Raw genomic sequence first — 244,598 nt, forward strand, 5'->3', positions numbered from 1 at the left:
TGTACATTAAATTTATTTTCAGCAAGATTTCTATTCTATACAAGTTACAAAATGGGTATCTGGAGAAAACTCTTACCATTTCACACTAGATTTGTTGTTTCTAATGCTTTCAGGAACCTAGACATTGCCTGTCTTGTTTTCCTTGACAGTTCTGTGGGTCTTATTTTGTTTTCCACCATAAATGGACTTCCACTGACAATGTCTAATACCTGCTGAAATTGCTTATAAATTTCCCTTGGAAAACATCATAATATTATATGAACATGAAATTATTGTAAGTAGTGGGAATATCAAGGTCAGTCATTTGTGTAGTATAAGACTCTATCATGAAAAAGTGCAAGATGTCTACTTAATAGATGTATTGCCTGAATCAGGGTTATAGCATTTATGCTCAAGTTACTGCTCAGAATGACAAAGAACTCTCAGTTAAAATGAAAGTTAACAGAAAATTCATTTTCCAATTAGTGCTGGAGAGAGAGAATCTCTTTTCTCATCATGGGCACGAGAAGAACACCGTGTTGATTGGTCAACTGGAGTAGGAGGATCCTTTAGGGAGTGTAATAAAAGGAGCTTCATTCAGGTGCTGAAGGAACACGTAGACCTTGGGTTTACTCTTGGATTTGTCTCCAGGATCATGTGCTTTGATTTCCTTGATTTCACCTCTCTGAAATGAAGCGTGGTCTTTCTTCTTACTTGTGGGTTTTTTGTTTTTTGTTTTTTTCTTCGTAAGTATTGACATTTAAATTTTAGACATTTTGCAAGAGACAGAGAGAATTCTGGGGCCATGATTTTGTTGGGCCCACTTGACAGTGCTATGAATCGCAGGGTTTTTAATTACGGGCTGTTCTGTATACATCTGGCATAACACAGAATCACAGAACCCTAGGGGTTGGAAGGGACTTCTGGAGATCCCCCAGTCCAAACCCCCCAGAGCAGATTCCTTAGAGCAGGTTGCACCAGAACACATCTAGGTGGGTTTTGCATATCTCCAGAGGAGACTCCATCACCTCTCCAGGCAGTTTGTTCCAGGGCTGTGCTGTCCTCAAAGAAAAGAAGTTATTTCTTGTGTTCATATGGAACTTCCTATGTTCCATCACCCCTTGTCCTGTCACGGGAAGCCACCAAAAAGAGCCCCATCTACTTGATTCCCTCCAAAGGGAGGTATCTCAGTCCCCTCTCAGTCTCCTCCAGGCTGAACAGCCCCAGATCTCCTTATCTGGGAGGATCTCCAGGCTCCCACCATCTCTGCAGTCTTTGCTGGACTCTTGTCTTTTTTGAACTAAGGAGCTCATAACTAGATGCAGTACTCTGGATGTGGCTTCACCAGTTGGAATAGAGGAGCAGAATGACCTCCCTCACCCTGCTGGCTATGCTCTGTTCAGTATTCTTGGCCACAAGGGCACCCTGCCAGCTCATGGCTGACCTGTTGTTCACCAGGATACACAGCTCTTGCTCTGCAGAGCTCCTTTCCAGCAGGTCAGCCCCTAGCCTGTGCTGATGCATGCGATCTCCTTTCAAAATGCTTACTTTCTCATGGAGAATGTGCACACTGCCTGCACAAGCAAACTAGTTCCCAGTTTGAACACTAAACACACTGTAGGCTATTAGCATGTCAGAACCCCTCTCGAGGGACCTGTGACATTTTCTGCAGTTTCTCCTTGACAAAAAGAAATCCCCCTGCATCCTCTTGCCTCCACGACCATGGTGCATGCATGCCCTCCTGTGCATGAAGTGCAGTACGTGTGTACCTGCAATCTGTAAAAGCAATTAGCGCAGCGCACAAAATGAAGGGGCAGCTGGTGTGTGGCTGTGTTGTGTTTACACACCTCATTCATGCACACCTCTGTTACATAGTCTAATGAAACAAGGTGCTCTGAGGGAAAAGCCCATTTAACAGAATAACAAATCCCATTAAGCTCGGTGGAGATGGAAATCTACTGCATAATAAATTAACTCGGAGTTCTTGACTCTGAACACATTTCCAGGTCTAGTCTGATACATTTTTAAGCTTGTGTGCATCTTGGCTAATAAACTCAGCATTGTTTTTCCTTTGTATACAAAATACTGATATTTTTGATAGTTTTTCTCTCTTTCAGTTTCTCTGCTCTGATTTCCTTTTGCAAAAGGAAAAGCTGTCATTATTCAAACTGAAGGAACTCACGCATTCTTGTTCCATTCTTGAGGCCACAAAATGGAAGGTCCCTCCCAGACCTGTGAGCAGAGAACTGTCCCTGTCCCACAGGCTTTGTAATCTAAGACACTCAGAAATAGCCCACAAGCTCACGTTGATCAGGGAGATAAATGTGCTGCCTCTGGGTGACCCAGACAGTTGTATGAGAGCTCTTTTAAGCTGGGAAAGAGTATGGCTGTATATGACTTGGTACAGGGACAAGTACATCTAGTAATTCAGGAGGCAGGTTGTACTGATCTGGATGTAATTCAGCACAAATATGGCCATGCAACTTCTAGGTGAGACCTGCTGACCCACTGCTCTGTGGGAACCTACCGGTGGTCTGTCCAGTATTTCAGCTTTGGGCTCTGTCATGCAGTGTAAGCAGATGTTGTCGTTAGTGCAGTATGCATCAACCTTATCCTTGACGTGGTCTTGTTGGCATGTTAACCAAGAGATAGAAAAATTTGGTTAGGAGAAGTAATTTTGAGCAACCTCCGTTTCATTTATTGCTTCTGATTGATCACAGCAACTATAGGCATTAAACAGTGAAGTCATCAAATGAAACTACTTGAATAAAGCTGGATTTCCATCCTGTGAAGCAAGAATGCATCCTCTTCACTGAAAAGATGGCTTAGGTTATGCAATTGGCAGCCTCACTAGCGTTTCATCTTTGAGTGGTACTCGAAAAGGACTGAAGTTTTCTTCTACCTCTTGCAAATATTGATGAAACTGAAAGTGCTTACTTCTGAATGTCCCACTGATCAGAAGACGCCATGAGTATGCTGCCTTACTACCACAAAGAAAAGAGATTTTGGAAAGTCAGTCTCCTCCCCCACCTTCCCCTTTTTGTTTAAGTGTCTGTTTCCCACCAAAGTTATTTGGGTTCTTTGGGTCTCCAATTCCTTCTGCATGGGATAGAGGAGTTCCACCTATGATCTGGAGGGTATTTCCTCACATCTCTTTCACATGCAGACTGTGGAATAGCTGTCTGCCTTTCTCTGGCATGCTGAAGACTTGTACAGCACATGCCAGGGGGTGGTGGACTGTGACCCCCATCAGCCTCCCGAACCCCAGGTGAGCCTGAGCATCTATACCAGCTCTGCCCAACTGTGGAAGCACATTCTGGGATTTGACAGAACAAGTAATGAATCTGTCCTTGTGTGATGGCTGTGTACTCCCTTTTGAAGGGCGAAAGGAATGTAAGCAATGAGCAGAAGTCCAACATAGTGGGGTGAATCAATTCTGATGTAACTTCATGCATGTCAGTAAAATTACACTGGGTCCAAGATCTGTCTGTGCTGAGTACGTCACTCATCTATTGCTGTCTCCTATAGAACAAATGGGATGTTTCTGTGATAGAGTTTTCAAGGGCAGAACACCATCATTCCTCCAGGTACACTGGAAGGGTTAGCTGCATGCTGATGCCATTAGTTTTAGCAGTCAGCATACCTTCTGCAGAATGCAAGTCCATAAGGAGCAGGTGAGGAGCCTTTGCAGCCCAGAAGGCCAACTGTATTTGTGGCTGCAAAGTAGAGTGGCCAGCAGGGTGAGACAGAGGATCTCCCCCTCTGCTCTGCAATGGAGCACTGTGTCGAGATGTGGAGGCCCCAGTGCAGGAGAGATGTGGACCTGTTGGAGTCTGGGCTACAAAGCGATGCAAGGGATGAAACACATCTCCTATGGGACAGGCTGGGAGAGCTGGGGCTGTGCAGCATGGAGAAGAGAAGGCTCCAAGGAGAACCTTCCAGTATCTAAAAGGGCTATAAGGAGAAGGAAACATTATTTAGCAGGATCTCTTGTGACAGGACAAGAGAAAATGAGAGGATATTTTAGATTGGATATAATGAAGAAGTATTTTACAACAAGGGTGGTGAGGCACTGGCACAGGTTGCCTGGACAGGTGGTGGGTGCCCTGTCCCTGCAGGCATTCCATTCCACGTCAGATTGGACCATGTTCTGAACATCTGATGGAGATGTAGCTGTACCTGTTCACTGCACTGGAGTTGGATTAGATGGCCTTTAAGGGTCCTTTCCAACTCAAAAGATTCTATGATTCTATGATTCCGTGACAGGAGGCAGAGATCTCTCTGACTGAAGCTGGAACTTGGGTAATTAAATGGAATATACTTTTTTTTTTTTTTTTTTAATATTTGGTGGTGGTTTTTGACTTTGTTGTTTTCTTTGTTTTTACCTTTAGGACAGACTGACTTCTTTGCTTTATTGGTCTTATTCTTAATTCCCTTCAGCTTGTTGCTTTTTCTGGACTTCTTAAAATCAGAAAGGTGCCAACAGGGTGAAAGAAATCTGCCAAGAAGGATGAGTGAACCCACTAAGGGGCTGAAGGGAGGATGCAAAGAAAACACCAGGCAGAGAGCAGAACAGCAGGTGCTTGTACTGACCCAAAACGCCTCCTCACCAGGTCCACAGCTACAGGCCACAGCTGAGCAGGGCTACACGCCAGGCCAGATGCAGCCAGATGGAATAGCACTCTTGCCTCAAGAGTGGCTGGGTGAGGAGCAGAGTTGTGGTGCTTGTGGTGTCTGAGAAGGGCTGGGCCCTGCTGGGCTCGGGTGGTGCTGCCTGGCTGCTGTCTGTTCCTGGCAGCCTTGTTCCTGTGTCCGCAGTGTCACTCATGCACTGCCTTGCAACAGGTGAGTGCTGTACACGAGCTCCTCCAGCCCCGAGAGGGCATCAGCCCTGAAGTCATCATCCTGTGCCAGTTATTTTCTCCTCTGGTTGCTTATCTGATGCAAGAGAAAAGCAAAGAGAAAGTGTTGCAGCAAATTAGCAAGCTCCCACTGAGACGTGCTCCCCAGAGGGCTTCTGTCTGTGCTTGGATCCTTCTCGTGATGTCCAGGGGTAATGCCTGCTCACCTGCTGTGGTGAGGGCTGCTGGTGGTTGCCCCCAGGGCTTTCCCTCTTTCCAATGTGTGTCTTCATTATCTTAACATTTGAAGGTAGTATTATTTATCTCCTGTTTTATTTCCTGGGCTTAGCTGAGCTAAAACAAGAAGCTCAAATTGGAGTAGCTTGTGGAGAAGTGGCGTTGCAGTAGAGTGTTTCTGAAGGTCTTTATGGTAGAGAAGGGAACTGATAATTAAACACTTTGGAAAAAAATCCAATATCTCTGTTATCATGCAATTCAGCTTGGTCAAATACTATTCTGAATAGGAGGAATGTGATGGATGACACTTGAAAGAAAAGTGTGAGCCTGGGTGTATCTTAGCTCAGGTTGCTGATGCTGATACCATATTTAGTGTGTTCTTATCAGAGACAGGAAGCAGAAATAGGGTGTGGGACTTCATAAGTCTGTTTTAACAGTTAAGATGGTCCTTGAATAAGACATTATCATTTTCTTCTCGTGTTTTATGTTCAGAATCATTCCTGAATAGCAGAGCTGAGCATGAGCAACTTCTGTTCCAGAGTCACATAAAATGGATATGACAAACTTGATTTAACCTTCTGTGTTGTCATCTTCTGCAAGAGTTAGTTCACTGTTCCAGCTAGCATCAATGTCACAGAGCAGAGCACTGATGCTTGTGAAATTTAGTATTCCTAAAAATTATCATCTCCATCAACCATGAAGTTCACTGCACCATCCTGTCTACTGTCTGCACTTCCACCACCACATTTTACACACAGCTCTCTTTAAAATAGTGAATATTATTAGTCTCCAAAACAATTAAGGTACATTTTACTGAGACAGAAGAGCTAGAATCCTCACAGAGGCTATGTCTTCTATTTGAGAGATGAACAGACCTCTTCTACCACGTATTAAACTTGCAACTGAACTAGTCCATATTTCTGAATGCGTGAAGAAGAGTTGTGTTTTCACAGGTTGCACTTCCAGTTTTACAGTAGAAGACTCAGTAGATCTTCTTAAGTTTCACAGAAGCATCACTTGATTATTTTGGCATTGTTGAAAATATAAAAGGCATCAAAATGCCTAAGTATGCTGTAGGAGATGTTGGCTTTATGACTTTCGTGCTTTTTTATTAACAGCACACAGCATTTCTTCCTGTCAAGGCAAAGTTTAAGTAGAGAAAATCTTCTGCATGCATTTTTGTATAGTAGCTTCTTAAAAAACAATTCCTAATTCGAAACTGTTGACAATAGTCTCCTCAGATAAAAACATTTCATTTCTAAGGCTGAGCATTAAACTTTCACATCTTGCACTTCAGCTGTGATGTGCCTTGCTCTCTTACTTTGCCCAGAGGCTAGACCACTGTTCCATTACTAGTATAAATGGAAAAACCTTTGTTTCAATTCAAGCACAAGCCAACTCTTTTCAAGTCCTAAAAATATATCCACTGTCTTCTTTTGATCTCTAGCTCTAATTTTGCTTTTAACACTTAGTGTTTAAAATCTGTTTTCTGGTCACTCACATAACAACTTGAATGTAATGACATTTTCCTGTTTCTCATCAGTGATCTCCTTGCTTGCCACCTTTCTTGATTATGATGATGTACATTACTTGAATTCTCTGCAACTCAGCTTGGACCCTGGAGTCTGCAGAAGTGAGAATGAAGGGGTGTAAGGGGACAGCAGTTCTCAATACCCAGGGGAACAGCACTGTTTATATTCTTGGCAGCCTTATTGTTAGATACTACAGACTAGTATATGCATTCAATTAGTCCAGTTCTCTGCCTGTCAGTTTGCTGTGCAATTACTGAAAGCAGTTGTTATGATTCATCTGATGTTCAGTGTTTCAGTACTGCAGGCTCACTGCTCTAGAAGTGCTCTCAAATAAAACTAAGCAATGCCTGCTGCCCTGCACTGGGTGCAAGTTAGGGAAGAACTTTTTTTGACAGAATCTTCATGTAGTAGCAAAAATGAAATGATATCACATTTTCTTTACTGTAATCATAGCAAACTTTCTCCTCAGCATTGCTGTTCAATTTTACTGTAATGTACATGTACAAGTTACATCAAGGGAGTTAGTAAACCCAGTGCAGTATCTTTTTCTCACTTAGAATATAAGAATCAGATTAACTATACTGATGTCTGTCTACTGAAATGGAAGTATCATTTTCCTAATAGAGTTTTGGTCTATGACTGCATTACTAATGACTTGTTCACTCTGCTTCCTAGGAGCAGCCTAATTAAAGTCTTGACATTGAGTGATTAAAATTTGCAAGAAGAGATATTCAAGGATTTTTATTTATTTATTTATTTTTGTGAGTAAATATGTAATAGCATGCATTTTTTGTTAAATGTTACAACTCATTTAACTGATGTACTGAACAGGAGCATCTATTCAAAGAATGGACTTTAATACTGACTACCTTTGAGAACAAGAAGTCCTTAACTTACATTTTAGCAGATATTACAGAGGATATGTAATAGGGAGCAAAAGTTGTATGCCAGTATTTGGCAGGATCATGCCCATAGCTACACATGTTTCTGTCTTTGAATACACCTCTGGCAGTTTAAAGGATAGTCCCTCACATGTGAGGTCTCAACTGAGAATGACTGTTTAAGAGGGTGGGTTGTGATAGGACAAGGGGGAATAGTTTTAAACTGAGACAGGGGAGGTTTAGGTTGGATATGAGGAGGAAGTTTTTCCCCCAGAGCGTGGTGAGGCACTGGCACAGGTTGCCCAAGGAGGCTGTGGATGCCCCATCCCTGCAGGCATTCAAGGCCAGGCTGGATGTGGCTCTGGGCAGCCTGGGCTGCTGGTTGGTGACCTGCACACAGCAGGGGGTTGGAACTGGATGAGCATTGCAACCCAGGCAATTCTATGATTCTGTGATTCTATAATGTAATGAGAAAAAGACAAATAGTGGGTGAAATTCTGGGCAGCTTTGTACTGAGTAGCACGTGCTTCATACAGCAGCCCCACTGAAGATTATCTAAACATATCACTAATGGAGTCTGCCCCATTACTGTTGGCCGGCAGAGAATATCAATATTCCTTATGCCTAATTTGAATTCACCAATATGTATTTTAAAGGAACTCATTTATGCAGTGAGAAGGCAACAGACATTTATATGGTCATAGTGGTGTAATTTTTCATTCCTATACAAATATACTGGCCTAAGTGAAGTAACAGTAGTTCAAATTAACCACTGATATATGCAACTGAAGCGTCAGTACTAATGGAGGGAACTTTCTTCCTTCTGTTCTGTTGTAACAGAACTGTTTCATCTACCTCCCCTGCCAAATACACAGTGTTTCCAAGAGGATTCAAAGCTGCAGGTAACTTCTGCTTTCATCTCCAGAGCTTGAAATACAACATGCAAATCAGCTAACTGCAATTATTAGAATTGCCAGGAGCCCTGCAAGCACTGACTGAATGCTTGCAGGCAAGAACATACTGAGTGTCGCTTGTCCAGTGACAGTGCACCTTTCCTATTTTACAGCTGGGTGTGTACAGACACATGCAAGTTTCTGTATTAGCTGGCTCAAGTAAGGAAGGAAATATTCACTGCTCATCCCAAACTCTGGACTGGGGCCTTTCATGAGCAAAACAAAATAGAAAGTGTCTGTTTGGATCATGCAATTCTGTGTTGTGTTCCTTTCTGTTCCTTTGAAGTGTGCCTGCAATATGGCTTTAAGTGTCTGTAACAAGAATTTATCTTCTTCCCTTTTAGACTTAAGTAAGAGAAGCCTCTTGTTGCTGTCTTGCAAACAGATTTCATGTTTGGGGGAGATGGAATATTTTGAAGACTTAAATACCAGTTTTATAGAAAGGCAAAATTGGAATATTTGAGGATCCTCCAGGCAGGTGAGGCAAACTGCCACAAAAAGGGTGAGGGCTCCTGGTAATGGGGAATTAGCAAAGGAAAATCTGAGTAGTGTATTGAGTAATCTATTGAGAATCTAAACTTCTGCTGAGTAATTCCCAGTAGGAACGGTCTGCAGAGAAATCTCACTTAGTAGCACTGAAAGCCTCAGTTTCACAGAAGACAAGTAACCAAAATGTGAACAAGAACCATGTGGGAGTTGTATCACAGGAATCTGGGAGAGAGTGAGCTGTGGAAATTTCGAGCAGCTCTTGGCATTTCTTGGAAACAGTAAGTTGTCCTGTTACTGATCAGCTGCCCTGGCAGACACACTATCCAATCTCAGATGCAATTTATCTGTGAACACTGATATGAACAAAAGAGGGAACTGTGTGGTGGAGCACAAATGCCCTCATTTGTCCCATGCCTGTTGCCCCTCGAGTGATTACTTCAGTTATTGATATCCAGAGCCTGAGAGTGCTGGGTGGGACCGTGAATGTGGATTTGGGTGCACATGTGACAGAAAAGCCACTAAGAATTCATTGTACCTATCACAGAATCATGGAATCGCCAAGGTTGGACAGGACCTCCAAGATCATCCAGTCCAACGGCCCACCTACCACCAGTGTTTCCCTACTACATGTAGGTATTTTTTGAACATCTCCAAGGAAGGTGATTCAACACCTCCTTGGGCAGCACATCCCATTCTATGAAGCCACTTGTTTCTTGGGGCTCATTAGCATAAGTTATTTCCTTGCATCCCTGCTGCAGAGATGGTCCTTAGCGATGTCCTTTCTTCCTCCTTCAGAGAAGCAGAAAGTCAGACTGTTCATTCCTACCAGCAAGCTGCTGTATCATATGCCAGAAGTTAGTGACATAGCCAGCCTTCCTGCTTCCTACCTCCTTCCATTTCTGTGCTTTAAGAAGCAAGAAACAAATGTGATTGTCCTTTTTTTCCCTCTGGGCTTCCTTTTTCTGTGGACTATCATCATGGTTTTTTTTGTTGTTGTTATTCGTGTTTGGGTTTTTTTGTAAGATTAGTGCTATCTTAAATAGGGAGGAAAGTAATTCCTGAAAATAACAAGCATTTTTTTAAAGGCACAATTCCCTGTGAGATTGGATGATGGGCTCACTGGTTGGAAATGTTCTTCTTGAGCAGTCTGGATACAGAGGTGTTAAGTCAACAGGACTTTGAGGGCAGCTACCATGCAAATCAATGATGCCATAAATGGTTTTTTTTCCCCTGTGCTGGAATGGAGGTAGCACTGTATCTGCATAGGCAGAGTGCGACAGTGAATTAATTTAACTTCTAGAAAAAAAGAAATCTTCATTACACCCAAATGCAACTGAATAGGAATGCTTGGTTTGGTTTTTTTTTGTTTTTGTTTTTGTTTTTTGTTTTTTTTCAGAGGCTTATTAAAGTTTGACAAAGCATAGCACACAATAGAAGGAAGATGTGCTGTGCATGTGTAATTACTGGCCTTAAATGCTCTCTCTGGGAGAAGCTGAGGAAAAGGAAGAGATCTGCACAACAGAACTACAGAGAAGTTAAATGTGTAAAATGGCAATGCCTGTCCACAGACTCACCCAGAACCGAGTATTGGGTGAAGAGCCTTTGCAAGTTCTTTGCAAGGGATAAGCAGTGCTTTCAACAACTGAACACAAAACAAGCAAGCCTTTAGCATGAGGAAAAAATGTTACTGGCATGCAGACTTGCATTCTACCTGCCTGTATCAGTAGTCATCTTTGCCTGGATGTAATGACATTGGAGCTGAGCTGCTCAGCCTCTATGGCTCTCTTGTATGGCAGAGCACCTGTTCCCCAGCCTGCTCCCCAGTGCTGCCCCCATTCAGTCCTCTGTGAGGACTGGTGTTTGTCCTGGTGTTTGCCAGTGTACCTCAATCTCCTCAATAACCATTCTAAATGAGCAGATGCAGGAATTACTGGGCAAAGGCAGCTCATCCAAACATGTAAATAATTAACCTTTATGCAGCCCTCTCCGTGTGCAGCACTGTATGTTTGTGTGCACTACCTTCTGCAGTAGTTCTAAACATGAATATGGGAGCCAGACTCATTCAGTGTTCTTCTATGAGGTATCTGGTAAATGTGCACAAGAAAAATGGTGTTTTTAGTGATGCTGCTGAGAGCACATCCCTGTTGTTCCTGGCCCAGTGAACTTGGTGCCTCCTCTGGAAGAACTTCCACCAAAATATGTAAGTAAATAGGATATAGGTAATGAGAAGAAATGCAGTGACTAATGGTTACAGTGGGCAGCCTCACCATCCTGTAGATGACTCTGGAAAAGAGAGGTCTGAAAAAAGATCAAAGCTGATGTCCGTGCATGCTGAGGCTTTTTTAACCATTAGGTACAAGTGCCTATGTGCAAGAGGAGATGTCTCTGCTCCTCACTGGCATGTTGTTCTCCTTGTACACATGTGTTTGCATGTGTGTTCCTATGTGTGTTATAGAGGTGATAATTGCACTGCGGAGAAGAAGAGTCATAAATAATGGAGGAAGAACAAGCTTTAGGCAGGCTAATTAAAAACCCGTACAAAATGCTCTTCTTTAGTTAGCAAGGTAATCTCAGAGTGATGCTCTGGCTCAAAAGATTTTTTCTATACTGCAAAGGAAATTATTCATCAGTTAGAGTATTTTCCTTCACTTTTCACCTTGGCAAAAGAGCATTGGCTTGGAGTGGATTTTGGAACAAAATGAATGGGTGCAGCTATGATTTGCTCTTTTCTTAATTTTAAGTAACAAGCACTCTGCATACTGCTTCTTGCTCAGACAGCTGCTGGTCTGAAGTGCTTCGCAGCCAATGACTTTCAACCAGGACAAAATCTTCACCTTTGTTTTCCTTTGTGAGTATAGTGCTTCTGATGATGAGACCTCCTCTCAGTTCTAATTGTAATTATACGTTGTGCATCCATCAAATGTTTTCAATAGTTATTTGTACTCATGTTTTGGTAATAGCTCTGGCTGGAAAATGTGAGGGAAGAAAAAGGTAGTTTTCTACAAAATACTCATGCTTTTAATGTTCTGAGTAGGAGGTAGAGGGAGTAGATCTTCATTAAAGATGTCTGTGAAGACTAGCAATAAGACTAGAGGGAATGGCCTCAAGTTGTGCCATGGGAGATTCAAGCTTGACTTTAGGAAATACTGCTTCTCTGAGAATGCTCAGGTGCTGCAATGAGCTGCACAGGGATGGGGGGAGAGTCACCATCCCAGGAGGAGTTCAAGGAACATTTATATGTTGTACTGATGGAGTTGGCTTCCTGGGCCACATTGGTGATGGATGTATGGTTGCGCTGGACGATCTTAAAGGTCTTTCCCAGCCCGTTATTCTATGACTCTATGATTGTGAACCAAATAGTAAAGATACCTCAACAGTTGAAGTCACTCTTGTGCTACAGCTCTTCACTTGGATCCAGCAACATGTCCAAGGTTTTATTTCTGATGGGAGGACAGACATACAAGAAAAATAAATCTCCTTCATAACTGACCTGTTTCTTCATGAAAGCAGATGTTATTCTTTCAAAGTCTGTAGGATTTTATCCAAGTTTGCATCAGTTGCAAACCTAACCTAGGGTGTTTTGTATGTCAAAAGGGGGATGGCAGAGTGATTCCCTTTCCACAGTGATTTTTTTCCTCAATGTACTTGTTTGACGTTTCCAGAATAAGTATTTATCATGGGGGGAGGGAGACGTGTATTGGAAGAGGAGAAAGATAATTAGCATTTATGTAGCAATCAGGCATGCCAGGTTCTCTTGAATTATTAAACTTAATTAGTTTCATTTATTATTCCTGCAGGCTACAAATATCTGTATTAAATGCCAACCTAAGATGTGGTATGTTGAATCTGATGGGAACATGGACTTGGCAATATACTGCAGTGCTACTAAACTTACAAATAAACTGATGATTCTGCTTTGCTCTCACTTTATAAATACATGTATCTTTTCACATGATGCCAATAGAAAATAAGGTCATTTTAAAATAAGGTCATTTCTGCATTGTGTGATACGCCATTAACTCAGTGGATGCTGCATTCTGTTTCTGAAGCTTTTTAGGTTGTGATTCCATAAATACTTGTACATGTGTTTTGTGTTGTTCACTGATAGCCAGAATTTGTGCAAAACTATAGGTGGCAATTTTGATGTGAATCCTGGCTTCTGCTGCTTTTCTTCGACTTATAGTTAGTAACTTAAGACATACCAGGGTGTTGGTCATGTCATGATAAATAACATAACTATGGCTTCAAGTTGAGAAAACGCTTTCTCTCATTTTTGCTCTGTAGATGATCATTTGATTCCTTCGCCATGTTATTTGTGCTCCTGAAAGCTAGGAGAAAATACCATTTCCTAGCTGCTGTGGGCAAGGAATAGACCCTGAGAGCAAGAGACTGATGCTAATCTTGTCAGTAGAATGAAGAATTTTTTGCCTATAAAAAGCCAGTCTTGACAAGTGGGAAGATGTAGCAGGTGGCAGTAGCAATAAAAGCTGGCTGCAGTGCCTCCAGCCATTACCAAAGTATTGGCTTCCAGCTGCAGCCTCCTTGTAGACAAGAGTTCATGGATACCAGGGCTAACATACCATCCCCAGCTCACTGTCTCACAGCTCCTGTGCATCCCTTCTGCCCCTGAGAGATAACAGTCGTCTGAAATGAAAGCTTCACTTTGAGCAGGATAGATGTGTGTGTGTAGAAAAGAGGAGGTGGAAATAACTCAGTCTACAGCAAGAATAGATTTGTTGCACTGGAAATTTTTTACATGTTTTCTTTTTTTTCCTTCCAGAATTCTGATTACTTACTGCAAACACTGACTTCCCAGCTAGCTGCTGCTCCTCCTCCTGCTTTGGACATGTTTTATGGCCTTCTGGAAATAGCTAAGAACAGGGGTACAGACAGAAAGGCAGAATTGTACTGAAGCAGGCCCAACTTAGTCACTTAAAATTAATTGAAGCCTACAGTTATTTAATTTTGCAAAGAACAAAATCTCCCAGTCCTGCTGACATTTTAGTACTTTATCTTCATTTTGTGACTCAGGTGAGATTTTTCTAAGCCTCACAGAGCAGTGATTTGATTCAACTTCTCGCATGATTTGAACTTACATTTGTAGTGCTCATGGCACTAATTACAGATTAATTCGTAGACACAGTTGATTAAAAAAAGAATTGTCAACCTGGCCATGTCAACTTAACATCTTTACTGTTACCTTCTCTTTTGACCAGAGGCATGCTTTTGTCCTTTTTGTTGTGATTACAGAATACTTTGCTGCAAAATAATTAATTAGTTCCATATATTAAAGTAATGAAGAAGAAAATTTCAGCTTAATTCATATCTGCAGCCTCATTCAATGAATGATGCTTTAGTCATATCAGTTGGCTTCTAAATTCTTCTAACTTTCAAGGGATTTCAGTATTCCACATGACTGCACTGCATTAGTATTGTAATAATGATGTAGTTTGCTATTAATTACCCTCCTGTACTGTTTTAGTCATGGTAGATCTAGTGCTAGCTTTAATTGGTCATTCTTTTTAATTACCAATTAGTAATGTACAGGCATGTATATCTGTCTTGGCTTTGGTTTTGATCTCAACCTGGAATATACCAAGAGATTATCCAGAAATTGTTTAATAAGAGATGGTCTTTATACAAAACAGGGAGAGTGAAATGATGAATAGGCAACAGCAGTCAACAAGATCATCCTAGAGCTGCATCGTGTTTCTGTCTCCTGATACAAGTTGCATGTTGCAAGCAAAGGCTGCCTGTCCAGAGCAGAATTTTTCAAGGCAAAAGTATTTGGAGCAATAACTGCTCCCATACTCTGTGCACAAGCCAGGATCTGTCCTGCCAACACATTAAGTAGACTCAGTGATATTGAATTTGTCTTACATACTTGCTGGAAATTTTAGATGAACAAAAGTGGGTCTTAAAGCTACCAATATACTTCAGCATTAGCACCGCACTAACAGCACAATTAGCACAGTGCTTTGATCTGGAGCACCAGTCAGCCTGCACATCCACCTCTACACTGAAGAATCTGTCTCATTAAGCACCAGAAGGAACAGGTGTTATCTTTAAGAACCAATCACCCTTTGAAAAGCAAGCTTTCATACTTATGCCGTTTGAATAAGCCTAAATTGTCTTTGGCAACCTGGTCTTTGCCATGGCCCAAAGAAAGTTCTTGCATGCAGTATTGTAGTTCCCATACGTGTAGGAATATATATATTGCAACAAAGGTCAGTTTTTCAGTGAATCATCTATACTAAAACAAAGTGTTTCTCCTTAAACTACCCATTCATGTGTAGGTTCATGGTATCATCTTCCATAAGGGATGCCATGCTATCTCTTTAGAAACAGGAGGAGCGAAGAGATATACGTGCAGTGTCAGAGTCCATATAATGACTTGCGTGCCCAGTCTTGAAGGGTATCCTTATTACAGCATTCAAACACAAAGATGACTATGCAAGGAATTTGTTGATATAAACTGCAGAGAGGTGAGACAACAAGGGAAAGCCCAAGCAACAGGGAATTTCACAGCAACATGAACAGTGTCGATGAAAGTGACTCCTAATGAGGCACAGAACTAAATCACTGAGAACAGCGCTGAAAACTTACCTTAACTTGCCTTGTCAAGGAAATAAATTGTTATGAAAACAGCTGTGTTTAACAGTCATTATCATACCGATGGGATGCTGTAGAATATCCTGAGTCATTCATTAAAACTGGGCATGATTCAGTCTGCTGCTTGCAGGCAGCTCTTGCTTTCTCTGAAGTGCCAACCTGCACAGTGGCAGTACTGTACTGATGGTAAGACTCGTGTGAAAAAGCTGCTTAGAGCAGTACATCTGAACATCTTTATTATCGTGTTAGATCTCAAAGGTTCAACCATGAATGGATCTGGTGCCTGTAATATCCACTGATTTAGGATTAGATTTTTGTATTTTTTATCTTTTCTTTCCAACTGGAGCTGGATCTGTGCGATTAGCAGATGCTCAATTTCTGTCCTTATTAATTCATAGTTCTTTTCATGTATTTCTTCTCTGACTGCTTCTCCAGTGCTCTTGAATTTAAAAACATTTCTAAGATAGAAACATCAAAATTGTGCTAACTGTGGATCAGCACTAATCTCTGAAAGTAAAATCCAAATTTTGCATATAAATGAGTCTGATCATTCAGGGCATTTATAAACCTTCACAAACACAGACAAAGTCAGACGTCAGTAGATCAGGTGTGACACTAACCTAATCCATTTATCATAGAACCATTTGAGTTGGAAGAGACCTTTAAAGGCCATCCAACTCCCCTGCAATGAACAAGGACACCTACAGCTCCATCAGTGCTCAGAGAAATATTCTAGAATATCTCACTATATTCTTGGTGCCAAAGACTGTTTTCCAGCATATCTATCTTAACTGCTACTCTTCCCAGATCATAGAATCACAGAATCATAGAATCACAGAATGGCCTGGGTTGCAAAGGAGCACAATGCTTATCCAGCTCCAACCCCCTGCTGTGTGCAGGTCGCCAACCAGCAGCCCAGGCTGCCCAGAGCCACATCCAGCCTGGCCTTGAATGCCTGCAGGGATGGGGCATCCACAGCCTCCTTGGGCAACCTGTGCCAGTGCCTCACCACCCTCTGGGTGAAAAACTTCTTCCTAATATCCAACCTAAACCTCCCCTGTCTCAGTTTAAAACCATTCCCTCTTGTCCTATCACCATCCACCCTCACAAACAGCCGTTCCCCCTCCTGTTTATAAGCTCCCTTCAAGCACTGGAAGGCCACCATGAGGTCTCCCCAGCGCCTTCTCTTCCCCAAGCTAATCAATCCCAGTTCCCTCCAGCTTTCCCCATAGGAGAGGTGCTCCAGCCCTCTGATCATCGTAGCGGCCCTCACTGGACTCATTCCAAGAACTCCACATCTTTCTTGTTCTGGGAGCCCCAGCCCAGACGCAGTGCTGCAGATGGGGCCTCACAAAAGCTGAGTAGAGGGGGACAGTCACCTTCCTCTCCCTGCTGGCCACCTCTTTTTTTGCAGCCCAGTAGGCTTACTTACATAACAGTGGTGTTATTATCTGCAATAATGAGAGCAGGAAATGTTTAGTACTGCATAGAAAGTCTACCTGGTTACTTACTAATTTGCCCTAGCTTTCTAGAGAAACACCCCTTATGTGACTTATTTCACTATGGGCTAAGGTCCTGACCTGTTTTTTGTATAAAATTAAAAGCCTGAGCTCACCCAACAGAAAAATATTTGAACATTCAGCAGAGAGATGGTCTTAAGTTCATAGTTCAATACAGTAAATCAGAACTGGGGATGAGGAGGCCACGTACCACAATGACATTGTCTGCTGTTGTTTAAGATCAGAAGAGAGGGTGTAAAACAGTGCAGGTGTCAATAGGCTATTGAAGTGAAGAGCAGCTGCGATCCAGAGCACATCCCAGCTTGTTAGTGTGCGGTCTTGTACAAGATACTGTGAAACTGCAGGCAATAGTCCAGGTTTGGCTGATGTCCTGCAGGATGGCAGCTAATATCCTGCTGGTATCAGCAGGGTTTGCATTATATGCTGAAAAAAGAAATGCAAGAATGGTGGGTTTTTTGGCATTGTTGTTGTTTATTCTGTTAAGTTTAAAACTGGTCCCAATTTCTCTGAAATAAGAGCTGTAGTCCTTAAGCTAAAGGCTTAGGCTAAAATCATAAAAGTACAAACAAGACAAAAATAACGTCCTGACCTCCCTCCCCACTTTCAATTTCTCCCAGTGGTGTCTGGAAGGATGCTGTGTGTTTCAAACGTGTCTGGAAGAAAGGGCATGTGTTCTGCTTCCAGCAGCAGAGAGGTGCTGTGTGAGGGCACTGCATGGAGCTTGCACTGCTTCAGGTAAGGTGGGCCTGCCCTCTGCCTGGGCATGGCTCTGTGACACTTTATTCATCGTAGAAGTAACTACAGTGACTTGTGACCTTCCCTGTAGTGTGCTATGAAGCTTGCTGTGGAATTGGCAGAGTGGCAGAACAGCTGTCACCTGCAAGAAACTGTCATTTCTAAATGCTGGAGTATCATTTTAATTGCTTTTGTAATTGCCTTGTTGTTGCATGGAACAGATGTGCACATTAGATCTACTGAAAAGTCTCTTAAATAAGGTCAACAAATGCACAATCAAAGAAATATACTTAAAATCCATGAGACAATCTCTGAAGGCATGGCAAGATTAATTTTGAGCAGAATTTCTGACTGATGTATAGATAGAATTCCATGGACTTCAGTGGGTTTGATCCAGTGAGGTGCTGGAACAGCTGCCCAGAGAGGCTGTGATGCCCCATCCATCCCTGGAGGTGTTCAAGGCCTGATTGGATGGGGCTCTGGGCAGCCTGGGCTGGTGTTAAATGGGGAGGTTGGTGGCCCTGCATGTGACAGAGGTGTTGAAGATCCATGATCCTTGAGGTCCCTTCCAACCGTGGCCATCCTGTGACTCTGTGCTTCAGTTCTCCCTCAGACAAATGAACTTTGCCTGTGGCAGTGCCCTGTACGTTTCATTAGCACATCTATGGATGTGTTTGTAATCAGAGGTTCAGCAGAGCTGCTCTGGGGGAGCATAGCTGTATTGGCAGCCCTGGCTCTGCACGCTCAAGCAGGATTAACTCTACCTTCATGGGACAGTTGCTTGCTTGAAGATTTGGGATGCAATTTCCATGGCTTGGAAAAATTCTCTTATTTTTGAAATAGGGAAGGAGGCAGTTAATGAAATATTCCCAGATGTGGGTAAGGTTGGTCATCAAAACTGCATTCTGCCTCCACCCTCGTGGAAATGCATTGCAGGGTAGTGATGACTGGAAAAGATCGGCTGTGTTATATCAGATCATTCAACTGCTTGGAGAAAACGAGAGAGATAAAACACGAAAAGGGGTTTGATATATGCTTCCAGCATTGCACTTCTTATAGTGTTCTCCTTCCTCTAAACACTGACATATATTTTCTGCATGGGAAAATTACCAGACAATCTGTTATAAGCCTGTACATCTTTAAAGTGTCATAGTGCCATACCTCAGGGTGATAAGAAACGTTCTCTTAAGAATACCCTTTGCTGACCAAAACAGACAAGTTAGCATCTTGATAAAGAGAAGCTTTGGGGTTTAGGATTTACAAACCCATTGCCTGACATTTAATATGAGGTTGTTAATTTCTGAGGTCACAAAGCAAAGATTGAAGTACAAAGCGGCTTCCGGGCAGGTGTTGTGTAGGATGAAATCTTAGTTTAGGGATTTGTTCTCAGCTCCATATTCAAGGCTTGAGTCTAATTCTTCAGATGCAGAAAATTGCCAGTGTTCCCCTGAAGACCAATGGAAGAGGATGTGTTGGCTGTCTGCTTGCCCCATTCACAGTTGTGTTATTTTGCAAGCGTGTTTTTTCTACATCCTCATTTGCCCTGAAGTCTCCAGAATGAAAATACATGACCTCTTGTATTTGATGCCTACTGTGCTCTGTAAACAGCAGTGGGAAGAAAGTAGATGTGACCTTTTCAGGCTGCTAAATAACTCCATACACTGCAGTGTCCTGGAAACTGAAAAATGTTACATGATGCAAAGCTCACGGCTCATTCACATCTCTAATGAGAGTGGGAGGTTTTCTGTCTTACTGTAATCGTTTTGGCCCCCAGGCTGTAAGCTGTAAGCTGGGTTACAACATGTAGCTGACACACAAATTCAGCTCTCAAAGAGCAGATGTGTTTAGGAGGGTTTGTATGGCACTGTTGTCCTGAGCTACTCTATCTAACTGAAGAAGTGATGCCCTTTTTGCCACCTTCTGCTATCAGTGCATCAGTTGCAGTCTTTTTTTCTCGTGAGACATTTTAGCTCAATGTAGGAAATCAAAGGAGGCAAAGTAAGCACAATATTGCGTCAAAGTGCAAATCCTGGATTCTGAGTGTGTCTCCCACATATTCACAGGCTACACGGGCAGATCCAGAGGTGTAAATCTCAAAACACACATGCACAATGTACCCTTCGATCCTCCAATGGTCTGGAATTTCCTTTGTGTTCAGCAGTACCTCAAATAGAGGGCTTTGGAAGGACAAAAGGTAAAAATGAGCATGCTTTTACAGACCCCTCGCTTGCATCTGCCTCTGTTCTCCTGCTGACCGGGAGCCATTTGGGCACAGGATGTGGTGCTGTCCCAAGTTCAGAACCCTTCCCTGCCCATTTCTCCTTACAATTTTACATAAAGGCAGTGTGCTATCAGTGTCCCAGTCAGAACTCTGGATCAGCAAGTGTAAGTGGTCCCATGTCTATGGAGACATCTGGATTTCTGGTTGCTTTCCAGTGCGTTTCTGCAAATGGCTGATTTTCAGCTTCAGAGCACATAAAAAATTTAAAGAATCACTAAACGCTAAGTAAAAAAAATACAGTGGAGTTCTCTGCACTCAGTGAAATTATTGAAGCAATAAAGAATAATGCTTTTGCAGATGAGGCTCCAGACCAAGCAGTGCAGAAGCAAATCAATAATGTCATACTTCTTGCCAGAATCAAAATACTTGTGGAAGTAGCTGTGGAGTGAAAGGGGAAAAGGTTTGCTTTCAATCAATCATTCTTGTCATATTAGTGCAATATCACAGACCAAACTCACTTGCTTGCTAGAGCCTTTGAGCTTGAAAAGCATTTAATCAAAAATGTTGAGGCACTGTTTGTCCTGGAGGCTTGTAATAAAGGGAGCATTTGATGGATAGAGGGGAGGCAGACCTGAACCAGTGAGGTTGTATCAGGTCCTGGGCTTTTCCTTTGCATGGTTTGTGCAAAAAGGATATTCCTAAAGCTGCAAGCCTGATGTTTCTTTCAGAGAATTTCATTGCTTGATCAACCCATGAAACAGTGGGAGCAATGCTCAGTCAGGGTGCACTGGCTGAGAGGAGTGTGCTTGATATCTTCCTGTTTGTAATGCAGTACTGCAGGGGAGCCCAGCCTTGCCCAGTTCTGCACTGTTAGCTGTTAGGAGCTCACAGTATTATGTGGGCCTGTTCATGAGGAATTGACAGTATAAATGACTACAAGACTCCTAGAGCAGGGAAAGCCCTAATGAAGTTAAATGATCTGCTGAAGAAACCTGTAGTAACAATGAGAACTGAATGCAAATCTCCTGAATCGTAGTCCCATACCCAGCAAGCCATCCTTCTAATCCAACCAGGAAGGTATTGATGGCCACTAGGCTATGTGAAGGCTTGAAGCACTTCAGGATTTGGAACCAAAGCTGTGTTCTCTGCTCATTCTGAGGAATAGTGGAAGGATCTAGAATTAGAAATTGTGGTTCAGTTCTTCCCTCTTCAGCTTCTGAATCAAAAACAAACCAAAATAAAAACCCCCAAACAACAAACTTGTAAAATATGAGATCCATCTCCTGATTACTGAGAACAGGATTTTCAGCCTCTCATAAGGCAGGTCAAACAACACACATAAAGTTTTCCCTCCTTTCTTTGGGCCATTAGAGAATTAAATTGATTTCATCATTTTCAGTATCATTTCATGACAGTCAATAGTACATCTTCCAAATTGTATCAGTGCCTCGTACCATAATACCCATCTGGGAAAAGGAGAAGCTGCCCCTTGCAGACACAAAGGCATTTAAAATTCTCCTACAGAAAATTATTCAAACAGAACAGTACGACGGCAGTAGTTTTCCAGCTCTCTTCTCCAGCAAATAGATTCTTTCGTAAGAATGAAATTATTTGCTGCTCTTTTTTTCTTCTCCCACCAAGTAGTCTAAACTCACCATTATGTCGAGGTGTTTAGATCAAAAGAGAATATACTCAGTAATTCTGCTGCAACAGTCATAGGCACTAAATGAATCAAGTCAAGAAGTCAACATAGGGGGTGGGAGGAATCAATTCTGACAGTGTACTCAGTTGCAGCACTGTGACTTCTTACCTGGAGGCTTATTTTCTGGTTGGAAGAGGCAGGGCTGCCATCCTGGCTGCTGTGTGCCTTGGGAATGAGGCAGGAAAGGCAGCAGGAACCAGAGCACAGATTCACACTTCTGGAGGGTTTTATTTTTTTTCCCATCCTGAGCTACAGTTCATTTTCCATAACTACTTATTGAAAAATACTTTGTCCCTGGCTGACTCCTTTACAGATGATCCTCCTCCTCCTCAGTGAATTACAGTGGTATAAAAGAGCTACTTGCAGTATCATCAAGATTTCCCTGTAAATGTATTCTGCATCAGTAACAGGGTGCAGATGCGATCCAGAGCAAAAATTAAGCTTAACCATCCTGCCCTTGACTCTCACATATAAAACCATGAACGTGTATATTTCTAGAGTTGGATCACAGCTGGCTGGAGAACGTTTGTCAACGGGTTTGCACCCAACACAGCTGCAGTCTTCCTTCAAGCTCCCAACTAATTGTTTTCCCAGTCTCCTGATGTCAGCTGCTGTCTACGGCCTTATGAAGCTACTGCTGGTGCCTCTGCCTAGGTTAGAAGGCAGAGAAAGCATGTCATGTGCAGCTGTGATTTGTCACTTACTGGCTCAGTACTACTGCCCATGGGCCAGCAAAGACTAGCCATCATACTTCAGGGTAAGTCATGGAATCATAGAGTTACAGAACAGTTTGGGTTAGAGAGAACCTTTAAGACCATCTCGTCCCAACCTCCTGCTGCAGGCAGGGACACCTCCCATAGCCCAGGTTGCTCACAGCCCCATCCAGCCCAGCCTTGAGTGCTTCCAGGCAGGAGGCATCCACAGCCTCACCAGGCAATCTGTGCCAGTATCTCACCACACTCACATTAAAGAATTTCTTCCTGATATCTAGTCTAAAGCTACCCTCTTCCAGTTTAAAACAGTTTCACCTCATCCTGTTGTCATACCCTTATAAACAGTCCCTCCCCAGCTTTCCTGTAAGCCTCTTCAGGTCCTGGAAGGGTGATAAGGTCCCCTCAGAGCCTTCTCTTCTCCAGGATAAAGAGCCCCAGCTCTCTCAGCCTTTCCTCACAGGGAAGGTGCTTCATCCTTCTGTTCCTCTTAGTTCTCTCTTCTGGACCTGCTCCAACAGCCCTATGTCCTTATTGTCCAGAACTGGACACAGTGCTCCGGGCGGGCTGTCATGAGAGCAGAGCAGAGGGACAGAATCACCTCCCTCTCCCTGCCGGTCACACTTCTCTTTAGGCAGCTCAGGATATATTTGACCTTCTGGGCTGCAAGCACACATTGCTGATTCATGCTGAGTCTTTCATCCTCTGACACCCCCAAATCCTCCTCCTCAGGGCTGCTCTAAAGCCATTCTCCACCCAACCTGTATCTGTGCTTGCTATTGCCCCAACTGCTGTCTTTTTGTTGTGAGTTTTTTTATTTGTTTGTTCATTCCACAAGGCATTCCACAATTTCCAGAGTATGAGAGCAAATTGAAAACTGACTGAAAGCACATCCCTGTTCTGGCCAGACTTAGAGGCATTCACTGAACAAGCCTGCGCCTGAACTTTAGGGCTTTTCAGTTGCTCAGCCCAAACCTCTATCTTCTGTAACCCTGAAGGTTTTGCAGCATCACTTGGGGCAAACAGCTCAGTGTGATCCTCTTCTGATGAGGGTGATCTGCATGCCTCTATTTGACGGACCCCTGAGTTGGGAAACTTTCTTTTTCAGCATATCTACAGGATTTTCCAAAGCATTGCAGAAGGAAAATATTTGCTCACCTCTATTGGCTCCAGCTGGAAATGATCCCTATGGTAAATAAGGGATCATTGCTAGCAATAAGCAGAGCTTGATAATTTTGGGCAAAGCACCATTCTAATGTAGTTATTTACCTTCTGGCTTTGTCCCTTGAGTGATATATGCTAGCTCAGACATTTCTGCAGTGTACATGGTTTTGTTTGTAGATGTACACAAAGTGTACAAGAGCTCTAAACACTCCAACTGTCCAAGCTGAACTTGGAAATTGTTGTTTCTTATTGTTGATCTGAGTCAGTGCTTCCTAGTTTGTATCCTACCTGAAGATGCATATATATGACAGCAGAGTAACATCTCCTCCTGTGACTGCAATGCTTAAGTCCACAAAAAGCCATGGGGAATGTTGACAGAAATCTCACACGAGCCCATCTGGGCAAGCACATCATATTATTTTGATGCATACCACAGCTAACAGGCTGGTAATGGAAAATCCCCTATGGAAAGGAAATTTGAACAAGAAAAAGTACAGCCATGATTGAGAAAGGTCTTGTATGGTAACTGCTGAGTCCCAGCCTGAACCACCAACTGAGACCTGGGGAAAGGACCTGGTCAGCCCTGGCAGAACAGGTGAGTGCAATTCAGCTGTATGACTGGAAGAGGTGGAGCCTGGCTGCACCTCAGTTAGACCTCATGTAAGGTCTGACTGCCACTGGGGAAAGATTTCCTTCTAGAGGTCCCTCTTTGGTGGAGTTTTCCCCTGGGAGCTGAGATGTTCAGTGATGGGTGAGCGCTTTCCCATTGTAATACCTTTCCTTTGCTCTAGTCCCTTTGTCTTTACACCTCCTGTGTCATCATTCCACTACACTGATTTTTCTGATCATTACAGGTCCCTGTAGTGCATTAACCAGCCAGATGAAGGGGTTTCCATCCCACTGTGAATATAAGCATGCTCTTAATGAGAGCACGTCGGGAATTGTCAGGGACTGTTTTAAGTGAAAACTGCTACTTCTCCAAGCAACATCTGTTAAATTGTAGAATTGCAACCTGAGGTGATACACGAAGGGGAGGGAGAGGAGCCCTCTGCTTGTCTAAGAATACCACCATTACAGTTTGATGGGAGCTGTTTCTGATAATGTTGCTTGTAACCGTTCATGTCATGTAATTCAGCCTCCGTGGGAGTTCATACTGAGCCAGAAAACCTATCTCTAAAAGCTGCTAGTGATCATGTCTGTTTGCCTACAGCTACTCCATCTGTGCCCCCTCATTCTCCCAGGGGCACATCTAGGTTCATGTAAGAGAAGTGCCCCTGGAGCACCTGACTGAGACAAATCTGTCATTCCAGATTTTCTCCTACCTCAGATCAGGAAAATGCAAACTGTTCTTCCTGCATAATTTGACTGAAACTGACAGTGGCCATTCCCCTGGTTGTATTACCCATTTGCCAACCAGCAGACTATATTGATGGGCAGATAAGGGAAATGAGAGGTTAAACATAAATTTTCTCTCCTAGAGCTTGCAGAAGTCTGATATATAAAATGCCTGGGAACGTACTGTGTGCCTCTGATAGCTGAGCTTCTCTGAGTACTTGATGTTAATAGGTACCTCTTCATATGCTGCTCCAAAGATTTGCAGGTACCTTAAATCACGGGCTTTTCTGCTCAGCTGGGAGCAGCTGAGGGGGCTAACAAAACTTAGGGAGGGCTTTTGCTGTACTTGCCTAAGGGACAGTTGGAGGGAGAAGCATTTGCTCCTGGAAAACCTGTGTTCATTGCCATCCAGTAAAAGGTTCAGTTCAGTCCTTTAGTGTTTTCCATCCACAAGTGCAAGGTAGTGTGAGGCCACAGGTTTGCAGAGATTTGTTCCCTGCCCTGGGTCAACTATGGGCCAAAGGCAGGAACTGCTTGAACTGGAACAGCAGAATCTGCTTCTGTTTCTGAGCAGCAGCAGTGTGTCTCTCTGGGCTCTGCTGATGTTTTATCTTTTGAAACCAATCTGTGCTCTATTGTGTGCTGCTCATGAAGGTTATTGGAAAGAAATTGGGAAGTGAAAATGATTGCAGCTGCGGAGTGACATTCTGCAAAAGCTGCTCTGACCTCAGCAAGGGTCTTCACAGCCCACCAGGCTCACCATGGCTCTCCTCCAAAAGCCAGCATGAAATTCTATTGTGCTCAGCTCCCCTTTCAAGGGGAAGGGGGGATTATATCATCACATAACACTGTCAGCCGTACCATGGGCCTCAGAAGGTGGAAGATTTGTATCTTGTTGCTGTTATTATCAGCATTTACTGTAACATTTTGAGTACCATCATTTCTTCCGCAATGACCACCAGAGACATCTACCACCAGCAGACCTGGATATTCAGATATAATTTCTTGTGTTTTGTTTCTTTACTCCCAGTGACAGTTCCTTCTGATAGCACTCCCACACACGACTTCAGGAATTATAACTGCTGTAGACTGAATGCCTCAGGAGGTGATCTCTGTAAATTGGCAGCTTTGCCTCTGTAAATCTTCTGCCAACTTGTGGAATTTGTGCGGTTCATCCTTTAGGCTAACAGCCTCTTCATATTTAAGCACACACATACGTGCACCCTTCCAGGGAGTTTTTCATCTTAACTTGGAAAAGCATTGCAACTTTCTAGCTCTTCTGTTACCCATTAAAATGAAAGCTGGTTCTGTCTTTTATATGATAGCCATTTTGGCTGGTAAGACACTATGTCTGGTCCTGTGGTAACATTGGTGGAGAAAAGGGGTTCTGGTTTTGGTCTTTGTTGTGTTTGTGCTGGGCTTCTTAGGATCAGCAGTTAATGTTCACGATAGCTGGTGTAAGAACTGATAAAATCATCATTATCCCTGTTAAATATAGAGAATACACTGTCCTTGGCCTGCATTGTTCCATAATCACATTTGTGTAGCTTGTCTGTGCATCCTGTGTCCTACAGTGTTCATCTGAAAACCTACACCAACCAAAAGGGCTGTTGAAAGACCATCAATACATGCTGTTAATTAGTCACAGACCTGTTGTGCTCCTTGCTTGTAAAATAATTTGCTCATGGCTATCTTCTCATATTGCTCTTACTTCTCTTAATCAGTTCTGGCAAGGAAATCCTGGCTGCAGTGAGCATGCCTGACACAAGGTGGAAAACACAGTCAGCACTTGGGTTTGTGACACTAAACCTTTTGCTCCAGAAAGGGACACATACATCAGGAATAAGATCTCTATAAGTTCTTCAAAACATGACAGATTTTAGGGGTCAGCTGCAAAATTCAGTAGCAGGAATTTATGCTGAAGATGTTGTCTTGAACACTGGTTTGAATTTCCTCATAATTTGCTTCACTGCTCTGACAGACACTTCACCCTTGCTGTAACACGGTGGCTACTTGGGGCCAAGTGCTGCATTTTCAGATAATCTTGAGAAGTGGCCCCATGTAAACTTAACAGGGTTGAGCAAGATTTAGGTTAAATGTAAGGGAGAAGTTCTGCATCCAGAGGGCAATGAGGCTCTGGCACTGCTGCCCCCATCTCTGGTGGTGCCCAAGGCCATGCATGAAGCCCTGGGCAGCCTGAGCAGGGGGGTAGGGGGACAACCAGCCCATGGCAGAGGGGTGGAAGGGTTGGAACTGCGTAGGCATTAAGCCATTCTGGGGTTCTGTGATTTAAGGCACAAGGGCTGCTGCTAGCTCAGGCTGGCACAGAAGCTGGGTGCTGGAGCAGTGTGTGGTGAAGAGCCCCTTGCTTTCCCAGCCAAGAGATGCTGGGTCCCTGCTGCCCTGATAGCACCTCTTGGATTTTCCTCAATCTCTGCTCCCTGGCACCTTGCTTTACTGCAGGGTTGGAGCAGCCACTGTCTCTTCTTGTTGCTACACTGAAGCAAGGGGAGAAATTATGTGGAAACCGAAGGAATAACTGTGGACACACATGGGCAGGTTCTGCAATCAGGCTGCCTCAAGACAGTAGAAACTACTATGAGGGGGAGTAAGGATGAGATGCTCCCAGTTCTCAGATGCTCTATTCCTCAAAGCAGTGGCCATAAATCTGTGAAAATAGGCTTGGATCCTGCATTCAAAGCTTTGTTTATGTAGCTGGTGATTTCTGTAGTATCTCTTCTGATTTTGCTCTTACTTGGCTAATGTTATGGTAATCCTGAAGTGCATGCCAGCGGGCAGAATGAGAATTGGGTACCTCTTGTGTTTGATGCATTACTGATATATTATTCACATACTAGCTGGAATGACCATCCTGGTGCATCTCTTGCTCACCCGCAGTTGTTCATTCAAGGATGTCTCCCTGGGGTTGGGACTTGGGTACCAAGACCCCATAAGCTAGCAGTGCTGTGAGTTCTGTTGTCTCAGAAGTTGGTGTGGGCCATGCTGAAAGAAGGTATTCACTGAAATGGCGTTGGCAAAGGAGCTATGGGATCAACAACTTTACCATCAGACTGACTTGTGGAGTAAATAAGTGATTAAATATGTGAAAAAGATAGAAACAAAACATGAACAATTTTAATAGAGGGTTACATAATCTTCTTGACAAAGTCTTCGAATATTTTTCACAGAATCACAGAATTGTAGGGGTTGGAAGGGACCTCCAGAGATCATCGAGTCCAAACCCCCTGCCAAAGCAGGTTCCCTACAGCAGGTCGCACAGGTCAGCATCCAGGCAGGTCTTGAACATCTCCAGAGAAGGAGACTCCCCCCCCCTCCCTGGCAGCCTGTTCCAGTGCTCCGTCACCTCACTGTAAAGAAGTTCCTTCGCACATTGGTGCAGAACTTCCTATGCTGCAGTTTCCGGCCGTTTCCCCTTGTCCTGTCTCCACTCACCACTGAAAACAGTGTGGCCTCGCCATTCTGCCCCCCCATTTTTACTAGAATGTGCACAACTGTGACCAGTTTGGCAAACTTTCCTTGCAGGTACAGCTTATGTTACCCAGATTAATGCATGTGGGCTAGTTTCCCAAGTAAAATAAGCTTCATAAGGGGTATGATCCTGTTGGTGTGGGTCTGTGCCACTGCCTTTGGTATCGCTAGCTAAAGGTGAAATATTTTTGTTTTGCTCTGAACCTACATGACTGTGCAACACAAAAGAGGAAGCGCGGGCCACATCTTATTTTGATGCAAAGGTTATTTCAGATAGGTAACTACAGGACTTTGTAATCATCTTAAATTAGAAGTGCTGGTAATTATCCTGTTTCAAAGTGGATAGTTACAGTATTTGTAACCAAAACTTACTTGGCAGCTTTTAGAATGGGAGTGGGAGCTGTTCTCCTGTTGCTCGAGATGAGGCGAGTGGAGGCATGAGATGTACCACCTCACAGCTGCACTCAAATCTGCTTCCTGACAGCATGAATGTTGATGTATTTGGAAAAAATAACCCAGCACAATCTGGTAGAAAATATCTGTGGTGTGCACTGCATAAACTCAACAGAAACTTCATGATGGAAAAAAAGTCTCCATTGTCTATCAGTCTTCTAGGGTTTGATAAAACTGCACTAAAACTGTTCCCCAAAGCACAGCCTTGAAATCAAACCCAATTCCATACAAAGGCTCTACTCAGAATATAGGGTGTGACTGGCACTTATGATTGGTTCTCTGTGTGTGAGATGGTATCACTGCGTGTTTAGAACTGGATACAGAAGCAGCTATCAGCAAAGCTTTTCTTCTCTTGTAAAACTTCATGCATATATTACCTCTCATGATATTTTCGTAACCTATCCTACAGACTTCTTCAGGTACTCTTCTTTTTTGGAGTCTCACATTTAGTTAGTGCCTTGCCTTCCCACCAGTCCTGTGGTATCTCTTCATCTCATAAATATCTACTGTATTTTCTGGATATGTTCTGCCCTACCCTCTGTATTTTTGTTGTTGTTGTTGCTGTTGTGGTTGTTTGGTTTTTGTGGTGTGAGGAATTATGATGCTAAGAGATTGTGTCATTTGTTATCTGTCATGCTTGAGGGCAAGGTAGAAAAGTATTACCAGGAGGAGTAATTTGCACAGAGCACAAGTATTCCATGTTCTCCTCTAAGAGAGACATGATGAAAACCTGTGAGATTGAAAGGATGGCATGAATTTGAATCAAATTCATTCTCTCCTATAAGCATATGAATTGATATAATAGGCTTTGAAAATGCTGGATTCTTCTGACCAAGATGTTTGTTGTGTCTTGCTCAGAAGTTTTATCCTTCTCCTTGTGTTACATTCAGTCTGCTAAATATAGATAATTTTCTGACATTCAGACATGAAGGAAAGGTAATTAGTGGTGTTTGTGTACAAAAAAAAAAAAAAGCAGTTTTGTGCAGGAAAAACATAAACTCTGTCCTTCACTTCCACGACAGAGAGCAACTGTAAAACTAACACAACTATTTTTTCCTTCTCAGGGAAAAGGAGAAAATTGACTTCTCTAGTCAAAAATGTACTCACTACTTGGGAAAGTTGATCCAAAGCTGCACTTGAGCAACTTTTAATTGAGTCTGTTTAGTAGCAAGTCATGTTCATGAACAAATGAAAATTAGAATTTGAATTGGGACAATATCAAATCGAATTAGGTGCAGATAATTATCTGGTTCTCAACCTACATCAATCAGCTTAGCTTCATCAGCTGAAGAACATGTGCCTGACCCACTTGCTGTTGTCATCAGAATTCTTCTACAAGAACATTAGAATCAGTAAATCAATAAGATGGAAAAGAACTGGCAGCTGGAACCACTGCTGATCTTGAAGGCTCCAGCAAGTCCAGAGATGCTTCCTACATACAGACAAAACTGTAAAGAGCAAATAAAAGCTGCATTTCTCGCAAAGTGGATCTCAGCTTTTGGCTGAGTCTGCTTATTTTTCTTGGCAAGCACAGCTCTAGATGTGTGGTGGTGCCAGATGGGTATCCTGACTTCATTAAGGCAAGGAGAGGTTGGCATGGAGCTGCGCATGCATGACATTAAATTGACAGTTGTGGTGAAGGGAAGATTCCAGCTTCATAATGAATGTACCTGGTATTTCAGTGCTGCAAGTCAATCAGGTTATTGATGGGGGACAAATTCTTACTTTTTCAGCTAGTTTTCCAGAAGTGCACTTCTAACAAAATCCATTGTTCGTTTTTGCTGTTTTTGTTGTTTGTTTGTTTGTTTTTGCTCCTTTAGGCTTGTTTATCACCACCTACAATAAATTCATCTTCAGCAGTCATGAACTTTGCTCCTTAAAGTGTCTCTGAAGATCACTTTTCTGTAGGCACTAGTGCATTGTCCTTCAGGTTTTAACCTGAGAAATAAATGTGAAGATAACATCGAGTGGTCTGTATGAACAGAGAATCAAAGAAACTAGAGCCTAGGTGCTCAAGAGGTGCTAGAAAGAATAACGGTATTGAAGACAGGGTGAAGAAGAACTATGAAGGTCTTGGAAATCATCCAGAAGAGCTACACATCTTGAAGGAATAAGCCATTGGGATATTAAGAAGGTTGAAAATCAAGACTATGCATAATAGCTGGTTTTGTATGATCAGAAAGCTGTCTTAGGATATCAAGTATGTCAGCTTGTTTTCCCAGAACATTGATTCAACTTTACCTTGTGTGTAATCATCGCTAACATGCGGGGTATTTCCAGGAAAATGTGCTCTTTGAATTGATGTCTGGCTTCACAACAGGCATAGCAGTGCTATATTGGAGCATCACAATGCATACTAACATGGCACCTCTAACTGTTGCAGCAAACAGATGTTGCTTTTGCAAGCTGAGTTCTGTTCAACATTTCTGTTGGTTGGCACATTCCATGTATCACATCTTCACATGTTCAGTTTCAGCCATTTTTGTTCAATTCTACAGATTTAAGTTTTGATACTCTTGAGGAAGGCATTTGTATGGTTTTTATGCATTGTTGTGATATGACTTTGACATATTAAAGCTCTGGAATGAGGTTGCAATATATTCATTTTAACTTCCCTGGTCCAGAGTTTTTCCTGATTTCAAAAATCTTAGTTTATTTGTACTTTTAAGTTTTTTTTGCCTTCTTATTTTGCTCTGGAGAGAAAAAAAGAGAGATGATTTGTTAGGCCACTTCCAACAGGCCAAAGTTACCCCTTTTCTGAATAGCTCTGTCAGCTGGAGATGTCTCTGGTTAACACTATATATGAGAAAATTTACTTGGTGCTCACCTGATCTTTCCAGAAGCACTAGAGCTTTGTGTTACATATGGATATGAATGATCTACTACATTTCTGATGAACATTTTTTTTGATGAGAAAACTTGGATGGGGTCCTTGGGGTCCTGACAGGTGCAGCCCACAAGGTCTTTTCCTTTCCGAGGATGGTGATATTTGACCCTGTGATGCTCCATGCTCTGTCCCCATGTCAGGGAGTTCCCCAGGGAGTCAACACAACCTTACAGTTCACCAGCAGGTGTCATTAATGGAGTGGTCAGTTGTGCTTTGGGCATTGCTAATGAAGAAACATGCTGCATTGGTGTCCTGAGAAGTTATGATTATTCTTGTTTCCATTCTACTTGCCAGCTCATACACCTGAGCTCTGCCTTGTTAGCTTTTCTCACCCTTTCAAACCTTGTGCTCAGTGATTGCTTTCAGTTTCTGTTGTTTACCACTCAGTGTTTTTTCCCTGAAGTCATATACCTTATTTCTCACCTCTGACTGGATGACTGAAATGTTGTGCTAGGCTCAGATACGTTATTACTAAGAACCAGATTGTAAAACAATAAACAGATTTGGAAAAGTGCTTTGGATGCTTCCAGTGAGAATGAGAATTTGTAAGCCAAGATTTGATCACCACGATAGCTGAAGAGAAGGTTTTGGGTCACAAAAGGAAATGGATTTCAAAATAAAGACATTGGTTTATCCAAATTGATTTTCTTTTCAAGCATCACAGCTTGTAGTTCAGTTTCACCTACGACTATTCAAAAAAAAGTCATCTTCCTCACCCTCTGTGATGTCCTTTGGTTGCTGAGGGAGCACATCCTTCACACCTCCACAGGGATGTGCTCTCAGAAGAAATGTCCTAACAAATTCTTATGCCAGCCAGCATCTTAGTGCAAGGGTTTCAAATGGACGAAGAAAGATCTACAGTAAAGATTGCTAATTGGGTACAGAGTAGTGTCCAAATCTCTTCCTTCAATGAGTCTTAATAAAGGATTACATGGTAAATTATCAAAGATTGTAAGAGTAAAACAGCTTAGACTAAAGGTATGTATAGAGAAATAATCAGCACCTGTTCAAAAACAAGGCCAGGGAAGTTAGTTAGAACCCAGATTACTGTAATCTATCAAATTCAGGCTTTGCAAAGATCATGCTTGAGCAGTGATGTTTACACATGTATGTTCTGTAGCCTGTGACTAATTATGATTCTACCTATGTTGTACTTGGCAAGGAGACAACATTTGTTCAAGGGGACTTTTGCCAGCCGTGCTGGCGAAAGTGCTTTTCAATAAGATTCCAATTAAATGTTTTGTTAATATTTATTATTCACTGGTGGCAGTTGCTGGTAACACACATTTGCCCAGGGGAGGTTAAATGAAGCACAGCAGAGTTTTACTTGCTGGCGAAGGGTAGCAAATGATTCTTTGATTGTATATGCACTGCCTGGTATGTAAATTGCTGAGCAGTAAAGTCTACATGGAAACTCTCAAAATGGAACACAAACTTGTGCGAGGGACCTGAAGGCTGTGTGGCACTGTGGGTACACAGATTCAATGGTGCCCCACAAGCCCAGGGGACAGATGGAGTTGAAGCGTCTCCCAAATCCATCTGTCACACTATCTCCTACCCCCAATTATCAGAGTTGATCATATCCAAGCACTGTTTTCAGTCATGAACTTTTGAACTAGTAATTTCCATCAGCCAAACTGCACTTGAGTTACCACAACAGCACATTTTTAGTAAAGTGATGGTTGTCCATTTTCATTAATATCTCTGTACATAGGCATTGTATGCTTGGAGCTATCTCCCCTCTTTGTTTTCCAGAGTAAAGGTGAGAGAAGGGCAAGGCAAAGGTAAAGGCTTCCAAATATACGAAGTTTGGCAATTCCAGTCATTGAACCAAATTCCTGAAGTGCTGACCTTAGCACCTCTTTTTCATCGTCACATCAGATTTCAAGGATATAACCTACGTATTTCTACCAAAGCCAAAGTTTTGGCCCCCAACTCAGACCTTTTGGTTTATACCAAAAAACTGTGCAGCTACCACAGTCGGGGCTTTTTGAGCAATCAGTGCATCTGTTGTGCATTTGTATTAACCTCTTCTAATGTACTGTGGTACTGCTTCTGTCCTTATGCTATGCTGGCTGAAAATAACTCCAGGGGAATTAAGCTAGGATGAAGCTGTTGCAAAGACAAGAAGAATTATTGCGATTTTCATGTGCATATGAGCATTTATGAATGATTATCAATTCTGAGCCATGTTTTTCTTCCCCGGGATTTAAGAAGAGAGCTTAATGAGATGAACTGCTATCCTCAAGGTGCTCAAAACTTGTATTTTAAGGCAAAATAGGCAGATATTTGGTGTTTTAAAAAGTCAGAATTACTGGGAGGTAGTTCACAAAACCTCCAACTTATTTTTTTCCACTGCCAGCAACTAAGGCTAATCTCTCCAAACCCAGCATCCCTCTATTTGAGATCCTGTCTTCTGCTGTTGCTGCTGAGTGAGACTTTGGTTAGACATGTGCTGTGTCGCAGTTCTATCAAAATCTTGCTCTGCCCTAAAATCAATAAAGCTTTTCTATGCTTCACATTGCTTTTGAGTGCTTTTTGAAGATTCTTGGCTGAGAGTGTTTTTTCTGCTCCATATTAGTAACCAAACCATCTTGGCTCTGCAGACTAAATGAGCTCCATGGTTGGTGCACACTGATATCTTTTTACTTCGTCATATCAAACTTAATTGATTGGGCTTATTTATGTGCATGGGGACGTCGTTCATACGATTAAAAACTGGTGATATTGGTGTGCTCACTGATACTCATTTACTGTCATTCAATTAATAAGCATCTTTTTTTCTTTTTTTTTTTTTTCTTTTTTTTTTTTGCCTGGATTTAAATAATTTTTAGACTATCTGACCTTGGTTATAATGAAGTTCTCTAATGTTTGGACTAAAGCAAAATAGCATTTGACTTTGTAAAGCTTGAGAAAGTGATTCAGCTTCCAGCTTTTAGGGCTCACTCCTGCTTGTGATTGTTGAGGAACCTCAGAGGCACTTATGGGTTTGGTTGATCAATCTGACAGAAGTTGGCATGGGAGGGAAAGCGAGTTATTGGATCAGTTGAACCTGGCTTTCAATTCTGGGTTCAGTTCACACCACAGAACTTGTCTTAAAGGTGGACTTTTACCAGATGCTTTATAAAGTAGATTTGTAATTCTCTCCATGTATCAGGGCAAGGCCGGCATGCACTTGGCCTCTTGCCTTTGCACAACATATTACAGTGGTTGGGATAGAAATGGGAACATCATTTGCTGAGGTGGCACATGTTTTCATTAATCTGTCATCTTGCACCTTATAATAGGATAGATAGCAGCTTCAGGATTGAGCCTCATATACAGGGGGTAGGAGCAGTGAAAATTAATTTTTTTTTTCATTATCTTGAATGCTAACCCATCTGTCAGATAATGTGCAGAACATTGCTTGTTGTGTTTTTCTATGGAGAAACTAATTAAAAGATTATAGCTTCTGTGTTTAATAGTCATTCAAAACGCATTGGTGACACTGCTTGCCATTCAAATTTCATCATGTTGAGTGCAGCAAAGGGAAATCATGCTGGCACTTCCCTCTTCTGGATTCGTTTCCTCTCATTCACTCTCTAATCTGATCTCCCAGGGTATCACGTGAGTGCCTCTGTTTGTTAATGAATGCCCAAAGTTAAATGAAACCCGGCGTCCAGCAGTGAGCAGGTTTACTTTGTGCAAGGACCCACTGGCAGACAACTGGTTTGATGTCCAACAGAGAATTGACTTCTTCAATTGTGTGTAATAATAATAAAAAAAAACTTTTGGCATACTTTGGAGCTAGAAACTCTTCTGTGATATCTGTAAATAAAAGCTCTTAATAATGGTGCAGAGAAGCAATTACTGTTAACTGCATCCCTCACTGTCCAGCTGGGATGGGAGTTTCCACTGCCAGCAACTAAGGCTAATCTCTCCAAACCCAGCATCCCTCTATTTGAGATCCTGTCTTCTGCTGTTGCTGCTGAGTGAGACTTTGGTTAGACATGTGCTGTGTCGCAGTTCTATCAAAATCTTGCTCTGCCCTAAAATCAAGAGGTTTAAATAGCACTTGGCATCTTTAGAGAAGAATTTTGCTTTAAATAATAGCTCAGCTGTGATTTGCAATTAGAAGTGAAGGAGTGGACTGCTTCTCTCAGTTCTGCTATCATGACTTAAACTACAGTTTCCAATTTTAGAATTGCTAAATTCAGTGGATTTTGAAATGCGAGGAACAAAATATTTTGCCAAAGAATTGGGAGCAAAAAGTAATTTGGGTATTTGAATCTTCTCTAATATGTATGTACATATATACATGTATGTGTATATATACATACATACGAAGCTTAGGAAAGTAGGAAACACCAATGATGTGGCTTTTACCGTGTTTGCAGTTTACCATCCAGCTGGCTGGGTTATAGGACTGACTTTGGGAACAGAACCAGGACAGTGCAAGGAACTTGAACCCCTCCTGTGCTTCCAGTGAAGTTTAGAAGGGTCAGCTTCAGCTCCTAAAGTGCAGAGCTGAGGTGGTAAAGAACACTGTCAGTCATGGTTACCATTTTTTGTCTCCCATTGTATAGGCAGGGTGAGCTGAATACCTGCTGAATACCTTGGGAGTCTGAGTGACTTAGATGCATCTTCTCAGCCATGAGGAACGATACCCATCAGCTGCTCAAGAAAGTAGGTCCAAGACCTACAAAAAGCCCAGGCAGATCCTCTGTGTGATATTGCACAAAAACATACATCTAAAAGTGGCAGATTATGAGGATTTAATTACAGTCCAAGTGAAGATTATCCCCAGCAGAGATTAAGTGTGCCGGTGAGGCATCACACAAACTGCTTTGCTTTGTCTCCTTGTTATTAACGCTTCATCACCAAAGGCCAAAGCAGCCGCATGAGATGACAGCACTGCATGTGGAGTGCTATCTATTTGCAAGATCTGTGAAGTAAAGAGCAGTTGATATTTTATCTTCCATCCCTAAGTGTGTCTGTTGAATTACACTTTGCTGCCTGGCTGGCAAACAAACCGTTGGTTCCGAACTATTCTTTCTAGCAAATAGCTGCAAAACGTGAGAGGTCCAACAGCTCAAAATTGTCCATTTCTTGTTGATTTTCACAAGAGGGCAGAAGTAGGAGATCTCCACTGCTCTTTCAGTGCCGTGTTCTTTACACTGCAGTCATTTTATACGTTTTCACCTCTGTTCCTCTGCATACATAGAGCAGCTTATTGACATTAACCAGTTGGGAACAAAGACTTGGGAAGTCCATTATTGAAATGAATGCTTAGTATGTGATTTCTAATTCTCTTAAAAAAAGTTTTCAAGTTTTCACATTTATTTCTACTTTGTTTATACTCTGCAGAAAGAAACTGTCATTGTCCAGCACTGTCACATGTATGGAGTGCTTAGGAGACCTACCAGAACTAAAATATGAGTCGTAACACTGACTTCGGGTATTAGGTACAGTATTTCTCTTACTGCAATTATATTATATCATAACTTCTGTGTTTTCTGCTGCTTGACAAATAGTGAAATGATCACAGACCACCCCTTGGTGCCACTTTGGGCACAGCCCCTAGCTGCAGTTACTCCCTCGGAACTGATCACTCCCTAGTGATCAGTTGATCTCCCTTGGATACAATAGGGTTGCCAAGAGCTACATTGGAGAGGAACTGATTGCAAACTCGTTGCACTTTTTGATCAAAACGAATAGCATTGCATCTTGATTAGTTTACCGTGGCACTTACACTTTTCTAAATAAGAGCAATGGTTTGATAATGAAAGAATTATTCAGGCAAAATCGACAATATTTTAAGAACCCTGACAACTGATCCTGGTAAAACTACAAATAAAACTGAATTTAGAATAGAGGTCACACAATGAGCAATTGATGCTGAATTCTTTACTTTTATTTATTTATCTCTTTCTTTGTTTTTCAGGTCTGTGCTCACTTGAGTTGATTCACTCTCACAATGAGTTCCTTCCAGGACATATTCTCCACAATCCTCAGGATTTTTCTCTCCGTACTATTAAAGTTCTTCTTTCTCAGTTATTACAGTCTCTTTCTGGCTGAGACCCTCTTTCATTCTTCTTGAAGGACCCTTTAAAAAAACCAAATGCAAGAGCAAAGCTGCTTACTATTCATGTTCACTAAGAGAGTTGCTCCTAGTAACCCTTTACTTTCAAAAACAAAAAAAATCAATATATAACAAATTGATTTCAGCAAGAGCACGTTAATGGGGTAAGAAGTAGTGGTTAATAGGGTAAGAAGTAGAGCTGCTGTTGATAAAACATGTTCTGTTTGCATGCCCTTGCACTGGGTTATGGCGAAGCATAGATGAGGGTTTGAATGGAGCTTTGATGAGAACTTGGACCCCATGGTTGGTAAGATAATGAGAATGGAGGAATATTTTTTAGGCAATTACAGAAGAAATCACCTACTGTGTCCAGGTCTGGAGCCCCCAGTACAAGAAAGACAGGGAGGTGTTGGAGAGGATCCAGAGGAGCCACAGGGATGATCAGGGGCTGCAGCACCTCCACTACAAAGACAGGCTGAGGGAGCTGGGCTTGTTCAGCATGGAGAAAAGAAGGCTGCAGGGTGACCTCATTGCAGCCTGCAATACCTAAAGGGAGCCTACAGACAGGAGGGGAGTCAGCTCTTCGAAAGGGGAGATAACAGCAGGACAAGGGGAAATGGTTTGAAATTGAGGGAGGGCAGATTGAGGTTGGATGTCAGGGGGAAGTTCTGTGCTAGGAGAGCAGTGAGGTGCTGGAACAGCTGACCAGAGAGGCTGTGATGCCCTGTCCATCCCTGGAGGTGGTCAAGGCCAGGTTGGATGGGGCCCTGGGCAGCCTGGGCTGGTATTAAATATGGAGGTTGGAGGCCCTGCATGTGGCAGGGGTGTTAGAGATTCATGGTCCTTGAGGTCCCTTCCAACCCCATGATTCTGTGATACTTATTTATCCTGTTTATGAATACCCTGACTTCAGCTCTACTTCTTACCCTATTAACCACTACTTCTTGCCCCATTAACACGCTCTTGCTGAAATCAATATGCTTACAGGGGACTTTACATCAAGCACTGTACTGCAAAAGGTCTACAATTGCTTTCTTCTGGGAAAACTTGGAGCACATCAGGATGGAGAATTTTGAACAGATGAACAAATGTCAGATATTTACCTCTTTTACTGCACAAAGGATGGTTTTATTTTATTTTATGGTTAATGTTTCCCAAGTAGGCACTTATGGTTTAATGCAAAACAAAGGATGAAGAAGGGATGACAGAATGGCTCCTCAAGATGGTATGTATGGGGTTCAAGGGATCTGTTGCAGACTCAGCACTGAGGTACATGCAGCAGGGCCAGACTCCAAATGTAGGCTCCAGGTATTGGAAAACAGAGGTGTACAGTGACTGGTCAGTCACAGGTCTGACCCTTCAGTGCAGATCTCTGTTTGGTAACACTATTTAGTCGTCTCTCTCCGTTTGTAACTACTTATTTCAGCAGTGAAGTCAGGAGTGAATCAATTATTACATTGAATGAGACAGCTAATGCTTATCTGGTTTGACTTACAGTGGGTGAGAGAGAGATGAGGAATCAGAAAATTGTCATAACTAGATTGTCAGTATGAGGGACAGTCAGCTCTCAATTGTGCCATTGCTTTATGAAGAAGGGAAACTACACTGCATGCAGAAGGATGAGGTAAGTATGAATATTTGAACCAGTCTGGCTGTAGCTGAAATGAATTTAGCAAAGGCTTTTTTATAGCTAAAATCCTGACAAGGTTTTGGTTACACTTGTCAAGGCACAGGTTTCTTTTGCAGTACCACATTAACATAGGGGCTCAGTGGTGGTATGAGGAGTGGGAGAAGAGATTTCTGTGTGACGAAAACAAGGATGTGAGTGGGTGTGTGCCAGCCTGGCGGTGGTATGACTGCAGTTAATGTGGTCATGCCAAGCTGGTGAGCTGGTAAGAACCATCCAAGCAATGGCTGAAGCCCACACTTGTGGTCTATGCTATTGCTGATTCAGGTGTGCCTATACAGGGTGCAAACACGCCTTGGATTGCACAGCAGATCAGTCATTGTCTGGGTCAGATGCCTACCTTTTCTCTTGTTTCTGCTCTCATCTTGATTTGTTCTTCTAAGAATTCTGAAAATGCCTCCAAGTTGTGCTCCCCAGCATAGGGCACCTCCTAGAAAGAGTTTGAAGATTAGGAAAGTCTTTAACTCTGTACACAAAGTGCTGGAAATAGCAGCATAATTAGCTGAAGGATGTCCATGTTTTAGATTGCCTGCACTCTAGACTTTTGCTCTTAGTTTAAAAAGTGAAGGTAGAATTGCAGCAGTTAAACGTTTGCAAGATATCTGGGGAGCAGAGTATTTTGCAGGTCCAGCTGTGATATTCTAAGCTGTCTGAACATTTTTATGGAAATTCAAAATCCAGAAACGTTGTTAAAATCCACATTCCCCAGCTTGAATATTCAATAAGAGCAGCAGGAAGGGGAGCAGTTACATTACTTTTCTTACACTTCACTTTCAGTTGGGGGCTCATGAGAGATTTTCTTAATAAGTTTAGTGAGATGCACTTTCAATTTAGGTCTTTACAATTCTCTGAATGAGTCTGAGTATCATACTCTCTTTTAAAGACGTTGGGTTTGGTGTTTTTTTTTCCCAAATACTATCACTTCCAAGCACGCTCTGCACATCTGAAAGGATCTCAGCACAAATCCTTCAGTGAAAATTTGTAGAAGCCCATGCGTGCCACTTCAGGAATTGTCTGCCTTCAACCAGAGTCTATTTAGACTTAGGCAAATGCCTTTTCTCACCTGAGGTAATCTAGCTTCTCACAGAGACCAACAATGCTGTATTACTTTATACCAGATGCTGTTATGCCTGATTTGAGTTCAAGGGACTATAAACAGAAGACCTCCATTCCCTGGTGAATTCACTAGATGTATACATGGGTTTAATATTCCCCATGTAGTAAGGTATTCTCTTGTAATAAAAGATGTTGCAACCTTGAAGGCATCTTTTCTTTGCAAAATTAACTTTCTTGAGTAATATTATTTGGTTCCTCCAGTGGCAATTAATATTCTCAGATGAGTCCTGCTCCACTCTAATGGCTGAAATAGAAATTTCTCAGACCAAAGACCTGTAAAACCAGAGAAGCAGTTGATCCTTGCTCTGGTTACTGAGGATATGTGTCAACATTTCTCATTAGAGCAATCAGTGCATAAGTGTATGTCAATGTTATTTTTCTCACTTAATCCATGGAAATAAATCAAATAACCTTAAAATCTGCCTGAAAAAATGCATGTTTTTCTCTCACATTTGGACTTGATGACACAATGGATGAGTTGTTCATCTCACAGATGATGCCTGGTCACTCTTTCCTCCACACAGTCATTCCACTCTCTTGTTCCTCCAGCTCTGACTATAGCTGTTCTTGGAATAGAGCTACATGCCAGATTCAATTGTTCTTTGGGGGAGGAGGAAACTTTTCTATCTCACTGAGAGTTGATTTTTGCTTTTGACATCAGAAGGTTTTTTTTATCTTATCAATAGCCATCTAGCAGTGCATCCTTATGCTGAAATCAATGGTTATTAAACAGTGAGAATGAAAAAATAACATAGAACAAAGAGCTGGTGCTTTGGAAAACTGGATCCGTGCTTAAATGTCCAGCTACAGATAGAGGTGTCTGGGCTCATGTAGCTCCACTTAACTCCACACTACGTGACTTCAGGTTTAAAAATAAATTAATTATTAAAAACATGAAATAAACCACCAAGTTTGCATCCATTGTGAGCAAGAGGGTCACTCATCTTTAGCTTCAGAAAAAGCTGACTTCTTAGATTGCTTAGATGGAGTGTGACTGGAAAGCAGACAGTTCATGCCCTGCAGACCAAGCAGATGCTCCTGTCAGTAGGAAGGGAGTGTGATCTCATCAGACCAGAGTGCATGGAAGAGTCTGTGTAAGAATGTGTTCTTTAAGTAGAGAACATGATAACCCAATCTAGAAAACAGCTATGAGTCATGTTATATTAGTCACATTTCCATTGGCTTATCATGAGCTGGCTCAAACTCCTTTATTTATACTTGAGTGCTTTCTAGAGTCTCAGGATAGTTATTCCATCTTTAGAATGCTACCTGCTTCCACACTAGCTTTCAATTCATCCTTAGTCTTTAAACAACATGGAGGATCAACAGGGGCCATCAGAAGACTCGTGTTTGTTTCCAGCACTATGTTTGTGTGAAATCAGGGCTGTACCAGGTGGTGATGCTGGCCTGTAGATATGTCTTGTTCCTCTTCCTTCTGCATGTTCCTCTTTGTCTCCAAGACTTTTCTGTTGAGCTTTTCATTGGCAGAATAAGAAGCAGGGACTGTGAAGGTGGGGTAGTGCCTATACAGTATGTCATGCTCTGTGTATTGGCAAGTTGGGGTATAACTGCACCCTTTCTTTGGTTAACTTCCAAAAAGGTGTAAATGAACTTGGAAGAATTCCTGGTATAACTGCTGGTGAGGCAGAAAATGGCTGAGGCTGTTGCAGTGACTGTGTATTAATGGCTTGAGTGTGTCTCCAGTTATTTATGATGGTCTGTGGCCAGCTGTCCTTTCACTGCACTAAGAAGGAAGGCTGGGACGTGGGTCAGCCACTGCAGGAAGCTGCAGGACACCTGCATTGCCCATCAAGTACAGGCTAACATCTCCAGTGCCAACGGACCTGGCATAAAAACATGGTGTACAAGCAAGAACTTCAGATCTCAAACAAACTTAGTATTTTAAGTCTGAAACAATCCCTTAATGGCTACTGAGAGATATTACTAATTTTTTTACAATCTGGCATTTATTATGAGAATTTCATGGATTTCTGCTCTCCTGTTTAAAGACAAAGCACAATGTGAGTGTGCAGGACTACAGTTCAATTCATTAGAAGATGGGCATGCACATCTGAGAGCAAAATATCTCCCTAAAAGATTAAATGAGAACATGAGCAAATGTCTTCAAATTTAATTTAAGTTTGGGACTAAAAAGAAAAATGAAAAGCTTAGTAATGTCTTAATTATAGCGGTATCTCAGAATTTAATTTATTTTGGCTTCAGATGTACTTTATTTTTAATGAGATTGTATATGTAGATGGAGGAATATAACTACTTGTCTAATATTTTTCTTTCTTTCAGCTGTAGCATTTTCTGATTATTCTGTAACATGGCATTAGGTAGCATATTCTGAAGATCATTAGTCTTGACAACAAATATTTCTTCCCTACTGAGACTGAATGAAATAAAATTACTGGCAGAACTGCACAGGAGTAAGTCTTGAGAGCTGAATGTTGTGAAAATATAGAGGATGTGACAAGTGATAGCAGTATTTTACAGCCTAGTCATAGCTGCTTCAGAGTTGTTCTGTGACTGTCTGCCTCTTGCCGTGGTTTGAAGAAAGGCCTGTAGTGACGAGGAGTCTGGCTCTCATGATGAGGAGTTTGCTCTGAGTTGAGGCTGTTGATAGAACCCAGATGGGAGGCTGCTAAACAGCAGAGAATAAGGCAGTAGTGAGGTCCCAGATGGCGAATAGAGTGAAGGCTCTTGCTACAACTTCACGTTTCAGAGACAGTGGAAGAGTTTCCCCTGTAATTCAGATTCTTGTTCATAATGAGCTCAGTGTTGAGTAGAGAAAGAACAAAGCCTTGCTTAAAGGATGTGCTTCTATCCGACATGCACACACAGTCCCCCATCAGCACGCAGCTGTGCCATCCCCTCAAGTTTCTCACCTGGATATCGGGTCCAGCAGGAAAGAGTCTGAAGAAGGGATAGCGATCCATCACAACTGACAGGACATCGTTTGCTGTGACATCTATCTTTGCAATGATTACGTCCTTGTGGCTTTGATATTTCTCTCCTAGCTCATCCCAGATTGGCAGAAGTTTTCTGCAATCATAGGACCAAGGGGCATCTGCAAATGTAAAAGCATACAGTCTGCTGTAAGAGCATGTCCTGGTTTGCTGAGTGGAATCTGCTAATTCTGTGAAAGTTAATGGGGTTTTATGATTTCTCTTGTAGTCCCTTTCTACTTGAAACCATCCATTTTCTATAAGTCTTCATGTAGTGATAACCAACCTAAGGTTATTACTATCACTATCTCTAAGGCAGCAGCACTGCTTCTTAGATCCTTATTATTGTAACACACAGCATTTGCCATATGACTTTGCTGGAGAAGCATGGCAGATAACCAGTGCAACCCAAGAAACATTGTTCCCATGATGAGGTACTTGCCAGAGGCACAAAATGCTTTACACATATTAAAATGTCTCCAGACGTATTAAAATTAAATGTGTCCATAAACTATGCTATAGTTGTACTGAAAAGGAGGAGATTGAGGTATGGTGGTGCTTTGTCTCCAAGCAGTGCACATTTAACAGGTTAACAAAAAGGCATACTGCTGAGAATGCCCTTAAATAGCCACAGATTTTCCATCAAGAGAAGAGTGGTCATGATCAGATTAGATGGAATTAAAAGGATTGCATGATTGTGCTACCTAGTATTATGCTGAATGCTGTATTTATACTAATGCTGTATGTTTGCTCTGCTGAACAAATTAAGGCAGTGTAATCTCTGCTGGCTGGTATAGGGTAGGGCAGCAGTTTCCTGCAGAGAAAGGTTGACAAGGAATGCCACTTTACTTGCAGACAGAGAAGGGAAAGGAGTTAGATTTGCTAAACTACAGCTCTTCGGGATGCAATACTACAGCACTGCATCCAGACAACCTTACTTAACTCCCTTCTCTCCTTGGAAGACAGCCAGACTCATACTGTACAGAATATTATAATGTTCCACTGTACAGCATGAGATCCTAGTGTCCCTTTCCTTCCAGGCAGAGATTTGAAATTGCTTTGACAAAACCTTATTGAAGGGACTGAATGTTTCTCATTGCCACTCTAAGTCACCAAAGGTAGTGCAGCATTTTCATAGGACAAAATTTTTTAAGTGCTTTCATCAGACATCACAAATTTGCTCAGCATGACTTCTGTAAAGTGCAAAGACCAGTTTGGTATGTAAGAATGAGCTTTCTTTTTTCACTTCCAATGGATCACGTTAAAGCAATCTGAATACAATGACACTTACAAAACATGACAAACACAGTCGTGGTCCTATTGAAGACAATCCTGTTGAAATTCTTCCCAACGAGCACTTTGACAGGCTTCTTGTCCCAGTCTTTGGCAATTTCTTCACTAGAGAGATGCAACTAAGCAGAAACAAACACTGCTGTGAAAGTGCAGGGAGCATCGAGGAACTATACTCCAGATCAAGTTATTGTGAGACAAGTGGGATCACCCTCTGCTTGCTGTCCTCCTCCACCTAATGCTACTTTTTTGCTATCTCTAAATCCTCTCTTGCCTTCTCATGCTACTCTCTGCTCTGCCCTCAGCAGGGAACTGGTATCTCACACCCCTGTATAGTTGGCAGGCAGAATTATGTGTCCCTCTCTTGAATACAGACAGTCTGCAAATCACTTTTGGGAACATATTTGTATTGTACTATGTTATCCTGGATGCTTGCTGTTCATTGGCTAGAATGCTGAAAAGCTTACCCCCTTATTGGCATTAAAACTAAGTGATCATAATGGTCTTTTTCAACCTAGTCCATTTTATGATTCTATGATTCTATTGAGGGCTCTCAAAATTAAGTAAAACACATAAAAAGGTGAGTATTGCCTATATTTTTCTTCTGCTGCTGATCACAGCCTCCACGTGACTCCTTCAATTTCCAGCACATAGCCTGGCAATTTCCTTTCTTTTAGACCAATTAGAAGAATGTCACGCTCTCCTCTTAGGAGCTGTTCCATAGCATGCGTTTGCCACAAAAGCAGGTCTTTGTGGAGGAGATTTCTGCAGCTCTTCTGTCCCTCCACCTGCCTCAAGATTGAAAATAGGATCTACTGCTCAAATTTTTGAAGTCAATTTACTCTGACTTTACTCACCTCATCACTCCTTGTGATGAAAATGAAAGTAAATAACCCTGAAGAGCACTAAAGAAGGAAAATGTTTTCATGTATTTTCCATGTGAGTATGGAGGATGATGCTTCATTATGACAAAAAATACTGTGTTTACCACTGGGAGTGATTCATCCTGTCAAAATTCACTCTGCTAGACTCTGCTAAATTCTGTTTTACTGTGAAATTGACAATTTTCTATTTGCTGAACTTCAAATTCCTTTGCAATCATTAGTGAAATTTCATTTCTCCCAACCAAGAGAACAGAATTTCCTCCACGATTACTGGAAAGATGGAAGCACAGGGAGTCTTAAAGCACTAAAACATCAGCTTGCATCAACTGAAAAATTGCATCCTGAATAATTTGCCCATTTTTCAGGTAGGAGAACAGGAGAGCTTTGTAATCCCCCTCTGTTTTAAATACGGAGGAATGTTCTTTCAGTAATTATCAGTGAATGCACTAGGGCAAGAGTAAGTTAATCAGTTGATAATCAGAAAAACACACTGTTCTCATACTAACTTTGCAAATCTGTTTTAGTTGGTGTAGCAGAGGGGCATCTCATTAGTGATGGACATACCTTTGCTTTTCCATCCAAGTAGCTCTGGCAAAAATGTCTTATGTTCTCCGTAGTCACCTCATCTGCAGGCATTTTGTACTTTGCTTGGCTTGTCAGATTTAGGATTCTTACAGCAGGAACATCAACGTCCCTGATGCGAAAATACTCAAAAATGCGTCCATTTCTTGTTTCATTAGTATTCACCACCACAAATATTATCTGATAATAAAGAGAGCCAAACATCTGGTTGAGTCTTACAGCTTTCTTTTAGCCGTTTTAGAGAAGTGCAGCTTGGCAGCGGGTTTGGACCTAACCTTAAATGAAAGCAATTTTGTAGAACCCTTTTTTGGTCTCAGCCCAAAAGCCAGCAGCTCTGTGAACATTTTCGTACCTTGATCCAAGTTAAGAAATGGCAAAACAGCCAAAATGAATGGAAATTTCCCTTCTGCCTTTTCACACTGGTTTGCTACCACTTATTTTAGAAACGCTTCTAAATTACCCCTTAAAGTTCTTAATAGGTCTTCACAGGACAGAATTGCTGGAACACAGGTCATGCATATGTCTTTTTGAATACTCGTGTGCGCTCTTCTATTACAAGGCAATTTATACTTCTTCAATCTTTAGCACAGTTAAAGCAGAAGTAGCACCAGGCTGGCTGGCAATAGAAACTGAAATACCTCTGTGTAAGACTGCTCTTATCTGTAAATATACATATGCAAACACTTGTGCACTGCACACAAAGCCGTACAGATGCCTTGCAGTGTTTCTCAGGCTTTGTAGCTGGAACCAGCTCTTGCTGCAGGCAATGCCCTGAGATCTTTCAGCCATTTCTGGGTGCAGGCAGAAATTGCCAGAAGCTTGCTAAAGCCAGCTTTGGTTGGAAACTGCTCCGAGAAAGTTGTATGTGTAAAATCAGAAGCCAGTTGAGTGGGAGCAGCTGGAATTAGTGTTGGTTTCTGTGATCTTTCTGTTTTGAAGAATCATTTTGAAGTGACATTTATTCTTTGAATTTCTCAGATAATTCTATTAAGGGCCCAAGCTGAAAAATAGTTGCTGAAATGGTTTTTAAAGGGCTTAGTAGACCTAAAGACAGAGTGGCATCAGTGTACTTTTGCAAACACCAATGGTGTTTTTCCACTGATCTTTTAGCATTTGTGTTTGTGTTGTAGGATTCAGTATTACAAACCTTCCCCCTAAATTCTGCAGCAGCAGACTTGTAGTTTTCATAAGTTGTGCTGAATGTCTTTGAGTTCGTTGGGATGAACAGCAGGATGTGGTTTTCAACAGGGACATCAAAAATCTTCACAGATGTCTGGAAAACAACACTCAACATCTGTTCCATTCCTCTTAAGTAGAGCAGGGAATCAGAGGCTCAGAGTATCAGTGTCATTCAGTTCTGATATTGCAAATTTTACTTTTCAAGGCTCCATTCCCAATAATTTCCATAACCCTGAGATTGCTTTCATTGTTTTAGAGAAGATAAAGTGAGAAAAAAATCAGTAGCTCCTGAATATTTTCTATATTTCAGTAAAAACCTCATTGGTATTCATGGATTTTACAGTCAGAAGGGAGACTCTGTCCTCCTGTGTAACACATGCTGAAGAATTAGTGCTAAAGATGTGCTGAAAGTAAAAGGCAATGTTACCTAAGGAGGCCGAGGTGCAGCATCTAGAGCCAACTGGGACACTTCCCTCACTTCTGCATGCCATCAGCAGCCTACATCTCCTCCTTTGCACAGAACTTTCTCATTCCACACCATGATCAGAGTTAATAGAGTACCCTCCCATGCAAGCATTTCCATGCCTTGTCTCCTCTTCCTCTTCTAGCAATGGCTGTTCCAGTGTTTCTAATTTCTCTTGGCCCAGAGGCCGGGGTTGATGCATGGGAATGGAAGGGCTGGAGACAGGGTGGAAACTGACCTTCCAACCTCCAACCCTCTGAGCTGCCTCAGAAGCCTGAGGTTTGTGCCTTCTCTGCAGGTCGGTGGTGTCTGCATGTTCAGGTGGGCTCACTGCTTGGCCAGCCCTTCCCTGTCCCCTCAGGAAACATCACCTTGCTAAGAGGGATGGACCCTCTGGTCTGGATTTGACCAAGAGCTGCCTGTTGGATTTTACTGGGGTTCCTAGATATGATTAGGGCTAGCCTAGTCAAACAACATTCTCAAACACTAAGAAGCTGATCAGCTCCTTTTCTGTATGCATTCCTCTGCAGATGGTATTTGCCAGCAGAGCTCACATTGACAGCAGTTGTTAGGAAGCAAGGCAACTGTTCCCTCATCCCTAAATTCTTAACACAGAGACTTTATATCTGGTGGGTAGGGTTTCCTCCCTCCCCACTTCCTTCCCATTTTTTTACAGTATTATAAGAGGTGCCACGAATGATAGCTTGCAGTAAGTGGGAAAAAACACATGAAATATGTTAGCCAAATACTCTCTTCTGTTCCAGGTAATAACTTGTCAAGACATGCAAGCAGTTTCATAACATGTTGCCTGTATCAATCTAATAGCCTAAAACCTAAGAAATGTAAGCAGATTTCTCAGAGGTTGATGTGAAATGTTACTGGCTGTCCTTCTTCCATGGCTTTTGTTCACACAGTGAAAAAATACACATACCTCAAGATTATATTCAGTGACCAAATCCAAGGTAAAGGTTTTGATTATCCTTGTGAGGTCCAGTTTGTTCTGTCTGCCATCTTCAAGCACTTCATTATGCGCAGGTTTTCCCTTAGATAAATAGTGAGATTTGAGGTTGTTGGTTTTATCAACTATAGGAACAAAAGCACTGTCTTTAAGCTAAAATGTTGCCCTTGCTGTTTTCTGATCCTCAGTAAGTGAAATTCCATTGCTTGTAAAATGAATGCCATGGATTACAGAAGATTATAGCTAGAATCCAGGATAGAGCTGACAGTTTTAATTTGCTCATTAATAAACCAGCAGATCTCTTCTACCCCCATTTTTGGTCTGGCTACTTTGAGGCCTAAAGTTTGATGCTGTTACTGTATATTTGATCTTGTTGGCCACTTCTGATGTGGGCTGGAAGAAAAGATACCTGCTTGAAGGAAAAGGGAAGAGTCAGCAGAACTCTCTGAACATTACCATGTTCAGTTCATGGTGTGCATGTGTGATTGGTGAATTAGAACACCTAATAAAATTACTTCAAGTATAAACCAGGATCCTGAAGTGTGAGCAGACAGATGGAAAACATCCAGAGGTTGTTGTCTGCCTCTTCCTTATCTTTCTTGTCTGCAAATGCAATATTTTTTGTGATAAACTACTTGAATTTCAGGTAGGGATATAACCTGAAAAAATACCACACTGCCTTTCCATGTCCTGAAGCTGCCACAACAGCCTGTTGCATCTTACCTTGCTAGGCTTATACTCCTACCTTCTTAAACACAACCAGAGTGTTAGTTTGGATGCCATAATGGGCACAGATGTCCTCGCTGCTTGTCATCCCAAAAGGCATCTCTGGCACATCTTTGGCAGTCTCACGGAAAACTTCCATGCTGTCTTTGTGAAGTTCCTAATCCCAGAAAGAGTATTCATTAAGAGCTGTGTCCAGGATCCTGACAGGATGTGTAGGAGTGAGAGCTACAAGTGATGTGGGCCCTGAAAGGCTTGTGAGGTATAGGTGGATGCAAAAATGAGCTTGCCACAATTCCATTCACAGGGAAATCTTTAGAATAGAGGAAATCATAGGAGTGCTGTGACAGCACTGCTGTGTTCACTGTTCTGGCTAGTGTTGTCTGGGCTGGGCAATATGGTTTCTGAACAGCTCCCCATCTCCTTCCTGCACTCATCTCATCTGCCCTGCACTCCCCTGGTATTGCCACACTCTGCCAAGACTTCTCCAGACGGGGAAGGATCGAGCTAGCAGCTGCTCCCCTGCTCCAGCTCTGCTGCACAGCTGCACAAAGAGCTGCATGGACAAGAAGGGAGGGCTGCCTGCTTGCAGGAGGACCTGATGGATGTGTCTGGGGCTTTGACTGAGTGCTCCTCAAAGCAGGCATCTTGACTCCTACATCTGTCAAACAGTCACCGTTCTGTCCACCCTCGAACTAGTAGTCAATAAGCACGATGAAAGGCAGCAGCTCTTTCGGGTATGATTTAATCAGACAATTATTTCACGCTGGATTAATAGCAATTTATATGCTGAGATCTCCCAACACATTTTGGCACTCACATCTGTGAGCAATCTGTGAGTAACAGAAGGCCAAATGCAGCTCTTTATTTACTTGGACACCACTGCATTAGTTTCTACCCCCAGCATTTCTGACATGGCCTCACTCATGATAGTGCTCATCTACTGTTTTTTCAGGTAAATTGTGGAGTCCAGTCAGACACATCTGCAGGCACTATCTGCTATCAGCCTTTTGCAGGAGACTCTCCAGCATCACTGCCATACCAAAAGCATCTCAGTCTGATCCAGCACTGGAAAACTGCCCTTCTCCATACATGGCTGTGAGCAGATTGCTGCAAAGCAAATTCTGGGCTTTGTGAGCATTTTCACAGTTTCTCCTATTATGCCATTTGTGTTCACCACCTCTGTTACTCTGGGCAATTTGGTAATGAATCCTACTTTCCTCAGCCATAAAACATGGTCTGTCTGCTGTAGCCAGCACATTTGGGACCTTATCAGTACAGGTATGAGTCCAGACATCGTGCCTTGAACTAGGCAGAAAGTTACCAGAATAAAAGTCTCTTTAGAGCATTGAATGTTTCAGATAGTGAAGGTTTCAAGGACACAATGAAAAAGCAGAAAACCTACCCCTTTTGTACTGACCTCTGAGTGCTTTGACAGCTCATATTTACTTTACACTATTTGGCTATTGCTCTGCATCGTTCAGTCCCAAATCCTGAGGACCTTATTCTACTTTGGAAAGCAGTAGGATTTTACCTGAGAAAGGACTGCATGAGTTGGATCATACACAGTGCAATAATTTGACTTCCTATTCCCTGCAGATTTCCTAGCTGGCAGAAGTTAAATAAACTGCTAATGAGTTACCGATGGAGCTCTTTTCTACTCCTCAAATGGAAAGACAAGTAAAAGGCATTCCGGCACATTTGATGGTATTTATCACCTTTTCTAGGGATTTGAGCATGAAAGGAGCTTTCCTTCTCCTTGCCAAATATTCACATCTGTGCTTTACACCATCTTTGAATAGAAATGCTGTGATTAGTTGTTGTGGTTTTGACTGGCACAGAGTTTAATTTTCTTTGTAGAGGCTCACACTGTTGTGTTTTGGGTTTTTGATGATGGTGGTGATAGTACCCCACTGCTTTCGTTTTTGCAAAGCAGTGCTTCTGCAATGTTGAGCACTTTATGCTTCTTGTGCTGCCCTGCCCTGCCAGGGAGGAGGCAGGAAGGTACAAAAAGTCTTTCAGGAAGTTCTGGGCCTTTTGGATGTGTGAGATTTGGTGGCAGTGGAAAACAACATAATCCTAACAGATCAGAAGGGAAACCAGCCTTCTGAGCTCTCCAGTGAATTACCTTAAAAAAGCCAATCACTGCCAAATCGTCAGCATTTATGATGGCTTCGACCTGATTGGTGGAGTTGATTAAAACTGTGCTGGGTCCTGTTCGTCTTTTGAGCCATGTGATAAAAGCTGAAGCCTGTCTGACTCCTGTGGCAGGAAAAAAAAAGAATTAAAGTGAGCTTCAAAATGAATGAGACATTTCTGAGCAATCAAGACAGAAGCAGTGGAAGATGGGAAGGATGCTGAACTTAGACTTTTTAGGACTGAGGTCAATGCTGATTCAAACCCAACTTCAGGGTCCCGTCACCACTGTAATTACTGCCAGCTCTAGAAGATCAGCAGTGATGAGCAGTGTTTTGTGGGGCCTCTGCACACAACTGCGTCCAGTTAATTGCTTGAGTGTAGAGATGAGACAAATCAGACAACTAGAAAACCTGTTCTGCAGAGTTTCATGTGCCCACAAGTGAATCAAAATCATAATAAGCTATAAAGAGCTATCGACCTGAGGTTTAATCCAAAACGTCTTCAAACCAATTGCAGATTTTATTGGATTGGCTATTCAATTGAGTTAGGTGTCAAAATTGTTCCTTTGCTGCTGCAGAAAGGATCTAATAGGTACAGAGACATGATGAAACTCCCCAGTGGTACTGCAGCTTCACTTTGTCTTAGATATGAGGAACAAAGCTGAAAAATGTCAAAGTTGTCCTTAAATTTGGCAGCATTCCATCTTTGGGGTTCTAAATTAACATTACTGTGTTCGTAAGTTCATGCTCAGTCCATTTATTTGGTAAATTCTTCTCAGGTTTTCAGGAGTTATAGAAATCCTAAATCTCTTTTAAAATAGTTTCTAGTTATTGTGTTTTCTAAGGAAATAGAGCCATAAGTTGAGGCTCTCAGCCATAAAATAGCCCCTTCATCTCTGTGAGCCTGGCATCCTTTTTAGATTGGAACAAAAGTCCAGCAAAGGGTTAATGAAAACTGTACATGAAAATGTCTGCATGTGTTATGCTGCAAAGTGCCAGAGTCGAGATGTGCTGTACAAGTGGATAATCAAAGATGCAAGTCCTAGAGCTGGGTATTTTAACAATACGGCAAGGTCAAAATTGAGTCATACCATTTTACTGCCATCAAGTCATTTTGCAGCAGGCTGCACTGCAACTAGTTTAAAATATGGGGTTTTTGTTGGTGGTGGTGATGGGGTTTTTTTGTTGTCATTGGATTTTTTTAAGGCCAAGCCGGCAGACATCGGCTGTTAAGGTGTGCAGGCTGCAGAGCAAAGCACAGAGCACTGCCTAGTGGCCACACAGGGCTTGGCTTCTATCCACATGCAGAGCTGGGCTCTTGCAGCTTTCTGTCAGCTAAATAACCTCTCAGCAGGCTTTTCATATGCAGAGTATTCCTGCTGCTGTTCTATACGGCCTGTGCAGTTGCTTCTTCTAGGCAAATTCTGGCCTTGGAGTTGTAAATAACGATTTCTGCAATTCCTAGGATTTGCTTGAGGATTCCTAGTGTTTATAGTTACACTGGCTAGGTAAGCTTTCACTAGCAATTGTGCAAGCAAATCAACAAAGCGTGATTTAAGTCATTATAAGCAGTGTATGTCTCAGAACAGTCAGCACTGCATTATTGCAGACTGCAGAGGAGAAGCAGTTTGCTAACTCCTTGTGTCCTGCTGGGAGGTGTTTCTTAAACAGCAGCTCTGGGCTGAAGGATGGCTGTGTGCATCTCGTGTTGTGGTGCTCTGTGTTCTCTGGCTCTCTCAAGCACACTTGACAAGTTAGTTTACCAGTTTAAAAGATGTTTTCAAGCCAGCCCTAGAAACTCAAGTCGGAGCTTTCACTCTCATATATCAGCACCTCCAATAAAAGTTCTCTATGGCAAACTGTGATTTCAGTGGCATTTGTGCAGGAGCTGTTTGCACAAGTGTAGATTATGGGAACGTGGATATGAAATTCAATAGCTGATGTACAAGGAGAAGCAAGTTACTAAAAATACTCCAGGTCAGCTTTCAGTAGAGCAGCCACAGGGGCTCAGGAGTTGAAGAAATCTGAGCACTCCGTTGTGTACAGGCTCAGAAACAAACTTCACAATCATTTTTTAAACTTGTGACTTAAGTGTATTTGCTCAGAGCACAAATGGAGGTTTAGGCAAGTCATGACATTGTTGCTAAGTCTATAGAATTAGCCATTTTTAGGAAGAAAAACTAAAGGGGAAGGGGAAGAGGGAGGAGAGGAGAGGAGAGGAGAGGAGAGGAGAGGAGAGGAGAGGAGAGGAGAGGAGAGGAGAGGAGAGGAGAGGAGAGGAGAGGAGAGGAGAGGAGAGGAGAGGAGAGGAGAGGAGAGGAGAGGAGAGGAGAGGAGAGGAGAGGAGAGGAAAAGGAACTACTTGTCTGCACTTTTGTTGGAAGAAAAACTCTAAGAAGGCCTGGATTTCCAAGGATTGCTCATTCGTACTATTGCAATATTGTTGTTTTTGCTGAATAACTTTCCCCAAAAGATTTGAAATTATTCCATAATTTCTTTTCTGAGCCATGTATGAGCTCCCTCTCATGGCTGCACTGTCAAATTCTTTTCTTCAGCTTTGTTCAGAATTTGCTGTTAAATGCATCCTGCTGCAGGGACAGTATCTGTGGAAGTTGCAGTGAGCCAGCAGAAGTGCAAACAAGTGAGTTTGGGATCCAATTCTTGTTTGGTGTAACTTTTATTTATTGGGATTTTTTTTGTTTGTTTGTAGTGTGTGGGAGTGTGTCATTTTGGGTGTGTTTCTATGTCCTCAGAATTATGCCAGCTGTGAGCTTGGCTGTGTGAACTCAGTAGAGAGAAGCATATTCAGTTATGAACATAGAAGACCAATTAAAATCAAAATTCTTGTATAGATACAGAGTTAATTGCACATTTAACACCATGGGCACAAAGAGTTTGCATAGACTGTATCTGAGCATCCATACTTTTATCCTTGGCAGCAAAATAGGTCAGCACATCCTGTCACTAACAGTGCAGAAGATAATTTACCTTTGCAGTCTATAGGGGCCTCCCTGATGCCATCCACAAAAAATTTCACGGTAGGAAACTCTTGAATATTAAATTCTTTTCTCAAATCAAATTGATCTGTGACATCTATTTTGCCAAACTGGATTCTTGGAGCTTCTTTCTTAAGCAGTCGCGCAGCCTCAGCAAATTCTTTCGACACATTCTGAGATGCTTGAGATAAAGAAACATCTGGAAAGGGTCAGTAAAAGAGAATGGGTTACACAGGCTCCAGTGTGAAGTTTTGCAGCAGAAATTATTATGTCAAATAGTAGCTGGAGGGGTTGGATAAAGGCCATTTATGACTCAAGTAAGTGAGAAATTATCTTTAGTTCTTCTTTCTTTGTGTTGATTCTGATTGTTCAAGGCTACATGAGTACTTGGACAAGTCAGAGTGAATAATCAACAGGACTGCAATAGTCTTCTGTTGGCAAGAAATGACTTAGAGTAAAAAAGCAAGTTCAACAGAATATCCTGATTCTAAAGATTCTAAAGGGAGTTCAAAGGTAGAGTTTGTACTCACATCGAGACTCTTTGTAAGATGCTAGTTGTGTAAGCACTTCATTAGGATAAACTTGTGTAATTCAGAAACTTTCTTCAAATAAGATATGGAAGGAGAGAATATGCTCTTACAGACTGATAGTGGTTCTAAAATAACAGGTGTCTGTGTGTGCCATGTGCCAACCCTCGGCTAGCTCCAATGGCAGTTGTAGTTCATCAGCTAATTTCATTGCCACTTTACAGAGATTTTCTGAGATTTAATTGTAACTTCAGTTTCCTTTCTTGTAATTATAAATATGCTCTTGCTAACATTTCCCCCATAAATGTGCAGCATGCCGTCTCCCAGCATAAAAAACACCACAGTACTATCTGTCTTGGCTGAGTTCAACCCACTCTAGAAGAAACTGCAGAAGAACTAATGGAAGTTCTGCTCTGTCAACGGGAGACATGGCATATCTACCATATAAAAACACTGCTGTTTCTCGAGAGCATGTTTGTTGAGCCTTTATGAAATATCATTACTTAAAATGATTAGAGATGCATGGAGTCTTTATTAAAACACAGCGTGTTTGCTGTGCTGTTGAGTGCTGATATGTAATGACTGCATACAGACAGGGTGAGCCCAGATCCATTAGGCAGAGATGTTGGGCTTTCTAAGATGTGTTGCTCTGGACTTGGAATAACGAGTAGAAGTCACATGTTGGTGGTTAGGGATCCAGTACTTTCTGGCTAATTCCAAGGCAGTGGTTTACACCAGAAGCAATTTCACTCAGAGGGCAGTGAGGCATTGGAACAGGCTGCCCAAGGAGGCTGTGGATGCCCCATCCCTGCAGGCATTCAAGGCCAGGCTGGATGTGGCTCTGGGCAGCCTGGTCTGCTGGTTGGCGACCTGCACACCGCACGGGGTTGGAACTGGATGAGCACTGTGCTCCTTTGCAACCCAGGCCATTCTAGGATTCTATGATTCAATTTCAATATAGTAACTTTTTTTTTTCCCTAATAAAATAAGGTTGCACAGATCTTTTACCACAGTTGGGAATCCGGAGGATCAGAAGCTTGTTGCATGTGAAGTGGAACTCTCTTAAAAAGGGGCAAAATAAATTGTTGGTATATTCCAGACAGAGAAGCTGAAGATGCCTGGAGGCTTCCCAGGCATGCAGGTATCAATAAGCAATATTGATATATTGATATATTACATATATATGTAGATTGTCTGGGGGACTTTAGGATCCATTTTTTCTGTGAAATATTTCAACTTCAAAGATGTATTTTGTTTAAAGAATGATCCCTTATCACCTAATGACCTGAACCCACTCTCACACAGCCATGGCTATTCTGTGAAGTGTGCCTGCAGGACACTTATTTGCAGGGGAGAGTCCATAACACCATTTCTGCAGCAAGTTTACCCAGACAGCAAGTGCTGAAGAACAGCATCTCTTTTTTTCTGATGACTACAGTTTCCTTTATTTTAAGAACTTCTATAACAAAACCTTCCTCTAAAAAGGTCAGAAGGAACAGATGTTATATATATCCTCATTCCCCAGAGGAAAGGTGCTCTGTGGGGGAGATTTGTCATATTTTCCACTTTTATAACTCAAGCCACTAGCACTCTTGTTCGGTGCAAGAAGTGAGGAACCTGCTTCCCAGAAGTATTGCTGCACAAGGATTAAGAACAGGGCCTCATCACAGTGCACAGAGTCCTAGAGAGAATGCCAGAGTATGTTTTACCCAAAGCCTTGCCAAATGGATATGTTAAAAGTGGGAAGAACACCAGAAATTTTGTATTTTGAACACATGGATGACCTGAATAAGCAACTACTTTGCTTCATGGTGCCATATAGCCAGCTACTATATACTGCAATGTGGGCAGAGATACTTTTTGCTGATACGTACACCTCTCTCATGTACCTAAAGCTTCCTTTAAGTGACAATACATGGAAGTGACAATACATGGAAGATGTGTTCCTCTTTCCTTTACCTAATTGCTAATGGCCTCCAGTTTCATTGGGCAGTCTATACTGATTGCTGCAGACACTGTGAATATGCCTGTTGTCATGCTAAAAACTGATTTCTTAGCTGTTAGTTCCTGACATGGTTAGAAAGTCACTTCAGGATTCATACTTTTCCTCTTTCCTGTGTAGTCTGCTTTTACAGTTTTCACTAACGATACATAATTTTCTGTGTAGAAGAATGGTTTCCTGTTTAACGTATTAGACTGGAAGCAAAAAAAGCAAGGTATTGATCTTGCTGCAAATGCACGTTTTCTTATGTGACCTTGAAAGTGTTCCCATTCTATTCTACTGTGCAAAATACAGCCCATTATCTCCTGTGTTGACTTCTGTACTTTGAATCTGAGCTAATTTAATGTTTGCAGTTTGCAGTTCAGTTGAGGTCTTCTGCTGTGCAAACACTGAAGATTATTCAAGAGTTTGGACCCTTCTACAGAATGTTCAGTTAATAAAAAGCATGCATAAGGGCATCTAGATAAGGGATTGATGCTAATCAATAGGACTGTCCAGGAACTAGAATATCACCTAGTGATTCCAGTGCTGCTTGTAGCTGCCTGGACATGCACTTTCACCATCGAGCTCCTTTTTAAAAGCATATTTTACAAATAAATCAATAAATCAATAAATCTATTTCAGATAGTGTACTCTTAAGGACTGAGACAGATTTCCAGCAAAGCCTACATGAGCAAGGTGCCCACATCCCACACTCCCTCATGCTGCATTAGGTTCCTGTATGGAGCTTAGTTATCAGATATACATGTTTGGGGGTGTTTTTGAACTGTTCCCATGTAGTGAGCAGATTTCTGCATAGCTGGAAGCAGCTCCTAGCACACGAGTGAATGTGCTTTGGATTTTGGCTTTACGAGTGAGCTGACACACTGATTTAAAATTAGTCATGCTCCCTTCACTGCATGGAAGTCTCCTTTCTCACATATGCACAGTCAGCAGTTTCCCATTTGTTTCAGAAACGTCACCTTCTGCTTTAATGCCTTGGGAAGGAGGTGAACGTCTTTGTCACGCTATCTTGCCTATTAAATGTCATCAGCCCAGCACTGATTGCCAGTCACAGGCTGCAGGAATCCTATGGCTGATCTGGTGACTCACTGCATGCACAGATCTGCTAGAAAAGGTAAATGTTTCTTTTATTTTTTTTTTTAATGGGTGGAAATGTGCTTGGAGAGCAAAGTAGCAGTGCAGTGCACAAATCCACCACTTGTGTGTTTGTCCATAGGTTATAAAAAGACAATGAAAATGTTACCACCCAGATAAATAAGATAGGAAAACTAGTGACAACTGCTGCACAGAGGGACCCTGACAGGCTTTAGAAATAGGCCCACGTGGACTTCATGAAGCTAAGGCTAAGTGCAGGGTCCTGCGCTGGGTCAAGGCAATCCTCGGTGTTGTCAACGTCTGGAAGAAAAATTGACTGAGAGCAACTCTGCAGAGAACTTGGAGATGAAAAATGGGATTCAAACCAGCAATGTGCTTTTGCAGCCCAGAAAGGCAATTGTAGCCAGGATTGCACCAAAAGTGTGACAGCAGATGGAGGTATGCGACTGCCTCGTACTGCTCCACTCCTGTGAGATCCCACCTGAAGTCCTGCATCCAGCACTGGGGTCCCCAGCATCAGAAAGACATGGAGCTGTTAGAGCAGGACAGCCATGAAAATCATCAGAGAGCTGGAATGCCTCTAACATGGAGATTTTAGCCTGGAGAAGTCTGTGGGGACTAAGTTAATACATGACTGAAAGTGGTCACGGTTGGTGGCTGTTTGCAGTAGTACTTGGAGTGTTTGTGTTTATAAGTGGACACATTTCATCCTCCCTGTGGTGCTTAATTGTCGCTGAAGTGCTTGGGCTTTTTTGTTGATTATCTTGTTTTTGAGGATAAAACTTGAAAGCAACAATATCCTGCGATGCACTTCGCCACAGGGGTTTGTATTCAGTTAACACAAAGTGTAAATAACAAAACTCTCCCATGCAAACAACACTCATGTAAGATCTACCATCTCTTGGTGGCAGGAGCACTATGTTCTCTATGCTAACATGCATGTGAGTGACACTTAGATCAGTTTAACACTAATGGCAAAGCTGCAGACTGCAGCAGAATGAGGACCATTCATGTGGACTTTGAAACTGAGTGCCCCTTGCACAATCAGGACATATAATTCAGATAAGAGAACGGGCACAATGCCACGTGTTGCTTGTGCTGTTTTCAGACATCATTCACTGTTTTTTTCACCAAAAAAAAAAAAAAGCAAACTGAAACTGGCCTCTCTGTTCTGCTGCCCTCCCTCACTTCCTTTGTGCTGCCTCTTCAGCTATTTTCTCATTGCAGAAAGCAGATAAGGATGAAGGCAGAAGAATGTTGGATTTCTGGATCATTACTTTGTTTCCATAATGGGAATTTGCCCAGTGCACTTTGCTCGGCTCATTAGGGTACTGCACTGCATGGCAGACAATCAGCAGATGTTTTTATATTAAATCTTGCCTGAAGGAAGACAGAGCTGTGACACAGTGAGGGTGGAACTGCAGGACGCACCAGGAGGGCCTGGGAGTCACTGGGCAGAAGATGTCAAAGCAGGCCTTTCTTCACTGAATATTCTGCCACTGGTAAGTAGATACTGTTATACTGCAGGGAAAGGGTTGAGATTTTCTCAATACAAACAAATGTAAGGCAGATCCTAGAGCATTAAATCCAAATTTGCAGCTTACACTTTTCTCCTTCTTGATCATGTCCACTTTCTGGGGTGTATGGGATTCCTTTGCATTCTCTCACTGCACTGCCATGATTGAGAAAGGGTTGAGAAGAATCTCAGGTCTTGCATTCGTTCTGGATTTCTATTCCTATGTGGGAATATTGCTCTGTCTCTCATTACCTCAATTCCCAGAGTAGTTTCATGTTCACACAGTTTACTTAGCCTATTTTAAGGAATAGGGCACAAAAAATTATTTATGGGCTCTCTGTGCTTGTCTGATCTTTATCCTTTTCATTCCAAGGCAAAGCAAATTCTAGTAAATGAACCAGATGTGAACCAGAATAGGCTCGTATTTCCCACATCCTGGGCCAGTGCTGCAGGGCAGGATGCATTTTCACTGTCTCAAAGGCTAGTTAGTACCATCGTCTCCAAAGGGACCTGCTGGGACTGAGGCTGAGGACTTACAGGTAATGTGTCTTGGCTGAGGAACTCAGTCTGAATGATTTTACAAGTCTCTGTAGATGTCATTCTGATTTGTAGGAAGAAAGGCAGTCCATAGTAAGCCTTTCAGATAGATGCAGTGACCTTGAATCCAAACCAGAATGCAGTGAGGCTCACTGGTGAAGATGTGGTAGGGGAGCAGTGCTTCCTCTCTGACTTTATCCAAAGGTGTAGAGTGCAAGGACATGGTGTGTTCGTCCTCTGGTTCTGAAGAAATCCGTTTGTGAGTGGTGGAGTATCAGATGGAGGGACAAGACTTCTCTGAAGTAGGAGCAGGAGATCCTGGTTTAGGTCTCCTACATGCTGTGAGTGCCTAAGTCTCTGAGCTACTATTCTGAACAATTCTTTATCCATCTCTCATTTTTCGTGGAACTTTACACGTCTTCTTCCCATTTGGTATTAAGTTGAAATCCTGAAATATGTTGCAGAACATAGGTGATGATCAGCTCTGCCAGCAGCAAGGAGGCTTGGCTACAAACTCCTCCCAGTCCGGATGTTCAGTGCTTTGAATCAGCTCTTAAAAAAGGCTGAGAATAGTGCTTGAATAGGGTTTTTCTGACACAGTATTTTTTCACCCAAGTATCACATCTTCAGAGGGAACCAAAGCAATTCACAATTGCAGGGTGAATTTGACAAGTAGCTGTAAATCCTCAACAAATAACAAAAACACATACACATTCTTGCTAAATTTCAATATTTCAAACGTCTTGTAATTTTTAAAATAAATTTCTAAAGTGATTGCTCTCAAAGTTTAAGAAATATGTTAGGTTTTGTAACAGTTTGAGGATTAATGAAATGTTCAGTATGACCCAAAGTTATTTTTAGTTTCATTAATTCATCACATCTGCTTCTGTAAAGTTAGGATATTGCTTTAACTTCAACTCAGGATAGATCTGGGATTTGCATCTTGTGCTTAATGCCTACCTGCCTTCAGAGCAGAGCGAGCCCGCAAAGTGTGTAATTTAAAGCTAAGCTCAGTGAGTGCAGCACAACTGACAGCAGGGTGAAGCAATGTCAGGCTCAGGGAACAGAGACAAAGCTTTTGTTGTTTTACACAGATTGAAAAGTCCATTGTCTAAGTTAGACACTCCCGTAGAAAGCTTATCAGGAAAAAGTTCCTATCTTAAGTAGTATCTTCCCCTGCTTGTTTGGTTGAACTGTCCCTACTTGGTGATTTACAGCATTTTTATTTACACTGCAGTCTCTTATAGGACTCCTTTATCTCTGCTGTAACTCCTCTCTGCACCACATAGTGCGTGGTGTTTAATATGAAATGTGCTGTTTCTCCACGCATTATTTCCATCCTGCTGCAGTCTGAATGATCATTTCTGGTCCAGCAGAGCACTAAGCACAAGGTATGCAGGCATGGAATCGTAAGCACATTTGTTAAAGTTCAACATGAATGTCAGTGATGAAGTAGAGAAGGAGTGGGATGAGCACTGCTCCATGGGACTGGGCTTGCTGATAGGTTGTATGAAGCGAGCTAGTAAAACACATTGGAAAGATCAATGCTATCCATAGGGCTTCTGCAGCTTCACTATGAGTGATTTTTGCATAGCCCTTTTTAAGTCCTACACTTCATTGTGGCGGCTGGCAATGAAAGTGAGAAGGACCTTTTGAACATGAAATGGCATCCTCAGGTTTGCAGGCATGAACTGTAACATGCAGCCTCTTGAAGGAGTTTTACTCTGGCAGTCAGAATTTGTGCTACCAGCAAGCTGTTCAAAAAACCTCCCCATGTGGAGGGGGAAGTTATGCAGTCTGAGCTTTTAGGTGGGTGCACTCACAAGACTGTTCTTTGGCTTTTGCTTTTGTTATATACTTCTTGTAATGCCAGGCCTCTGAACTCACAAAATGAGTTGCTCCCCATGTGGAATGAGCAGGAACGTAATAGAAAAACCACAAGCCTGCACCTAATCTAGTGATTTCAGGGAGAGTCTTGCAAACCCATATCATGCAGTTACAGGCACTAAAATAATGTACTGAGCCATTCCCTGAAGCCCACACGCTTACAGAGGAGAGATGCCATCTGGCATAAATCTCGTACATGAAAATGTACGAGAGAGGAAAGCCCTCCCTGATTTTTGAACACAGTTTCACTCATCATCGCTGTGAAACACACTTGCAAGATTAGGCAGTGGAAGCAGGGAATGCAAAGTTGGAGCTGCACGCATGTAAACCTATCTGAGTATCAGTTTTATGGAGTGAGCCAGTGCTCAAATACTCCAAAAAGGAATCAGTGATTGTAGTTACTGTCAGAAATAGAGACATGGTGGACATAGAAGAAGGGCTGTCGGAGGACAAAGCAACAGTAGAACAGGCATACCTTTGTGCTCCAGCATCAGCCGTGCTCTGCAGAGCTTCAGGATAAGACACAGACAAAAGCTGATACTCACAGAACTCCACCAGCAGGTACTTCGTTTCCTTCAATGCTCTGTCAAAGTTGTTCTTTTTCAGCAAGAGTACGCTGTTCTCCTTTCTTATTTTAGGGAGTTTGGCTTTCCTTAGCTTTCTTTCATTCGGGCTTATGCTCTCTACATCCAGGAAACCTGAGAGAAATAACAATGGCAGAAAGAACTGATGCGTCTTCATCTTGCCCTGCCTTTATTGGGTGACCAAAAAGAAAGGAGAAAAGGAGCACTAAGCAGCAGTATTTGCTGCTCAGATGGCTGCTGTTTTATCAGCCGAACTTAGAAGCTGATAAGGTTGTTAAATTTACCACCAGTGGAGCCAAATGCACCTTTCCACTGGAAGGTTAACGTCATTACTTCCCCATCTCTAACAGTGTTTGGAAAAACAATTTCTGTGATAATAGGTAGACAGTTGCTGTAAGTAATAAGAACCCTGGAGAGAAGGTGGAGAGCACAGGAGGGGAAACATGCCTCCGAAGCATAAGTCAATTTGACAACATGCTATTGTGGCCGTAACCCAGCACAGAGCTACAGAGAGGACAGTGAGGTAACTGGAGTCATAGGATCATAGAATCATAGAACTTTAGAATGGCTTTGCTTGGAAGGGACCTCAAAGACCGTCAATCCCCTGCCATGGGCAGGGATGCCAAGCTATTGATCAAGTGCTAAATCAGATTGCCCAGAGCCCCATCCAACCTGACCTTGAACAACTCCAGGAATGGAGCATCCACAGCCCCCCTGGGCAAGCACTAGGAAAACTAGATGATAGCTGTTCCTCTGGTTAATACCTGTTTGTCTGCTGTGCTTGCAAAGCTACATCCTGCAGATTGATTCATGGTAAGCTCTCTGATGAAGTACCATGTTGTAGCTCAACAAAGATACCTACTTTGTAGGTTAAACCAGAGCATATTGCTGTTGATTCCCAGCTATAGAAAGATTTCATGCAATGTGAACAGCTTGTCACCCAAATTTGTTAGCTAGTGTCTGTACAGTAACTGAAGGCTCCAAATGTTTCCTTTCAACTGTTGGATAGCTTTCAAGTGTGAACTCTGAAGCCAAAATATTTGCCAGTCTCTAACGGTAGTAGGAACACTTACAATCCTTAAACCATGTTGAAAGTTGTAGCCTAAAGAGTACACTCAAAGGTGCAGTGTCTCTAGAGGTCTGATCAGAAAGCAAGGACAGAGATGACTTGAGGATGGATCTGTCCAGTTCAGAAGAACCAAGCTAACAGTGAAAGAAATGTTTCTCTTGAAGAGATAAAAGTGTAGCTTCACTCTTTCATGCTCTTAAGCTAAAGGATGAAAAATTTACTATTAGGAGGGTACTTCTCAAAAGTGGTTGGTGAAATTGATTGTGGTTGATGTGCTAGTCTCCACTTCTTGGAGTTGACAGATTGCTTCAGTTTAGGTTGTTTTCATACCTGGTGTGATGAAGGCTTGGTTTCAAGTGAACTCTTCCTTGTAAATCTCAAAGGCTTTGGGTTGTAATGCACCTTGAGACGTGTCTGATTAGCACTTGTTCAGGCTGACTAATGAAATCAGAGAGCTGTATACTCAGGCTGCTTTCAAGATAAGATCACACGTAAATACAGACACAGCAATCAGGTTCTAAAGGGAAGGAAGAAAAAAAGCAGGAAGATAAGAGTCTCCTGTTTGACTTTGTGGTTGTTTTCTCTTCAATAACAGAAAAAACATCTGTTATTCATCTCTTTTCCAAAGCTGTCTTGCAAGTATTGTCCTAAGAGGGTAAAAACCATCTTTCAGAATAACAGGGGAAAAGGAACAAGACCTATTTGATCTGAACATACCCTGTTGTAAGCTACCCGAACCTAAGGTTCCCAGAGCACAGGTGGGAAGACAAAGGCATCTGCTTATAGAACCGGTTTTTCCCTGTCTGCCACTGAAACAAACAGCAATCAGATCAAATCTCTTCTGGAAATCTTCTACAGGGGAATAAGCACAAATTTGAAAAGGGCTTCTAATCTCCAGGAGGGAAACTGGAATAAGAGGAGAATAATACGAAATCTAAGGTTCCCTTAGATTTAACAAGGTCACTAGATCCTTAGGGACTTGACTAAGCTCATAAATTTAATCAGGTGGTTCTGCATCTATGAGTAAAGAAAAGCCAATTTTTTTGAATTCCCAAGCTGGGCTGCAAATAACTGCATGTGCCTGTGTGTTGTGTAGGACAGAAGTGATGGAATTTTCTTCATATGTTTTACAATGTGTAAATGGTGATGCACTTTCAGATTAAGTGAAGAAGAAATGGAAGATTTTGGAATTTCATATTTGCCTGCAGACTGTTTGAGTTTATTCCATGCCCCCAGCAAAATCAGAACTCGCAAGGAAAAAGATACTCAGTTTTACAGGTGAATTATTTGGTGTGGAGAATCGCCACCTAGTGTGCATGTAAGACATAACGTAATTTCACAGTCCTGAATCATAGAATTGTATCATAGATATCATAGTTGGTATCAATCTGATATACAAAGTGTCCTGAGCTCAACGCATTTTCTAGCTTTGAGCACTAGACCATTTCATTTCTGCGACCAAAACTCAGAAGAGTCAAGAGATACGGGATTCATTCATGAGCTGAAAAATTAGAGATCAAAGATGGACAAAAAAATACCTGGCTGCTTCTAAACACAGTTTCTTTCATTGCAGATGTCTGATCCCTGTAAGTGTTCATCTGGATTTTTTTCCCACTGCCCGATAAATCTTCGTTTATCATGAGGACATTTATGATATCCCGGATTCCTCAGTGCCTGCAGATTCTGAGGTCGCCTTCCAGACTTTTCCATGGATGTAACAGGCTTCTTACATCCCGGATTATTTCATATTATGACTCTGTAAACCGGTGTGAAAAGGAACTACCCAAATACTTCAACTTTGCAAGTGATGTCTTGGATGAGTGGTTGCAACTGGAAAAGGTGGTGATTTTCTTCTATTTTATAGACAGTGAAACAAATATTAGACAATAAAGAACAATTTTCATAATGGATGCTGAATAATAGCAGCTGGAAATTACAACGCAGTATTTTCTTTTCTTTGTCAGAAATATGGGCATCACTCCAAGGGATCAATTACCAAAGACCGTTTGTGTAGTCTGGAGCTAGCTTTGATTGAAACTAAACCTTTCAAGGTTTGTCATTTTATTTAATATGTTCTATTGCTATGTTCCAGGATGGAAGGCGACCAGCAAATCCAGCTTTTTGGTGGGTAAATGATGAAGGGGAGGAGGTGAAGTGGAGCTTTGAAGAGCTGGGATTTCTGTCCAGGAAAACAGCTAACGTACTTTCTGAGGCATGTGGTTTGCAGAGAGGAGATAGAGTTCTGGCAGTTCTGCCTCGCGTCCCTGAATGGTGGCTACTAAGTATAGCCTGCATCCGGGCAGGTGAGTTGTCTTATCTTTTAGACACAGAAAGAAGACAGAAAATAAACAGATGTGAAAAAATGGCTCTGTCAATCTGAAAAAAAAAAAAAAAAAAGGGGGGAGCGAGGGGAAAGGGAAAAAGTAAGTGGGAATTACCCATTCTTTTCTGTACAATTCTCCTTTTATATAGGAGAGTTGGCAGTACTCACACAGGAGCCTAAATAACATTGCAAACTAGATGCTGAACAGACTTTGCTCAATTAAATGCCATCCTTAGTTGAAGGCAGTGGAGGAAGAATGGTTACAATCTGAGGCCAGATTTGACCAGACGTGTTATCAGTATGGACAGTTCTAATGACAATAATAGTTAATAATTCAATACAGTACTTTTCTGCTCTGCTGTTATTTCCACAGATTCTTCAGAAGAATTTGACCCATCACCTTTTCAGTCTGCAAAACATCCATGATAGAATAATTCAGCATCAACAGGGACACATACGAGCACTTTTGTATTGTTTGCTCTGTTGCAGATTGCACATGGTACTGAGGCTCAGGGAACCCGGTTCTTTTGTATCCAAGTTTTTTTTTTTCTGTATTATGTATTATGTAGCTCAGTTCTTCAGTTTCCCAATTGAAAAATTTGGTAGACACCTCTGAAGGTGCAACGAGACTGAAATCAATCATGTATGTTCAGACTATTGAAATTCTCAGGAAAAGGATGTATAGAAATCCAGGAAATTCTTTTTTTTTTCCCCCTCTGAAACTGTGATACCAATCACATTCTGCCCATTATCCAAACTCACATTTGTTTATGCTACAAAATTAATCCAAGCTAGACAGAGATGTTGACTGAGCAATGCGCGTAAGCCACCTGAGCTCAATTTATTGAGCTCTGTATCACGTTGGAGGTATTAATTCCTTACTAAAATGAACAATGTCTTTATTCGACACTATCATTTTGTACAAACATCATAAAGACAATTGGACCATTTTCCAAATTCTTTGTTGCTTTTTTTCCAGGAATTGTCTTCATTCCAGGAACATCCCAGTTAACAGCCAAAGATATTCTATACCGACTCCAGGCTTCAAAGGCCAAGTGCATCATTACCAACGATACCCTGGCACCTGCAGTGGAATCTATCTTGCCTGACTGCCAGTTTCTGAAAGCGAAACTAATTGTAGCGAAAGGGAACAGAGACGGGTGGCTCAACCTCAGAGAACTCTGTGCGTGAGTATCCAGTTGTCTTAGCTTCATCTCTGTGAAATAAAGGAAACTGTGTCAGTCAGGTGACATTGCTGAGTTTTGACATTCCGAAATACAGATGAGTTATGTTTATTCAGCCCTCTGCCAACTCACTGTTATCACTACATTAAGTACATATCTCTCCAGCATACCTCTTGGGAGCTGGAATCAGATCCTTGAGCTGCTCCTTACTTAGCACCTTGGAAGCAGAGACCTTTTTAGAAGCTGACAATTGTGATCACAACATAAGAGCACAGACTACTAATCTCGAAGTCATGTTGTGCTTCTCTACTAGATCCCAGCCTAATGGCTCTTGAATTCTGTGATAACACAACTGTTGCCAATTCTTGCTGCCCAGCTGGCGTGGCATCAGCTATTTCTTCCCTTGACTATCTTGATAGCTCAGGCAGTCTGGATAGTTCATCAGCATCTTGAACTTCAGTAGTATAATGTGTGTCTAAGAGCACCTTGTCTGGCATCATAGAATGAATATGGCTTCCATTGACTTGAAAGTGGGAGATGGCATGTGTTGAGGCAGAAGTTGGCTTTGCAGCTACCTGCTATTCCACGAAAAGCTTTCAGAGACACTGAATATATCTGCAGGCAGTCACTGGAATAGGCTCTAGGTTTTCACATTGTGAGAATTACGATGTATGGAACATGAATGTGATTATCAAAATCTGCTTTCTAACTCATACATGTACCTTCTGATGCAACTATTTATTTTGTGAGATCATATATTTTAGTGCAACTGTTTTCCTTCTTAACTCCTAAATCTTAAAAAATAAAGTTTCCTTTGTGGAAAATGTACGTGTAATAACCATCATGTACTATTTCTTCTGAAGGGTAACATCTGCTGACCACAAATGCGTTAAGACAAGAAATGAAGACCCAATGCTTATCTATTTTACTAGTGGAAGTACAGGCTCTCCAAAAATGGTGGTGCAGTCCCACAGCAGTTATGGCATTGGATTTGCAACCAGTAGCAGGTATTGTTCCTGGATACTGTCAGTGTCTGGATTAAGTGACATAATCACTGAATGACAGGGGCTGGAAGGGACTTTTGGAGATCACCTAGTTCAACACTTTCTGCTAAAGCAGTTCCCTGCAGCAGGTTGCACAGGAAAGCACCCACTTGGGTTTTGAATATCTCCAGAGAAGGAGACTCCATCACCTCTCCAGGCAGCTTGTTCCAGGGCTCTGTCACCCTCACAATAAAGAATTATTATTTTTTAAAATGTAACACTAAGAACTGCATTAAATGTAGGCGTTATATCAGTGTGGGATCTTCTTCCTCCTCTTTCTTCTCTCAGGGTGAAACAGTGGTTATTAAAAGTTTTTTGTAGGCTCAGTTGAAAATATCAGCCACAGTGTTTACTCATTCACAGGGCTGATTGCAGAGCAGCAGTCAGGATAGCCTTGTAGCCAAACCAGATAAAGTTGAGTTCTTCAGTATTATGTAAGCCTTCCTTGAGAACCAAAAGCCTTTTATCATAGCATCTGAAAAGTCACAGATCATTCGGAATCCAGTTGGACACTTATTTACCTCCACGGAACATCATTCTCATTTGTACTTAACATGAAGGGAGAAATTCTGTGAAAAATAAAAAATAAATATCCTTAGGCATTCTGTGTTGAAAGGTGGTAGCGTGGAGTCAACAGATAACTTGGTTATTTTCCTAGAGTAGTAACCTGTGGTGTGGCTGATGTCTCCAATCCACAGGGTGAGAAAAGTCCACTCCGAATGACCAGTTTTTCTTTTGAATCCAATTACACAACACATTTCAAGGCTATTTTGGGCTGTTCAGGGGTAAAACAGACACTGGAAATGTTAATCGGGAGGAAATGAATGGAAACAAGAGAATGTTTCAAATCTTAAATTCCTACAAACTTTCTAAAGAGCCCTAATTGCTGACACCAGATTTTTTAATGGAAGCCTCCTGTCCTTTCCTTTAATTATGCTGTGACTTGGGCTTAAATCAAGTCTTTCATGCTGTGTGAGCCATTTATGTTTCCCCTCTGCTTTATCAGGTACTGGATGAACTTGACTCCCTCAGATATAATGTGGAATACCTCTGATACTGGCTGGGTAAAGGCAGCTTGGAGCAGCATTTTTGCACCATGGATCAGTGGATCTTGTGTTTTTGTTCACAATATGCCACAGTTTAAACCAACAGTCATTGCAGAAGTAAGCATAACATTTCATGCTGTGAGCTTTATTTCCAGCTAGCATAAATGAAACAAACAAACTGGATTCCAGAGCATACGTACACAGCGTTCTTCAGCAGCAGGCATAGTGCTTCCCACATCTGACAAGTTACCCCTCCTTATGGTGCACAGTAAAAAAGAGGAGCAAGTGTTTTCCTTCCTGGTTAGGTTATAGGGTAGAGATGTGGTGGTGAAAGATGCAGGACAGAATTAACTTAAGATCACTCCTGTCCTGTCCCATGCTTAGCCTAAAATGAAATTTGAATATGGATTTCTGGGCAGTCTGGGAGGAAGGTGGGCATTGGTCAGTAATCAGAGTAGAGTATGGGCCTGAACTGGGTTTGTGCTATTTAGAACTTTCTCCGCAACATCAGCCTCTTGTAGGAGAGGAGATCCAGACTGCCCCAAGAATAAACTTGGAAAAGCTTCTTCTCAGTTCACTACTGTCACTTAACTCTGGGTCTAGGACAATCACCTTGGGAAACAGAAAATGATCTTACATGGAACTACCAGATGCACTCAGTGGTCATTCATTTACAAATGATTTTTGTTGGACAGAAAGCATTGTATTTTTTCTCTAACATCAGCCCTGACTGATACAACCACTCTATGCTCAGAGTATTTCATTCATTCATGACTTGTTCCATGTTAAAAATATCACATGTTTATGGGTTTCATTTTGCAAACATTTTAGCACAGAATTCATACAATCATAGAATCACTAAGGTTGGAAAAAACCTCCAAGATCATCCAGTCCAACCATCACCTGCCACTAATATTTCCCACTAAACCATGTCCCTGAGTACCGCATCTCCACCTCCAGGGACAGTGACTTCAACACCTCCTTAGGCAGCCCATTCCAGCACCTGACCACTCTTTTGGAGAAGAAATTTTTCTTAATATCCAACTCAGATCTCCCCTGATACAGCTTGAGGCCATTCCCTCTAGTCATGTTAACATCTCATGATATATACTAAGTCAGAGCCACCATTACCTTTTCTTTTCAATATAATCACCTCCTTTTTTTTTTTTTTCTAGACTCTCTCAAGATACCCTATCACTATTTTCTGCACTGCCCCCACTGCCTACCGCATGCTTATCCAACATGATGTGAGCAGGTACTGCACATCTGTGTGTTGCAGGGGTAGCAAGGGCTGGGATATGATTCTATGACAGCACTGGCCGTTTAGTTATTTATGCTAGGTTTGGGTTTTTTTCAGTTAAAGAAAAGCTAACTAAAGGAAAGCCTTGCTCTCAGAAGAGAGGGCTATATTCCAAAAAAGGAGAAGAAGTATTCACACCTTGATCCGTTCAGGCTTCAGAAAGGGAATCTCTGAAAAAAGAGCGCATAGGAAATTAGATTAAAATTATTAGATACCAATTAGGCATATTTTTTTAAGGTGTCAAACCAAACTTATGGCTCACAGTTAAATTTAAGTCAAGGAGGATTTCAGACAGCACTGGATCAAGGAGCTGTTGGAGTACAATGAAGTCATTGCTGTATCCTTGAGGACATAAAGATTTAGAGGACTTTGACATGCTGATAGTTATTTGGCAGCTGTTCCCACTGGTCTGTTGCACTGTAAAATATTTAACCTTATGAGTAGTCAGTGTGGTTTGTAAGGAGATTTCATATCATTTCTCATGTACTCCTTGTCTTATTTTGCCAGGACACAGCCACCTAATTCAGCTTTCCAACAACACCTGACGTGTTTGTTCAGATAATTCTTTTCTTGTTCTACTCCTGAGGAAATGCTTTTGTTTACTCTTCTTCCAAGAAAATTTGCAAACACTTTTTTTTGTCCTTACCCAGCTCCTACAGACACAGATAAATCCCCTCAGTGGTAACGTGAGCAATCTAGGAGTCCAGTCAAGGATAGTGTGACAGAAGTATTGTAGTCATTTCCAAAGTAGCTTGTGAAGTGTTAGGCATACTTCCTTTGAAAGTTGAGGCACATTCCCCAGGTCAGATCATTCAACTGCTATTTTCAAAAATTAAGAAAACTCTTTTATTTGCTATTCTTTTGAAGCTACAAATTCATGACTCTGAAACACTGTGTATGTGGAGGAGAACCGCTCAATCCTGAAGTGATGGAGAAGTGGAAAATCCAGACAGGGCTGGATATCTATGAAGGCTATGGCCAGACTGAAACAGTATGTTTGTATTAATTTCTGCAGTATGCCATCCCAAAGGTAACAACACCCGAGGCACAGTCTGCTTTGATTAATCAGTGGAAAAGTGAGAATCGTTTAAATGAACTTTTTTAAAAAGAAACTCCCTGCAAAATAACTTGTAGTAGATCCCTTCATTGTCTTTGCTTCAGAAGGGAAAACAACAATTAATTTGCTCTGAGTATCAGTTTGGCTCATCTGAGCTTCTGAGGGAAAGTATTAAATCAGTTCACATTCCTGCTGACTCTGTAGGCAAACATAACAAAGATATTAAGAATCAGATTTCAGGCATTCTCTCTACTTACCCTCGAGATGGTCCCAAATTAATTGTCCCATTATTGAAATAAGATATGCGATGTCTCTGCTGCTTTGTCTCTGCTGGATTGCAAATTCAAGTGTTTACAGAAGAATCCACTGGCTCAGTCTGGGCAAAAACAACCTCATTCCACACAGCTGACCCTTCGCTGATGTGATGGAGAACCATGGTGCTTTGGTCCTCATTCAGTCCTGGTCATGACAAAGTCATGAAGAGGCAACATGCCTAATGCAAGGCCATAATAAAATCTACAAAATGCTGTAGAAATATGAATATGTATACATATGTGTGTATATTTATTTATCTATTATGCAGGTAACAATATGTGCCAATATGAAAGGAATGAAAATTAAACCTGGCTCTTTGGGAAAAGCTGTTCCACCTTATGATGTGCAGGTATGTTGATACACTATGTCTGAGCTCAGCGGTGGTTGTGGGCACACGCGTTAGAATGCTGAGTCCCTGTGTGTTGTTCACTGTTACATCACAGATATCTCATTAAGTTAATCAGTGCTGTAATGACACGTCCCTTTGGGCACTGGTAGTTGGGCAGTGGAATAGATCCCCTCAGGGCAGCGGTCATGGCCCCATGATGCCTGACTTCAAGAAGCATTTGGACAACACTCTCAGGCCATGTGAGCCAAGAGTTGGACTTGATGATCCTTAGAGGTCTCCTACAACTCAGGTTATTCTGTAATTCTGTTCTTCCTGTAGATCATAGATGACCATGGGGCTGTTCTGCCTAAAGGAGAAGAAGGCAACATTGCTATCCAAGTTCAACCGTCACGACCCTTCTGTATGTTCACTGAGTACTTGGTAAGCTTGAGTTCTTCTGCTTGCCTGTGCCTGCTGAGAAGCTCAAGAGAGACCCAGGACAAACTTACTGAGGAGCAGAATTTCATCCAGAATCTTCACAGGGCCTCTCTACATGGCTTGAGAGCTTTGAGCCTGATCAGTACATCTGATCAAGAACAGACTGGCAGAGTATAACTGCAAGTTGCAGCATGAAGCAGAAGTAGCTTGTTCCACACCTGTACCTGACCATAGTAGATTTTCTTTGCTGCATTTGGCCATCACATTGAATAAGCCTTGAGGAACCTAGCTATATGTTTCAACCTCTTCTGAACTCACATAATATTTGGGTATTTGTAGCATCCCCTAATAAAAACTCCCAGAAATTAATTATGGATTAAAAACACTCAAGTTTTCAGTTGTCAAACTTTTTTTTTTTCTTCTTGTATAACGTTCATCCAATAGATCAATGTAGTTAATGATGTTTTTGCTGTAGGTCACCTCGTTTTGCTTTTGTCTTGAAAGATAGAGGTAAAAAGTTTCTATTGACAGGTCATTGCGGAGCCCCGCTGCAAGAAAAAAAACAAGAAAACAGTTATCTGAAGAGAGTGGATTACACATTTTAGCAAAATACTGTGATAAATGAGCATTTTGATGGAACATGAATCCATGGACACACAAATATTCTTTTCCGCTTCTCACATACTTCCAATGAAAGACTGCTAATTAATGTGACTCTTTCTTTTAAACCTAACTCATAAAATAGTATTAAAATACTGCTATGAGAATTGCTTAAGAAATAGTCCTGATCACATTCTTTGTTTTACTATTGATTGTTGTCAGGATAATCCAGAGAAAACTGCTGCCTGCATGACTGGAAAGTTCTATGTCACTGGGGACAGAGGGATTATGGATGAAGAAGGATACGTCTGGTTTGTTGGAAGATCTGATGATATAATTAATTCTGCTGGGTAAGTCGCCTGCTTTTAGATTCCATTGTTTACCTGTTAATGATCTGTTTTTATTTAAAAAATCGATCTGAAAAAACCAGTGCAATGGCAGGTTGGCTGTGGCTTTTGTATCTGGATTTTTCTCCTAGGTACCGTATTGGTCCATTTGAAGTCGAAAGTGCATTAATACAACACCCAGCAGTCTCAGAGTCAGCTGTTGTCAGCAGTCCTGATCCAATTCGAGGGGAGGTACAGATATGGAAAGAAATGTATTTGATACTAAGCATCGAGTTCTCTGCATATGGTGGACTTCTTTTGGGAAGATTTTGAAATTAAAATGGATTAAAAATTAAAAACTGTGCCTTAATAGATTGTGATTTTCAGCATTTCCCTGGTAGCAAGGTTTCATTTGGAAAAACAGATTTATTGTGGCATTTTTTTGTCTAAGAAATAGTGTTTGAGATTTAATTCCTTGCATTCTGTCACCAAGCACTTGGTGGCAGTGATAAACACAGAGGGGTTTTTTTGGTTCTGTGGTTTCAGCTCAGCAGTGTGTCTTTGAGATCTGAGATGAAATATTCAGCTGCTTTCTGCTTTAAAACTTTTGTAAAGTTTAGTAGTGTATAAAAGCTAAGAAGAAGAAAAACATGGAAAGAAAACAAAGCAAACATTCCTATGCTTCAATATAAGTCATTCATTACAACTAATTTTGTAATAAACAGCCAAGAACAGGCGAGATTAAAGAAAAAAACTCACATTTTTGTATTTTGGTGTTCAGTTTTAGCAATCCCTTAATTACCACATCTAGAAGTTAACAGAGTCCTTTCACTTTTGTGGCACAGGTAGTCAAAGCCTTCGTTGTTTTGTCTCCTGCTTTTGCATCACACAACCCAGAAAAACTAACTCATGATCTTCAGCAACATGTCAAAAGGGTGACTGCTCCTTACAAGTACCCCAGAAAGGTAAGTACGCCATAAAGAGCCAGGTCTTCTAATTACATCAGACACTGGACTGGTTTTGTCCTGCCCCTGTTTCTTTTCCACTTCTTTTTGACAAAATCTTCCAGTATAAAAATATTTTAGGGAATGCGTTGCAGCTGAAGCCTTGGATTTGCTGTTCTTCTGTGGAGTGGGGGGGAAGAAAAAGAAAGAGGAAATGGTAATATCAGAGCCCAGCTCCTGAAATAGCAGGGTTTTCACAGAAACTCAAATGGACAAAGCATTCTGTCCTTATCAATTCTTTCCCTGAGCTGTGTTCAGATGCAGTCATAACAAAGCAGAAATTTCTGCTGGCATCACGTCTGGAGAACACTCACGACTCTCCTTCCTAATAGTTGAAGCAGACTCTTCTCCAGGATCATTTTACTTGCCCTTGCAAGCAAATACCGCCAGTGCAGAGCAAATAAGACATGCGGCAAAGAATTTCACCATCCCAGCTCCAAGCTGTGCAGCTTTGCATCCTGTTACCCTCACCATAATGATAGAGTGTCTTTCCTTGCATCTCCAAGATTAATCACAATGTGTTTGGCTAAAAGCAAGCATTTTTTGTCACTCAGGTGGAGTTTGTTCAGTCTCTGCCAAAGACAGCTACAGGGAAAATCCAGAGAAAGGTTCTAAGAAACAAAGAGTGGGGAAAAGCATAACAATATCTGAAAATGGAGGAGAGAAAATTTCCATCATCCACGTCAGCCAACGCACAGTGTTTGGACTTGGCACGTTATCATGAACCAGAGCACCAAGAGAATGTATGGAAGAACAAGCTGCGGGAGGCAAAAATGGAGGCACCACTCATATAACTTGGGGATGTGTGATATGAGAACCACTTCTACCATCAACCCACAATTATTCAGATGGGAAAAGGCACAAATAATTAAAAATGTGGTATGAGAGAGAAGAGAGTGATCCAAGACTGCATGGAAGTTTAATTTTTTTTACTGCAATTAATATAAACATCAGATTCCTTTAAAAAAATAAAGGACCACAGCAATTTTGACAATTACAAATAAATGAGAAATTAATAAAAATAATCTCTGCCCTGTAATGAGTACAAGCAGTGATGGAATGATATTCACTCTTTAAATATTCTCCCTATTCCCAAACTCTTTCTGTTTGGAAGGAGAAGGACATAATGTGTGACTACCTCTCACTCTGGTGAACCTGTGATCTTCCCAGATGGTTAGAATGGAAGAAAAGAATATACAAAGTTCTTTAGGCTAAGGTGCAAATTGATTGACAATGGTGTAAATGATTACAAGAAGAAGGGTTACTCTAGAAATTATTACACTGCCTGGTCAGTTTTGTTCTATGTTCTGCTCTGATTACTTTGAAAAAAGCAACTGGTAAAGGGCCATCACTCCAAGTGCTTCTTAATTAGCACGTCTGAGCTGCACATCTCCATCCAGTCTTCCCAAAGTGCCTTTGGGAAGCGTGTCTTGCAAGCTGAATGAACCAGTGAAGAGGATCGACTGCAGGCAGCTCAACCCATCCAGGCTGCCCAGAGCAAACAGGTTGGTGAAACATGTTGTTCAAGTTCTAACGACGCGAAACCAAGGAGAAGCAATTGGTACTAATCAGGAAAAATGATTTCTGATTCCAGCAGCAATTCAAAATACTTTCTCATTACTGTATCCTTCTGTCAATTTTCTTCTTTCGTTTTCAAAACTTAATGTAAATTCTGGCAGACCACCAGGGAATCCTCCAATTAAAGTCTCTTTCACTTTGTCAGCTTTGAATACTCTGTCCAAACTTGAACAGTGCTCCTGAATGTCTGTAGTCTCCTCTCTACCCACTGTGTATTTTGCTCTTACAATGCTCTTAAAACTACAGATTTTAGCTAAATCACAGAATTAGAGCACACTATGATATTAGAGCTTACTGTGAGATTAAAAAGAATAATCCAAATTATTAGGAGTTTGTGTTACAGGGCTGAAAGTAGATCCATTGGTTTTCAGCATTATTGATAGTGGTCATATCTCAAACAGAAGTTACATTTAATGCAAAGCTTGCTATTTTTCACTGAAAGTGGTTTTCTTAAGTAAGAAAAACAAAAACATATTTCTTAGAATATTATGTTAAAAAATCTTTAATATCCTTTTTTATGTAGAATTTAGGAAATATTTAAAAGGCCATATTTCACAAGTAAAACCTTTTTAGATTTTTAGAATAGATCACATCCCTGTTAATAGGATTTTGACTTTAAATGCAATTACCACCTAGATTCTAAGTTTCTCCTCTATAATCCTAATTCTGAAGAGGATAGCATAGCTCTTCTGTTGCTTGTCATGATCCCTCTGGAGTATATATGTAGTTATCAGAATGCATGTACTGGATTTTAATCGGATTTGCTTTCCATTCCCTTTCAAGCACCCATTAGGGAACCTGATTCTCTCTGTCAAGGGGAAACATCCTCTTACTGCTGTGAACCTGATTTTATTCATTTTTAATGGATGTATTAGTTGAGTTGAGCACTGTTTTACCAACTGATGCTGAAAAGGGCATGCAAGGACACAGAATCATATATCATCATCTCAAGTTATGGCAAATAAATGTATGCATTCTGATACACTGCCAAAACACAATCCTGTTTACAGAGAAAAATATGTAATTCTATCAAGCAGAGTTGCTGTGCTCATTGTATCTGCTGTAGTTTCCATGAAAATAAATTGGAGGCATTACTTTCGGCCAAGACAATTCTTCCTCATTCAGTGCGGCCCTGGCAAGCCCAAAGATTGGACATGCATGCCCTCTTGGATTATTTCTCTGATAGCACTGGGGTGAGGCAGACCTGCAGCTGAAGGTGGACCAGTCAGGGGAATGCCTGCAGCCTCATCTCAGCCCTTCCTGCCAGTCACTGATGCCAAGACCATGTTTCTCTTTGACCACTCTTGCCTCTTTGCTTATTACTCTGGGTTAAAGGCAATGGGTTAAATGCACCAGGTTAAAAATTTTCCTGCTTTTTTCGTTCACTCAGCAAGTTAGAAGTGAGCAATGGTAATTCTTTTCAAGACCTCTGGTATTACCATCTCCCAGCAATGATAATGAACGACATTACTGGTCATTGAATGTTGTTATGTGGCAACGGTGCATAACACTCCATCGGGCATTGTGTAAATGCATGACAGTTTCCTGTACTGCCTACCCAGTAACACATTTGTGTTTATTTTGAATACCGTCGTGAGATTCTTTGCTTCCCAAAGATCACAATCATAACAAGATGTTGAAGCATTCTGCATCCAGCCCACAGAGTTTCTTGAGCTGTCATATCTCACTGAAAAGATTAAGTTATGCAAGCTGTAGGTATCTGAGTTCACCCTCCTGACAGGAAGATCAAATGTGACTGTTACCAGTCCTGCTAATAAAAAAAAAAGAAAGAATTCTGCTGTTAAAATATTTATTTTGTCATGAGGAATAATGTTTTTTTATGAAAATCGTGGTCAGTACTTCAGAGGTTATGGTTGTAGATATGGGACAATATAAACTGAATACAAAACTAACTTAAAAACATGGATCAAAGGGCAAAACTCACTGTTTTTGCAGCTTCACTCAGGTCACACATTTCATGTGGACCAGAAATTAATCAAAAGCTTTCTTGTTATTTTTTTCTAAGCTGGTTGATGGCTTCATTCTTTGTAAGAATAGGAAAGAAAATGACTTGAATATCAGCAATCACTCACCTAAGCTTGTAACACGACCAGTAATTTATATTTAGCAGCTGAAAATCAATAGAAAGGAACAGATTTCAGAATCATCATAGACTGCCTTGTCCCCTGCTATTTCTGCAGACTCTTCCAGAGGCAAACCAGGTTTTTTTCCATGTTGGATAGTGTTCATGTATGCTCAACAGGCACCTCTAAACAGCATTCCATCATTGTTTGGCAAGATTCTGAAGCAATCTTCTAGGTTACTGAAAGTAATGGTAAAAAAATAATAAAAAAAAAAAAAAATTAAAAAGAAAAAAGAATAGCAATAAAATTGAAGCAATTCATTAGACTGCAGATCATTTATGATTCTAGTGTTGAGAACAGATAGAAGAGGGAGGACGTTTACAGTGACCAAGTGGAAACTGGAAACATCCCTCAGTTCCATGTGAAACAAGAAGAATCTCAGAAAATCAAATACCAAGTGGTCTGGTGTAAGAACAAATATCCTTCCACCATGTCGGTGATGTTAGCAGCCTTGAAGAACTAATCTATAATCTGTATGGATCAGCCAAGCTACAGACGATATGATCATGTCAGTAGTTTAAGTCCTTAAGAAGCTGTTGGTACAAAATACATGAAAGCATGCTGGGGAACTTTGCATTTAAACATCAGTTTTGCTGTGAATAGTCTAAATGAATTCAACTAATAATTAATCAATTTATAATAGAATTATCTTTGTCTGGTTAATTTCAAGATAGTGTTTCTCTTTTTCATTATTTTTGTTACAGAAAAACAATAGCAATGATGCCATTAACTTTCTTACGCAGTCTACAGCATCTCCATTTATATCCTGCCATGAAGATTTGTAAATTACGGACTCTAAAATCGTTGTGGACTCTGAAACCTCCTTGTAGGACTTTCCATAGGCATCCCAGGCTGCTTGTCTCTGATGTGCACTCTCAGTACGAATCTGTCAGGCGTGGTGAACAGGAAATACCAAAGTACTTTAACTTTGCAAGTGATGTAGTGGACAAATGGGCTGAGATTGAAAAGGTAGGTGATCTTTTGTTGGGCAGATGAGAGCCTTTAATTAATTTAAAGTAATAACTTCTTTTTATTAAAAAAATAATCAGTTGCTAAAAACAATATGCATCAGGAAATGATGTGGGATCTCATTTCTTTTTGCTTCATTTATTACAAATGTCTCTGATCCTTGGTGCTCCATGTGTAGGTGGAAAAAGCAATGATAAGACCCTCATGACCCTGATCTTTCCTTGGATTGGTTGTGCTTATTTCTTCTGCATGCCATAATATTAGCTGTTACATCATAAAAACAAGAGTAGCATAGCAATAATACTGCATGACAAGGAATTTTCTTCCACAAGTGTGCAATTGGCTTGCTCCAAAGCAGAGGCTGCATTTGTCCAGATGTTGTGTCACTGACGACCTCTTGCTTTGTTCACTCCCTCTCCCTGAGCTCTCAGGCTTGTCCTGGATTACTGCATTCTCCTGATTTATTTTCCCCTCTGCCCAGGTAGCTTCTGTTTGTTAGTATTCCGCAACTCCATTCAGAATATCACAATTGTTAGGTGAAGTATTTCATGTTGCCCATTACCTTCTTAAGAGAAATAATGCTCTAAGCTTAAACAGGAATAGAATTCACATTACTTGAGTCTGGAGATGCACAGAATGGTGAACACCTCAGGTTAGAAAAGGGCAATTTGTTAGGAATATCTGACTATGATTCATAGAGAGTCTTGCACTCCCTAAGGACAAAGGAAAATAATGGCTCATATGCAAGTTTGAAAACACCTGAATCCTCTACAACTCGCAGATACTTGTGCTTTTATAATTATGAAGTCTTTAAGAAGAAATTGGGGTTTCTTTGGAATCCTTGTGGTTTTTAGGCTGGAAAAAGACCAACAAACTCTGCTTTTTGGTGGGTAAGTGGTAGTGGAGAAGAAGTAAAATGGAGCTTTGAGGAGCTGGGATTCCTTTCTCGGAAAGTGGCCAACATGTTGACCAAAGTATGTGGACTGCAAAAAGGGGACAGAGTCATTGTGGTTCTGCCACGAATCCCGGAGTGGTGGCTGGTGAATATGGCTTGCATTCGAGCAGGTAAGTGAGCATATCTGAGATCTGGTAAAACTGGTATTTAATGCAAATCTTTTCAGAGGATACAGAATCCTTTATAAAGGAGAAGTAATGTAAATTAATAATCAAGTGAGTTGCCTAGCTACCAATTACTGCCCTGAAGGATTTGCAGTAGGTGCCGTAGAGCAGGTGGCCTAGGGGCATGGAGAGCTGAGGAGTCACCAGGGAGGTCCACCTCTGATTTCTTACAGGAGGGCACAGCAGCTGCATTACTCCAACATTAACTGACTTGGGAATGTCAGGGCAAATCCATCCGGAGGTCAGTTTGGGAATAGTTGCTAGTTTAGACTCTTAGGAAAAGACTGGATGTAAAAAATGTTATCCTAAATTAACCATATTGCTCTTCCAGGAATTGTCTTAATTCCAGGAACATCCCAATTATCAGCCAAAGACATATTATATCGACTCCAGGCTTCAAAGGCCAAGTGCATCATCACCACCGACACACTGGCTCCTGCAATAGACTCAGTTGCATCTGAGTGCCAGTATCTTAAAAACAAGCTGATGGTGTCCAAAGACAGTAGGGAGGGATGGCTGAACTTCAATGAACTGTACAAGTGAGTATGCATGAGCAGCATTACAGTCACAATGCAGAAAGCTGGCCTGTTCTCCACAAATACTCATTTACAAGTATTCATCAACTGTGAATATCCATCAAATGCCAACACTAAGCTTTAGTGGCGCGAATTCATGACTGCCTGATTACTGTTTCCACATCAGAGTTGTTTGCTGAGAGCAGTTGTTTACCAAGAGTCTTCAGTTTTATTCCAGGAAGTTTCTACCCTGTCCTTCTTAAGTGGAATCTTGTCATGGAGGAAAGCGCAGTTCTACACAGTTTCAGTCTAATTTGGTGAAAGGCTTCTGCAAAGCTTACATTCTGAAACCCATGTAATCACTGAAGTTACCAATTGCATTCTGTGCCTTACAGAACCCAGCCTGCTGAACATTCCTGTGTCAAAACAAGGATTCAAGATTCGATGATTATCTACTTTACCAGTGGAACCACAGGTTCTCCAAAGATGACTGAACATTCCCAGGGCAGCCTTGGTTTTAGACCCCTGTTATATGAAAGGTATGAAAGGCTCGAGCCTGATTATTAACTGGAACTGCACAGCTGCACAGTACAACTGGTGGAAAGTTCCTGAGTTACTCAGATGTAAGGCTACAGTCCTTCTCCCCCAGAAATCAGGTTAGAAACTCTGACAGATTTCCATGTAAGTAGGATCAGCCCCAGAGTTTCCATTTTCCAATGACTATCTTCCAGTCTTTCTTTAGAGTGGTTCAAAGGACAGACACAAGCTGGGAATATTTTAGAGTGCAAAACCAAGGATATCACGCTGTTTGTGCTGCAAAAATTATGTCATGTGTGTGGATGAACAGAGTGAGAGCTGATGCTGGCTGTACAGATCAGCCTGATCCCTCAGCAGACATGAAGTGAAATTCCTGGTGTTCAACAGAGAATCAACACGCTTCTGCTTCAGCCCTACTTTCCTCCCCAAGAAAAGTCACTTTATTGCAATTCTTTCCTTTATTGAATCCTATGTTATGAATGACCTCCTATCTTTACCATATATGTGTTTATTTGTACAAATACTTAAACCTTAGAGGTCCTTTCATTCCTGAGGTAGGATGAACAAATGAACTTACTGAGAGCTCCCAGAGCCCACACATCTCATTAGCCATCTTGGATTTGATTTTTGTTTTCTATTGGCGTTGCTGGTTGCTGGATATTTGGTTTTTTTTATGGAAGGAGTGGGGAACAGTGACCCTTTGGTTTCACTTGCTTTCCTTTTGCTTTTTTTTTTTTTTTTCTTTTAATTAAACCAAAGTTATCATTTCCTTTTTATTTTTTTAATTCTTTTTCCTGCTTCTAGGTCCTCCTTGTATGCAACTCCGTCAGACACAGTGTGGAGCGTTACAGACACAGGCTGGATAGTAACTTCAGTGATATCTGTATTTGATGCCTGGGCTTTGGGATCGTGTGTTTTTGTCCACCAGCTCCCACAGATTGAACCATCAGTTATCCTAAACGTAAGAAAAACTTATGGATTTGTGTAGATCTGCAGAAAAGGAGCAGAAAATAATTTCTAACTGCATAGAAAGATTTAATGACTGTTATGCCCACTGTTTCATTCAAGATGTATCCTTCCATAAAGTCCTACTCACTTTTTTAATGTACACAGAAGGGGTCCGTCCCAAGATACTTTGATACCTTTTGCTCATAGCTGGTAAGCACGTGGGAAAATCATCCCAGAAGCAGTACTTATCACATGCCTTTGTTCCAGTAGTCATGGGGGATAATATTAGCTGATATTTATGCAAACTGAAAATTATTTTCTGCCTGTGGTGGCCAAGATGAAAGTGAACCCCACCTGGAGTCCTGTGTCAAGTTCTGGGGCCCCCAACACAAGAAGGACATGGAGCTGTTAGAGCAGGTCCAGAGAAGATGATCAGAGGATGGAGCACCTCCCCTATAAAGACAGACTGAGAGAGCTGGGGCTCTTCAGCCTAAAGAGAAAGCGCCAGGGGGATGTTACAGCCCTTCCAGGACCTGAAGGGGCCTACAGGAAAGCTGGAGAAGGAATTTTTATAAGGGCAGGTAGCAATAGGATGAGGAGAAATGCCTTTAAACTGAAAGAGGGTAGATTTAGACTAGATATTAGGAAGAAATTCTTTACTGTGAGGGCAGTGAGAGATTGGCACAGGTTGCCCAGCAAGGTTGTGGATGCCCCCTCCCCCTCCCTGGAAGCACTTGAGGCCAGGCTGGATGGGACTGTGAGCAACATGGCTATGGGAGGTGTCCCTGCCTACAGCAGGAGGTTGGAACGAGATGGTCTTAAAGGTCCCTTCCAACCCAAACCATTCTCCATAATGCAGACAGGCTTATTCTGTCCATGCTCTGAGCTGTCTATGCAGTCTGGATTTCATGCAGACAAGAAAGAATGGGATTTTTTCCAAACACTGTGATTCTTCACCTGTTATGCCAAGGGTAGGAGGGTTATATACATACATTCTGCTTCTACATAACGGGAGAGCCACCTTTAACCCCTACACCCCCGTGCTCTGTACATCCAGAAGACAGCTTTTGTTGTCTGAGTTTCACCTGTTGTCTTGTTGCTTCACTCACTAGACTCTCTGCAGATTCCCCATCGACATCATGATTAGTGCTCCCACTATGTACCGCATGCTGGTGCAAACTGATCTCTCCAGGTACGTCAAGAGATATTATCTGCCCTAACTAAACGTTAGCAATTTCCCAGTCCAGCTTTTTACCCAACATAGGGTCATAATTCAGTCTAAAATATCCTTTATGAAGAGACAGTTATACAAGGTTTGTGAGTTTTGCTGATTGTAGAGAAGCTTGATATTTCCACCAGTCATTTGAGGCTTTTCATTACTGAACTTCTAAGCAAATCCCAGAGGGTATAAAACTAAACACCTGGGAAATTCTAATTCCAATCACCAAGTTAACTGTCCATGCTCTGGGAAGCACAGTCACCCTTGGATAGCATTAGCATAACTGCTGGGACTGACAGACCTTCTGCTCCAGTTTCTCACTGATGAACAAACTGTTGCTGCTGGTTGCTCCTCTCCTGTACTTTCTCCCTTGACCTGCTGCAGAGGGTTGGCAGTCGTGCCCCTGGCTCAGCAAATTGGTCTCTGGTTAATTACAAGCCGGTGCTTAAATCCCAGCTGATTTCAGCAAAACTTTTACTTTGTTTTTCATGTGTGTTTAACTCTACTTGTGTGTAACACTGAGCAAAAACTGATATCCTTGCTTTATTGGGAACCAAAGAATCAGGAATCCTCTGGTTTTCCTACTTCATGGGAAGAACTTCCCAAGTAACAGAACTCCAGGATTATTTTACAGCATTTTGCTAATCCTTCTCTTATGCAATAGATTTAAGTGTTTCTCTTTGCTTTTTGACCTCTGGGAAGTTACAAATTCAGGAACCTGAAGTACTGCATGAGCGGAGGGGAGGCGCTGAACCCAGAAATCTTTGACCAGTGGAAAAACAAGACAGGGCTGGACATCAATGAAGTATATGGCCAAACCGAAGCGGTAGTGTCAATATTCTGTTAAATCTTTGTTATTCCCTTTTGCTTAATGAAACATAAGTGCTTATTTTCAATAACAGCCTATTTCTTCTTTCACGTTTCTGTGAACGTTTCAGTAACCTCTGCTGATCACCTCTGAAAAAGCACCTGTGCATGGCTCTCCTCACAGAACCTCTTGGAAATGGGGATTGTTGGGAGGGGATGTGCTCTAATATTTTCTTTAATGTCCTTAAGCAGATGCCAAATGACAGTGGCAGGAGGGAGTAAAAGCTAACAAAGATGGGCTAGTAGAGGACATAAATTCTTTGTAGTTAATGCAATTGTATTCTTTCCAAGTACTTCTTCATCTTGCTCATTCCTACTTTACAGAAACAGGATCTTCTGAATCTTAATTCCTTTGGCTTCATTCTAGAAAATACATGCAATGAATTGAATGTGAATGTAGTGGTTTTCTATGGCAAACTCTTATTTTAATTTTTATTTTTACAGGGAATAATCTGCTCTGTTTCTAAAGGAATGAAGATCAAACGCGGATCAATGGGAAAGGCCACTCCCCCATTTGATGTTCAGGTTTACTGACTGCTTTTTAGACTTTTCCATAGGTAGGGGATGGTTGTTCTTATTTTATTTTGCTTTTACTGAAGTACATGTTGCTTTTCATTCTAGGTTGTAGACAAAGATAATAATATTCTGCCTCCTGGACAACAGGGGGATATTGCTATCAGAAGCAAACCCATAAGACCACTTGGTTTATTCACTGAATATGTAGTAAGTATTTTATTCCTCACCAACAGCAATCTCCCCAGAATATCTCAAATTCCTTAGGGATTAAAGAGGCCCTGTGATTTTCACCAATTTTCAGGCTTGCTGGCCCATTTTTTGAGTCCTGAACCGCAGAAGCAATATATTTTGGTAGAGGTAATCTCAGAATGAACTCCTTAGATGCCCTGTGCAGACTGGGACCTAATGGGAAGCTATTCTTCCCCTTAAGGTTGGATATTCTGGATCTCCGAAATTCCTTTTCAGGAGTGGTGATGCATTGGCACAGGGAGCTGGTGGAGTCGCTGTCCCTGGAGATGTACAAGAAATGTGGAGATGTGGCACTTGGGGACATGGCTAGAGGGCATTTTGGGATGGGTTGAGGCTGGTTATCTTGGAGGTGTTTTCCAACAAGAATGATTCTATGACTCTAAGATGCACTTAATAATTGAGTGGCCAGGGTTGGAAGAGACCTCAAGGATCATGAATCTCCAAGTGGAAAAATGTGATCCAGACATTTCATCCCATTATTTGATTCAGATTTTTGTTCAAGAACATTAAAACATGGATCTGAAAAAGCAGCCTAAAACATTTCCCTACCATCCTTATTACAGACAGTGACCTCACTGGGAAGTACCATATGTGCACCATATGCTATCTGAAAAGCTCATTAAATATTTATGTTAAGGACTGAATAAAAGATCAAGAAATGTAGAGAAAACATGAACGATTCACTTGCTTGGATTGGTGAGGTGAAGAGAAGAATTTATCAAAGATTAAGTTAGCTTCTTTTCAAGAGTCAGAATGGTTTTTTTTAAGCCTATTTTATTGTATTTTATATCAATATCAGTATAATTCTTGAAGAGTATTGACCAAAAAAAAAAATTCCAATTAATTTAACATTATGTGTGTTATAATGTATAGCTGATGCATTCTTAAAATTTAAATTACTATTTGTAATCCACTTCAAGGATAACCCTAAGAAAACTACAGAAAGCGAGCGTGGGGATTTTTACATCACAGGGGACAAAGGGATTATGGATGAAGACGGATATTTTTGGTTTATTGGAAGAGACGACGATATCATCATTTCTTCAGGGTCAGTTTGTGTGCTTCTCTTCTAAACCTGCTGTTATGCAATGTTACTGCCGTGATTGTGACACAATGGTCCTTAAGGTGAAATGCATTACCTCTCACCTTATGAATGCTCACTTTTATTAGTAATTTTTCTTAGACCTGCAGTATTATCATCTTCCTCATGTATCTGTATCAGGTTCCCCTGTAACTCATCTCTTTCAGCACATGAGCACAGCATAACCTGCCTGTTTTCCACTGGCATAGGAGGGATTTTAATCTAGATCCAGTTCAAACCGAAATTGAAGGATACCTCTATCATAGCCAAGGAAACGTTATTTCAGTGCTGGTTTGGTACCAGTTTTCCAGCTCACAAAATCAAATCCTTTGCTGTTCTTCCCTTATCCAGGTATCGCATTGGGCCATTTGAGGTAGAGAGTGTTCTGTTAGAACACCCAGCAGTAGCAGAAACAGCTGTTGTCAGCAGTCCAGATCAACTCAGAGGAGAGGTAATGATGCTGCACAGTGGTGGCAGAAGCCATACGTTTGTTTAAGTATATAAATAAGTTCCTTTTTTACTGAGTAATGTATAGCTGTAAGGCAAACTTCAGAGAGAGATAAAATGTTCAGCAGGCTCTGCAAAGGCAATTCTTGTTACCCCTTCTTCTTGACCCCCTATGAGGGTATAGAGCAAATGCTCTTTTCCTGTAACAGGGGCAGGAAAACTATACTTTCATCTTTCCCCTCAGCTTAACAGTGTGCAGAAACTGGGCACAACCATTTCATACGCTGCTCTGGCTTCTCTCTTATTCCTTCTTGCATGTCATGACTCCAAGCTCATATCATAACTGCCCACTGGTAGCCAATGTATCAGTTCTTAAAAACTAACAGTGTCAGATCACTCTTACTGACCTTGTCTTCTAGGTAGTGAAAGCATTTGTGGTCCTGTCTGATGCCTTTTCATCCAGTGATTATGAAAGCTTAACCCGCGACTTGCAGGAGCATGTCAAGAAAACTACTGCTCCGTACAAATATCCCAGGAAGGTAAATGGTTTCTGGAGAAACTAAACCAGAACATCTTTTCATAAATCTTAGGAAAATTATTATTTAGATCTTCACTGTTCACCTGAAAGAAACAGTGATGATATGCTTGGTGTTTCTCATAAATATCAACATTATAGGAAAAATGCTACCAGCAATGCTTTAGTTTACATATGTAGAACTTGTAGAAACTAAGGACCATTACTTTATGCCAAGATCATCCCTCTTCTCTTCATTTTGTCATTATTAATCTCTGTTCTCAGGCAGCATTAGTCTTCATCCTTTAGTTACAATGCCCAGTCAAAGAAGGCAGCTTCCCCTGGTGTTTGACCATCTAGGAAGCCAAAGAAATCTTCAGAAGATGCACACTGTGCTGCCTTTATTTGGCTTGGACTTAATCCTATAGGCAAGATGTGTTTACTGATGGGAGATCTCCTTGTTTTCCATGTATGTTGAGAGACTTGGAAAAGCTGCTCTGCAGAGATCATGCTACATCATTTTCTGTCTTTTTTATGTAGGTGGAATTTGTCCGGGAGCTTCCAAAGACAGTCACCGGGAAGATAAAGAGGAATGAATTAAGAGCCAAAGAGTGGGGACAGGTGTAGCACTGTGTGGAATTTAACAGACCTCCTGTTGTTCCATTAATGCTATATTTCTCTGTTAAAATCTGCCTGGTCTGCTTTTGTTAAATGCCTGAGGATCAAAACTTGTACATAATGCCAAAGAGTGATGTTTGCATCTGTTTGCAAAAACTTCTAATGTCAGCACTACAGGTTCAGGTCCTGATGCACTGCTGGGAGAACAAACTAATTATACAATTCCATTCTAGTTCTTACTATCCAAAAGTTCACCAGAACTTAGCTGGTGACCCATCTCTTATAAATAACATCCAAGATCACGAAAGGACTGTGATAGGAGGAAGTTTTTCACTCAGAGGGTGGTGAGGCACTGGCACAGGTTGCCCAAGGAGGCTGTGGATGCCCCATCTCTGGAAGCATTCAAGGCCAGGCTGGATGTGGCTCTGGGCAGCCTGGGCTGCTGGTTGGCAACCTGCACACAGCAGGGGGTTGGAACTGGATGATCATTGTGGTCTTTTTCAACCCAGGCCATTCTAGGATTCTATGATTCTATTATGCAGATGGTTTAGCTCCAAGCTGTAGAAAGAGACAGGTGTGCATTTCAGTTACTTACATACACTGTCCTTAAATGCAGCATGCTTTAAACTGAATGCAGCCCTTCTAACATTTACTGAAGATGGAAAGACTCCTCTGCTGATACCAAAAGATCTTCCTGAACCTATGTTCATATGTTATGTATTGATGACAAGTATTGCCAGCCTCTACCATGCTTTATCCACAAATGTCATTTAATACAGAGAGTGGCTTCGTTGCTCATCCTCTGTTCTGATCTTCACACACAAGATGCAAAACTCCTGTACCACTTCTGATGCTCTTTAAAATAAAGTTTGCTGTTTGGCAAGTGACCCAATCTGTAGACTAAACCACAGTTCTTTGCCACAGTAGCCAATTGCTGCATGAAGAGGCTACATCAGCAAACACTTAGGTAGAGGTAAAACCAGTGAGAAAACTCCCAGAGTCTGTTTTAGATTGTCACATCTGCTTAACTTTAAGCTCTTTGCTTTCTAAAGAAGTATGTACTATAATGTGCACATCTTTCCTCCTTACACTGCACACACAACAGTGTTTCCTCTCCTCTCCTCTCCTCTCCTCTCCTCTCCTCTCCTCTCCTCTCCTCTCCTCTCCTCTCCTCTCCTCTCCTCTCCTCTCCTCTCCTCTCCTCTCCTCTCCTCTCCTCTCCTCTCCTCTCCTCTCCTCTCCTCTCCTCTCCTCTCCTCTCCTCTCCTCTCCTCTCCTCTCCCTTTCCTAAGATTTCCTTTTCTGGCACGAATTTTCATTAATTGACAAAACGTCCCCAGCCTTCAGCAGACCTTAATTAAGAGCAAATTGCTAGAAAACAGCAGTATCTTTGGGCATGAGATAAGGTCTTTTCCAGCTGGCTCCCTGCTTGGAATTCCATTCTAGAGTGAGATCTGGAGAATGCTAATTTTGAGAAAATAAAGCATTTTTATTTCTTGAGATTAAACGTTTTGGTTATGCCAATGAAACAATTTCTGTACCAGCAACAGCTGAAATGAAAGCAATTGTCAATAAATACATTTTATTTGCTGACAGTCATTTCATTGCTTAATGCTCCTTAGTATTTCACAAAGATTTCAGAGTACTTTTCAGTATTTCAGTATTTTAGAAGCATAGAATACATAATTGTACAAGCAGTCATTGCTTTCTTAGATGCACTTGTTTCAGCATGCCACATATCACTGCCACAAGCTCTTAACTGTATACAGTTCTGTTTCCCTTAAAAGTCATACATTTTCTCTGACTCTTCTAAATTTTTCTGCTTTGCTTCAAACAAACGTTTTACTATTGCACACTCAAGCAGAGGCAAAAGGCATAATTACAAGCACATGTATGTGAAAGTAAGCAAGTTAAGCAAGTGTATAAACTGGAATTCAGAAACCCTAGAAACAATCCCTGGCTCTGCAATTAGCAGCTGGCTGATTAGAATAGTTTGCCACAGGGTTTAGTGCTGAAAATATCATCTACTGTGATTCCTGACTCAGCTGATTCTAGGAGCTGGTGCTTTGCTGTGAACTAGTACTCAGTTTTTTGCATGAATAGGACAGGATCATAGTCAGACATATTGGCAGGTCATCCATTCTGCTGCAGCCAGTGAGGTGCCCTGGTTCACACTGCAGCAATCAGGCTGGATGCGGCTCTGGGCAGCCTGGCCTGGTGGCTGGCGACCCTGCGCATAACAGGGGGTTGAAGTAGATGAGCATTGAGGTCCTTTTGAACCCAGGGCATTCTATGATTCTATGAACCTCTTACTGTTGATATTCATTATAGTTTTCTGCCTCATGTTCAGGGTAGATGGTTTGCTGAATTCTCCTTCTCTTCCCAGGATCAGAGAATTACCAAGAAATTTCTATGCAGAATGATTTTAGAGATCTAGGTTTGCAACTACAAGCAAGTGAAAGCAAAATACATACCTCCAGCTTGTGACTCTCTTTTGGAGCCACAGAGTTTGAATCACGAATGGTTTATATCATTCTAACTGAAAAACACAACTTTTTATAGACTAGCCTTCCCTCTCAGGTCTCTTCTCTAGCCCCACTGTAGCCCAGCTTCAATTTGCCATTATTTTCAGAAACATTAGAAAAAAGTAATAGCTGTGTCTGAAAAGGTATTCTGCATCAAATACATTTTTCCTGTTACTTTCTTTCATGAGAGTTTAGCCTCTCATCCAAAGCCTATGGAAGGGACACAGTGACTTCAGGCTGTATGGTCTCTGTTGGGACTACAGATGTGCATTGCTCCGCTGAGGCTGTAAATCAGGCTCCCCCTGGCGTTAATGCTGTCAGTTCCTCTGTGCGTATATTGCTGAACTTCTGCAAAGACGTCAAGGAAACAGAAATGGACCATAAGGGAGAAGCTGTTGTGTTCTTGAGACTGTGTGGTCCGAAGCTTCTGCTTCAGAAGATAAGTAGCCCTTTATTCTGTTTCAATTGTGTTTAGAGTAGGCAGTGCAGTTGTTCTAAGGACTACAGGCAAGTCAAACAAGCAACCAGTTATTTTAAACTATTTGTTTCTCTCTTTTTAGCTTTTAGTTAAGAAAAAGAGAAAGCTTCAGTTTCAACTTGGGACAGCAAATATGTTTTCTCTTTATTTTTCCTCTTCACTGGTTATATCCATTTTCTTGTGGTTTGGGACAGTGGCAGCACAAGCACTGAAAATGCACTGCTACATGTGGGAAACTAGCAGTTTTATTTCTGCAGGATTCAAAATCCACATGTATGGAGGTCAGGTGAGAACCGTGCGTAGGCTGCCCTTCTTTTGGTGGTGTCTCTAGCCTGCCAAGCACAACCCAGGGATGGAATTTCCAATGGAGTGTTCAAAAGGGAATTTTTTGGATCTTCTAAACAGGGAATAATGTTCTTATACGTAGTATAAGAATGCTAAGTAGCACAAGTAGCATGTTTTTATACTACAGATAATCTTGAAATAGACTTTTGAATTTGGTATGAGTGTAAGACCTCATCTTTTGTTTCAAGAACCTCCCTGAGGTAAATACAGTGAGAACTGAGATTAACTGTAGTACTGAGAAATAATCCTTTCATGGATGATGCTATCATAGGCAATGATAAGCTGATAGTTGTAGAAACTATGCTTAATATTACAGACCTATAAATGTACTGCGTGCATCTATGTTATACATAGAGAGAATAGAATAGAATCATAGACTCGCAGAATCACCGAGGTTGGAAAAGACCTCCAAGATCATCGAGTCCAACCATCCACCTACCACCAATACTGCCCACCAAACCATGTCCCTTTGTACCACACCAGTGCATTTCTTGAACACCTCCAGGGATGGTGACTCTACTACCTCCTTGGGCAGCCCATTCCAGCATCTGAGCACTCTTTCAGAAGATAAGTACCCCCATTTCTTCCTATTTTTTACCTATTTTTTAAAATATTTTTTTCCTAATATCCAATCTGAACCCCCCCCCAACACACACAAATAGTGTGCCTGTATAGCTCTTTTTGCATTATGAAGTAAGTTAATGTGTAGTTTGCTGTCTAAGAAGTCCCTAACTCATTTCCAGAATGTGTTCTGAACTTCACATTGCAGATTTGCTGCATGGTGATTTCTGTAACTTTTGGTTTGCTATTTCAGCCATTCCACTGAACAGAAGTATTTAATAAGTGATCTACAACTTCATCTACTTTTCAGTACAAACATTGGAATAGAGCCATCATGAAAAACAGAGCAGTAATTGAGCTTGTTTTTAGTTATTTGTAAGGCTCTCCAGACTGTTGGAGTAAAACCAATTATTATGTTAATATCTTACATGTGTCTTTATAATTACCCTGTACATATAAATATAGCACAATTTATAAATGCAGTGGTTGTAAGCAAATTTATGTGAGAAGGATTCATTGTTGAAAAGATCAGGCAGGGATGCAATTCAGCCTTCCAATTCAAATATTAGATTTAAGACACAAACTAAAACTCACCATTAGCGTCTGAGTTTCACTGGATGTGGCAGAGCAACAGCGTCCAGCAGCTGGTTGGTTTAATTCCATTCAAGGCCAGGTCTTTGCCTCAGCAGATTTTGTCAGATCCTTCCACTGACATCCGAAATACGAAGGATTCCTCACTGTGATTTCTGGGATATTTCTTGCTGCTGTTGGGACTCCGTAGGAAAAGCTGCCAAAACTGTGTGGTTATCTTCATGCATCTGGGAATAAGTGGAGATGAAGGTGAATATTTCTGGTTTGATGAGATAGACAGTGATATCATCATCTGGGTAAGCTTGTAGTTTTTGACTTTCTTTTTTTGTTCCTCAGCAAGTTCATTTTATTCTGTTAGGATTTTGAGTTCTCTGCAAAATAGGAATGGAAGATACAGTTGTCATGCCTAAGTGTAGGCTGGTAATTAACTTCTAAAGGAATTTCACTAAAAGTAAGATTGAACTCTTAATTTGGATCTTAATTGAATCTGAAGGGAAAAAAAGAAATCACTCCAAATGATCGCAATTTTGCATTTACAGCAGTCTTTTAATGAAGCATTACATTGTGATATTGTTGAAATCAAAACATTTGATTTTTTTTTTCATTTTAAAAATGAAAGCAGTTTTTTGAGTGTTTGTATAGGTTGAAGAAAGTAATCTTATCAATTCTAAATATATTCTTTGACCTGAAGAATTCTGGTGTTTTCTATTCCGAGTTGAATATTTCAGTTTGAAATCAGCTCAAGTCATTTACCTTTTCATTTTACTGGAAAGAAATAAAAGAAAGTTGTTGATGTTCACGAATAGCTGCTGTGATCTGGCTTGGTTTACCACTGAACCAAAGACTTGAGGAGTATTTGGTCAGCTCCGTTTCTCAATGCCAAATTCTTTTTTCCTATGCAGAAATTTATCCAGCACCTGGCCTAGAAATGTGGATTTCCAGTGCTTTGAAAGCAATTAGATTGTAGAAAAGTGTGTTATTACAGTCTTTCTTTTCAACATTATTCATCCAGTTAGTGATTACTGAGAGTTCCCTAACTCCATCTCTCTCTTTTAGATGTAAAAACTTCTACTCTTCTGACTCATTACTTTACATTTCATGATCTTGAAACAATAATTCCTCATCCTCAAGAGCATGTGGAAACTTAACTTTGTCTAACAAATACCAATATCCAAACATCAGTATCCACTGATTAGAAAAGTAGTTCTTGGCAGTACACCCTGAAATTAAGACTGCTCTAAGAAGTAGGATAATCAGATTAGAAACAGAATCAATTTAAATTTTGGAATAACTTGAGTTTTTTTGTTTTTGTTTTTTCCTGGTACCTCTTTGTCTTTTAATCCATTTTTTAAATGTAACTTTGAAAAACATAGACCCCGTTCTAGCTATGTAAGTAACTACCAATCATTGGACCATCACAGACCCATGGCAATACAATCTGACAGTATTTTCTTACACTGAGACTACAAATGAACCTATATCAGATTTTGCTGTGATTATGTACAGGGAAATGAAGTGCTCTTTCATCTAATCATATTGTTTCTATAAGCATCAATTTGACTTCATTAGTTTAAACAAAAGAAGCAGATTTTACAAATTAAATAGCTCTACGAAATATTAAATTTGTTTTAGACATTTTCATTAACTAACTGAAAAACAATAATGCTTAGATGTTATAATAACAGGAAGGCTTTCTGAGGATTCAAACTGCATGAGCAGTGTATTTAGAATGGTTGAAAAGAATTTCAAAGCATCCCTGTTCAGAGTTAAAGGCGACCAGTTTGTCCAGAACAGCAGAATAAGCCCCATCTGACTGAGTAATGATGCTCAGTTCTACCACAATCATTGGACTTCACTGCAATTTGGTTTCTTTTAGTTCTGGACAAGTTGTCAACATCAGTGCATGGTGTAAAATTTCCCTAAGGCACTATGACAACTCTTTGACTCTTACTATTCTTTGAGTCTGTGATATTTATAGGATTCTATAGTGTCTCTAGTATGACTCTTCAAATCTATGATAACTCTATTATGACTCTGTGATGATTCTATGACTCTATATTGACTCTATGACACTTCTGAGATGTCTTTATGATGACACTAAGACTACTCTATGACCACTCAATGATTCCTATGATGAGGAATTTGACAAGTCACTGATGTCCCTGTGATGCTACAATGACTCTATGACGAATCTTTAACCTTATGATGTCTTTCTGATTACTCTGTGATAACACCTTGATTTTTTTACAACTCTATAATGACTCCAGCAGTCCAGCCTTCAGATCCACATCTCTACAATTCAGAGATAAGGATGTGGTGCAGGACCATGTCAAAGGCCTTGCACAAGGCTAGGTAGATACATCAGTTGCCCTTTTGCCCACCGATGCTGTCACTCCATTGTAGAAGGCCATCAGATGGGTCAGGTGCCATCTGCCCTTGGTGAAGCCATGCTGGCTATTTCAGATCTCTTCCTCATCTTGCATGTGCCTTAACATCTCCTCTGGGAAGACCTGCTCCATGGCTTTCCCACACACGGACAAGATGCTCACCAGCCTGCAGTTCCCTAGGTCTTCCTTTCTCCTTTCTTAAAAACAGGAGTGATAGTTCCATTTTTCCAATCACTGGGGACTTTGTCTAACAACCATGACTTTCCAAAAACGACAGGCTTGGCAACCACAAAGCCAATTCCTTTGGGATCCTGGGATGCATGTCACCCAGCCCCATAAACTTGTACACATTCAGCTTCATGAGGTTGTCTTGGACTTGCTCTGCTCTTATTGTTGGAAGGATTTTGCTCTCCTGAGCCCCACCTAAAGGTTCAGGGATATGAGAGGCATGAGAAGCCTGACTGCCAGTGAAGATTGAGGCAAAGAACTCACTGAGTACCTTAGTCTTCTCTATATCTATTGGAGTCAGTTCTTCATTTTCATCTGTCAGAGGGGAGTACACTCCCTGGTCTGTTACTTCTGACCAGTTTACCTGTAGAATCTCTTTTTGTTGTTTTTCACATCCTTTACCTAGCTCAGTTCCATGTGTGCTTTCCTGATCTCATCTCCGCCGGCATGACTTGCGTCTTTGTATCCTCTATGATGACTCTATGGCCACTCCGTGACTCTGAGACAACCCTATGACAAATCTATGACACCTGATGATGACTCTGACTACTATATTACTCTCTGAGGTCTACATGATGACTTTATGATATATTTGTGATGACTAGGACAACTCCAGGATGCCTCCATGAGGACATTATGTTCATAATATAAGACTCTAGGATGACTCTGTGATGACCCTCAGGCTCTCTAACAACCTCATGCCAGCTCTAGGTCTCTGAGGTTTCTGTGACAACTCTATGACCCTAACACTAACATTAGCTCTAATGGCATTCACCCTAACCACTAAACCTAACTCCCAGTGTTAAACCTAAAACAAATCCAAACCTTAATGATAACCGTAGCCAGCTTCCCTATTCCTAATTCTATCCTGGGACATTTTAAATGTTCCCACGCTGTCTGAAACCGTTCAAATCTGCCCACACTGCGCATGTCCGCCGGCGTGGCCGCGTCCGAGCTCGCTGCCGAAAAAGTCCCCTGCGCACACCGTCACTGAACTACTGCGCATGCTCCTCAGGCCGCTATTGCGCATGTCCGCCGGGGGAGCCATGCAGTCCACATTGGCGCTATTGCGCATGCTCACAAAGGTATCGCTGTCGAAGTCGACGGGTCAGCGCCACTGCGCTTGCGCGCTGCCAGCTGCCGCAGTACTGATATTGGCCTGTGGGTGGCAGCAGAGGGCCGGGCAGCGCCGCGCTCTGTGAGCCTTTAGGCCGCCTCTGTCCCAGGGGAAGCTGCGGCTCCATTGACTGCACGGGGGAGCGCGTTGTGGGCTGCGGGCGGAGAAGGGGGAAGAAAGAAAAAAGGAGTGACACAGAGAGTGGACATGGATAGGGGCAGACAGCAGGCGAGGAAGGGAACAGGACAGAGAGGAGCGAAGGGAAGAGGAGGGCAGCAGTGCAGGAGAAACAAATGTGGGGGCAGCAAGGCAGAGATCGAGATGGGAAAAATCTGGAGGAAGGATAAGGGTAAGGGGCAACTGCATCCATAGAAACACAAAGCAGGACAGGTTGAGACAGAACCAGAGAAAGAAAGGCTGCAAAGATGGTGAGAGGAGGGAGAGGACGTGAAATGGAGGGGTGGTGGGACACAAAGGGACAGGAAGGAAAGCAGAGAGAAGAGACAAGGCAGGAAGCAAGACAGATCTGACAGAAAAGTGTTGGACTTAGACAAGAAAGATGTGGAGACAGGAAGCAGCACAGAGTGAGGGAGAAGTTCGAAATATAATGGACTGCAAGGCAAAAAGAAAATGAATGGCAGGGTCACAGAAAGATTCCCTGCTAGGGGGCAGTGAATACAACAGAGAGACTGCAAGGAAAGGTGAAGAGTAAGAAAACACAATGAAGAGAATAACGGCGTGGGATGCAAGAGTAGGGAAAAGCAGAGGGAGAAGAAGTAGGAAAGAATGCTAGGAAGAGAATGAGAGGTATGGGGGGAAGAAAGCTTGGGAAAGAGATTAGTGACAGGCAGCAGAACTGAGGGATGGAAAAGCAAAAGGTGCTGAGAGGACCAGGACAGAGCAGGAGAATAACAGAGTAACACAGGGACAGAAAAGGAGGGCACAGAGCAGAGAGAAGGCAGAGAGAGGGGCAGGACTGGGAGTGAGAAACAGCAAAAAGAGACAAGAGGCACTGAGGGACAGACAGGGTGAGCCTGTCATGGGGGATAGAACAGGAGTGAGGAAAGGGCTAAGGGACAGCAAGAAGCAGAAAGAAGGACAGGGAGCATGACGAGGAGAAAAAAAAATCATGGGGTGGAGAGCAGGGATGGAGGATGAGACAGGAACAGAGAGCAGGGCCTTGCTGTAGGAAAATACACAGGTGGGCAGCTGGACAGAGAGAAAATGAGATGAACAGGAAACAAGGCAATGGGGTGCAGAAAGAGTAAAAGGAGACATAGGGAGCAGAATAGATATACTGAGAGAAATGTGGGAAGAAGGGCAGACTGACTGACACAGAAACCCAGGAGCAAAGGAGCAGGACAGTCTGACTGAGGGGGAAAAAAAGAGAGGAAATGAAAAAGGGAATGGGGACAGAGCAGAGGGATAGAGAGAGAAGCAGGAGGTGAGGGAGAGAAGGGAGGGAGCAGGGGTAGAGAATGTTTGGGCGGTGGAAGGAAGGGACAGAGCAGAGCACCAGCATTGGGGGGAGGGTGTGAGGTACAGGAGAGGGATGCAGATCGGGACAGAGAGGGAGAGGGAGAGGGATAAAATGGAGATGGGCTGCAAGTCACAGACTGAGGAAGAGCAAAAAGAAACAGGATAGAAGCACTGAGGGGAAAAAGAGACAGCCAGCTGGATGTAGCCAGAAGTGAGGGAAAGGTCAGCAGGACAGAGAAGACCGAAAAAAGAGAGAGCAGAGGCAAGATGTGGGGGACAGGCAGAGAAAAAGAGGGAAGTTAAATAGCTAAGACAGAAAGAAGCATTAGGAGCAGAGAGAGAAAGAAATACACTAAGAAAGGCAAGGAGGATAGAGATGAGCAGAGAAACACAGGGAACAGGACACCAAGAGAGCAGGGATGGGGTGTAGTACACTGATAGACAGACAGAGAAGTATTAGGGACAGTGAAATTAAGGAAAGAGAAGAGAAAGCAGGGCTGAGAATCAGAGAGAGAAAGAGGAAAAGAAGTCATTGAGGCAGAACAGAGGAGTGTGGAGCCTTACACATCCCCCAGAACCCCAGTGAGCCCCAGAGGTACCTCCCAGAGGTGCAGTGTCCCCCCAGTATATCTCTGTGACCATTACAGAGTCCCACAGTACTCCTCAGAGCCCTCCAGCATGCTCCAGAGCCCTAACAACAAAGGTACAGCCCCTTTACAGCAGGCTGGCACACTGAGCGGAGGAGGTCCTGCAGAGCAGCACAGGAGATGACTCCAAAATGGGGCTCCTGCACAGGACTCCATGGCACCTTCCCTCCTTGCACACACCTGGACCAGGTACTTCATGGACCTGCTGCCATGAGAGCCTGCAGCCACGGCAGGGCCTGAGCTCTCCAGCATGAGCTCTCCAGCACCAGCAGCCACGCTCCTGAGGCCCCAGCACCTCACTTCTGACCCCATCTGCAGCCGACAGAGCTCGGCAGGATGGGCACCGACCTGTACCACATCCCAGAGCCAGGGATATGGGGCTGCTGTCACTTTGTGCTGCACGGGTGCCTGCTTAGCCTTCCTTGATAGTTATGGCATCATTTCTCTGCAGAAGCCCACGGGTGTCTGTGTGACGATAGAGTCCTGGCCCCTCCCAGCAGGCATTTTCCAGCTTCAAGTCCTCTAATTTATCTCTGCACTGTGTTGCTTCATGGCGCGGCAGCTGTGGGAGGAGGAAGGGGTGAGGAGCAGTGAGGTGAGCATGTACAGCACAATGGGTCTGGAGGAGGGCTGCAGGGGGCATGTGGGCCTGGGCCCTTCCTTCCCACCCTGTGGAGCAGGGGCCTGGGGGCCCCATCCTTCCCTGCCCTGCAGCTGCACACAGCACTCCATAGTGCAGTGGTTTGGGGGAAGCATTGCACAGCTCTGCTCACTGTGTCCTGAGGTACACCCAGGGCAGGGGCAGACCAGGGCAAGAGTAATAGAATTGCTTGAGTTAGAAGGTGATCTAATTCAACTTCCTTGCACTGGACAGGGACACTTACAATTCAATCAGATTTCTCAGAGCCCCATCCAGTCTGATTTTGAGTGTTTCCAGGGATGCGGCACCCACCCCATCTCTGGGCAACATGTAAAAAAAATTCTTCCTTCTATCCAGTCTAAATCTCCCCTCTTTTGGTTTGAAACCATTTCCCTTGTCCTGTCACAGCACACCCTCCTGAAGAGTCTGTCTCCTTCTTTATTAAAGCTCCCTTTTAGATACGGAAAGGACATTCTCATGTCTCCCCAGAGTTTTCTCCAAGTTGAACAGCCCCAACTCTCAGCCTGTCCTCATATGGGTGTGTTCCATCCCTTGGATCATTTCTATGGCCCTGCTCTGGACACGCTGCAACAGGTCCATGTCTTTCTTGTACTGAGGACTTCACATCTGGATGCACTCCTCCAGGTGATGGACTCTCCTCCAATGCGGAACAGAGGGGCAGGATAACCCCTTCACCCCGCTGGCCATGTTACTTTGGATGCAGCTCAGGATATGGTTGGCTTTCTTGTCTCTGTGGACACACTGCTGTTTGCCATGGCCAGCTGGCCACCCACCAGTACCCCAGGTTCCTTTCAGGAGGGCTGTCTTCAATCCTTTCACCCCCCCCCAGTTTGTACTGATAGCGAGGGTTGCCCTGACACCGGACCCACAGAAGGAGCTGGGGAGAGGCACAGGGCAGCCACACAGTGGGGAACAGAAACACATCCAAGATACCCGAAGTGCCCCCACCCAAAAAGAGGGGCTGGGGGGCAGCTGGGCAGCTCTGATGTCATCCTGCTGCTGCTTTTCTCCAAGGGCCCTGAAGAGCTTGTGCCTCCCTGAAAGCCAGGCAGACACTGCCTGCTGGGCCAGGCTCAGGGCTGAGGGGAGCTGCTGGGGGCTCCAACTGCTGCTCAGGGTCCCTGGGTGCCCTGGGTGCCCACCTGGGCTGGGGGCCCTGAGGTGGGCTCTGTGTTTATTGCATGTCTGTGGCTGGAGGACACCAGAAACAATTCATGGGTGGTGTAGTGTTGGCTGTTGCACACCTACAGGGCTTCGTGCTGTGTGTGATTGAGGTGCATGCAGCTGTGCCCACTGTCAGTGCCAAGAGGCATGAGCTCGCTGTTAGATTTAGTTGAATCACATCGAGTTATAGAATCGTTACGGTTGGAAAACACCCCCAAGATCACCAAACCCAACCACCAGCCCATCCCCACGGTGCCATTAAGCCGTGTCCCCAAGTGCCACATCTCCACGTCGTGTGCGCCGCGGGGCGGGCGCTGTGTGCTCGGTGCGAGGTGCCCACAACTGCCGGCGCTGCACGGTGGAGCGTGTGAGCGTGTGCCGGGGTGCGTGCGTCCATAAAGGTGTGCGGCGGGGCCGGGGCGGGGCGGGCAGCCGGGCAGCGGAGCGGAGCGGAGGCGGCAGCGGAGCGTGGCAGGTAGGATCCTGCCGGCGGGAACGGGGCTCCCGAATTCCCGGGTGCCGCCCGTGCGAGCAGCCCGTCCGGGCCAAGCGACCGGGAGCGGGGTGGGCGGCGAGGGGAGGGAGCGGCTCCCGGTGCAGACCCGCAGCCCCAGACCCGACCGTGCTCGCTGCAGGAGCCCCGGGGAGAACCCGGCTGCCCGCCCCGGCTCGGTGCCTGCCGGATGCTTTGGAGCGGCTGCGGTTCCCAGGTTGAGCACCGAGTTTGTCCCCCGGCAGAACAAACGAGGTACCTGCACAGATGGGGAAACGGAGGCACTCTTTGCTGGGAACAGCAGTGACAGCAGCAGAATGAGCAGCCCATTGAAAAAAGAGAGCTCGAACCGCCTGCTCCTCCTCTCCTCCGTTTGCTCCCGTCTGTCCAGAACACGAAGGGAGGGTCCGCAGCCCCCATCCCATCACCTCCCCCGTCTCCTCCCGCTCTCCTTGCCGTTCCCTCGCTGCAGGATCTGGCCGTGCCGTCCCGAGTCCCCGCCGGAACGCGCTGCCGCCCCACCGACGGTCAGTGCCGGTCCTGCTGCTGCCCGCAGCCCTGAGCCCTGCCCGTCCTGTGTCTCCTGGTTTGCCGTTCCAGCTTTGCCACCGATTCAGGTCTCATCCATCCCTGGCAACTTTACCTCTCCCTGTCACAGCACCTTTGCCCCTGCCAGTCCTGAGCAGCAGGTGTGGAAGAGGAACCCCATTGCCCATAGTCTCCTTATTCCTTCTGTTCACGGTATCTGTCCTTCTCACATTCTCTGATAGCAAAGGCTGTTCGGAACCAAATGAAACTCAAGAGCATTGCCATAAACCCATTCACAAAATGGTAGGGTGTCGAACGGTTGCAAAATGCTTCCAAGGGACATTAGAGCAGACCCTCGGGTTCCTGCTGGCTGCCTGGGAAGATGATGAACTGGGACTGGGAGTATCCCACTGCACCAGAGGTGCTCTGAGTCACTCCTTGAGACTGTGTACTGCTTACACATACATACCTTGGAAGGGGTAGTGCTGCTGTCACTCTGTGCTGTTGCTATTGCTGTCCTGCCTCTGCAGGCAGGACTGCACACAGAGGGGGGCTTCAGAACTAGCGGAGAAGACGTATATATTCATTTCTCTGCTCCATCAATGGGTGCTCTGATAGCTACTAAGCCACCACTTTACGTTCCCAGCTCCCCTGTGAAAAGGGAAACAAAGCACCGCTGGGCTTTATACAGACAGGTCATGAATTGTGGGTGACCAGGTAGAACCCTGAAGCTGTGGGAAAGACACACAGCCAGGCACAGCCAGGCACCTCCTGCCAGTCACCATGCTCCTGGTCACCCACCGTCCCTGCTAAGAGCATTCCAAGCTCCCTGAATTCCTTTTCCAACAGGATCAAGAATTGTGCTTGTAGCTGAGTGATAAATTGTAACAGAAGTAGCTCCCTGACTGTCAGAACCAATTTTTGCCAAGTGAAGCATGAACTTCTCACATGCACATCAAGGGAAGTCAGATGCAGACTGTAACCAGGCTCTGTGACGTGCCAGCACTCTGAAGTGATCCCACAGCAGATCACAGCAGTGAGGGGATGTTTGCAAGGTTACCTTCTTTGATTTGCAGAGAGGCATGGAGGTATTCCCCGTCTTTTTGTTCTCTTTAGATCAGCCTTTGAAGAGGGCTGACTGTGACTTATCTGCCTTGCAAGAGGAAGAGCATCTGGTGATGAGCAGGATGGTGGGGAGGGGACAGCAGTCACCCTACCAGGCAGCACAGGCACAGTCTGTGTAGATGTTAATACGAAGCTGGTTTCTGGCTTTCTCAGACTATGGAAGGACCTCAGGGTATGCAAGGGTATAGCACTGAGCCTAAGCCAGTGCAGTCCAGTAGCAGTAGGAATACAACACCCATAACAGCCTGAGCACATTCTGCTGCACACAGGGAAGCTCTCTGGTCCCGAGGGTGTTAGGTAACAACAGCCCTGATCCCTCAGACAGATACTGGGACCAGACTCCCTGGTGGGTCTGGGTGAGCTCCCCTGCTTCCCATGCATTCATACAGTGTGGGGTGTTCAGTTCTGGTGTGGCTGTAGGGTGGACTTTTGGCTATGCTGAGAACTGACACTGCCATTTTAATTGGTGGTGTTCACACACCAATGCAGAGCTGAGATCACATCTACCATCTACCAAAGATAAATAGCTTGCACCTCAGTGCTGGTCAGCCCACTTTTCTGGAGGATTCAGTTAATCCCTCTGCCATACAGGCAGCATAAATAGGCCATTCCACATCTACGAACCTCAAGGTTTCTGTGAAGGAGAAGAGGCTCAGCCAGAGATCAAGTTTCTGTGCTGCACCCAACGCAAAGCAAATTCACATTCAGCCTTGAGGACCCCTCTGCTTCAGGACTGGTAAGTGTCCAAGGGAGAAATCTGCATGACTACAAATGAAGGGCAGTGACCTGGGCTCCAGAGAGTAGTGATAGCTTCCTTCTCTGATGTAGGAGAGGCTGTCACTCTAGGAGGAGCATTTGACTCCTAGCAGCTGCTGGGAAGTCCACAGGAGGCCAAGGACTGCATCCTGCTTTGTAGCCTTTACGTGCCTTTAACACTTTCTTTATTGCAGCAGTGGTTGTGTTGAACAGGGTTTGCAGTGACTCCAAGCAACTGACATCCCCAAATCTGCACCGATACCTGGAGCACCTGCACACCCACAGTCACATGCCTCTTGCAGCAATTCTGCTTCAGTCACTCGCACTGCCTGTGCTCCCAGGCCAATTCCCAAACCTGAATCAGAATGCACAAGCTAGAGCTTGATTAATTGCAGAGATTCCATGATCTCCATACTTGTGGTAAGCCAGCCTTGGACCACACAGTAGTAACAACAGTACACCCGTACAAACACTGCAGAGGGAAAAGGACTCCAGTCTTCCAGTTTATTCAAGGGAAACTATGCCTTTGAACATAGATAGATTGATATAAAATATATTCTTCCAGCTCCAGAATGAAAAAAACATGCTGTGCCTGTGATGGAAAACTAGAGTTTCGCCATGCAACCTCATTTTCAGCTTGCAATCCAAATGCATGTTTTGGTGGCAGGGGACTGATGCAGAAAGCTCAGCTCTAGGGGAGAGCTGCCCTGTGAGGCAGAGAGAAGGAATATGTTTCTGGATCACTGAAAGCAAAGCGTAGAGTGTCCCATCAGAGTTGCCCTCCCCCAAAAACTCATCACTTGAGCACAACATGGAACTGGGTAGTAGCTGTCACTGCCAAAAGCATTTCCAGCCTGTATCTAGTGTGTGATGCTTGTTCTAGGAGCAGGTACTGAAAGGACTGAAACAGAAGCTATAAAACTGTATGTCGGTATTGGTGGAGCAAACACCTCAGATTGTCCAGCTGGTTGGTTTGAGGTTGAAACCCCACTGCTGGGAACAAACCTCACACCCCTCCTTCCATCAGCTGGACCAGCTGGAAGGTGAAAATTCTGTCTCCCTTCTCCCACACTAGTGGAGGCTGTGCCACCCATGGGGACAGATGCTATCCACTCCCCCAGGTCTCACTTCCAGCATCATCGGTCCAAGGTGACATCTGAGCCTGGGGTATGGATTCCTTCCAGGGCCAGAATGGGGGAGCACAGAACCCTTTTCTCCCACCTTACCCACACCTATCCTACAGGCCAGCAGTGACCAGAAGAACCTGCTGAAATGCATGTGTGTCTCAGAGCTGAGAGCGGAGCTGTCTGTGTCCTGCCAGCCAACAGATCCATCAGCCAACCTTACAGGCCAAGAAGCACTTCTCCAGTCTCTCACCTCTCTCCCTGTGTTGCCACAGGCTCCAGCACCTCACCACGGCACAGAACGATGGAGCACGAGGACTTCACCAGCTTGGCTGGGTACTGGAATTCCTCTGACAGTTACCAGTTCAGCCCTGCTAGTGTCATTGTCCCTGTGGTCTTCTCCCTCATCTTCCTCCTGGGCACAGTTGGCAACAGCCTGGTGCTGGCAGTGCTGCTGCGCAATAGGCAAATGGGCCACAACACTACCAACCTCTTCATCCTCAACCTCAGCCTGGCTGACTTCTTCTTCATTGTCTTCTGCGTGCCTTTCCAGGCCACCATCTACTCCCTTGAGGGCTGGGTCTTCGGCTCCTTCATCTGCAAGGCTGTCCACTTTTTCATCTACCTCACCATGTACGCCAGCAGCTTCACACTGGCTGCCGTCTCTGTGGACAGGTAACGGCCTGACGATGCGCTGGGGCTGGGGAAGGAGGACAGTCAGGAGAAACTGGGTAGAGTGAGAGCATGGGAAGGTCATGGCCTATCACCTTTAGGCGAATCGCTCAAACCACAGTGGCAATGGTCTGTTCCAAAGGCAGTCTGGGGACTGGGTTTCCCGTCCTCTAACAACCCCAAGCAGCACTTCCAGCTCTGCTGAGTGCAGAGCCAGTGCTGCTCCTGTCTGTGCTTCCCAGACAGGTTAGGGTGCTTGAGAAACTCAGCTCCACCCTCTGCCAGAAACACCCACTGCTCATCACCTAGCTCCAGATCAGAGGTGACACTGTGAGGTAATGTCTATCTCCAAGCCACTACTGCAGAAAAGTTTCATGTGGGGACAGCAAGGTGAACCGAGGGCACGGTGGGGGATGCCACATAAATGCACAAGAGGGATCGCTCATTCTCCTGCAGCTGCCAGCCCAGCACAAAACCTGTCACCTAACAGTTCCTGCTGCCTCACCTTTCCCAGCCCTTCTGGGAAAAGCGTCCCACAGCACCTATGCAGGAGGGCAGCCATGCCACGAGGCATGTTTCTTCCTGGAAAACTGCCTAGGCTGCTCTGGCCTTATTGATGGCATCTAAATTGTTCCCAAGGACATTGCCTAGTTCTCCCTCAGGGTGACTGCTGTCAGCTGCCCCACTACTGACTGAGTCCGCGCTGGTGGTGTGGGATGAGGAGGAGCTCCATGCTGGAGTAAGACTCAGCCTCACCTGCCATACACAGTATGTGCTCTGGCCCATCTTGCTCTTTGTGCTTGCTTCCAAGGGTAGTAAGACAGGACAGGGTCAAACAGCCCTCTGCAATAAAGAGGATCACAAGGCTGCAGGCAGAAGGACACTTCAGCACCTGTGCTCCCAGGTCCCAATAATAGGGAACCTCTGGGATGGATGAAGTCCCAGTGAGTAGCGTGGTCAGTCTATTCCTCCAGTCTCCTTTCACTTCATCCTGCTCTCTGGTGATGCTTGCAGGGCCCTGGTATCTGGCAGTTGTTCCACTCCAAGAGGCTAGCATCCCAGATGGGGTGATGGTGCAGGATTCCCAACAAAAACATCACACTCCTCTGGTTTCTAGTGCTTATGTACTCTAGCTGTTGTCACAAAAAATCTGAGATTTCTCATGCTCCACCTTGTCTACACATTCTCTGTGCCGGGCACCCCTCAGCCAAGGCCTGTGATCCTCCTGACCAACACCAGCCAGCAGCTCAAGGCCAGCACTGACAACCATGACAGATGGACAACTCTTACGGCAGCATTTCAGCCTCCTGCTTTCCTGTACCTACATCACCTGTCTGCAGTCTGCTGCTCCCGCCTGCTCAGAACTGGGGCACAATCTCAAAAACACCCGCCCAAAAGACGTGTTGGCAGGGCATTTGTGCATGTGTCCTTTCCCTTTGTGGTGGCACTTTTGTGCTGTTGTGCAGCATCTGCATTTCAGCATAACGTTGCATGACTCCTACACAGCTGCTTGGAGCTTTCAGGATGAAAGGACCAGCAAGCAACAAGAGTTTTGCCACATGTGTGACCCTTTTGACCAACTGCCTGTTTTATTCAACCTGCTCTGCTGGCCTGACAGTGCATCACATGGATGTCCTTCCCTGGGTGCTGGCAGGTGGAGACTGAAGTGGTTGTGCTCCTGTTTGTGCTGACAACACTTCTCTGTCCCTTACCCATCAGCACCAAGCCACCTTCTTTCTAACATCTACTTTGCAGGAGTGCAAAGCAGACATGGGAAAAGAGATTCCCATTTGCTGCTTGTTCCCTCTCCTACCTAATGCGTGCAACAGCATAGACCACCCCAAAGGCAGTTCTGCCAGCTTTGTCCTGCAGTGTTGCCTGGAGGTGGATAAGCAAAGCTGGCCGTCACACTGGCCACTGCTGATGGAAGAGACAGGTTCCCAAAGACTGCCTGGCCCTTTTGGTACTCAGGTCGAGGCAGACAACCTTAGCTAAAGGGAGCCAATCTTTCCCTTGCCAGTCGAATCTGTGAAAGCCAGAGAGGGCTGAAAATGGGCCCTGACTGGGCAGGAGCCAGCACTGCATCCATCACCAAGTGAAGCTTCCTCTAATCTTGGAACTGCTAGACAAATTCCACCAAGCAGTGAATATCTGTATGGTCTCCACAGCCCTATTTCTTTCTAGATCAAGCATATAACCCACCCCATCATATGCAGATGAGTCAGCCAGCCCACACCTATGAGAGGAGACACATCCTTACTACAAAGAGAACAGCTGTTTTACGCAGGACCATATTTCTAAGGGGCCATGAGATACCATGTAGGGCCACCCAGGGTTCTTCAGGAGAATGAAGGAAGCCCTCTTGTTCCTGGTGTTTGTGTGGCCAGGCTTGACTGAAATCTTAGCTCCAGTTGCTTTGCTCTCTCCTGCAGGTACCTGGCCATCCGCTATCCGCTGCGCTCCCGGGAGCTGCGAACCCCCTACAACGCAGTGGCTGCCATGGCTGTGATCTGGGGTCTCTCTGTGGTCTTTGCTGGGCCCTACCTGAGCTACTATGACCTGATTGAGTGGGAGTCCAGCTACATCTGCATGCCTGGCTGGGAGGAGTGGAGACGCAAGGTCATGGACACCAGCACGTTTGCCTTTGGCTATGTCATCCCAGTTCTGGTCATCAGCCTCTCCTACACCAGGACCATCAAGTACCTGTGGACAGCAGTGGAACCCTTGGAGGACATGTCAGAGTCCAAGAAGGCCAAGCGGAAGGTAACTAAAATGATCATCATCGTAACCATCCTTTTTTGCCTGTGCTGGCTACCCTACCACGTAGTCATCCTTCGATACCTCTATGGAGATTTCCCTTTCAACCAGGCCACCTACGCCTTCCGTCTGCTTTCCCACTGCATGGCCTATGCCAACTCCTGCCTCAACCCCATCGTCTATGCCCTGGTATCCAAGCATTTCCGTAAGGGCTTCAAAAAAGTCTTCAGCTGTCTCCTGAGGAAAAAGCACCGCAACAAGGTGCATGTGTTACATGCTGCTCACATTGTGCCTGGCTTTGAGGCAGGCTCCACTGAAGTGTCCCAGGTGCATGAAGAAAATAACAGGTGTGAGCTGAATCCAGACTCCCTGGCAGTCCCCTCTGGTTCTTCCAAGCATCTTCACCTTTCTTAGTAGCTCCACACCATCTACCAGCCCAGCTGTGCCATCTGCCTCAGGTCACTCTCTCCCATTGAATGAGACAGGATGATAGGAAAGGCAAGACAGAAACCTTGCTATATCCCGCTTCTAGCCTTGCTGTTCCTCTTCTTTCTGGGTACCAATTGTCCTCCTAAGCCACCTCCCCACATCTTGTGTATAAGGGAAGGAATGGACCCACACTTGCTCCTGATCCACAGCCCACCTGCAGTTCAAGGACTAATGCTCCAGCTCTTCTGTTGACTCTCATCCTTCTAAGTCCTCTGCTTAACAGCCCCACTACGTTGGACACATTTGTTTGCTGTCAGATGGTCCCTTCTTGCTTCCTGTTGTCTGATCTGGACAAAGTGTTTCTTATGGAGTAGCAAGGGAGACAGGCAGCATGAGCAGGGCCAGGTGAACAAAGGCGGGACAGAGAGCAACCAGCATTGCCTGTGGATGGTTACAGTGGTGGCTTCTGTACTGGCTGCGCTGCTCTCCTGGTGGCCAAGTCCTTTCCTGTGGTGTGGGCTGTGAGTTGTCTGTATGTGTGCGATGTTGCTGCTGTAAATACTAGGGAGATGTTTTTCTGACCCAGAGTAAATAAATGTACTTCCCTAATCCAGGCAATAGAGGGGCTTCTGATGGTGATCTGGGATTGGAATGGACTACCTACACCTCCGTGTGGCCTTTTTCTTAACTGGTATAAATCAGTGTACTACAAAAATTACTATCCAGTAATTTCTACAGAGCCAAACCCTGCCTCGCATCCCCACTCCCACACCACAGCCGTGCTTACTGACATGATCACTGAGCCTCTCCGTTCATCCTCAGACCAGGCCCAGGCAGGAGGAGGTTCAGAGGAAGAGTTTCTGGATGGGGTTGGTCCAGGGTTTGCCAAGAGGTCACCATCATCATCTTGCTGCATTAACATATGGTCCTATGGTCACATGCTCTCCTTCACCTCAAGCCATCAAACTCCTGCCTAGGAAACCACACATGCAAAGAGTCACTGCCCAGAGATGTACAGGCTTTCCCTTACCCTGCCTGCACGTCTCTTCATGTCAGATCAATCACTCTGCAACACAGATGTTATTTTTCTCAGAAGATGCTCCATCAGCCACAGCTCAGAATCTACAACATATAAAAGCAGCTTTGCCCATCCATTGCTCTCTGGCTGCCCCATGGGCAGTCAAGCAGCCAGTGCTCAGAGTGAGCTGGGTAGTTCAGTTATGGTTTGTCCCGCCTGCATAGCTGAGTCTTTGCAAAAGGGATGCTCTCTCTCCACAGTGCAGCAGATGGTTGTCTTCAGGGCATGCTGAGTGCCAAACATGCAATCCTGTAGCTTCAGGGAAGAAAACTCTCATCTCCTTTTCTGAGGCTGATTAGATGTTAGTAGATGCCTTCCTGCCGTTACTAAATTACTGGAGATGGAGAAAGCCTCTCCAGCTGACTGAGTTTGATCTGAAAAACAGGTCTGAGAAAACCTGCAAACACAACAGACCCCACACCAGAGACTTGCACCCAAGACTGGGAATAATTTACCATTACCTCCTTGCTGTGTTCAGTGCAGTCCAGCCAACTCTCCCCATTAACTCAGAGGCTCTCTTGCCTTTTCAACAAGTGATTGCAGTCCTATAGGGCTGAACACAGGAGCAACATATACTTTCCTTCCAGTTCTAAGACTGGATCCTTTACTGAGCAAAACATAAGTGGACCTCCAAACCAGCTTGATGCATTCTCAGTCCCACTGGCAAAGCCCTGCTACTTGTCCAGCACTGCTACCAGTTCCACTGCAGGTCATCTTGAAAACCCCAGGTATGGCCCCTCACCACACGTGCACAGCATGCAGGAACCCAGTGCAGAGGTTGTGGTTCCTGTCCCAAAGACTCTACACTCCAACCAGAGCTGGGCAGCAAGAATTCAAGGGGAGACTCTCTGCAGAGCTGCAGTTGCTGGCTTGCTAAGAAGGGCTTCCAGGGCAGCAGCTTGCCCAGCAGATCCTGAGCACTTCCATCAGTGAAGCACTTCTGTGAGGACCCCTCATCCTAATTCTTAAGGAAGCTTCTTAGATACAGAGTCTGGACTCCTACACCCAATTGCCTTATTTTGTCCTCTTTAAAGAACATACTATTCTCCAATCCTTCCCACTTCTCTACCACCAGGGCAACTTCTCTTCATTCACAAGAGTTGGACTTAACAAGCTGGACAACAATTTCCAGCCTGTTTGAAACCAATACACGACTCTCCAGGTTTACTCTTGGCAGCAGTAGTAAATTCAGCTAATGGTGAGTGCCATAAACAAACTGCTTTATGGTTTGGTTTCTGCCATGGAAAGAACCCCCTGGTGCCTGTGCTAGGCAGCTGAAACAAATGGCAGAGAGCTCTCTGCAGCCCAGAAATACCCAGACAGCTCTCATAAAACAATAGAACAGTAGATACTCCAAAGTTTATAGTTCCCACCTCTGGCAGTGATGCATCCCTGGGTGCATAAACAGAACCAGACAGCTCAAGAACAAACCAGGCAGAGGAAACCCTTGGCTCAGGGAGAAGGAATCATGAAGCCTGGTTCTTGACTCCCGCTGTGCCCTTGCCAACAACACAGGACTTTATTCTTTTATTCATTTTCAGCAACTCTGTCCTTCTGGTCTGACCAACTATAAAGGTCTTTTTGTCTGAAGATAATTTTTCTTTGAGGCTCCAGATAGGCTTTTTACATGATGTCACCTATGGTGCCTGCACCACAGATAACCGGTGTAACTCATGCGGAGCGCACGCTCTCCTTTGGCTGATGACCAAGGACTGCTGTTTCTAGCTCGGGTCATGAACAGATACGAGTTTTTCAGAATACAGCTCCAAGGTGGACCCTCTGCATCCCATCCTTCATTAGTATTGCTGAAGTCCCTCTGCTCAGTTCTGCAGCTAACTGCACAGCTTCCAGCTGCCCCGTCCCAACAGGAAGCACTTTCTTTGCCTCACCTTCATCAATAAGGAATTCAGGGTCGATTTTCTTCTGCTTGAATCAGATTGATAGCAAAGATCTTTAGCAACATTACTGCTAGGGCTTTCTCACCAGCAGCCTTTTCCTGAGCAAAAATAATTGTCTGTGCAGAAGCCACCAGACAAGAACTAATCAAGCTGTGGCACATCTATCATTGTTCATTAGTCCTGTTGGAAAGCTCCTGGCATGCTCAAACCAGCAGGAATCTAAATCTAAAGCAACTGTGTTGTTTATGTTTTTGTTTTGTTTTTCCACCAAAAGAAGCGCAAAGATTTTAACAATATTAAGTTTCCCCACCAAATTTACATGGTTTGTTTTGCAGAAGATAGATACTTTCCTGCCTCCCCTAAACAAAAGCTAGCAGAAATCCTTCACTCCCCATGCAGCTCAGCTACAGAGTGACATGGGAAAGAGTCTTTGTTCCTAGGAGAAAACCCAGATCCAGAAATGCATTAGCAGATGCCACTAGCTGTGTTATCCATCACATAAAAAACTCTGCTGCCAGATGCAGCTGTGAGAAAGAGCCACAGGCAGGGGTTTCAAAAGCTCAGTGTACCTAGGCTGGGTACCTCCAGCACTGCTGGTAAGCTCCTGCTCAGTCCCAAGATCTCAGGAAGGCAAAGGCAGCACCTTCCCATCTAACATGATTTCCTGACACAGGTAGTCAGAGAACTGACTAGGGAAAGTGCCTGTTGTTTGTTAAGAGGGAGATGTTGTGGGTGATGTGATGGTTGGAGGCACAGTGATAATGAGATGATGGTGTTCTCCATCCTTGGGGGTGGCAAGGAGGACAGTTGGTAGAACTGTCCTACTTTAGACTTTGGGGAGGACAGATTTTGGCCTGTTTAGAGACCTGGATGGCAGAAACCTTTGTGAGCAAGTTCTAAAGGGCAAAGGAGTCCTAGAAGGATTTTTTTCAGTGATGAAATTCTGAAGGCACCAGACCAGGCTGCCCCTGTGCTGAAACATGAACTGACAAGGAAGAAGTCAAGTGAGGAAAAGGCTGAGGTACTGAATGCCTTCTTTACCTCAGTTACTATCGGTAAGACTGATTTTTCTTGGGGTACTCAACCCACTGAACTGGAAGACAAAGGCAAGGAACAGAATGAATTCCTTACAATCCAAAGGAAACAGTATTTAACAGCATACCACACCACTGGACACACAGATCTATGGGACCAGTTGGGATCCACCCAAGAGTGCTGAAGGAGCTGATGGAAGAGTAAAGCCACTTGTATATATATGGACTGGGAAGAGTAGCTGGAAAGTTACCTAGCAGAAATGGACCTGGGGCTGTTGGTAGGCAGATGGCTGAAAAGTAGCCAGCAGTGTGCCCAGGTAGCCAAGAAGGCCAACAGCATCCTGGGTTGTATCAGAAATAGCCTGGCCAGCAGGAGCAGGGAGGTGAGTAAGCAGAGTAAGTGGCTGTAGGCTGAAGTGACAGAGCCTGGTGGCCAGCACAGCACACAGAGCCTTGAAATCTCTTATTAAAGAGGGGTAGTTAAGACCTACTTCCCACACAAGCCAGCAAACAGGCCATCCCTTGGTGTTTGGTTTGGGGGGACAGAAGACCCAGTTTCCCACATCCTCTGTTCACACAGCTCTCAGGAAGCTCTGGATGTGTCAGAGAGAACTGTTCCACATCCCTTGGGTGCATTAGAAGCATAGATCTGCTGTCCTGCTAGCAGAAGTTGCACAAGCAAATTTGCCCAAACACTGAGATTTTCATCAGAGCTGAAAACCCACAGGTATTCTGTAGGTATCACCTATTGCTCCTTCTGCAAAGCCTCAGTGCTGGACAGACAGCTGTAACCCCAGAATGTCTGCCATTCCCCTATTCTTGCTATGCCTTTCCTTCTTCATACACTCCTGGAAAAAAAACAGCTGCTTTTACTCTGTGCAGGGAAAGGTATGGTCAAATGAGGGATCTGTCTCAGCAGACAGAGAGGGGAATCTGGTGAACATACTACCATCAGGATTGCTGTCATAGCTTGCCGTTCACCTTTTTTTCTGCAGAATGGATGAATTCAAGCCCTGTGTACTGAGAAATTGCAGTCAGGCAAGCCCTGTAATTAGCAGACTTGACTGCTAGCCATCAGGCACTTATGAACTCAGCAATTACAAACAAATCAGACAAAGACCCAGAAGGAGGAATGGGTTGTTTCTTTTGCTGCATATCTTACCTGGCTCTCTTACTGCATAGCTACCTGTGAGCATAAGAACTTGGGCAGTGTGAGCACTGCTTTGCAGCACAGCATTCCCAGGGTTTTCACTTCTGCCATGTCAAGCAAGGGCTGCAAGACCACAGACAGCAGGAGTGGCTGGGAGCCCCTTGCAACCTGCTGCTTTGTGCCTGAGAAAAGTGTCCCCATAGTAACTCTCACATCTCTCTCCTGCCTCTGTTCCCAAACTAGTGGTGCCAGAAGACCAGTAATCTTAATTTACTGAGAAACAGCCTCACAGTTCTGCCAAAGCTCCTGAGCACAGCCCCTTCCACCCCCAGCCAGGGCTCCACAGGCAAGGACCACCTGTAATACTTGTGTTGCTCCTCCTGGCTGCACTGCCAAGCAAAGGACCCAGCCATCTTCCTCAGTCTGCTCTCAAACAATATCCACTGCAACTGTCAGCTTCCTCAGCAGTGGCATTTCAGGCTACTTGTTGCCCCCAGGGGCTTCCCCCCTATTCATATCCTGGCTGGGAGCTGCCTAAGCGGGGCTGAGAGCTCTTCCCACTCACTGCTGCTCTCAGCTCCTCTTGAATCACAGAACAAAGCCAATATTCTAAGACAGGATTCACCTCCCTAAGAACTGGTTTTGGTCAGTCCTAGTTCAGCTCCCTCTTGAAAAAGACATACAGAAAGGTGACCATATTCACATTTAGACAGAGATCAATGGTGGGTGCTAATGGTCTCCTGCTGCCCACCTTGCACACCCAGCTCAATTCATATTGTTTCTTGAACTGCAATAACACGATCAGCAGCACATCCAGACAAAGGAAATGGAAAAACTCAGTAATAGTCACCAAAGACAAAAAGGGACAGAAACTGATTAGGAAGGAGAATAAATCAGGAAAGTAACGAGCTCTGAAATTTAAGAGACTGTTCCTAATGGTGGAGAACACTTTGTACAATCCAGGAGTTGCTTTATGTTTGGCTGTTTGCTTTCACTGGTTTTCACTTATTTTCCTTTCTAAAATTGATAAGAACAGGCAGAACAGCTGAATTGAACAGAACTTTAAGAAGCACCTCTGTTTTGGGAATCCTGACACAGTTCAAACCACACACCTGCCCAAAGCCACAAGAAAGAGCTGGGGAAGCCTCCAATGAACGGAAGCCCCTGTGCATGGTACCCCAGAGCAAAACCCAGCACCTTGCCCCTCTGTAAGAACACCCTGTCAAATTGATAATTGATCCCCATAGAATGGAAAACAAACAAGCTGTTCAGAACAGAGCCCACCTAGTTTCTCATTTGGACCAATTAATATTGGAATGTGACTCAGTGCATCTGAGCTGCAACCAGAACCACAGGAAACAAAGCTGTGGAGAGGTTCCAGTGCCCATGCTGGGGCCATTGGTGACTGTTCTCAACATCTTCGCACACAGAGCCCCTCCAGCTTTCCATCACATTTTTCTTAGTGCCTAATCTGTCCCCCAGTAAATTGAAGCCCATAGCCCTAAACAGAGACTCAAGCTTCAAGAGGATAAAGAGGGGAGAAGCAGAAAGTCAGCTGGTTTGATCAGTCTTCCCACACCAATTGGATTGTTTTTAGGCTCCTGCATTCTCTACTCTGACAAGAATTCAATACTACACATCACACTTTTCCTGCAGCCCCCTTCTTTCTGAGTCTCAGTATCTGCCTGTTTATACGTGGGGATGTCCTCGACTCATGCATTCAGTCAAAATCATTTTCCACATCTATGTGCCCAAGCACACAACCACTTCCACGGAACTAACCAGACACAAAACAACATCACCAGTGACTTTTGAGCTGCAGGGCTTCCTGCTGCACTGTGCTGGGGAGGACACGACAACCTGCAGAAGTGCATGGCAGGGATGGCATGGGCCATACACCAGTGTGGTTTCGTGACAAGGGTCCTGGCTCTCATCAAACAACTGACAGAGAGCAATTCACTCCTCAGGAGAGAGCATGCTGCTTCCTTCTGTCTCAGAGATCCTCCAGCTAGTGACACCAGCAACTCCAGCCTTTCCCTTCTTGCAGGGCTGTGATGATGAGAATCCATGTCTATGCCTTCAATTCAAGTAATAAGGATGTATGGTTGGGTGTATTTCAATGTGCCTGCTCTGTTACTCCAGCCTGGCAACTCATGGCTGATAGTGGAACCCCCAAGGCAGAGGAACTGCTCCAAACACCAGAGGTGCCTGCAGATGACACATAGCAGCCTTGAAGAAGGTCCTTCCAGTACAGATGCAGCAGCAAAAATGTTGATGTGAAACCCCTTCTCTGTCCCAGGCAATGTCTGCTTGACACAGAGGTCTAAGTGTGATTTAAGACACAGATTGTTTCTTCCCTCCTGACCTAGAGAGGATGTCGCAGCAGACCTGAACAGAGGAACAGGTGGGAAACACACAAAAGAGAAAATGCAGAACTGTGCAGCACACCAGGTGTTTCTGTCTCCTGCTTTAGAGCTCTCTGGAGGAGCTGAGGTTTGCTGTCTAGCCAGGCAGGATCGGTACAGACTGCTTTGAGGATGCCAGTAGTAGGGGAAAGAGGTGGGTGTGAGTCCTGGAGCATTTACCTGTCCCACCCTGAGAGCCACAAGGCACACCAGGGTCATTCAAGTCAAATACAACAACCACAATTCCCAGCTGCTTCCCTGTGTTGCAGTGAGGACCAGCACCCACTCAGGGGCTTAGGAAAAGTGTTGTTCACTTACCCAGGCACACAGACAGATGAACACAACCCCGTATCTGGCAAGGAGCCACCGTGTCACCACCCCACGGGGTGTGCTGGGAGTGTACCCAATCCCTGGGGTCACCTTTGGGCTGTGCTGGGGATCAGACACCTGTGGGCCAGCTGGAGATCTCCAATTTTTCACTGTGCTGTGATGGTTTGGGCAGAGTCTCTAACATGGTGTGTTTTTCTCATGTGAAAGACAGTTTGCTCTCCCTGTCCGCTACTGAATTGCTTGTAATTATCTTAATTATACCTCTCTCTCCTAATGTCAGACAGAGACCAGCACTAATTTGAGTATATTGGCAGAGATGCCCACCACCGTTTAGCTGAGTGGTTTGTACAAGAACCTCGGCAGTGCCTTTAATAAGCACAGAGGGAATAGACAAGGAGGAGATGCAAGTTCTGGTGATTAAAGCTGGGGTCAATAAAGACACGAGCAGGCAGACTGCACCCTTGGACATGGAGCCTGTCTTCTGTACGGCCTGCCTGCGTTCCTGGGAGCTCCCATGTCTGCTTCTGCATCCTCCCAGCGTGCCAGTTACATAAACACTGTGATTAGAGAGCCTGGAGCATGGCTTGATATTACTACAACATGGTGTGTGCATCAGGGCAGGTGTCAAAATACTTCCAGATGCCTTCAGAGAAATGAGTACCAACCCAAGCAGAAATAAATGGTTCCATCTGCTCTTACACCAAGTTCATCCTTCCCCACTGACCAAGAGTGTTCAACTTTCAGAGAGTAATAATTTCATTTGAATGAATGAAAAGCAATAGATAAAGAAGCTGTGCTGGGGATAGCAGGACTATTATTCAGCTTGATGCTTCTGGATGGACATATAATTTCTTCTCTTAGGTGCAGTTGGGTAGAAGAGGCAATTTTAGTTTCAGGGCCCATACGCCTGCCACACACATTACTGTGTTGAAGTCACAGCTTTCTGGTCCCATGTAGTGAGTGGTATTGACATCTCTTCTCACGTGCCCTTTCTACTGCCCATAAGGTGCCATAAGCACACATGGGTGCCTGCAGCAGGATGCTCTGCAGCAGGCAGCTCCTCAGATTAATCTGAAGGTACCAGAGACACTGAAGTGGGGATCTATAGCTGTGGAAGCAAATGATAAATTCTTTCAAGATCTAGAGCTGTAAATTTTTGCCCAAGGTGCATCTTGCTCAGCACAAGTCTCTTTTCTTCTTCCTCATAATCAGCCATAGCCCCTGTACGCCAGTGCACTGTGGTCACTGCCTGCCCGGTGCTCTGCCCTATAGTTCAGTGAAACCTTCAGTCACCGATTTTAACGTCATCTCCTATACCATCAAATGAGCATGTGAGAGCTCAACACACATCCTCCATTTCTTTTTCTGTTGCCTGGTATCAGCACAGAAGATAAAACTCCTCAACCTACAGGTGCTTCTCTTCATCTCAGCAGCCGCAGGTTAATTTGGGACCTGTCAGCAATAATTAAGTTCATTGCTCATGCTGGGGCCTCTAGACACAGCTCTCCCAGAAAGACTGAGCCACAACAACCTTCCTAGCCCTACAGCCCTGACATCCATTCCTTCTGGACTGTAGCCACCTGAAATAACAGCTTGGACTACTGCATCAATAAAAGGATCCAAGCAGAGTCCTTTGTGTACTATCCAACTTGCTGGGCAGGATTCTCCCTGTATTGGACCCTCACAGATAAAGACACGTATTTCAAGGGATGTTTAAATGTATACAAGCACTGGATGCCTGAGCCAAAGGCACAGCCTGCACAGCAGCAACGGACAGAGCAAGCTGTTTGCACATTTGCTAATATTAGAACATGGCACAGTTTGCTTCTAATGAAGTGTTCGACCTGGCTTTGTGATAGACAACAAAATCCTGGTGTGGTGTCCTGTGCAGCTTCCTGCCCACACCATCCTTCCTGCTCCTGCTAATGGCTCCCAGCTGGCAACTGCCCAAGCCAGTAGCTAAATCTAGAACAGCCCTGATCCTAGTTTAAGCTTACTTTAAAGGTGATAATTTTCAAGCTGGAGTAGAGCTAAATGCACAGTTAAAACAATCTGACTCTCTCCCGTAAGCACTGGCACCAGCAAGAGCTGCTGCCACTGGGCACAGAGTCTGGCGTGGAGAAGGAGCAGTTTCCATCATAGAATCATAGAATCATAGAATGGCCTGTGTTGAAAAAGACCACAACGCTCATCCAGTTCTAACACCCTGCTGTGTGCAGGGTCACCCACCAGCAGCCCAGGCTGCCCAGAGCCACATCCAGCCTGGCCTTGAATGCTTCCAGCGATGAGGCATCCACAGCCTCCTGGGCAACCTGTTCCAGTGCCTGACCACCCTCACACATCACAGCTGGCAATGCTCAGAGGCAAGGAAGCTCTAGACTTCAAGACTGCATGCTCAAAATCCCTTTTTGGGGGGGATGTTTTGGGCGTTCAGAAGTGCTGCTCCACTTCCTGACACAAAACATCTACTGCCCCAAAGATCCATGGTCACTCTGACAGCTTCAGAGCCCAATCTGAGGGCTGATGCTGATGTACTTATACAAAAGTCGCACCTCCTGCCGCTCCCTACAGCACCAGTCCTTGATTTTGCCTCAGTTCCTTTCTCTCTAGGGAAAAGCCGCATGCCAAAGGCAGCTCCACTCTTCTGCAGCCCTCACACTTTCAGAGCCATCCCATCAGGGACTCCAGACTCTCCTCAGGTTAGCTGCTACATTGACTGGAGAGTTATCAGGAACTCAGGTGCATTAAATACTTCTTTGCAGGTTTGCCTCTTCCCTTTGACAGGAGGAGCCTTCTTCACTCCTCTAAGTGCTGGATCAAAGCCTGCTGTCCCCAGGCAGACAGGCCAGGAGACCAGCCTGAGACCAGGCTTAAACAGCAGTATCCCCTTGACTTTCTCAGCACAAAACATTTCCTTTCCAAGCAGCACCAATACTCCTTGGGATGGGAACCTCTGTTTTCACCACAACCCAATGCCAATAGGCACCAGCTTGTCCACAAGCCAACCCAACGCAGCTCGTTCCATTCTCTGCACAGAGCTGTCCCTAGTCAGGTCCAATGGGACCTCCTTCCAGCAATGCCCACATGCCAACACTACCTCAGCACTACTACTGGAGACAAGCCACACACAGCACAGGCACACAGTCCATTCAGGAAGAGCAGCTGGAAAGACAAAGCTCAGAGAGACCTTATTGCCTCTATAAGTCTCAGAAAGGAGGTTGTGGCAAGGTGGAGGATATCCTCTACTCCAGGGTAACAGCAATAAGATGAGAGGGAATGGTTTTAAATTGTTCCAGAGGATGTTTAGGTTGGATATTAAGAAAAATTTCCACTCCAAAAGAATGCTCAAGCATTGGCACAAGCTGCCCAGGGAGGCAATGCAGTCATCCTCCCCAGAGGTGTTCAAGAACCGTGTGGATGTGGTACTCACGGATGTGGTTTAGTGGGCAGTATTGGTGGTATGTGGATGGTTGGATGAGATGATCTTAAAGGTCTTTTCCAATCTGAATGATTTGATGATTCTACAGTCCAGCTGTGCTCTTTTAGACAGTCATCAGCAGAATGATGGAAAAACTAAAATAAGATTCATTAATTACTGCCACACAATGGTAGAACAGAGCTTTTACAGATGTCTTCTGAAATAAAATATCCTGTACTGAAAAATATCAAGTGACCTTGATGAAAGCTATTTTCTATAACCCCCTTTGATTGGCACTGTCCCATGCCTGAGTGCTTGATTAAAAGGCCAGAACAATACAAAATCAGAATAATGCACAAGACATGGGTTAAAACCCCATTAAAATGACTGTGCCACAGATCATCACTAGAAAGGGAGAATCAGTGAGAATGAGTGAATACTGCTTGTGACGGAGACCCTTCTTCGCCCCGCTCACTTGGCAGGCTGGAAAGAAGCAGGTATTTGGCATTCAGTCCAGACATACACCGCCTCTTTATGCTAGCAAAAACAGAGAAGCCTCATTTGCAGGTTGGAATCTCAGATCTAGCTGGAAAACAGAAGTTGCACGTGTTCTGACTTAGAATGGGTGCATTTCTTCTCTCTGGCAAGGTGACAGTCATTATAATTGGCAGCAAATCCTCCACCCTGCCCGTGGAAGTGCTCAAGTTCACGTCCAAAGCTTTCTCAGAGGAAAGCTCAATCAGCCTCAGTGATGGTCCTTGTAGGAGTTCATGCCACTGTAGGCTTGCAGGGGAGCAGGATCTGCTGTCAGACCACCAGGCTCTCTGGAGCATGCTTAGGTCTAGAAATAACATCTGGTGGGCAGATAACCTGAACAGAAAGGCACCGAGTGGCTCTGTGGCCCTTTTCATGCATTTGTATGCATGTTTACATTCCCTCCCTGTTTTCTTCACTTATGGCCTGACTCCCTATGCAGGATTTGACCCCAAAACCTCCCAAAATGTGGGCTGACCACACTGATAACCTGAGCAGTATTGCCCACACCACTGCAAAGTACAGAACCTGATGATTTACTTAAAATAAAGGAGAAACTGCTGTCGCATCTGCCTTACACTTCCCAACACCCTGTGACTGCAGCTGCCAAAAGTACTCCTTGCTCTCCTGGGGATGTCCAGCAAAGAGGGAGTCCCAGTCCCAACACGCAGTGGGGAAGATGGCAAATCTGTGACAAAGGAACAGCTGGACCAGCAACAGGAACACAGGGAGGAGAGAGCAGACTGGAGAGATCCATCAAGATGCTGAGTGATTTTACAGCTCAGGTGCCAAGGAGTGCCTCCTGCACCAGCTCCAACATTTTGGAGTCCATGTCTCCTTTTGGAGCACAAATCATTTTTGCTCCCGGGGCCATTTGCCAGACAACAAAACAATTTTCATCAGCTGCCTAACTGAGGTCTCGCTCGTGTCCATTTATATCTACCTAATCACTCAACAAATAAATGCATCAGATTGTCTCTTTGCCCATTCAAGCTTTCAGTCTCCCTGTGTCTCCCTGTGTTACCAAGCTTTCAGTGTCCCATTCAGTCTCCCTGTGTAACCTTTCATCTGCCTGTAAACCACTCAGGCTTCTAGCCAGACAAGTGGGCAAATGTATTTGCCTTCCCTGCTGCCACTGCCCCTATCCCAGCTCTCATAATCAGCAGCCCAGCAATGAGACAAACGTCATTCCATTCCTCAGGCAGTGAATTGGCACACATGAATATCTTCCAGGTGAATTACAGACTCTGCTGATAAGAAGCTTAGAGGTAAAACATTCATTTGCCTGAGATGACAGCTCAGTTTGAATGGCAGTGGAATTGGGCTCTAATTAGACTGTAAGTGATGAGAAGCAGGGAGACATTGTACTCTGAGCTGTTCACAGCAGTCAGGACAAACAATTCCAATTTCTTGAGAGATTTCCAGCAAAAAGAACTGCCTCCCCCTCGGATACACTGCATGTGTTCTCCTGCACACCTCAGTGCTCCCAGCATGATGCATGTGTGCAATAAACCATTGAGAGGACAACCAAGGAACAGGTCTGTGTGCACAGAGAAGTGCAGCACATCTGTGCAGCACATGCTTAGCCATGACAGTCTGTGAGGAATGGCTGCTCTATGCAGCAAGAGTTGTATCGACACCATGGAAGTTCTTGCTGAGACACAATTTCTCCCCAGATCTTACCCAAGCTGGACACAGCAAGGTTTCAGCTGGGCACCCCATCTCTCTCTCGGTGGTGTGATGGTGTCCTTCTAGCCTGGTGTCAGCCTGCAGCAGGGATCTGCTGGTACCACCCTGTGAGCACACAACAAAGAAAATGTTGCACAGGCAAAGCTTTGCTCTTGCTTTTCTGATGGAGAAAGGCATCAGCATAGCAGATTGGAGGTAGCACAGCAAACTGAGTTCTCACTGTGCAGCCAAGGCCAACCAGAAAGCTTCCTCTTGCTGTCCAAATCTGAGGGGGAACTGGACGACGTCTCCAGGGCATGACAGCCCACCATATTTTGGACCAGCATATCTGGGGGGAGCTGCAGAAGAGAGCAGCAATCAGCAATCTGGGTATCAATTGGAAGATCAATAAATGAGGTGTGTTCAGCAATGAGGTGCGTTCAGTGAGTCTCTGCACAAAAAGTGCAGGGTACCTGGCTTTGAAGCACTCCCATTCCCTGTGGCCTCCCTGCAGGCTAAGGCTGCCAGGGAGGAGTATTTGCAAGTGGCTCCTCATGGAGCAGTGCACTGCTGCCCTTTTTCAGGACCCAGAGGTCTGCCCAAGCTTTCAAGGACTCAGCATCATATCCATACCGAGCCTTGGCCACAACACTCAGCTTCTGCCTGATAGCGTGAGGGCAGCAGCAGCACCAACCAGCAATCCTTTCTAAGCATTTAATAGCAAAAAAATCTCACAGCTCTGAGGTCTGAGCCTCCCTGCTCCACGTAGGCAGCAATAAACTTCATAGTGATTCAGTTTCTCTCTTAAAATAGCTTCAATAATAGTACCCAATAATAGGGGACTTATAGGGGGACGTATGCCCCATCCTGGGAACAGCAGGCAGGCTGCCAAAACAAGGGACACCAGAAGCAATAGTTCTGCTGGAGCAAATACCTCACAAGCTGGGCACAAGCTCTGTCCGAGCGAGTTGTGTTCAGAGGTGGGAGGCTCTCTGCAGCCCAGCAGCAACCTCCAGCAAACCTCCTCCCTCCTTCCACACAGCATCAGGGAGATGGACCAGACAGGCATGAAACACCGCTTGACTGTGACTTCACGGAGTACAAACCTGTCAAATCAACTTGCCTGCTGTCATTTCAGATAACACGAGCACAGTCAAGCCTGAAGTATGAGTGAGCAAAATCCCTGTCCTGGCCCCTAGGGATCAGGGCTCGTCTCAAGGAGGCACAGACGACAGGTGACAGAACAGCACAGCAGGCAGAGCCCTTGGGTGCCTTTTCGCTTTGGCATTGGACCAGCGCACGCTGCTGTGAAGCATCATCCTGTGCGTATTTCTGCAACACTGTGAGCAGAACTGTCCTGACCCTAAGCTCAGCTTCTGAACTAAAAGCCATCCTGTGACCCCACAGTGCCCTCCTGACAACAGATGTGCCATCTACCTCCAACAGGCTGGGCCACACAACCAAAGAATGAAGCCAAAACCACTCTCAACGCCATTAATTAAGGTGATGACAGTTACTACCACCTTGTAAACTGGAATCAAAACTTTGTCTATGCTCACATTATCCCAGGACAGCTCATCTTGGCTTAAATTCACATCTTTGCCTCACGCAACAAGTCCTACCCTTGCCCAAACCAAGATGGCTCATTCCAGCAAACTACTTCTGCTATGTGATTTTTTTTCTTTTTTGGGTTGGTTTTTTTTTTTGGTGTGAGAATGGAAAGTGCCTCTCAGCATGAAGATTTTCCTGTCTGCAAGCAACATTCCCTCAGGACAGCTGTGCTTCTCAGAAATATGCTCCAGGTTCTCATAAGGAATAGATTGTTACTGCCTCAATGAAGTCCAGCACCGTGATCTGAATTGCCAAATTAGTTTGGCACCTGTTAATAACAACATGGAGCGGCAGAAAAGGCCAAAACCATTTTCAGGGAGAGGGAAAATAAATTACTGCCTTTCCTGAGGGTGCTGCTCTCTGACCCTACAGAAGAATGGACAGAAGAATCCCCAGCCAGCTGGGGCTGTGCCTGCAACCTGCCCCTGGGCCCGGACAGATGCATTATGCTACCAGTAATTCAAACTCATACTAGAAAACCCAAATGGCACCCCAACGCAGGAGGAAGTCTGTGCAGCACAGTCTGTGCAGGCAAACACAGAGCTCTCCACCCACCTCACCATGGACCCAGACTCCTTTATTTCCTCTTACAGTGATGTTAGTTGCAATCCAGTCCCATGTCACTGGGCACTCCATCTCAGTCCCTGATGCTCTGGGCTACATTGGTGGAACTTGGCTTCAGCTGCTCATGCTATAGACACAAGCTGCTAAAAGCAGGCACTACCTTGCTGGCTGGGTTTGGCCTTTTCCCACCTTGCCCTGCTCAGGGATTGCTCTACCCAAACCATGGGACATAAGCCCAGGGTATTGCGCCTGTTGAATTCCACTTACCTTGCTCCTATCTTGCTCTTCTGGATCATTAAACAAGGCAGTGTCCTCTGTGTAGGAGCCACCCTGCTGCCTAGCAGCTCTCACAGCACAGTCACTGCATCAGAGCTGGAAGGAGGACAGCTATTCACTCTGCACACTCCTGCCCTTCAGAACAGGAGACTGTTTTCACCGGCAGGAAACAAACACAGATTGAGTGTTGTATCCCTGACAGCAGGAAGCACCGTTGGAGAGGATGTAGCAACACAGACAGCACTGCACAGAGTGAAATAAAAGAGAATCCTCCATCCACACACACAGAGGTTTAAAGAGAAGTTCAGACAGCTCCAGAGAGATTAACTATAGAAATACTCTAATTTGAGAAGCTGTTAGTGGTGAGCACACACGTATAGCCACTCTCTAAGCAGAAAATAGTCCAGAACAAAGCCAAGGACTGGTAAATGCATACCCAGGGTCATGACCACAACTAGTTACATTACTAGCTCCAGTCAATTACCCTTGTATTTGCGATTGAATTAGCTCACCCTGGCCTCTCTACTTGCCACCTTTCACTACTGACACATACATTAATCAGTCACAGCCTGATATTCATGTATAGGAAGTGCTAATGCCTGCAACCTGCAATATTAACATGTTAGGCAAAGCACAGCCCTGGTGCCAAGTCCTCAGACAAGGGGCACAAACTCACTCCAGGATCCCAAGGGTCTCATTATGGAACAGAAAGGGAGCTTACAGACAAAAGGAAGAGAACACATACGCCCAGAGCAGAGATCCAAAGAGAAGAAAAGAAGATCAAAGTGACTTATCTCTAGTCTCCATTGTCGGAGTTGCTCATAAACCATCTGAGCAACTGACTCTAAGTGGCTTTGCTTGAGCAGGAGAGTTGGACCAGATCGCCTACATTCCCTTTCAACCTTAGCCATTCTGTGATCTCTCCTTTTAGAGCAGAGAGCTCGATACCACTTGGAAAGGAACAAAATCCTGCATCCTGTCAAGACAGCCTTCAATGGCCCTGATGTACCGTAGCCTGCTCTGCTTACCTCAGCACACATCTAGGCTCCTGGGTAAGGTCCTCCAGTGATGAAACCCATCAGAAACACAGGCTGGACAGGGTGAGTAGCTGCCAAGCAGGAGATAGGCAATGCTTCTCCAACATAGCCAGTCAGCTCCAAGAGCCAACTCAATCCAGTCACTGTACATACAGCCACTTCAAAACATGACTGTCAAGGGAAGTTTGGAGAAGGGCTTTAAATAACACTCAGGTCAGAAGGCACTGGCTAAGAACTATAGGCTCGTAGGCTCCGTTCTCCAGGCAGTAATACAGCATGCACAACTAAAGCACTCACTTGAAAAAGAGCACAGAACCTTTGGCAATCGTTATTCGCAGCAAAGACAACCCACAGGAGCATGGTATGTCTGAGGATCTTTATTTCACAGTTACCAATGGTTAGAAGGCTGAGTTACATAATGTAGCAATCATAAATAGGCAGCAAATCATAGTAACAACGTGGTACTCACTTTGAGTTTAATGACAGGATGTGAGACAGCACAGCTGTGTTCAAGGTACCAAGGCAGCTCCAAAAGCTGGCAATGAAAATGAGATACCACACCTGGAAAAAAACCAAGTGGCTGGACTGGGGTTTAGGAAAAATAAATAATACAGATGATCACATTGATGCCGAGGAAAAAAAGCTCAAACAGTAGCAAGTAAGAATATCTTCAAAGGGGAATCGGTAACACGGGTATGGCCAGAACAGATTGGAGAGAAAAGCTGAACTAGTCATAACTGCAGCTGGACCAACATGCCATGCACTTTTTGTGGTGTGTTAGATGAGTCTAATTTCACCCCTTCCTAACCAGCTCACAGTCCAGCAGTTAGTGATAGCACTGTGTGCAAATACTGTTACTGAACGTGGTTGATCCACAGCTCCCCATCCCTTGTAAGGGACTGATGTTTATCAGAGGTTGGCAAAGCATAAACCACACAATGAAGACAGGTGGAAGCTCCCACCAACCACACAGTATTGCTTGGTGCCCTGCTCATGCATTATTCCCAGACAAGGCTACCAGATGTGTCTCCAGGTCCATTGACCCTACCATGAAGAGGACCATGAGGTAAGTGAATCACAGCACTCCTCACAGGCTGACCTGGACTCAACTGGCACACAGAAAACAAACAGGGAGACACTGGAAGTGTTTTAAGGGTTCGGAAGGTCCACAGGGAATTAATATGGCTTGTAGTTCCAGTAACTGGAGAAAACTGAAATCTGGAAAGCAAGAGAGAAAGCAGTTAAGCTCCTGGAATCTCTCGACCTTAGAAGAATGAGCTTACGATAAGTGTGAAAAGATTGAGTTTTACAGTATTATCTAGCACTGTGCTGCAGAAAGACAGATTTGCTGCTGTTGTCACTGAAGAGGCTTAGAGCACACTGTTATTTGCCAAGGTAGCAGCCAGGTCAGCTGCAGAGCTGAAAGTGAACTTTGTTTTACTGGAAACCAGCTTGCTGGATAGGTCTCCACATCTCCTCCCCAGGACACTGGCATTTCTTAACATCCACCTCACGACTAGCACAAAAACTTTGACCTGTTCCTTTCCATCTAGCTCAGCAAACATCTGCCACGCTACATTCACCCCAGATGGCTGTCTGCTCGCCAGCGACAGCCAGCTCCTAGGCTCCAGAGCGCTGACTCACTGCTTGTTTTCAGTCTGTGTACCAGCTGTACAAAATATCTCGTCAGATTTTTAGGACGTCTGAGGTTCCCTCGAAATTCAGAGTGATAAAACAAAGCTCCTTCTCTAAGGCCATTACCTTGTCCTTCAGTTGCTGGCAAAGCTGCAGTGAAACTGTGAAGAAGACAAGGGCATCATTTAACCATGGGACAACAGACTCCATTTTATGGACATGGCTGACTTCATACCGCTGGTTGCCGAACTCACTGGATAGGGTAAAAGAAGAGCACAGCTTCACACACAGCAGCACAGAACACAAAACTGTCCTCCATTCTCACAGAAGGAGTCAGAATGACCTCTTCATTTAAAACAGCACCTGGCAAAGTTACAGAACACAAACTCTCAGTCTACCTCCAGCAGGACTCAGAATTTAGCACAATTCAATAGGGATCAGGTAGAAACATTATCACTTTCCAGAGAGGTGCACTGCAGGAAATGCAGGAAGCCATACCAACAGTCTGATGTTCTGGTGGCTAATGACTCCAATCTCTTGCCAAACTCGTGACATTCTGTGGGTGAGCTGAATCCCAAAAAGCCTTTCTCACAGTCATAAAGAAACACTATCGCAGGTAGCTGTGCAATTACAGGTACAGCCACAGCAAATTGCTCAGTTTAGTTTTTCCATTTAAACAATCTGATGAGAGCATCTGATCCATTTGGACCTTACCCTCTGCATCCTCCTATCACTGTTACACAGCCTTGTAGCAACTGTACTTACAACATGGCTCCAGGGTTGTGCAGGATGGATCCTCCAGCAGGCTTGAAGTTCTAAGAGAAGGCAAAGGCAATTAGGATTTTGAGGCAGTAAAATACTTTGAAGACCTATAAGATGTGCAAATTAGTAGCTTGACAAAAAAAGAACACCTGCTGTATACATCTGAATACTTTGTTCATATTGAATCCATGCCATTTGATCCCATTTTGCTCCTTCAGAAAAACATTCTACACAGTGGCTGAGTCCAATTTAGCTCCAGATTATACAATCATAGAATAAGTTCCCACTGAACAGAATATCTAGTAGAAGAACAGAAAACTGATTTTAGGAAAAATATCCTTACAGAGGGACTATATTTCATTAACTGTAAGAGTTTGATTCTGCTTTTATGGGACATCAAGCTGACCCAAGTGTACTATGTAAAGCAGAAAAGTAACCACCAAAACCCAATTCAGAAAACCTAAGATGTGACTTCAGTATAAAATGTAATACAAAGCTATGCCCTTGTAGAACTATGTAAAAATTATCCAACTATATTGCAAGATAAAACACTGGCAAAAATAATTATTACTTTCTCCAGAGCACTGTTATTTTCCTCTTGGCTAAAGAGCCATGCCATGAGCTAGGTTTAGAGCCAGTGTTTTGGCTGTAGTAGACCTACATACAGACACAATACCAGTCACCACGATTTATACATTATCTTATGCTTGTAACAGTGCACTCTGTAACAGTGTGATCTCCTCGCAGTAGGAGGGAAGGAGAGGTAAATAAACAAGGCTCAAGAAATGGCAGACATCACCTTGGTCGTGCTGGGCTGTAGCACGTGGAGTTGGTAGACAGTCAGGCACAGCTTATTCAGGTTTATATAGAAATTCACAAGGATGTCTGGAGGAAGAGCAGGGCTGAACATTTTCTAGTGAGAAAATAAGTTGTTTTTTTTAATCAGTGAACAGTCCATTATTTCTAATGCTACAAAATCACTACCTTTTCTAAGCTGTACAGCAAGCAGCCCATAGTGTGGGATGTGACAAAAGAAACAGACTGAGCAGCATGCATGTAATGGCTGCTCCTCCTGCTGCAGTTGATCAGATGGTGTGGGCATGAGTGCTGATGCCAAAAGCGGATGGAATAGTATTCATAAGAAGAAATCATCCCTGGACAACCTTCCTGGACAGGGAACACAACTTCTCCCTGACAACCAGAGTCCTCACACCCCAAGGGACACAGAACAGACAAGAATTAAGAGCTCAGGGTTTGCACTTACTTTCTCTCTCCCCCTTTCTCTCCCTTCCCAGGAGAGGCTTCAGAAATCCATTCCCACCAAAATGCAGAACAATATCCTGACCAATGCACACTACCAAAGTATTTAGACTATCGAAGATTTAGACTACCAATACTTACAGTCAGACCACTGGAGGCAATTTCTGGTAGAGTCAGAGTGGCTGGAGTGGTGAGTCGATTCCGTGCTCTTGAGAGCTGTAACATCACAGCATCCATAAGCTGGAAAATGACAGTACAGTGCTGAGTGGAAAGCCAGGAACAGCTCTTGAGAACGTGCTGCAAAAGGCTGTAGGATTCTGCCAGTGTTACAACCACCCTCTTCCACTCAGAATTCAGGGACTTGGGAAGATGTGGCTCCCACAAGGACTAGCAGACAAAAGAACATGACTGGATACAGGCTGCTGGAAAAGGAGATGTTGTGGTCTCTTATAAACTCATGGCAACAGGATGACAATTCCCATTTCCTCACAGATACCAATCAATCAGCAACAAATACGAGGTTTTGGCAATGGTTGAAATCGTAAAGCAAGACTCATACAGTGATACAGCACCATGCTTAAAGATGCATAAGTGCTGGGAGGAGATCAGGAAAGGCAAAGCACAGCTGGAGGAGAATTTGGCTAGAGTTGTGAAAACTAACAAGTATACAAGAACAACAAAGAAAGAAAACTTGTTCTACCCCTCCTTGTCTTGACTGAGGTGACACAAGACAAAGTGCAAAGTCCTGAACCCAGGTCAGAGCAATCCCAAACAGGAATGCAGACTAGGCAAGGAGTGCATTGAGAGCAATCCTGTGGAGAAGGGCCTGGCGTTATTGGTAGACAAAAAAATGGAACTTGAGCTGGTGCTCTGGGGCACCCAAAGAAGAATATGGATCTGGTCCATAGGAGGAAGCTCAGAGGGCTGGAGCAACCTCTCCAATGAAGGCAGGCTGAGAGAGTTGAGGCTGTTCAGCCTAGAGAACGCTCCAGGGAGCCCATATAGCAGCTTTCCTGTGCCTAAAGGAGGCCTAGAAGAAAGCTGGAGAGGAACTCTTTATCAAGGAGTGCAGCAATAGCACAAAGGGTAAAGGCTTTAAACTAAAGGCGGGTAGATCTAGGTTAGACATCCAGGATAAATTCAATGCTATGAAAGTGGCAAGGCACTAGAAGAGGCTGACAGAGAAGCTGTGCGTGCCCCATCCTTGGAAGTGCTATGAGAAATAAGTGTTTAATGACAAAGACTGAAGAGATAACTATTCATTACAAGAACAAGTAGGGAAGATGAGATCAATTACTGATGTCACAGAAGCATCCACAGTTCATCATAAACTCTTCCGAAGAGCAGGTATTCAAGAAAAACAGCAACCCATGTTCCAGTTTCCCTGCTGGCCACTTCATGAGTACAAGAAATACTGAATGTCTCCTGACCCATTCATAACCCTATAAGAGCTACAGCACTGTAGAACCAGCTCATTGTGGGTCCAATTCTGCACACCACACCACAGTTCAAAGGCTCTATTCAGGCAGACTTCCTTTTTCAGGGAAGTGGGAAGCAACATTTGTCTGTTGCAAAGTTACAGCTGCTAAAATGAAGGTATTTAAAATCTTGACTAATTTCTCCCCCCTCCTTCCACTCAAAATTAAAAAGGATGTTGACAATAAAACTGTATCTTCCCTATCAGTAGCCATTGTGCATACATATGGCAACTAAAGAAATTCAGCTGAAATGTTTGATACTGTTCTGAGTTCTACTGAGTGAAGCCCAACCTCTGGTCCAGAGAGCATGTCCAGGCTGGGCTGTATCCCACACAGCAGCTGGTCTGTATCACACAGGTATCGCTAGCAGCAACTGGAGAAGCCATTTTCAAACCATCTGTAAATCCTGTTACCTTTTATTTGCTACAACTGCATTGTTTCTTCTCCTCTCCTCAAGAGCACCGACCCAGGGAAGAGCATGATTGATCTACTTCTTTAGAGGATAACACAGCCCTGAAACAAATTATCCAAAGATGCCATGGAGTCTCCTTCTCTGGAGATATTCTAATATTCAAAACCCACCTGGACACTTTCCTGTGCAACCTGCTGTAGAGAACATGTTTTAGATGGGGGCTGGGAGATCTCCAGAAGTCCCATCCAAGAACTGTGATTCTGTGATAATTACATCACCCAAGAGAGGCTCTCTCACAACACCACTGCTGTGCAACAGGCACTGACTGCTCAGATCAGCATTCAGTGTGACTTATAACCTCGTTACTGATGCTACACTGGTAATAGATTCATATCAAATGAGGTCACACAGACACTCCTTGACACTTCCAGTATGAAGAGACAAGACAGTAATGTGCAATAAGATTCCCCCCCCTCCCACCCAAAAAAAAAGCAAACAGAGGAAAGAAACATGAGAAACATGCATACTCCAACTCAGCTGGAGCGCTTTTCTCCTCACCTTGAGAACCTCTGAGCCAGTCTTGAAGTGGTAGTTTACATCTCTGTTCATAAGCAGGTAAATTGCTTGGTTAACATGGTTTCTAGCATCCTGGATCTGCAAGGGTACAAATGTAGCAGCATTAAAGAAGCACTCTCTGTAATATACAAAAGAAAACACATTTCCCCATCTCGTTGGGAGTCATCTAAGAAAATGGTGACTTCTTACATGTTAAGGCCATTTTCCTGTTACTACCAGATACTTGCCAACACAAATCTGCCATTGCTGTCCAGATACATTACTATATTGTTCACTGGACATATTAAACAGTGTAATAGCTACACCATGAACTCTCAGTTCTGCTGCTGTCCCAAAAGAAGAGTGACATCAGACACTCTGATCACAACCATTCAAGCACGAATTCTCACTGCTGACAGCATATGGTTGTTCAGTCTACCATCACGAATAATGATTTCTTCCTTAGAGCTAAAACAAATGACAAATGCCCTGTAGTCACTGGGGGCTGAAGGTTATTTTCAACCTCAAGAAATGCCACTGTGCTGCTTGTGTGGAACTTAACCAAACACAGGAGACAGCTAGCCCAAATTTCTCTCATGTAAGGCTGCTTGCAGCTGGGAGACAACTATCAGAGCAAGCTCAGTAGGTGTACCCCAGTGTTTTCATGGGTGCAAAGACAAACCAGAGGAGGAGGAATACAGTTCCGGGAAAAAGTGATTTGTATTTAGTTCCAGAGAGCACAAAAGAACTGAGGGGTAACTCAGAAGGAACAATAAATGAAATGAAAGCAGACAAGTCCGCATGAAAATGTGGCTGCTGGGAGACAGATGAAATAAGTTTGGGATATTTGTTGCTTGATACATCTGTGCTACTCCTCAGTACCACCAGTTGCAAGCTCAAATTTGTAGAGGCCTCCCTGGTGTAGATCCAGGCACTGGTTCCTCCTTATCCTGGGCTCACGGATCAGAGTCTTGCTCTTAAGTAGCACAAAGCATTGGAGGTTACAGAAAGGTAATATTATAAAATCCACTGACAGTTTGTACAGAGATTCTGTAGGCCTTTGAACTATGACATCTCTAAAACGCCACCACTTCCAGCCTTTGCATCTCCCAAGTGCTTCTGTGCAAACAACACAGCTCCTGGCAGCACCAACAAACTCAGCAATACCAATAATGCCATCACAGGGACTTGCTTTATTTCTATTTCCCCTTGATTTTGCTCTCATTTCTAATTAAATTCTGTGCATTTGCTTGTGTTCCTCAAAACCAGACTGAAGCTGCTATTTCTTACCCATGGCTTTACCCCATTTTGCACAGAAAAACAAGACTCCAACTGGCACCACATGCTAAGGGAAATACAACACTTCAAGATCCTCAATTTTAGCCCAGACAGGACAAAGATCTCCACATAATTACAGTAAATGCTTCTACACTGAAGCATTCCACATTCCACATTCCACATCTTAACAACAGTTCAGCATAATTTTTCCAAGTGAATAAAGCTGTCAGCTGGCAGAAGCCCATCTCAAAGACAGCCACAAAACAGGACAGACTGCGGAGTGTTAGCACCAAAGCTTCCTGTAAAGTACAAACAGTTTATCTACAATCCTGACTGGTTGAAACACAAAGCAAAGTATGGCTCAATTCAGCATCAACAACTTGAGCACACAATTTTCTAGATTTTTATGAAGATTTCACTCTGTTGCCCAAACAGTCATTGCAAACTGCACTCCAGGAGCAAATACACCAACCATGTAGAAACATCCAAGCCATGGCACAGGAAGGTACACAGCATACACCCTTCTTCAACCTTCAGCTATGACAAGTAACTGTGGGAAACCACACTTTCAAGACCAGGCTCTAGATGAGGTTCTGAAATCAAGTATCTCTCAGTAAAATGGGGTAAGAGATTCAGTACTGAAATCCTTAACTGAGGGAACTCAGCTATGCTACAAGGGCACAGTGCAGCGACAGCTGTTCTTAACATTAAAAAATGCTTCTGTAAGACACTGAAAGCAAGTGACTGAACCAGCTCAAAACCTTTGAAGCTGCTCTCTGTCCTGCTTGCCTGGCCTTTAGATCCAGTTACATGCTGCACATACACTCTAAACACTCCTTTTAAAGGATTATGAGCTCTATATAAACAGCCTTCAGATTGGTGGTGTTTCAGGAACAAGCAGAATTCACTTCTTGCTTTCCTAGCACCATAATTCAATTTAAACGTACGTTTCCTCCCTTAGCTTTTACCACAGCTTAGGATGGAATAGTCCTTACTGAAAAAATGAGGCAGCAGATGCTGCAGAGGGGTAAACTTACAAAGTGAACAGTACCTGCTGCAGTTTCCACTGCTTGTCTTCCCGGAATGCAAAATGCAGGAGCTGATTACTTCTGGGCATTTTCAAATTAAGGTCCTTGAAGAAAGAAGCCAACATATCAGAGCAAGCAATCCCCACCTGCAGAATATAGAGGGTGCCAATCCATTCTGCCTCTCACACCATCTTGGCAAGCTGCTAAAAGCCATTTCACCATGGTCAGAACATCAGTCCTTTTCCAAGAAGGTGTTAAAACCACAGATAAGCTGAAGGGAATTTAGCATATCAAGAACCAGGCAGGAAGCACCATCTCATCTCCAAAGTCTTCTCTCAAGAGAGCTTGAAATTACAACAATGCAAGTAGTAAAGGCAGAGAATCCCCATAAAAGCTGACTGCACCATAGGAATTTTAGTACCAGCTGGTATGATTACCAACATAACCTCCATCAATTATGCTTCTTTCTTGCAGCCAAAGAGGTACAACTTTTGCAAAAAGTCCAAGTCTAAGGGTCTATATGGTGTAAACTACAACCAAAGATATCTCTTATCCACTGCCAGTTCAAATGGCATCAAGAGTGCAGTGGTATGCCATTGGGGGGGAGCACTCAAAATGCTGGATCTTGAAAAATTTCAACAGTCCTTGAAACATTAAGGATTTAAGGCCTATTAAGGAAGACAAGAAATACTTATTGATCACTTTCAAAGCATAGCAACAAAGACCTCTCCCACATCTCTTTATGGTACAAAGTACGGATATACTCACAGCTTGACACAAGGCATCTCCTTGCAGTGTCAACACACCTTTTACCTGGTCCATGCTGAAATGAAAAGAATGAGAAGAAAATCTGGGTAACACAGGTCATAGGAGACAACAGACACCCACACACACTGCCAGCAAGCACTGTTCCTCCCCAGGCCATGCAGCCAGCCACGCTCCCCTCCCTCTGGGGGTCAGGTGGACTCTACAAACACATCCAAATCCCTAGTTCTCAGTGTTCTGCCATACACTGTGCACCACCACACCCTGCCTGCCCTACCTAAAACATCACGTTCTGTTCCAAACAGGGTTTATTTCATGTGTCACCTATCAACACTTTGGCTGCTGTTACAAACAAAAAAAGCATACCCCGTGCCCGTTCAAAGGTCCTGCAAGATGGCTCACACCCCCAGCAAACAGTGGGGGAGGGCTGAGGTGCCTGGGCTGTAAAACTCACTTTCTCCATACCTTACATAGTAAGGTGCTTCAGATTTGCACTTTTTAAGATCCACCTTGGAAAAACGAGGAATAAAAGCTAGGCTCATTTTAATGCTGTAAGATTTGAAGACTGTGATTTTCAAAAACAAGACAGGAATGCTGCACCCTTCTTCGGTGCTCGCCATGCTGTCTCTAAGCAGCAAGGCACTCTGCTATGCCCATGGCTTGTAACCCTGCCAAGGCACAGACATTCAGACAGAGGACTATGCTGTAGATCAAAAAATGGACAGCTATTTCAGAACTACACTCCTGAAGGACCACATACAAAGCTCTGTTTGTTCTGTGTCAAGGAGATTTAGCATTGTTATCTTAGGGAGATTACAACAATGCTTAAGATTTATCCAAGGTCAGAGTCAGAGCAGGTCTTGTAGGTTAAGCTCACAGATCCCAGAATCAAATGTCCCTTGGCAAGAACTGCTGACAGCAGTGCACAGATGCAGTACACCAGCACGTGGTCAGGGATCAATGACTGTATTACAGAGACAGTAAGAAGCTGCAAAAGTCCAGTCAAAACGGCCCCTGAAACATGAATACAGACAAACTGCTAAAGTAACCTGCCGTAAGAATATGTTTTTCCATATGGCAAAATCCGATATGGAATGAGGCCCCTTTACTTCAGCAGTGCCACGGGAACTGTTCCCAAAGACATCTGGGAGGCAGCATTCCTTCACCACCAAAGCACAGAAAATGGCCCCACAAGGGGGGAATCACGACCCCAGCAGCAACACCACTTACCCTGCCACACTCAGCACGAAGCTCTCCTGCTTGGCTGCTCCTTCCGAGCCCCCCGCTGGCAGGGCGAACCTGTGGGAGGCCTCCTGCCCCAGAGAGAGAGCAGTGAGTGCTGGAGCCCCCAGGCCTGGCACGCCTCAGCCTGGGCACAGGGAGAGGCAGAACAATGCCAACAAGAGGCCTGGAGCCGTGCAGTCACTTCTGTGAGCCTCCAGCACCCTGCCCAGTGATCACAAGAGAACAGAGACATCCCTTGACTCTTGTATGGGCACCAGCATGCCACGGCTCACCCCAGAGTCACAACAGAGCAGAGCTGTCCACTGTCAGAGAGCCACTTCATGCAGCTTCACAGTCATGCCTGCAGGGCTCTCCCACAGCACTCCCAAGGATCAGCCCTTCTGACTGGTTATACTGGCCACTGACTGTCCTTCAGCCATACCTCATCTTTAAAACTAAGACATTCTTCAAAAGCAGTACAATATATACAGAAACTGGAGGTCATCTTCACCCCTATTGGGCCATATGCCACATCAGAGCTACAATCCTTCCTCCTTGGGCATCTTCCTCCCATCATCCCCTATATTTGTCCCTGCTCTTGCACCACCCACTACCCCCATCTGAGCAGGTGATGCAGAGAAGTGGTATGTTGGGGGAAAAGTGGGCTCAAATGGGATGGGGGGGATGTGCAAGTTACTGCAATGAGCAGAAGCTTGCTAGCTGAAGGTTAGCGTACTGCTTCCTGCCCTCAAATGGCAGATTTATTGGAAGATTCAGATTCTCTGTTCTGGAAACATTCATGCCCCAGAAATAGCCTGGGACACACGCCTGGCTGCTTCCACATGTCCTTCCAGAGCATGAAGCATAGAGGATGCTCCATGTCAAGAACGGAGCATCCTCAGAGAGCACTGCTTCACTGCAAGTGTTCAAAACCAGACAGCTGGCAAACCCTTGGGACAGCACAATAAACAGCTGATGGCTCTTTCTTTACACTCCCTACTGAGATTTCTTCTCACCGCAAACAGCGAACAGGCAAATTCTCAGCACAGAGGTGCATGAAACACATTGCCCTTACCTTCAAAATATCCTGCAGCTGTTTCAAAACAGCATGGACCTCTTCCTGTAACAGCCATTTAAACTCTTCTTCCTACATTGCGGAAAGACAGCAGCAGAAGCATTAGAACTATTTGCCAAACACTAGAAATAAATGTAACTGACATAAGAAAATGATTTAAGCTGTAAATAGAATGCAATGTGTGTTATCTTTGCATCACGTTATTAGGAGAAGAAAGATCATTTTTTTGCTGGATGTGTTCAGAGGCCTTGTGGCCTTGTTCTCTGCTCCATCCCAGACAAGTCAATTCTCCACATTCCCGCCCTGACTTTAATAAAACAGAATTTGCACAAATAACTGCACCAATAATCACACCACTAAGAATCACAGAATCAAGGTCAGAAAAGACCTCCAAGCTCATCCCGTCCCACCATCCACCAACACTGCACACCGTGTCAGTCACTGCCACATCCCCAGTTCTTCAACACCTCCATGCACGGTGACTGCAGTGACCCCCAGCTCCCCGTGCAGCCCATCGCAGTGCCTCAGCACCCCTTCTGAGAAGCTTTTCCTGTTCTCCAACCTGAACTCCCCCAGGTGCAACCCGTGGCTGCTCCCTCTCATCCTACGGCCATTACACGATACGGGCAGGCTGAGAGATTTGGGGCCGTCCAGCCTGGAGAACGCTCCATGGAGCTTTCCTGTGCCTAAAGGAGGCCTAAAAGAAAGATGAGAGGAACTCTTTATCAAGGAGTGCAGCGATAACACAGGGGCACAACGGCTCAGGACTCCGTGCCGTCGGAGCGGGCACCTCCGCCTCTGCAGCGACCTCTGTCCTCGGGGTCCTCGAGGGCAGGGACCCCCAGCAGCCACCCCGGCAGCTCGGACACGCGCACGGCAGCGGCTCTCACACGGGATTGTACCGCGCCCGCCCAGGGCGCCCATTGTACCGCTCGGCCCCGTTAAAGCGTTTCGAAGGGGGCGCCGCCGGGGCAGGACGAGAAGGGACGAAGCCCCGCGGCTTTACCCGCGGTGCCGCCCCGCCGCCGGTGCATCCGGTCATCACGGCGGCTCCGAGCCCCCGCCCGCACTCACCAGCACCACTCGCTCCGCCGAGCTCACCATGGCCGCCGCCATCCTACCACCAGCCCCGCCCCAATCTCCCCCATTGGCTGTCTACCCCGCCTCCAGCCCTGCCCACGCCACGCTCTATTGGCTGTCGATCAGCGTCCACTTCCGCCCCACACTCCCTATTGGCTATCGCCCCGCAAGGAACACCGCTTCCTCCCTCCCCTATTGGCTGCCATCACGCGCCCAGCTCCTTTCCTCCCTTATTGGACTGAGGCGCAGCGGTGACGCGGGAAGAAGGGCGGAGCGGGGCGGGGCCACGGCGCCCGCAGGGCTGTGCTGTCCTGCAGCCGCCTCACAGCATTACGGACGGGAGCAGCGCTCCCCCTCCTTCAACGCTGACGTAGCAGTGAGATAGCCTGCAGAAACGGCCACAACAACGTCGTGTTACCAAGAAAGGTTTTATTCTTTTCGCCAGTAGCTTTGTTAATTGCACAAAAAATCTTTTTGATTTGCCATTTAAACATCTTCACACATCCTATTCTGAATGACAAATGTTAATTAAAAACAAGGCAAAAAATAAAAATTCACAACCTTAATTAATGATAGGATCTATCATTGAGAAGAAAAGAAACTGCTTTTCTTACAAGCTTCTCACAAGTGTCACATTGTCTCTTTAAAAAGGAGGGAGTCAAAAAAACGCAATTTGCTAAAACAAATCATCGTAAAAAGGAACTTTACAGAATTGTCAACAATATTAAGACAACACTGACTAGCCAGTTTTATCAGAGCATCTCTCAATCCACAGCTCCCCCCTCCCCGGACCTCAGGCCTAGGAACAGAGCAAGACTCACCTTTGGAGGCGACAGACATAAATAAAAGAACCCAAGCAAAGCTGACGGTCAGCCTCACACAGCATCTGCCAACAGCCCACTTTCCACCATTTAACCCCTCTTCCTTTCTCTGCATCCACTCCCGAGCTCCCTGCCCCACTCCCAGCCCCCTACAGAGCCTGCGCCCGCCTCCCCACCACAAAGGCAGCCAGAGGCTGCAGGAACAGCTGGCAGCACCCACAGGAAGAACCACCTCTGCTCTGAGAAAGGCAGCATTTCTAGGAAATGAGACCTGAGCTCCGATGCGCCTTGGGATCCCTCTCACATGGATGGCTCTCTGAATTCACTTTGCAATGCACGTCGTGAGACTTGAGAGCTCCTCTTGCATTCCCACAGTTAGCAGAAGCACCGTGGAGTAAAAAGAGATGATAACACCCCCTCCTTGACGACACCCACTCCGACCCATTCTTCAATATACTCCAAGGGACTGCTGCACTGACCTGCAACAGTTCTGTGCTCAGTGGGTCTGGGACAGCACCTCCCATTCCCTTATTTCCCAAACACACCTTAAGCTGCAAGACACGTGGGCTTATCCCCTGCCCACAAAACACAGTTATCCGCAGATGCCCTGAATACGTGATTTCCTAACTGCAGTGTTTTTAATCAAGGTCTGCTGATGCTAACAGCTCTGTGAGATGGGAAATGTGTAAAGGTCGGAAGCAGGCCGATGGGCGCTTTTCCTGGGTATTTATATGTGCCTTTAATATGAATATCTACATGCAGGATGACAGCTGTATTGCCAAAGAAACATGTATGCATAACTAATACTGCTCAGAGATACCACTGACAAACGGGCAAAGAAATGCCTAACAGATCTATTACTAGATGTTTGCCACAGGACACAATGCGTAACACAGTATTAGCCCACATGTAACGGTGACTGCAGCAGGAGAAATATTCACCCAAGTAACATTTATAGCATTAGATGTTAGATGTCACATCTCACAACAAAGAACCTGATAACTTCCTCTGTTTCTTAACAAGGTGCCCCTGAACCACATACACTTGCTGCAGATAGCAGGATCGGTAAGAAATCCTAAGCCACAGGAAAATTTCCATAAATAGCCATTAAGTTCCTAGAAAAATAAGATGGTGAGAGGGGGCAGACCTCAAGGATTTAGAGCAGCGTGGTCTAACTTTAATTTGCTTCCTTTCCTTTCAGAATCCCAGTCGAAGGGAGGAGATTGTGCCACTGTGCAGCAACTCTGACAATAACATTTCTTACTGGCATTTTACTAACTCTCAAATCTAAAATGGAAGAATCCTCCTAAAAGGCTAACACTGAGAGGTTAAAAATAAACAAACACGCGCTGTGCATTTTTTTACAGACAGGCATCCTTTGGACTCTGGGTTGCTCTGCTACCAACGGAGATCATCTCTGCTCTTCAGCTTTGGCCTCTGCAGTTCAAGTCCCACATGTTTAGACTACAGCTCAGCAGCATTATTAGCCTCCCATTATATCCACCAGTCTTCCTAGAAGTTGGTACCTGGCCACAAGCAGAGTCACAAGTACAGGGAATATTCTCATGCTGTGCTAGTGCTGTACTCACAGTAGTAACACTAAGAATACTTGTGGAAAGTTTGACACATACAAAGATCACTAATCATTACACAAAATATCCCTGTGAGGTAGGTAATTATCCCCCACCTTTGAAGATGGGCAATCAGGTTAACAGATAAAATGACCATGAAAAGGCCAGAGATAGCACGGGAAGGAGCTCAGGAGCATCCATCTCTTGGCACCATGATCATTCCCCTCACACCTTTCAGACTCATCACTCTGCTTGTGACTCTGCTACAATCCAAGACGCCTTTGTAATTATTGACTCTAGGGTAAAAAAAAGAAAGCAAATAGTAAAGCAGCACAAACTAAGGCCAGGAGCAACCCCCTAAAGTTTGTTCCTTCACCAAATTAAACACCTCTGGCTAAGTTTTAAGCTGAATGTTTCTCTTGCAGCTTTTATGCAAATCTGTGTGAAGCTCCCATGCTGTTTGTGGGGTGGGCAGCTGCCATTAGCCTTTTAGGAGGCCACACTTACCTACACTGGTATTCTCCCATTTTCAGTAAGGTTTGTGTTCCCTATGCTAGAGTTGTCTGTACAGGGGAAGACTTGGATGCAATCTGTTCTCAACAATATGAGGAATTCCTCCATCAAGGTGCCGGGGAGGTGGAAGTTTAAAAAGAAACAGAATCAAGACAGTGTTGCATGCAACCCCATTACCTTCTGGAACTGTCATTCTCCTCCACGGGAGGTGCTTTGTTCTCAAACAGTGGGTGACAAACAGGAATGCTCCTCACCTTACTTGGGACCAAGGACTTTACAGATATTCACAGGTAGATGGGATGTAGTCACCTGTTCCCCTTGATGCAAAAAGTCCAACACACGCATTATTTCACAGCAAAGGAGAAAGGGGATCGTTAGAAACAGCATCTTGGACAAGCATACAAAGAAGAAAATAAAAGCAGCCAAGCAGCAGATTTCTGGCAGAGTTGCCTCAGAGCTTCTGAACAAGCCGCCACTGTTCTGTTCCATGACTGTCAGTGCATGGCATGGATTTTCTAATTAGACTGCAACAATCCGAGCCCCCTCCTCCCCCCCTTCTGCCACCAGGGGAAGGCCGACTGCAGCAGCTGCCTCCATGGCAGATCTCAAAGTCTGTGTATAAAAGGAAATGGAGAGACAGAGATGGACTGGTCCAGAGTTAAAACCCAGTATCATAATAATATTAATCAATAATCATAGTATTAACAGTAAGAATGGTGCAGCCTAGTGGATGTAGGCCCTGTACACTGCAGACATGTCGTTGTCTGATTGGTCCAACGCTTTTGCTCGTTTATAGACCTACAGAAGAGAAATAGAAAAGGATCAGTGCCTGCTCTTACAGAAAGCCTTTCCCTAGCAGAAAAATTACTTTCCTGATCACTACAAACCAGAAAACTGCAGTGCTTCAAGTAAAAACAGCAGCACGGATCAGAACACTCCAGGTTTTCTTTAGGTCATCTGTTTTCACTGATGTAACACTTTAAGAGCTTCTACCATCAAATGAAATCAAATTCCATCCCACTCAGAATATTTGCTGTTCCTTTCTCTCAGACAGCACATAACTCTCAGATTTTGTCCCTTGGTGACAAACAGCTCTAACTCCGCCTACTGAACAAACACTGAGAAACAGCACTCACCTCGTTGGCAGCAGCTGCCATAGGAGTTGGATGGTTGACAGAATCACCCAGTGCAATAGCTAATCTAAGATCCTTCTGTATGTATTTCAGGTAAAAATCAGGTTTAAAGTTTCCTTGCAAGATATCTGTTGAGAGGAATGCAAGCAAAAAATAAGCATGACAAAAGTAAATCAAGCCTATCACACTGCAAGGTCATGCAATTCAACACCTAATTCACTTTCCCATGGTGATCACCAGGAACACTGCTTTTAGCTCTTCTTTTTCTCTGCTTTGTATCCTCATCCCACCACAGCAGATAATATCACTTCTGCCCACTGACAAAGCGAGCTCAGATTTCTAAGCAGCTTGCCCTCCTCTTCACTTATTACCCCATCCCAATGAAATCATCACTGTCAACTCAAGACCTGAGCATGCTGTAGACAATGCACAGCATGAGATGTATTCTCAGAGCTTCTGTCTGTAAAGGTTAATGAATAAAACTCAGCTGTTCATTTTCAGAATGCTTAAAGCACTCAGAACCCTAGGCTGATGAAGCTGGGATGATTTTCTTCTTTCCATCATTAACTGAAACCGACAGACTGTGACAAACATCCTATAATAAAACAACAAAGAGAACTTTACTTTGGCACTTCTGGTCCAGGAAGATGCTGGCAAGTTGTCCCTGATTGAGGATATCCAGAAGGGTCTGTTGGGACTGACCAGTCACTTGAGCCAAAGTCAGTCCTTCTGCTATCGTAGCCATGAAGCTGCCTTGGACCATGTTCACAATCAGCATCATCTTGGCAGCATTGCCTACTTCACCTGGAACAAAACACAGCACTGAACATTCCTCCAGAACAGATGCAGCAGCCTTGCTCCCCCACCCCACACACTGTTAACTCTACTACACTTTCCATACTGATCCCAAACACTTCACACCTTCTCCTTACAGGCTCTGGAAAACTTAGCTGTTTCCCATGCACTTGAACAACAGGAGAAATTAAAGTATCATTTAAAAATAAAAAGCACCACAGATTCTCCAAAATGAGACAATGTTCAAAAAAGAAAACTTAGTCTGAAGGCTCTGAAGCTGGCAGAATTCCAGAGGAGCGGGCTGGTTTCCCATGCTGCCTGTGGAGACAGACAGCAGCCAGTCCTTCTTGTCAGCAGCCTACAGAGATGATACATATGCCTCTCAGACTCCCTCCTGAATATCCCAGTCCTTGCACTGACTAAGAATCTGCTATCAGGCCCTCGGTGTGTCAGTTACCTAGAAAAAAAGAGGTCTTCCCCATCGCTTGGAAACAGCTACTGCAGTCCTCATATAAACCCCTGTCACCAGCTGCCAGGATCACAAGCATCCCATCATTTGATAGCTGCTGATTTCCTGAGACTGGTGCTTCCAAAAAGCGACCACCCCGGGACACTATCACCTGGAAAAATAGTATCTCTGGTTAGCAGTGCACAAACAGCAGGCATTGAGCACTGTCTGAGGACAGAATTTTAAAGCACAAACAGCTTAGACACAATAACAGGAGAGGGAAGCACTGCAATACATCTAGCATGATGCACGACGCAATGAAAGGTGTGCCTGAGCACAAAAGTTGCCTTCATTCTCAGCAACACTTCTTATCTTAATGGTGAATATTTTCAGCAGCTGAGCTTATGTGCTTCTGCCATGGCATCCTGTAATGGCCAAGAAACAGTGCTTTGTGTACAGCATAGCACTCTCAGATTATTTGCTTTGTATTTAACTCCTCTTCCCCAGAGATGAAAGGCCTCTGACAGAACCCCTTGGACAGACGTTTACTAATGTGTGTGATTATGCACTTTCCAAATTCCTGTGTTATGCATTACTACAGCATCTCTGCTTAAAACTTGACCAACGCTATCTTCCCTTCTTTCTGCAATAAAACACACTCATTTAAGGGCTGAGGATAATCATCAAGACGTCAAGGAAGAAATAAAAAATGCCATGCCAGAAGTAAATCAAAACACTTCTATGTCAATCCTCCCTTTAAAAAATTTTAGAGTGAAATATGAAGGCACTTTTTCCCCATAACCAGGGCACTTAAAATAAGATTATTATCAGTTTAAGGACACCTACGCATCCAGACTGCATTCCTCTCCAGTTTGCTACAGAATACCAGATCTGTACCAAATCTATACTAAGTAAATACTTCCATAGGGTTAAAAACTCAGCAGGCAGTTCACATTGGTGCCACCTGACAGCCCTGACAACTCCAGAGGCTTTGCTGTTGTCGTAGAGTACATCTTATCCAGCTCTGTTCACTGGTCAAGATGTGACAATTCATTCTGTCTCACCTGCTTGAGACTTGAGTCTCCTCTAGAAGAAGTCAAGAAATCTTACAAAACATCTGTATCATCAATAGCTTAAAGCCTGAAACAAGCATTGCAGTAATGCTGCTGAGTCACAAGTGTTGTAGGAGCAGCTGATTACCTGGGCCAATTCTGTGACTGTATCTGCATCCACAGTGGACATATCCACATAGCACTTCCCTGGTCGAATGCCCTGCAACACTCCACTCGGACCAAGCACCAGCTGTGAGGAACAGAAGAGCGGTAAAGCAATAGGGTGTCTGCAAAGAAACTCAAACCCTCCAAGTCCAAGAAAGCCTGGCGCTGCAGTGGCAGTCTTCTAAAACGATATCAAAACCCAACCCCCGTGGATTATCTTTCTGCCAGTAAAAGGGAGGGAGGTAAGTATGACTTTGTTGGGAAACAAGGTGACTTATTTGTCCTGCCCAGCACCTGCAATAAACCAGGCTACCTTCACCAGTAGGAATCAGAACTAGCGCTCAGCGGTGGAGGAAGAACAAGAGCTAATCCTTACATCCTTTGCTGCTTTTGGATCTGATACACAGGCAAAGGTGATGTCACAGGTGGAGACAACTTCAGCAGGGGTTCTTCCCAGCCGTGCCCCTTCCTGGATGAACAAATCACACTGCAAAAGTCACAAATTGAAACGTAAGTAAAATTAAGTACAAACCAAATGGGTTCCCTAGCATTTTGATGAAACAAACTTTACTGCCAGACTCAGCATGAGTCAAGTGTGTTAATTATTCAGTAAATTCAGGTTGGGTTTTGTTGGTTCATCTCCTACACCCAAGGGGCTCCTCTGCAGCTTTCCTGAACCCTCAAGAGAAGAGCTTCAAAACAAATGCACAAGAGAGAAGGCTTAGGTGATAAATTGTAAGAGATTGAATGTTGCAGTTTTTAGGAGAGAGCGCAAAAGAACTGGTAAACAGAACCAGTTGCTGAACAGTAAACAGGATATGCGCAGCTGAGACTGACGCAGGCTTTAAAGGGCTGCTGTTTCAAATTCTTAGCTCCTTCCCACCCTACCCCTTGTTTTGTAGTTAGAAAACATCCTTAAAAAACCCTTTGCTATTTTACAATACAGTTGACACGTGCATGTTTTCTCCTCCACTACAGTTGCTAGAACACAACTGTGTAGCCATTTAGCTCCATTTCAACACTGAAAAGGAATATTCTTAACCTGGTCTCATGTCATGACACAGCATGTTTGCCACACAATCTTCAGCCACTGCAAACAGCACAATGGATGTGTAGATGAAGCTGTGGTCAAGAGGAAAATCTCACCACACCACTCCTGGGCTCAACTTCCCAGCATATGGTCCTTTTGTCAAGCTCCAAAACACAATTACTTAGCTACCTGAATCAGGAATATGCCCAGGGAGAACTTTATGTTGCAGTCCTCAACAGGGACACAAAGCTGCAACTTCTAACATCAAAACAGCAACACGGTAGGAACCATTCACAGCTTCTAGTGTGAAGTGGCCACAAGCACTCAGGAAATAATAATAAAACAAGGTGGCAAACATACCTGTGTTTCTTGAGCATCCTCTCCGAGGCACCAGCGATTGGTGATCAGAGGTAGTAGGAACATGTTTAAAAAAGGAAAGTACTGTCTATATCTAAGGTACATGCCTACCTTCTCAGCAGTCCGGTTCCAGACAGTGACAGTATGACCCATCTTCAGTAAGTTGGAGACGATGCCACTTCCCATCAGACCAAGTCCCAGAAATCCTATCCTAAAGGGAAGGGAGAAGCATTAATGCAAGGAAGGGATTATCTAACAGATAAGAAATTGTTGTCAGCTTCCCTTGATCCTGGAAGCGATCAAGAGCAAAACCTGGAACACAACCAGCAAAAACCAGACTACAACACAGCCACAGCCAGAACAGGACTTCCAAATTGGGAAGACACTGTGCTATAACAGCAAGCCAGTGTTTGTTTTGCATACTAAGCATCGCCAACGATTTCCTCTAGAAAGACTTAAGTCTGCTTCAGAAAAGTAGTTGAATGCTAAAGGTTGAGGGGCTGTTGGTTCTTCATTAGTTTTCTTTTGATTAAATTTGCTGCTCTTGTACTTTCCATTACTAGCCATTGCTGTACTGAAGAAAAAGAGGTCAACTGCATATCAGCAGGTGCTTCTCTAATTTGCTTTCTGATTTTTGAACCAAGTCATGCATACAATGACTTGTTTATACTACTGAATGATACATTACTACTTTTACTTCAGCAAAACTCAGAAAGAACTACTGTACTATGCACCACACACAGACCAAAGGCCTAACACCTCTCCACAGCTGCAATTCAACAAAAAAAATAGTAGTAGTCCTGTACAGGTCAACATGAGAATAATCCCAGGTAACTGCTGCCTTCCCTCTCCTAAGATGGGGAGAACTTTGCTCCCCTCATTTCAAGAAAAAGACAACAAAACTAACAAGTTTCATCTCCATAATTACCTGGAATTGGAACTCTCTGGCAGTCTCTGCTGCAGCAAGCTTCATACCCAGCCACAATCTCAGTAGGAATTTCTGAATCGTTCACTTACATGTCTGATGTAACCTCAGCCTCACAATCCCCAAAATGTAATTCTTCATAACTAGCCATGCTACACTGCACTATGGCTTTCTCAAGTCACCTCTACTCTCCCAGCCATTATTTTTTTTTGGTTAGAGCAGACTAACTCAGACAGATCACGAGTCACCACAGGCTCCTTCAACAGCTTAATGTCCACCTATTTACAAAGCTCTGAAACAGACCTTCTCTCTCTCCCTCTCCCAACCCAGCTCTGTGCCATGCTTTCCTGAGAGACTATTTTACCTGAACAGCTTCATCGTTATTTTGGTTCCCCCTGAGTACAGCTGAGAATTGATATCCCATGAGAAATGACCCAACGGCAAACAGCAAACAGCAAGGCCGAGTGCAATTTGAACACAGCGGAAGTTACAGAGTGAAACAGGAAGCTCGAGTGAGGCTCGTCTCACTCCAGAAAGGAGAACGGGGACGTTAGAAGAAACCAGAAAGCTCACGTGCTGCATAGCAAAGCTCCTGTGCTGGGAGCCTCCCTCTTCCGCTCGCCTTCTACGCGCTCAGGGCAGCAATAACACGGCCCTAGTCAACTGCCATGCACCACTGGAGAAAGATATCCTTTTATCGTCCTGCCCCACATGGCATTCAGAAAGACTGCTTCTTCATGTTCTGCAACGTGCCCTGCAGGAAAAGGGCAACTGCAGGAGAGCACCGAGATGCAAGTACATCCAGGGCAGACCTTGTTCTCCTGTTTTGCTTTTAGCTGCCTCCCTCCCACCTCCACCCAAATGAGTGTTTCACACAAGGACAGAGGAGATCTCTAGAGAGAAATGTTAGGTTTATTTATTCTCAGTGACAAGCTGGATAATGGCTGCATGTATGAGATGGAAAGGAGAAAAAGAAGGGAAATGGCTGAAGTGCGTTGGAGATCTTACTTTTTGTCTGTGGGTGTGATACTGCCATTGACTGCCGTGCTGTCTGCTGCCTGGATGGAGGTGGATCCTGTTTCCTGAAGAAAGAAGAAAAAGGACCATACAGCTCTGGAGGAACTGCCAGTCCTCGTGATAATACAGAAAATCCATCAAAGCAAACATCTGTCTCACCTCTTCACAAACCTTCAGCTTCTTTGTGATGGCTTGATAGCAGACAGCTGGCTGTACGGATAAAACAAAGCATTCAGGGGAAGGACAGTGCTGATCTGCTCTGCTGAGCAAACAGACCGTATCCTCGCTACAAAGAAAACAGGCAGCTCACCCACACACCATCTGCAGCACAGGAAAGCTCTCAGGCTTCCCTCAACCAGAGAAAATAAAACCCTATTGTAACATACCGAGTTCCTCCCTTCCTACCTACTCCAACAATTCAGACTGTTTTCTGATGCAGGGACTACAAAATCCTTTCTGTAGCTCACATGGCAGGCACTCCAGCGATGAGGATACAGCATATCCCCACTCTCACACCTGAATCAAAGAACACAGATCTCTACAGCCTGCTGCAGAGCTCCATACCGGTGCTCATTATGTCACTGGAGCTGCTGAGGCAAAGCGTTTTTGTTAACCTAAGGCAGCACATGGCTTACAACAGTGTGGTGAAGGCTGCTCCTGCTCAGGCTGCTTATTCTGAGCTGCTCTTAATCTGTCTCTGCACAGATCCTCAGCCGGATATGAACTGTTTTTCATTCAATTTGATATTTTGTTTTCCTCCTGACATTCACAGGCTGAATATAAAATCCTGCATGGTTTGACTCTAAAGTTGGCTACATTTTACATGGAGCTTTTCTAGTCAGGGACAGTTTCCTTGCCATATTCAGTTAATTAACAAATTCATACAGATGAAGAAATTGGACGGATAACCGTCAAACAAAGAACAGGGCTGCAATTAGTAAAACATCACCTTCTAGCCCTCATATTTAATCTGCAGAATTTAACAGAACAAGTCTGCCGAATCCTGGTGCCAGGTCATCTTTGATATCTAGAACTATCTGCTGTCCTCACTGCCAATCACCCTAAACCTAAATGCCGGGATGTAACCAAATGGTCAGATAGCACATGAGAGCCTCATTGCTACTAGGCCCCAAGGAACGCAATTCCAGAGCTGGTTATGTATCTCCTTGTATTTAGACCTTCATCCCAGCAAAGGGCAGGATGCCAAGCTAGAGCAATCAGCAGAATGATCCTGTCTGCCCAATCCTCACCTTCTCCGTCTGGCTCAGCAGGAAGTGATGAAAGTGTGGGTCACTGTCCTTCACAGGCTACAGAGAAAAAGTACAGACTCAGAAACATTCCCAGAGCGTCACTGAGCAACCACATCACTATTCCCTGTTCTCCCGAGCAGCACGGTAATAACTTCAGGTGGGAAATATTTAATGCATGACAGCTGGACCAAGCAGTTTGTTTCAATACAGCAGTTTACGTTGTGTTTCATTTGCAAAAGCAAAGCCATTCAAGTTAAATCCCTTATTTCTCAATTTCTGCAGGAACATCAAAACGAAACTATCAGCAGGATTAACAAGGGAAGAAGTAGCCTCTCCTTATCTGTAGTCCCAGATCCCACCTCCTTCTCCTAATGAAATAAAAACACTTTCCAGCTTCCAAGGAATTCCTTAAAACATACTCATGGTGGGTAGTGGCTGAACATTAATCTTAGCAGTCACGTGATGGGCAGCTGGAGCATTCATCTCTCCAATGAACACTCTAAGCACTAGCCTAGAGTTGCACTCTTCTTACTCTGCTTGATCATTTAATTACTTAAGTACAAAATGAAAGCTGATTATGAAGGAAACTGAAGTAAACCATCCAATATCACATTATGCAGACACGGAGAGCCTATCCAAGTCTTCTCTTCCAGTTCTGCAAAGCCAGTCACAGAAATAGTTTTGAAATCAGAAGTGCAAAAACACATGTAGCACAGTTAGGTGTGAATTTGCAGACTGCTCCATAAGGACAAAAATCTCACTTTCCAACATACTTCCTAGCTGCCCAAAGGTACTGCCCAGCTTTGTTATACCACAGAATGACAAAGAAAGCACCTTAAGCAGAAGAGAGAACTCCACCATTTCAAATTGGAAACAAAAGGTTCTACATCATCTTCAGCTAGGAACTAAGTTTGCAGAACCATGCTGTAAAGCCAGCCCAGGGTTTCTCACCTCACTGACGCTTGGTGGCCATTTAAATCCAGCCACTGTTCCAGTCATCACTCTTTTCACTGTACTTGACTCTGGAATTGTGAGATCCTGAGAAGATACAAAGGAGATCAGGAAATAGCTTACAAACTGACTAAGTGGCTGGTAACAGCAAAATGATTGCAAGAGCACACACACAGTTTTGAAAAGCACTATGCATGCCTTTCCACAAGTGGTCATATTTCAAGCACGAGGTGTATTATCAACACAGGTGATGCAAAGTGAAAAAAAAAAAAAAACAAAAAAAACCAAGAACAAAAAAACCAAGAACTGTCAACAACAAAATTCAACCAGTTACATACGAAGAACAGTTTTTCCAGAAGCTGTAACAGGAATTATCACACTTGTTTCTCTGCTCATTGCATGATTACACAAATGAACACACTTGATCCAGCATTTCCCTCTGGTGGATGCAAAAATCTGAACAAATGGGTAAAGAACATCACTGCAGTCAGACAAGGTTTGAGCTGTTCCTCATCCTCCACTGTTGATAAAAAAAAAAGGCAGCAGCCTACCTGTTAGCAGGAAAACCTTCTAAGTGTGCACCTCATACAGTCACACCTGCTGTAGTTTCCAGAATGCATGACACTGGAAATCATACATGGACTGTTCCCATCCCTTAACATGTCACGATGACACTTAAAGCACCATTACTTTACTGTTGTTAAATTTTGATCTGTTCATCCTTATTTCCACAGGTAAAGATTAAAACATAGGTCTTTATGATTTATGAAGAGAACGTGCAGGGCTTCTATATATTGTGTAATCTTCCTGAGATGAAGATTCAGAAATGAAATGCACTTCCTGCAAATGCACAGTGTGCCTCAGTGTCCACAAAGAACCACCAGAGATGAGTGCTGTTTACAAAGCAAGGAAGAACAAGGCTGCTGGAGGTAACTGACACTGATACAAACGTTTCATCTGATAGCAAGGACAACTTAGACATCAGCCTCTAACCTTAAAGTGCCACTGTACACTAGAATTCTCTTTTTGAAGAGCACATAGCTGCTTCAACTGGCAAAGCAAGGACGAAATCTGCTCTGATACATAAGTAGTCACATTGGTCCTTTGAAAATATCCACATAAACTCGAAAATGAGAGTATTTGAATGAACATGTATGCCTACAGGACATTTCTAGACAGACCACACCTCAGTAAAAACTGGATCCTTGAATTTTATGCATCCTGAGTGCTTGGAAAGGTAGCTGAACTGTGACTGAACAAAGCAAATGAGCCAAAAAAAGAAAAAATACATCCCAAATACCAACACTGCAGTAACTCAGAACAGGGACAAACATTTTATTTCCCCTAGCACTAATAATTCTGGGAAGTCATGAGACCCAGGTAATCAGAATGTATGATTTCAAATTTGTGTCATGGACTGAAACAGCGTTGTGGCAGTGCTGCTGGAACTTCACAGCGATTCCTCTAATCATCAGTACACTGCCCTTCAAAACTTGCACAGTTACTTTCCTACACAAACTAGCTTACTTTCAGTCTGCAGCAAGGCTTTCATCCCCTAGCTGGCAATCTCTTTGTGGCAAGCTGATGGAAGCCACTCCACTTGCAGCTTCCCATAAAAATTTCTAGCGCCATAATTCAGTCACTCAAAGCTCTCTCTATTACCCCAAGGCAGCTCACAGAATAAAAACTAAGTATGCAGTGTGCCAGCACTACTGGAATTCCCCCACCATTCATTTTGGTTAGTTTGGACTGAATTTACCTCAAAGACAAAAAAGCATTTTGTGTTAGGGGAAAAATGGTCCAGGGCTTCATCATAACAGATACATTCAAAGATACGATGTGATTATAGCAACATCGCAGAAGGGTAAGCTAAGGTGCTCATAAAGTGTTCTTCTGCAGTCAAAAGATCCACAATTAACAGTAATTCACCTGTATGATCCAACTTCCCCTTCTTCCAATTCCCTCAAAAGGAGAAACTGATGGGCTCACATGATGTGATTTAACAGAAACTGGCTTAAAAAAACAAAGAAAGCCAGCATCTCTTACGACCAGCTTCATTTTCACCACCAAGGCATCAAGAGTTTGCTGTTCAACCTGTTAAGGCCAATCCTGTAACAATTCAGGAGATGGAAACCAACTATTTTGAACTGGATCCTGAAACACCGAAAGCAAAGGCTGCGAGGCACAGAGCAGCACAGTCCCTTTGAAGCAGCGGTGAGCAAGCACACTGCTGTAGCATCAGCTGAAGCCTCCCAACAGTCTTCAGGTACAGTCTCCAGTGAAGAACGTGCATTGTAGTAATCCACTGAAATTTCTATCCATCTGGACAAGAAAGATCTGGACCACAACAGGGAGCTCCACAATAAATAAAGATGAGTACTCTGCATGACAGTAGACAAAAAATTGCTGGCTACTGCTTCTGTCATGACACTCAGAAGTAAACAAGGGAAGTAACGAGGATAAAATAATGATGCTCCAGTGCTGGACCTTTATAATGGAGAATGGAAACATATTCCACAGCACAGAAATGGAAATGAATACAACTAGTTCTTCTGGTGCATTATTCCCACGCTACACAAATTTCTTCTTCACACCTTAGTCCTTAAGAACATCCGACCCTCAGTAAGCATGGAGGGTGAAGTTAAGAGACTATAAATCACTTGATCATACAAAGCAGATGAGATGAGAAGGGAAAAGTCGGAAATCAGATGAAGAGCCACACCTCCTCACTAATCCTCCCCGCATCAACTGAATTTGAGGGGTAGTAAGATGGAAGGTGGAGTCTCATGAGACAGCTCTCAAAGCCCTCTCAGAGAGATGACCAGAGCCACTCAAAGCAACTAACTGCTAAAAATGCACGTGAAGAATCAACAACGTGCTTGTCAAAGGTATCCGACAGCCAGCTGGTCTAGAAGAAGCAACATGGAAGAGCTTAAAAAAAAAATAAAAATCTGGTACTGAACTGATACTCTTCACACTGGCCTGTTAGTTAAGGTGCCAGTCATCCCTAAGTCCACCTGCAAAGTCCACAGAGGGCACTGGCGGACATGCACAACACAAACCTTCTCATCCTTGGGTGGACGCCCCCGCTTTCGGGGGCTCTGATCCTGGGCTCTTTTCAAAGGTGACTTTGATCCTCTCTCTGACGATACAGAAGAGACCCTCTTTTTTCCTTCCCCTGTGCCCTTCTTCAACTTCCCTTCAGACAAACTGGCTTTGCGTTTCTCTTCGCCAGCAGATTGCTTGCCTCTTTCTTCGCTGGAATTACGCCGATTCTTCTCTTCACTGGAGTTATGGGAAGATGCCTGAGAGATTACAGAATAGAAGACGGTAAGGAAAGAAGAGAAGAGCTAGAATGACTTTCATGCAAAACCAAGGATGCGAAGGACCCCGTGCTGTTTACTATCAGGCAAACCAACAGCATGGGAACATGAAAACTAGACTGCTAGCCCCCTGAAGTCGGTGAGTGAAGTTCCTTGTTAGCTGACCTGTAAAAACACTTACTTTGAGTCACTGAGTAACAGCACAGGACATCTGAAGACCCAGTGGGAGTGCATGCACACGTATGCACTTCCACTAACAGTAAAATTGGTACTATCATCCACGTCCAAGGTTAAGACTGATTTATAAATTCATCATAAGCAGATCAATTAGCCTCTTCTGTGTCTCCATCAGTGTAACAAGTCTTTCACCCCTCATCAGACAAGACTGAACGGGGAAGAGGAGAGGTTAGGAAACAATAAAAATTTTAAATTGGGGGGAAAAAAGAAAAGACAAAAATGAAAACAAAATCCTCCCCAACAAATTGCCAGAAATAATCAACTCCTTTCAAATAAAAATGTGTTTCACCATCATTCACTTGAAGACTTGTTTTTATGCACACAGTAAAGAAGAAGCCATTCACTCACCTGGTCCTTGCCTTTGGTTTTTCTAAGAAACTCCTCCACAGCATCCACGGCTTGCTGGAAGCGCTTACCCTTGTTAATCTTTATCATTTCTTCTTTGTGCAGGTGATAAGGCTTCAGCTGTTCCACCTTGATCCAAGCACTTGAAAACAGGAAAAAAAAAAAAAAAATCAGTTATATTCTCCAACAGCAGCTTCCTCAACCACCCAATTCCTTGAAATAATTACACATTTCTTGTCCAGAGCAATCAATGACAAGCTTTCCACAGCATGAAGGACTGCAACGCCTGCATTCACTAAGAACTTTTTTCTGGCACTTTCACTTGGTTTCTCCCTCACATTACACATCACATTCTGCTAGCATTACTCCCCTCTAAGCACTACTGACACTCTATCAGCAGACCAGCCCTTAGATGTGATCAAGGGTACCTGTTCAGAACAAAGGCTGACCAGTGACCTCTCCTGTACCACCAGGAGGAACATCCACAATCACATGCCACCATATTTGGTAGTATTAACCCGTTCATAGTGCTGTTAAAAGTCATCAATCCCTTGCTCAAACACACTGTGCTCTAGTAATCATTATTTCCAGCTAGGAATCAGCTCGCTGAAGATAGACTGAAACTTTTTGTGTCCCATGTGGGGAGAGGTAAGGTCCCCTGATGGAGTTGACTGCAGAAGTAGCAGCATCCTTCCCACAGTGCCATATAGCCTACACCACAATTCTGTCATTGCCTGGAAGCAGAACTCAGTATTCTCTTGCACACCAAGCTGAATCTTTCTGCTTAGTTCACATCATCTTCATAATAACTGACTTAACGTGCTATAGAAAGTCAAATTGTTGTTTTCAGACTGGAGTCTGCAGTCAGCAGCTACTCAGGGAACTCCTCCTACGTGCCCGAGCTTCACAGTGACATATCCTAACATCCACTGAGATGCAAAGGCCTTTTCTGTGACTCTCAGGGACAAAGCATACCTGGGTACTACGCAACATCAACCCACACTAAGTCATCCCATTGTGTATACAAAGGAAATAAAATCTGCCAGTACACTGTAAGAAGGCACATGAAATGTTGTTCCCAGATTCGAATTACAGAATAGGAAGCATCTCTTCTTCCAAGACTTTCTCTCATGTTTCTATCTGCACACACTACTCCTTTCCACTGCACAAGCTTATTACTTTTTCTTCCCCCCACTATTTTTTCCACTGGAATGGAGAAAGCCTGAAGCACAAAGCTCTCTGCTCCCTGGCTTACAAGGTGCATTTCAGCACTTGCAATCACCCAAGATATCAGAGGCAAACTCACAAGTAAGAAACAGCCTTCAGTGCTGCCTCGAGGGAAGATAAACAGAAGGGGTTTCTTCCAGTTTATCCTTGGTGTGCCACCTACTTGGAGGCCCTTCTGCAAGGTACAGTGAGTCTTCTGACACTGCACGTCCATCCATAAAGCATTTGTGTGTTTCAGACACCTGAAAACTAAACCATTCTCCACCAAGCATATTCATTCACGTTTCTGCAAAGGATCTCTTGTTTTTGTTAAGCAATGACCTCACAGCTATTATTTATAGAAGAGGTCTCCAGGATGCAACATATAAAAGGAACTACAACTCAGCAACGAATGAACATCCTAAAAAAGGAAAACATCAGTGACATCACATCACTAAAGCTGTCACATTTTAAGATGAGACTGTATTCATACTGTGGTACAGTCATCCAATGCCCAGAAAGAATGGGTTAAATACGAAGTGAAAAAGGTGTTAAAAATCTACATTTTGGTAATGGTCTTCTCTGCTAATTTCTCCATGCCCTTTCTCATCCCTTCCAAAATAGCATTCCTAGAAAAACCCTCATAAAAATCCACATTCTAGTCATGAACAACAAACAAAATTGATCACGGTGAAGCAGAGCTAAGTGTGAATGTGACCAAGAGCAGCACGGAGAATGGTGGCATAGAAGAAAGAAAGAGGGAACAGATTCAGTACAGGTAACAAGGCCTTAAAGCATGCTGCTTTTAGCCATTTTCCAGTCTGAAGACACCACTTCCTAAAGACAGCCTGAACAATTGGAGAGATGGAAGTGGCAGAAGTGCCCCATGTACCCACATTTGGCAGAACTTACAGTTAGCTCTGCTCAATGGTGGCACTACCTCCAAATTTCTTTTACTTACTGGAGCATGGGAAAGTTTGCAAAGCTTACACTGTGCCAGTTGAGAGGCCCACACTAAGTGCTAACACAGCCAGCTACAAAAATCACAAGAGAACAGCCTGGGTTTGGAAGTAGCCAGTGTTAGCTAGCACACAAGAAGCCAGATGGAGAAAATCAAGATGGATTTTGTGACGTGAAAATGGAATGCTGCACTTTCTCATCAGAACTGGCATCATGATGAGTAAAATCAAACAGCTGAGCTCTCTGATTTATCACATCCAGTTTTTAAAGGAAACTTAAAAGCAGCACAAAAATGATCTCATTTACGTTAAATCATACAACTGAAAGGAAGGAGCATTTAGCAAAAGAACAAGCAGCAGGCCAATGCTGAGAAAAGTGTGTAATAATGAAAAATGTACGGCGGACCTTCAGAGATACCAGCAGCAAAGGGCCAAAAAGTTCTGACTACAGTAATGCTCAGTTATGGCACTCTGCTGAGAGATGTCTAACAATCCAGCTGGCTCTGGCACACAGCAGCCTGCCTAGAGCAACACGGAGCTCTGTATGGGCTATGCCAGCTGAAAACAGCAGCAAACTAACCCTCTGTTTGCCCAGCCTATAGTGGAGAACAGCTCGAGAGCAGCCCTGAGGAGAAAGACTTGGGGATGTCAGAGGATGAAAGACTCAACGTGAGCTGGCAATGTGTGCCTGCAGCCCAAAATGCTAACCGTACCCTGGGCTGCATCAAGAGAAGTGTGACCAGCAGGGCAAAGGAGGTGACTCTGCTCCTCTGATATTGTGAGACCCCACCTGGAGTACTGTGTCCAAGACATGGAGCTGTTGGAGCAGGTCCAGAGGAAAGCACAAAGATGATCAGAGGATGGAGCACCTCCCCTACAAAGGGACTGAGAGAAAGCTGGGGCTGCTCAGCCTGGAGAAGAGAAGGCTCTGGGGAGAACTTATAGCCCTTCCCAGATCTGAAGGTGCCTACAGGAAAGCTGAGGAAAGAATTGTTATAAGGGCAGGTAGCAACAGGACAAGGGGAAATGGCTTTAAACTGGAAGAGGGGAGATTTAGACTGGATATTGGGAAGAAATTATTTACTTTGAATGTGGTGAGAGACTGGCACAGGCTGCCCGGTGAGGCTGTGGATGCCCCCTGCCTGGAAGCACTCAAGGCCAGGCTGGACGAGGCTGTGAGCAACCTGGGCTATGGAAGGTGTCCCTGCCTGCAGCAGGGGGTTGGGACGAGATGCTCTGAAAGGTCCCTTCCAACCCAAACCATCCTGTGATTCTCTGATAACCTCTGGCTCTTAGACTCCCAAAGCGTCACATCCAACACTTGACAAACTCCAAGTGTCTTCTGATGTCAGGATCTCAAAGAATGCTTTGTAAAGACTACATCCAATAATTTATCTCTCCCTAAAAAGACAGAGAGAACAGTGGCGTAAGAGCAAACGTGTTGGCATCACAGCAGCATATGGAGGATGAGAAGACAGAAGTCTGTGCTGAAGTTGTTGGGCCTAACGCAAATTGGCTGCAGATGACTCTATTTACCTTGGACTGCAAGCTTCCTCCCATTTTTCTTTGATGTTACAGACAGGAAGTGACCCCTTACCCCAGCACTTCTAGTGAGATTGTTTACTTTTGTACTGATGCTTCAGAAAGGTGCTCTGATAAGAGTGGGCTGCTCCAGTTTCCTATTAAGACTCTGATACATGACTTACAAGACTATACAGCTATCACAGCATTTCTACAGTGTGTGTGTGTGTGTGTGTGTGTGAGTGCGTGCTCACAGCCTGCAAGACTTCCTGCTGCTTCCAGTTAAGTAGTTAGCTTAGAAAAGGTCAAATGGTTTCCAAACAGGCCATGAAACCTAAGAATATTTGCACCTGGATGGAATGCACTGAGAATTTATGGAACATTAGCAGACTACGAGCCTGCCAGCCTGGTCATCCTACCAACTAACAGCAAGAAAGAAGCACGCATACCAACTTCTAAGTCCTTACACCGCTGCCCTTGATTACTAGAATGCTGAACCAATATTTCATGTGACAAGACTGTAGCCTGGAAAAGCCCTTTTTATTTTCCAGACTAAGAAGTACAGCTAGAAATGCTGATAAGAGGTCAAAGTTCCATTGCAATTTAGGAAGGTTTAAATTCCAGTAACTGAATGTTGTTGCACACTTGTCACTTCTGTGGGCTGGAAATATCAGCTGTTATCGATTTTGGATGAAGAATCATTTTAATGTGAAGTCAGCCTGAGGACAGATACTCAGGAAGGTAAGTCCCAGACAGACTCAGAAAATCTCACTATTGGAGAGTAAGTGAATAGAGGCATTTCATGAGCACTGTGCACCACAACGAAGGAAGTCAGTCAGAATAGGACACGGACATTACGTTACTGCTGTGAACACCCAGCTGGCCTGCTCTGCCACACAGTACAGGAGCATGTGTCACACTTGAAACCAAAACACAAATTCCTTTTCCATGGGTAAAAATAGTTCTCTTCTAGAAAATCTACCAGCCTGAAAGCAACAGAGCAACTCTAGCAACTGAGCAAACACAGAACCCTGAGCTCAGCAGGAACTCTCAAAAGCCCACACTTACAGAGCAGTCTGACTGCCCTCTACTCTCCTTTTTGTGTCTCTCACCACAGCTGCACAGAGCCTTCCAGGTAACGTATTCCTTTCACCACTAAACTGAGCCCAGTAAAATTAGCATGTACACCTCATGCACGTACCACGGCCAAGGTTACAGCTAAAGCAGTGCATTTTCTTGACAGTTGTACCCCAAATCACTCAGATTTCAAAAACAACCAGTGCCTATCTATACACTGCAGCAAAAGCACTGCCAAACAGAACATTTTCATTCACTCAACCACTCCGCTCACATGTGCAGTCACGCTGCAAATCAGTTCTCACTGTTAAGCAGCTTTCTCCTTAATCTTTGGTAGGGGAAACTGGAACCATGCTAGTCAGAAGGAAAGAGCCTTTCCCCAGTCTGAAATGGTGGCGTTTCCGAATTCCTCAGAAGAAAACAGACCATCCATGCTCTGAGATCACCTATCACTGACAAACTGGCTGGTAACCCAGCCACTGACTCTACCCACCGCTAAGCACCGCCTTCACCTGTAAGGTGACAAAGAGTGAAGGGCCTGTGCCCAAACAGCCACCTGTTAAACCTTGGCACAGCAAGGCACTGATAGAAGATCCATGAAATTTGATCAATGCTACGTTAGTATCACCTTCCATACTTGGGAAGGGCAGAAAGATGTAAATGCAGGAAAACAGGAATACCAGCACAAGCCTGTGTGCTCATCAGGCCATGGGCTACAGCCAGTGACAGGAGCTCTGCATCCTCCCATTCCTAATTCTGCTCATTACGTAGTGATTTTTTGTCAGTTTGGTATTTCCACCCCCTGTTTACATAGACCTTAAAGAAAAGTATTGTAAAACACATTAGTTTACTTACACAAAATAAAAGGAATTTTACCCCCAACATCAACATTTTAAGTGAAACGATTTAAAGTCTGTGTGACTCTGCTCAAAGATAAGGATTTTCTCATGGCTCTAACACCAGCATAACCCCCAGGTACACAAGATTCTCTCTCTCCTGTCTAAAAACATTATTTATTTTAGGGGCAGCAAAAGAGACAGTACTTATTTGTAATCAATTTTCAGACAGGGTACGCAAGTCAAAGCAAGCAGTAATCATGGAGCAGGAACTGATTAAATCCCACAAGCAGCAGGGGGGCGAGGGGCAGCCCTGCAGGTGTGTGCATTCAGCAGCACTGTCTGACATGGCTGCCTCTTCCCCAGCCAGAATCTAGAAACACAGAGCAAACCCCAGCTGCTTGTATGTCTGAACTCTTCACCTGCAACCAAACTGCTCATCTCAGTGACACAACCTTAAGACGTACAGCCACTTTCTCCAAACTTTTCTTAACACAGAACATCCCTGTGGTTAATCCACAAACACAACATGCAAGAATCAAGAGTAAGCTAACAGGATAGAAACAATTTCCTCAACTTAGGTTCAAAGAATTGCTCAGGTTGGAAAAGACCTTCAAGATCATCAAGTCCAGCCACAACCCAACCATACAGCCTCACTCTAACAGCTCAATCCTAAATCACACCCCTGAGTACCACATCCCAGTGGTTTTTAAACACACTCAGGGATGGTGATTCAACCACCTCCCTGGGGGTTGTTACCCTTTCTGTAAAGAAGTTTTCTGTAAAGAGCTTTGAGAGCTCAAGTTAGTTAATAAGAAAAAAACCCATCAATATATGACTATATGATTTCAAATCAACATTCACCTGCCTTACATTACTACAGACCCAGCAAACCTTCCTACTTGTGTGCAGCACTCATTTCTGCTCCATCAAGTACAGATCTCAATTCTTAATCATAGAATCATAGAACGGCCTGGGTTGCAAAGGCCCACAATGCTCATCCAGCTCCAACCCCCTGCTGTGTGCAGGGTCACCAACCAGCAGCCCAGGCTGCCCAGAGCCACATCCAGCCTGGCCTTGAAATGGACAACTGATATTTTAAAATTATTTTTGCTTTAGCATCTTTTCAATTGAAAACAGCTTCCTTAAGAAACATTCATTAATTGGCCTCAATTCATTACTTCTGTTCCCACCAAAAATAAGGTGTTTTCTAAAATTCTGCAAATGATTGCAGGATTGCATGACTTAAAGACTCCTATTATGTCACTTAATGCCACATAGCAACAAACAAAGGGGAAAAGTGAAAACCAGCAAAATAATTTCCAGCTTCACAAAAGGCAAGTTTTCAGTTTTTTTTACTCTGAATTGTAAATTTCATTGTGCAGGTATGTTTGGAATCAACAAATTCAGCTGTGCAAAAAGGGAGCCTACAAAAGTCCAATGCTGCAGAGTCTTCCTAAGGCACAGCAAGAACGTTTCCAGTCATCAGGCATGAAAATACATTCTGATCAGGAGTGGCAAGCACAAAGCCACGCTATTCTTCATGGCAGTACACGAATGCCCTTAGCTGCACCTTGCTCAAACAGCATCATGCCAAAAGCTCACCCAGTCACATCACACCTGCTCCCCTAGAAATGGCAGATTACCAAGAACTTCCCAACTTCCCATCATCGACTAAAACCCCAACATATCGAGTACAGAAGTCTGTACCCACAAGTGGCTGCAGCATGCACTGATAGATGGATTTCTTTGCACATAGATCAATGAAACTCTCACAAAGCCACACTTTGCTGTGTTGGGAAACCTTTCTTCCATTAAAAGAAAAAGAAACCGTGTTACATGGAGCAGTATTTTCATGGGATGAGAACAAGCAGTACATACTGATCTTCTGTTCCAAAAAACTTCACAAAGAAGCACTTTTTTCCACGAGGTTTCTTCAGATCTTTAGGTGGATTAACAATCTGAAGGCAATTAAAAGTGACAGTTAAAGTACATAATGAAAGATCATACTCTGATTTCATTACCTGGCATTAGAATTTTTGCAGACTTTTAGTTATTTTTAATCCTAACTACGAAGACAACTTGAATCTGTTACAGTTAACTGTGTATTCTCATACATACCCTTAGATATGAGCAGCAGAGTGAACAAAACCCCAAATGCCAGTTACACAGCAGCACCAATCCCCAGCAAGGCTGTTCCCAGCAGGTAAGTCAGGAACCTCTCTAACTTCATCAGTCCAAATAGCACTTAAGGGAACTTGTTCCTCTTTGCTACCTTCAGGAGTCATATTTTATGCTCTTAATAAGCAAACTACTCTGCGAGTAAAGCGTGAAGTGCTGCTGAAGAGAAAAGCAGCCATTGTTACATAGGTGACACCACAGGGGAGCCTGGACTTAACCTGATCCAAAGACAGGAGTGAAACCAAATGCTTATGGCCATCAGCTGCATTAATTGCATTTTCCTCCGCGGCGTGCTTTTGTGTGAGCACCCTCACACCTCATATATACACCAAAAATAAAAACAAAGTCCTTCATTGGAAATGATAATTATAAAAAGTGCCATTTTAAAATCTTTCTGGACTTTCATCAGCAAAAAAACAAAAAATAAAAACAACCACACTCAACATCTGTAATTATTACTTAAATAGCACTGCTCTAAAACAGTATCTTGAAGGTAGATTTTTTATTTCTACTATTTTAACCAAGTAACTATGGAAGAGGAATGCTTCCTAGAAGCTGACAGGGGTTGGTCTGGGGAAAACGATCAGTTCCAGTGCTGGATGCAGCTTTCCATCATACCTGAGCTAACAGCTCAGTGAGAGGGTGATCTTCTGCATCAATTAAAACCCCACTGGTTCACAGTTCAGATCCATGTGGATGGTATATAAAAAAAAGTAAAGCAAAAACTAATCCTAATCTTTAACTGAAAAGCTTTCAGGTAAAGGTTTGTCTGTGCAGAGGAAAAAACAAAACCACCAAGAAAACAACAACAAAAAACCCAACTCACCTTTCCTGGCCATGGTGGGTACCGACCCAGCTTCCCCCTAGGGAGAAATGGAAGAATTAGGCAGCAGGAACAGAGATGGGGGGGAGGGGGGGGGAAAACAAACCCACAGCATCCCAATTCTCCCTCTTTCTATTACTCCATGTTTTTCATACTGAGAGAAATACAACTGATAGTCAAAACCTACCGTGAGAGGCAAGGCGCGAGCACTCGGCACACTGCTACTGGTCAATACCTGCACCTGAACTGAGCCTCCTCAAAGCCTGCATGAACTGGCTGCACGATCAGAATTTAAGTCAGAAGAACACCGGCAGCAGCACAGCTACTGCCTGGAAGACTGGATGCTACAGCTTTTATTGCTCTTGTAAGATTGGATATTCTCTCACAAGGAACTGGGATAAGCAGCGAGGCAGGCAACCAAACCAAAGATTAGGTTGGTAAGTTACACCCATCAGGACAGAGCAGGCTGGTAAGCACAGAAGGGATGGATTTGCAGCTCAGACAGCTGAGATTCTTAGAAGTTCTCACAGGGAAGCACTAACTGGCAGGACCCCTGCACTAGGTGTTCCACTGTCACATTCTTCAGATGCTTGTCACCACACGTGGTGGTGTGCTAAACAGAAACAAGCCAGAAGAAAGGCAGAAAAGTTTACTTCCTACACTTGTGCGTGTTTCAATTACAGGAATTGAATAAAACTATTTTTTCCACACAGGAATAGAAGAGACGTTGGCCTTAGATCACAACATGCCAGCTTTATTGCTACCTTACCCTTCCCACCTACAGCAACTGCAGTACTCTCACAGAAGTCATTTGGTTGGTGCCTTGCAAGAAAGCAGGAGAGAGTCTGTAGAGCCTGCCAACTCCTAAGCAAAAAACTCCAAAAAAGAGGCATTCCAGCCCCTCCTGAGTTGGGAATGTTACCCAGAAGATTCTGTAGCGATGATCAGGCAGAGCTACTGCCAAGAGCTTTAACCAAGCTCACAGCTCATAACTCACGTTTCCATCCCTGTGCTGAACAAGATGCTTCAAGCTTTCTGTGTGTTACTGTTTCACTGCTATAGATCTTCTGCAATGGTGCCAGGGATGGTAGCTGTCTAGTCTGTCACGTACAAAAGTAAAGCAGGATGATCTGCATTCCAACACCAAGCGCACCGCACTGCCCAAATGCCTGTTTGAAGCAAATGGTGCTGAAAGAAAGCTTTATTTACTTTTAAACAGCTTCACAGCACTGTCCATTTCTCAGATGAGAACTTGCAGCTGTCACACAGCCAGGAGCACGCCTTTCTTTTTACCTGAGACAAACGCACAGACCTGTGTGGTGGTGCTTAGCTATTTTTTGTGAGCCCTACAGGAAGCCCTAACCTGTCCGGTGAAGCAGAGCCTCAAGAGAGCCTCTCCAAGCACTTGGAGATCAGTGCTTACAGGCCTCGAAGGAATCCCTTCAGTTCTCCCGATCGGGAAATACAAAACCACAGCTCTCCGACTACTGGAAGGTAAAACTGGAGTGACAAAGGGAAGGAGCTTCTGTGAGCTTCAAGGAGAACATCCTAACCTGCAAAAAAAACAAAAAGGTGCTTTCCCATGTTATTGTGCTGCTTGGCTGACGCACTCGTTCAGCACCTCACTCGCTTACTTATTTTCCTTCTTGCTCCTCTCGAGAGGAGACCGCATTTCCAGCCGAGCCAGCCAATGACCGCCCCTCGGTCCCGCTCCCCCGCTCCACCCCGAACCCCGCTCCCCTCGACGCCGAGCCCGGCAGCCGTCACCGCCGCCATCCCCCGGGGCGGCGTGAGGAGGAACGGCGAAACTCAGCGCCCGCCCTCCCGAACCCGTCCCCAACCGCTCCCTAACCGCCGCAGGGCCTCGGTCTCTCCGTGGCTCCGGGGTGGCACCGCCCGGCCCGGCCCCGCCGCCGCGCTCGGCCGAACCGGGCGCAGCCCCGCCGCCGCCCCGCCCGCCTGCCTCTGCGCCGCTCCGAACGAAGCCTCGGCGCCGTTCCCCCTGGGCACCGCAGAAGGCGCTTTCTCCACCCGCACGCCCGAGCCGTGCCCCGCCGCCCCACCGTCGGCCCGCACCGCACTCACCACACCAGATCTCCGAGCCTCAGACTCACGGCCGCCATCTTACCGACACCGCCGCCGCCGCGCAAGGCCTGCCGGGACAGGACGGCACCCCCCGCGGGGCCGAGGGCCGCGGCGGCGCTGATTGGCCAGGCGCGGTCACGTGGGCGGGAGGGCTGTCAGCGCCGCTCCCCCGGGGTGTGGCTGCCGCTGCGGCGCCCGTCGCGTTCGGGTACCGCCTGGGTTGGGGCGGCTGCTGCTCTGTGAGCGCCAGCGCCTCACCGCCCTTCAGAGAAAATCCGTCATGGGACCTGACTGCCCCTCTTTTGGCTTAAAGCCGCTTCCATTGCTGGGTGGACTGAGGCTGAGTATCTCATTCCAAAGTGGCATTTGTGGATTTAAGCGACATGTCTGCCCCCTTCCAGCTCCGCGCTCCTTGCAGGAGATGCAGCACGTGAGGACAGCATTGGATGTTCTAAAGGCATTAACGGCACTTAAAACTGAGTTTTACTGCATCCATTCTGTGCCCCCCTCCTCTGCTCCCTGTCCTACACATATCGCTCCCGCCTGCTGGCTGACAAAAGCTGGCGTCTGTACGCCTGACTAAAGGGCGCCGCGGAACATCGCGGTGGGTGATTTCCTGCGGGCGGGGCGGGGCCTGCTTCCGGGGACGGGGCCTGGATCAGGGGCGACTTCCGGGGAGCACCGGAAGCTGCGGGTGGAGGCGGTGGACTGGAGCGGGGGCAGCCCTACTTCCGGGGGCGGGGCCTGAGGCGGCTTCCAGTCGGCGCCATGGCCCGCAAGAAGTTGTACCGGCCGATCGCCGCCATGGCCAAAAAGGTGCGCGAGTATCGAGCGCTGAAAGAGCGGCCGCGGGATTCACAGCGCTTCGCTCTGGACTACGAGACCATGAGACGGCCGCTGACGCAGAAGCGGCTGCCGGTGCTGGCCTGGGAGGACGTGCGGCGCGAGCAGCGGCTGTTCTCACTGCTGTGCCGCCTGCCGCTGTTCGGTGTGGGCCGCGTGGTCACCCGCAAGTCCTGGCTGTGGGCGCACGATGAGCCCTGCTACTGGGTCATCACCAAGGTCCGCGCAGACTACACGGCCGAGGTAACGACGGCGCGGGGCGGGGGGGCTGCGGGGCTGCGGGAGCCGCGCCGTTGCGGCCCTGAGCCTCCGTGATCTTCACTGCAGGGCATGGACCACGGCAGGGCTTGGGGCCGGCTGACGTTCCGAGGTAAGGCCTCCCGGGAGGGGTGGGGGCTGAGCAAAGCGGCTCCCGGCCATTGGTACCAAATGCCGCGGTCCGGCGCTCCCGGAACGCCTCCGTAAGGGACGTTATGGGGAAGCCGTAACGCGGAGCTCGGGCCCTGCGCTCAGGGCTGAGGTGATGGGCTGCTTGTAGACCTGGAATGCAAAGCGTGTGCTGAGCACGCGGGGATGTGCCAGGTAGAGTCATCGGTGGAGCAGCAGTGGTGGCAGGGTGGCTTCTGGATGGGACTGTAAAATAACTCTTAGAGTTGCATGTTTGAATTCTCCAATTTTTAAGCTGCTTCACACTAGGTTTATAAATCTGGTCTATTAGAGCTTTTGAAACACTTCTCATTCAAAGGTTTTAAAGTTGTTGAGTATTTTTGTCATTGAACTTCACGGTGTGGAGATGCATTGCTTTTGTTCTTTGCCATGGAAACTAAGGCAGAGGGAGAGGTGACTCCTTGCATGACAAGTCATGACGTCTGCACAGTATGGAGCAGCTAGCACGTGTCTTTTCAGTCTGTTCCTGGTCAGATTTCCAAGGACTGAAGTGGGATCCCATAGTATAGCAGTGAGGATATCATATGATCTTTTGAAAATTTCCTTTATTGTTGCTTCTTTCAGTATCTGTGGCACAGGAGAGCTGATACTTGCTACAGTGTCTGGAGAGAATCGGTTGCTGAGAGCATTGTCCGCTAACGTTCATCTTTTATCAGGTAAAACTGAAGAAGAAGACAGAGAGATTGACAAAGTCATGTATCACGACTGGCGAATGGTGCCCAAGCACGAGGAGGAGGCCTTCAAGAAATTTACCCCCGTGCCAGAGGAGAGCTGTCGGTACCTCCCATACCCACCTTTGCTCCGAGCCATGATCCTCGCTCAGTGGCAGAAAGAGGGGAAAGAGATCACAGAGGAGCCAATGATTGACCTGCAGAGGACCTTTCACCTTAAGGCTGCAAAGAAAAATGCTACAGGGACATCCTTGTAACGTCCTGCTCTGTGTCCTGAGCTTCCCACACGCTCCTGCTTCGTATTGGCAGATCACCACCTTACTGAAGCCCCCCTTGCCTACTGTGGTACAGTGTGTCCAGTTGATATCCAGTTGACCTTGTTTTCTCCCCTGGACTGTATGGTAATCTCATCTGAAATTGAATATGAAGATGCATTTGGATTTTATTTTTTTCCCCTCATAACTTTGGTCTCAGATTCACTGTATATTCTCTGAACTTAGAGCTCCTGTCATCCAGCTACAGTGCTTGGGAGCACAGTTTCATTTACAGCCTGAGAATCTAGGAGTTTATAAAGAACATTTCTGAAGCAGTTTATAAGTTCTACATGATGGAAAAACTACTAAGTTAAGTATGACATTATTTCACAGAGCCAAAATAAATTATTTCTTATTTCCACATATTTCTAAGAAAATCTGTTCTTTGGGGGGTGATTTATTTATTCAGTGCCTGGAGCTCAGCATGATGGTTTGCTGGGGGTCCAAACTTAGCCTTTGCAATACAGGTAGAGCATCACATTCCTCTTACCACTGCAGTCTCATCTCATTTACTGACATAAAGCTGCAATAAACAGCATGGCAGGAACACAGCTGAACTCTGGATTCTGAGCATGATTCCCAGCAATGGCTGTCAGGAGATGAGAGGAATCATTTTAATTCTGATCACGGAAGGTATACAGGATTAGCTCTTAGTATTTGAAGCCAGTTGCGAAATATCACTTGTTCTGGTGCAGCACATTGTGGTGAAAGTTACAAAAATGCATCTTCTTAGTGCAGAGCTTACGTTTTCATTTCTTCTCCCAATGGTTGTGGCTTTGGTGCAGTGTCAGGAACCATTGTGGTGAGGGGTTCCAGTTTGGTTGTGCGTGGAGGAGTCACAAGAGCTGTTCAGCTCCTTGCAGTTCAGCATTTGGCACTTCTGTCTGAGAATTGCTGTTGCATTTGCAGCGGCATCCTAAAATCACAAGTTGCCCAAAGGGATTTACTGAAGGAAAGCAAAAATGTGACTCTGTGCCCTCTGTCTGCATGGCAGGCCTCAATGACACAAGGTAGTTTGGCTGCAGCTGCCAGAAAGGCTGTCAGCAGGCAGAGCAAACAGGTCAACAGCTACCTGTCCTTCACAGGTTTCCTCACCAAAGGCTCATGAAGGCTTAACATGGATGAGGGCTTTCACGTGGGTTAACAGCTGGTCCTATAAGCTATAATAGTTGGGAAGCACTGGGCTCTTGCTCCTGTGCTGTGGAAGACTGTAGGGTTCAGAAGGGCTTTGAAGCAGTGGGAGCATCCATAGGAGGCAAGTGCAGAGTGCTGATAATGCATTAATGCTGCCATGGGCTGAGACGTCCAGCTGCAGCTCGTCCTTAGTCACGATGGAGGTGCTACAGAAACAGCACAGCACCGAGGAGGGAAGAGGAGGGAGGAGCAGGATGGGGAAAGAAAGTAGCTCTGGGTTCAGAAGGAGCAATCCTATCCTCAGCCCTGCATGGCCTGGCTGAGCAGCCAGCACTTGTGGTGCCCTCTTCCAGAAACCCGCAGCAGCAGAGCATCCACCAACAGCCAGAGACAAAGCAAGAAATGGGTCAGGCCCAGGGCATGGATGGGGAGCCTGGGCAGGAGTAGAAACAGATGGGATGGGACCTGCTTCCAAACCTGGCTTTTGAGGTTCTGCCAGCAGCCCAGGATCACTGCTTGGTGGCCCCATGCCCTGCCACGTTGTGGACACAGCTCCTGAGATGAGGGGCTCGGGCCTCCAGTATGGCTCCTGCAGGAGCTGCAGGGCAGGTCTACAGGGCTGCCGGCTGACCCCTGGCAGGGTGTCCTTGAGGAACCCTTCTGCTTCATCACCTTTCTGCTTAGAGCACACAGCTCCTGGGCAGCCAGATCTCCTGCTCCAGGTTCCTCTCCCGGAGCTGGTTTACAGCTCCCAGCACACTACAGAAGTCACTTCAGACCTGCAAGGCTTGGCCACTTTTTTCCATAAGGCTGTGGGCTCTCCCCCAGGTCTATAAGGGCAGCAGATGGGGATGGCCTATTTAAGCTACAGTGAGCACAGCAGTTAGCACCAAGTGCGTGAGCCAAGTGCTCTGTTCTCAGGGTGCTGCACCAAACTACTTGTGTCACTGCTGCTATTTGCAATTTTACGTGCACGCTCTTAGGATGCAGGCAGTGCAGCTAATGAGGAAGCAGCTCATCATGCAATTAAAGTTGTCTAGGAAGACAGCAGTAGCTGCTCAATGCAGTTCAACATAAAGACTGACAGCTGGTAATTGACCGAGTCAGTATTCATAATCTTAGTAATTTTCACTCCTTTTCTGTCTCTTATCTATTACTGCTGTATGTACCCCTTGAATAAATTCAATTCTACAAAATAAATATGAGCTTATCTAAATACTGCTGGGATTGGGAGGAACAGCTGAACTCGCCTTATCAAGTGCTGAATGTCACCATTCCTATTGCACTGTCAACGACCACCTGGTATCGGCAGGGAACTGATGGAAGATTCCCCACAGCCTGTCTGAAGGGGGTCCATAAGGACACGTGGACAGACTGCAGCTGGAGGACCTGTCTTTTATTTCTGACACTGAGAGAAGCCACAATGTGCACTGGCTTTGAAGGCAGTGTCTTGCAGGACCAGCACCTCCTCAGACAGTGAGGAACACGCATCTCATTTCTTGCCAGCTGCTGAACAGGAGCCATTCCCACCATTTTAAGTGTCGTGATGTTCCTAAAGGCTGAGCGGAAATCCAGTGACCTTTCCAGCAACAAGACCTACCAGCACTTGCTGATGTTAACACATTTATTACATACAGAACAGATATGGTTTGTTGTTTGATAGCGTAGGGAAAAAAGCATGGGAACGTATTCATACAGCGGTCTCTTTACAGAATGCCATCTTCAGACCAAACAGCGGAGTTTACAGGCCTTAAGACACTTTTTAAAATCCTTTTGTAACATACAAGATACTTTACATACATCACAGTGGAGATATGACAGGGAAGTGTGTTGAAGCCAGTCAGTTCTCACCTTGCTGCCCAGCAGCCACCACATCCCAACAGGAGCTGATAGCAGAGGCTGAGCTGGAGCCACCCCTCCGACACGTGTGCTTCTCCTGGAGGAAACCAAGCACCAAACTGGGAAGGAACCTGCTGGCAGAGGCCCAAGAGTGGTTTCCTCATGTTGCCATGGACCAGTGGGTGACAGAAGACTGAATATTGTCACTTTTACTGCTAAAACCAGATAGAGAACAAATTGTAAGAGGTAAGAACGTTACAATCCTGTATTTTTACGCTGAAGGTTTGACATGCCTAAAGAATTGCATTTGCCTTTAAATGACACCAAAGCGTGCCATTTTCCTGGCTCTAACTGTTAGATATCTGTGGAATCTGCTGTCTCAACATCTGTTACTGCACCCTGTGCCGTGACCCAGAGAGCCTGTTCTAGCAGAAAGCATTCTGGGGATGAGTGAGCACTGCCCCAAGTGAGATGTCTCCTCTCAAATATTCTCCTCTACATGAATGGCTGCTTGCAGTCAGCCAAATGCAAGCCACAGATCCTGGCTTGAAGATACAGCCCAGCTGGCTTCCTACCTCTGCAAGGAGCAGTGTGGGTCATCACGTCACCAGCTGCTCAGGCAGTGTGGGCAGCACCGTGGCCCCATACTTTGATGGCTGAGGCCTCTGCACCCTGCGTATGTCTTCTTGCCTCCCTGGATGGGAACTGTGTGCCCCAGCCTTTTCTGAACTGAGCATCCAAAGACCATTTCAGGGTTGCTGAATGAGGACAGATGTTAAAACTTCCCCAGTGAATGCTGTGTTCCTGCAGCACACAAACAGCTGCAGACCACAAGGCTTGAGAGCAGCCTGGACCATGACAAGCAGCACAGGTCTTGTTCCTCAGAGATGGAGGTGGACATCCTTGGGAGATCCACAGTGCTGCACAGCTCAGGAAACCAACAAGACAGCCACCAGGATCTTCTAAATTCATTGCTAACAGCTCTTCTTTGTAGAGGAAGGAACTGCTGCAACTGTCAGAAGGGGAAAACAAACCACTGCCTCTACATCTGGAGCTGCCACACTTTCAATATGGAGCTTAAAACTGTTCTCCCTGGCTGCATTTTTGGCTGCTTCTCCTACAAGCAGGACACACAGCTTGCACAAGGAGCGCAGTCAGAATTTCTCTCAGAGGCTGTCATTCTTTAGAGGAGTAACAGAGATCCAGCTTTTCAAACCACTCACTAACCAATTCAATCAGTGCTTGTGATGCTGAGTAAAAGGAGCTGGGAGATCTGGCCTCAATTCCCTTATCTGCATGACCTCAGGCAAGACACAGCCTGTACACCTTGACTGCACCTACAGAGTCTTTCCTAACCTGACAGCCACTGTCTAAAGGAAAACAGCCACCTCCTTCCAGCAGGATGCCAGCAGTTCCCAGCAGGACGGGGTCCTGATGAGTCGAAGTAATCTCAGTGTGTTAATGCAGAATTCACAGCAGACGAACATTATCTGCCACTGCCTCTATTTTAAAAGCCAGTAAATCCTATGTAGAGATAACTTTCTCCTAAAGCTTTCAGGCTCACAAAACGAATGAACTCAATTCTTTCCTGCTTGACTTTTTTTTTTTTTTTAGAGAAGGGAGTTAAAATATCACTGCCTTTTCCCCCTTTAAAATAACAGGGTTCCAGTACTTCTTTGTTAATAGTTTTGAAAGGCCCCACGGCTTCCACAATCAACCATCTGTCACCCACCTGAGGCTACCAAACAATCCCCTCTAGACACATGCCGTCACCCAGCACACTACTGCTATGATAAAAGCAGCAGAAGAGGAGGGAGACTTTCCATCTGCAAGTGTGGAGGATGTGTTCCCCCCACTAACAGCCCTGCCACCTTCTCCAGCCAAACAGCAAAAGCGCTTCCCAACCTCGACATTCCTTTCTATTGAAGGCTCCTTGGACCTGGCTGCTGTCAGTCTGTGGGATATTATTCTATGCTTGGGTGCACATAGTGGATAAGGTGGAAAGTCCACTGGTGAACAAGGAAGGATTTCTTCTGGGGTGCTGTAGGAGTTGTGATCCTCCATCGCTGCTTTGGCGGGGATGCCAGGGTGCTGCACTACTTCTCATGCAGGTGGGAGCAAGGCATCCTGCTGGAGAACCAGACCCACCACCTGTCCAGCTCCCCAGCCCCAGGCAAAGCTTTTGCACAGCTCTGGCTCCAAGCTTCACTTTTATCAACGCACTGCCATTTCTCTCCTTGTAGACGCCAGCTCCAGAGCAGAACAATAATCCAACCACGCAGAAAGCTCATGGGCCCAAGATGAAAGCTGCAAGTTCAGAGGTTACAAAGGGGTCACAGTCTGAGGCAGGAGCCGCTGCAGTTGTCTGGGGTCGGTTTCCAGCAGTAGGTATAATGCAGGCGTTCTGTATGTACATCGTGGCATTCAGGTGGGAACAGGGACACTTACATTGGTAGGAAAGGAGAAATTCTCACTCTGGGATATAGGATACCTGCCACACAATAATGTGGCTCCTTTCTGCCTTAGAAAGTACTGGCTTCACCTGGGTGGCATCTCCTGCATTCTCCTCTGTCTCATCATCTTCTCCATCCCCTGAAGACAGAAAGCAGAGTAAAAAAGGCTGGAAAGAAAATCCCAAGCTACACTGCCCTGAAATTGTTCAGAAGAGGTGAATATTTGTACTACAGTCTTCACAGTCTGACGACAGGCAGCAGGAGCCGAGACCTCCCTGCATGCCTGGAGAAATAACAGCATGGTGCTTTTCTGAACTAGGCTTCTGTGAATGGAACAAACTGTCTCCAGCTAAAGGGAAAACCATGTCCCATTTGGGGAAGCCAATGTTTACAACAGAGCGCCCCAGAACAGCACAGGTGACTCCAGTGGGACGGCAGTGTTTGCAGCCAATGGCACAGATGTTTTTATTTTTCCAAGGCCATTAATGCTAACTGCACAGCACTGTAGGCACAGGCAGGGGGAAGGTTTGGCAGCTTCGTGCTGTGGAAGGAAAATACTTGCTATCTGCCACCACAGCGGGAGGTAGGAGAAAAACAGCCTTGCTTTTCAGATTTCCCACAGCAGTGATCCCTCTCCTTCACAAATCGTACCCTTGCACCCCTTCCAATTCCACACCCCCCACTGCAGGCACTCACCGATCCGGAAATCAATGTACCCTTCTCCTCCACTCAGCACCAGGACATTCTTCAGCTTCTGCCCCTCAGTCTCTGTGGCTGCTGTGCTGGGGTTCTCCGAGGGGCTGTCCAACACGCTCCCATTCAAAGTTGCTAGGACGTTGCCTGGGACAGGACAGAGGTGCCATCAGTGCCACTGCTCAGCCCTCAGGCACTCTGAGAGACAAGCACGACTGAGCAGGCCAGTTCCTTCTGCTGGTGAAATCTCAAAGACACTGCAGTTTGAGCTACCAGTGTCTGAGTCACAGGATCTCCAAGTGCCAGAAACTGGCAGCCTTCTGCTGCAGGTCAGCCTAAGCTCCTGCCTCAGAATGGACAGTGCTAACAGACCCTCATAAGGAAGGGCTGTGCTCATCCTTACCAGGCACAGAGACAAAGAACTTGACAGCATCACGGTGACCATGGAAACAGAGCTGTGCCTGAGCCATGGAGCAGTAGGGAATAAAACTGCTGGCAGATTTGTCACTGTTGTCATCACCATACACGTGGATGACCCCGCCAGAGCGGCTGCCCTCTCCGGAGGTGGGTGAGGTCTTGTTGGCTATGGACAGGAGAAGGAACATTGTTAGTCACAGTTTTGGCCCCATTTACAGGAGGGGCACAATCAAAAAAAAAACTCTTGAGCCCTGAAGGAAAACCTTTATGGATTCAAATCTCTTAAAAGGTCTTATAGAATAAAATGGTTCAGCTGGGTGGATCTTCAAAGATCACCTACTCCAACTGCCCGCTTCGGGGCTAATCAATACTTAAAGCATTTCATTGAGGGCATCTCAATACACAGTCCAACATCTCATGAACAGACAGGCATGCGGCAGCACTTGTCTCTCTAGGAAGTTCCAGTGCTGCCCTACCCTCATGGTAAAGAGATTCTTCCTGATTCCCAGTCTGAGCTTCCCTGGCACAGCTCTGGGCTGCTCCCACACATGCTGTCCTTGGCTTCCAAGCACAGAGCACAGCACCTCCCTTGCTTCCCCTGCTCAGAGAGTGCAGAGCAGAGAGGTCACCCCCAACCTCCTGTTCTCCAGGTTGCCCTCAGCCTCTCCTCAAAGACATGGCTCCCAGTTCCATTACCAGCTTTGTTGCCCTCATCTGAATGCTTTCAAGCACCATCCTTTTTATATTGTGGAGCCCAGAACTACACCAAATATTCAAGGTGAGGCCACACCAATACTAAGCACAGCAGGAGAATCACCTCTTTTGACCTGCCAGCCATGCTGTGACCCAATAGACTCCAAAACGCAGTTTGCTCTCTTAGTGCCAAGGCACCCTGTTGGCTCCCACTGAGCCTGCTGTCACCACTTAGATCCCTTTTTGCTGAGCTGCTCTTCAGCTACTTATCTCCCATGCTCTGCTTGTGTCCAGCACTGCTCCATCCTGGGTGCAGAACACAGCATTTTCCTTTGCTGAACTTCATGCTGTTGCTCCTTGCCCAATGCTCTATCTATCTGGAGCCCTCTGCAAGGTTTCTCAACCCTCTGAGGAGTCAAAAGCACCTCCGAGCTGAGTGCCATCACGTGCTGAGGATGCACTTCAGTCCTATAACCAGACCACTGATAAAATATTGAATAGAACAGGCCCTAGAACTGAGCCCAGAATTATGTAAGGGTTATATTCATAGGATCCTTAGAGTTGAAAGGGAAATTTAAAAGGTCATCTCATCCAACTCCCCTGCAATGCACAAGGACAACACAGTTAGATCAGGCTGTCCAGGGCATGATCCAGCCTGGTCTTGCAAATCTCCAGAGATGGGGAATCCACCACATCTCTGGGCAATCCATTCAGTGCCTCACCACCATCACTGTAAAATACTTTTTCCTTTTACCCAACTTAAATCTACCCTCTTTGAGCTTGAAACCATCTCCCCTTGCTCTATCGCCACAGACCCTGCTAAAGAGTCTGTCCCCTTCCTTCCTGTAGCTCCCCTTCAGATACTCTCAGTAGTGAAGGCCACTCTCAGCTCACCTCACAGCCTTCTCTTGTCCATGCTGCACAGCCCCAGCTCTCAGCCTGTCTTTACAGGAGAGGTGTTCCATCTCTTGGATCATTTCTGATGTGCTCTAACAGGTCCATGTCTCTCTGTACTGAGGACTCCCAACGGGATGCAGAGCTCCATGAGTTCTCACAGTGCTCAGCTCCCTTGACTTGCTGGCCACACAGCTTTGGATGCAGCCCAGGATACGGTTGGCTTTCTGGACTGTGAGAGCCAACACGTCCTGCTGCCATCCACCAGTACCCCCAAGTCCTTTTCAGCACGGCTGTGCTCCATCCTTTCATCCCCCAGCTTGTATTGGTAGTGGATGTTGCCTGGACCCAGGTGCAGACCTTTTGCACTCAGACTTGTTGAACCTCATGAGGTTCTCCTGAGTGCACTGCTCAGCCTGTCTGGGTCCCCCTAGATGGCATCCCATCCCTGTAATGTAGGACTACAGCAAGTTATACGGTCCCTCTCTGTTAGGCTGATTAAATCCACTCACAGAAACAAACTACTTTTTTTTATTTGGCTGTTAATGACGCACACTTCCCTGGTGGTGGTGGACAAGAGTGACTCTAGGGGACACAAGACAAGGCCTCTGGGGCGCACCACTAAAGGTCTCTTCTCCAGGCACAATCCTGTCCAGCCTTCAGAAGTCATTTACTGTCCTAGTGATCAGCCTTTGGGACTTGGCAATGTAGGCAAATGTATCCACTATAACTGAGACACGATCAAGACTCTAGTCTCCCATACCAGACCTGGAGAACTACTGCTATTCTGGGAACTGAAGTTGCTTCCAAATCAAGTCCTTTGCTCATGCCAAGCTGCTTTCAGCAGCCTCTGTGTCTGGCAAAGTCTGTGTCTGTCAGCCCAGCAAGTGTCAGAGCAGTGGAGCCAGCGCCTTCCTTAGTCCTTGATTTAGAAGATCAGCTACTCAAACAGTGAACATAAAGAGATGTCCAACATCCACAGCACCCAAGGACCTCAAGGTGAGCTCAGAGGCATGCATCTTTCAGGCCTGTGCTTTCGAGGTGGGAAAGCTTCCATTCACCAGGGATGAAAGCAGTTCTCAGAGATGAGGACAGGAAATGCTTTTCTTCTGCATCAGTAAAACAAACCATACTAAAATCAGAAAGTATTCACTTCCTGTTTACTTACAGAGCAAAATGAACTGCTTACTTACTATCTGTAGCTCTGTATGTTGGCTTGGGCTGGTTTCCAGTTATTAAGAGGCTCAGGAACAAAGGAGGTTCTTACCTAGCAGATTTGCAATGGGATGCTGGGGTAAATACAAATATTTGGATGGAGGAATGAGAATCAATGTGTGCTGGGGGAAGATCCCTGAGATGAAAGCTTTGCTTTCTGCACCTCTGTGCTTTGGTTTACTGAGGGCAGACAGAACTGGCTGAGGCCCAGTAGACAAGGCTCTTCCAGCTCAGCATCTGGCTTCTCACAGTGACCACTACCAGAGGCTTTAAAAGGAAGAGAGATGCACCAGTAATGTTTCTGGACAGGAGCATCTTACAATGAGAAAAAGCACTTTCTGTCTCTAAAAAGGCTGAGGCAAGTATAAATCTGAACAGTGAGCTCAGACCTTGCTTTAAGTGACACAAACAAACAATTCTCAGTATTCATCCAAGTTCTTCTTTTAAGTGTTGGCTGACTTCCTGCAGCTGGCAGGTGTCACAGCCCTTCCTACCACTGGCCTGGAAACTAATTTGAGACACAGCCTTGGAAAACCAAGGATGACCAAGGATGACCTCAGAAGAACAGTGTGCTCCTGCTTCTGGAGCTGAATGAATAAATCCTCACAGTCTCCAACTCAGACCTGGCCTACCAGAAAGGCAGTACTGTATAGTACTATACAGTAAAGTACTTGACACAAAAAGCAGAGGGGTGGCTGATGAGATGGACGAAAATGTTTCAGACCGTAGGAAATGATCATTTTCAAATTATTGTCTCCAGACACTTTTCTCACTTGACTGACTTAAAATGAAAGAGATGAGGAAAAATGGATGGGGAGAGCTGAATGGCAGGATGGAAGGGTAGGAAAGTGACTGCAAAGGTGAGCAGCTGCAGAAGTGAAAGCTGAAGGAAGGAGGCAATGGACTTACCCCGGAGCCCAAGGAGTTGGCCTCGGTGGAGGACTACAGCTAGGTAGAGGCAAGGAGTGGGAACACAAAGCAGCACGGGAAGAGACAGGAAGGATGGGAGAGAAGAAAAAGGTGATTACTGGGAGAAAATTCAGGTAGCAACAGAAATGTATATATTTGGAGAAACCACATGAGCTATGGGCTCAATTCGTTTATACCAACACTGTTCTTGCTCATTTTACTATTATCCCACAAAGACAAACGAAGTATCTGAGACAGATGAAGGTGCTTGGTCACAAAGATCTATTGCTAAAGTTTCTAGTGAAGGTTTACAGCTTATCACATTTTTAAAGAAACACCAAAAGATAATGCAACTGGTTTATAGCAGGGAACAAGCTGAAACTGCAATTATGATAACAGCATCAGTCCCAAGGGGGGTTCAGCTCCAGTAGCCTTAGAGGAAACAACTTCAACTCCAACTTCCAGAAGGGCTGCAACAGGTTTGCCCCTTTTACCCAAGAGCCATTTGTTTCTCAGCTTTCCTGTCAGCACTGATGAGAACATGTACGTATCGCTGCTTTCCACTGAAAGGAGCTGCAGTCAGCCTCAAGTCCTACTCCTTGTTATATTTTGAAACAGACCTTCCACCACAAAAAATCTGATGATGACTGGCAGGTACAGAACAGGCTTACTGAGAGCTTCAATTAAATTTCCAGTGCTGGAGGTGTGCCTTTCAACAACTGCTGCTACTGGACTTGTCTTAGGATGCTGATTTCTACTTGACTAATAAAAACTGAACTCTAATTTGAGAAAATGAAGCTTTTCCTAAGGTCAATTTCTGCAAAATATTCTCATAGACATCTGAGCATCTCCACACCAGATAAAAATTTCCAGGGAGATCTTCCTGGTGACTTCTCATCCCACAGCCTCCTCCTTTTGGAGACTTGCTACAATTCCCAACTCTGTTTCTCCGGCTTCCCAGTAGGTACAGAATCAGTTCACATCAGTCTGCTCTGTCAAGGTCATCCCCAAAAGAGAAGGCTATATAGAGAGGAGAGATTACATTGGTGCCCAAGAGAAACATGCCTTCAACTGAACTGAAAATGAACAATAATAAATCTCTACTTGGCTTTAAACAGGTTAAATTCATTCAGCTGAACACTTAATTACATAACTAAGGAAGAGTTAAATCAAGGCCTGGGTCATTCACACTCAGCACTCTTCTCTCTGAACACTTTGTCAAGTTCAGAGTAAAAATGTCCAGAAAGTATTGGCCCACCAAAGCCATCTGCCAGAAATCACCAATTCACCAAAGCACTGCTCTTTTCAGGGGGGCACAGAAAAGTCTCTGATAAATGTCACTTACTCTCAGTCAGTGGAATGGAGATGACAACGCCGTTCCCTGTTCCTACCCAGAGACGATTGCCAGCAATGAGCAGGGCTGTAATCCGTACAAAGGAGAAGCCCAGTTTTCCAGTACCTGTAAGCACGCATGGGAATGGGAGCATCAGCAATCTGTATGACTTTTGGACAATGTCTGCTAACAATTTTTCATTTCTCACTGATCTCAGTAAGCAACAGACCATTGAGAGGCGATCCCTACTGCCTCACCTAGCATCTTGCTGACATAAGGCTCAATGTCAACGTCCTGCAGATGCTGATGGCTGTGGGCGTGGTAAAGCCTCAGGGTGGAATCCAGGCGGATGGAAACCCACACTCCATCTCCAATCCACGCCAGCTGTCGCACCTGGCTCTCACGCCGAGGGTGGGCATCAAAGGACTTCTGAATTGACACATAAGTAGAGCAATGCAAGTTCACAAAAGCTTTTCCAATTATCTATACATATGTTCCTATATCTATTCATATATTCTATATATTTTCCTTAACAGAGATTGCTTGTTTGGGTTTCAAAGGCCTCAGACAAAATGCCACATGACCTCAGAAGTTCAATATAGGATACAGATGATGCTCTATCAAACGAGTTTCGTAGTGCAGAGCTGTGGCTCCACAGAGAATATGAGTCTTTGCATGCCACTCTGGGAGCAAAATCATTTAGAAACCAGCAGCTCCAAGAGAAATCCTGAATATCCGCAAACTGCCTTCACTCACTGATGTGAACTTCAACACTTCTCTCTACAAGTAAATTATTGGGCACACTGTTAAGCACGGTTGCATGAACTCCACTGTACGAAACAAATCTTTCAACTAAAAGGGTCTGAGTATTTATTTTTTTTAATTAGGCAAGTGGAACCACTGGGGCTCGCTGACTTGTTCTTCCTTCATGCCACAATGCCTACAGATGGAGAAGTCTTAGACTGCAGCTGTAATGCACAGGCATGTTTGCACAGCATGTGAGCCCAGGGTCTCACTAACAAAGGCAAAGACAGTGCTCATTTCAGACTTTTTGCAAGACTTAATCTCTGCCAAAGGAGGAAGGAATAAACACCTCCCTGGCAGACTGGGTCTGAAGATAACCCCAACTGGCAGCCTGATAGTTTTCATTGCAGTCAATACCGACAAGAAAGTTCTGTGTTTCCACGCTCTGCAGCAGAAAACAGAAGAATAGATACAAGTATCTGTATGCATACGTGCACACATTTCCTCTCTTACCTCAATTTGCATTGTCTTAGGTTGAATAACATGGATTTTGTTCTTGTAGCCACACCAGACTCTGTCATACACAACAGCCATGCAGCGGATAGAATGGTGAGTGTGACCAAGGTCCATTAGGTGGTAATTACTGAGATCCCACTGACGATCTGGGGTGAAAAACAAGTGCAGAAAGATACATTGCTGTCATTCCATTTATATCTAGGTATACAAGGCCTACCTGATCCTTAAAAGCTGATCTTGCTTATGTCTGTGAACTCCCATCAGCACATGTTACTGCTTCAGACACAGCCTTACAGTTAGCAGGCACATGACAAAGCTTACTTTGATAGGCTAAAAGCTCTCCAGCTCAGGCTAATTTACAGATCCTTTTATGGTAATGAAATGAACAGTCTTCCTTAACAAGTACAACAAAATCAGAAGGGGAAGACAGACAAACTAACAAGACTCTGTGGAAACTTAAAGGAAATGGAGCACACAGTTCTTCATGGTGAGGCTGTCCCACTGCACACACAGACAACACGATTTCTGTGGAGTGGCAAATCCAGGATAAGGAATCAGATACCTGTTCTCTTGTTCTTACTTTCTAACTCATCAGGTAGGTTCTGTCTTTTGCCTCTAGGTGATGGAGCATTACCATATTTCTGATGGGAACATTCAGAGTGTGTCAATGGTCAGGCTCACATTCATGAAAAAGCCTGAATCGAAAATTACATTGCACAAAACCAGAATATCTGGTTGATAAACTGTTACCCAATGAACATCTGATAAATAAATTCTTTATAAGCAAATATTATTCACAATTTGCAAATTCCTCTGAGTTGTATGAGCACAGCTCAGGAACTGCTGAAGTTATAGGGAAACAAAATCTACAACAGCAAAGAGGACAAGAAACACAGAATTCAAAACAATATCTTGAAATGAGAGGATTAAGGCACAAACTGACGTGCCTTAGTATGCGCCCTAGTCCTCTCATTTCAAGATATTTTTACTCAGACATCTTTTCTTTATCACAAGAAGAACTGGCCAGGTGCAATGTGAAAGCTCTATCTATTTGGGACTTTCAGGCTTCCAGAAAATCCTAGCTCCGTCCTTCTGCATCCACAGAGACCAACTCCACTACCAACACAGACTCTAACTGCCCTGCACTGCACAGATGATCTGCTCAGGCACTGCCTCCCGGAGCTGTTGGGAGCTCCCTTCACACGAACTGTACAGCTGATTTGTGAATGCCCACTAATACTGGTTACGGCCCAAATGCATTAATCTCATCAAACATGCTTCAAGCAACTGCACAGTATATGTGCTCCTAGGCACGCTGCATTCCTTCCTCCTATACTACATAGCATTTTTACATTTTCTTTCTTCTTTTCAGAAAACCTCAGCAAACAATGTTGGAATATGCTCCAACTTACACGGAGATGTCTGGAGATGTTTCTGGATCAGGGGTGTATTAAAGGTATATAAAAGCTATACATTTTAACCAAGCGTTTGTACTCTGGCAATCTAGCACTTTCTCTTTCTTAACTTGGAATACTATTTAAATAACTGCCACAGTCTTGACCAGCTTGTTTTAATTTTATTACACTAATCCTTACCTTCTCCTCGGTGGAATATGGCCAGTGTTCCATCTGCCAGAGCAACAAGGACCCTTCCCTTCACATGCCTGAAATCACAGGACAATAAAAAAACTCTGTGGAAACAAAGGACTTAACAGATCCTTTCCAATATCCAGACAAACCATTCTTATGTTTTCCCTAGAATTTCCATTCAGTTTTAGACTTGCTGGCAAGGCCTATAAGGGCTCAGAGTCCAATCTCCTACCTTGTGTGTAGTCAAATCATCAAACAATTTCCTGCTGAGTTTAACTTCTCTTTCACACTATCAACTCCATCAATTTCAACAAATTCCACCCTATTTACTACCCTTCTCAAGTCTTCCTCTTCTCCTTCCCACTTGTTTCCACCTGATACTATAAATACATTGTACTACCTTCCTTATTCATTGTATTGGCTCACGTGTGCAGCTGCACAGGAAAGTGACTCAGCAGGAAGCTCAGGAAAACTTTCCTGATAAATCAATGCACTTAAGAGTAAGAAAAAAGATGACTGACAAAGAACTACCACCCCCATGGAAGACACTGCTTAGGCACTGAGCATCCTCCTTCAGTGTCCCTTGGTGTGTGTACTTACACTAGACTCAGCACCGAGTCCTTTAGCTTTATCGAGTGCAGACACTTCTTCCAGTTAGATACAGCAGAGTGCACGTAAAGCCTGGGATAAAGGACAAATCAGGGAGGGTTAGCAGCAAGGCCACTCATCTTCACACTAACCAGGCCTGAATTATTTCTTCTGGTAGGACAGGAGTGTGCACAGTTAGGTGAAGTTACAGCGCCCATTATGAGCTGAGGACTCAGAAACAGTAATGAATACCTACTTTAGAAACAAAAAGCAAACTAGATGCATAAGGACATGAAAAGTGGAGGCCAGAGGACAACCGAGGCAGAGAATCTGCCTAAGGGGAACCTACCAGCCATTCTGTGCTCCCAGCCACATGGTGGGTGCAGCACTGGTGCATGTCCCAGCAGCATCCCCATTCAGCTCCTGATCTGGCAGTGCTGTGCTTGACTCTGTTTTCAGCTGCCCATTCTCTCTTAAAGGGCAAAGGAAGGTGGTTAGAGGCCTTTAACTGTAATGCACAGAATGCTCACCTGCACTCACAGGCTGGCACTGCACAAGCAGATAAAGGCACTTGTACACACACAGCACATCCCTCCCCTCAGTGTTTTTCAGTTCCTTTACTCCCTAATATTCAAAATTTCCTTTCCCATCCCCTGCCAAAACAAACAGCCGTTACTTTATGGCCAAAAAAATTAACTTAGTGTTTGGAAGTAATTTTCTCCAACAATTTGTGTTCATTTCCAGCTCCAACAGAAACCACTCAGAACAACCCCTCAAACCATCATATTAGGCACATTAAGAATTCTGGGGCACTGATATGCTTTCTTCATTATCTTTACAGACATCCAGAGTTACTGCTGGAATAAACAAATGATCACACATGGATCAAAAGCCCCTTTGGTAAGAACATTAAGTGCCTGCGTATTTTGGAAGATCTGTCTAAATTATCATCAAGAGATCAAATAATTGCTATTCAACAGCTGATACAATCTGCTGCTGCCTGAACTGCATTTATTTTATTTCTTCCTCCCCTCATCATTCCATCTGAAATACTACCTGGACACAAAACTGAAAAAAGTTTGACACTTTATGAGAAGATCAGGCTTGTTCTCATAAGCAGCTTATGAGAACAGACCTGGTAGTCACTGAAGGGACACGTTGGCCCAGACAGCCTACCCGTTCTGACGAAGAGGAGCCTGTGCAGGGACGGGGTCCGTAAACACGTGCTCTGTGAGGGGTCCAGAACGGGCTTGAACGGGCTCTGTCTCACTTGTACCATTCTCTGGCACCTCTGTAGCTTCTGTTGCTTCCTCTGTAGACTGAGATTGGTTGATCTTCCCATTGCAGACAGCAGCCACTTCACCTAGGTGACAAAGAACAGTGTGAGGTGCACAAAGAGCAGGGGGACCAGGCTGAAAGCTAGCCAGAAAGAAATCCTGTTTTCATTTCTTTCACTTCATCCTTATTTGTAAATTATAATCAAACCCAAAGACTACATTGCAGACAGAAGCTCCTCCAGAGTGTCTGCTGCTCTGGGAGGAAAATAGAGGCAGTTTTCCAGCGAGGCACCACCCGAGTTTAATAGAATATCAAGAGTTCTCCAAGGCTACCCACAGTAGTGGGTAATCAGTAGTATGTAATCAGCAGTACATAATCAGCAAGAGCATTATTACACTATCATATAAGCTTACATGACTAGAAGACATGGTTGAGAGGAAAAAGCAATTAGAACAGGATTTAGGAGAGCTAACATCACCTGCTCAAAATATTCTGTTAACCTAACCCCACAACTAGGCTGTGGATCACTCAGAAAAGGATGGCTCTAAAGGAAAAAGTACCAAATGGCTTTGGATATCATGTACTGCATTAAGAAACGTCTTGAAATCTCTGGAATAGTTAAGCCAGGGGAGAAGGATGCAGCTGTAAGACCATAAGGTCACATGGAACTAGCTATTAAAGGCTGCCATTAGGCTTTATATCCAAAACTCACTCTGTCCTTTGTCCAGCACAGGTGTGTCACCACGCGAGGAACAGTTGCTTCGTGGCACATTGCAGCGAGTTGCACAGCCCACCAGAGTGATTCCTGCCAAGACACCATCTGTTCCAGACGACTCTTCAGGATTTACATCGCCCTCCAGGAAGATCTCTCCTGGAGGATAATCACTCTCACTGGCCGCTGAAGGGCAAAGAACAGATTCTCCCATAAATCTAGCAGTCACTGCCAACCTACGCATCCCAGTAGTCCTGAGGTCACCGTATGGTTGGATGCTGGTACTCAGGGTTCACAAGCCCCAGGGAGGGACCACAGCACCAGCCAACACTGTAGTGAATCCCCTCATTCCAGTGTCAACTATCACACCAGCTACAGAGCCCTCCAAACCTGAGCAAGGCTCACTCTTCTCCCCAAGAGTCATCCTTTGCATGCCAAAGGAATCACTTACTAAATGCTCAGAAGTGAAGAATCTCCACAAGATTCCACTTAGAAGAAGGCAAGCTCTGGAGTTATGCTTTTGAGGGACAATTACAGAATGCAGCAGCTTCCAAAGGCCAACTCTGAAGTGAGGATGCTACACTTGTCACTCCTTAGCTGAGCAAGTTGTGACCTTGTGCAGACCATAGCCAGTAGTGGAACATTACTTACCAGGGATGCTGGAGATGCAGAGCACATGAGCATTGCAGACAGTGAACTGGTCCACCACTGTGCCAGGCTGATTGGCATCAATGATTACAACTTTACTTGTTGACAAGGTACTGGTGAGGATCCAGACACGACTGGACGTGGCATCCATTTCATGGAACTCCTTTGCCTTCAGGAGAGCAAACACAGGCAGAATCAGTGCTCCCCTCAGATCAGACCGAGCATATTCCTGCTTGGCAGAGATCACAACACCAGTTCCAAAGATCCCACTCTCCTCCTAGCTGGTGCAACAGAAGCAATACAACTTTTCTTCACATTGCTGCACTTGTATCTGGAAGAGCAGCCAAAAGCCTGTATGGCTCCTAGGGCTAGAGGAACTCAACCATCAATTTCTGAGCTATCTGACTAATATCACTGAACATTCACTTAGACAGAATACCATGAAGCTGGGATGTGCTCAAGCTGTCAGCATAAGCAATCTGATCACAGACAGTGAGAGACAGCTGTGACAAAGTCCACAAACCAGGAAGGAGAAAATGTTGTATCTGTTGTATCTGTATAAATATCTGTACTCTGTAAGTGGGTCTTAAAAAACACTTAAGACAACATTTGAAAAAACAGAGCTGTAATAAAATCTCAAGAACTTCAATTTATGAACCAAATGAACTCACGAACTTTGCTATGTCTACGTTCTTCTTGAAGCATTCTTTGCTGTTTGGTTTTGCATGGTTTTCTTTTTTCATTTATAGAGATGAGGACTCTAAGTCTTCCTAGCAACTTCATCAGTCCTTATCTATCACTATTAGAATTTTTTTCAAAATTCCAAAAGTTCCAAAAACTGACAGTCAAAAATTCCACCCCAAATGATTTATGATTTTATTATTATTATTATATATAAATAAATTTCAAAAGAGTTTGTAAGAGAACCCCAAACTTCCCCAAATAGCCAATGCCTCTGAATGACTACAGCAGTAGCAACAGTACAAGACTTCACCCAGAGCATTACATAATGCAAAGACAGTCAGAGAGACAAGGAATGTAAGAGATGGAATGAGAAATAACACTGAAGAAAAAAAAAAAATCTGACCTTTTTCTTTTCAGGAGATGTATGGTTACTTTTGTTGTTCTCGCCCTCCACTTCCCGATCGCAGGTGAGAGGATCCCGTCCAGGATCCAATTTCTGCCCATTCCCAGCTTCCTGCTCCAATGGTCTCCATCCAGTGAGATTGACTCCAGCTGCACACCAGAGCTAAACAACAGAAATGGAATTGTAAGGCCATGCTGCTTAGCACACATACCCAACACCTGAAACACCGAGGTGGAAAAAACAACAGGTGATTGCTGATTTCTGCTAGGAGACCCAGTCAGACTAAATGGAGATAAGAAAAAGGATCTCTGCAACCTTGTGAAAACCATTATGATTTTTAACAGACATGACTAACGTTTTAAAGAAAATAAATATAAAAATCAGGCACATAACTGAAACAGGCTTCTGAAACATCCCCCGTCTGACTCTGGTGTTCCTAAGGTAGCGCAGCAAAGCAAGCAGGACATGGCAGCTGTTTCTAACTAGTTTGGGGTACAGTAAGAAGCACTGAACTCAACCAAAGCTTGATGTCTGAAAATCAGCTCAAAATCTCGGTGAATTTAATGACAGACTGCTTATTTGGAAACAACTAGTTACCGCAGACAGATGTGCTACATACAGAAAGAGGATCATTTATTCTTAATTGCAATTCTACTGAAAATGTTCCAGTATTGATAGATACAGCTTCCCAGAAGATTCCCTTAGCTAATTTTGGCCTGTAATCAGTGATTCCTGATCAATGATGGAACTCAAAGGAAGGGTGATGAAATGTGGTTTTGTTTTCACCTGCTCCTTTTCATGAATTTTTACATTGCTTTGTATTGTACCTGTATGAGACTTACCAAAAGCCTTATTCCTAAGTATTAAATTGTTGATATTATGGAAGAGATGCCTCAAAAAAAAAAACAACCAAAAAAGTAAGACAGATGTGGGACCTGGCACTGAGAATCAACTGATAATTATGTACAAGAGGTACTTTTCCCCACATATACTACAAACTACTATTTCCAAAAAAGAAGCAGAAGATAACATTCGAAATGAAAAAAATGCAGACTGTCATAAAAATTGCATAGTTTGCAAATAAATTCTGCTTATTCCATGCCCCTTTCTGTACTGAAATGTCATGCAACATACCTTCATGGTTGGGTCCTTCTCTACAAGTGGGCGACAATATACAGGCACAGGGACATTTTTCATGCGAGTATCTTCCTGACCACCATTGGGGCTCAGCTGTGGGAAAGAGAAAACAGAAAAGACAGTACCAGGGCATAAACACCAGGCCGTGGCACTGTCAGAGCTCTGACCAACAGGGCAGACCAAGCTTCTGCTTCAGAGGTGCTTGCCAATAGCAGCTGTTGCTTCATCTGACATCATGTATGAAAATGTCCCTCCCCACAGGGATGGGAACTTGAGAGACCATCTCTCTCCCCATGGTACGTCCAGCCAAGGCTGTACACTGCACTGCTGAAAGACAAAGGTTTTGTTGGAGTTCACTCCCTGTGCAGAGGCAGAACACTGGCATTCTTTTCCATCATAGCCTGAAATGCATTCAATTCCACCGCACTCTTTTCAGGTGATTTCTGACCAGAGTCATACGAGCCACAGGCCAACAAATGAGACTGATGACTGTTTTTTGTTTGTTTTACTAAAGAAGAGAATGGGGAACAAATTGTACTGCATTTGGCTTTTAAACTGAACAATCAGTAGAGTTCTCGTAAATAAAATAGCTGATGTTGAAACTCAATAACGAAGGAAACGAAAACAAGATGGACAAAGAGCAGCTGCTGTAGTTCTAGCCTAGGTTCTTTCAGTACCTTCAAAAAGAAAAATTATCTCCTGTTGACTTTGGTGGAGATACAGAAAAAAATTCATTTATTCTGTGCTTGCAATTATCACACAGAAAATTGCCACATACACAATACCTCAACTGGAATATTTAACAATTACGGCTAAGGTTACCAGAGGGAGAGCCAGGTCTTCAGAGTCTCACTACGAGGGATGAAGTCTGCACCCCTGTCTCTCTGGGCATGGTACCTACCTGCTTGTACTTGGCAGGGAGGCTCCAGCCGCAGGCCTGCAGCCGCCCATCATCGTTCCGCACGTGCTCCCGGACCTGGCGGTACTGCTCCCGCTTCTGCTCGCGGCGCGCCGAGGACGTGCAGTCACTGAGGACAGAAGCAACAGCGTTACTTCTCAGCCGAGGGTTAAAAACACGGGCAGCTGTCCCTTAACAGGGCAGTACAAATTCAGGTAAAAAGCCTAGGAGTGCAAAGCAGCTTCGGTCCGTCTTTGCACAGGGAGAAAAGGAGATGCAGGAAATGAGAGAAAAACAGTTTTGAAGCAGACAGCCCTCAGCAGCCCTAATCTCCAATGCCTTGTAACCTGAAAGATGCACCAGACCAAACTGTGATCATCTCCACTTCAATGTTCCATGAGCCCTTTGGACACAGCATCCACCTTCCATACGACTAGCTATGAGATTCTATCTATTTCTGCTTAGCTGTTACAGTTTCCTGACCTAATGTCTCCATGAGGAATGTGTTTTGATCTCTTCCCTCCTCCATTGTATTCAACTATTTATTTTTACGTCCATTTTAAACTTTGCTGACAGGGAAAATATGCACTAATTGCTTTTGAAACTGCTGGTTTCAACACAATGCTTTGCTTTGGCAAAGGTAAGACAAAACATCAGTCAGCTCTTAGGATGTGTTTTCATATAAACAAGATTTGTTTGAGTATCAGTTCCAGCTTTCAGTAGGTTTTTAAACAATCATTCCAAGGAATGAACAACAGCAGCAAAAAGATCCAGGCCAAACTCCACACACGGAATGACACACATTCTTCAAATAAATCCCATCAAACTTATTATACTTCAAAAATTATAGTTCAACTGTACTTCAATTATTATATTTAAAATGTAATTTCAAGCTTTAAAAATATACTTAAAACAAACTCCTAAGACAAAACATTTCCCAGCACATGCTTCTTCCCTTGGAGAGAGGAGGAGAAAACAGCTTCTAGCAGCTGTTAGCCACAGCACTTCATGTAGTATTAAAATGCCCTCAGAAACCACACAACGGCTGCAGTATGGTAGCCAGATAAGATGAACGGAGGAAAAGCAGTGGGCATTTATAAAATACAAATTCACCCTCCTAAAGATATTTTTTACCTACAGAAAATCTGTGTACAGCTGGTTTACTGGCTTTCCAGTCAAAACTTCATACTGCAGACACTACATGTTGTAGTTTATCATCACATTCTCCAAAGCCCTTCCACACAAACACAGCACATAGAAAACTGTACCACCCTGTAGTTGTAGAACATATCCATCCTGAAATTACGTACAGAAGTGAAGATTTTTTTCCCCTCATGTCAGAGAAATAAAGGACAGAGAGAAAGTGCTGCGGTAGCAGTATTTAGAGGCTCTTTTAAAGGAAAATGAAAACCAAATATTGAAAAAGAAATGTGCTGTTGAGAGAACTTGTCTTCACTTGACGTGTTGGCTGATGGGGTTGGGCAAGACTGTCCCCAGCCCATTGCCCAGTGCTGCCACACACTACCACAGAAGCCCTGCTTCATTTTCTCACATGATATGCAAACACCAGGGCACAACCAGGGCTGAGGCAAACCCTAAGGCCAAAAGTGGTCTCTGCTGATATGAACCATCACAGCAGTCGTACTTTCAGAGAACAAAACTGCCACTTTGCTGAGCCTATCCACGCAGTAATCAATGAGTTAACACCACACACAAATGTGCGTGGTTTTTCTTCCAGTGGAAAACAGCTTGTTTGAAGAAAAAGTTGGGGGACCTGGCTGGGGACACAGCACGTAACTCACTCCTCAGGGAAGAACTCCAGGGTGCGGCTGCCAGAGGAGATCTGGCACATGGTGTGGCTGCGTCGCTGGCTGAACCCTGCTGTGGTTGGAGACTTGTAGTGGATGTTCACAGATGGGTAGGTCCTCTTTGCTGGTGGGGGACTTGAGGAGGAACTGAACAGACGGCTGAAGCTAAGGACAGGAAAAGGCCAGTGTGAGAAAAGGAGCCCAGGGACACAACATACCACAGACACACAACAGAGGTGCCAACAGCTGCTTTAAGCTCTTCAAGAAAACTGCCCTACTTCTGTTTGATCGACGTAAGGTGTTTTTAGCTTTAAAAAACAGGTGCCTTCTGAAAAACCTCCTTTATTAAAAAAGATTCTGAGTGTATGTATGTTTCCATCCCAGGTCAAGCAGAACCCTTTTCAGCTTGTGAAGCAAAATTGAGAGGGATGTTCAGATCTGATCTTAATTTCGCTAAGGAGAAAGAAAGCCCTTGCAGGCAAAAGGGTTCAGCTAACAAGAGTTTCAACTGATTTCTCATTAATATGAGAGCAGGAGTCTACTAAGCTGCTGTAGAAGTAAAAATGGCAACCTTTCCCCTTTTCTTCATCTCACATAGATCACCAAAGAACTTACAACTGCCAAATGGTGGACTTCTTCTTCTCCTGGACGGATGGGTGCTCACGGGAAGCTCTAAGAACAAATACAAAAGAATCATTTGAATTTCAGAATCTTTTACCCAAATTTCTGCCAAACAACCTAAAATTCAACCAATCAGCAGGCAATTTGCACCAAGGAAGCCATGTCACAACTCAGAATTCATTTTAACACAGAGCAAGTGACACGCAGTCATTTTAATGAAGGGATATCCAATTGCTTTATATTTCAATGTTAACATGAAGTGCAAATAAATGTTCTCAGATCAGTGCTTTATCAACTCCCTTTCACAGTATCACTGCCATAGTATCAGTCTGGTAATGATAAACTCTAATCCTAACCCAAACCCCAGCATTACAGTCCTTGAAAGCCACCGCCAAAGGAACTAATTAGAAGCAAACCTTTTCCTGACAGCTTTTCTGAGCTTAAGTAGCACAAGAAACTATCAAGAGAAACAGCTGCCCAGTGTCTCCAAATAATAACGGTAACTCCTGATTTGCAGCCCAGGATCAGCAATAAGAGAGAAAATATTAGGTATGAGAAGAATCTAGTTTGGAAAACATTCAGCACATCTTCCGTATCTTATTAAGGGCATTAAGGCTAAAAGCAAAAGGTGCAGCGTGAGCAGGCTCTGTCCTGAAGGGATGTTACACCAACATCCATCCTCACCTGATCATTTCAGTCCACCTGACAGCCTCCTGGAGCTCCATCAACCTCTCTTTGTACTGATTGCGCTCCATCAGAACCCGGGCCATTTCTACACGGGTGAAGCGCCGGCGCTGAGCTATGGGAATGTTGTCCTGCAGAGGGGAGGAGCACTGCTTCAGCCAACAAAAGATGGAAGGGGATTGATGTTAGTACAGGGCAAGTCAGGAGACAGAAAGACATACCGGTTAGTGCTCTTCCTTTTCTGCTTGATTACACCCCTCCCCATCCCACACCTTTCCCGAATGAGGTACTAACTCCAGACAAATGATTTCCAAAGTAGGGCCCATGGACATCTGGGTTCTGAAAACTCAGGGAAACAGAACTAGAATCACCACCAAATTGAAGACCTTACCCAGGGAACATTGCCATGAAGGCGCTTTGGTAATCTGCAAGAGGTTTTGAGAACTGACAGCAGTCCATTGGCCCATAAAGTTTGGAAACCAAAGTTTTAGTGACATTCAGTAGCAAATTCAGCGACAAGCAGCAGAGAGCAGAAGATAATGTTATCTCTCCCCTCTAGAGGGCTAGGCAGAAGGCATTCTGTTAGCATGCACTGGTAAAGGCAGAGGGCACATGAAACTAAAGAACGACTTTCTCCTTCCTGGTGACAAAATTTGGCTTCCCAAAGAAAGCAAACATGGCTGCAGCACTTCACAAGCACAACCTGAAAATTTTCCTATCTACCTACATTCTAACCAGAGTAATTTTACCTCAGTTGAATCAGGAGAATTAGGCTAGAACTGAACTAAGTTCTATACTTTTTACAAAGGAAGAACAGAGTTATATTAAAAAGAAATGTATCCAATTTATCTTTAAGGTGAAGTTGCACAGGGCCCTGGGCAACCTGACCTACAGCCTGATTTAGTGGTTGGCAAGCACAGGGAGGTTGGAACTAGATGATCTTTAACATGCCTTCCAACCAAAGCCATTACACAGTTCCATGGTTCTGATCTCCTACCCTAGCAGAGGAGACATTTACAGAGGAAACTCTTTTACTCTCTGGTTTGCTTTATTTTTGACTACGGTGCACTCTGCTGCAAAGCCTCAAACTCAGCCAAAACAGGAAGAGAGCACCGAGCCTTCTCTGCCTGTACTCTGTAACAAGTACAGGCTTATGTAAAAGTAAACAGGACAAAAAATAACACTGCAAGATTGGAGCTTACAGAACTATGAAAAGAAGGTAATTTCTGCTGAAAAGCTGGCTGTAAAACCTGAGTTTCACTGCACAAAGTCCTCATGGTTTACAGCTTCACTGCCAACACGAGATTAACTCTTCTGGGGAAGCCTGACCATCACTAGATTCTGTGAGAAAGCTCACCACACACTATGCTGTCTGGCATTCAAAACTGAGGAAAACCAGGTAAAATGGAAAGGTGCTGAGTTGGGCACTGCTCTAACACCGGCGTTTTAAAACCACACTGTGCACTGCGTTGTCACTCTGTCAGCTGCTGCTCTTTGCCAAACTATAGTTTGCAAGTTATATGCAAAGGTAATTACATGACAACAACTTGCAATTCAGCAGATCTGCTCTCAAAACATTCTAGAAACATTTAGATATCGCAGTAAGGGACATGGTTTAGGGAGAAATATTAGTGGTAGGTGGGCAGTTGGACTGGATGATCTTGGAGGTCTTTTCCAACCTTGGTGACTCTACGAAAGACAGATCAGTGTGCATCTCAAGAACCTTACATCAATTATTACAGTATGAGCATATAAACCCCCTTTCCCCGCAGGCATTTTAGTAATGTAATATACCAATTCTGTACAGAGATAGCTGCTTACATCCTCCACCTCTTCTTTGGGCTCTCGTCGGGCAACAATCGCTTCAGATTTCACTCTAGGAAACAGGAAGAAATGCATCGAACCAGCAAGTGATACTGTGACTGCACCTGGTGGGTTGACTGCATCAGAAACAAACTGTTTTCCAACTGTGAGTAACACTAACAAATTACAAGGTGCTTCTGAGCTGTTCTTCCTCACTCTTGCAACACGTTTCTGAGAACAGCTTCACTGACATCATCCCCTCTCTTTGGAAAACGTGATTTAAGCACAGGGCTCCAAAATATGGACCACTGGGACAGACCTGTTTCAAAGATATATTTTATACTCAAATGTTTGTTGAGATCTTAACAACGCAAAAAGCGAGCTGTTACCAGCAATTAATGTTGGTTTAAGTTCTTCTGGGCTGCTTCTCTTTCCAGTGTAGTAAAAAAGCCTACAATATGAAGGGCAGTTTGCCATCACAGCAAAGAAATGAATCCCAAGTATAAATAAATACAAATTTAAAGTATTTATCTGAATACTTTTAATTTACTTAAGCCTCATAACTTCTATTAGCAAGGAAAAAAAAAAAGCCATCCTTATTTCCTAGTAAAGCACAGTGGACAGTTAAAAGTCCACATCCATGCTGCACAGCGTATTTTATGTATTACATAACACATCAGGAGACTCAAAAAGGCATTTTCAAAAAATCAGATCTATTTCCACTGCTGGTGAGATCACCTTCACTTCAGACATTCTGAACACTTAAGAAACCAGACTGTGCTGTTGTCACTCTGTGTTCAAGAATTTAAAAAGAACAGAGGCAACTTTCCAGATTCAAGATGCAAAATAAACACTGTCCTCTGAATCTGAGTGTCACAGTGCAGCTGGTACAGCTAGTTAAAATGCAGTTATGTAGCCTGGAGATCAATGGGGCATCTGTAGCTTTATGGAAGTGAAAACTTCCCAGGCTTTGTAGGCATTCAGGTTTAGGTTTCTCTAGTTTGAGTGGAAAAATAAGAAATGGAATCTGTCCAAACGCCACCTCTGTGCAGAGCTCTAGAATCTCCTCTCCCTCTTCTTATTCTTAATGTGAACAATGAGACAATTAACAATACTGACATTTAAACACTGTTTGTGAGAATCTGCACTCGTTCTTTCATTAAATGAATGGGCATTTCATGCCTCTCAGCATAATCTTGGCCACCAACAGGATCAAGTTCCTGACAGTTTTCTTCAAATCTACTGGTTCAGAAATTCCTTTGTTGTTTGTTTGTTTTAAATTGCAAACTGAAATGCTGACAACTTCACTCTGGGAAGCCTAGATTTGCAACCACTGTGATGGACCCCTAATATTGGAGGGGAAAATTCTGTAGATTTTCTAAGGTTCAAAAATTCATTTCAAACTAAGAAAAGCAATCTAAGAACACCAGGAATATCTCAGCCACATACTATCAGCCTTGAAATGCTCTGTAAGCTACCTCTGAATTCTAACACTAATGCCCATGAATGAAATGCAGAAAAGCTGACTGGCACAAGTTTCACTCTCAGGTCCTCTCACAGAGGCTGTGAGTTCATCACTCAGGTTCTCCCAGATCCCTGACACAGCATGGGAACCACTCACCTTTTCAGCTCTTCCTCCAGCTCCTTCACTCTGGTTTCCATTTTGGTTTTGGCTTGCTTTGTTGCCTCAAGCTCTCCCTTCAGTACTTCTTGTTCTCCAGACAATTGGTCCACCTTGGCAATCAAATCATTCTTCACAACGTTCAAAGCATTTCTTAAAGGTGCGAAAGGGACAATAAGCAAAAATGCCATAAGCTGTCCACAAGAGAAACCTGAAACTAAACTCACAGGTATCACAAGGAAACCTGAAATGAGCATACTGAAATAAGTTCAGACTGTAAGTCATGAAAAAGCACATCTTGCAGAAGAATGTAACTGGTCAGGATGAGGTCCGTCCAGTTCTGCTTTCTGACTGACAGAACAACCTCAGGTGCTTCATAAAAGATGCAGAAAGCACATACAGGGCAACTTAACAGCTGCACGAAATTGAAATCTATTTAAAGAGAATTAAGTGCTGAAACATACCTTTCAGAACCTACATTATTTGTAGTTGTTGATAGCTGGAGATGATGGTGACATACTTCAGCATTCCCAACCACTTCTGAAGTATCTTAAAACCTTTAAAATGAGCAGCTTCCCATCCTAACTTCTACAGTTACCACCCTTAGGATTACTTCTCCTTCCTCTTTATGGCTGCTTAGCCATTCCTTAGTATCTAGCTTGAAGTCTTTCCCAAAGGATAAGCAAATTACATTGCCTCGCTTTTCTTTATCAACTATTAAATCTTTGAAAATTCTTCTCAACAGTAATACAAGTTTATTTTCAATTAGTAAATCTTGCAAATAAAAACTTCAAAGTGACACAGACTCACCCAGACTCCTGCTGAAGTTAATGAAAGAAAAGCCTACCACTGATTTCAGGTGGGATCAGAGCCCATCAAGAAAACTGCTCAAGAGAGGAGTTTCTCTTCTACATTTCAAAGCATAACAAGTATTCAAGAGAGCCTGCCAGATACACCAATAAGCCACAGTGAGGCTGGAGTTCTAGCCACAACCTTATTTGTGATGGCATCTCAATGATATAACCAGGCAGGCGGTTCAGAGCACACAACAGTTTCTTACTTGGTCTCCAGTAGCTGTGAGTTCTCCAACAGCAGATTGCCCACTTCTTTGCCCATTCCTGAAAAAACAAAAAAAGTCAAGCAGTTTTCATCTGTTCTCCTCAGGGTATGGAGCTTGCGTGGCACTGACTGACTCATGCTTGAGGAAGAGAAATCATTTTGTTAGGCTTCCCTACAGCCAGATTCATCCACTTGAAAGGCTTCCTATTACCAACCTTCCACCGTGGCAGTATTAAAAGGACTTCAGATTGTCCAATGCTCTACTATTTACCTTGAACAATTTTCTTTCACAGGGGTTTACAGTTTGAAGTCTCAGGCCCATGACTTAAGGATCACTCCCAAAAAAGCACCTAGATCAGACATACTGCACTTTGGGTAAGAACACACGAGGGCTGCAGCACACAGGTCAGGTAGCTCCAAATCTTTCAGAGTGCATGCAAAGTGTAGAGATTGAATTTAGTAAAAATGAACTGAAAGGAATTTAGGGACCAAACGCACAGGAGAAGTGCTCCCTGCTGCCAGGAACTTGCTGGATCCCAGCATCTGCTTCTATTTTACAAATAGATACAGAGGGTACTGTTTTTTTAATGGACAGTGCTGAGTGTTGCAGCTAGTTTCTCAACACAGGCCCCAGGGAACAAAAAGGCATCACAACCATCAGTGTTTGTGCTGAAGTGCTCCTCGTCCTGCCCTCGAACTACCTATCCCTTTACAGCAAAGGCATCAACATTTTCCACAATTGTTACTTGCTGATTAATATTCACAATAAAATAAAAACAAAATAAACCTTAAGTTAATGGAAGTTAGAGAAACATGACGGCATACAAGAAGTGAGCACACACCACGACACTCCAACAAAATAAATCCTCTTCCCACAGTTAGATGGCATGAAGTTATGATGGCAAAAGCAGATTCCCAGCAGGAAGGAATAAGAAGCAGCATTTTCAAGTTTTTCTTTGTTTGTTTTTGTTTTTGTTTGTTTTTTTAAATCAGTAGAAAGATAATTAATCACTTTGATGTTTCAGGCAATGTATTCTTTGTGTGTCAAGGAATACTGCAAACAAAAATGTGAAAACTGAAGTGTACTTTTGGCTTGGTAAGATGGATCAGCTAATACCCTTTTCTTCCATGGCATATACATTGTTCCTAAAATCCAGAGGTCATACAATACAATACAGACATCAGTTTATTAAATACTTCTCTTGTTCCTTTTGAATGATTCTACAAAAGATCAAATACGTATTTAACTAGTAAGACATTAAAATGGCACAAGGATCCTGTGAGTGCTGAGGGACATCGTCATCCTCATGGCTTGGTTTTTCTGTTGTTGGTGGGATGGTCAATAATAGTTTGCCTTCTCATCTACAAGCAAGATAACACTCGTGAGTCTGCCTCTGGGAGAGAAAGGAACTGTGGTGCAGAGGGTCAGCTGTTACCCCAGAACTGCCTAATTAGTGTGTGGCCCAGTCCCAGCCCGATGCTTTAACCAGTGGGAGCTCTGAGGGACTGATCTTTCAATGAAGAAATGGATGAAGCCATCCTACAGCCATAGAGTGAGACACTATGAGATAATCTCATGCAAGCTGTAATGACAAAGCCCCACTCATGAGAAAGAAGAAAAGGCACTGTGGAGTGACTAAAAGGAGAATTCTTTACTCTTTGTGGTGTGGAACAAAGGAGGGAGCCATTCATCACTGTGCACCTCCTATAGCCAGGCAAATAGTGTGAAGCATCAAAGTGGATAATCAACTATATCAAGGGAAAGAAGAGAATTCCCAGATCACAACTATGGACCAGCTGCATCCTGCTTCTTGGAGAGGTGACCATCACACACAAAAAAAACAAACAACAAAAAAGAACCCCACAAACCAAGGTAATGCAAGACATATGGGGGAGATGTTGAGTGGATGAAAGAAATTTTAAAATAAAAAACGCATGGTTAAAAGAGGAAAAAAAAGAAAAAAAGAAAAAAAAGAAAAAAGGCCTTCGCCTTACCAAAGAAATCATCCCGTACTATGAGGACCATCCCATACGAGAAAGGGAACAGAAAGATAGGGGGGCAAAGGGGAAAAAAGGAAGAGAAAAAAGCAGCCATTAAGTACCAATCTGTAAATAACAAACAGAGCAGCTCATCAGCATGTGCAAACGTGTGTGGTGCCAGTACACGTGATGCTCAGCATAAACTAACATACATCTGGTTTAGCTGCAGCCTGGCCTGATGCAGATTTATGCCTGAAAGTTCAGGACAAGTTCAAGATGAATTCATTTTCTTCTTCCATCTTCATCATTTACCCTGGGACTGAGTATCTTTGTGCTTTCCAACCCCACCACAACGGCAATTCAACAGATGTAATGAATAGGGTGAAAAAAGGACAGGGGCAGGAGAAAAAACAAAAGGGGTGGGATATCAAAGCTGTTATCTGGCCTTTCTGCACAGACCCAAATCCACTTTACTACTGAGATAAATTCCAGTGCCGCTTCAGTGGGAGAGTTTCTGAGAAAAAAAAAAACATGAAAAAGTGGCTTACAGTAACAGTACAAACAATCTGAACTAAGAGAAAGGATGATGCCATTGCTCCTTTTGTAACCTTACAGACCCAACATCAGGAGGTCCTGTGTAGAGGAATGTGACAGAGCTCATCACTGCACAGTATTACGCTACAGATTTTGTACCGTATCAACCCAAGTCACCTACCCTTATTACAGGTTGAACTTCATTCAGTTTGCACTGAAATCAAGAGAGATTGCCTTGATCTCATCTGATTTTTTATCAGCACCCAAGTGCATTTAATAGAAAGGTGAAAATTCTGCAATTTAGGGCCTGCTGACCTTTGTATGGCATGAAAGGCAACAGAGGCAGCACTTCAAACTCCTATCAAAAAGACAAAACTTTTAAAAAGCCTGTGGCTCTGCCACTCTCTTCCCCACAAGAAAGTCTTTATTTCCACCGCAGCTGTGGCAGAAGAGGGTCTGTATGCATTAAGAAACTCATAGTGGGCACCATGTGAGCAGAGGGACTCCTCAAAGCCTTGTTCATTTGAAGAAAAGTGATAAACTAACTTAATTCTGTGCTCAGCTGAGCTCTGATCAGAGCACAGCACTTGCCCTAAAAAAAGGCACTTTGCACCCCAAAGCAAAGGAAAGGTGCAGTGTGGTTTTCTTGAGACCTTGAGAGACGGACCAGTGCAATATAAGGGAGCAAACCTGCAGAAAGCTACACAAAAAGTGGATCAAAAAGCAGCAGACATGTGAACACAAAGCAGGGATGTCCTACTGCCCAGGGACCCGCCAGTGCAAGGAACCAAGCAAGGCAAAGGTGGGAGAAAGTCAGCAAAGCCAACCGTGATTGGACAACAGCAGGGGAGTATCACACGTGTATACCATGTCATTCAGTCTCAACGAGGTAAAAACAAACAAGAAAGGAAACTGAGCAGAGGAGAGATACACACCTGAGAACTCCCCTATGGGCCATGTCCAGCGAAGCACAGAGAGACAAGGGAAAAAAGGAAGTGAAAAAAGGATCGATCAGTGACTGAAACCAACCAAATTAAAATTTTGTTTTAAAAAAAATAAATTAACAATGATTCAGCCATTTCAATGTCAAAAGGCATGAAATAGTAAGGACAGGAACTGCCATGACTGTAGGAGGCACGACTCCACATATAGGACAAAAGAAATCAAGGGGAGGTAACCCGTGTTATAACTGCAACCACATGCTTCAGCTACCCCCAGTATGCAAAAGACAGTTGCATTTTACAACATCTTTTTCCCTATAGCAGTGCCAGGACTCAGTTTGATAATTTCATTTCCACTTCTGTATAGAAAAACAGTATTTGTATGCATGAACTTACCACTAGTGTAAAACCTGCTGTCTGCACCATAAAACACCGGTTACATGAAGTGAGATTTTAACCTCCATAGCAAACACAGGTGGGCATCCTAACTCTAAAAGAAAGGACTTCCTAGTGCCCATAACCCAACTGTTAGTCCTCCCCCATGTCCGGAGTACTGGGATAATGAATATCGGGAAAGGGGATATGAGAAAAAGGGGGAACAACCCATGAGCAGCTGGTAAGAAATGCAATTAATAAGTAAACAGGCAGGAAAGCAGCCAACTAGATGGTGAGAATATTCCAAAGGCTATAGTGAGAAAGAAGGGAATTACAACTGTTACACTAGAAAATGTTCTCATTCCACATATTTCTCCAGAATCCTACACAAACTAATGTCATCTGCCTGGATCTGTGTAAGGATTTTTACATGGCCCCAATACACCGAATCGTATCTCCAACTTGGAGAGCTATGAATTTGAAAGCTGGACTATCCAGCGGATAAAGAATTGGTTGGATGGTCGCAGCCAGAGGGTTGCTGTCAACAGCTCTACGTCCAGGTGCAGACAGATGACAAATGGTGTCCCTCAGAGGCCTATTGTGGGTACTCTTTCACAGCATTATCAGTGACATAGATAATGGGAACAAGTGCATCCTCAGCAAGAAGAGCAGCACAGCTGACAGAACAGAAGGAAGGGACGTCATCCAGAGAAATCTGGACAGGCTTGAAAAGTGAGGCGATGAGAATCAAGGAGTGTTGCACTTGGGTTGGGGCAATTCCAGATAAGAGCAGAGAAAAGAACCCACGGAGAGCAGCCCTGCGCAGAGGGACGGGGGTTCTGGTGGACGAAGAGCTGGACGTGAGGCAGCAGCGTGCGCTCGCAGCCCCGAAGGCCGACTGCATCCTGGGCTGCAGCAGCAGAGGGGGGCGGCAGGCAGGGAGGGGATTGTCCCCCTCTGCTCTGCCCTCGGAGCCCCCAGCTGCAGTGCTGCGTCCAGGCCTGGGGCCCGGCACAGCAAGGGGGGAGCTGTTGCAGCGGGGCCAGGGCAGGCCAGAAAAAATGCTTGGAGATTGGAGAAGCTCTGCTGTGAAAAAAGACTGAGGGAGTTGGGCTTGTTTAGCTTGGAGAAGAGAAAGCTCTGAGGACACCTCATTGTAACCTCCCTGAATGTGAACGGAGCTTATAAACAGGAGGGGAATGGCTTTTTAAAAACTCTGATAGTGTCAAAACAGGGACGGGGAATAATTTTGAACCAAAAGAGGGGAGATTTTAGGTTAGATTTTAGGAAAAAATTATTTAGAGAGTGGTGAGGCACTGGCACAGCTGCCCAGAGAGGCTGTGGATGCCCCATCCCAAGGGGCATCAAGGCCAGGTTGGATGGGCCCTGGGCAGTCTGATCTCTTGGGTGGCAACCCTACCCATGGCATGGGGGTTGGAGCTTGATAATCTTTAAAGTCCCTTCTAACCCAAGCCATTCTATGATTCTATGATGATTTGTGTAGAGCAGTATTAGAACAAGGGGGAAAAGTAGATTTTATATTTCAAAACTGCAATGAAGAGTGCCAATTTTCTTGTGCCAATGTTGGCAGTACTATTCTTTAGATCTCTTCAGAGATCTATTCTTCAGACATTCTTAGTGCTTCCTATAGTTCAAAGCAAAGAAAAAGAAGTTTGAATCTCATTTCTCACTCTTTGCCTTCCTTCCTTTAAACAATCCTGGCAACACATGTTCACGTTAAAGAACACTTTCAAGAAGATAGAGCTGGCAGCCAGAGCTCAACAGAAGAATCAATTTGATTGACAATTCTGTCATGAAACTCACTGAGCTAGCCAATTTAATCACAATCCAGATCTCAAAAGGAACTGGAAGAAGCCTTCCTATTCTGCTAGCCCACCATGCCGTCATCTGCAAGTTTTTCTTGCTCTTCTCAAATCAGAAAATTATCCCAGAGTGCAGAAAAACTGGCAAATTACATGTCACAGCATCTCTGCTGAGAAGATGATAACCAAGGTTTAATGTATTTCTCTTCTGTAAGTGAGCTGGGAACACAAACTACACAGATAAATTCTTTCTGAAGAGTTTTAGAATTCTTCACCATTAGCAGATTCATCCTTCTACTTCATTCCTAAAGAACTGATAAAAAGAGGAGCCATTCAGGACTAAAAACATACAGACTGACATAACTTTAATACTACTCCCTTTGACACTGTAGAGGGTATTGTATACACATAGTACACTGTATACACATCTCTAGGATGGGGGAAGAAAATGTGCACAACTTTTCCAGTAAGCATTTAATTCATGCATGGATAATTAAGCTACTCAGACAAACCTCTCAAATGCTCTGATTAAAATATATTTTAGGTGTTTCACACTTTCATATTTTGTCCAGAATACTTCAAAAATGAAGAACAGAAAAAAGAATGTCAACTTCAGTAAGGCTTGAAATGTGTGCACCATTCAAAGGAAAACTGACAGATACAAAATACCAGAAACCTAACAACAGCAGTGTAAGCTGGAGATGTTTTTTGTGCTTAACAAAGAGGGGAGTAGAGATTTTTATTTCCTAAGCAAAAACAAATTGAAGGATTAAGCAATCTCCCCTTTTTCCCTGTGTATTTGGGCATCCCTGTGTATAAGGAGAAGCTATCTCTATGTATCATAGAATCATAGAATGGTTTGGGTTAGAAGGAATCTTGAAGACCATCTAGTTCCAACCTTCCTGCCACAGGCAGGGACACCTCCCACCAGACCAGGTCCTCACAGCCCCATGCAGGGCCATGGGCAGTGCCAGACCCTCACCACCCCTTGAGTAAAGAATTTCCTCCCAAGGAAATAACCTTATGCTTAAATTTAAAAACTTGATATATACATATTGACAGTTTTGGCTTTAGGTGGAAAGGAAATTGATCTTCACGAGCCGTACTTACGCTCAAAGTCTCTGTATAATTTTCTTAGAAGAGGTAACTGCCAAATAACAGATGACTCAAGATGTCTATAGATGTCTGGGCTGTGTGATTACTGGAAGAGGTGAACACCTTTGACTAACTGGAACTGTGGTGATGTAACTTGCAAGATCTAAACTGGGCAACTAAACACTTGTACACTTTGAAAACAAGTCTATATTTCTCACTGGTCACTGGGTGAGACTATTGGGTTCTGGGGAGTGGATTCAGAGAAGACAGGCTTCCAGAAGTGGGAAATGGGTCTTCCCAAGCAGTTCATACAGCAAGTCTTTCATTTCCTGAACGATTCTGATGCTCACACTTCCTGATGCCACAGCCATTTCAAGAGAGATAAAAAGCAACAAGTGGCACAGAAGATACATGTGATTTAGAGGAAGAAAGCCATGTATTACATCATATGCTCTTCTAGACAAGGAAGCACCTAAGGATCAAGATAAAACACATGCTAGATAGCAAGATTCTGATTGCTTTTAATTCTTTGAGCCTGTCACAAAGAGAGCTCCCAATAATGCATGGGGGCTGACTGAACAAAATTCATCCCACATCTTTAATAGCCACGTGTTGTTGCTCCTGCCAACTTCACTAGGAGCAGGAGATCAAGCCCTTTTGCAATGACTGCTAACATACAGGTCACTCTCAAACCTAGAATTCTTGCTTTTTCTTTTTAATTCTGATATTTTCAGTATCTGCCCATATTGGCTCCAATCACAGGCTGCAAAAGTTCATCTCTACTCTTCTGTAGACTTTTTCTTCCACCATGGTGGAAGAGGTGTCAAACAATAAATGTCTTAAAGCCTTCTGGCAATGGTCATCACTCCATGCACAAGAGTTACACTGCATGCTGCAGAGCTAGCATCATGTTCCTAAAAAAACATCTATACCAAACAGCTATTGCAAGTGTTGTGTTCACAGCCTAGATCTCTTTCACATTCCAGTCACACAGTTGCCCACAACAGTATCGATTTCAGAGATTATGTCTTAGATAGAGCAAGAAACTATGTACTGACCTACTCTACAGCCTTCAGTCCACTTCTTCATGGTTAAATCTTCAGGGAATAGGCTAAAATCTGTCCCCTCTGCAGAAACATACTCCTTCAGAGGTTCCTGATACCAGACTCATTCAAAGGTAATACAAGTATTCCCCTAATTTAATTCTCGTAAAGAGAAGCTGCTGCAATTCTGCGACATGACTCAGCTGATCACGTTCTAGATATATGAGGGCTGCTCCAAAAGTAATGTCTCCTATTTTATTACGTTGACCCATGATGTCAGAAGCGAATGTTGGTGGTAATGCATCAGAGGTTGAACCTTCCCACCTGTATTGCATTAAATTTTTTTGCTATGTGACAGATGGCAGCAGAGAGGCAGTCTGACAGAATGGTAACTGACATGAAAGTACAGACGAAGCAAAGGTGTCATTGAACTTCTCCATGCAAAAAAAAAAAAAAAAAAGGACCCAATGACATTCATCAACACTTGTGAATGTTGATGGAGACCAAACAGTGGGTGTTGGCACAGGGAGGAGTGGGTGGTGCATTTCAGCAGTGGTGACAGCAGGTACTTCCACTGGTGCAGATTTGTACAAGCACACCACGCAGCTCTTGTTCACTGCTGGTGAAAATGAATAACTAATGGTAGTGACTGAGTGGAAAAATAATGTTCTGTAGCTAAAAATTTGCCCTATCAAACAGTGCTATTGTGTTCTTTGTATCTGTTGTGGAAATAAATAGGAGACATCATTTCTGGAGCAACCTATGTATATCCAGAAGTTTTTTGGATATACAGTAAAAATTTTGTTTCCAGAACCAAACTTGTAAGATTATCCAAATGCAGCTCTTATGCCAGTAACCACCAGAAATGTTCACTTTCACATCAGATCTCTTGCTGCTCAATGTCTTAACAGGAATACTTGTAGGAGTCCTCGTATTTTCCACAGTTTTTAAATCAAGCAGTAAAACTGACAGTGAGCTACACAGTTATAAACTTTGTCAGTAGCTTGTGTTATCAGGATATTCAAATACCATTCATATTTCCCTGAAAATATTAAGCAGGCCTTCAGAACAAGCTTAAATTCTGCCATGAATTAAGGTTTGCATGCTCAGAGTCCAACACCAGAAAGCATGGCAAGGGCTCAGACTGCTACCTGACACAAAGCCGCTTCTCTGACTGCTTCTAAGTCATCAGGAACACAGAATATAATCAGACTTCAGATACAAAAAGCTCCTTCAAAATCAGCCTAAAAGGAAAATGCAAATCTCTCTTGGATCAACTATAAAAAGGTAAGAACTGCAGTGAAGACTATGATGTTTCCATATGAGAACAAAGAAAAATTGTTCCTTTAAAATACTTAACAAAAGGAGCTGTTTTCTTGCAAACTTCCAATAAAACCTTTATTCCAAGTGAAGCTGCTAGAGTGCAGAATTACTGGAGTGAAAATTTGTGGAAGGAGTGGAAGAAGCAATCTTCAAACTGCTCGTGCAGGAGAATTCTATAGGAAAATAACTTAAAGACACATAAAGACAGCCCAAATACATAGCCATAAACTTAAATTGTTGGGTAAGAATTACTGTGCCGTAGGTATATATTTCAGTCACAGTGCATCCCAAATTCCATGCCATTTTTTAAAGGCCAAACAACCAAATTCTGAAAAAAGAGCAAATTTAAATGCTTCTAGAAGCTTAACAGAGTTGTCATTGCATCAGAGAAAACAGAACAGTTCCAACAAGTTTTTACCTAGCAGATCTGCTCCTTCATCAACATCCCCGATCACCTCAGATCCTGCTGTGGAAAGTTCATGATAGAGAGAGTCTGTGTTGATGCCAAACGCTTTGTTCACAATCCCCTGGGTTGGGCTGTGGTTGGAAGAAGGAAAGGCAAGGATTCTTGTTATTTGGCAATATTTAAGCTAGAACATCATTTCTCTGAAATACTGAGCATCACAGACCATTACAATCAAAACAGGTGGAGTGGATTCCACCCTCTTGCCATGGACTGACTGAGGGAATTTAGTAAGTAAAGCATGTTTTAATCCCCACACCAAGTACCAGTACCTACCACGTATAACCTCAAAGCTCACCTAGCTGACTCCTTTTCAAACAGCTCATGACTTCTCAGTATTTCATAGAAACTTTCAACTCACAGACCTAAGACTGTGCAATGATGCCTACACTCCCACCAACTTAAACAGCAATCCTCATAGCAGTAAGATCAGATAAGGACTCAAATGCTGCAAACAGCAGTGGTTTTCCTTTTTCTTTGCCAGCTAGTAAGTCAGCCTGAAGATTTAGTTTCTTCTTTGAGTGAATCTGTGCACACAGATGCTTTTCCATACCTCAGCAAACTGTACTTCATTAAAGGTAAATCAAAGTTAATGTTATCTAATTACATCATGTGGAAGCACATTTCCACATCTCTATGGAGAATCACCTTGCATGCCTTGACAGACTCGTGGCTCAAAGAGAAGACAGCCACTGCAGGAAGGCATAGCATGAGAGAGTGCGGTGTCCTGTGGGACTGCCAGTGCCTACTCCAACAATCAGCACTGAAGCAGGTACAAAAACACTTCTGTGTGCCATGCCTTGTACAAGAGGAACCAGCTTGTGCAACCTTTCCAGCAGCCTAGCAGAAAGGCCAGCACCACTGGATAACATCCCAAGCTCTGTGGCTTTGTCCTTAGGTAAATCAAGTCTCTGCGACCAAGCCTGGAGATTACAGATGTCACTGATACATGAGTAATACAGCACATTGCAGAGAAAAGAAACAGCTTTCTTAACTACAAAGCTACCCAGGTATCTAAGAACACTAAGGAATACAGCTGGGTGCCACAACTGCATCAGAATTAATCAGCTGATGCAGGCTAACAGGCAGCACAACTGACGACAAGCAACCAGCATTCAAGGTCTGACTTGAAGGCATCACTCAGCCTCAGCACTCCACTTTCTGAAGCACTGCATTTTCCCAAAAGCATTCTGCTATTAAAGATGCAGCTCCAGAGTTATCTCATGTCATCTGTACCTTCAGTATCTCCAGCTGGATCAGAGATCACTGCCTGAAGAGCTCCCCATGCAGCAATACTCTCCACTCCTATATTTTCTTCAGTTTGAAACCAATTATTGGTCTAACCATAGCAGTCACTTTTGCCTTCCTCACACAGCACTGTTCAGTGTACCTGGATTCGTCGTACTGCTAACAATTGCCCACGCATCCTACATACTCTGAAGGAAGTTTAACTGAGAAAGGCATCTGTTACTGCTGCTCACATACGCTCTTAGAGACTAGAGGAGAGTGCCCAATAAATGAAATCCAGTTCACATTTGGTCTGTGAGGAAATCTTGCTGTAGCTTTGTCAGAGCATTATTTTCTGCATACCTTTTTGCTGACATATTGTCAAGTTACCCACCAGACAGTAAAAAAAGAGTAAAAAAAAACCTACAACATTGCTAGACCTTGGTAAAAATCGATCAAGGAATCTAGACTAACAATTCTAGCCTAATATACGTTTCACAGATACACATGGAGCCAAAATTAATAGCCTTTAGGGAGCTGAGTGCCAGGTGCTAGGCAGGAACCACATCAACATATTGGTTCACTAACTCAGAGATCTTGACTGTCTTGACTGACCACTTCACAACTGAACACTCTCATCCTGCTGGTCCAAGGCGTCCCTTAAACCTCAGGCCTGTGTCTTCAGTCCTTATCTGAGCTACGCTATAGAGTACTTGTCCTCAGCTCTGTCTGCTGCTTCTGAGTATTCTCTGCACCTAATGCATCCTCTTCTTATCTGGGAGTGCTGATGGAGCCTCTTACCAGTACCCTACTACACTCCTGCACCCTGCTTACGATGAGCACTGCCCACTGGGGTTGTTTTTGTTTGTCCTCCCAAGCATAGCAGCTCTGCTTCTGCTCTTCCAACACTTAAAGAATACCACACAAAACTAGAAGTCTTGAGGCTTTAAACTGCATTCAGAACTGATCTCATTAGACAAACACATCTTTTTCCTCTCCTTGAAAACTTAAGCCCATATTCCCTATGCTTAACTTAAACCTTTTGTTTAGAAACGCTACGTTTCTTTGCACTCCCTGATCCAATAAGACAACCTGTCTCAAAGCAGCCTGGACCTGGGCCAGCTGCACAGATCCTTCCAGATTACCAGCTGATACGTGCCTTCCCTGGAGAACTCAAAGAAGGCCAACATGCCCTCATTTTTGCATTAGCCAGGATACATGCATTTTTTGAAACAGCTGCATCTTGAACTCTGAACCACAGTATCCATTCCACTCCTCACAGAAACAAGACAGAGGGCCAAGAGCAGAAAGTCACAACAATACCTGTTCCCAGGGCGTTCCAGGCGGGGATCTTGACACATATCCAGCTCAGGAGTGGAGTCTATGATGTCCTGAACATCGGACCACTCATCACTGCTTCCCATACCTAGGTGAGACAACACATGATCTATGGTAACACTGCTCCTTAAAGCCACTTCTGCAGCTTCAAATACCATGGCTTGAGAACGTCATGGTGCTGTGTACAGCTGTTAAAATAGAAACAGCAGCAGATCACCTAGAGTCACAAATGCACCTGTGCTGGAAAGATACCTTCATATGTTTAGGGCAGACAGACCATAAGCATGCTCCCTGCAATACCACAGTGCCACCAACATAGCTGACCTAGATCTTCATTAGAACATAACAACCAGAAATACTTCATCCATTAGAATAACTTCTATATAATCTTTTAACTTGTCAGTAAAAATTCTTCAGTCACAGTGCATATTTAGCCAAAATCACATCACTTCACAGAGATTACTCTAGCTATGAACCGGCACTGGCTCATTTAAATACAAGCAATTAGTCAACACAATTTCTCAAATCTACAAGGAGCTTACATATCCACTATGGTGAAATTTCACTTAGAAACTGCATTGTACAATGCATTAAATCCAGTCTGGTTTCTGTATAATTTATAGCCTGAGAGCAATATTTGAGGAAGAAAACAAGGGACTTCCCCCTCATGTCAATTTATGTGTATTAGAAACCAAAATGCTCAAAAGCTGAGGCAAGCAACAAAAATACACTGTGTGTTCACATACAAAATGCTTGAAGGATTAAGGACGTCATCTGTATATTATGTTAGTCTGCTGAATGTGTTAGAGGTGGCATTTTTGTCCTTTCCAAACTGCCTTGGAACCCAAATATACAAAGCTCACAACAACAAGAGTGTTCATTCCCCCATTTAGGCTGGCACTGCGGGCTAGCTGGCAAGCAATACCATGCTGAAGACAAAGCCTGATGTGTATCTGTTGCCAAAGGAGGCATCCATACACAGCAGTTCTCTAGCTCATACAAACTTCTCTTTTCAACCTGAAAAACTTTGCAGCAAATACCTTGGAATATAATTTCTGTAGGCTCCTCTTTAAGACATTTGTATCAGTAACAGACATTTTAATAACAGATGCAAAGAATTATGCAATTACAATTCAAGTACCTGAGTTTCTCCACAGCAGAGATGTGTTCTGCATTGCACAAGAGACAGCTGAACAGCAGAGCACATAAAGACACAACTATCTGCCAGGAGCAGATTGCACACTATGATCATTTCACCAGGAAAACTTAAATTTTCACATGGGCATTTCCTTCAGAATTGAAAGAGAGCTACTGACAGTAAACAGTCTCCTCAGAAGCAAATGTAAAATGAGGATACTTATTTATAGTACATTTGAATTACTGAACTCTGAGAAATACTGTAGGACAAACTTACGACTGAAGCAAATCCAGAATCATCACTGGACCTACTAAAGCAATTCCCCTTTTCTTGCATGCACAGTATAGCTTATTCTTGTCAGCTCTAACTTCTGGTCTCAGCCACCACAGACATCCACGTTCAATTTCTCTCACTAATGCCCTCTGATTTGCCTTGGCCAGGATACACACGAAATAACAATTTCAGTGGTCTATGCAGAAGCCACATGCCCTTACAGAGAGCTGTGCTGGTTTCTGGCAGACTAAAATCCATGAAGTTGGGAGCCCCCAGCTGCTAATAAAAATACAGAATGGGACTCAGTTGTGACTCTTTTTATTCAAATGCTACAACAGAAGATGTTACATCTTGTTTTATAGCCTGAATTTGTTAGGAATCAGCTGCTGAATGTTAGCACAGGCATTTCTTCTGTATTACAGAGGAAAAGGTTCTGGTTCTGATGGTCCTTGGAAACCTGTGCTCATTCACATGCTCCTAAACAGACTTTTTTCCTTATGGTCTTCGTTGAGTTTTACAGTCCTTTTTGAATTTAAGTTAATGACATGTAACAAACACACCACTTCTCATTTCTGAAGGCTGCCACAAGTCTAAACACAATACAGCCTGAGAGCAGCTGACACTACACTGGTACTGCTATAATAAACTTCACTGAAAGTGGCTTTTCTCGTGTTCTTGCATTCTTTTCTTTCTTTCAGCAAACTAAAGCCTTGGGTGATGGCTTTCCTCACCAGACATCATTAATTCAATCTGCTACAAGACTCTGGGGAGTGAAAAAAAAACAACTGTAACTTTCCAAAGATTTCTCAAATGAGAAACAGACTAAAGAGAAAACAGCTTATTTAGCTTAGAAAAACAGCTGGATGAGGATATAACTATTCTTTTAAAATACATCTGGGTGTGGAGTAAACACACGGGAGGGAAAATAATTATTTAACCGAACTGACAATTATGATATATGAACAGCTGGGTATAAAATACTTCAGAATAAATCCAGAGAAAAAAAGTTAACAAAGTTTTTAACTAGCAGATTAATGAGGCCCAGAAACTGCTTCCCAAAAGCTCCAATATGGGGCTTTCTCGTTCATGACAGGGGTTCTATGACATGGATGAACACACCTGCAGGGAAATGGACTCAATATCTACTGCCATCCTGCATACCTGGGAAACCATTCACATTACTGACTTTTTAACAAAGTTTGCTACTCAGAAAAAAGCTCACACTTTATTCTATTTGGGATAGAAGCTGATTACGTATCAGTCTCCCAGCCCTCTCCTGTTACAGAAGGACACAAGCACTGCGAAGGAAATTAATTTCCTGATCAAGAACACATGCTCCAGCTCCCATACCTATGCTGACGTTCCTCATCTCCTGTGTGACCTGCACTTCCATGTTCCGGCTGTTCCGCTTTTCTCGTGTCCTCTTGTTGCCCTTGGTTGTGCCGTTGTATTCACTGATGGGTTGGATGCTCTCGTTCAGGGGCGTGACAGCAGCAGAGGGCACAGATGATGTGGGAGTGTTGGACTTGGTTCCGGTGGTGCTCGGCGTGGCAGCTGCTGAGGACTGCCCAGATTCAGACATTTCATCCTGGGGACACTACGGCGATTCCAGGGTAGGAAAAGAACAAAAAGGCAAAAGCAGAGCTATTTATTTCAGTTAATCTCCGATTTGTTGGTATATGGCTGCCTTAAAGCATTAAGCAAAATGTGCCTTGCTCACTGTACCGACTAAATGCCCAGCATTCACTGGTGACACATGGCACTGCAACCAGAACGTAGCAGTGAGTTCTCATGCTGAACTCAGCAAGCAAATCCTACCTGTGAAAGGATCGACATCCTTCTTCTCGTACTATGAAGACTTATCTTCATAAGTCACATCACTATGTGACCTCTTCATCATGCACCTCAAGGAAGAAGGCCTTTTCATAAGTGAAAAGCACCTCCAATTGCCACTGACTACAGCAGAAGCTGAAAGGCTTTGGCACTTGCAGTAAGCCAGGACAGCACTTCCCAAGACTGGAAGGTAAGACGGGCATTGCTTGGGAAAGACGTGAGCTCTTAGAGGATCCAGAAGCTGTCATTACAGTAAGCCACTGACATAACCAGGATGAGAATCCCTTGTGGTGAGAGAACAGCAGCGTATTTTTGACACCAAACTGCAGAAGCAAAGTGGCTAGCAAACGAATGGTCTGATTTTGCTAGTGGGGGAAGACCTATGTCCCCACATGATGTTATGCAGAAGCTAGCCAGGCATGGATCTGGCTTGACAACACAGCAGAAAGAGGCATGGTCTACCCAGATTGATTAGGCAAGACCCAGAAACTCAAAAATAAGAAGCTGACAAATTAACATAGGCGACAGACTTCCATTGTGAAATGTGCACAAATGAGGTCCAGCTTTACAGACATTACAGCCCCATTTCTTGTCATAACACCTCTTGAAAAGCATAGGAGGCTTGTAAGGCTCTGTGAGGATTTTATACTGCAGCCCTTCTTTGTCCATTAAAGTGGCACCGCTTCAAAGTCAGCCAATTAACGCCTTGACCGATGCAGTAATCATTCCCAGGAGCAAATGAGATCTCTCCTTTCTTCATGGCAGCCCACACTAATTGCTGCCGGCAGGGAGATGGCAAAATGAATTTGGAGAGTTATACGTGCTAATGAGTTGCAATTGGGTGCAGTGACATTCAGCAGCTGCACACCCAGACTCAGCTATAACTGTTATTGCTTGCCTCTCCCCTCCTGTGCAACTGCTGCAAAGACTCAGACTGCTCAGCAGCTGCTTCAGGGCCTCCCATCCTCGGAGCTGTGATGCTGGTTCACTTCACCGATTTCTAAGGCTTGCTCTACTGTTGTAATATTAACTGCACAACATAACAAAGCAATTCAAAATGGGATGATAGAAAAGACTGAAATATATTAACCCTTTGCAGCCTTTTTTTTTTTTTAATCTGGAATCTTATTAACACATTCCTTTAATTAGACTGGCCTCTATGCCTATCTTAAAATACCCTGCAGTACATTGTACTGCAGAAGTCAAAGGCTTTATATTGCATCTGTGCATTTACATAAAAAGTTAAGATTTATTTTTAATATTTGACCATTCAAAAAAATCAATGACTTGTTTGGTTTCTGCACTGCCAGTCCAAATAGCCCCCATATTCCTACTTGGAAGTTCCAATTGCTTCCCTGCACGTTTGCTGATTTTACAAGCAAAACTAGGATAGAAACACTTTACTGTGAATACATGTGGAAACCACACTTCTCACCTCCACTTCAGATTGTTTCATGAGTTACTTTTTTAATGGTTTTATTCAGTTTTTGTGAATGTGATCCAGTAAACCTTCTAACACTTCAGCTGCATTTTATCTGCTGTGCTTTCTATCATACAAAGGGACAAAGAACACCAAGTGTAAAGTGCAATCACAAAACCTCTTCCCCCAACCAAAAGGAACTTCTGTTGGATGAACAGATTCAAAGCTTCTTCTGGTACCCACAACATGTAAGCATAACAAGTCCATGAGGATTTTAGCACTGCAGAAGAGACATGCAGATGGGTACACTACATGTGTACACACGAAGTTTCTTGCACTTGGGATCTAGATGTCATTTACAAGTTCTACATTGTCAGTGTCTACAGAGTGATACATACCTGTATTGAGAAGACATCCCATAGCTTCTTGTTAATTGACATTATCTTTCTTTCACCCAGAGCACATCAGGGAGTAATTACACATGTAATTACACTCACTATATATATCTGTAGTTTACAGTCATCTAGAAAGCATCCTTTATTAAGTCTACCAGCCTGCCCTGGAGAAATTCCTCTCAAATGTAAACACTACCAAAGCACTCTTCTTCACAGTCCAGAATCTCTATTAAACTTCCTTCTACTGTCCTTTTGTACAGCTTTCCTCTGCAGTCTGGGAGGCACACTGCATAGCCCACAGCTCACCCAAAGAATACTCTCCACAACCACCACTTACCTACAGCCATACCTGTCAACCTCCTAAACATCAAATGTGTAGCAGTGACCTCCAAAATGCATTGCAAAGGCTCAACATTCATAGCAGTCATATGTCACCATGAGTAGTCACAATTGTATGGTTATAACACTGAAAGCATAGTACATAAAAACAAAAACGTTAAGGACTTTCATCTCCAAATTATTATGTAAAATAAATGTGCAAATGAATGTAAAAATAAAATAACAAAGACAGCAACTTAAATAGAAAATAGTCATAATAAGTATACAAGGACAATTAAAACATAACTAACATATGGCCCCACGAAGGAGGAAAACTAGAGAGAAAGGTCAAGATAAAAATATTGAGAAAGTAAGTTATGTGTTTGCAGTCATTGTCAATGAAACATCAGAGCAGATAAAGAAAAAGCAAGGAGTGCACGAGCACCACCACTGCTGAGATTTCAGTCATGCATAAGAGCTGAGAAATGCTATTTAGTCAGAGAGAGTACACAAGTAGCTTGCAAGAGGAAAATTTTCCATTCCAAATTGCAAATCCAGCAAGTCAGCTAATCAGTCCTTTTAATTATTCATAGGTTTGTTCCATACTCTTAGGAAATCCACCATAACACACTAGCTATCCAAATCTTCCAGAGCCCAAGCTCTATCTGCACACTATCAGCTGACCTTCGCAGTGTGTTTCCCCCTTCTGCATTTTCCTAACAAGCATCAACACCAACCCCAGAACTACCCATCAAATACATGTAGAGGAGCACAGAACTACCTCTGCACAATGTTCTCTTTTTACAGGAAATGGTCTTTTTGCCTGACACCACCAATAATAAATTACAAAGTTATCAAGTCAGTAACTCTCCATTATCCCAGCTTGGAAACCAAAGCTTAGAATTTATCTGGATTCCTGTTGTATTCTCCTGTAATGCAGATCCTGAGTTACTGATGAGCTCCACTCAGCTCTCACAGAAAACCTTCCAGAAGCTCTGCAGTGATACATCTGAAAGAATTACACCTTCAGAAGTCTGGAAGGTGGATTTGACCTCAACTTCCTTACAGCTCCCCTGAGGCTTACACCTGCCACATGTGCCTGACCAGTAGAGAGCTTGAGAGTACATCCATACAGTAGTGTACAGCTCAGTTGGGAGATCCAGAGCAATAAGTTATTTGCAGAAGTAAGTCTCTGTACATCTTGGTTGCTGTGTGCACACCTACAGCAATGTGCTGGCACACCCTAGTCTACCTGAAGCCACACCTTCACATCCTCATCCTACTGTCTGTGGCTTTGCTCTTCCCTAATTGCAGTAAAGCTTTCCAGAAATTGGTGTAGGATATGACTAGCCCTTTATAAGGTATTTTTAAAGCAGACCAGAAGCTTTGCAGGGAGGACATACTGCAAGCCATGCTGGCTGTCAGGCCTGCCACCAGGCACCTGGGAAACACTGCTTGAAGAGGAATTCGGTAGGATTCTGAGCAAAGACTTTGAGAAGTCTACAGGTACAGCATGTGGGAAATATGGCTCATCATGTATGGCATAAACTGTTAATAAATGCACAAATCTGTCAACTAAGAGCACAACCTCTGGGTCTTCGGGCTCAAAGCAGGCTCCAAATGGCAGAGCAGAGCACCTGAAGCAAGAGGCACAACTATCCAGCTGCTTTGGTGTGGCTACCATGACCACACCAAATTCTAGCAAGCCCCAGTGCAGAAGGCAGTGCACTGAATTGGATGTAGACAATGCAAGAATAGAGCTGCAGACCAGACGTGTGAGGAAGTGAAGAGCTTTAAGCACAGTGCAGGACTTGGGCAGTCAGAGAGGTTTAGTACTCCTTATAACTGAAAATAGGAAGGCCAGAAGAGTGGTAAGACAAAAAGTACAACTGCTGAAGAGCAAGTATAACCCTATGCCTGGCCCCAGGTGAGGAGCAAAAGCCTTGTTATTACTGAGGGGAAGAGAGGAGGCAGGCTCCATCATTTCCTCTCACAAATAAGCTAAAAAAGTTGAAGATTTTATCTTTCCTATATTTCTAGCTGCCTCCACACACTCCTTTCAACCCGGGGCCAGCCAAATAAAGGAGATTAACACTGAGACAAGGAGGTAGCAAGCATGAGGAGCTGTATAAATCCCTCCTGCCCCATACGCCAGATCTGTGATGGACATCCTCCCTCCTCAGCACAGCCATCACAGGAGAAAACGCACAGCAGGAAGAGGCTGCAAAGGGTTATGGACACAGGTTAATCTCCACCTTAATGAAAACATGGGATGCTATTGACAGTTGCAGAGTGGGAAACCCTTGCTCCGAGATGGTCTATAAAACCTTGTAGCTGGAGTTGGACTGCAGCTGGCCGAGGTCACTCAGGTGCCAGTGGTCCAGTGTTGGGACGATCTTGGCCCCTATCTGCCCACGTACCATGCCATCCGCGAGGGGGAAGACATTCAGAGAGTTAGGACGTTCCTTCCTGCTAAACAGAGAAACAGAGAGAGAGGAAAAGCCAATCTGTTAGCTGTTTACAAGGTTCATACCCAAAAGAAACAGCACACTAGCTCATGCGAAATATTAGTTATTAGAAATAGAATTGCACTCCTCCCAAATTAGGAGCTGGGTGGACTCCCAAACCCACAGCTCCATGGTGCTGCTTGTTCAGATCCAGGGTGTCTACAGGTAGAGCCAAGCATATTCCTAGAAAGTCTGAAGGGGTGAAGAGACCAAAACAGGCACAACTGACATCACCACCTCCATGCAATGTTTCAAGGAAATGCAGAAGTGCAATGAACTGAGCCAATTTAAACCAATGTGTCCTTTGAGATACAGATGTACTGTGGGAAAACAAGCCACAGCAGACAATCCCACAACAAAATGGTCATCACTGAATGAAGAAAAGAGGCTGAATTGAGTCACCTACATGCCACTTTTGTACATTCCACCCCAAACCTGGTTTACACCAACAGCAGAAATCAGTGGGTTTGGGATCATTTCCAATACTAAGCAAAAGAAGTAATACTTGCATTCCATGATCCACTCTCCATATCTAACTACAGTCCATCAAAATTCAGAATTTAAACAAACTCATAAATAAATACATTTTCTTCACCACTCTTTTTCTGGCAAATGCAGGTGACCAGCGAGCTGTGGATTTGATACTGAATATGTAAGCTGGCACAGATTTTGGGACCAAGTCCCAGTGGGAGAAAATATAGAGCAAGCAGTGGAGGTGGAAATTCAAAGAAAGGAAGTGGCTTGTCAGCATGAACACTCCAGAAACAGGGCAGCAGTGGGCACCTCCTTGCGAAACACTGATCTGCTTCCCTCTCCACCAGGCTCCACACCAGCCCAGTTCAGTGCTGCTAAGGGACATAGCAATCATTTTGCTAAAATTCAGCTTAGCTACCACCATCACAGAGTGGGACCAGGTGGCCTCCAGAGGTCCCTTCAATCCAAATGTTTTGTGATTCTGTGGTCTGTGACCATGGGTGAAAACAACTGCAGCTGCACCTAAGGCCGCCCCAAGACCAACTCAAACACACTGACACAGGGGCAGAAAAGAGTTCATTAACAAAGCAAAAGCAAAATGTCTAACAGAATAGAGAAATGCTCAGCCTTTCTGTTCTGAGCACTGCCCAGCTGACACGGCACGCTGCACTGCTATGCCAGTGTGGCTCCTGCTTGGAGTGACTGCTTGCTGTGGCCCATCTGGGAAAAGCAGGAGAGGCAAAAAGGGATTTTCACTGTGGTCCAGCAGGGAGACTTGGGAAACTTTTCTTAAGAATCCCCATTAAAATCTTCTCCTGAAAATCCTAAAGATTCACACAGAGAAATTTTGTAAATAAATCCTCTTACAAAAGCAGCACAGCTACGAAAACGATGGCCCTAGGGACATCACACTTCACAGCTGCATTACAGCTTGAGAAAAGTTCTATAGCTCTAAAATATTCTTAAAAATAATTTATTTCTAAAAAACAGGTGTCAAATTATCTGACAGTATACTATAAACACTTCTGAGATTATGGCCTAATTAGTACGGCCTAACATGCAGAAACTCAGGAGAAATGGGGCCATCCCAAACACATGCTGACTCTGATGTTAAATTATACCTCATCTTCAGGTAATTTGTCAGATCCCATTGAATGTACACAGACTACATGAACTTTATCATCTGTGCTAACAAAGAAGAGAAGTATGAAGTAACATCAGAAACTGTAGGATCTTCAGGGAAGTATTTTGATGTAGACTGCAAGGAAAGCTGCATTGAAAATTTCCACACTGTGTTTCTCTGAAAATACTTTCCAGCCTCTTCTGCATCTCCCAGGGAAGAGCAAAAACTGCAGGAAAACTAACTTCAGTTTTGCAGTCTTGATGTTGGTGTTACCAGTCCTCAAAGTAGTTCAGAATATCCTCAGGGTTGGCAGAAATTTTCAGTGCTGACTACAGCCCTTTGGAGTGACTTTCGTACACCCACGTCCTTCTGGTCCAGAGGGACCCTGAGCACTCGGTTATTTCTACTGTGTGTTGTGAGGAAAACAGCAAAAGCCTCTGCAGTGGCTTGCAGTAGCCAAAACCTGGATCAGAATGCTCCTCCCGTAACAGCCTAAAGCTTAGAAAATGTAACAGAACTACTGTGTTTGCCATCACTGCAAGATGGTAACTGCCCTCTTTGTAGGCTGGGTGTGCAGAACTCTGCCTCACCCAAAGTCAGATGTGCTTTCTGACAGTTACTGGTACATGCATTCCCTGCCCTGCCTAGAAAATATGCCTATTTTGTACTCCTATAGGAAGTGTTCAAGAAACGTGTAGATGCAGTAGGAAGGGTTGTGGTTTAGAAGGGAAATATTGGTGATAGGTGGATAGTTGGATTGGATGATTGGAGGTTTTTTCCAACCTTGGCGATTCCACGATTCTAATTAAAGGGAGAAAAGACAACTTTTTAAAATATTCTGGGAAGTGAAGTGCAGAAGTCCAATTACACAGGGATGATCCTGGTTTGGGACCTGCACTTTCTGCTTTTGAGTGCACACATCCTTCCCGATTTAGCAGCTTGCTGGCTCCCTCTGCACCAGCCAAGGGAAGCGTGCTGTGTGTGAGTGTAATGCAGATGTCAGTACACAAAGAGGGCAAACAGGCCTTTCAGCATCACACCATGGCCACCCAACAGCAAACTCCGAAACTATGATTAACAAAGTTAAGATGCAGCAGTAGGATTTACCTTTTCCTCCATGACTGGCGATGACTGCAGCGACAAACGTAACAGCCAAAACAGAGCAGCAATTGCACAAAAAGCAGGACAAAAAAAAACAAAACAACAACAACAATTAGAGAATGAAGGTCATGCAAACGTGCAGCCCTATCAGAGAAAGCATGTGCATGCATTTTTATTCTTACTACATGAAGGTGTGCACTATACTCGTCCCCCTGCTCAGATGGCAGTAGACACACACATACCCAGCATTTATTGCACTATCTTCTCTCAAGTGATAAGCAAGCATCCTTGGTGTATTTATGGCCTTATGCAAACATGTACCTACATAGACTATCATACAAAACACACCCAAGCACATCCACAGGTGAAAGCAACCAAATGCACTCACAAACACCTACGAAGACAGTGAGAGATTACAGCCATATCCCTCCCCAAAACACATCAGCATACCAACTCACACAGCTGTGCAGAGACACAAGAACACACATCCCTCAAAGGCACAAGCATACACAAACACAGCACACACGAACAGCACAAAGCTTGAAATGAAGGAAGACAACCCACTTTCCAGTTGTTGTTCCTACAGACTCAGATGGAGGCCTGGCAGGGGCTGTGACAGACATAGAGAGCTCCTCTATTTTTGCATTCTTCCAGGAACTAGCAATATGTCACATGTAAAAGCGTTCTTCCATCACAGAGACAATCCTCAGTGAAAGTTTTGTCCTTCACATCAGAGAATGGTGGTCTTACAGATACAAGCAGTAAACATTTCTCACTGTGTATTTCCTTCGCTGAACGGTAACAAAAAGCCACCATTAATTTTAGCTTTTTTCACAATTAGGGAAAACTCATCAGAACCAATTTCAAGCAGTCCTTTCCAAATTTGGCTGTTGATGGAGCTGTCAGGAACACGTGCTCTTGCAATCCTAAGAACAACCTACAACCTACTGGTTCTTTTCACACCATATCTTCTCTTTCCATACCCATCGTGTTGCCCCTGTTTGCCTAGAGAGGACACCATCTAGCTTCTGCTCTTTCTTCCCTGTATAGGTTTCAATACTTGTCCACTGGTATACTGGAAAAGCACCACCTTCAGATGGGAAGGGGCCAGAACGCTGGACTCCAAACACTGTAGTCTGTAATCAGTTTTATTCTTCTAGCCACTCTGACCCGACATTAATTTACTGTTTTGCAGAAAACATAGCACTGAGAACTTACTATTCAGCCCACTTTACAAGTACCACAACCTTCAGTTATTCCTCTCTAAAACAAATACATTAAGCCTCCCTCTTGGGGGTAGGAGTTTGTGCCTCTCTTGCTCTCTCCTTTTCTGTTTTACAATACACAGTCAAAACTTCTACAATCTGAACTTCTTCCCAGGCACTCCAATCCAGAAAAAGGAAGCCACAGCTTCCAGAGAACTTAAATTTCTTATTTCAAGACCTGACAATTCCTTCCGCTTTTTTTATCCCAAACCCAGTGGACTCCTTAGTATTTAAATGTTACAGATCTAAACATAGGGTACTAAAATATCCTTATTCTTCCCTTTTTCTAAACATATTTCTTTTTTTTTTTTCTTCATTTGAAATAATCTTTTTATACATCTCAGTGGCTTAATAGATTGTACTCAGTACAAATAGATTTATACGATGCTTTATTTGATTTATTACTTCTCTGATCAGTATTTATGGAACACCACTTTTTTTTTTCTTTCACAGCCCATGGGCAATATTATTGGTCCATACAATGTATCTGTAATGAAATGATTGCAATTGGAATTTTTGTGCTTTAAATTTAGTGTAAGGCTCCAAAAAATAGTGTTTTTATACACTGAATTTCATTTCGTACTACTGCCATTCTTTTAAACAGAGGCTGGTTCTTACCAGTTTGGTGCTATGAAAACAGAGGGAAAAAAAATCACTTTCTTGGGCATAAGTAGGTCTACTGAGTGACTGACTCAGAGAAATCTTCTCTTGAAGAAACTGGGGGAGAAGTTATATAAAGGCTAATGCATTTAACTACTCCAGTTTTGCTGGCCATCACACATACACACAGACACACACACACAAGTGAACGCCTTCTTCCATCTCCATCCATTTTATAGATAATCTTTTACATGCCACCTGAGAACACAAACATCGCTTTCCAGAAGACCCCATCTGCAGCAGCACCATAAAGTCTAAGCTTTGTAACAGAACACACAAAACTCCTCTGTCAAACCTTAGAGAACTTACCTATAAATCATCATCAACACATTACAAAAAGCTTCAGGTATAATCCATGCCCACAAGGAAAGATCCTTTGTCTGGTTTCTTTCTCTCACAAATATGCACTCATTTTATACGTTCCTGGATGGCAAACATTATATGGAGAGGTTATGGTCCTACCTTCTCCCAGGTACACTGCCCTCAGTTTGATTATTTCCCCCAACCTGCTGCATTTTGGATCGCTCGATGTGTTCCACGTAGGTCTGAATCATCTGTGAAGAGGAAAACATACATGAGCCAAACTGAAAAGACTCTATGGGACTCAATCGTTATGTGTCCCTTCCAACTCGAGATATTCTGTGATTCCTGTTTTTTGAATACTGTTTTCCAGATTCATTTCCAATGTTCCTTTTTCTTAAAAATATATATACATATAAAAAAACACTCATCTTTGCTTCTTTTTTTTTTTTTTTTTTTTTAAACTGATAACGTAAGTGAATGGACAAGTCTGACAGAAAATCTGTCACAAAACCGTGTCAGAAATGGCTTAAGCTTAACCTTAAGCCATGAAAAAGCATATCCAACATTTATACAGGTCTCCATGAGGCTGGTTAGTTGTGGAAGGTGAGAGAGGAGAGCTCTGTTCACAGAATTACTGACCAGTGAGGTTAGAAGGGACCTCTGGAGGTTGTCTTGTCCAATGCTCCTATTTAGGCAGGGCCATCCAAGGCAGGTCACAAAGGACCATGCCCAGACAGTTTGTGAACATCCCCAGGTAAGGAGATTCCACAATCTCCTTACACAACCTGTGCCAGCACCCGGTCACCTAAACACAGAGAAGTGCTATCTGACATTGAGACAGAACCTTCTGTGCCCTCTGACTGGCAATGGGCACCATTGAAAAGAGCATGGCTTCATCCTCCTTGCAGCCTCCCTTTAGATAATTTTGATGTTCTCAAAGTTCAGAAGCTCTAGTCACTGCCAGGATGACAAAACTGAATCCTCAGACATGATTTTATGAGTAAACTAAGAGTTTATTTGGAATTTGTTTTATTTGGAATATTTATTTGTAATATTTGTTTATTTGGAAGGTAACAGACAAAAGCTTACCTCTGTGTGACGCTGATGTAAAGCATTGTACTCTTTCTTCATTTCTGATTCACGCTCTTCCAGCCGTGAAACTGCCAAAAAAAGATTCCAACCATTAGCTAACATACAGATTAAGACCCTCAAAGAATCTAGAGAAATCTCAAAACTTGTACCACAAAATAGGTATGCTGTGCTGAAAATGAATTCCTACCTACTGAACAAAAAGGAACACAATAATGCATAATAATGTGGTTTTCATTACAAAGTCACTTCATGGTGGTGCAAGACAAGTGTAAAAACAGAACTCCTGAGCCTGGTGCCTCTTAAGTGTGGTGGTTTGACAACAATTTAAATTATCCTTTGGGGCGGGTGACTCTGGCTGTTTCAGTAGAAGGAGTGTTAGACAGAACGTGATGGGAACCTTAACCAACAAAATGCATTCGTTTATATGACGAAAAACATGGGAGGTTCTTTTCAGGTACAAGGAGAAACTAAAAACCAGATATCAAAACCTTCAGCAATGGTCCAGACCTTACAGCTGGGGAGATTAGGCATGCTCCATGCAAGAGAAACAACGAAACCTGTACTAAACTAGTGTGGATATAGCCACCCTATAGATGGCTCAGAATTTTGTACCAAAGAAAGGGACAGCCAAAGATTTCAGGCTTTGCATAAATTACATTAAAACGAATGACAAAAAAAAAAAGAGCACATGAAAAATATCTGCAAGTATATACTCACGGAAAGCAAACTACATAATCATAACTGGTGCACAACTTTGCTTACTCTGATCTGCATAGTTTTTGGTCTTCAGCTCCAACTGTCGAGTCTGAAATTCAAGGTGTTCCACTTGGATTTGTAGCTCCTTCTTCTCCTGTTCCAGTGCATCTTCAAACTCTATAAACTTCTGGACAGGAAAAAGCCAGAGAAGGAAGCAAGGATGAGGAACAAACATAAAGTGTTTGTGCTATATGACTTTTCCCCTCCTCTCCTCCCATGTTGTGTGGGTACATATGCACACAAAAAGCAAGAGATGAGAATCTCCACATGCTTTAAGTAGTATAACGGCCTCTAATCAAGATAGAAATAGTATCTTATAAAACAAAGTAAAAGGTGTATTCTGTGTATCATTAAGATATAAGTTATTGTCCAAAGCAAATTATGTAAACCAATATGATTCTATCATCTTCAGCAACATCTTTATTCGTCATGCTCGGCTGAATTTGGACTCCTGTTAGTTTTATGTCAGAAAAGACGAATGTTGTGCCTACAGTCACGCATTTAGAAGCGCCTATGTCAGAAATCTCCTTCAGACATCAGAGAACCTCCACTATAAATGATGTCGCACCTAAGCTTTGCAGCAAACATACAAGTCTTGCAGAAAACCTATCCACAACCATCAGACCTCACAGTCACCTTTGCATTCCACTTCCCAGATCTTCAACCAGAGGTTAGGGAAAAGGCATACATCAAATAAGGGATAGAGAGTTACATGACAAAAAACAGAGTAACTCTGAAAGAGATGATTCTGTAAGGATTGCACTTCTAAACTCCTGAGTTGCTGAAAAAAACTTGAGTCTTACTCTCTCAGTTCTGTAAACTGAGTTACGCCTCAATCAGTGCAGAAAGGAAGCAGTGGCTGACGAGACCTCGCAGGAAGGAAATCCCAGCCAGCCTTCTCTGGACATCAGTAAATTCACCTCAACAATGAAACACTTTTTATTCCTACAAACCTTTATCTACAGAAAAGCATACAAGCATTTCGGCTATGCCTCATTCTCCTGCACTCTGTGCTTTTAATCCTTACAGAGCCTTCATCTTTCTTTTCCGTTCTGCCCTGATGTATCACAATACCCCTTCTTTCATTAAATTTTGAGTCTGTAAAAAATTTTAGATTTTTTTTTTTTCTCTGAAATGTCAATTCAACATAAAAACCACGCAGTCACTAACCAACAACCAGCAAACCACTTTATGGACTCTGAGAAAGGCAGACTTATTCTTGAAATTCTTATTCCCCAGTAATGTATCCACGTCTGGGCCCCCAGTACAAGAAAGACAGAGAGCTGCTGGAGAGGGTCCAGAGGAGAGCCACAGAGATACTGCAGGACTGGTGCACCTATGAAGACAGGCTGAGGGAGCTGGGCTTGTTCAGCCTGGAGAAAAGGCAGCTGCGGGGTGACTTCATTGCAGCCTGCAGTACCTAAAGGGAGCCTACAGACAGGAGGGGAGGCAACTCTTGGAAAGGGTGGATAACAGCAGGACAAGGGGAAATGGTTTGAAGACCGGGGAGTGAAGATTGAGGTTGGATGTCAGGGGAAGTTCTTTACAGAGAGAGTGGTGAGGTGCTGGAACAGCTGCCCAGAGAGGCTGTGGATGCCCCGTCCATCCCTGGAGGTGGTCAAGGCCAGGTTGGATGGGTCCTGGGCAGCCTGGGCTGGTATGAAATGGGGAGGCTGGTGGCCCTGCATGCAGAGGGCGTTGGGGGGGGAAGAGAGGGGGGTTTGGAATTCAGATTTATCAGCTTTATGATCCTGGAGGTCCCTTCCAACCAGGGCCATTCTGTGATATGGTTTCCAGAATAACTGTATCATTCAACTCTGACTAAAAAAAAGGAAGAAAAAAAAAGTTCTAACCAAGGTAGCCACACTGAACAACAGACCTAAAGAAGCCATTTAACTTGGTTTGGACTGGTTGAATCTGTACTAAGAAAAGAAGTGTTTTCTTCTGCCTCCTCTCAGGGATTTGCTGGAAGTGCTCCACACTAATGCTCTGTTGACAAACTTCTAATTACAGCCAACTGCTAAATCCCTGTCGCATCTCACTTGCCTGGCTTTCACTCCTGCACAGCTTTCTTGGCTCGAGGGGCCCAGCTTTCCCCAGTTCCTCACCCAGGAATGTGCCACCCAGCCAGGCAGGAATTATGCTTATAGTAGCCAGAAACATTAACTGGCGTTAAGGAAAACATTCAAAGCAAAAGAAGGCATGAGACCAATTTTATTCCCACTATGTAGGTCAACTTTAATAGGATTCCTGGATTTGCTACTGATGCTTGGGTTTAGTTTAGAGAAAATGACTGAAAGATTAAATGTCCCACAGTAAGTCTCTTCTTACTCAGTTCCTGTCTGTCTTGCAATCTCAAAGTAATCAAAGAAACAGAAAACCAGAAATCAGCTAACCACTTGGAGAAGAAACAGAGACAGCAATATTAAAAATTAATGCCACTCTAAGTGCTCTCAGGGAAGAACATCTCAGGTAAGTGTACTGCAGCATATCCTGCTCTGTCTCCTACAGAGATCGAACACCAGCTCTTGGGCACAAGGACCAAAGGCTCCTTACTCTGTCTGGCTCCAAAACACTTTTTAGCTGTTCCTGCATCAGAATCTCTCAGCCAGCGTCTCCCCATGCATCAGAAAGTCAAGACAAGAATAAAGTGTGAGCTGTGGAGCGGCCACCCAGAAAGCACAGGGACACGGAGGAATTGTTCTTCAAGGAACAAAGAGAGCCCTGTAGATCAGCCACCCCGGTCCTTACGGGTGACTTCAACTCACCAGATGTTAACTGACAATACCACACAGCTGATACAAACAGCCCAGGAAATTCCTAAATTTGGGAGGAGTGGTCTCTCAGGGAGATGGTGAAAAACTAGAGGGACGAACAATCACCAACACCATGAAGTCTAACAAGAGCCGAGCACCAGAACCTGCACTGGGACAGGGCAGCCCTGGCTCTGTGCACAGACTGGGAGACAAGCAGCCCCACAGAAGAGGAGCTGGGGGTTTGATGACAGCAAGTTGATGATCCCTGTGGGTCTCCTCCAACTCAGGAATAGTGAATTTTGGTTATTTTTTTTATCACCTGACTCTGAGGCAGACGTGCTTAGTTTTAAAACATAACGTTGAGTGAATGCAGCTCAGTGAATTCACATTCATTTCACATTTTCCATTTCTTTCATTACACAGAATGGTCAGGGATGGAAGGGACCTCAAGAATCACGAATCTCTAACCCTCCTGCCACATGCAGGGCCACCAATCTCCCCATTTAATACTAGACTACATGAACATGTAGCGTACAACCAACCCTGCTTGTACTGGAGCTGTGGGAAAGTTCTCACTAACTCAAAAAAGAGAAAGATTTCACCCTTTCTAAGCCCTCTGAAAATGAACAGGCAGAGGAGACACTGATTCAAAAGTCATCTTTTTTCCATGTGTACATTCACAAATAAAGCAGGCATCACAGGAAAATGATCCCTCTGTTTTACTGTGGTTTATTTTACTCTTTTTCCTTTAACACTGTGCACTGTCAATCCTATCTAGATGCTGCAATCGGATGCAGAAAGATGAAGCTGAACACCTCTCTTGATGCTGAACTAAAAATCAGTAAGGCTTTGCAAGGCTTCACCAAGGGCAGATCGTGCCTGGCCAATCTGGTGGACTTCCACAATGGACTGATGGCATCAGCAGACGGAAGAGCAAATGATCTACCTAGACTTCTGCAAGGCCTCTGGCATGGTATCACATCACATCCTTACCTCTAAGGTGGAGGAATATAGATCTGAAAGGTAGACTATTCAACAGATAAAGGATTGCCTGGATGGTCACAGCCAGAGGGTTGTGGCCAATGACTCTATGTCCAGGTGGAAGACTTGGCATCCCTCAGGAGTCTCTCTTGAAATCAGTGCTGTTCCAATCCTTATCAATGACAGACAAGGGTTTCAAGTGCACCCTCAGCAAGTTTGCAGATACCATTATATTGGATAAAGGCTGTTGATAAAACAGAGGGACCTGGACAGGCTTGAGAAGTGGGGCCCCATGAACATAATGAGGTTCAACAAAGCCAAATGTGGGGTGTTGCATTTGGGCTGGGGCAACCCCTGGTAAGACCAGGAGAACTCACAGAGAGCAGCGAGTGCTGCATTTGCTGACTGCCTTCTTTCAGTTCACCACTGCCAAGAGAAAAAACCACAGCGCTGGTTAGGAAATATGGGCTTAACTTCATGCTCTGAGATGTCCTGCAGATCAAGAGGTATCTCATGTGCGGAGGCAGATGCTCTGGTTCATTTTCTTCAGTTACCTCAATGCAAGAAGCTCAGTTCAGACCAACACCTCAATTATTTCACAGCTCCTATCTTTATTTTTATGGAGATGTAGCAAAGATTTTTAGAAAACAAATTAAATGTAACAGATAATTCCAATGTTTAAGGGAAAATATTGCTTTTTTTAATCCCATTACAATAAAACAGATGGGTGAACTGGAAAAACAGCCCACTCTCAGCTGTTCTGTGTAGCAAAGCTGACCACAGCATTGCTATTCTTTCCAGAACCTTTATACTTGCTTTCAAAGGATAATTTTTCAACAGTTACAAGAACCAGATACTTTTAAACAGCTATTAAGAAAGCTGAAACATTAATCTTGCTAGAGTCTCTCCCTGTATTTCAAGCAGGATAACTGGTCTCTAACAACTCAGGGTACAACAACCAACATGACTCACATGCTCATCATTAAACAACAAACATTCAGCATAAAATCATCTTAAGTGAAAGAATGAGTATTCCTCTGAAAAGCAGTGTTACACTGGAGATTGCTTAGCTTCCTGCATTTCTGGCTTTCAGAGGAAGAAAATGACTAAAAATAGCAGCACGCAGTCAGAAATCATCATATCATATTAACAATAAACCAAGCAGAGTGAGCTAGATATGCATATATGCGGAAATCTTATTACAAGGCCTTAATCTGGGCTGGCTGGCAGCACGCAGCAGATGCCAGCAGGAACAGCAGCAGCTCAGCCAGCGTCACCCTCATGCTGGGCAGAGAGCAGTGCTGCAGTGCCCTGCAGAACAGCTGGAGACACACACACACACAGCTGGACACAGCTGGAGACACACACACACAGCTGGACACAGCTGGAGACACACACACACACAGCTGGACACAGCTGGAGACACACACACACACAGCTGGACACAGCTGGAGACACACACACACACAGCTGGACACAGCTGGAGACGCACACACACACACAGCTGGACACAGCTGGAGACGCACACACACACACACAGCTGGACACAGCTGGAGACACAGACACACACAGCTGGACACAGCTGGAGACACACACAGCTGGACACAGCTGGAGACACACACAGCTGGACACAGCTGGAGACACACACAGCTGGACACAGCTGGAGACGCGCACACACAGCTGGACACAGCTGGAGACGCGCACACACAGCTGGACACAGCTGGAGACGCGCACACACAGCTGGACACAGCTGGAGACGCACACAGCTGCCTGTGAGGGGGGGCTGTCTGCAGGGCAGTGAGGACTCAAACCGCGCTCCACACCTGCAGGAAGCCTATGGGCTAGGGAGGCAATGCAGCCTTCAACTCACAATTTGGGCCAATGATTAACTGGCAATTTGGGAAGTTATGTTGACAGTATTCTGTCTTAGGAAGCCAGACACAGAAACAGGCTAATTCTCAGCTATCTGACTTCTCACCTGTTCCACACTAACTTTCTAGTGCCATTATACTCATGGGGGGGGACACGACTGGTAAGGTGCTACCCAAGGTGAAGTCATTGCTCTGCTCTCCTAACAGAACCCACTCAAAGCCACGAAGCTCAAAAAGGGAGGATTACTTTCTTGTGAGGCAGCTGCCTACAGCATGGCATTTGACATTCAAACAGCAAGGCACAGCTTCCTACTGCAGCTACTCTACAGGCAATTTCAAGTCAAACAGCAAAGTCAGAGCTTCAATAAAGTAAAGCTACACCTTTCCACTTTAACATTTAGAAAGAGGATGGTTCAAAGTAAGCCACTTCTCACAGATGTGGCCATAAACAACAGGCTTGGTCAGGAAAAAACTCCCAGTTTCCATCATCAAGGTAAAAAGAATCCTGCTTCTCACTTTCTGAATTCAGCTCCATTGGTTCAGTTACTTCTCTTACAGAGCTCTGTAAAACAACCAGCAGATAGTTAACAACTCCACACTACAAATAGATCTTCAGATCTCTATTTTACATAGAATGTGTATAAAATTAAGTTACCTGTATAGCAAAACAAAAGGGTATGATTAAGAAACTGAATCTTGTATATATCATTTCTGGAGTGTTAATTTGACTCCGCTTTGTGAAAGCGTTCCTAGTTTCTATCAGAACGTGGACAGTTTTTATATATTTACTTTCACAAAAACAGAAACACCCAACCATCAGCCCCCAAACTATTACACTCCTGTAAGGTTACCGATGGAAACTGCAGACAGACAACTTCTGGTAGCAAATAATCTGTTGGAGAAAAAAGTTCAGCTGCAACTCTGAAATGAAGCAATCAGCAATTCCGAACTCTCCTACCCTATGCTTCTTGAAATTCTCAGGTAATCACTTTATCATCTCAAATTTCACGGTTGCTAAGAAATCTATCCTGTACTTACAACAGGACTTGGCAAAGAACAAAGGCATTCTCAAACCTCTCCTTATGCTCTGCTTGGGTTCCCCATGTTTTGCTGTATCCCACAGGTATGAAGCTCCAGTTGGAACAGCCACAGTACAGAACTCTCACAAATTTTCATTGCTGAGCTTTGCCTGAACTTCAAAGCAGTTCCACAATACACCGTATGGCACACACCAGCCTTGGGACCAGCAACTGTTTTGTACTCATGATTCCACAACTGTATGAATGTTTCTGTATTGAATATTCATAACACAGAACACCAAATCACGTGAAGATCCTTACACAAATTTAAAACACTAAAACATTGAACACAGACTAGGCTGAGGCCTCTGACTTTAAGTGAAGCTGACAGTGAAAATAAAAGCATTGAGAACAACCCCTCCCCGTTTTTTCTGATACACTGTAAAGCCATTTTAATCGTATTTTAAGCTAGACTGCAGAATTTACTTGCCCAGCAGGGCACAGTACTATGCTCTGAGCTGCAGCGATGCTCAGATCTTTGCTATCCTCAAAGAGGAACACTCTTCTGAAGAAACATTTCCATCTGCACAAAAGCACACAATCATAGTTAAATAAGCTTTTCTTGACAACTGCTGCACTTAAAGGCTTTTGCTTCTGTTGCTAATTTCAAGGATTCACAGATACATCTTTTACGCGTTAGCTATTTTATAGTTGTATATTGATATTTGAATGCTTCTGTAAAATAAAATTCTGTTATTTTGGCATGTATCAACAGAACTATCCCCCAGATTCCTATTCCAAGGGATCTGAGCCTTCTTTTCAAGAATGAGATAGTTCTGCTTTTCAGATGCTCTCCACAAAGCAGGCCTGGTGCTACAACAGAGCCAGGCAGACAGAGGGGCTCTTCCCAACCCCCAGCCCTGACACAGCTCTGCTCTCAGTGCTGTAGAGGAACACAGAGGCAGCACAAACAGCCTTGTAGTAAGTGGGGCTGACAAGACAGGAGGTGCTAGTCAAGTGCAGCAGATGACACAAGACTGGGAGATGCCACTCATGAAGAGAATCAAAACATCACACAGGAGGAACTAAGTGATGCTGATGGCCAGAGAGGTACTGGACTAAGCAAGGGCATGCACAAAATGGCAAACATTTTGACTGCAGTGACAAGTCTTGAGAGAAAAGAGCTGAGCACAGAGCAATTACTGCCCCAGGCCACTGCAACACAGCGTGAGGAGGGAGACAGATGTGCTGTCACCTCCAGCCAGCAGGATGTCACACAGGTGAACAGGCAGTGATCACCCGTGATAAATCCTACCATTGTGATTTTGAACAATGCAACACTCCAGTACATCCATTCATGCTACCACACTGCTAAAGCCTTCCAGAAAAGCCACCTGCTACTGCAGCAGGCGGCTGCAATGCTCAGGGAGGATCAAGCCAAGCATGGTAAAGTGTCACCAAATCACACAGGGATGAGGGAAGCTGAGGCTGACTGTGTCAGCAGGCAGCTGCACAAATACCTCCATGTGGCACTCCAAATTGCCCCTTCTCCAGTGGGCAGCAAGCAGAGCTTGGCTTGCACTGCCAAGCCAATGGAGACCAAAGGCTGGATTGGTTTCTATTAATACATCAAAGGCATAAATATTTGATAGGGGCAGAAGTTACTTAGAGCAAAAGACAATGCTGGCACAAGAACAAACCAGTAAAAAGAGGTGGCAAGTTAAAAAAAACAAAAAACAAAAAACAAGTGGAATTCAGTAGGCAATTGCTTTTAGAAGAGTAGAAGCAAGAGATTTAACTAAAGGTTTTAAGACAAAGCTTGATAAATTTATGAAACAGCTTATGTAATGCAATTGCCTGCAATACTGAGACTGGACATGTTGAGTCAGCAAGTCCCTTCCAGTTCTATGCTCCTGTACAAGTGGGTGTCTTCCTAACACCAGAGACAAAACAGTTACAGAGGAAAAATTACTATGCAAGGTCTTATACATAAGCTGCAGATGTTACTAAATTAGTGGGAGCTGTTGATTCCCTTGAGGGTAGAGAGGCCTTGCAGCGAGATCTTGACAAATTAGAGGGATGTGCATCAACAGCCACATGAGGTTTAGCAAGAGAAGTGCTATATTCTGCATTGGGACAGGGCAGCGCCAGCTCTGTGCACTGAGTGGGAGTTGAATGCTGGGGAATGCCCCAGAAAGGAGACCTGGGGGCTCTGGTACAAGTTGATTGTGAGCCAGCAGCGTGCCCTGCCAGGCACACACCAACACTGAGCATCACTGCATCACCACAAAACTCCTTCATATTTGCCAAGAAAAAAGCTACTTAAATGTATCTGTTCCTTGATAATATCTTAGTTCTGAACCTGCTTGCTTATGTTAGCTCTGAAACAGCCTATATGGTTTCCCTAAGTAACATCAGAGGAGATGATATGCACCAAATAAGACGCTGAGAGAAACAGAATCCTCTTAGTTTTATCACCAGAGGCAGCTCTACAACAAATACCACAAACTCTGCATATTCATTCCTCAAACCATTACAATTCCTCCTGAAAACAGAGCCCTATTTCCCAAATTGCAGCTCCAAACTAAAGAGGGAAGGGCCAGGGCCAGGTACAGGAGCAGTGCCCCGTCAGCACCAGCACCTCGCTGCCTCCATGTCTTGCACACAGCCACATCTGCATGTCTGCATGCACACGTGCTTCCCATCATTCTCACAGGTTTGCTGTGACATGCTGAGCTTGGATGCTCCTTATGTCTTACAAAAGCAGGACATAATCTAATTTACATCGAGAAACAACCAAGTTGACAAAAATTATTCAGTTTTAGTTCCACCAAATCATTTTTTTTTTTCCTAAGCTCTAACTGATGGGTGAAGAAGAACCATGAAATATCTCAAAATGACACCTCTCCCTGCAGTGGGAAAGGGAAGGTACCTTTCCACAACAGAGTTCCAAATGTGTCACGCAATACTGTACGTTTCTTTTGAGTGTGCTCTTCAGAAATGCATTGCATGTGAATCTTTTCTACCAAATTCCAAAAATCATTAAGTGTTAGCTCTCTGAAAGAGGAAGCAAAAAGGAAACATGCCCCTGAGTGGCACACAGTGGGAAAAAAAATCCAATCACTTACAGATCAGTTTATTGTAAATCCTAATTGAAGACAGAAGTCTGATGTATCATTACCTCCAGGAAGGAACTTGGCTCACATCTGACAGGCAACGCAGGCAGAGGGGGGCCAGCAGTGCAGCTCTGACACTGAGCTCCTGCAGATGTGCACTTTGCTCCAGCACCAAGCATCCAGCATTTGTCTCACAGAGCAGCACGCTGAGGTGGGGACGGCCAAACCCCAATTAGAACAGGAGCAAAAAAGAAGCATAATGCTGACTTCGCCAGGCCCAGATGAGGATGACAGAGCAGAGCCCTCAGAATCAGGGGAAGTGGGTGAGGAGGGAGACAGCCACCAGCCTTCCACAGGCTGCACCCACAGCAATGGCCTCAGTGCTGAGGTATAAGCTGCAAAGGGGATGCACTCCTCTCCATCATCACCCTCCCTTCAGGACAGGTCCCCTCAGGACCACACGTGCCTCTGTGGGATACAAACCCACATCCCTCAGAAAGCTACCACCTGTGCGACTGCAGCTCTGTGAAGACAGATAGTGGGATTTTTCTTGAAATTAAAGACGTTGTGGTTATTTCATTTGCAATAGCAGCAATTGAATATTCCCAGATTGTAGCAATTGGACAGATCAAGACAATAGGAAGAGCATTACAAGAATGGTGTGATGACAGAAAAACCAGCACGATAGAAAGGAGCCATAAAGGAAGAAGATTGTTCACCCATACCAAAAGACTCCAGGTTCACAGAAGAAAGCTCCACCAAGAAGGGATCTCCAGAAAGAAATCCTTTCCCAGTGGCAATTAACCCCATAAATGAGGTCTAAGAGAGGTGCAGCCAGGCTCCACCCCTTCTGCTCACACAGCTGAATTGCATTCACCTGTGCTGCCAGGGCTGACCAGGTCCTTTCCCCAGGTGCTCCATCAGTGGTTCAGGCCATGACTCAACATTTGCCATACACCAGATCCTCTCAGCTTTTCCCTTACAACTACACCTCCTGAAACCCAAAAAAACAAGTCCATATATCCAGCAGAGTCACACAAGCCAATGACTGCAAAGCAGACTGCTCAATTTCACCATGGCATACACAGGGATTACAGTCTGACTGCTGCTGGTAAATGTGCTATGAGGAGACCATCAGCCCAGATCATCGTCAGCAGTCATCCACATTACCTCAAATTGATCTTTAAATAAAAAAAAATCATATTGCTTGCTCAAAACAGCTTTACTTTAAAAGTATTTTTTAACAACATGCGCTGCTTATGAATATTAATAAGTGTCATAAGCTTATGTGACGTAAAGAAGATGAAGAACCTAAGCATGAAGAATCCATGTTTGGATACAGACTTTTCCCTCTAACATTACTGGGAATGAATGAACTTACCATAGGGCCCAGACAGGCATTACATTTTAAGAGCCTGATGCCTCATAATGAACTTAGTCAGATATATATATATGGTACAGGAGGCCACCACAAACCAGTCTGCTAATTTTCGTAAGATGGATAAAACTTGTGAAATGAAGAGACTTCAAATGTGCTTCATCAAATCAGTGTAGAATTCATATAATCCATCAGGAACCTTTACAATAACTAATTGTATTGAGCAAATACTTTTCCAACAACTGTCTGCCAGATCTGAACATCTCTAATACGTTAAACAAACCTGTAATTTCTGCTCAGCAGACACGTTCTGCACAGAAACATTTTAGAGGGGAAAAATCAAGGGTGATGAGGGAAGGACGTGCTGCTTCTGTGTTTCCAAGAGTGTTTTTCCTCCACCTAACCCCAAAGCATTATGTCTTGCTTTTTACTTCTTAAATCAGCATTTGATCCACTTGATATTTACAGAGCTCATCAAATGTAATATTGAAACAACCACCCACAGACTTCAGAACAATCCTTCTATGTGCGCACCTCCAAGCACGCACTGCTCTCTCCCAAAAGACTGCAGAATAAATTATCTAATTTGTAGTTAAGTTCTGACTGTATTTACTTGAATGTCTCTGTTGGGAAATCACTATAGTTAAGCCTTCTGTACCCCTGTGTCAGACCAGCCTGGCTTGTCCCCAACAGAATGGCACATCTCCTTCCTGCACTGTCATGCATTGCAAAGCCAGAGCCAAGAGGTCTGCCACCAATCACAGAATTGCAGAATCAAAGAATGCCCTGGGTTGCAAAGGCCCACGATGCTCATCCAGTTCCAACCCCCTGCTGTGTGCAGGTCACCAACCAGCAGCCCAGGCTGCCCAGAGCCACATCCAGCCTGGCCTCGAATGCCTGCAGGGATGGGGCATCCACAGCCTCCTTGGGCAACCTGTGCCAGTGCCTCACCACCCTCTGGGGGAAAAGAAGGATCCCATGGGAAATGGGGTCACAGGAGGGACCGACATGTTCTGTATTTGCTAAGGGGCTGCTCTGCCATCAGCTGGCATTTGGGTCACTCCTCAGCCCAGACACACAGCCTACCATGCAACCACTTATTCAGAGCAAGTGGTGCACTACTAAGAAAGCAAATAAAAACTAAGAAAAAATAAATACTAAGAAAGCAAATAAAAAAGCTGACTGCCTTCACTAAAACCATCCTGTGGGAGAAGGACAAGTGGCCCACTCCTCAGCTTCTGCAGATGGGAGCTTCCCTCATAGCATTGAGGAAGACATTTGGGGGAAAAGAAGCAGCAGAAAACAGCAGTGAATAGTCCTTAAGCTTGAAGAGGCAGTCTTCTGGCCTCACAATAAAACATACAAAATGCCATTTACTTATTTCCCAGTGAATGCTCCTTGTTCATCTTCAGGGGAAGGAATGAAATATTTCTATCATTATTATTTGCTTTACCTTTGATCCCAGGGCTGTAGCAGAACACGGGTAATGGAAAGTCAAATCTCCAGCTTGTAACCCTATTTGGTTTCATCGCTGCATTTTCTGTAAGTAAAGACATGCTCTGAATGCTCTGAAAAAAAGATTTCTGACTTTCCCAGAGTGGACAAGTGGAATGAAGGCCAAATCAGTGGCGAGGGTCTGACTGCTGATAAAGATAAATGGCAAAGTGAACTTGCTAGCTAAGAAAGGAGAAAATTCAAACTGTTAGAACCAGTGCTTGCCTATGTAGCTATGAATTTGAAACAGGGTTCTCCAGAAACACTGCTGTTTCAACCTTTTTAATAAATGGAGTCAGTTTCTAGTACCCTTAACATTCTGTTTTAATCATCATTCGCAACACCATGAATCACATTCAAGTTCTATCCCTGACAAAAGAGACAACAGAAATAAGAGACCAGACAATCAGTGCCCTGTGACCGAAATGCTGTCCCACCACGATGCAGGTGATCCCTCTGCTCACTTGCACTGCCTCTCAAGTCTGAACAATTAAATAGATATCTCACCATACCGTGAGTAAGGAGGCAGGCATCAGAAATACGACACCTAATAACTGCAGGCTCATTAGAAAAATATAATTGCAATATTACAGTATTCTTCAAGAAAAAAAGAGAATCCAGTTTCTTCAGGATCGACAGCTTTTGTAAATTAAGACAACAGCAAAAGCATTTTCTCATTAAATTGGAAGAATCCTCCAATAATTACAAATTCTGCTGCTCATTATTTTAGCAAAACCTGACACTACCCTCAGGCATCAGGAATGGAAGAGCAGCGTCTAAAGAACACAAAGACAGGTCTCATACATGGACAGTTGTGAAGTCAGCCTGCACTCCACATTTGCCAACACAGTGGAAAGGACCCACATGATAAGCAAAGCCCTCATCTGCATCTGCTATTCCTGAATGCTTCCCCTTCTCCGACACTATGAGGTCGCCATGAAGCTCCTGAGGCTCCCATCCATCAGCTTCCATCCATCAGCTCATTTGGAGTTTGGATTTCAGGGTGGGGCAACAGACAGTGCCCTCCCAGACTGCCACTGTTCCAACATACAAGGCAGAGCAGGGAAAGCATTCACAGCAGAGAACAGCAGATGGCTGTGTACAGAGCTCTCTTCCATCACCTTGGTAAGGGAACTAACCTAGGAGGGAAGGACTGTGCTTAAAGCACCCTTTATGCTGGGCTGAGGGCTGTTCTCATAAGCCTTTATGTAGCAGACATAAAGATGCAGACACAAGCTAGAGAACTTGCCACCCAGCTGAACAGTTCTTCAATGACCTCAAGTCACGCAGAAACCTGTGGCAGCTACAGCCTGCATCTCTCCAAGGACCATTTTTTGCCAAAGTGCTGACCACTGATTTTCAAACAAAACATTGGAAGCATCTCCAGCTAGCAAGCAAAAGTGCTTTTACTGCAAAACAACAACGCAGATAGCAAGACATAAAGATGAACCAACGGCCACAGCAACATGACAGCACTTTTGAAGGGGAAAGGATGACACCCACGTACCACTCCATCCAGGCACCTGCAGGTGCCAGGTAGACCAGACAGGGCTTTGACTCCCACAGCAGCCACTGCCAACTGCAGCCCTGCATCAGTGCCTGGCTCCATGCTCCTGCAGCTGAACACAGGCAGTGCCCACAGCTGTGGCCTGGAATCAGACCCCTGCTGTGAGCAGAAGGGTCACGTACAGCCTGCCCCCACATTTACAGAGCCCTTGGTTTCTATTTCTTCTACTGTTTTTCAAAGGAAGTGGCATCAGGTGCCCCGTACAGAGCATTAACTGTAAAAACCTTTTATTAGGGAGCCAGATCTACTAAGCAGCACCAGGTACTTCTTTTTGTACTGTATCAATGTGCATATTAAGTTAACATTTGTTTTAAAAAATTCTACTGAGTATCAACTGATGCTGCAAACCACCCACTGGACAAAACACTGCTTTGCTGTCAGCCCACTGGATCCAGTCAGCCACCATGCGCTGGAGGTGAAGAGGCAGCAGAGCACTGTGCATGCCACACGACAGCCAGAGCCAGCCCAACCTGGCAGAGCCCCTTGCTGCCCCTCTGTGCCCCACAAACCAGCAGCCCCAAGGCCACGCGGCCTGTGGGAGCTTCCACCTGCACGTACACTCGTGCTCACCTAACAGCTGGGGTCCCAACAACCCCTGTGGAAGCCAGTACTTTGAGCACACCACACTTTCCTGGCAAGCAAAGAAGAATCCAGGTTTACATAAATCAAAAATTGTTAACATTGGACAAAATAAATTCGGTTTTCCGTGGGGATTTCTGCTAGCACACCCATGGTCCCTGCTCACCTGTCAGAGCTCTGAGCACACCGAGCAGGCAGCAGGCACAGGCTGGTACCACGCCATGAGCCCAGGGCCATGCAGGTGCCCTGCAGCCTGCTCCACAGGCAGGGCCCTCACCAGACCTTTCTCCACCAGGCCTTCTGACTGCCACCAAAAAGTGATACCATTCCTTTCCGCTCTCCTGAAGCACTAAGGCCTGAACAGCAGGCCTTGAACCAAAACTGACTTCTAGATGAATCTCACAACTCAGCATTATATATCATCAGTATCTGACCATTAGCCAAATATATATGCTAATTAGCAAAATAAGTTGGACAAATACTTAGGGTAATTAGTAAAATATCTTGGACAAAACCTCTCATTAGCAAGAGATGTAGCTCAGAAAAGTGTTATGAAGATATATTAACCTTTCCTCGTTTAGAATCTTTGTGTCAAGGCCTACTAGTATACAAAATTCCTTGGCTCCTCCTTGAGCCCTAGCTGGGTTTGAGGTAGAATCCAAGAGAGAATGAAACCAAATGTTCCAAGAGAGGCTGTGGATGCCCCTTCACTGGAGGCTGGATGGAGCCCTGGGCAACCTGGTCCAGTACCAGATGTGGAGGTTGGTGGCCCTGCCTGTGGCAGGGGGAGTTGGAACTTGATAAGGGACCTTGGGGTCCCTTCCATCTCAAGCCATTCTGTGATTCTATGTTTCTGCCTGTCATATAAATTTGTTTATTCAACAATATAACAGCTGGATCCTCCGTTAGCAAAACTGGAGACTTCATCTATGAACAGATGTACTGCATAGGGCCCCCCAGCTACAGGGAAGGGCTTTCCAAGCCCTCACTGCAACTGGGGCTCCCAGCAACTGGAGATCTGGATGATGGTGAAATATTCAGGCAATTGGCGACGCATCTTTCTTTATCACTATTGCTATCCTCACGCAGTAATGGCTACGTGCATTGCCTCCCTATGTATTATTCTTGCTGTATCATCTCACTTATCACAGACGGCTTGAGTTGGAAGGGACCTCAAGGATCATAAAGCTCTGAATTCCAACCCCCCCCCACCGTATGCAGGGCCACCAACCTCCACATTTAATACCAGACCAGGCTGCCCAGGGCCACATCCATCCTGTCTTCAAACACCTCCATGGACGGGGCATCCACAGCCTCTCTGAGCAGCTGTTCCAGCACCTCACCACTCCCTCTGTAAAGAATTTCCCCTGACATCCAACCTAAACCTTCCCTCCTTCAACTTAAAACCATTTCCCCTTGTTCTGCCATTATCTACCCTTGTAAAGAGTTGATTATTTCACTGCTTTAAACTTAAGTAAACATGCTTCTTTAAGTTGGTGCCTGTGACCTTAGTGCTGGTCCCGTCCAACAGCAAAACATCTCCTTGTGAGAAGTAAACTGTGTTTTGCAGTAGAACAATGCTAACTAAGATACAGACTTTTGCTAAACTTTCTTACAAAATGGCTGCAGGGATTGTTGTTCACAACGAATCATTGGGACATAGCTTAGTACAGGGTAGAGTAAGCCTTCCAAGTAGCTTGGTTGCCAGAATACCTAGACTAGGACAAGGTAACAGAGAGGGCGAATCTAGCATGCATTGTCCTCCTGTCCCCTTGATAAATGAAGAAGTGCAGGTGGGCCCAATATGCACTGCCCTCCAGTCACCCTTGAAAAATGGAGGGGGTCTAGAATGCATTGTTTGCTTGTTCCCCACTGAAAGATGAAAGAACAGGTGGATGTTAAATTGATATGGAAAAATATTTTAGCAATCACATCGGAAAGACTGTGAGCTTGATACGGTCAACCACTGAGCGACAGGAGAGGTGTTGGAGTGAGAGTATTTAACGGAGTGAATTTCTGTGATAAGTTGCACAATTCCTCCCTTGCCATAAAGGGCTGTGCCCCATTACTGCAATAATGAATACACTTCCTCCTTCACAAAGATCTTTGCCTGACAAAAAAATTATTGATTCTGAGTGTTTCTCACATCCTGAGAGCGGTTACTGCCTTCCTAAGTTACTGGGGGCATGAGCCTGAAAGCATCCATAGGAACTTCATCTCAAGATAAATAAATACATAATCATCGACTGGTTTGGGCTGGAAGAGAACATGAGGAGCACCCAGTCCCACCCATAGAGCAGGGCCCTATCCTGCCTGCCCGTGGGCACCCCCAGTTCTCTGGACAGCCTGTGCTGCAGTTCTGCAAACGTGCCATATGATCAGTCATTACCCTACACTCACACAATACAAAGCAGATGGAAGAACACAAAAATACCAAAAATCTGATGCCGTTCCACATCTTCAGTAGTTTGGAGGTCAAGGAAAAGAAATGTTATGTTCTAAGCCCCGCGATCACAGACTGACAGCACTGCTTCATTTCAAAGAACTTCTGATTTCAATGCTCTTGTCCAGGTGCTTCTGCTGCCCTATTTTAGGGCAAGTGGAAAATATTGAGTCACTCTGCAGTCAAAATGTCTAGAAAAGCTTTGCTTTTGGCAGTTTGTTTTAAAAGATATCGTATACAACCATCTTGGGGAAACACATGGAAGAAGAAGAAAGCCGAGACAGAAATCATTCCTTCAGAGCTCAGTGGAAGGGAAACGAAGGCTGTGCAAACAGCCCTAATTTAACAGGACACAGCTATATGCACAGTCCCTACACACTTATGTAAAAGCAAGATTGGGTGGTTCTGCAGTAGCGGTAACAAGAGGATACGACACTCAATTTTTATGCCAGAGAACAACATCCACTTCTGGTTTTATTTCACTTAAAATCAATGAACTAACAGTGTAATTAGAAGCCCAGCTCTTTCGACATGATATTGCAATAGAAGAACAAATTACTTTTTGATCAACTCCCAGCATCCCAGTGTTACTTTAGTTGTTGAAATGTTGCTGAATGATACATGCAAAGAAATCAAGAGTGAGGGATTAAACCTCGCTCCCAGAGGAGGATCCTCCAGTGAAGGTGGCACTGGAAGCTGCAGACCCAGGAGCTGCACAGGCAAAGCACACAGCACTGAGTGCTGCACAGGGAAGGAGATGGGTTTCCCTGCTACAGAACTGCAAGGCACGCTCTGATGGGGAAAGCATTTCTCTGCTTACTATTAGCTGATGAACAGCAGAATTCTCTGTAACATGCAGAGATTTTCACTTCCATAACAGTTAATCTACTGCACAGTAAGAGGCTTACAGGTGCAGGCAAGTGCAAAGGGAAGTAATAGCTGCATTTTACATACATGAGCTGATAACAGAGGCTATGTAGACATAACAAAACTCACTTGTTCTCATAAGAAGCACATTATCTATTCCTTTCTGCTAACAAGGCTCTCTGCAGATACTTTTTTTGCCCATTCAGCTCAGATGCGCCTGAGGATGACAGAGTGCTTTTTACATCTCTGCCAACAGCACTCTGGTGTGGACCCCGAGTGTCCCTGCAGGGGATGTAAGTATTGTCACCACATCTGCTTCCAGGAACAGGCACACTTGAAAGAAGCACACCCTGTACCTGCTAAGCCGAGAGCAGAAAGATGCAAGTCCAAAGATGCAAGCTCATTCCATCGGGCTGTTCCACTCCACACCTCAAGTTCCATTCCACCCCATGAATAGCGCATTTCCACGTATTTAATTCTCAGAAGCTACAGAATACTGGCTCTATGGAATGAAATCCTGCGCACTCGGGATCATTTTTCAATCCCCACATGCCTTCATGAGAATTTGAAAAGATCAACTGTAAGATTTATTAACACATGCTTAAAACTTAAGGCCTGGTTATAGCTCTCAGTATTAGTAATGGACAATAAGCATCCTGGGCTCAAGTCCTCCTCAGCATCCAGCTAGCAAGATTCCTGCACATCATTATTCAGCAACCAGAACACCTCCATTAAAATACTGCACAGTGCTTTACGCCGCCCTGGAGTTCTGAAGATATTTCATTTACTACATCTAAGCAAATCAAAACCTGACTCTTAGCAAGACTCCTGAAACCGAAATCCTCTTTCCTAACTTACAGCAATAACACAATAACACAGCAATATATTCCTTTTTCAGTAGTTTTGTTAAGAAATGAGGATGACGTGGTGGGCGGTGGACTTCCAGCACCATCAATGCTTTTAGCCCAGTGCACAGACCGCAGCTTCTGGAGGCCAGGGCTGGCAGGCCTCGCCTACAGCCAAGATGCTCGTGCTTTCAGCAGAATCGGGCGCACAGGGAGAGAGCGGCGCACGTCACCTCCTCTCCTTTGTCCCCGCCCGAGGCGCTGACCAGAGGCCGGCCGCCCCCCGGGCCGCGCTCCCACAGCCCGCACGGAGCCCGGCGCAGCGCCGCGAGCCCCGGGACCCGCTGACCTGGCAGGGGGCTCCGAACAGAGGCGTCTGCCTGCGTGCAGCCTACTGAAATGAGACGGGCCACCATTTCTACGGGGGAGAAGCACAGGGAAGAAATTAACAATTTAAGGGTCGCGTTTCAAACCAGAAACCAGCAGGACTTTTCAAGTCATCGCTTGCCGCTGCTATTCGAACCCGTGGCACCGCAGCCACGCGGGGTTATTCTCATTCCCTTTCACGCGGGCCGCGCCCGCCGATGCGGGAGAACCGGAGTGCGCCGACCCCCGTGGCCGTCCCCCATCGGCCGCCCCGGGCCGGGGAGCAGCGGACGGGAGCGGGGCGGGGAGCGCGGCCTGCGATGCGCGGCACCTTCGGGGCGGCCGCCGGCTCTCGCCGCTCCGGGGACGCGCGGCCCCCCCCCGCCCGCATCGCAGCGCATCGCATCGCACCGCACCGCCCGGCTCGGCGCCGCGCACAAGATGGAGGCCGGGGCCGGCGGCCCTCGGGCCGGCTCACCTCCTCGGCCTGCTTGCGCAGCGCCTTCTCCCGCTCGTACTGCGTGAGGAGCTGCTCGTTGTCCTCCCGCAGCAGCTCCAGCTCCACCTCGTGCTCCTGGTTATCGGTCAGCACCGAGTCCAGGTTCTCCAGCACCGTCACCACCAGCGGCATCAGCTCCTTCACCACCTCCTCGTCATAGCAGTGGATGAGCCGCTCGAACTCGCGGTAGATGCTGTTGGCCAGGCCCGACACCCGCTCCGACATCACCGAACCCGAGCAATAGTCGTCGCCCGGGTACCCCCCCACGCCGCCATCGTCCAGCTGGATCTCCAGCATCCTGCCGGCCTCACAGCGCTGCGCTGCGCCCCGCGACGATCCGCTCCGCTTCGCCTCCGAGACCCCCGCCGGGCTCCGCCCCGCCGCCGTCGCCGGGAGCCAATGAGGCGCGCGGCCCCGCCCCGTCACCGAGCCCGGCTCTGAGGGCCGCGGAGCTGCGGCCGCGCGGGGCGGGATTTGCGCTCCCCGTTCTGGCGCCGTTCAGCCGCGCTGAGGTGGTGGGCGGGAGTCCCGGGCTCATGGATGCCCGGAACGTGCCGAGCTGGAGGGGCCCACGAGGACCCTCAAAGCCGACCGCGGCCCCTCACGGCACTGCCCAAACCCGGCGCAGCCTTTCCCGCATCCCCCCGCCCTCCCCAGCCGCGGCTCCGCGCTGCTCCGTCGGGCTGTGCCGCTGCCCCTCCGCTCGTTGTAAGGAGCCGCAGCCGCCACGAAGCCTCCTGTCCGCCTGTCCCCAGCGCAGCTCGGGGCCGCCCCGCTCCTCCGTGCCGTGCTGTGCCCTCAGCCCCTCACCGCACGGAGCCCCACAGCCCCCGGGCGCACAAGGCGCTGCTGCCCGTATCAGAAATCCACGCTGCCGCTGCGGGAACACCTTTCCTGGCACCAGGACGTGGCCACGGCAAATCTGGCTCTACATTTCGGTCCCTTCAGCTCTTCACAAATCCAAGCTCTGTTCTCAGCATCCTGAGCCCAACCCACAGCTGAGCGCTCCACGGCACAGAGCCATACCAGGCCTGCACACCCTAACAAGCCACAGACTGGGAAGGCTTTCAAAGTGCATGCTATGAAGGTCGCAAACAAGTCAATTCTTCCCCGTGTACACCTTTAAATACTCCATCATCTCACAAAAAGGCAAGGAGCATCATCCAAAACAGCTATTGCTCAGTCTGAGGCCTGATGTAGGAGGTGTATTTCTGGAAGAGGGTGGAGTCAGGAGCTAGAACCTAATTTTGCAACCCAGTTACTAGTGCCAACCACCAAACACTTTCAGACCTGCATGTTTCTGCCCAGGGTCTATGAAAATCAGAACACTCCTGTGCATCCATATGTAATGGTTGTTTCAATTAAGGTAATTATTCCTTCAAGGTGAAGTGGCTGTGGTTTCTACAGTGAAAGGGTCAAGGGCCCTATTCAGACAGGGATGAATCAAGAGAAAAACAGAGGGAAGACTGGCTGTCCTAAGTGCTAAAAAATCTGGCACCTGAGCCCTTGAAAGCAGCACTGCAGCCATACAGCTTCATCAACAGATTTCCATAAGCAGGAGTACACTCAGAGAAATACACTGAACTCCAGCATCCACAGCTCATATCATTAAAGTATATGGTACCCAGTTACGTAATACACCTTAACAGAATCTAACAAGGGGATTGAAATGGGAAATAATGCTCCAAAACGCACATGGTATCAGCATTCACCCGTTCTCACTGCTGCGATGACATTACATCCTTATTCATCTTGATGCCCTTTCGCAAACTATCCTTGTGAATAACCTACGTGTGAGAGATATTGCTTTTCATGTGCTTAGCTGAGGAAGTAGAGAGAGTCTGAAGTAAGAGGGACATACTGTTATGGTTCTTGACAAAGAAAAGGCAAATAAGCACATTAAATCCTTGACACGTGTAATTACCACAGCCAGCCTGTCCCAAGTAGGATATTTGACTTACGCCCACAAAAGCAAGAACAGAGTCATAGGAATTCTTCTGGCCCTTTGGTACTCAATCAACTTTCACCTGTGTTTATTTCTGATGTGCAGAATGGACCCTTAGAACTTTTTGATGTGGGAGAATGGCCAAACTGTTCTTGTAGTAAGATTTTGGATAATAGGAGATGCTTTTTTTTTTTCATTATTGAGGCCCTACTTCAGCCTGAATCTAGTGAGGCGATGCAGGACTTCATAGTGGTCACGCTCATTTGTGTTAATTGCAGAGTATTAACAGTCAGGAAGCTCCAGAGGAGCATTAGATGGCATTTATCCAAATCCTGATTTCTTACTTTTTTTTTTTTTTTCTTGGAATTTATGCTTAGACACTTAAAACTGCAATGCATAGACAGTTGAAGTTTTGAGATTCTTGAAACATATATATTTGTAGAGTTTTTCCTCAAGAATTAATTAGTATTTGTTAGAATTGTAAAATCACTGAGGTCAGAAAGGACCCAAGGATCCTCGAGTCCAACCACAAACCCACCCTCACTGTGCCCACAAACCATGTCTTAGAATCATAGGATTGTTAGGGTTTGAAAAGAGCACTAATATCATCCAGTCCAACCACAACCCACCCCACCATGCCCACCAACCACATCCCTCAGAGCCACATCTCCACGCTTCCTGAGCACCTTCAGGGACAGTGACTCCATCACCTCCCTGTGCAGCCTGTGCAACTGCATCACCTCTCTTTCAGAAGAGCTAACTTACGGCCATTCCCTCTCATCCTATTGTTGCTACCTGGGAGAAGAGGCCAACTCCCACCTTATTGCAACTTCCTTTCAGGGAAGCAGTGAGGTCTCTCCTAAGCCTCCTCTTCTGCAGACTGAACCATCTCATTTCCTCAGTCACTC

At 44.2% G+C, this 244,598-nt stretch overlaps 8 protein-coding genes and 3 long non-coding RNA genes across 52 annotated transcripts; 5 read left to right on the forward strand and 6 right to left on the reverse strand.

Moving 5' to 3' along the window:
- The first annotated feature begins 24,243 nt into the window (after positions 1-24,243).
- LOC128079410 (uncharacterized) lies at positions 24,244-31,468 on the forward strand. The gene is made up of 2 exons (XR_008206091.1): positions 24,244-24,327; positions 30,674-31,468. It is a non-coding gene; the product is annotated as an uncharacterized LOC128079410 (long non-coding RNA).
- A 6,163-nt stretch (positions 31,469-37,631) lies between these two features.
- On the reverse strand, positions 37,632-63,428 carry PDILT (protein disulfide isomerase like, testis expressed). Its single transcript, XM_052680617.1, has 11 exons — positions 62,881-63,428; positions 54,761-54,967; positions 51,763-51,896; positions 49,657-49,794; positions 48,885-48,995; positions 47,459-47,584; positions 46,294-46,491; positions 44,847-44,967; positions 43,496-43,677; positions 39,829-39,918; positions 37,632-37,825 (listed from the first exon to the last, which is right to left on the reverse strand). The coding sequence occupies exons 1-11, from the start codon at positions 63,074-63,076 to the stop codon at positions 37,754-37,756; spliced, it is 1,575 nt and encodes a 524-aa protein (XP_052536577.1). The 5' UTR covers positions 63,077-63,428; the 3' UTR covers positions 37,632-37,753.
- On the forward strand, positions 58,335-76,457 carry LOC128079406 (acyl-coenzyme A synthetase ACSM3, mitochondrial-like). 4 transcript variants are annotated; one of them, XM_052680614.1, is made up of 15 exons: positions 58,335-58,414; positions 59,623-59,897; positions 65,562-65,827; positions 66,081-66,291; positions 67,291-67,498; positions 68,359-68,502; positions 69,545-69,701; positions 70,760-70,839; positions 71,752-71,875; positions 72,525-72,605; positions 72,924-73,025; positions 73,845-73,972; positions 74,101-74,200; positions 74,794-74,913; positions 75,507-76,457. In XM_052680614.1, the coding sequence occupies exons 3-15, from the start codon at positions 65,627-65,629 to the stop codon at positions 75,591-75,593; spliced, it is 1,743 nt and encodes a 580-aa protein (XP_052536574.1). In that variant the 5' UTR covers positions 58,335-58,414; positions 59,623-59,897; positions 65,562-65,626; the 3' UTR covers positions 75,594-76,457. The 4 variants fall into 4 exon arrangements, with proteins under 4 accessions (XP_052536574.1, XP_052536575.1, XP_052536573.1 ...); XM_052680615.1 differs by lacking the exon at positions 58,335-58,414 and adding an exon at positions 60,285-60,450 and having other exon boundaries at positions 59,576-59,897; XM_052680613.1 differs by lacking the exon at positions 58,335-58,414 and having other exon boundaries at positions 59,576-59,897.
- Positions 67,493-69,793, reverse strand: LOC128079412 (uncharacterized). Its single transcript, XR_008206093.1, has 3 exons — positions 69,781-69,793; positions 67,666-67,712; positions 67,493-67,527 (listed from the first exon to the last, which is right to left on the reverse strand). It is a non-coding gene; the product is annotated as an uncharacterized LOC128079412 (long non-coding RNA).
- Positions 76,340-89,165, forward strand: LOC128079405 (acyl-coenzyme A synthetase ACSM4, mitochondrial-like). 2 transcript variants are annotated; one of them, XM_052680611.1, is made up of 14 exons: positions 76,340-76,457; positions 79,379-79,643; positions 80,498-80,708; positions 81,094-81,301; positions 81,673-81,816; positions 82,619-82,775; positions 83,875-83,954; positions 84,684-84,807; positions 85,293-85,373; positions 85,470-85,571; positions 86,534-86,661; positions 87,046-87,145; positions 87,561-87,680; positions 88,196-89,165. In XM_052680611.1, the coding sequence occupies exons 2-14, from the start codon at positions 79,392-79,394 to the stop codon at positions 88,280-88,282; spliced, it is 1,794 nt and encodes a 597-aa protein (XP_052536571.1). In that variant the 5' UTR covers positions 76,340-76,457; positions 79,379-79,391; the 3' UTR covers positions 88,283-89,165. The 2 variants fall into 2 exon arrangements, with proteins under 2 accessions (XP_052536571.1, XP_052536572.1); XM_052680612.1 differs by having other exon boundaries at positions 79,418-79,643.
- A 9,096-nt stretch (positions 89,166-98,261) lies between these two features.
- LOC128079411 (uncharacterized) lies at positions 98,262-125,324 on the reverse strand. Its single transcript, XR_008206092.1, has 4 exons — positions 124,298-125,324; positions 122,097-122,214; positions 121,871-121,981; positions 98,262-104,065 (listed from the first exon to the last, which is right to left on the reverse strand). It is a non-coding gene; the product is annotated as an uncharacterized LOC128079411 (long non-coding RNA).
- Positions 104,610-108,949, forward strand: LOC128079408 (galanin receptor 2b-like). Its single transcript, XM_052680618.1, has 2 exons — positions 104,610-105,157; positions 107,587-108,949. The coding sequence occupies exons 1-2, from the start codon at positions 104,631-104,633 to the stop codon at positions 108,323-108,325; spliced, it is 1,266 nt and encodes a 421-aa protein (XP_052536578.1). The 5' UTR covers positions 104,610-104,630; the 3' UTR covers positions 108,326-108,949.
- Positions 125,325-125,700: 376 nt separating the features above from the next.
- On the reverse strand, positions 125,701-137,983 carry ROGDI (rogdi atypical leucine zipper). Of its 3 annotated transcripts, none has more exons than XR_008206090.1 (12): positions 137,890-137,983; positions 136,816-136,887; positions 135,747-135,829; positions 134,520-134,574; positions 133,775-133,855; positions 131,449-131,544; positions 129,142-129,240; positions 128,540-128,653; positions 127,744-127,793; positions 127,105-127,231; positions 126,443-126,561; positions 125,701-125,904 (listed from the first exon to the last, which is right to left on the reverse strand). XR_008206090.1 is itself a non-coding variant. In XM_052680620.1 (11 exons), exons 1-11 carry the CDS (start codon positions 137,929-137,931, stop codon positions 126,520-126,522), a joined length of 861 nt encoding a protein of 286 aa, XP_052536580.1. In that variant the 5' UTR covers positions 137,932-137,983; the 3' UTR covers positions 125,701-126,519. The 3 variants fall into 3 exon arrangements, 1 of the variants encoding a protein (XP_052536580.1); XR_008206089.1 differs by having other exon boundaries at positions 126,392-126,561; XM_052680620.1 differs by having other exon boundaries at positions 125,701-126,561.
- Positions 137,984-138,304: 321 nt separating this feature from the next.
- Positions 138,305-164,623, reverse strand: GLYR1 (glyoxylate reductase 1 homolog). Of its 5 annotated transcripts, none has more exons than XM_052680607.1 (17): positions 164,517-164,623; positions 163,855-163,984; positions 162,435-162,471; positions 161,309-161,388; positions 153,832-153,970; positions 152,986-153,228; positions 149,924-150,010; positions 148,973-149,029; positions 147,882-147,932; positions 147,714-147,787; positions 145,892-145,991; positions 144,770-144,880; positions 144,377-144,478; positions 143,186-143,348; positions 142,558-142,737; positions 141,937-142,061; positions 138,305-141,598 (listed from the first exon to the last, which is right to left on the reverse strand). In XM_052680607.1, exons 5-17 carry the CDS (start codon positions 153,916-153,918, stop codon positions 141,524-141,526), a joined length of 1,455 nt encoding a protein of 484 aa, XP_052536567.1. In that variant the 5' UTR covers positions 153,919-153,970; positions 161,309-161,388; positions 162,435-162,471; positions 163,855-163,984; positions 164,517-164,623; the 3' UTR covers positions 138,305-141,523. The 5 variants fall into 5 exon arrangements, with proteins under 5 accessions (XP_052536567.1, XP_052536566.1, XP_052536564.1 ...); XM_052680606.1 differs by having other exon boundaries at positions 163,795-163,984; XM_052680604.1 differs by lacking the exon at positions 163,855-163,984 and having other exon boundaries at positions 164,517-164,613.
- Positions 164,624-165,240: 617 nt separating this feature from the next.
- On the forward strand, positions 165,241-167,152 carry MRPS34 (mitochondrial ribosomal protein S34). Its single transcript, XM_052680609.1, has 3 exons — positions 165,241-165,602; positions 165,687-165,729; positions 166,463-167,152. Exons 1-3 carry the CDS (start codon positions 165,285-165,287, stop codon positions 166,732-166,734), a joined length of 633 nt encoding a protein of 210 aa, XP_052536569.1. The 5' UTR covers positions 165,241-165,284; the 3' UTR covers positions 166,735-167,152.
- Positions 167,153-169,535: 2,383 nt separating this feature from the next.
- On the reverse strand, positions 169,536-242,118 carry MAPK8IP3 (mitogen-activated protein kinase 8 interacting protein 3). Of its 32 annotated transcripts, none has more exons than XM_052680572.1 (33): positions 241,725-242,118; positions 221,971-222,091; positions 221,206-221,276; positions 220,276-220,367; positions 217,895-217,918; positions 215,011-215,152; positions 210,068-210,314; positions 207,292-207,394; positions 204,697-204,815; positions 198,614-198,625; positions 197,160-197,177; positions 195,166-195,223; positions 194,106-194,258; positions 192,476-192,557; positions 190,682-190,833; positions 189,992-190,048; positions 189,371-189,541; positions 187,572-187,698; positions 186,668-186,763; positions 185,534-185,695; positions 184,450-184,615; positions 183,799-183,984; positions 182,985-183,171; positions 182,158-182,280; positions 181,821-181,901; positions 181,227-181,294; positions 179,629-179,777; positions 178,629-178,800; positions 178,384-178,497; positions 177,039-177,077; positions 173,314-173,493; positions 172,914-173,057; positions 169,536-172,356 (listed from the first exon to the last, which is right to left on the reverse strand). In XM_052680572.1, exons 1-33 carry the CDS (start codon positions 242,040-242,042, stop codon positions 172,235-172,237), a joined length of 4,056 nt encoding a protein of 1,351 aa, XP_052536532.1. In that variant the 5' UTR covers positions 242,043-242,118; the 3' UTR covers positions 169,536-172,234. The 32 variants fall into 32 exon arrangements, with proteins under 32 accessions (XP_052536532.1, XP_052536538.1, XP_052536530.1 ...); XM_052680578.1 differs by having other exon boundaries at positions 192,503-192,557; positions 215,011-215,155; XM_052680570.1 differs by having other exon boundaries at positions 190,682-190,830; positions 215,011-215,155.
- Between the last annotated feature and the right edge of the window lie 2,480 nt (positions 242,119-244,598).

The sequence above is a fragment of the Tympanuchus pallidicinctus genome, unplaced genomic scaffold (assembly GCF_026119805.1).
Source record: "Tympanuchus pallidicinctus isolate F22 unplaced genomic scaffold, pur_lepc_1.0 scaffold18, whole genome shotgun sequence".
In the NCBI taxonomy this organism is placed as follows: Eukaryota; Metazoa; Chordata; class Aves; order Galliformes; family Phasianidae; genus Tympanuchus; species Tympanuchus pallidicinctus.

Bases quoted from the DNA above. Each gene is read 5' to 3' on its own strand.
- MRPS34 (XM_052680609.1), top strand. From the start codon at position 165,285: ATGGCCCGCAAGAAGTTGTACCGGCCGATCGCCGCCATGGCCAAAAAG. The intron at 165,603-165,686 runs GTAACGACGGCG...TCTTCACTGCAG, and splicing joins GCGCAGACTACACGGCCGAG to GGCATGGACCACGGCAGGGC. The intron at 165,730-166,462 runs GTAAGGCCTCCC...ATCTTTTATCAG, and splicing joins GGGCCGGCTGACGTTCCGAG to GTAAAACTGAAGAAGAAGAC.
- LOC128079406 (XM_052680614.1), top strand. From the start codon at position 65,627: ATGAGGACATTTATGATATCCCGGATTCCTCAGTGCCTGCAGATTCTG. The intron at 68,503-69,544 runs GTATTGTTCCTG...CTGCTTTATCAG, and splicing joins GGATTTGCAACCAGTAGCAG to GTACTGGATGAACTTGACTC. The intron at 70,840-71,751 runs GTACTGCACATC...ATTCTTTTGAAG, and splicing joins ATCCAACATGATGTGAGCAG to CTACAAATTCATGACTCTGA.
- LOC128079408 (XM_052680618.1), top strand. From the start codon at position 104,631: ATGCATGTGTGTCTCAGAGCTGAGAGCGGAGCTGTCTGTGTCCTGCCA. The intron at 105,158-107,586 runs GTAACGGCCTGA...TCTCTCCTGCAG, and splicing joins GCTGCCGTCTCTGTGGACAG to GTACCTGGCCATCCGCTATC.
- MAPK8IP3 (XM_052680569.1), bottom strand. From the start codon at position 242,042: ATGCTGGAGATCCAGCTGGACGATGGCGGCGTGGGGGGGTACCCGGGC. The intron at 192,558-194,105 runs GTGAGTGGTTCC...CCTGTTTCCTAG, and splicing joins CTGGAGGAAGAGCTGAAAAG to AGTGAAATCTGAAGCGATTG. The intron at 182,281-182,984 runs GTAGGCTGTCTG...TTGCCCTTTAAG, and splicing joins GCTCCTCTTCGTCAGAACGG to AGAGAATGGGCAGCTGAAAA.
- ROGDI (XM_052680620.1), bottom strand. From the start codon at position 137,931: ATGGCGGCGGCCATGGTGAGCTCGGCGGAGCGAGTGGTGCTG. The intron at 134,575-135,746 runs GTAAGTGGTGTT...TTTTCATTTCAG, and splicing joins TTCGTGCTGAGTGTGGCAGG to CATGGACCAGGTAAAAGGTG. The intron at 131,545-133,774 runs GTACTGTTCACT...GTACCCTTGCAG, and splicing joins AGCAGTGGAAACTGCAGCAG to ATCCAGGATGCTAGAAACCA.
- LOC128079405 (XM_052680611.1), top strand. From the start codon at position 79,392: ATGATGCCATTAACTTTCTTACGCAGTCTACAGCATCTCCATTTATAT. The intron at 85,572-86,533 runs GTAAGTATTTTA...ATCCACTTCAAG, and splicing joins GTTTATTCACTGAATATGTA to GATAACCCTAAGAAAACTAC. The intron at 87,681-88,195 runs GTAAATGGTTTC...TTTTTTATGTAG, and splicing joins CGTACAAATATCCCAGGAAG to GTGGAATTTGTCCGGGAGCT.
- PDILT (XM_052680617.1), bottom strand. From the start codon at position 63,076: ATGAAGACGCATCAGTTCTTTCTGCCATTGTTATTTCTCTCAGGTTTC. The intron at 51,897-54,760 runs GTAAATTATCTT...TTCCTGCCACAG, and splicing joins GGCCCCTATAGACTGCAAAG to GAGTCAGACAGGCTTCAGCT. The intron at 49,795-51,762 runs GTAATTCACTGG...TTCTGGGATTAG, and splicing joins CAGTGATTGGCTTTTTTAAG to GAACTTCACAAAGACAGCAT.
- GLYR1 (XM_052680604.1), bottom strand. From the start codon at position 164,554: ATGGCGGCCGTGAGTCTGAGGCTCGGAGATCTGGTGTG. The intron at 162,472-164,516 runs GTGAGTGCGGTG...ATTTCTCCCTAG, and splicing joins AGGCTCGGAGATCTGGTGTG to GGGGAAGCTGGGTCGGTACC. The intron at 161,389-162,434 runs GTGAGTTGGGTT...AATTGCCTTCAG, and splicing joins ACCCACCATGGCCAGGAAAG to ATTGTTAATCCACCTAAAGA.